The sequence below is a fragment of the Lagopus leucura genome, unplaced genomic scaffold (genome assembly GCF_019238085.1).
Source record: "Lagopus leucura isolate 7727_CA_CO unplaced genomic scaffold, USGS_WTPT01 Super-Scaffold_806, whole genome shotgun sequence".
In the NCBI taxonomy this organism is placed as follows: domain Eukaryota; kingdom Metazoa; phylum Chordata; class Aves; order Galliformes; family Phasianidae; genus Lagopus; species Lagopus leucura.
In genome coordinates this window covers 8,505,468-8,793,825 of record NW_024962260.1, presented here as the reverse complement: position 1 = coordinate 8,793,825, position 288,358 = coordinate 8,505,468, and the positions used below count along the sequence as shown (strand labels likewise).

Genomic DNA, 288,358 nt, shown 5'->3' with positions numbered 1-288,358 from the left:
CCTGGAACTCAAACTATCAAAGCTATTTCAACTCCAATTGCCCCTTTCCTTTTCAGATATGCTTTGTGCTTTTTTTCCTCCTTTCCAGGGATGGTATTTAACCTCAGCAACCTGTTACTGTTGCATCCAGGCCGGAACGTTTTGTAATATGCAGCTTGGTAATTTCCTCAGCGCAGGTAGGGTGAATGCCAATCGTCTTCATCAGCTGAGGGTACGTAGCACCACATCTACCAAAAGAGAAAAAAGGAAAGACCCGGAAGTCAGACATTATTCACTCAAAGCAGATAGAATTTCCTAAAACATCCAACTAATCCTGCACTTATCCATTTTATCAGGTGGAGGAAGCTGCATTCATTCTTCAGTACTGTCTGTTATTTCTCAGGCACTTCCACAGTAAAATTCAAACCCAGCTTAGTTACACTGTTAGGCACAGAAGAATTGTCATAAGAGCTGAGACAGAGGGAATCAAGCAATTTACCCCAAGTCACAACTGAGCCTACAGGGAAAAAACAAAAAAAAGCAAAAAAAAAAAACAACAAAACAACAGGAAAAAACTGCAGCCTTCAACTTTTTCATGTGTTTGTGAAACACATGAAACATGTATTTCAGCAACTCCAGATGGAAACACATGCACACACACAGAGGAAGATAATCTTAATTAGGACTGCAGGCAAGAATCTGCTGAAGGAAGCAATACCAGCATATTCTTCCACAATCTTTAGAAAGTCTACTGCTTGCACTCAAATCACCAATGCTATAAACGGGAAAAAATTCCATCATTTGAGAGAAAGGAAAAAAAAAAAAAAGAAAGTTGAGCTAGAAATCCCACTAGCTTCATCTTTTGTCCAATAGCACTCCGAGATTTGACCGCTTTCCTTTGAGCTGCTATTTCTGGCAGGTTACACTGTAAAAAGAGCTGAAATAGGCCTAAACATAAGAATTGTTTCAAATTCTCTATGGAATAGCATTGTATCTCTGCTCAAAATACACAAAAAGAGCTACAGAAGGCTCCTGGTGTCCTGCCTACATGACCCAGGGAAGCACCCAAAGCAAAAACCACTGCTGAGTGTGGGTATTAATTGGTGCTCTAAGTGGAGACGGTTGGAGACAATGAAAAAGTCAGACTGTGGAGGGACTGAAGAAAGATCTAATATTGGACAATGGAGAACAGCAGGTTTTAGAGTGGGAACTGCACACTGAAAACCCTGGATTTACAAAATACAATAGAAAACAATGCAGGGATCTGACCTGCAGAAAACCTCTTACTGTGGCTGAAGTTTTAATTTTCCTCAGGCAAGGCAGCAAAGCGCTCCAGGTTCATATGCTGTTTTTTCACTGGTTATTTTGGATAAAACTTCAAAACAACAACGTCCTGAAAAATGTAGCTGTAGAATCTATACCACTGGCAATTAATGGACTACAAACACATGTTGGAAATGTGTACTGAGGGTATACTGCAATCACTGCTGATTTCCAAGATACTCCTCATGTGATATTGAGGCCCTGCCTTCTTAACCATTCTGCATTTAATTTATGCTAGTAAAGCTAAAACTGCAAAAGAACAGTGATGATATCTAGAGCAACAGGTTAATACCCTAATTGGGAGGACATTTCTTGAAATACAAATTACTTTTAAGTCTTTGAAGTACTGTAATTTAGTAATGGAACAATTTAGAAATCGATATTTCTGACAATGTGAGCAAACAGTAAAAAAAGCAGATGAAAAACAAGCAAGTCTATCACACAAGTGAGACAGCAGAAACACTCTATTTGATCTGAGAGGACCTAGAATCATTTCTTACACTTTTGAAGGGACAACAAAGAAAATACAAGTCAGGGAAAATGCATTACTATTCAAATCTGAATAAACACTGAAACAAAAGGTTTACCTACTGGAGTAAATTCATTATTGCAATAATCAGACAGCTGCTTCTCCCAACATCCCACAGATGCCGCTTCCTTACCTAATCACAGTGTTTAGTTTATACCTAGAAGCTTAAAATTCATGCAAGTCCTTGCTGAGCTTTTAAGGAGCAATGGCTGTGCCCATTTAAACACCAGATTAGAAAAGGAAATGATTAGCAGGTTTTCTGTGGAAAGCACAAAGCCCCTTCTAAAAGGACTTGCAGAACAATATAGTGATTTCCTATCCTGCACACAGAATGCAAAGGCAGCTTCACTCTGAGAAAACTAAGAGTGGTAACGAAATTATTTTTTTTGTTTTAATGATATCAAGGCAACAGTATATTTTCCTCTGTTGTTTCTTAACTATATCCAGTGTTACAATAACTAAATCCAGTATATCTTAATGAAAAACTGCAGTATTTTTAGTAAAAATATGTGCAATACTACATAAAAGTAACAAAAAGCAACAAAAAGCATGGATTCTTTATAGTGTTGCCAAAAATAGGCAGCTATCTTTTATAATCTTACAATAACTTTAAAAGCAGGCTTTAGAAGCTAGAGACATTCTTTTGTACTTACTTGATTCCAAGAGCAAATCCTTGAATAACTTCCCCAGCATTTGGTCCAATGAAATGAAGGCCGAGGATTCGTTGCTCTCTCTCTCGTAAGCACACCATCTGAAAACAATACATTACATAGCAATCTTTTCTGAGAACATCTAAAGATAAGGCATGAAGCTGAATTAAATGAAACTGCAGTGCCCCAAGATCCTACTTCAGCCGTCCAATCCCACTGTGCCAAGAACTTGCACACTTGCTGAAATCTGACTGACTTCAGTAGACCTCACGCTTCTCCTTGAGCACTTTCCTGAATCAAAGCTTTATTACTGTATTTCTTTCAGACATCAGGGAGCCACTGACCACAATTTGTTAAATACTGAACTGCTTGTTGTTTGCATAACATCTTAAAGCGACCTTCATTAGTCTGATTGCTAGACTAGACACATTTTGACACTGAAGTGACACCTTAGCGATTCTCCAAGGTTTTGCAGGTACTCTTGGCACCTAATCAGCAGTATTTCCAAAGACTACTGCCAATTATAGTATATTTTGTGACTCTGTAATTCCTTACACTTACAGAAGCCTGTTTGGTGAGATCCATTTACCAAATAAGCCCTATAACCTAAGTAGGAGTCTTGAAAGTAATCAACAATAAAAGGTAACTAAGTATATGAGAGGGCCTGAGTGAATGCACACTTCAGTTCTATTAGAGAACTTATAGAAAACTTCTGTTTTAGTCATGAAAACAAAGCAAAGAACAGTTTTGTAAGCCTTTCCTTTCTTTTTTTTTTTGGCAGCAGTGTACTTTCCCAAGAGAATACTCAAATATCAACTAATAATACATAGTGTAGTACAGAATAATAACTAGTTAAGAACTTTGCTGAGGGCAGCAGAGATGGACCTCTGTGGAATCTTGAATATCTCCTTGAACCTTCCCAGAAGTGTGTAGATGGCACCCATCAGTGGAATGCCACCTCTAAGAAAGCTATTATCTGCAAAACACTTCCAAGATGCAATGGGGTCTATAATGAATATTAAATGTTTTAAAGACACTCTAGAGAAACAGGCTGTCACCAAGAAAAGATCTCAACCATCTCAGGGTTTTCTTCTCCCCACTAAATACACCCTCTTAAAGTTGGTTGTATCATGAACCTTGTGTTAAGTTAAAAGCAAGTTAAAAGCTCACAACACTCACTTTCATATAACACTGAGCTGCATCTCTTTCAGCCACTGTGAACTCCAGAGGTTTATAATAAGCATGGAATACCTGGTGTGGAAAAAACAACATTTGTGTTAGAATGTGTTACTATGGTAAAAATGCTCTTGTCTGTAATAATCCTTAATATTACTACACATACGTAAAGATATGAAAAAAAACATTCACCATGTTCATTACTATGAAAAAAATAGGGAGAGCACAGTTTAACTCAAAACTTTCATCTAATGGCTCTTGAAGGAGAAAAAAATCCTGAAAAACCCCCACAGAACGTTACCCAAATTGATGCCACAAATTCAAAATGACATTTGTTTTGTTTCTTCACGTTTCTCCCAATAGTTTAAGTAGTAACTTGTTTGTTCTGAATAATGAAATCCAAGAAGCTTTCCATGTTCATTTCTATGTATACCAGAAGACAACTTAAACTAATTCTAGCAGTTTGAATAGAAAAATTTTATTTTCTTTCATGATTTTGCTGGGAATCCAAGCAAATCTATCAGCTGAACTTCCTCTCCAGTATGTATACAACATCAACATCCTATGCCTCACATGTCTGCTTAAGCAGGCAATTTTCTTTTACACTAATTTCTTTACTTCTAAAAGGCACCAATATCCAGAAATTCAGATAACAATTCTAGAACAGTTGTTGAAGTATAAGCTATATTTCAGAATCACAAAAACTCAGAACAGACAACTGAGTGAACAGAGTACACTTTTTATTTCCGCAGTTTGAGTCTTACACTGACAGCCTTTTTGATGAGTGAATAAAGGTAACTTTTTCAAGGGTGATTTGTTTGAATTTTCTCTGATTATACAGTGATTGTGAATTTCTTCATCATAAGTACCTTAATGTCATCCCTCCTATCAGAAGGATATCAATATATGCTATAACAGATTTCTTCTTCAACAAGCAGTGCCCAGGCACATCAGATCAAGTTATTTCAGCCACAAAGAAAACACTGAATAGCTTGTGTGAATATTTCCATGGACATCCCAAAAAATCTAGATTAAAGAACCTGACAGTAATTCTGACAATTAATGGGAATACAACTATATGTAATATATATTGTTGTGCAATATAATTTATTAAAATGGCAGCTAGTTTGAGCAGCTAGCTGTCAGACTATTAATAATGTTAAGCCCACGAGGTAATAGTTTCCATCGTGACATGCTGCAATAGTTTTGAAGTCTGAACTCTTTTGAAGAACTCTTTCCTAGCTGCAAATACAGTATTTTGGGGACCAAAAATGTCAGTCCAATACCACAGTCAAACTTTCACCTTTGCAAAGTGCAACTCTGATACCAACTGTAAGTAAAAACATTTTCATACCTCAATATTATCTGACCCATAACACTGCACAGCCTTTTCTTCAGACAGTCCAACACAACCATATTCCAAGGGAGTGAAAACTGTAGTAGGTACCTGCTTGTGAGGAAACAAAGTGTTACTGTGAACCACATGAAGCAGCTGCAGGGTAGATGTGACTTCAGGGGAGGATAGCTCTGCCACACAAAACTGCTTTGGATACTGGAAACTGGACTCCAAATGGAAAAACACCATTTATTTAAATATTCTTTTCTTCTTAATAGAGAAATATTTGGCTTTATTACTGAAAGAAGAAACGACAACTCACACTGTCATAGTCCATCAGTTCTGAAGAGTGGCCAAAAAGACGCCGGGCCAGCAGCTTCCCTGCAGCTATTGCTGTGGGTGTCAGTTCAGGACGGCCCTGAGGAAAAGAGCACAAAGCTTTGTTTTAACTAAGAGAGAAGTGGCATCCAAGGGCTTCTCCTGGGACAGTGGGCAAAGAAATGCCAAATCCTTGGAATTCCAGTCCAGCAGCTAGCGCTCCAAACGGACAAGGCAGTAATAATTGCTGCCCAAACACACTTTTAAGTCGCTGAGCTTAGTATCTGTGTTGACAGGGAACAAATGCAGTCAATGCACCCAAAAAAACATTCACATCTTACGTCATTCCCTGAAAAGCAGAGGATATTCACTCATGAACCATCCGTTACACCCTTTCTTTCCATAGTAAGTCATCAGTAAGTTTTCTGAACGGCATTTTTAGAGCAGAAAAAAAATAGTATAAAGAAATACTATTTTCAAATCCATCCAACTTTTTTGTCAGTTGTCTGACACATTTTTACAGAACACAGAAGCAGTAGGTGCAAACTTTGCTATTAATAATGTTAATAATGTCTAAAAAACTTCATACATCTAGTAAAAAAAAACCAGCTTACTTAAGAGCATCCAAAAGTGTATCAGCAGGATGCCTGTCTGAGATTAGGCAAGAAGTCAGAAATCTCGAGGGAAAGATGTGGAAACAAGAATGGCATAACTGATAAACTACAGTTTCGTGGGACAGTGCAGAATGCTTTACAGAAATGGAGATTTTGCTTCAGACAGGTTCTGTGTGGACCCAACTCTTGTTGTGTTCCTGCAAAGCCCCATTTGGGGTGGTAGTCATTCTGCAAGTTCTTGAAAACAGTCTTCAGCAGAAAATAAGGATTTCCCACCGCACACACTGGAGTTTTTCAAACGTCTCTTCATTATCCTAACATTTTTTGAACATTTACTGAAGTCCATCCTCTTCCATAGCTTCTTTTCTGCATGTTGCTACACAGGTTCTGCACATACCGTTAGCTCCATTTACCGTTACATGCACCACAGCAGTTATCTGCACATCACTATGAGTTTATGTTTTTCTCTATACTAATATCCTCTTCGTTAAACTTCCATTGCAAAAAATAAACTGAAGCAGCACTTTGTCTAACCTGTTAACAGATACCACTGTTTCATTTACAAAGACAAACCATTTTTCCCCATAGCCCACGACAAATCACAAAACTGAAAGTATATCCCTTTTCCCCCCTAAGATCCACTGTGTTTTTTCAACACCAGCATTTTGCCTTTCAAGGCTGTAAATGTCATTTACCAGATGAAATTTGCCATTTGTTTTTCCTTACACACATTTGCCTGAAACATGGCTGCCAATCATTTCTGTAGCAGGAAATACAGATGTTGTTTTGGCATTCCAGAAAAGAATAGAAGATTGGAACTAAAGATAAAATTGTGAAAGCGCTGCTATGCATTCCATAAAACCCAACTAATTACTAAAACATCCACGCAGATAAAGCCCTATTTCTCATAAACAATAGCTTAAAGACCTTCCCTGGTAAATATTTGAAACGAACATTCACTTTGCAGTCATGTGTACAACTACCCTGATGATTATTATGGATACAGATTGTTCATAAGAATCCTCCAGTGCATTAGACATTTAAACGAGATGGCTCCTAAGAGAGTTCAGTAAGCTTTGAAGTACTGTGCATTTGTTCTAACACGGCTCTTTCTTTCAGTCTAATTTCTATTCAAAGCAACATACTGCAGATCTTCTCTACACATCTTTGTTTTAACACCCTTTGAAATACACCAGATGTATACTGGAGTGTATATACAATAAATCTCCTACTAAGAGAATTTCTTTTACTGTGTGTCATGCTTTTCAACAAGAATACCACTGGAGGATGGATATTAACAGACAGGGCTTATATCAGCACTGAAAATTCAAGTTAAAATTCCAGCCTGGTAATCTTCATCCTGATTTTATTTTACTGACAATAAAAATACCTAAGTGCAGTTTTACTCATCAGTTGAAAACCTCATTTTGCTGGAGCCTGAAAAACTTTTTTTTTAATGGTAGACAAACTGACTGACCTCTGGAGTTCTCTTTTCCTCCCTTTTTCCAAATGAACAGTTTGCAGAACATTAGGATTCTGTTTTTCATGCCAGGGTGCCACAGGACACCCATGCACACTGAGTTTCCCATTTATGCCAGGTGGGTATGACTCCCAAATGGAAACACTCAGTCTGAACATATCAGGAAGCTCCCGTTTTCCATCTCACCCCCCCTTCCAATCAGTGAACTGAATTTAAAAAACAGATCTTACTATGTGGTAGCAAGTTAGTATCTATTCAGTGTGGCCTAGTAAAGGGTGACAGAGGAGGGGCCGAGAGCTACTCACAAAAGTATAAGCAATAACACGTCATGGTACAAAGACAATCTGACAGGTAGAGAGAAAAACAACACAAAAAATCCTGACCAGGGACACCAGAGACAAAATCCTATTTTTATAGACAATATTAGGGGTCATTGATATTCATTCACTTGGTAGAAGCTTCCCCTTCCTGCCCTTCGAAAGGTCTCACCCAGATAGTATCACACCCCAAGCTCTGCAGCTTTGTGTTGCTTAAAGAGAACCAAGTGTGTCCTGCCAAGCTGCGCACCAACGCCAAACCTGGGAACTTTGCTCCTCTGATGATTCCCATGCCAATTACATCTATGATCTAAATTCATTTTCCTTAAAAAAGAAAGGAAAAAGGGAAAAAAAACCAAAAAGAGTATTTGTGTATTGTGTAAACAAAAGAAGAGCATTGCTCATTGAGTGAAATTACACGGCTCACATCATAACGGCATCAGATAGGAACTCCTATCTCTAAACTCTACAAATGTATGATTTCTTTAATTTCCTATAATTTCTTTATTTTAATTTCTTTAATTTCCTATAGTTAGTCCATACTTAGATACAAGCTTAAGACACTACAGCAAACTGATTTAACTGCCCAGTGCTTCCCATCTGTACACTGTACAAAGTACAAAACTGCTGCTGTTCTTAATACATTCAGAAGTGCATTACACAACTCCCATTCAAAAATCTGCACTAATAAGGACAAAAACAGGAAAAGGAAATCCAAGTTTTAACAACAAAATTAAAAGGACAAATAAATGAAGACCTGGTTTTATAGATCCACAGTAGGGAAGACGAGAGCATCCTGCCTCCAACTTTCTATTTCTTGTTTAACTAAATCCTCATAGGGCAAAAGACAAAAAGCACCCAAAAGGAAATGACTTGCCTAAAATAACATGTCAGACTGGCTGCAAAAATGAGCAACAGAATCTAAGGCCTTGCCAGCACTGCTTCTAACAACTGCTTCTTGGACAAAATTAGAAAGAATAGTTTAGAAAGCAGGAGGCCTAATCAAGATACGTATCAAGGACACAAAGAGATTGGTGGGCACTGTGAGTAGAAACAGGACTTCAGAAAACATCCCAGAGCGTGAAGTAACCAGCACAGAGGGGAACCTCTGTTTGAAGAGGAAAAAAGAGCTGTCCATAATTCCAAGTCTCTGAGTGATTGAAGTTGTGGAGAGTAATGGGGGAAAAAAAAAGAGAGAAATAGTTGAGCAGGATAGAGTTTTCACACAATTTAAAAGGAAAAGGTGAGTCATTTGCATGAAGAAGGAGATGGACGGGAAGAAATACATGCCTGCATGCAGAAAAAGAGGTCAGGAATGACCAACAGATTTATTTCAGGGCCTCTGACTGTAGATGGTGTCCAGTCATGGATAAGCATGCTATTCCAAGACCTGCTTCATCCCTTCAAAAACTCAGAAGCACCTGCAGGGCTTACATATGGCAGAATGAGAAATGCTTAAGAGATATCTCAAATTATACTATATATGGTGTTTGCATATCACTATGGTATTTAGATTTCAGACGTTCATAAAGATGAAGAGTCTTCATCTATCAAAAACAACCTTGATAGAAAGGGATGTGCTAGATTCCATTAAGTTCAATGACAAGAAAGAAATTCTGTATCTTGCAATGCCCTCTTTTTATATTCTGCATTACTGCTTAAGTTCTTCAGGAATGGCAAGCACCCAATGAAAATATCCTTTTGTAACTGTACAGTTCAGAATGAACCCACATGTTATGTTTTATGAAGATAACATATTTGAAGATGCCCAGATTAGAGGAGATATTCTGGGTTCTTCTGTGAAATAAAAACAGAGGGATTAAAAGCATTTGAGTGCACTTTGATTAGGAAGGACATTCTCATCACAGTTAACTGTAGATTAACAACAGCAGTAGATTAAAGCCACAAAATTCTGGTTTTGTGCCTATAAAGGCAAGAAATTGTTTTGCTGAAGTCTCCTTTTTTTAAAAAAAAAAAAAAAAAGTAACAAAAATACTCATATTTACTTGGCCAAAACATTCACAAATCATGTGAATCATTTAACAGAAGTCAAATGCCTTCAGTGTTTGGAGAAATGCTGTTTATCTTTTCTTTCCTTGTTTCAGAGGTATATATTTTTGTTAGCAGCATTTTACGTCAGAATGCAGAAATGCTACCATAGGATGAACATCAACAGAACTGTTGTGGTCGTTCCCTGAAAGTGTATGCAGCTCCAGAAGGTAAGAAATACTTTCACTCAGCATTCACAGGGAGCATGAAGTCGTACATCTGAAGCGATGCAAACATTAGAAAGATAATTAAAGTGATAAAGACATTATTATTAGCCTCTGACCAGTGATACCTTCCCTGATAAACATCAGTAATAATCACTAATGCTGAGGCACTTCACAAGATCCATGTGAAGGAAATTACTCAACCAGGTGCCAAGCATGAACACTACAGCTGCACAAAATGAAAAAGAGCAAAACACAGAGATATATGCTAGAGCATGACGACATCTGGGGACGAGCTATTAGTCAGGAACAAAGCTGGCTTCCTGTTATTGTAACACAGTTTATGTAGACTCAGTACCTCTGTTATGTCTCCGATGGCATAAATGTGAGGAACAGAAGTAGCTTCACTGGCATCAACAATGATCTTTCCAGTTTCAGAATTAGTTTTCACTCCAACAGTCTCCAAATTGAGAGTTCCACTGTCAGGGACCCGGCCTAAAGAAAAAAATAAATATTTAAGTAAAAGCTGTTGGAAAACTTTAGTAGCGTTAATCTAAAATGTCAGCGTTCTTCACTCCAGAATGTCAAGATCTTCATTCAGTGTGATAGCCGAAGCAGAAAGAAGACAAAACACACCTAATTCTGAAAAGCCATAAAAATATGCAGGACATCATCCATTGCTAAAAAAGCTGAAGTCAAATGGTTTAAAATTTATTGTGCATCCTAAATGTATCTTACTAATGTAGAATGAACATATACACATAATGATGCAACTTCTACACTGACAATTTCCAACGAACAGTAACTGAACGGCTCTCAATGCTAACAAACAGCCTCGTGGATTCATTCCTACCAAACATTCCTCTTTTAAAAATACTTTAAAACTTTTTTAGTTCCCTCAGCCCGGATGATGAAGTTTATCAACTCTGCTCTCAACCTCCTTGTGTTGAGCCATTTAATATTTGGCTCAAACTCTGTAAAACTACCTTTTAGAATTTAAAACTATTGTTTTAATGGATTTAAAAGCAAATGAGGCTAATTATACCGAGCCTATATGCTATTAGTTTCCTCTTCCAAAGATTTTAAATTATATCTCTTCCATATGATTCTTCTCTATTTTTTTCTGTAGGCCATTCCAAGAGTAAAGCCTTCTGATTATTTCCATGTAAACTACAACAGATACAAAGAGCAAAATTCAATAGCAAAAAATTGCAGCTACCAAACACTATTTTTCAACACAATCACCACCATTAGCTGTGCATTTTCACTAGCCATGAACAAGAGCTGCATGCAGCACTTGTGAACATCTGCATCGGTGGAGGTGCAGGCGTTTGTTCTGCATGGAGCACTCAGTGACACACCTGTGCTCCATACACACTCCCATGTCAGATGCCATTCTGTCAGAGTGCCGCCCTGCTGCCACCTGTCACACAGCAACAAAACATAGCGGGATGTTGGTGGGAAGCTTCAACCTCTGCTGCCATGGCACCAGCAGCCGCCTCTGACGTCATGGCCAGCATAATGGAACAGGAGGCATTACTTTTGGAGCAGCCCTCATATTTTTCATCCAATACATCTTTAAAAACATTTTTCTAGTATTTTCTGCCTTAAGTTACTACCATTGCCTTAATGCAAGCTCTACTGAGTGGTGCACAGAGTATCAAGCAAAGCAATTCCTGATCCAGAAATGGAATCTTAAAACCTAACCGGTTTCTCAAACATATTTCAAGGTTAATAAGCATAGTGAAATTATCAGGTACTCAACTCAGAAGTTGTTAGGGACACACTATACTGTACAGAAGAGATTACTTGATTGCATCCAAATGAAGGAAGCTTTATAACATGGCATACATTTTTAGAGGCTGTAAATGGATGTGGACATATCGACATACATCTCTCTCCCTGTGAGTCACGATTTTGCGTTTGAAGTTAATATAGAGCTATAGCAAAGCAAAACAAAAAGGGAAATGTGTTTTCATTATAAAAACAAGCTCTTTGATGTTAATGTAGGAAATTATTAAACAAAAGGAAAACCTGGCTTGTCAATACAGACTTAATTATATGTAAACATATGATTCACTGCTTTATACATCTGTCACATAGCCAAGCCCCCCAAACAATGTCACATTTGAATGCCTCTGTAAAGACTTCTGTGTATTAATTTCATCTGGTGAAACCAACACTTCCTCTGGGAGTACTGACTGAAGCTGTCGGCACTTGGCTATCTGTCTGTCTTCCCTTCTGTTGTCCCCATGGGATGTTGATCTGCTGTTCCTTCTCTGCCCCCTGCTCCCCAGTCCTGATGTTATCAGGCAACAAAAATAATAAACCTGCAGGACCTTATCTTGGCTCGGATGTGAAACAACTTCCTACCGTTGTATTTCTCTGTGAATTGAGAGTAAAGCCTGGATATTCTGCAAATGGACAGCTAATGGGGTTTTCTAGTTTCCCCCTTTTCCTGCCAGGCAGAGCCAAGAGAACTCTTAGCACGCAATGGCAAGCACTGAAAGAGGGAAAAAAAGAGAAACTGTCAATAAAGTCATTTAAAGACTTGTGACAACAACAACAGCTGAGTTTATCAAATCTGCAGGATAACACTTAACCTTTCAATTCCAATCTATTTTAACACGTGTACAGTTTGATATTAATAGCTAAGAATTAAAGTGTGTTGCTACTCAGCAAAATTTCTCTCTGAACTTGACTGCCTAAATACTATTTCTGAAAGTAATAATAGAATATTAAAAACTAACCCATGCTGGATCACCTCCATAGGACAACATTACACATACTGATCTTGCTACACCTCAAATCTACTGTAGCTTCATGACTAACTGAAGTGGCTTGGTTAGTTTTAATGCCAAATTCAGGAAATTGAGAAATTTCCCAACATTCAGTTACGTGGTATTACAGAATCAGTTCTCAACACTCTTCAGTAATATTGGATGAAAAGAAGATCTGCTTCATACCCAAACTCCTACATTTATTTATATACTCATTGCTTCATGAAAGCATAAGTTTGTAGCTTATTCCTGAGATCCACAAGGCAACAGAGATGGCTGTTTTGTTTTTTAATCCAGCTTGCAGAGTTTTAGTTTGAAGATGCTCACTGTCCTGAAACTCCCGAATAAGAAGTGTAAGACTGTGCAAGACATACACAATATTTTTATTGCTTTATATTTTACTCAAAACTGCAAGTTTTATGACAGACAGGTGGCAGAAAGGAAGAATGATGTAAATTCAACTCCGACCCATGAAGAAGGTTACTCACCTCCTGCACTTTTAATATCACATCATAATCTCATCTTTAATAGAGCCATGCAACAACCACGCAGCTGTGAAAGTCACACACATCCCAGTGCTAAGGGTTTGTCCTCATTCACCAACAACCTGTTGATATGGTTTTGCAAAATACAGCAACATGGCTTCCAGGGGGCTTCGATCAGCTTAGCTACAGCCAGCAACAGGAGACTCATCAAGGCACATCTCAGGCAGACACCAGGCTGGCAATGTCTGATGTAGCATTTCTGTCCCATTATCTGTGGAGTGGCTCCGGCAATTGCAGTTGGACAGCAAATAAGCTGAAGGCAATGCCAGCCTGCTGTGACCTTTAGGTGCAGGATCTACAATGGTAGAGCTTGAATCAGCTAAACTGAGCAAAAGCCAAAGTATCAGCAATAATTGAGTGACAGCACACTCCTGCACACTAAGATTTCCCAGGGTGATAAAGGTGCAGCTGACAGCAACTCTAAAGTTTTATAATAGGTCTTCTGCAGTTTCTTAATCACAGAAATTGGAATGTCACTTTGCCCCCAGCATGTGAAAAATTCCAAGTAGAGCCAACCAATCATTTTCATGTCAGGCATGATACCGCAGTTGGCTGCTGTCAGGATATTGTGGTGAGGCAGGATGGATTTTCTGGCATAAAACCTAAGCCCAAGTCTTCTCCACTTCTTACCTACATATTTGTATTTTTACACATCATTTCATAACTGTACCAAATCCAGCCGTGGTTTAACCTCAATGAAAATCTCATCTGTGTTCCCAGTCTTGGTATTCACCGTCATCTTATTCTGGGTGCCTGACTCAGCCCCCAGAACACTGTCAAGACCTCTGCTCTCTCCTCCTTTGGAGCCCTTCCTGAAAACTGTAGGTATTACAAAGAAAATACAGACCATAGCCAGCTGATCATGACTAACACAGACCAACAAAGCATAAGCTATATTCAGATTACAACAAAATACCAGCTACAGGAATATTAATTAGGATTTTAAAAGTTCAGAAATGATATCACATTGACAGTAGAGTACACCAGCGTTAGAAGGACATTTTTGGACATTTCACCCATTAGTGACAGATTTTCAGCAAGCCTGATGCAATTTGGCAACAAAAACCCAAGCGCCTCTCAGTCAGTGCTGGGGCAGCTGGTTCTTTGCTACGTCCGTCTGGCTGAAGCACTTCTACTAGCACTGATTAGTGATACTGATGAGCCAGACGAGAAAGTCTCTGGCAGCCACAGTGCAACCAGTCACTGCCTGGCCATCGCCACCCAGCATACAGCTGAACTTACCTGCACCTGGCAACAAAAGGCCGCGGATGGCCACTGTGGTCCTACCTGAACTACAACAAAAAAAAAGCTGCTCCAAATGCTCTGTGACCAAGGGAAATCTTACAGCACCGGGCTGCCTTCTAACAGCTGTTATTTGCTTTGTTCTCAAGGTCTTTGCAAGGTAAAGAGTGCAGGAAACGCTTCCTTATATGAAAAGAACAGTTCACCTTCACATCAGTTCTCCCACACTGAGCTTGCAGTAACCAAAGGTTTTCCGCACCCTTTAAGGCTGCTGCTGCAGTCCCAAAAATCAGAACCCATCAACCACTGCCAAGTGAGGCCATCAGCTTCAGTCTCCCACACACTTACAGGCGAATAGAACCCATATTCTGCAGAAGTCACACTAATTATATTGGTTATACAAAATTACTTTGGAGTATTTTCTGCCATTTTTTCTTTCTTTAAGCCACCATTCAGACCTAGCCATCACTTCTTGAATCAAATGTCATCTTATAGTTCAGATTCCAAAATGTTTTCTAATGTGCAAGTTAGAGGCATACTCTAATATGTAATTTTTCCCCAAAAAGGAGCAGTTAGTTTTGCAGTTACGAGCTGATAAAGTAAGCACAATAAAATACAGTTACATCCAAAGTTATGGGCGAGTTAAATGTACATCTGCATCCCTTTTAATGCAAATATATTACCAGCACATTAAAAATAGCCTTGTAGAAACAAGCCTGACTGAATGTCACAAAAAAATATACACTGGGAAAAAAAGCACTGAGTGATGTAACGAGAGTGACTACTTTCATAAGGAATGAAGAAATCGTATCTTATTAAGACAGTCATGGATAAAAATTAATGAGAAAGAGACACATGGAGTTCAGAACAGAGACCCAGAGCCTCGACTAAGCACACCACATAGAAAAGATGATATTCTTTCAAAGGCATGGCGGCTTTCCTCTAACAAACCTATGAATGCAAAGGCACTTGAGAACGGTTGTTGCATTGCCCTCATCAATGAGCCATTTCTCTTTTGTAAAGCTAGACTTCAGAGCTGCTTCTGGTCACCACTCTTTCTAATAACAATTCACTAGTGCACTATCCCACTTTCTCTGTCGAACTAACTGCAGGATATTTTATAAACACCTGCTTAGTTTAATTATCAGTCCGGAGCTGCTCCTCCACAGAGTAAGATTCCCATCAGATACACAGTAATTCAATATCTTTTCCAAGGACCTTATGAATCATCTGGACAAATGCCAGTTGCAGCAGTAACGTTTTGCCATCAACGGCAAATTAAAATGGAAATACAACTTGTCCTTTCCTGTTACACATTAGCTGGTTGCAGCTGCAGAACTCAATACGAGTTTCATTCCTCCGACAGCTTGAACAAGTGCACTGCACAGAGCTTCATCTCCTGCTTTGCCCCACAGATCAGCGCTTGCATCTTGGATTAAATGTGTCAGTCTTTACCCCTTCCTTTGGACAAACACCCTGTGTTCCACCTGTGCAAGCACAAACTCAATGTTGTTTTGTAGCTCAGGTACATCAGGCACTTAGCATCAAAAGGTTTTCTGGTGTCCTTATGAGCAGATATAATGTTTTGTCATACTAAAAGTTATATGCATAATTTCAATACAGAAACAATATCTCAGGTGCTTATTTCAGGAGAATTCTCACAAGAGCAGCTGACAGAGCAGTAGTGAAAAACAGAAGGACACTACCTGACTGAACAGACAGAAATAGAGGCCAAGCAAGAGCTGTTTTCAGTGACCTGCTTCCCAGCTCAGCACAGTAACACAAAGCTTGTAGTAATAACCCCTAAAAGCTTTAGACTGAAATCTTTAAGTTACAGTAAAATCTATCAAAATATTATTTGCCTCAAACATTTGGACTGGTACAAAAATCTGCTATAAAAGTAAAGTCTGCTTTTAATAGCTTATTCATACTAGTAGGAAATTAAACATTCCAATAAAATAGAAACAAAATTCTTCATAGAGACAAACTAATTTTTCTGCTCCCCCACCAAGGTTACACCTTAAGACATCGGATCTGTAGCTTACCAACCTTGAATTATCCCACTGTCAGTAAGCATTTTTAACATCATCCATGGAATCCTATTAATTGTAATAATCCATTCACAGATACATTCACAAAAATCAAGGGAAGATCTACTATAATTCAGGCTGCAATTAGTTAACCACAGTGGCTGCTTTTGAACTAACTCTACAAGCTGACTTTCTTCAATCAGTACTGTAACTGGCACATCTGCAGACAGGAAATCCTCAACACCACCAAGTTTCCCAGTCTATTATCTGAGACACCTGGTGTGGGTGTGCTGATGCAGAGAAAAACAATGAATCATACTGACTGCACATCGATTAAACAGTTTTAACTGCTAATGTTCTTAATCCTTAAGTGTGGAGTGCCAACTGGAACACTTAAACAAACAACAACAAAAGAAAAAAAGGGAAAAAAAGCCCAAACTACAAAGGCACCAAAAGAACCACAAAAACCCCAACCTGTTCATTTTTCAGTTTCTATACATGGATCACAACTCAAATCTCTGACAGGAATTACAACGAATATGGCTCTTTTGTATTAAAAATAGCAAGTGCAGTCGTGTTACAACTAGAGTTGTAATAGCATAGGATGCAACTTTATTATAATTAGTATTAAACCAAGATGTTTATGGTGTTATTTCAACTTAACAGCTCATTTTTAATCTTTGACAAAAGAAAATAAATTGACTTGAAATATCACAGGTGTGACTCTGCATGAGAGCGTGGTTTTACCAGAAAGCTGAGAAAAAAAATCAGTGACCGCATTTAGATACAGGCTTTTGGGGGGGGGAAGAAAGAAAAACAAAGAAGTAGAAAGGAAAAGCAGGCTTCGTTTCACTTTAGAAATACCATTCCCCAGTTTTCTGGATTGCTGCTGTTCCAGACAGCATTTTTGCTCTCAGAAAGCAGGAGTGTCTTTGGTACTGGTGAGTATAACCCGCTATCAGATGTTCCTTCTGTAGTTTCCACAAGCACTTTACACTTCCAGGAAAAGGGTAATCAAAGTAATCCAAAGAAGATGAGACACAGCGTGCTCTCTCTTTAGAGCATTAGGAAGATACAAAGCAGACACAACCAGGGGGAAGGGACAACAGGACAGTAGGTTGAGTCCACTGGGCAGAACACAAAGCTATAAATTGATCTATTCTGTGACTTCACTAATTAAATTTAATCTGTTTAACAGGTGAACAAGTAATGCTTCTCATGCTTCTATAGAGCAGTCGTGTTAGAGAAGAATAACATAAAATTGTAATAGTTTAAAAGGAGTTCTTAAAGCTGATGTAAAACAGATCATTCTTCTGCATCAAAACAGATTTTTTGGGCAGCAAGTTTAAGCTTACTCATCACATCCACCAGATACCTGCTTTCTAAACACCACTGCTGCCTTCAGCTGTTCATTATGTATCTAGTATCTCAGATATTTAGAGGGCCATGTAAGACGAAACAAGAGGTATCCTATTCCAATGGGCTTGCAAGTCCATCAGAACTAGCACAGGAACTGAGAAGGATCATGTGAAGGATCTGAAACACTGCAAAAATCTCCCAAGAGCCAAGGCTCCCTGCAACGAGTTTGGATTTCATTTAAGAGAGAATTATTTCTACTTCCCTGGATGGAATGATGGCTGCAGTTACAAACTTAACAGGAACAGTTTAGAAATCCCTAGCAGAAACCTAACCTCGAAGGTAGGACCAATACAAACTTGCAGTGAGTATCTCCACAAATAAGACCAAGTGTGTACTTACAGAACATCAGTGACAGAGGTTGCTGGCATTCATGCTCTCACCTTCTGGGAAAGTTTCGACGACTAAACAGCATCACACTCATTGCCTCTCATACATAAGTAATTACTGTGCATTGCTTCATTCACTGTAACTTCCATGGGGCTTTAGGAAGTGAACAAGTCACACGTGGAAGAAATGAATTTGAAAATGATTGACCTTTAGGATACTAAATCTTAAAAATAGGTTTGGCCCCATAGAACATGAAGGAGTTTCCTTTTCAAAAAGGAAAGCATTACAAATAAACATAAAGATGATCAGGTTTACCTACTGCCCACATCACTGTGTCAAAGGAATCCGTTTCTTCTGTGCCCAAGTCAGTATTTTTCCAGGTGACTTGTAACTTGCTGCTTCCCAATTTTTCAACTTTAGTTGGGACACATTTCTTTAAAAATTTTGTGCCATAAGATTCCATGTGCTCAGTTACTAAAGATGCCATTTGCTGTCAAGCAAGGAGAAAAAGCATTTATTCTTAGACACGACCTTCAGCTGCCTTTATGAAATCCAATAAACACACCACATATTTCAAACATTCTTTGTCACTTAGCTACTGTGCACTGTTGACCCATGACAATTTGCTGAGCTACAATGACCTGCAACCTCTATTCCAAGAGGTACCTGCATCTGAGTATTCAGATTATTTTTAAAAAGTGAGTAAAAACTTGTGTATAATAATTTGATTTTTATACAAAAATAGCATCTAGTGCAAATTCATTACCACAATTGCTGTTTTCTGGCAGCTGAATTCAACACTTTAATAAAGCTAATTAAGAAAAATACTTCCCTTCGCCATGACACCTGTCATTTCTCTGCAATAATTATAAACCCCTAAAATTTTCTGAGAAGTTCTACTACAAAAAGGAAATAATGCATTTGTCCCAAGAGCTTGTTTGAAATAATGCCACACCACAAGCAGTGAGTAAAGCACAACACTGACAAGTTTATCCAAGATGTCACTGCTTTGACAGCAGTAATTCAGGTTGCACTTTGTCAAAGGATATCTTTACTACTCAAAGGACAGCATCACAAAACCGCTCACACAAGATCTACATGCAGGGTCTTGACTTACAGAACTTTATTTTTGATGTTAGTTAACCAACAGGAAAGCAACAACAGGGTTATTATATCACTTTAGAAACGTGACAGCTCACTAATCAGTTTCCATCAGACTCAGTGTGGCTACAGATTGAATGTAATTATTTTATATCTGTTCCAACTTACCTCTGAAGTTTCTATTGTGCCTTGCTGCCTGCAGAAGATCAAGTTCTCAGAGAAAGCCCTACTGTATTTTATAAAGTGCCACACACATAATTCTAATGCTATTCCCTGCTCACTCAGATCTGATGTCATTCCTCATGCAGATTTCTTCCATTATGAGTGCAGTTCCCCAGGCACATTCTTATACAGGGTTTTGCAAATTCTGCTACACATTCCACGAGTTTTAAGGAAAAGACTTTAAAGTACGGGTGGCTGGTGTGCCAGCAGAAGCTATCATTACCTGCAGTGGTACTTATCACTGCTTCTTCTAACAATATCCTTTCTCAAAACTGAGCTGTTACACATTTAAAACAATTAAAAAAAAAAAAATCAGTGCAGGTGTGAGTGAAAACCAGAATTCTCTTACTGTTTTAAGAACAGTACACAAACTTCAAAAATCAAGGTAATGCTAGCATCAAATCTTGCAGAGACAGAAGATCTACAATTACCTTTACAATATTCTCCCAGCAGGGGCTACAAAACCACACTCAATCAGTGCCTTTACTAAGTCCAATCATTGTCCTTAACCCGAAGCCACCATACTTCCCACTACTGCTTCTTTAAGCAAATAAATCTGTTTTTAACATAACTCCCTCCCCCCCCCCTTCTTTTTCCCCCTCCACTGTATTTCTATTCTTTTTAAGCAGGAAGGGAATTATGGCCAAAACTGTTTTCTGTTTGTCAGTGCAGCTGTGACCACTCATACTTTTCCCCCCAATCTTGAAACAGTTTTTTCTCTTTAAACTTCTCTTTTGCTTATACCTTTCTCCATCTTAGGGCTGATGGTTCCACTGAGATCACTCTCTCACTCCATATAATGCACACACTTTTTTTTTTTTACCTTGTTGCAGTTGTCACTGTTATGAAAGTCATGAAGTCGTGATTTCCAGTTCCTATTTCATTAAGAATTTTCAGCTTGGAGATTTACTTACATTCACCATAATGATCTCCACATTGAACTACTTCATGCTAAGTCCAGTAATTTACTTTAAAAATCATTATCTGCAACTCTTAGCAACTCTGGGTTGTTTTAAAGAAATCATCTAATACTTCTAGCAGTGGCACAGTACATATCCCTCCCTGCTTCCCAATCTATTCAATCCTGTTTTCAGTTAAGCAGGAAAAAAAAGATTAAATTTTCTGAATAAAAGATCAAGTGATACGATAGGAAAACATGAGCTGATATTCATTTAATTACTCTTCAGAAATTATGTACTGGGAATGTTTGGAAAAGCCAATGTCGTCCTTTCTTTAGGAGACAAAAATAATGAAGCATACCTTATGTTTGATAAGCAAGGAGATGCAAGATATTCTGCACTGACCTGATCAAACCCACGAAGTGGGATACTTCTCATCATGACTGCAGTGTCCAACCCAATACCAGTTAGAAAACCAGCACATTCAAGCGAAACATCTGGTGAAGTATCAGTTAAAGAAGCATAAACAATGGTTTCATATAAATGCAACAGAGCAAAAGGTAGCATACAAGTGGTGTTTCTACCTACAGATACCACGTTCTCCTCACACATCCTTAGCTTCCTTTTGTTGAACAGTATAAAAATCCAAAGCCTTAGAATATTACTTTCCTCAGAGACAAGACTGTTTTCCAGATCCTGAGAATTCATCTTCAGCTGACCCACGATGCTACTGCATGGAAAATTATTCCCATTATATTGGGCATGAGCACAGAAGTTTGGGAAATTAAGCTTTCATTGAAAGGCAGCTATGCTGCTTATAACCATAAGCTATCACAGATTTTCAAAGGATACAACTGGCTCCAACAACCAACCTGTTATATAAAAAAGAAAGAATGAAGCTGTGGAATTAACTTGTGCATATTTGCATAAACAACAATTATTTTGGAAGTGTGTGCGGTTACAAGATCACAGATCTGAGCAGTGGATCTGATATTGTTAAGTGGGAAGAAAGCCTGTCTACTCCAACTAAGACAATACTAAAACAAGTGAGGTTAATTTCTTAACAGAATTTTTAAAATAACAGGCATATAAGACACATGGAAGTGTTTTTATATTGTAAAGAGATACTTGAACATATATTCTGAAAGTCAAAGTGAAAAAAGCTATGGAAAAAAAAATCAGAACAGCCAGCAAGGTTAAGAGGTATCATGAATACTTCAGCTGTGCTCTGTGGTTCACCTCAGATGGAAGCATCTGGACTGCAAACTGACACTATTTTCCCCCAAACACACAGTGTCTGTTGCTACCGATGCCTCATTTTTCAGGGTCTCTTAGCACCATTGCTTCTGAGACAGTACACAACATATTAGTGCACAGACATGCACCTCATCAAATTGAAGCATATTTTGAAATCTCGAGGTATATCCTGATTACTAACCAATTTCTAAAACTTCTTGAAAACTTAAGTCAATCAGAAGTTAAGCACATACTGAATTTATCATCTTTTTATCAAGCAGGTTATGGTTCCCAAAAGGAGAATAGGAGATTTTACTAACTGCTAAATTTCTATTTGATTTGAAGGCATCCACTTCTTCATCATCTTATTTATCCAAATGACAAATATTTGTCTTTCCTGTCTTTAAAAGCTCATGTACATAGCTGTAGATAATTTAGTTCAAACTATAGATTTAATTGGACTACTATGAATCAAATATATCCTGTTTAGATCTTGAATAACACTGCAGATCCTATGGCTCCCTGTATTTCACACTCTTTCAATCACAAATATCACTGAAGTTGCTCATCAGCATTTTGAAGTTAGAACACCAGTTTCTATGCCTGTACTCAGACGCCTGCACGCTGTAACAGTCCTCTCTCTTCCATATCCTCAGTTCCCTCTGTCTGCTGTCTGCTGGGTATCCAACACACAAAGAGTTCAGTCGCTGTTCTGGTGGTAGAAGTGGGTCAAACTGGTCAGTCACTGACAGCCAGCTGCTGGGCAAGCTGTACTCACACGTCTTTGTTACTCACATGATATGCAGGTTTGTTAGCATCTCACTGCTTAGAGATGCATTCCAAATAATACTTATACTTACAACAAAGCTTCTTCTTGCATTTTTCAATAAGGAAAAAAGCATCATTAAGGATCAAAATACCTAATTACTGCTACAAGGACTACACAGAATGTTAAGACTCTTTCTGACTGGGATCTTCATCTACAGAAGCACATGCTTCATAAAGAACTTTCGACCACTTGGGGGAGAACAACACACCATGAACCAGAATCCACAGCAATGACTGGCACAGTTCTGCTGGACTTGTTTGTTTTTACAGAGCAGGTCTCTCCCTGCCATAACACAAAGTTTAAAAACAGCTGAGAGTTTTCGGGTATGAAAGAAGTAGGTTGGCAATTGCATTTTAAAAAGCTAGAGATGATAGAAATCTACTTAAATTCAGAAATGTACTTAATCTTGAACCACAAACTCATCACAGATTTTAAATACGTTATTTAATTTTAGGAGCAAAAGCAACAAAGTACAAGCATTTGAAACAAAACCTTATCATATTCTCTTACCAAAAGATCAAAATCTACCGGTTTAGGTTTTACATTTGGCAAATAATCTAACACACAGGCAGATATTTTTTTCCAGCATTATACTATCTGATTAATCTATGAATGGATGAACATCCCCTCTTTCAGCCTGCAGACTTCAGGGAACTGCTGCAAAAAGCCACACACTGCACATAAAGAAATATCTGAGGAGATGCACAGGGAATAGAGTCAGAATATCTGCAGCTTCTGCATGCGTTTGTTCTTTCTCATCAAATGAAAAACAGCTGCCAGCCAGCATCCACGCATTATTCACCATCTCTTCCACAAACTCGATGATTCCTGGGCACCTAACTGAAAAGTTTTAAAAGCAGAACCTAACCTCTGCCACACCTGCTCAATCTCTCACTCATGCTGAACATATTTCAAGGCACCTTTTCTAACTCACTCTGCCAAGGCCTTCATCTCAGTAGCAAGAATTCCTTGTTTGTGTATCTAAGGGACTTTTAATTTGGCCAACAGTTTGTGTTCAGAAAAAAAATAAAAAAGAAAGAATAACTGCAGGACTGACAGTTCTACAACTTCCAGCCATATTCATTCACAGCTTGGCTATGTACATTTGGAAGAGGAAAAAAGAAAGAATAAGTAAAACACAGCTCAGACTGAAAAACAAAAAGTGTTAAACTGAACCTTGGGAGTATTTATAAAAGAAACAAATCCGTCAGAAACAAACCTTTAACAACTCCCTCCTTCATTTGCTAGGACAGAGCCTGATAAAGTACAGAAATGCTACTGTAGTCCCCGAGGGCTTATTTTGACTAAATCTTAGGAATGCAACATATAAACACTAGGCTCCCATATTACACTGTTACAACACGTATTTGAAGCAACTGGACAAAAGCCACATTTTCACAGAAACATCTTGCAAGGATAAGCCTTATGTTTAAGTGTTCTTTTTTTCCCCTTTCTTCACTTTTTGTAATTTCCTCATATAAATCATGCTCTCAAAATTCAAGAAATGACTGATATAATGCAAAGAGCTGCAAATTTAATTGTTTTTAAACTGTACCAATGAGCCCTTATCTGTTTGATGCTCACCTTAGCATACACTGTATCTTTGCATTAGAAAGTCATGATCATGAACGCCAACTCTCTGTCTTTTGAAAGCACTAGCATTGTATTTGTTACAAGCCTCTTTCTGATATATAATTTCCCTGTTCAGAACCACGTGAAGACGTTGAACCGGGGACACAGGCACAACCAAAAGACAAACAGAAATAGTGCCAGCTGACTTACATGCTAGCAAGTGTATATTTCTTACCACAGCTATTTGAATCAAGAAAATGCTTTGGAGTGTTGTGTGGATTCAGAAACTTACTGTGTTACGTGCTGTAAAACATGCTGTGACAATTTACATAGAAAAGAACAGGTTTTATTATTTCAATTTATCGACAGCTTTCAAGCCATAAAAAGGGGCAAAAGTAACAAAAGAAAATGCAGCTAGATGATAGGATTATCAGACATGCCATCGCTTAAAAGAACGTAACATTATCTTGGGGTTTCCAATTGAGAAGCAGCTTCTCGTAAACCCGTAGCAAAGAATCTGGACGGTGCAGCCTTTGCTTAAGTTCATGCTGCCCTCTTGTGGCTTCCAAGAGGAAGTTTGCCACAGCAAATAAGACGCCTTCACCAACGATGAAAATTCAATCTTAATTTCATTTTAAACGGGAATAGCATGGAAAAAAAAAATCTGTGCTAGTTACTTATGAGAGCTGATAGTGAGATGTTGCTGCGTAGTAAAACAAATTCTCAGAAGGAAAACATGACATAAAAGGCAATTTTGGACATTTTTCACCTTGCTGTAAAATGTATAAATGCTGCAACATATTAAAGACATTTTAAAGTATCTCACGTTTTTCCAGGAGACTCTTTTAACCAGAATAGATCATCACTTGTGATTCCATACTCCAGTGCGCCCGTAATCTACAAACACACAGGGAAGATCTTGAATTTGCAAGACTGGCAAGATCACATGATCTTGAAGATCTTATCCAGCCTAGATGACTCCATGATGCTAAGAACATTAACATAGTAAATCAATGAAAATTGTTTTCTATAAAAGTGCTTCTCTGAAAATCCTGTAGCTCATGCAAAAAATAGTGTTTCACACTCAGATAAGAAATGTCTCATGTGTTACAATGTTTACGTTATCCTCTGAACATCTGTTATTATCTGAGACCACAACAGTAAAGTCATTGAAGTTGTGAAATGGCAAGTGTAACTTACGTGAGTGGGATATTTGGGTCTTCCTCCAGTAGCAATGACAATGTTTTCAGCAGTAAGAGTAGTCTACAAGCAAAAACACAACAATCAAGCACCTGAAATGAGCAATATGAGAGCAAGCTGGCACTACCGCCTACTATTTATCTGACATAATAATCAGCAAAATGTTAAAAAAGGCCAGGGGTAAAGCAAAATAATACAGGCAGAAGGCTTCTCCTATACATACTCTGCTACTAATGTCCACCATGCAATTGTTATTATGCTGGATAAGATTCTGATGACTACTTGGAAAGAACAGTTGTGTACAAATGGCAGCTTACGACAAAACATGGAGAGATCACACCAAGTGACTCATCTCTAAGGTCTACTGTTAAGATATCTCAACGGGGGCATAGTTTTAGACAACACCCCTGAAAGACATTTACCCCCTGAAAACATCTGCTCTCTCAGGCTGACATTAACCAGCAACACTGTACAAAAACAAAGCAAAACAAAAAGCATTAAAAAAGCACATTCAGTCTTTTGTCAAATAAGCAGAGATAGCCACTATTTTGTTACCTAACCCATCTGTTTGAAGCCAAATTCAGTGCATTCAGTATAATTGCTTCCTACACACAGTTCTCTATTAGAAAGCTCAGTGTCTCTGCAGTTCTCCTGACACATCTCAGACTGGTTTAATACTCAGAGCAGAAAGTAGATTTTGGACACACCAAAACCTTGTAGTGAACTATACTGCAGAAACCAGTAGAGCAGCTCACCTTTTTACCTCCTTTTGCTAAACCACAGACTGTATGGGAATCCAAAAAACTTCCTTTCACGTTGAAATATTTCACCTTTCTGTTCGGGAGAAAACAACAACATAAACGCACATTCAGTGAAGGAGAACTCAGATGAAAACTCCTATTTTTTCCCTACTTGAAGTCCTAAAAAAAGCCATCAGGAATAGAAAAGAAAGGAAGCATCTCATATCACCAAATTGTTTGCAGCTCTGCCACACAATTGCCACTTAATTCTTCTATCACTTCACTCCTCTATTCAGCACCTAATGCTCTGGCAGGCTTTGGTATCAGCTTAGTGATCTCTTCCAATAATACACATTCCACTGTCCATAACGTTACTATTTAGAACATTACTAATAGAATGCTCTTCTGAGAGCACACAGAAGTCACTCAGCAGGAGTCACAGACTGGTCCCTGCTACATTAGTATCACTCTACAAAAGGAACCACATGCTGAAGAACTTGGGTATGTCAGATAAATTATTTCTGCACTAAAAGCAAAAAATTCAGCTGCTTTAGTATAGTGTTACCTGCAGGCCTGTACGTATGGCACAGAAGTCTTGGGGCACAAGTCAAATTATTTTGCTAAAACCTGACTGCTTAATATTAATGCAAAACCTCTCCAGATCACCAAGAATACTGCTATGCTGTTAGAAAGCCTTCAGCCATGGTCACTTTCAACCACTACAGAAAAGAAAAAGAAGGGAAAAGAATATCTCACCTACACTGGCAAGGACATCTATAGTCCAGAGCAGAAGGGACATAAAGTCACAGTGCTAGCTCTAATGAGAAATTCCAAAGGCAAGTAATTGATTCTACAAGAAGAGCTCCCTGATTGTGGGAGGAAATATGAACTTCAAAGTCATATTTACTTGTCTTGTAGCTGCACTCTGTGTCCCCAGTTCAGGGATTTCACATAATTCTGAACAGCTTGAGCCATCACAGACCTATCACAAGGCAAGAAATGGAACATGAAAACATTGTATTACAAATTCAGACAATACAGCTCAAACATCCAGGTGACTGCTAGAAATTATTAAAGTTCTACAATACTTTCTGTTATGAAAGCAAATTAAAGTGCAGACCAACACAAGAGCTGCCCCCATAAGCCAGTAATTACAGTTCTGTTTTAAACAAGGGGTAGTCTAACAAGCTTCAGTGACAATCATTTTGCACACCAACAGTATGCTTCCTTACACATTCACAGGACAAAGGAGTGCAAAGGAGGGCAATATTCTTTACCAGCTGTGATGAACTGGGTGGGCCACACTCCAGCCATAGTGCTGGGCATCTTTAAGAGCTCCCCCTAAAAGGGCTGCCTGATGCATAAGCTTTTTAGGAATGCAGCCAACGTTTACACAAGTTCCACCAAGTCCCCACTTGGTTCCTGAAAGCAAACAAACAAACAAAAAAACCCACATCAGTTGAGTTTAACAACAACTGGGTTATTTGGAGAATTATTTATTCATGCAATTACTTCTACAGTTCTGAAACAACACAGAGCTTCTATCTTTTGCCACAAGCAAAGCATGCAGCTTGGCTTTGGCCACTTTGCTGCCTGGATCAACCTGCTGACCCAGGCCATAGCTTCACTCACATATCCAGATATCATTCTAGTATTCCTCTTTCATACCTCGTGGAGAAGGTTCGACGTAATCCAAAACAGCCACATTCTTGCCAAACTGAGCAGCTTTAAACAAAAAGCAGGAAAACACATTTAGATGAAGGAGAAGCACTGAAACCTAAATATATTTAGTAGCAGAAGCACAGATTAAGAGTACAGGAGATGACAATTGGTGGTTTTTAATAATTTTAGACATCACACCAAGAGCCCAGGCTGCTGATGTTGTCAGTATATTCTCCAGAAGGCATTTAATAACCCAGACTAGGGCCCATAAACACAATAATTTGATGCTAAATTAGATGTTTAAGAATCTTGTGGGTTACTGAACACATGGGGTAATGCACTACAAAAGGCAGAAGACTCTCCACAGAAGTTAGACAGGTCCTGGAAACAGCATGAATGAAATGTTTTAGCTGATACATAAGGAAAGTATAATAAAGAAAAACATGCCATCTTCAAAAATATGCCATCTGCAGAAGCACTCAGAAACAGTGAAATAAAGATTAGACTTTCTGGAGACAACAGAAGAAATATTTTTTAAAAAGAATAACAGGAAAGCCAAACAAGATCATCACACCTGAGGGCATGAATTAATTTTCAGATCAGTTTGACAGAGGTAAGTTGACGATTAATCATGCACAGTATACTATGTATCTTAGAAATGTTCAATATTTTCTGTATCACTTCTAGATTCCACATACAACACCTAAGCTAACATAAAGCTTTCATTATCTGGTTATACCAACCTTCTTTTGCACAAGCAAGGCCTCCAGACCCACCACCAATGACCAGCAGGTCATACTCCTTCTTTCCTGTGAAGAGGTTGGGGGGACAATAGGGGGAGAAGAAAGAAAAAGAAACAGGCAAGAAAGACAGGAGAGGTGTGTTAAAGGCAAATTTAAAAAGGTACACTATTGTTTACAACTGATCATTGCTGATTCTGGTTTAAGAATTGTGTTTCTTCAGTGTTCCAAAGCATTCTCCAAAAAAATCACTAAAGGACCCAGACTGGTTTTGTGCATGAAATGCGGGAAATAAAGCAATCCCAAACAGGCGGAAAATGACCACATTTTGTGCAGCGTCCCCAAAAGCTCTTTCTGCACACTCAGCTGCGGGTAGGATCCGGTACGGCCTTTCCGTCCCTGTGTTACAACAGCAATTCCTGCACACATATTTCAGTGCCCGCTTTATCAGGCCTGCTGAGCCCAGCTGCCACAGGGGCCCCAAAGGCACGACACGGAGCAGGGGGAAGCAGGCCTCTCCCACAGGTCAGCACGTTCTTACAAAGCAGCCCTGAGCAGCGGGGGAGATCTGAGATTCAACCAGAGGTGAGGAACGACTTTTTGTTTATTAACAGCGAGCACAGGAGGGCTTCAGCAGAGCAGCCAGCAGCCCAGGCAAGGCAGCCAAGGCTCCAGCAGCCCTCACCACCCAATTCCCGCGCTGCCCAAACCGAGGGACTCTTCTCAGCGGCTCAGCGCAGAGGCGGGCAGCTCTCGTCACGCCGGGGCTAAGCCGAGGTCCCGCCGTTCTCGTGCGGCCCTTCCCCTCAGGAAAGCAGGGGCCACGGCTGCGAGAGCCGCTGCGGGGAGAGGCGGCGCGCACCGCCCGCGCAGGGCGCCGACGGCCGGCGGCGCCTCGCGGCACGGCGTTGGCTCTGGTAAGGCCCCGCAGGCCTCGCCCCGCCAGCGGCTCGCGGCAGCGCTTCGGGAGACGCTGCGGCTGCAGGGCGAGAGCGAGGCCGGCTAACCGCCGGGCACTGCAGAGGCGTACCTGAGAGAGCTCGCGCCGTACGGCGCGGCCCCGGCAGCCCCAGGAAGCGCTCCCAGCGCCGCCACAGCGCCGCCATGCCGTACGGCAAAGGGCTTCCGCGCCCGGCCAGGACCCCTGCGAGGCGGCCGAGCGGCGCCTGAGCGGAGCGCGGCGGCGGCGCGTGGCGGGTGAGCGCTGCCGAGCGCCGGGGGAGCGGGGGCGCGCGGCGCCGAGGAGCGGCGGCCGCTGCGGAGCGGAGGTTGTGGCGGGCGCGCGCAGCCTGGCGGCGGGGAAGTCGGGCGGTGTTACAAATCCAACTTTCGGGAAGGGACAGAAACGGCACCGCTTCTGTCGATTCAGTTCTCGCCAGCTCGAACGCAGCGGACCGGTTTCAGGGATGGCCCTCGGGAGGAGGGCAACGCGCTGCCGATGCCGCGAATCCTTTTGTTCGGTTTTCCGAGGGCGCGCGTCCCTGCCCAGCATCCGCGCTGAGGGCCGAGCACAGCCGCACAGGTGCGATGCGGACCGAAGCCCCGCGGGGCGGCTCCGATTCCTCCCACGGGGCGGCGCTCCCGACGCCGCGGCGGCATCGATCAAAGCCGTGCCCGGGGAGGAAGGCCCGGCTCTCGGCTCGTGCTGCTGATAGCGATAAATGACCCCGCGGCCGCATCGTTTTGACAGGAAAAGCGTCCCCGTCCTCTCAGGGAATGGCAGCCGCGGGGCAGAGCCGAGGGAAGCGGGTACAGCACAGGTGCAGCAGCCAGTTCCTCCAGTAGGCTCCAGCTGCACGAGAGATACCCCAACCCAACGGCGGTAGGAAGAGCCGACAAGTGCGGCTGCCAGAGCTGTAAAAAGCGCGCTCAGACAGTGATCGCTTTGCTCTTCAGGTCGGTGCGTGTGAAGTTGTTCCTGCTGTTCGGTTCAGCCGCTGCCCCGAAGCCAACTGGGCAGAGTTGAGCACGTGCACATTACCCAGCATGGGGTTCAGATCAAGGGTGGAACTGAATCACCCCAAACACAAAACGAGTTTTTATGAAGAAATGTTCCTGCAGCTTTATCTTATCTTCCTAATAAAAGAAGGCCTTAGATGCAGCAGAGCTGTTTATTTAAAAATTGCTACCTCTAAACAGCAACATCAGAGGAAATTTAGGACAGAAATGCTGATCAATTCTGAGTACTGCTTCTAAAGCGTTGAAGGAAAGGATCTTGGCCAAATGCTCTGTGTAACAGCCACATCATATACTAGCATTGCTGGTTGCTTTCATCGTTTTAGAGCTCAGAATCCCCAAGAACCACAGCCTACACAGCGGTGGTGAGATTCTAGCTTCTTTCAGATGTTTATCTCTTCCCAAGCACATCCTCTCATTTCTAACTTGAATGTGAGTCAGCTGCTGCCACTTGGCATCTGTAAGTCATCTAAGAAACAGAACTATCCATAGCTGCTGCTTACTGCTGACAGAATGCAGCACCAGCCCTCTGGCTGTATCTCACAGATCACGATAAAGCGTTGTGGATTTCCACAGGCAAAGACTTCCCCACCAGGAAAGTACAAAGTTTGCATATTGTTGCTCTGTTCTTGCATGTTCTCACAAGTTTGATCATTAAAGGATTTAAAAGGTTTTTTTAAAAAGCCTTCTTAAAAGATTGCTATCATTGTTATACTGACTTTTATCATTGTGGGTAGCAATGTTTAACATCATAAATTAATCTCGTACATTAGAATCATACAGTCATGGAATATCCAGAGTTGGGTGAGCTTTCCAATGAGATGTTTATTCAGTGTAATATTAACAGGTCAAAGGAAACTATACTATCATGTGTGTCATAAATGTATGTAAGTCCATGCAACAGTAATATAAGTTTTTTTATGCATGAGTTCATTCTGTTAATGGGCAGACTTCCAGCTTTTGAATTTATTGTAAGGAACGCTTGGGCTTCTCTACTTCTCTATTTTTCTTCATAAGTAATTTTTTTTACACTTACCCATGGTTTATTTCAATTCTTCCTCATGAAGAGGAAGTCATGACATGGAGACAACCAGGACAGAACACCTAACTGACACTGTAGAAACGTGGACTTCTCAATTGCACCATTTTATCTTTCATCTTTCTCTGGGATGGTTTGCTTTATGCTTAATGTTCCCGCATTAGGGGTGGGGAAAGAAGGTGGGAGGCTGCAGATGCCATCTTTGAAAGTCACCGCATTGTTTCATTTCTAGTGGGTGGGGTAGAAAATGGTTTATATCTGAAGCTGCATTTTGTAGCATGAACTAATTAATCGTGTAGAGTAGTGTCAGTGAACAGGACTGGATCACTGTTTGAACTAAGGCCTCCACAGCAAGGTGGGACTTTCTGGTTTCTTTCCATCTCTTATGATTGCCTTTACCCTGTTTTTTTTCTTGTTATCCTCCGCTGGTTTGCGATGCGGTGTCCTTATTGTTAGTGAGGAAGAAGGAGGGAAAGGAAAGCACGTGGAAGCACGTGGAAGAAAGGCGTGCACATGGTTAAAGACAAGTACAAATGGTCCCTGGCAATTGAGAGAACCACATGGCAGAGCAACAGGGGAGGGAGCGGGGCAGGGGCAGTTAGCTGTCCCTAGACTTTGTCCAAAGCGAGGTGGAAACTTCACAAACCAAACTGCTAAGTAAATGGAAAATATACCTACGTGGGATTTGTGCTGACAAGTGAGGACACGTGTTTGAAAACACGGAGCTTGGGTGAACAACAGAAGTATGTTTACTGCATTTATGACATTTCTTACCTGAGCTGCGTGGCAAGAATTTTCCAATGTTACTTTTAGCTGGATTTTAGTTTGCCTAGTTCCTGACATGAGGAATCTGTGGTTGTTTCCTTAAAATCATTGATACATACTAAGTATCTCCCAAAGACATCTTGTCACAAATAACACATCTGACAGCTTACAACGTTTCCTCTGCTGGAAACATTTGTGCATAAACCAACAAAACAGGTTTAACATTTCAGCTTTGTTGCTGTTTTACCTCTTTGTTTTCTTTTTATTTTATTTTCAGATTATTTAGAGTAGGACTCATTGTCCAGAGGTTCATCTATGCCATTTTCTTCCTTAGCCCCATAGAAACTTACGTGCATGGTTTCTCCTATATAACTAATCCATTGCAAGTGACAAAAATGAAACAAAACAAAACAAAAAACAAAACAAAACAACAAAAAACCAGCAGGATGAGATGTAGTTTTAAGTTCTTGACTTTGCTCAAAGAGTTTCAAAGTGTTGTACTAAAAAAGTATAGAGAGAAAATACAGAATTATGGTAGACTAACAGAGCTCTGCAATTTTCATGAGAAGTTCTAAAGCTGGTGAAAGCAAGAAGTTTTTCAGTCTGTGGTAACTCCTTAGGATGCAGAGTAGCCTAACTGCTTGTATTATGTGTTACATTCTAAACTATAACTTTTCTGGCCATCTGTTTTCTCTGTTAGTTGTTTCTTATTTTACATTTCTCCAGGCAGTTTCCTGATTCATAAATGAACAGTGCTTCCTTTTTCAAAATTCCTCTTTTGCATGTTTCTCAGCAAGATAAATTAATTTGACTGTGGAAAACAGCAAATGCACATAAAAGCAAATCCCTCCTGCTATTCCGAAAATGCAAGCTCAAAAGAATTTTCCTCCACTCAGTGTTTCACATGATCTTTGGGGCTTGTGATGTGCTAACTCTCCTGTCTTCTTTTGTCGCAGCTTTCAAAAAAATCTTTGAGCAGGGTTATTAGAAGAAGGGAATGCCATTTGTTGCTGTGCCAGGCATGGATTTGCTGGGAAAGCTTTAGCCCAGAGCTCTGCACGGTGGGGATAACACTGCCACAATGCATCATGTGATTGCAACCATATGGCCTCCCTCAGAGGCGGTGAGGTGTGTTGCAAGTCCAGTCAAGTTTGTGGAGACAGGTCTGAGCTCATCTCTGCCAGCCCTCTGAGCACTGTGCTGCTGCACGTTTGCTCCACCCATGCTCCTTGCCTGAAGAATATTATTCAGCTCAAAGCTGAAAGTTCTTTAGAAGTGTTGCCATGGGACACTACTCGATCTGGTGAGTTTTGGCACTAACTTATGCCGTGAAGCAGAGTATGGGCTGGTGCCACACACCAGTTCACAACTAGCTAGAGTTACTTTAAAGACATCTCCAAAAAAAGGCTGTATGGTTACTTGGCCAGGTCAGCACACAGAATAAATTTCACTGTTTTAAGTTTTTTTCACCACAGCCCAACAGTAAAAGAAATTCTCAGTGATAATGAACTGTGGGTGGCATCATGGATTTTGCAGACAACCTGTCGTGTTTTTCGTGCTAGCTTTGGCCATACAGGAAACTGTTGGTGGAGCTGAAGAGCACTATTTTTTCATTCTTTGTTCTGCTTGATGTCTGGATTATAAGAAAATATCTCTTGAGCTAAGGCTCTGTTATACGTGGAAGGGATGCTTCAAAGTTATTCTGCATTGATACCAGGTGCTGTGCTATTTTGCAGGGTCTTAACTATGTTCTGTTAAGGGTTACTGAAAACACCGTGATCCTCGGTTATTTCTTAGCTGTGTAAATGTTTATTCCCTTCATCCACTTCCCATTATTCTCTGTTGTCATGCTCTGGACTATAATACATTGATTACCCTGCTTCCGTGACAGCTGTTAGGCAATTTGCAGTGTGTATCTCCCCTCCCCTTCAGCAGCACTCTATATTTAACCCACGTGCTTGGGTCTTGTTTCCACAACTTCTGCTCTGGCCATACATGCCACGTCCCAGCTGAAAAAAGAATTGTGTCCCTTGGGCCAAATTCATTCCTGGAGTTGCTCGATTGAACGCAGCGCATTTATACAGGGTGCAGATTTGGCTCATACCTGACTCTGTCAGCATTGGCTGTGCTGTAACTAGGTAACAAGAGCACTGTCATCGAGAACAGACGGATAGCTTTCTCGGAGATTATGAGAGCACTGAGCACCTTTAAGGAGTGCAGAAATCTGTGAAAGGAGGAGTTGGGAAAAAGGACACCGCTCCTTTTAGAGTCTGTGTAACAGAGCCGATAAGCTATTCCTCTGATGTGATTGAACGTGACTGAATACTGCGGGCTCCTGGACTCTTATTCTATAAAGCACCCACCAGAACAGCACAGGAAAAGATTGGAGGGAACAGCTTCTGCTGTACTGAGAAAGGTACATATTTATATTTTTCTGTTTCTCAGACTTGGCATGATTTGTTTTGTTAGATGATACCACAGTTTTAAACTGTGCTGAATATGAAAGAAGCAGCATTTTCCACGTTTTGACTGGTATTCATGGCAGGCAGCTAGCTTTCTCAGGGAAAGAATAGGACATATTTGTGTGTAGTGCATTTCTACTGCATTTCTACTGCATTGCAAACCTCAACAGCTGAAAGCAAGGAGATGAGATAAACCCACCTAAACTGGAAAAGTAATTTACGGATGTAAGTTTGCTAGAATTTGCAACTTATCTGTACTCGAGAAAAAGCTGAATGCAAGTCTGGCTTTAGGTTGTTAATAATTGACCATGAATAGCTGCTTTTATAAACGTGGCGCTCAGCTGTATTTTATGCAGTTTTCATTTTCAGTCAGGAATTCTGTTTCAGCAAAATGTCTATGAAGAAGTGTAACAACAAAAGCTAGGACTTCTGCTTGCTAGCCCTGTTGCTGCTTGTAGAGTTTCTCTCTGCTGCCCTTTAAGGGCACTCACCCCTTACCTCCTGTTCTTTAAAACACAAACTCGTGCTTACACTACTAGCTGCATGTCAGACTGGTGATCTTTATAAACAGCTGTGACAATTTCTGCACATAAGCTTACTGCTTACTGGGCCATGGACTCCTCTAACAAAGCCCTGAGCTCAGATTCAAAGTCTCTTGCATTTGCACAGCATTGCAGTATTTAAGTGCCGAGGAAAAATTAACTGATGTTCAGCTTTAGTTTGATAAAGAGCTTAACCACACTAACACTGCAAACAACTTACTTGTCACTCAAGTTGAACAATACTTCTTAGCAGCCTGGAGTTGGTATCGTGTTTATCTCTGCCAGTCCCACACTTTCTGCATTCCTTCGGGATCGCTGGAATTAGAACTGATGAGGAATTTTCTGAAAAAACATAATTTTGGCAGGGGTCATTGAAACCAAAACTTACTGTGTGAGGCCATCCATACCAGTTTTGCTAAGACTTTCAGGAGGGATTTCTCAAAACGCAATTTCTAGCTAAAACATGAGAAACTCTGCCTCCACTCCAGCTATTTTTCTGGGGAAGGCATTCCGCCAGGATTTGAAGCAGGCTGCTTCTTTTCACACAGCGCTTTGGTTACCCGCTGTGCTGTGGCAGATCCCACCTTGCCTGTCCTGCTGGAGCAGTTTATGTTCATAGAGATAAACCTTCAGTTCAGCAGCAATTTCCTTCATGTTCTTTCAGACTCCTCAGTGAACATCTTCGCTACCACGTTTCCATCGTTCACTCTCTCTGGCCCAAAGAGCAGCTTGTGCAGAGCAGAAAGCTGTGCTGGGACAGACAGATTTGCAGTAGATCAGCAGGTAGCCTTGGAAGCAGGTCAGGACCACACAGTGGAGATTTGGGATAGTAGGAGTTCAGTCCTTGGTCCTTGTGACACAAAGAGCACAATATTGGTCTGTTACAATAATTAATCTTGGGGTAAAGTTTGGTCGTTTCTCTTTCAGCCTTTTCTCTCTTCTGCCATTTTTAGGGCAGAATCATTCAAAAGAAGCTTGTTCATCCCCTGGGGAACATAAAAACCTCAGCTGGAAAACTTTTTCCAGGCCAGATCGTGGTGTGCTGACAGGCAGAACACTCTGAACTTTCTAGGAGTTCTCTGCCTCCCAGGTGGGATTTGTGCTGTTAAGCTGAGCCGTCCTAACCAGCTGACTTCAAGCACTGGTGCAAGTAGTACAAACACATCTAGACTTCTGGAGTGAGGGAGTACAAAAAAAGTGCTTCCTAGGAATACCTGGAAGGGTCTGAATCCTGACAAGTGCTGTTCTTATCCTTAAAGAATTCTTTCTCCAGGCTTTGGTTTTCATCATGCACAGTGTTTATCAGGCCAGTCTGAATCACAGCTCAGCAGATCCACATGGGCCTGCCTGCTGCATGGAGATGTCAGCCTGTGAGGCCAGCTTATTGTAAACCCTGTGGGGCCACATAACCTGATGTAAACCTTTCCTTTGGGTGCCAGTACTGATGCCATTCAGTCCATAGTTATTGCAGAGGAACTTAAGTGCATAGCAGTTATCCTAATTGAAATCTATGGAGAATGGAGTTAAACACTCTTACGAAGCTTAGTTGTTGGGGCTCCTTGGTAGGCAATAAGTACTTTTCTGTTCTTTTCCTTTTGTCCAGTGAAAAGACACTTGTATTTGCTTTCTTGCAATCTAAGAAGGAGGAAAAGGAAGATGAAAGGACTGGGGAAAAGAAAGTCAGGACTTTTATTTATGGAAGTCTGATAGAAGTCTGTTTTTTTTTTTTATTATTATTTTTTTGTAGTCGTGGTAGCTAAAATGCAGTTTGAAAAAGCCTAAGAAGAGGAAATTTGGGTTTCATGCAAGTGAAAATTACATAAAATTTGTTCAGCTTGCTTTTATGATGTCAGTGGAAAATGTGAATGTCTGATGCCCAGACTGAGTTTCCATTGAGGCAAAGCTATTTGCATTTGGCAATACTGTGATTATTCTTCACAGTGTTGCACTCAATTGAGAACAAGTGAACAATAATGAATAAGAGGTAAAAAGATTATTATTTTTTTATTTTTAGAAGGTCTAAAATATGAAGCTGTTCAATCATTTTCCCTACAGCAACAGAACACAATATGTCTGGCAGAAGTTAGTTTAAACTTTCTGATCAAAATACTCTGCCCTTCATGCTCTGGAAAAAGATCAAGAAAAGCAAAATGCCACAAAACAGAGATTGCCTCAGTCAAGAGAGCTTGGACGAAGAGTCAGGAATGCTGTCTGGGTTGTGGCACAGCACACATCTCCGCCTACTGCAGGGAAGCAGACGTTCTTCCAAATGTGCATAGAAACATGCCAACTCTTCTGCATTGTTTTCTCAAGTGCTCCTTAAACAGCTAATACAGCCTTCTAACAGGCACATCCTCCACTTACTTTAATGCATGCACCTAAAGGCATAATTTCAGCACAAGCTTTTAAAAGGCTTGAATTTAAACATCCTGAAAAACGTTGTCAACCTTTTTCTAAAGGTAGGGGGTACAGTACCTGCTTCACACAGGTGTGTGTAGGAGGGCTTAATCGTAAGTTATATGGCCTTTATAGAACACCTCTAGAGAATCGTTGGTTATTGCACACGTAGCAGCAGCATTTCTGCAAGTAGTTCAGGCCTCGCTGTCCCCAGGCACTCCACTATTGTAATCCATTTCTATTACCATCAACACTGATGGAGATCAGACTGATGGAGAGATTCTTCTGTGGAAAAAAGTGAAAGGGTATAAATCTATCAAGCACTCCCCGTTCACCAGGTTGTGTGAGCTAATCAAGTCTAAATTAGATTCTGAACCCTTTAGCATCAGAATGTTGAAGGACTGTCTGGATTCTTGGTAATAAACCCTTGAACAACCAACTGCTATTTGGCAGTTAGATCATATGCATGAAAAATTAAGGCAGAGTTGAATGTAACATCGTTCCTCAGAGGCCTAATGAGTAAGCAGGCTGAAATCACTTAGGCAAAGTATATGAAGCAGTCTTTGTTTCTGCATTTCCCCTGTTTTTTATAAACTTGAGACTAGTAATTTCATAGAGGTGTTGGCTATCTCAGTGTCCCGGGATGGAGCCATCTGGCTAACACAGATAAGATCACTGTGTTCTTCCATAGCAAGGACTTTTCTGCTAAAAATTAATTCAGCTTCACAATACTCCCAGTAATGTTAACTTTCTTATGGCAGCAGAGGTAAGACAACTCACACGAGGTCAGATTAGATAACTATTGCCAAAAATAGACTCAAACCTAAATCCACTGACTCAGGGTCACAAAGTTTACCCTCATTACACTGATGAAGAATGGTAGTCTGATGTCTTTGTAGAAAAGATTTTTATGATTCCTGAAAAACCTTTACTGTAATCTGTGGTGATACATCTGGAATCACCTGTGCAAGAATGTTCAGGTAGAGAACAGGATGCATTGCTTTGTGCTCCAGCCCATGACACTTTTATACTTGCAGAGAAATTGGAGATCCTATAGAGGTAAGAGGGGCAGGAATCCTCTAACTTAACAACTATTGCCATTGTAATAGATCCCTAAGTTTGAGCCAGGATTGTTTTATAGCCACTGGAACAACTTTGCTACGTTATTATATGCAGCTAATTTGGAATAACAAATTCTCATGTTTTCTGTAGGCTTCTTTATTTCAAAATGTGTTTTTTAATCTCTGTAATATAAAACAGGTATTCCCATTTAAATGATAATAGTTTGATTACAGTTGGCAGGGAAAACTACTGAACTACTGATTGAGTTGTGATTTGGTCTCATAAAGCCAACGGAATGAGTAAGAGTAGATGCGCAAGAAAATAATCCACTGCCTTGAAAGGCTTGCCAGTAGTTGGACAGGTTTGGGCATGAAATTTTAATATTCTTTATTTTAAACTCTGTCTTTTAAACTCTATGAAAATAGATTTGGCTATAAGTGTTACTCATCTCTTTCCGTGATGTTATCCATCCAGTTTTCTGTTTATTTACACATATTACCTACTATTTTCCACTTCAGATGTTAGTTTGTAAAGAACTGGGTCACGTTATCGGGGTGTTTCTAACGCACAGAAGAGACTGCAGTGCTAACTTGTGCATTTGGAACCTCATTAAATCATAATATGGAAGTGAAGGTTTTTACCTTCATGCATGTCCATTCAGTGAAGTTATTAAACCATGTGACCTCAGTTGCTCCTAATTAATACCTCTTGGCCTCTAGACCCTTCCCTATCTTCGTAGCCCTATCCTTCCTGAGCAGCAGTTCTATCTGGAAGGGACTGCTCACCAGAACTACTAGTGCATAGAAGGGAAAAAGAAAGTTCGACATCCAGACCTTTGTGATCCTGTTAAGACAAAGAACCAGGTTCATGTCAGCTACGAAGCAGAACTCCAAGCCTGAGAAGGAGGATGTTTGTGTGCTAACGGTGCTGGTGAGCCCTGAAAGGAAGCATCTCAAGTCAGTCTTTGCAAGGAAAGCATTGTGTAGGAAAGCTTTAGTATTGGTGACTGTTTGAAATAAATACTTTCAGCTGCTCCAAATTATGCTCACAGTGCAACTAAGATAAGTAAATGGGTGAACAAACATCAGCTGTATGTTGAGCGTGTCTCCGTAGCAACTCAGTCAGCTTCTGAACTCAACATGTGTTCTGCACAATGACTCAAATTTAATGCAGTGGTATGGGTTTTCCCATGTGTGATGTGTGCCTGTACAGAACAGAGGGCTGACCGCCCTAACATTTAGGACTTTTGTGAGACAATCCTAGGGGAAGTGAGAACAAGTACACTGCAGACCTTAGTTTGGCACCCTTTGAAAGGCTAAATCAATACTCGAAGATTGCTTACTTATCAGATCCTTTGTTCTGTGGCTCCTGCATGGAAATAAACATTACTTTCTTTATGCTGGCTTGTCTGAAACCCATCAGTAAACGGCTTTGAGGGGATTTGCTGCTTGAGCTGTACAGAGTGACATCTGCTGAGCTTTATGTTCACGTGTCCTGAACTCACAAACAAACACACACACCACCCATGCTGCGCACACGCAGGCACTTGCAGCTGGCAGTGAATTTGAGGGGAAGAACAGGCACAGTCCCATCAGTAATTGCAGCTGGTCCATCAGAGTAATAGAATATGCCCTTTAGTTACATCTCTTGAATTTCATGAACCTAGACTCTTCTCTGGTTCATGGATTTAGCTTTACATTTTTATAACCAGTGAGAAAGCATCTCTGCTATTAAAAAAAAACATACGTAGGTATTTTTTTTTCCCCTCAGAAGTGTCAGATTGATGGTTCGTGTCAAAAGCTTCCTGAGTAAGAAAGGCTACCATCTTCTGTGAACCACCCCTCCCGGCTCCCTCTGCTGCAGGCACTAAAAGGAGCGAAGCAGATGAATTCCTTCCAGCTCAGCTTCTCTGCAGAGCATGCAAGAAGGGCAGGTGCTAGCAAGGAGATCTGAATGCCCATTAAAAACTTGTCCTGGGAACTGATTTCATACAGAGTAGTACCTGTGCCCAGCGTCTGCTGATCCTTGGCTCAAAACTGGAGTGAAAAGTTTCATATTTTCTTACTAAAACTTACAAGTTTCCCAGTGTTCAGAAATCAGTAAAATGAGATCGCATGCAGAATCTAATTAAGATTTGGAATCCTTTGAAAACTAGTTAGAACAGATTCGGTCAGAGCGCTTCTCATGCAGCGGCACGCTGGGAGCCAGGGCTGCGCAGCTGCGTGGGGGAAGGGAGCAGAGCATTAAATAAAGCTACTTGTTGACTGCATGTAAAGCAGGCTCGTAAAGGGAGCGCCGCGGAGCACCGTCCATTACCAAGCGGCAGGGAGGGATTTCCAGCAACTCGGTACAATATCGTACAATATCATAATTATGCGGTGTGCGCTGCTGTTTAACATGGTAGGTTATGCGTGATTTGGGTGAACATTTACAAGAAATTATAGCTCTCTCGTGGACCACCTTAACTCTGGTTGTTTTTTTTCTTCCTCTTTCTTTCCAGATGCTGGAGAGCTCTTCAGTCCTTTTGTTCATTGTCTTCGTTCTGCTTTTCATTTCCTTGCTCTGCGTGGTACTCATCAGGAAAAATGGCACTGCTGCCCTGATCTGGCATGAAATAATCAAGGAGAAAATAACCAATTTCATCATGAATCAGAGCAAAGAACAGAGGATTTTAAATTTTGTGTTGCAGAATGCAGTCCGAGGAGACCCCTGTAGTGTGATGGAAACTATAGATAAATACTGCTCTGAGAAAGAGTGGGCCATGAATGTGGGTAATGTAAAAGGTAATTGGAGCAGGGGTCAGCACTTGAAGGATCCTTCGAGACTAACAGAACACAGGACACCTTTCTGTGTGCTCATGGTCAGTCCTCTCTGCTGCAAAAAAAATCCCACCACAGCTTTGTGGTCAGCGGAGTGGTTCTGTAAACATTAATGCATGTTTGTGCCAACATCTTAGAGGAGGAGGATCTAGTTAGTAATCCAGCAAGTCACAGCATCAAAATGTAGTGTGGCGTGCAAGTGTGTAAGAAGAGGGGGATGAGATGGAAGAAATCTAGAGTTATGCTGTGTCTTAGGTACCACAAAGGGTGTCCCTGAAGCATAATTACTTCCAGCACTTTCAGATCCTTAGCTGAAAGTTACTGAGTCTGAAAGAAAAAAGAAAGAAAGAAAAAAAAAAAAAAAAAGTGGCAAGTATTTTAAACTTTTAAAAGAGTTTTGTAGCTGCAAGCATAAATGTAAGTTAATGTTGAAGGGAGAGGTCCTAGCCACGTAATACACAAAAGCAGTTATCAGATGTTATGGCTATTGAGCAAGTAAGTCATCTCATTCTTGTCTCCCAAGGGAAACTATGTGGACAAAAGTTTTCTTTTTCTTAGCCGCAGGAAAATTACAGTCTATTAAAGAAGACTGTGATGGCAAAACGTTAACATGTTCACCATGAATTAGACACAAAAGTACCTCTTACTAGGAAACTGCAGTGAAAATTTGCTCAATCTGGGATTAACATAACTAACGGAGCACAACTGTCAGCACTGTAATAAAAAAGCTTCTCTGCAAGGGGTACATTTAGTGAAACTAGCTCCTCTGTGTGCCAGGTGGTGAGGTTATGGCAGTAGGAATTCTCAGAAATATGAACTTGGACTATTTGGGATTATATTCTTCAACATTTCACTCTAGTTTTCCTCTGAGAAAATGGCTTCTCTATCAGAGCCATCAAAGTTAGTGTATCCTCAGTTCAGAGTGACCACATGATTTCAGAATGCAAATATTAACACCACTCTATTCATAAACAAATCAGGTAATTAAATATATGCACCCATTCAGGCAGTCTGTGGCTCAGATTAAAATCCCTTCAGATACTTCTTATGATTAGCTATCTAGTTTCTAGCCATATAACTAAGAGGTGAGTTTTTAAAGATACATTCAGTTTTTCAGAAGCACTGCACATGCAGTAGCACTACACTGTCACTTCTTTTTGAGAACTGTTTTTTAGTTAACAATTGACTTTTCCATCCCACAAATTCATCTAGTGAATTCAAATATCTTGCAACTTAGACTTTTAGACTTTTTCCCTTTAAAGACTATTATTTAGACTGAGATGTTTTGTATCAGGCTACTACTTGTAACATTTGCAACAAATGCAAGCACTCAGAAGTCAGGTCTGGAAAAACACACCACATTTTTCCCTTGTAACACTAAAAATACTTAAATCAGGTAATTCCTCACTCAAAAACACACAAAACTAAGATTTTTTTAGTTGAAAGTTTGCATTTTGAATCTTCAGATGTTCATTCTGTTAGAAGTTCACCTGTTTCCATTTTTTTCAGGTGTAATTCTGGACAAGACAGTGGAAGAGATCAATCCTAAAGTTGCACTGGAGCTGGGAACATACTGTGGCTACTCAGCTGTTAGGATTGCTCGGCTGCTGAAAGCAGGTGCTCGTCTTCTCACTGTGGAGTTCAACCCAGAATTTGCTGCTATAGCTAAACAGATGATTGAGTTTGCTGGAGTACAAGATAAGGTACGTGCCATTTGTCCATAGCAAGCACTGCATGGAGAGTGGGACTTTATCCACAAAAAGAACATTAATGGGTTTAAATTTGTTACTCCATTTGAGAAGAAAGTACAACTCCATAAGCAAAGCTCATAGCGACTATAAGAACACGGGCCTGGAAAGAGGCTCCTGGGTCCATTATTTCATTGATTACAGTCACGAGGCGTCAGCACCACACACGGTCCTTATCATAAAATTATCAACCACTGTTGCAAAACTGGAAAGATTTACTGTCATTACTGAAAATTGAACTGCCCACAGACTCCTCCTCTTGGTAATCAGGAACTTTTCTACGATTTCTATTCCACATTTATTCATAGACATTTTGTTTTCCTTTACTGTTATATCAACAGCTCCTAAATTTAGCTCCTAAATTCAGTCCTGTGCCTGATCTCTCACAGAAGTACAACTGAGGACTTCAGAGTATTACCTCTCAAAAGCTGGACTACTGGTTTTCTGTATAAAAATAGGAGGTTCAGCATCAAGAGAACTGAACCATAGCCAATTCTTTTACAAAAGTTCACAGAAGAGATTTCATTATGTGAACATACTTCACATAAGATACATTTACTCAAATATAATTGGTCACAGTACATACACATATGCACCTAAAGTTTGCCTAGTGTGAGATGTCTCAACACCTTCTATGGTTGGCTGAGAGGCAGGTACTTCCAGTCTGTCATCCACCTCAGCCCCAGGCAGTTACCTACAGCCTCACAGCAGATCACAGGATTCACACCCAAGAAGTGTCATTCTATCGAACAGCCAACCAATTTCAACAGAGATGATAAAACTATTGGAAATAAATCCCACCTTGAAGATGAGATCCTCAGAGATGTTTCTTAACTTCTTGATGAGAACCTGAAATAATAGTGACATCTAAAATTGCACTTCCCTCCATCTGATTTAATCATCTGATGAACTGTGAGTCATAAACCAGACAGATTTCCTTACTATTTTTTCCTTCCACCTACAGAATATGACACTTGTTTAACAGATCAGTGTGCAGCAATTTCTTTCAGCTTACCAGTATTTATGCCAGAAAACCTGTAAGGGAGGTACAATAGGCTCTGTCCTTCCTCCTTTCCTGGCCATATCAATTTTCCATATGGTAGCTTCTGGATGTATTCTAAAGAATTGTATGCTTTTCATTTTCTGCTCCACTTTGAACTTCATAATTTAACTGAGATGCAACTAAAAAAAATTCATGAGTATTGTTTTCAACAGAAGATTCCCATCTTTCCACTGAAGAATCATGTTATCTAACAAAAACAACAGGTCACTTTTTTTTCTCACCTCTCCCTCTTTTTATAATAATAGAGAAAAAAAATATTTTGGAACATGAGTGAATTTAATTGCTTAAAAAAAAAACAAAAACAAACAACAAAAAAGAAATCCACATGACCCAACTCTACCAAATAATGGTAGAAGCTACATTCTGAGCCTCAATCTGAGGTTATACTGAACTACAAGCAGGATTGATGTCTGGCCACAATTTAAAATGAGATAGAGGCATGTTCTTAATGGTTTGCAATTCATCAGATGGATTTGCATTTCAGGTAAAACTCCTAGAAGGCCCCTCAGAGGTAATTATCCCCCAGCTGAAAAAAAAATATGAAGTGGATACTCTGGATTTTGTCTTCGTGGACCACTGGAAAGACAGATATGCACCAGACACCATCCTGCTTCAGGTCAGTTTGCACAATTCCAGTCTTAAAAGTACCAAATGCCTAAATGTCTGTGAGGCCTATATTCCAAATGAAGAACCCTCTCCTCTGTAAAACGAAGAAAGACAGTCAAAATAGCAAATATATGAAAAAAGAGGTTTGGGGGACAGGATCCTAAACTTTTATCTGGCACCTGCATATCGCTGCTCCACTTTTACTTCTCCAATTTCCTCAGTACACCCTTTTCTGCTTGGAATTGTGGTGCCAGCAGGACTTTCCGATGAAATACTATTTTGTTAGCACAGCTGCGTTATCATCTTTCTGGGAGCCTTTTTTACACCTTATTATTTGATTTTACACCAACCTTAAGAAAAACAGTAGACTGCTCCAGAAAAGCAACTGTTAGGGAAGTTCTGCCAAACTTTATCTGCAGCCCTAAATGAGGAAAAATTTTGTTCATTTCGTTCCAACATCCCATAGCCATTAGTGTTACAAAACAAGTTGTAACAGCAGTAGGCATTGAGAGGTAACACTGGAAGTGAGGTAACTAAATACTGGAGTACTTATGGATGGAAAGATGTTTTCAAGTGTTAAACTAAGATTCACGTTTGGATTTATCAACACAGCATACACAGACTCTCCTGGCTTTGGCACTGCAGACTGATAAAACTTTCTAGAACTGCTTCTTTGGATGGAAGTGCCATTTTTCAGTTATTTTCCTCACAAATGCACCTTTCTTTTTTTTTTTCTTTTTTTCTCCAAAGCTGCCTCCTACATGCAGAACCCACCATCTTCCTTTCTGATCCCTGCTTAAGACTTACAGAAATATTTTCTCATCCAGGCTCTCCTGTTTATAAATTTCATTCCTGTTTTCCTGATAGCTGTTCAAAAAGGAAAGTTGGTGTTACAAACAGCCAGTATTGAATTTACCAGGAGCTGAAGAAAATGCTTCTCTCTTCAGTTATTTTGAATCCAGAGAATGCTTTCTTTTAAACAGGCTGTGTAATGATAACTGAGGTCTTTCCACCAGGCAGAGATAGCTGCACACTTATCAGAGCTTAACCCCCATAACATGACCAAAACAAACAGGCAGTTCACCTCCAAATTTGTGATTTGTCTGGTGCATCTGTGAGACAAAATTGCTTTGCTTAAAAACTAAGAAAATTCAGAGCAGAAAGAGGTAGAAAAACTCCCCACTTTTTCTCAGATGTTTAAAACTTTTTAACTCAGTTTTAGCATCTATTTCAAATGGCCCAGGCAGCACTCCTCTTCATGCACAGCTAGAAAAGCCTGACAAACAATCTGAAATCCTGGTGATCAGTGGGAAATACGTGTCACTTGCAGGCTTACATGAGTTGCAGGCCAGAGGATGTTTGCCTGAATATTGCAAGATAATCACGTCTTGTGGAAATTTGTCAAAGTGATCTTCCTTGTGCACTAATCCTGCTTCACACCCTGCTCCTGAACAGAGCAGCAGAAAGCTGTACAAGGTGAGAGGAAAGCAAGCTCGGAACATCTCACTTATTCTGTTAGCACAGTTTTACTAGGACAAGCCAATGCAGACTGGTACATTCCAATCTCTCAGATGACCTTGATAGCCACTACAACGTTTTAATGCCATGTTAAAAAAGGTGTCAAACTTTAGGCAGGACAGCCAAAACAAAACCCACTTATTAATCACGTACCTGTGTTTGGAAACGATACAAGCAGCAAACTGCACTCCTCCACTGCACTTGATTTGTTATCTCTGAACCCAAATGACCCAACTTTATCAGCATCTCTGTAATGTTCCGCCAATTGTGTTAGCAGAAGTAAATCAGAATGCTAAATGTGACAACAAAGGACTGAGCTCTCTGGATAGAGAGTTGTTCAGCTTCTCCTATGTCTTTTCTTCCTCCCTCCCAAATCAATGGATTTTTTATGCATGCACTTTAACATGACACGGTTAATACAATAGCAAATTGCATACAAGACAACATCAGCTTAACAGCCACCATGAAGCAATTTCTCTTCTTTTTAGGAATGCAGCTTGCTGAGGAAGGGCTCAGTTCTTCTGGCTGACAATATCATCTTCCCAGGAGCTCCTGAATTTGTTAAGTATATCCGCAACAACCCCCGTTTCCAATGCAGTACCTACCCATCTCAGCTGGAATATATGGAAGTGCAGGATGCTATGGAAAAGGCTGTGTTTTTGGGATAAAGACAGCTGCTAATACTCAGTCTTTGTTTCTAATGACATAAATGTAACTACACAGGTTAACTTGACTGTGCTTTACATTTTGCTGTTTGTATTTTGAAGCTTATCACCTAGTGGGAACCATTTTTTATCAGGTGGAAACCAAGATCTGGAGTAAGTAGGGCATCCACTTAAAGGCCCATTCATTGCTTCACATTATACAGCAAACCCAAGGTGATCAACATATTGTCAAACAACACAGTCTGTTATTTTGAGCTCAAACATGAACAACCACAGTTGGTAAGGTTACAGTAACATGGAAAAAGCCACTCAATTTCTAAGAACTTATGTTCTAAAGCTGAACTGCCTTACCATTCTCGAGTGTGACAAAAGCATGCATGTTGCAAGAGAAGAACTCAGAAACCCTGGTTATGCTAAACTTATTTTCTTGCCACTTCCACCAGTGAAGGTTCCTATAATAATGTAAGATGCATTTTTGCATGGCTGAAAATGTTAATTATCTCCATGCTGAAGAAAAGGGCACATACTGAAAGAAGACAAAGCTACACAGTGATGGGAAAGTGTAACAGAATTGTGCATAAGACAAAGAAAAAAATTATTATATCTGCACATGCAGGGAGAATTGGAGAAGCAAGCAGATTAAAATGAACACAACATAACAAAAACCAGGTTGTTTCTAACAGAATATCAAAATGACAACATCACTAGATCTTGAGAAAATACTACTCATCCCGTCGTTACATTTACTCACTCCTTTATTATACTGTATATATATTGTGTGTGCATTTGAGAGGCAAGGCAAGCTGCTTGCTCTAAAGCATTATGTATGTTTAGTGAGAATGGGTTTTACCAGGTGGGTTCTGCACACCTTGTTTAACCTATGAGTTGTAGGTAGCATTGAATGGCAAGGTTTATTAGTGAGAAGATTTATAAAACCAAATCTGAAGTCTCTTGACTCACCTGAACAATACAGAAATCTACTCTTCTTTCCTTCTATGCCCTGCTGTGATTATATAATGAGCCAATGGCTGCTTTTATGAATAAAAACTAAAAAATAATAGAGAAGAAAAGCGACTTCCTCTGTTTTCCATGGATTCTGCACTGCACTTGAGATTTCCAGCCTCGGAACAACCACAGAAGCACTGAACCGTTCAAAACCAGAGGTAACCTCTTTCTTGTAATTTTCATCAGTGATTCTTTCAGACTTGTTAGCAGTTTCTTCCTTTTGCAGCTCACCTTTCTAAAGAGGTATCTGTCCTGGCCCAGGTGCTACAGAAAATCCATCCTGAGGACACCAGTAATGAACATTGTAGAAAATTACCCCACAGTATACAAGAAAAAAGTGTTACAGGCGAGGGTGACACAGTTCAAAAGTAGACCAAGAAAGACATGGCGAACTCCCTTAGAAGCAGGTCCTCTCGTTACTGACAATTCTCAATTCAATATCAATGGGTCAAAATCTTTCAGGTGATTCAAGCAACTTTTCTAGAACTTTCAAAGAAGAAAATAATCCTTAAGCCTGTTTACTGGCATATATGAGTTTTCAGAGTGCAATGGAAACCCTGCGTGATTGCAGATGACCAGATTTCTTTTCGTGTGCAGCTACAGTCATGTCTTCTAAGATTCTTCTTTCATTTCTAGCTTTAAACACTTCTGCATCTAAGCAGACACTCCTGCCAAAGCAGGGCACTGAGCACAGACTGGCAAACAAACCGAAGTCTCAGAGATGGGTGCTGAGGGGTACCTTGGCAGGGACAGACGGTTTCTGCACTTTTACAACAGAGAATCAGAAAAATAAATTCCTACTGCTACGTAGGCCCAAATTGCTGTCTAAGAGACCATCAAAAAATTAGGAAAGGAGGGAACTTGTAGAGTTAGCTTGGGTATTTCAATAGATGCATTAATAGATAAGGAACGTGCAGTATGTGTGCTTATGTAACTGCCACCTTGTAGTACAAAGAAGATAGCACCCACATGACAAGCTGTGAAAAAAACAACAAAAAACAGTGCATCATCAGATTGTTTACAAAATTTTACACGCAGGATCATTTTTTTCTGCTTGACAACACTTTTGAAATGCTTGTAATTATTGGTGACAAAGGATGAAAAGGAAAATGCCTGATTAGATGACTGGCAATTAGGAAATAGGCTTTTGGTCAGTTAGCAAATGTGATCTTGAGCCACCAGTATAAACATGTGAGCTATCCAAGGGAGAAGGGTTACTTTTTAAAATAAAGTCATGCTTTGAATTCTGTAAGAAGCAAAAGGCAGACAATCGTTCTTCTAATTCAAATATATTCTAAAAACATAACGAGTGCTACTGCAGTATCAACCTATTGTAATTAGAAGACACAAGCTATTCTTAGATGAGCCAGTTATGGAATGGGGCACCTGGAAATGTGTTTAAAGGCTGCTGTGAGCACATCAGTGATAGAAAACTTCAAATTGACAGAACTCTTCTGAAACACAACCATCAGCCAATTCTCACGTCACAAATGATTGATCCCACCAAGTACTGTTAAATTTTATTCTGGAAATGACAGCTGCTCTCTTTGCAGTCTTAGTGATTGAGGCAAGACATTAAATTGAGGCCTGGTTTCTGCTCAACCTCTCTGTTACCTCAAAGGGACAGGACATCTTTCAAAATATTGAACTGGTTCTTTAAATCAGTATACAAGGGGAGAATTCATGAGGAAGTCAAAGCCAGCTGAAGTTCCTTTTGGTTTCTACTTTAATACCGAATTAAGCATAATAGCACCGGGGTAGCAATCGTTACAGAGGAAATTACCCAGCAGAGCAAACAGCACCTTGTGTTTGTACAGGAGCTGCCTCCTCCTGATACAAGGAAGTGGAAGCACCCTATGAAAAATTTTGAGCTGTGGGTCAGAAACATCAGATGCATACGTGAGCATCCAGAAACCCCTAGGAGAGCAGGAGAGACGACTGAGATCCGAACCGTCCCCAAAAAAGACAACACCCCCAGGGCTGCGATGCACGCTTCTTTAGTTGATTTGAGCCATCAATCAATTAAGAATCAGTTATTAAGTATCACATGAATAGCATGTTTGAGCACTTAAAAATCGTAGAATAATTTTAGTGTCTGCCTGTAGAGCTGAGCTGATGGGCCCACTGCTAACCAACAGCTTCCCACTGCAGCACAGCACCCACCGCCAGCACCACGCTGAGGTTACACCACTGCTCTTTAGTTACACGGAGATCTTCACAGTGAGACACTGAGGCAGAGAGCAGTAAGGGCAGAATGTTCTCCTGAGACACTGTTGAAACCTGAGCAGGTGAGGGCTGTGATATTTCCTGCCCGTTGTTACCAGGTTACCTTTCACCTGCAGGACTTGCTGCCTCCATTTGCCCAACCTGCGATAAGCAGAAAATGAAATCACATTGACAGCTATAAAGGTCAGTTGTAGAAATAGCATATTTGTGTTAGCTCAGTATCTTACCTACAGCATCTGCTATTCATTGTCATACTACTGCATTCTGAGGGAAAAAAAAATCAGATTCCTCATTTCAGCACAATACAGATGCTACTTTGGAACAAGATGCCAAGCTCAGGAGCTCACATCTTACCCACCACATTTGAAAATAGATCCTCCTACCACCAGAACAGAATCTGGAAGTGACTTGACAAGATTCCTAGGGATGCATGACGCACTGCACCTGAAATACAGAGGGAAAGTGAGCTGAAGACAACCTTCCCAGCGCTGTCAGCAAGCATCCACAAGTAAAAGGAACCTTACAGTCCTCTGAATGGTACAATCAGGCATTAATATGCAGCAAACTCTTGTGGTCAGCAATGGTTCATCAACCTTTAACTCACAGAAAATCCAACCTGAACTCTGCAAGTCCCTGCACAACACTCATGTCAAGATTCACAGGGTTTTGTCACATTTCATGAATGTCAATAACCATAACATGTTTAGGTGAAGCCCTACTGACTCTCTCAACACAGATGAATGTGCCAGGGAGAGGTAGTACTCGGAGAGTTACCCCAAAAAGATGTGCCAGTCACTGCTTGTTACTTGGAACACTGGCTTGTCAGTATAGGGTTTTTTCCCCCAGCATGGTAACAAATGTAAATTGTTTAGGACATCTCCAAAATAACATTTTTTCATCGAAACCAAATCTCATGCATACCTATGATGAACTTAAAAGATTTTCTGTTATTATTTTACACTTACATTTTTGAGAATATTTGCAGACATTTCAGAGATGTGAAATCTCTGTAAAATTACACAAATTTTACAACCAAATTGGGAGAGGTTAAATAGCTCCTCAAATGGAAAAGACATCATCAAGTTAGGTTTGTGGTCCCAAATGTGCAGTTCTCTGAGCAGTGACTGAGGTGTCTTCCTCAAAGAAGCAGGCCTGTACATTAAAAAGGGGGGAAAAAACAGCCTAGATTCCAAAGGCCCTTAGAGGACTTTGTGCTGCAACTACAGCATATGGCAATAAATCAAACATTTCCAGGTGTACCAGTTTAAAGGATATTCAATTGCCCTCATTACCACTGACCTTTTACTAACACAGAGTGCTGACCTCAGCTAGTGTTGAATAATTCCCTGCCACAGAAAACTGCTGTTGCAAAGCCAAAAGAATATTTGAGATACCTGATATAACAAAAAGATAACCAATGGCACATATATTCTTTCCAGGCATGGTTTATTGAAAACACACCAAATTGTTATCCTACATACCTGGTTTTCTAACAAGCATTCTACTTGTCTGCATTATGGAAAGATCCTATAATAATAATACATTCTGTCACGGTAACATTTGTTCCATGAAAAGCATAATCCACCTTTTTTCCTCTCCATAGTGGCAAAATCAAACCATTCTAAGTGTTTCAATTTATAGTACAGTGTAAATACAATGCAAAACCCCACCAGTCTAAACTACAGAGAGAATGTTGAGCAGTATTACAGAAAACACATTGTTGATTTATTTTTCTTTTTTATTCTCCTACCATGAAAATTTTAAGGCACATGATAGTTACAAACACATTAGCTACTAATTACCAGTAAGCTTCTTAGTCTATAGTTACTTTGTTTTTCTGAAAAGTAAGAACCAGATTGGCAGGCCTTGTAGTATCTGCACTATCTTCCTCCTCATTGCAGATGGACTTCCTAACATCCTATCCCGCTGTAAAACTTAAGATAGAATAAAAGAGATTCATAACAACTTCCCTTTAAATGCACTAGATTAGTTACTGTACCAATAAATCAGAGGATTTCTCTGACAAAGATAAGGAAACACCAGATTTTATGGGCATTAAAATGAAAACACTGCGAGAAACTATGCCTATATAAACACCTTCAGAAACTGAGAGTGTAATCCAACCCCAACAGGACAAAACTTCTGGCTGAACTTACTGGCACACTACAATTTACAGCAAGTGGGCAGCTAGACAGAAGGGACTGTAACCATATATAATGCATTCATGTGGCTTCTGAAGCTTCACTTACTCCAAGTGCTTAAAATGTGCCTCTCTCTCACGAGCAGCAGAGCCCATAAGCTCAACTTTAAGGCAAGTAACAGAAAGTAACTCACCACCTTCAAGCTAACAAAACTGCTGTAGGAGTGAAAACTGCTTTGCCCAGCATAAACTGCATGCTAGAAGTCATCACTGAAAACTATTGCTCTCAGTTGGCAGGAACTTACTAATTGGCTTTAACAAACATGCCACCCCCACCTCCTTAATGCATCACTTAACAAGTCAGTTCCTAGTCCCCAAGTCAGTCCCTTTTTGAAGTCTTGGCAAAGGAGATGAGATTTCCTTTCCTAATATGTACACTTAGAATCTGTGGGTCTGAACGCACAAGTGTAGAACCAGGACACTCAGGTGTTCTGCCCGTAAGATTTCTGGCTGCCCAAGCTGCTCCCTGGGGAACATTTCAAGCTGGCAACCATCTTTGATTTGTCAAGTTACACTTACAGCTAAATTACTTTTTAGCTCCAACACAGAATGCAAACAAAATGTCCTTACATCTTGCCTTTCTGCTGGATGCTGCACAAACAGAATCACAGAATCCCTAGAGTTGGAAGGATTGATCACTCATCCACTCAACAGCCCAATTTGATGCTTATCTGACAGTCTTGACACATAATGTTAAGTGGCCCCATCAGTGTTGTTACTTGGTTTTCCATTCTGTTTAACCTCCACAGCCTACTGAATATGCCTGGGCGGTGAGCAAACCATCTCCTGGGATGAAAGTTCAGCAGTTATTTGCCATCAGAAATCTCTTCCATCCCGTTAGCCCTTACTGGGCCATCAAATTTCTTCCTCCTCTTTATTAGGAGTCTTGCAACACCTATCTTCTCCTTCCACAACCACCCCTCCCACTTAAATTTCTGCAGGTATAAATCTCTTCTATACATCTCTGCTCTTTGCAGACAGACTGCCTCCAGTTTTCACAGTGGAACCAACAGGAAAAGAGGAGGTCACATACCTGAGCCCTAAAAAGCACTGCCTGCCTTTGAGCAGGAGCCTCTAGACCACACTGCAGCATTAGTTACACACACTGCCACTTTCCCTTCTTAACATACTGTCCCTGCTGCCAGAACAAACTCAACAATTACTGGCTTATTTACCCACATTCCAGAATTGCTCAACCAGCCCAGTCACACTTGCAGTAACGAGGAGAGATGGAGGGAAAGGTGTGGACACACATCTCACCAACGCATTCCAGACGTTAGTGTGTGGCCACAGACGAAAAGGACATAAATCACCAAACTGAGTTCAAAGTATCTTGCTAGAGATTTTGGCCTGTGAGCTGATAGTACAAGGCAACAGTCTCATATGCAAGTCATTCCCAATCCATTTTCTTTCCTAATCATCTGAACAACAGCTTGGTGAGAAGAAAAAACAATAAACATGGTAACATAAATGATGCATTATTGGTTATTGCTACATACCTAGGAATTCATTACTGTAAGGCATGGGAAGGGCAGAAGTAAGGTGTCATTTCCTAGGAGGATGTCTTGGCACGTGGACTTGGTGTTTCACCTATTATGTACTATCCTTTGCTTTTTTGTTGCAATAAACCATGTTCTCAACTGGAAGCCAAGAACACTTTATTCCAGGGAAAAGGAAGAAGAACAGTTTGCTACAACAAGCCTGGGCAGCCAATTCCATCTAACCTGACAGGGAGGTTTGCTTGACAGAGGATGCAGTATAAATATGAAAAGGTCTTCGGGGGGGGGGGAAGTTGGATAGGGGCTAAATTTGCTTCTCAAGTTTTCCTTAGTGTTTTTAGTTTGATTCACCAATGACAGAGACAAAAATAGATAGCCACACAGATGTTGAGTGTCCTTGTAGTGCCCCACTGAGAGCCATATGACACCCGGCACAGGCGGCATGGACATAACTGGCCCCAGTCACATCACTTCCCCCTTTCCTGCACTTTTCTCTTCTAACCTCTTGCTGGCTTTGAAATATTTGTACAACAACTAAATCACAAAGTCTTAGCAGAGACTCAACAGTCAGGTCTTTATTTTAAATGAACTTTTGCTCAGACTCCTTTGGTAAATATATGGTTTGAAGTAGATCAGGGACAGACTGACAGCACGGCCCTTTTCTTCAACTGTTCTAATTAGCTACAAAGCAGGTTCCATTGCTAATTACTGAACGTTTTTAAAAAAATCCTTTCATATACAAAAAGAATACACCAAGTACATAACCAAAAGTGATATAAAACGTTTCTGTGTAGCTTGGTTAAAAGGGTCTCCGCGTATTGGCAGAACAAGTATGAAAAGAGCACCATTGATATAATATACAGTCAGACTATGTATCTGGTTTCATTGCCACACTTTATGTCTACACATAGAGAGACACTGCCTCTGAAACAGATGTTGATAATCACAGATGCATCTCTGCTTCCCTTGATCTGCTGAGCATTTTTGGTCCAACAGGACTCTCATGCAGGTGAAAACCCCACAAATATTTGCTATCTTAATTTGCTCTGAGCAACTTCACCTTCTCTATGATCCAGAAGTAACTACTGCAATGTACATAGAAGATGAGGGTCAAAAGGGAGGAGGGTGAAGGAGCACATGCATCATCCAAACCACTGACAGCTTCTGGCATCAGTCTTTTTCCCTGAATCAACAAATGCTTCCCTCTCCTGCAAACTACTTTACATGGTTTTATTAACCTATCCTCTGCACAACAATATATATATAGATATATAGATTTATTTATTTATATATATGTATTCATGTCAATTTTTTAATATACTCATGAAGATAGAAAGCTCTTGGTACTTGCTTTTTTTGTGTGTTTTTCATTTTTTTTTTAATTTTTTTTTTTTTAAACAAAAACTTCAGACGTTTACTATTACAGTAATATTTTGGGTGAGGCAAGGTTTTGGATATTTCCCCTTTTTAATTACAAAGGAAATGGCAGGCACTGAAAACCCCGAATGTTTGCTAGGCTCAAAAATGTGCTTTCCAGTCACACCACTTCTAGGAGCTTATTTAGAATTAAATGTGGCAACCAAACAAAATCAGCAAAAGCCCTCTGATGCTACTGGTGAGATATTTCATTCCTCTTCTCTTCTGCCGCCCTCTCTTGACCAATGCCTGGAGAAAATCAGTGATCTAAAGTCACTTAGTTCACGGCATTATCAGATTCTGTATATGCAGCATAGTTCTCTGTTCTCATGAGGTAAAAATCCTGCCTTATCAGAGCACACCATGGCATCTAAGAGGAGAACATCTGCACGTGGATGATTTTCATACCACCAAGAACATGTAAGCTCCAAACAATATCAAGGGAACACAGAAATGATGATGATTTTAAAAATGTCTGATCTGTTCCCTTTATGACATTTTCCACCAGGATCTTCAGCCCAAAGCAAACATGGATCCAACAGTGATAAATTTACCATCAAACAGACAGACCCACCTAAACTGCAATGTATGTTCAAAATAAGACATCCTGTGAAGAAGCTTCTATTTCTTCCAATGTGTTAACAGCTACAGCAAAATAAACTGTTAATTGTCATCAATGTAACACTGATACGATTAAGATGTAAAAGCTCCTTACTGCAATCTTTGAGAATAAGAAAATAAAAAGCCAGCCAACTCCATTTCTCAGTATACATTTCTGAACCGGGGACATTAAAACCTTCATGTGGAAATAAAAGCAGAGCCATTACAGAATTCCAAAGGCAGAAGTACTGTACATCAGATTATAACGATAATATAGCACTGTGATTGATATAGCTTACTCTAAAAGCAGATTTATACAGCTTGCATCAATTTTGCTATCTACTCTCCAGTTCACTTGGCCAGCATTTAGTATTTTTTGTTCTGTATTTTCTCTTCATTGAAATTCAATAAACCCACTCAACATTCCTGCAATTCCTGTTGAAATAACGAAGAAAACCTCAGCATTTTTCAAAACCCCTTTAAAAGTGTTAGATTCACAGTTCAAAATAAATCCCCCAAAACAAAAAGAAAACCACGGGATCCAATCCATAGAAGTGCTATTATCTTCATGACTACACCTAAGGTATCGTTTCAGATCTTCTGCAGTTCACTTATGAAGCTGTCCTCTTTGCTGCTGCATGACCTTCGCTTCTCATTCTTGGCACCTTCCACATGTAAGAGTCACCGAAGAATGCAGCCAGCCGGATGGAACTTGGATTCTCTTCTCTTGCTTGCTTTACTCTTGCAGGAGTGGGAGGGAGCAGGAGGCAGCTATGTCTGGTGGGAATGTAACTGATTTAAAAAGCAAACTGTCTTGCTGTAAGGCATGGTGCTCTGGGGTTGGCAATGGCAGTCAGTTGTGTTTTCTCCCTGCATTTTCTTAGAATCCGCAGCCTTGTCAGTGATGCAGCGCCCTCCAGATCGGAATGGCAGTGGTGACTGATGAAATCCTGTGTCAATTCAATGTTTTTTTCTCCGCCTCAATTAAAAAAAAATGTGGTTGGACTCTAGGCCTGCAAAATAAAGCCAGAACTGATCAATACCAGCAAGCAACGTGGCACTGGTGATCTCCATCCCCTAGCGGTAGAACAATGAAGGGAAATCCTAATGTATCCCAGTGTATGGGTTTGTTGAAAGGTCTGACTGGGAGAAAATGATCACAGCCTGCATTCAAAGTCCCACCCATACGCATTCACTGCTAAGAAGAAGCGCGCAAGACTGGAGGTGTGCAGGCACTGCACACGTTTATCCCTGTCCTCTGGCTGAGCCAACAAGGCAGACTGCACAGCACCGACCAGCTGCATGAGGCCAACACTGCCAGGGGCTGCCCGTGGCTACACAAGGCTACCAGGGGGCTTTAAAGACTGCTCTGGCCAAGCGCTTCCAACCCAGGAAGAGAAACAACCTGCAAACACACAGCACTTGTACTAGAGCCTTAAAAGGAGGAGAAGCATTTCTGGGGAGACCTCAAAAATGAAAACCCCACACATACAAGAGCTCTCTCTCCCACTACTGCATGCGATTTCCATGCCTAATGATGAGAGTGGACAACACTCCGCTTTTTGGAATTTGAGCCTCAAAGGCCTATTGTCCACTCCAATGGCCTTTGAAACCGTTTCTTAGGTGTTCCTTCAGCCAGCCAGGGGCACAAAATGAGCTATTCCAAATGGGGCATCAAGCCTGACAGTGACGGATGGTACAACCAGGGTAGAGCACTGTCTAGCAAAACAGCGGGAGACAGATTAGCAGTAGCAGGAAATAAAGGAAGGATAGTGACATTATAAGGGGCTTGGCTCATGGCAAAGGCAGAGAGCTGTAAGGCCACTAAATGGCGCCTTTCTTTAACAGAATAAGAAAGAAATGGGAAGTGGGAGCTTGATGTTTATTGTGCAATCAAAATCACCTCCCCTTGCAAAGTAACTGTGCACAGGCTGCAGCTTTCTTGCAGATGGGCATGGCTTTGTAATTCCAGGGAACCTCAGGGGACATCCATAAACAGAGAAGGATAAGCTTTTTCTTTTAGTCTCAGGCTAATCCTTCTAATGAGTCTGAAGGGAAGAAAAAAAATCGTTGGAAGTAGAAACACACTATTTAAATTCATTCCCATGGCCTTCCAGGAGAAATATTCCACATTCTGGCTGACGGCCAATCAGTCAAGATACTACTGTGCTGTCTGGTTATTTGACAGATTATTTCTTAATCACACAGGAGTGTTTGATTGAGTTTCATTAAAGACACAATAAATAATATAAATACCACGTTTTCAAATGTATTTTCCTTTCTCTGAAAGGACTCAGTTAGCAGTTAGCCTTGTAGAGATTCCACAGCTAAACAGATCATGCAAAAGACAAGTTAATCACTAGCACCAATTACCATTAAAATGACCTACCATGCATGCAAATTAGACCCAGGAGTCAACAGGCTGGGGTTTAATGTCACGAGCATCCACCAGATTCACCGAAGCCCTGTTACTCCTGTTAATGTTTTTCCTATTTGTGTCATTCTGCAGCACAGGGTGAGGAGTTAAAAGCAAAACAGAGCGGATTAATCAAACAAAGCCACCAAACAAGTCAGCTCAAAGGAGCACAAGGGAAAATTAGTGGTGGAGAAAGAAACAAGATCAGCAAAGGCACAATACCAACAAGAGCACTTGCAGCAGCCAAAGGCTGCACTTCTCTGCCACCCTTATTCAAAATGCTTGGCCACTCTTGAGCCGCAAAGCCTTGGTTATTGAACAGTTTACAAACCAGAAGACCCCAGAGTTCTCTTTCACAGGACAGGGAAAAGGAAGAGTAGCAGCTACTCAGACTTTGCTCCAGCTGAGGACGCACCAGTGACTGTTTTTGAGGCACATAACAAGCTGAATTCAGGCAGCCCTTTATCCCCAAAACCAGGAGGTAGCATAAAGTATGGCTGGCACATAACTGAGGTATTTTTTTTCCTGTTCCTCTAAAAGCAAAGCGACTGCTGCCTGGAACGCTGGGTTGTGCTTCACCTCAGACACACACTGAGTTTGGGCTGAGGGATACGACTTTGAAAATCATGTCCATGAACTCTGAGTGCCAAAAATAACAAGTATTTGTTAACTCTTCTGCCTTAGCCTATTTTCTCTGGAAAGACATCTTCTGTCAAGCTTGTACTGATCAAAATACTCATGTCACTTCATGCATCTGTTCTCACTGCATCCTCATGATACACATTACAACTGTTATGAGGGGACAGAAAGTTTACACCTTTGATACTGGTTTGAGCTGGGCCATCTCTTGTCACTTCAGAGCAACACCGGAGGAGGGAGCACATGCTCTGAATTCAGTAATCAGGTTGTATCAGTTGCAAAAAAAAAAACAAACAACCCACAAATGAGGGAGCACAACCACCTCCAAGGGGCAAGGTGAGAGTGTGCTCTTGTGTCTTCACCAGACCCTGTCAAGCAGAAACGTACTGGGAAGGTTTAGACAGGAAGGTGATCACTGGTGGATTACTTTAATAGTGTTATCACACATCTGGACTTAGCAAAGAAGCTGCAAGATGACTAAACAGGAAAACTGTAACGGCTGCTCTCTTATCAAAGAGCTTTCTGAGTGGCAGAGGCTTCCTGAACAACCTACTGCCCTGATTTTCACTTCTAGGACTGTTCAAAAGAGAAAAGGGGTGGGAAGTGAGCTTCCCACTGAATCTAAGAGATCAGTGTTTCACATCAGCCACATTACTCCAGACCATTTAGTCAGGGCTCACTGGTTCAAAACAGGAAGCCATGTTTGGCACTGCAGAGTTGACACAGGACAACGAGCAATTACATTAAAAAGTTTCACTGGGCAGCTTCCAGCAGAATGCAACCATACCCAGAACTGGCAAATTGAAAAGGAGCGAACTGTGCTTAAAACTGCAGCTGGATTTAAGCCATTCTCCAGCATATACCTTCACAGAAAGGGAGGACACAGAAAGAAATGCATGAATTCACATAGGCGGACTGATACAGAAGGGTATCTTCCTGGTCCACAAACAGTAGAAAGATTTTTCTGCAAATCACATTTTAATTTCACTTCAATACAGTGTTTTTCTTTCAATTCACTCAAGTTTAATTGTTTCCAGTGAACACAAATCACCTGGATTTTCTGATATTATCAGCAATATGCTGAAGGTTGTTAAAGGCAGCTTTTTACAGACTAACAATGGTATTTCCTTTCACTGATTCTTGGTTCACTGAATCTTTTTTTTTCCCCTCAGAAATGACCTACCTTACAAGCTTGTTTTGAGGCCAGGGAGAAGTTATGGCCACAGCATTGTTAGAAACATCAAGCAACGTTTAAACAAAAAGATCCACTGAAAAGGCATAGCAATGAAACAGAAATTCAACAGAATCCACTAAGATACATTTGCACACAACCCTCAAGGCAAAACACTTTATGAAGAGAGATCATTGTTGTTGTTGCTGTTAAATTAGAAAATGGTCTAAATTTGTTTTTCGAAGGCACTCGGAAGCACATCTCTCCTTCCCCTCCATCTCCTTGGCTCACACCCACTGCCTGCAGTCAGGACTCCCAGTGAGTGCTGGTGAAATGCACGCTGCTCACCACACTGCCCTAGACAGATGCACAAGCTGACACGTATTTCTCGTGGTGAAAACAATAAAGCAGTGTGATGTTTTGAAGCGACTGTTCTCAGAATGAAGACTGAATACAGTTATTCACTATAGGCAAGGGAATGCTGCCTGCACAAAGATTTTCTTACAACCTCATTCATTTACAAGGACATATCAATTGCCTGCATTTACTTCTGCACTGGACAGCAGCATTTTGTTTTTATTTCTAGTTAGCCAGTGCTAGGATAGGAAACGCTGCTTTTATCCTAACATTGGGCAAGCAAAAAACAAAGACACCAAAAAAAGCCTTTGCAGCCCTCTAGTGAGTAACTGCCCTGTTCCTGCTGAGCACACCAGGCTCTGTTTCTTCCAAAGGCACTGACTAGCATTAAGCAATAAGGGGAATCTCACTTTCAAAGGTTCTTTCTCTGAGGCGTCCCCTGTGCTGTCGCTGGTCTTGTATTTGCGCTCCTTGTCCCGGCGATCGATGGTAGAGTAGCCATCTGAGGAGGAACATATGACAGTTAGGCATGGAGCACAACGAAGAGCAGAACAGAGCTGATGTGAGCAGTATTCTTCAGCAAAGAAACAGGAAAATAGACCATCAAATCCCAAAGATGCTGGCAGCCTGCCTCTCACATATGCTCCAGCTCTGAAATTTTACTTTCTCCAGTTTAAAACAGAAAAGCTCTTTTTTTTTTTTTTTTGTATCACTGCCAGATGCTGGCACTCATTAGCAAGCAGAACTGTTTTCATCCCAACCTACTGCAGTTTTGTAGTGTGCCTAAGGAAAGCAGCAAGTTGTCATCTCAAGCCCTGTGGCTAATGAGCTCCAAATTCAGCTCAAATCTTGTCTTCCTTGCTTAGCAGCCTGATTAATTGGCTGTGTTCATTCTCTGAATGCTCTGCAGCATGTTCCCACTCTTCCTGAGCCTGACTATTAACAGGACATAACAGTAATTTGAAATAGGGCCTTTCGATGCATTGAGAAAAGGAGACTGTTGAGCTGGAAGAAATCTTGATGCAAACCCCGCTGTGCCAGGACTGCCTTTCATTCCAAAGCAGCACCTGATGGTGCTTTTTCTCCTGACAACTAAGAAACAATATGAAAGCGTGATTAGCACACAGAAGAAAAGTGTGAGAGAGCATTATAAAGAAACAGCTTTATATATTTCAGAATATCCTCTGCTGTGAATCAGTCCAGCCAGCACAAACCTGGATTTCTTCTCGTGATGCATCAGATTTCCCTCATTATCAGTTACAAATAGATTGTTTCCTGCACCGTAATCTGGAGTAAATGACACTCCAATCTATATATTCCTGTAGGCTTTTGTTGTTACCTGTGTAACTGAGAGATCATTGATGTTTTCATGTTCTGACAAACCGGGCTCTTAGAAGACCACAAAAAGTTCTACCCAAAATGTGCATCTCTTGGCATATTCCTTGCTGCAAAATGTCACTAAGAAAAAAAGTTTTTCTGTGGGGTTTCCGTGGCACAAAGAGGCTCTGTTTGCCCACATGACAAAAGCAGCCAGAGTGACTTGTACCAAACACCACAGCTCTGTATGACACTTATGCTGGTCACAGTTAATTTTAAAAGAGCTCAAGTTTTCTACACGTCTCAGGAATCAAAAGTGCAGGTAGACCTGAGGTAGCACTCATAATATCATGGCTACTAACATTACTTAACCATGCTGATTAAAAATAACTAAAGAATTTGAGATACATACGAAGTACACAGATTTTAAAGCACTGCCACACAGTCACTCTGTTGACAACAAAGAAGTTAATGTTACTGGCTATTCCTTTTGGAGAAAAAAAAAAGTAAAGCCCAAAGCCTATCAGTTGCATCCAGTCACCCAGCCAGAATTTGTGGAGGAATGCATAATCAAACATTCTCCTCAGAATGTCCAGCATGAATCTTACTAGTTAAGTTATATATTAAAGATTCATCATTCAGTTAGGAGTACATCGCTCCTAAATACAGGTACATACACGAATGATGGAAGCATGCTGACTCACAGTAATTTAGCACTCAACTCAGAGGCAGCTCTTCACAGTCAAATTTGTTATACTCACAACGGTGTAACGGATCACTCTGCATTTCTTTACTAATATCAAGGGTGATCCCAAAACATTTTAAAATCAATTGCTAAGACATAAAGGGAAACCTTTAGCCCACCCCCAGAAAGCAACAGCCATTAAGATGAAGTATGGCAGCTTTAGCATTTCCCAGGTAACAAGGTTAGAATAAAGACATCAATAATGAGAAGCTTAAGAGCATGGCAGTTCTTCAGTACTAAAAGCAACAACAAAGTAAAACCCCACGCTCAACAGAAATCTCACAAAGACTGGGCAAAAAATTCCAAGGTTTTGAAGTTTGTTCTGTCAGCTGTGTGCCCTGCATGCTAACGGTGTCGCACACATCAGCACCAATGGAGACGAGCTTCTGAAAACCAGGCACTGTGCTACAACTCGGTCAAGACATGCGGCAGCAGAGATCAGAAGATCACGACTGGACCTAATAAGATGAGTAATGTCTTGAAGAAGGCTGCATCAGAAAAGCAATACCTCCGTCCCTAAGGATCACACCTCTCCAGGACCAGTGAGTGCTTCTCTCATCTTCCAGACTGATCCTGAGCAAGTTTTATCAAAATTAACTCTGCTTCTGGGGCATGAAGGAGACCTATGCTTTTCTTACTGCTCCAAGGTATAAATGCATTATTCTCAGATAATATAATCTAGTTTATAGACAAAGTTATGTTGGTCAGTAGAGGCACTTAGCATTCTTAGCTTGTTTATTCCTCTCACCTCTCACCTTTCTCCTCATCGTCTCTATTGCTTTACCAAGTATCTGCCATTCATTCTGCAGCAACATTCTTATGTCATCACAAATGTCATGACCAAATGCCTTCTGAGTGTCAATCCATCTGTGCTCTCACACAGCTCTCAACTTATAAAGACCCACAAAGAAGGAAGGGAAGAAAAAGGAGAAGTTATGCCTAAAGACATGCAGGTATGAGAGGAACTTCTGAACTATTTTTCTTTTCAACAATTCTCAGCTCTCTAATGATATTGGCAGATTGACTGCATCTCAGCTGAGGCACAAGTACAGTTTTGGAGGACTCAGATTTGGCACACAGCCTTGAGATCACAGTTCTGCCACTCCTGCAGTCGCTCGGGGTCACAGCCACCCTGAGGCAGCACTGCGACAGTAAGCATCGCTGATCTTCAGATGACGCTGTGCAGAATCTCCTGCCCAGAGCTGATCAAGTCTGCCAGACCAGAGCTATCTCTGCACAAGGCTGTCTACTGCATCCCACAGTAACTTATCACACACGTTTTTCCATTTCCCAAGGTAACCAAGCTCAGCCCAGGTGCTCTCATTGCCCCACACAACGGGAAGCTGACTGGTCCAGTACTGTCAGTCAATGTGGAACACATCCTTCTTTATCTCCAGCCATTAATGATGAATTAATTTCCCTTACTGAGAAGAACAACAGTAAGCATCAGCTAACAAACTGAGATAACAACTGCATGCTGCTTTTTGCAGTCTTGGTAAAGAGGCAACATCAGTATAGCAGTAAAGGGCCAGGCAGTCCTCCAGAATGGAACAATATCCACCTTGAGGTTAAAACCAGAACACTTATCCTAGACAGCTTCTCCTGTAAGAATGCGCATGAGATACGTAACGCGTAGCATTCAGAAGAGCATGAAGGCAAGAGATGAAGTATTTTTATTCTGATTTCCTAAAACTAAGGATAGTATATTGGACAAATTCATGCACTCCCTTCTCAACTGATCTCTGAAACCACAGAAAGTTAAGCCATATTGGAGATGAAAGTACTCAGGAGATGGGATCAGGAAAACTTCAGATTTCATCTTCTAACAGCACTGAAAGAATCGCAGAACAGAATGGCTCAGGCCATCTGCCTGATATCATATATATGCAGTTAATTTGCATTTCTCTTGGTACTGAGATATACACCAGTAACTCCTGAAAGCACGAGGAAACAATTAATCCTGAGACTATAAACATTCAGCACGGCCCAGAGTGCAGCACCTGCTTGCAGGCAGTTACACTGCCATGCAATCTTCTCTGGAGTTACTTTCTTCCACTGCGAGAACAAGTGCTTTAGTGTTCCCTTAGGCTAAATACATACTGACAGGTGGACTGAGGACAGGTGGTACCTCATTTTCTAAGAATACAAAAGGTAATCAGTATCTGTTATTCACCTTGTTTCTAACTTAATAATTTTTCAGCTACGATCACAAATGGCAGTATATCAAAGAGTTTGATTTCAAGGCATTAATATGAGTATCTTAAAAAGTAGTACTGGAAATTAAATCAAATTCCCAAGAGAGCAGGCAGTGCCTTTATCTGCCTGAGCAAAGCAAAAACCCACAATTCTGTAAGTCAGGAATTGCAGTTTATCAGTCTCAAAGCACGTCACTGACAGTAGCTGTAAGTTCTCCATCTGAAGGACAAGTCTGGCTCAGTCAGATGAAGGTAAATGAAAAGTAATGTCAGGAATACTGCATGTACCAACATTTGTATGTTACCTACAGAAAACAGAGGCAGAACAGATTTAAGCTCACTTTGAAGCAACTTTTCAACTTTATCCTGTTTCCAAATTGTAACACTGAATGCAGCTGCCTCAAGGGGACAGAGGCTCGAATGAAAATTTCTGTGCTATGCTTAAAGTAGTGGATAAATTAGTGTGCACACTGTACGTGCATTAAAGACAAAGGGAAAGAAAGGAAAAAAATGGCAACAGCCAACCTTTTGAAGGGTAACATTCTGCTTTTAAATGTCAACTTTATCCATCTGAGAGAGTATGACTCAAAGGAAAGTTGAACTTTCCTGTAAGTGAAAGTGTGTGCTCTACTGAAACAGACACAAGGTTTGGTCTATGACTGAATTTACCTGGGCCAAGCTCATCCATAGGTATCATATCACGACTCCCAGTTTTCTCATTATCTGTAAGACAGAAGCATGGAATAACTGTAACTGTTCAAGTTACATCTGCTTTTCTCAACACCTGGTACTTTTAAATTAGTCTCAGAACCAGAGAGGTCCTTAAAGTACTGGATTCAGACCTGGAGAAAAACTTTCAGCTGCCATCCCTTCAGAAAGGAAAATATAATTTAAGCTTTCCAGACAACACATGAAATCCTTATTTTCTGCTTTGGACTAACCTCCATTTAACAAGCTTCTCTTAAGTTCCACCTTACAACTATCCCAAATTCTCCCAGATTATTTTAACTGATTCTGCTGTTTTCTCAACTTGCTCGCAGTATTGGCAGTGCACATTTTGCAAGAGAAGGAAAACTACAGACTATCATCTCGTTACTGTGAGTTAAAAAGCACTGTACAAATAATACATATCCACTTCCCATAACACTGTTGTGGCAAATTCAGCAAACAAGCAAAACACATACAGAAAGTGGGAACTAGCAGAACCGACCTTGGCTCTTATCCACCAGCGGCAAAGTGCTGTCATCATAGCCAGACCTGCCAGCAGCAGCCTTGGAACTCTTTGGCGTTGCAGAAACAGACTTCAAAACAAAAATCAGGTAAATATGAAACTGCTGTTCTGGGAAATCAAACAAGTAAACGTGTGAAGTAAGATCACATATTGGTTCTAAATCCACTCCTGTTACAGCACGGCAGAGGAGTTATTTTTAATCTTATTTTCATACAGATTTGTTAGTGGAATTTTTTTTTTTTTTGTGTTATCTACACCACTGCTCTGTTGGTCTGTAAAAGGAGCTCAGCCTTGTCAGAAGAGAAGGTAAGGAGGCTGCACATCCAGAACTGGTGACTGCCTGGGCTGCTGCCTGAAATAAAGTTCATATGAGAAAAAACACAGTTGACAAAAGGCATGCTAAGTCTCCCTTGAGCAAAGCACATGCACTCGGCCTACACAACTTCCAATAACTAAAAAGCTACATTTCATAGACCAGTGAAAAACTTATCCATGAAGTGCATGATGTTACAACTGAACAGGTTACAATATTTTTCCATTACCTCAAAGACCAGAATTAAAGCGTGTTCCCTACCAGACACCAATACTGCACTAAGTGAGGCACCTTCCAGTCAGCTGATTTCCATAACTACTAACTAAACCTAAGACCCAGCATTCTTACCTGGAAGTGTGATTTGTTCCAGCCATCTTTCTGCAGAGCATTTCGTAACTCCTTGTAGCTCCAGATCATCTGAAGAACGTGAGACGCTGCTTTTGTTTCTCGAGGAGACTGGCTGATTTGCAAAATAAAATTACAATGTTAAATATCAAGCAATATAGGACTATCCATATGCCAACTTCTCTGCACCAAAACAATAACCAGGAGGTACCTACTACTTCACAGAGCTATCCATTGGCTTATCAGTTTTAAGATGTATGTAAAACAATTCAGTGACTTCTTCACATGTACAGGTATCTGCTGACAAAAGAACCCAAGAAGTCAAAATGTGCAGATTTTTGTGTTTTCATACTGCCTTCGTGGGCAAGCACGGACACCAGGGTGCTCTTTTCATTTTGTAGTTGTCACTAATAGAAAGCAGATGGATTTCATTCTGCTTGGATTTGTTTACAGAAAGAAAAGAAACACAACAGACACACACGAGGTCTGAGCTGCCTTTAGCCAAAACAATTACTGCACCTCCTTAAACGCTTTATTTAAAACACATCAATGGCAATCCTTGAAAGGATTGGTGACATATTCTAAGATGTCATGCTCTAACAGGCTTTCACTCAATTTCTTTTTTTTTAAAGTTACAAATCTACCAAGAGGGTGACTTTTTATTGTGCATGTATTTGTTTAGCTACACTTCTGAAAGGCCAGAATAGCTTCGGAAAGCAAAAAACTACTGTGCATTGTGGTATTTTCAAGTGAGATTTTATACATTTTGCTTTCACCTGTTCCCTCACCTTGACTTGCTGATTGCCACCAGCTTCTGAATGCCCTGTGTCTGGATCAGAGATCTTGCATTTTCTGAGCTGTCAGTAATGATTTCGTGGATTGTATTCAATACAGCAACCACTGTATCCTCTTCCAGGTTCTTTGCAGATCTCTGCTGCCTGCTAGGCAAATTTCTAACCAGCTCACTCATGGCATAACTACCTGGAAAAGTGGAAGAGATACCACTGGTCAGCCCTAGTAATCCTTTCAGCTTCCCATCCTGAATGAAAAGTTCAAGGGTGCTTGCCAGGTTAAAACAATTAATAATGCAAGTGTTTTGAACATCATGACTGTGACTTTATGGTGCTTTTATCATTTATTATTTCAAGATGACTAAGAGTTGATATCCAAAACAGAACTCCTTCATCATGAATATTAAAAGGCTAAGAGGGGAAAAAAAGCACATTTTATTATGATTTTACAGCCAGCATCTATCATACTTCACAATGCCTGAGGCAAAAAGCATCCAGTAGCTGCTGCTACCGCCACATATTCATGCTGATACACGCACATGGTTTACTCAGTGTAGCCTTCCAATAGGCCTTCTGGGGCAAGATGTGCAGCCACGCATCTATTAACCTTCTTCCAACAAAGGTAAGAGCATTTCCTCCTGGGTGCAGTTAGCCTTCACATCATATGGTACTGGAGAAAAACCAAGGAGCTGGGAGTTTATCACTCCCACGTGTGTGTCTGCACCATTCACCTAGCTACACCTCTGAACTACTAAAAGAGAAACCTGATGTGTTAGGGCAGAATTCCACCTGGCCACTTGTTAGTATCAACCTGGATGATGGCCCTGAACAAGTGCTGAATACTTCCTGGTCTGACAAGTCACAGTTTAAACAGACATCAGTTAAATACAGAGGCATCCAGAGGAAAACTCAACTGACAGCTGAACCTTTCTGATTACATGCACACAAATATGTATTTACCCCACTGGAAAAGAGCTAGTGAGCACTGCTGAAAAACTAATGTAAAGACTATGTCTCTGGTAAGTTGTTTAGTATCCGGCTTCCACAGTACCTGCCACAGGAAGGAGGTCATGATGGAAAAAAAAGGAAAAACTTCAGACTTTCCTTCATGACCCCAAACAAGCTCAGCCACTCTGATCTCAACAGTGGGCCTAAGGAGGAACACGGCTGTCAGCAACCTCTGCATGTGACCAGTAGCACGCTCCGTGCCAGCTAGAGCTAAGAGGCAAGCAGTCTGCTAACCCACCCAGCAAAAATCTGTATTTTAGTCCTTAGGAATCTCTCTTAAACCATGGCCTGTTTAAGTGGACTGGAAATACATTCTGAGATGACAACCTTTCACTTGGTGGCTACACAGAATAATCTTGGAGAGCAGTGACAGAAACTGCATACAAAACGAATCCTCAGACAGCTGACAAAAAGGAGATGTCTCTCAAAAGCATCCAAGATTCCAGCCTGCTAAGAAAAGTTCTGAAGATACCTATAAGGTCTTTATTGCGGCGATCCATGGAAAGGTTTCTCAAAGCAATTGACACAGCTCTCACAACCTTGTCAGAGTCGGACTGGAGTAGCTCCACAAGCACTGGCAAACCTCTCTCTTTCCGCACTGTTGCACGAATGTATGTGGACCACTGAACAAAACAAGGAAAAAAGAAACAACACAAAATATCGTGAGCTCATATACCCACTCTTTCTTGCCTTTGGCATTTCTTTCAGTGCTGCAATTCTTTTTTTTCTCCCGTGAACACCAGTTAAGATGTGTACGCTGATGCATCTGAAACAACCTATCAGTCACGTTCATCAAGCACCAAAGAGAAAACGATGTGGAGGTTCAGCCTGCAGCTTAGTAAGCTGATGGAGAAAGAGGACAGAAACGGAAGGAATTCCATTTGCCAGCCAGCATCTGTTCTGTACACATCACAGTGTGAAAACACATTCCCCTGGATTAGGAAAAATAGGTCATTTGCAGGGAACAGTAAGGCATCCAAAGCATGTTATCTTCTTCCACCTTCAATTTTGTGCTATTTTACTCTGTTTCATGATTGATTTTAAAATAGGTATTCAAGACAGTTGCAAAACACCATCCTGCTGATCTTCAGGCTTCTGCTCGCTCCAGGTTTGCCACACAGCTCTAGAAATGATCAGGTATTGAGCATTAGCTGATTAGTAGTAGGGCTGGCTCAGAGAGAAAATCAGAGGACACTTCATAGTACAATTTCTGACAGCCTAATGAATTAAGCATTCACAACAGGACCATCTAACAATGAGCTTTTCTGAAGGGACGTGGCAACAGTTAAGTAGTTTAAGTAGTAAAACCAGCTCCTGGTTAAATTGCCATGAGCTCAGTGACATTTGCACATAAACACCATCTGTTCAGAAGATGCAAAGCATCTTAAGTGGGCAAATGAATTGGAAATAATTTCTTCACCTTCTTCCTTCTTAAAGGGCACAAGGTAACAGTGCAGTTACAATGGATGTAGCTCTGTTCTTTACTTGCATTAAGTAATGACTAAAGACAAGATTGCACTCACAGTCCAGTTGCCAGCGCTGAGATTCTGCAAAGCCCCTGCTGCAGCTTCCAGAGTGTTAAAGTTCTGACTTTCGGTGAGGATGGAAAGGTACAGTCGGACCACATCTGGTTGGTACAGTAATTCAAAGCCTGCAGGTGGGGAAGAGGACAATGGAAGTAAAAAGAGAAAAGTAGAGAAGGCATGTATGAACAAACACAGAACATACCTTTATTTAATCACATCAGAGAGCAGCCGAGAGAAAGCTGTGCTACGGCAAGAAGGGTTTCTGCCATATTCAGAATATTTCATTCACTCCTGTGAACGCAGTGCACATGGGAACTCACCTACAGGACATTCAGCTAGACTGAAGGTCCCTTTGATTGCTGGTTAAGTTGATCATTCTTTCTGAAATCTGTGCTATGCTATGTAACTGTCTAGCAGGTTGAGTACACGTAGTACACATAGTAACAAGGTGGCATGAGACAATGACAGAACAATTCTTATTTTGCATCTGTAGACTGTAACTTCAACTTGCACTCCTTTTACTTTTTTCATTCAAACTGTCTCAGACATCAACAAACAGGTCACAGAGAGCAAGCTGCAATCCCATCATCCACCCCCTTCTCACACCTACGTAAGGAAAGAAAGATGTCAGAATGACTAGAATTCTCAACTGGTAGGAGAGGGAGAAATACTGCCTCCAGTTCAAATACTAGGTAAAGAAGTACACCAGCATTGCATTACACGGGGAGACTGCAACAGACACATAACATCTCAGTATCCCCAGAGTCACTGCTGCAGCTTCGCAATTTAGGCACGTCAGGAATGGGAACTATTCCAGCTCTGCCATGCACTTCCTTTTGTGACGCTGAGTAACTGACAGTAGCATCCGTGTCTCAATTTCCTCATCTCCAAAGATTAGGGTTTATCCATCTAACCACAGTACGTGGGGCACTGCTTTACACAAGGACTGAAGTGGCAGTTCCACGTTAGTAACAAATTGTGGATATTTTCAAGCAATCCTACCTGCCTTTTGTCATTAAGTGCCTCACAACACTGAATTGATGAAGGAGGAATATGCAAGCAGCCAGTTAGAGCACTTCCCCATCACATAGGATCCAGGAGATTGTAGTGTTGTTTAGAAAATTTCAACAACAAATAACTTCCCTAGAATTGCTTTGGTGAGTGCAGGAAAGCACAAACCACCTACAGGTAACAGAGACACAGCTACAGCTACAGTGACTGCAGCTGTAAGACATTTCTGAACTGATGGCTTTTGGGGAGTTTGCAATTAGCAGGTGTTACTTGTGAAAACATTTACGGAAAAAAGAATGGCATGAAAGCAAGTATGAAGGTATGGACGAGCTTGAGGAAGCAGGAAATGTGAAGCCTGTCCTTAATAGAAGACTTTTTTTTTGTATGTACAGACAAAAAGAATGTTTCTCACATAACAAGATGCTGTCCCACGAGTGTAGCATAACTCAAAGCAAGTTTTCCACTAGTAAGACAGGAAACCTACAAACAGAAATCACGCCCTCTCTTCAATACTTTCTCTTCACAAATCACCCCCTATTCAAATACGTACTTTTATCATATTTCAGACATCTCAAATCAAACCCAGAAGCAAGAGAACTGAAAAATGCTATTCTATCAAATGGATATACTGGCAGAAACTTCCTTTTAGAAATCCTCTGTCACTGAAGAGGATTAAAAGCGTTCTAAAATGAAAGCCTTACATTCTAGCTCTGCTTTTCCCTATTTTTCATCATAGTTATTGCTGTGGCACTATGTTAGCCATGATCTCTCAAAACCCTAAACCTCATTTAATATTAACCTAATATTAATTAATTAACTAATATTAACCTCATCTAATGTTAACATAAGGCCACGTTAACGCTCTTGGATGTACAGGGCTTATTTATCCCTCTGAAGACACACTTTATCAGCCCAGGCTTTCTTTGCTCCACACCAGAAAACTGATCAGTGCCCAAGCATCCACGAGCTCCGTGCTGCCTTACACATTCCCTGTCCAGCCTCCTCACATGCATTCCAGCATGCAGCCATGCTTTTTGAACTGCTGGATTGTTAACCTGCTCCAGACTGCTTTTACTGCCACCACTTGCCTGTTATGTGACACCTACAGATAAGTGCAAGCTGCAACAGGTGGCAATCCCCAAAGGCATCCTGCCAATCCATAGCACTTTCTCCCCTCTTCCCTGCTGTCCTCTCCTTGCACTGGGATCACTGCCCCCTGTATTGAATGCTTAGAAAAACTCCAGTTATGTAATACATGAAGCATGAACAGCTGTACAGCTCTTCTCTGTTCCGTGAAGAAGTGTGACTATCTGACTCCAGTATGACCTCCACATCACCTCTCTCCTCTGCTGCTTCACAAGGTGAATTGGCAATCCCAGGACTCCTCAAGAAAAAGCACTGCTGCCTGCTAAGTGCATAGTGTTACTTTCCTGAACACTAACACTTAACAAATCTCTTAGGATAGCTTACCAGAATTTGGAAGCTGTGTTACCTTTCACAGAAGCTTAGCTGAAGCATGAATCAGATATGCAAAAAGCTGAAAGTAGGTTCATTAATTTTCAGAGAAAACTCATGCAGAACATGTATTGCGTCTGTACTTGAGCTCAGAGTAGCCTGCCATTGAGCAGAGTGCAATTCTGTACTCAGTCTTCTGATGGCTTTGTTCTAAATTGCCTGGCCATAACTACAGCATACTTGGCAACTGCCTCACAAGTTGCCCTCTCCTTTGATTTAAGTGCAGTCTAAAATTTACCCTTTCTGTTCCCTTTTGGTTAGACATCCTTCCTTCCTTCCTTCCTTCTCAGGGTATGAATGCTGAGAAGCACACAGAAGCAATAACCCTCTCACCTCCACTTACCTCCTGCAGACAGAGCTGTATTCCAGTCAAGCACCTCTTGCTCCCTTTTTGTCATTACTTCCCTTCATGCATGGAAGCCTCTCCTTTTTCCTACTTACTAATGTTAGAGCATCTCAAAAACGTCCCCATACTGTTCAATAACACATAGCATTTCTTCTACCAATCACCAACGCGTTTCTGCTTTGGGCTGCAATCCCTCAGCTGCCTGGTGAGCAATTCTCACTTCATTCCATATGACCCCATTTTCCAGCTGTATTTATGCTGCCCTGTTAACATCTGTTTTAAAAGGAGTTAATAAATGCTACACACCATATATGAGACCTTCTCCTCCCTCATGTCACTCCCCACCTTGGGGACCTCCACCTGCTGCACGCTGCCAGCACTGCATATAATCTGTGCTAGCAAACTGCACGCAGGGGTTGCTAAACCAAAGTGTTAGGAATGACTCTCATGGACAACTGCTCATGAGCAGAGATGAGGACCTAACAGCAATAAAGTTACATCTCCACCAGAGCGTTTCTCCCTCATTGACAGCAAGCTGACACTTTTCATAAGCATTATACTCCCCTAAAAAGAAACAAACAAGTTTTGTATTTTCTCCATCTATCTCCTTTCCTAATGAGTCCAGCTCTGCTATTTATAGGATGCTATTTGTCTGAGTTATTATAAATTCCCTTCCAGCATTGCATGGAGGCCTTGCACATCTTTCTGCAAAGCGCTTCAAGCACGTTCCTGGGAAGCACAGCTGTCTCACCTCCATTAAGCACCTGCTTCTCTTCTAAACTGATTTCCTTAATTTCAGGATCATCTTAATTATTTTTTTCAGGTAATGCTGCCTTTGTGCAATCTATAGCTAACTGCTTATATCCCCCCCCTCTTTTTTTTTTTTTGAAGAAAATGAGGGTCATTAGCAATAGGTAATATATCAAATGAGAAAAACAGTACATGCTTTTCTTTTTCTTTAAAAAAAAACTGTTATGCTTATAGCCCAGATTCAGCACTGCCCTACCAAAGATCATTTCTCCCAGAATAAATGAGACCTTTTCCTTAGGTTACAGACTTGTGCTGAGTTGCAGTCTATACTGTTTCCTTCTGGAAAAGCATGGGGATAAATCTTTTATTTCTCTCCCCTCCCCCAACTCCATTGTAAAATGCAAAGCAAACCATTTGGCTATATTAGCTTTTTCCTTTTAGATAAATGGAAAATGCCTCGGACACTGATGTCACTGTGTCAGGCCTATTACAACATCTAAGCATTCTCCCCAGCTGCTGGCATAAATGTGTATACAAAGAAAGGTCTTCCACTTTAAACTCACCTTCACCAACACACAACCTTACGACAAAAGGAAGACGAGCTTCTCTGCATCCAAGTTGTTCAAAATGGGCAATGGGATTAATTCTGTGCCATGCTCACCCTACCAAGTGCTGCCAACTGGAGCATCCTTTGTTTGCCCACAGAACACCAACAGCACAGACAGCAATTTTAATCCTGAACGTAAAAAACCTGAGGAATGAACTGAAGATCCAAACCAGCCCATTCAGCTCTCAGCCACACGCAGCAGCTCCTGGATCACCTCATCCACAAATTTACGTGCTTTCATTTTAGCATTTAGTGATGACATTGTGCCTATATACTTGACTACATTCTGGCAATAACAAACTATCTCATCAGGTTCCTCTCTCTGATATACCAGTTTAATCCCACATTGAGACATCTCTCTTTGGAGCAAAGTTGCTAAGCCTAATTCCCTTTACAACTCACACAATTTAGGATTTATTATCACCCTACAGGCACAGGAAACTATACACGTACATATACTGGTCAGATTAAGTCCTACTGCTGGAGCAGACGCGATGCTTTATTTTTTATTCTTCTAAAATCTCTGGCTTGCTGTTTCAAACAAGAGATTGTCATATGAGTTAGAAGGACACAGGGAGCACTGTAGGAAATAGAAAACAAAACAAAAAACCTTAGTTGCCGAGGAAAAAAAAACCCTAAAGTCACTTAAATGAACTCTGACAATTACTTGTCCTTGCAGTATTTACTGAGATGTTTACATTACTGTTTTAATTCAGACCACTTTCGGAGCAAATTTCCCAACTGCCCGTACTCACTGCGCCTTAGTTCCCAACACACAGCACTTGCAGCACCATCTGGACACATCCTGGGATGAAACTAAACCAACAGATGCACTCCAGGACCACATCGAGGGTGTGCTAACAAGGAATGCGAGCAAGTTCAAGAGCTGCTTGCTGATGTGCTCACTGTGCTGGGCAGCTCGGCGCAGGATGTGACAGCTACCGGCAGATGGAGCGAGAGCCCAAACCGCAACGTCTCTGCAAGGTCACACACTAACAGACTTGGTAGAAAAAAGAAAGCAGCTGCCTAAGTGAGCAGGAAGCTACGAGCCAAAAGAAGTAAAAAATCATGTCTCTAAAAGAAATTAGCAAGTTGATTGTGGAAGAAACGCTTCACAAATTTTCAGCTCCTGCCCTCTGTTGCTAGCATGCTGCAACCTCATTACAAACTGTGCAGTTCATGCTTTGCAAGTCGAACAGTTGTGAACCAGAATTCAGAATCTTCTTCTACAGACATATTTTCAGAACGTAAGCAGCCAATCAGTCTAGCAGTTCAACAGCTCCCATTCCAGGAATGCCTCACCCCACAGAACATTTAAAAAGGTGGGGGGGAGAAGGAGGGGAAGGCAGCTGGTTAGTTTTGTGAAAACAGCAATCAGATCCTTAAAACAATACTAATAAAACAAACACACAGTAAACCCCATCAGCCCCACTCCATCTGTATGCTGTGTTTCAGCACCCGGTGCACAGCTTGAATGCCAACCTCAACTTGCAAGATTCTTCTAATTGAAAGTCTTAACAGTAGTGAAAACGCAGCCAGCTCCAGCAGAGCCAAATGCTCGGAGTCACTGATGGAGAATGCACCTCGATACAGATGCATATAAGCATACTGAATGTCACACAACAGAGGCATAAACTTGTTCAGTGGACGAAGCAGTAATAGGTAAAAGGTTTTTAATAGTCCTTGTAGCTTTCACTTCAGTGTGCAGCACAAGGCAGGACAGGCATTACGCTTACTGCTGAGATTCAGTCAAGAATGCAGCATCCACCACCAAGCAGGAGCTCCAACAGCGGGTAGTGTTGAAAAGAACAACCAGAATAATATGGAACACATGAGACTCAAATCAGGCTTGAAAGAATGTTACGAGATTTTCTGTTTAGAAAAGGAACACCATAGTGTGTGACCTTCCCCGCCAATCTAAGTCACACACAAGTCCTACAATTACATAAATGCCTCCCAGTTTACCACCTAGTTCCACAATGCAAAAAGCAATGGCTTGCTAGCTAAAAGGGGAAGCAGCTCCCTCATGCCACAAGGATGTAACAAGGACATCAGCAGTACTTCAAAATGTGGAGGAATGCAAAAATAAAACAAGGAGCTGATCTGCAGGGAAGGCAGAAGAGCAGCAAGGAAAGGGAACAGGAAGGCAAGGTGGTGCAGGAGAAATAAGGATGCCTGAGAAAACACACTGTCTGTAGCTATTTCTATTATTCACATTTCTCAAGCTCCACAAGCTGTCACCAGGGTATCTCTCTTACAGAGATGACTTCCTATGAAATTGATTATATTTCATTTCGTATCAAAGAATATGCAATTTAACAGAGATGGCTCAATTAAACACAACCTATTTTGACCTTGTGCGAATTCCAATACTTCTGCTTTCTGTGAGCAAATATTTTAAGACTAAAACAGCTCTCCCTTTCCAAGCAGCATTCCTCCCAACAGCAACTGACGCACTGCCCAGTAACAAAGGCTTTTTTCAAGTCTATGCAGCTAAGTCTCTTGGCAACAGGAGATGTTCAGTTAACAACTCTTTCCTCTGTTCACTAATCAGTTGAGAAGGCTCTGGAGGACCAATACTTAATAAGGATCTGAATGGTGCTGCAGATAACTAGAGCACTACCCAAGCTACCCGTTCAAAAGGAGAATACAATGTCCCCGTAGGCTGCTACTGAAGGGCAGGAAATACCTGGCAGCAAGGCTGATGCAGAGAATGAATTGCTAAAGGTCTCCTCTCAAAGCAATAGCAGGCATGATGGTGAATTGTAGCACGTTTAAGCTTTTGTAGGTCACTTTCAGTGGTGCTTTTGAGAAACACCATTATTACAAGCTGTGATGCTGAGGATCCAAAGTAAATGTAAAGCCCTTTCACCAAATGATTAAAATGGATGGCATGCAAATAGCCTCCTTTACCCCAGTCCCTGAAGACTTTAAGTATGGTACAAGAACTGTTAACACTGCTTTAGGTCTCCACCTGATGCAAAGTTATTTTTTATTTACTTCACAGTGATAACAGAATAAGAACAGAATTCTCAGGAAAGGTCTGCCAGCTCTGCCATGTTTCAGAGCATGATGCCACTACTCTTGCAAGGGTATCGTGCTCAGGGTAGCTCAGGCACACCTTGGACTCTAAGCTACGGATGAACACTCCTGCTTGGAGAAATTCTGTGTACTCATGGTAGTTTTATGGGTAGTTTTATGGCAGTTTACTCCTGCCTCAACTGCTATAGCATTTGAAGACAGAAGACAGATTAGGCGGATCACGCTGGCCATCCTACTGAGAGCAGATCGATACGCTAGGAAAACAGAAATGCAAATGCTCCTGGATGCAAACAATCTTGCTTGCTGCCTCCAGGGAAGCTTTCTCCTTAAGCTACCAGGTTGGACACGTGCCTCTAACAGCTGTTACCAAAAGGACAGTGGGCACAGGGTTGATGCACATGGCACCAGGGACTTCTTAATCAGACAGCAATTTGGCCCGTGCATACAAGATCAATACCAAGCAGACCATCGATCACATTATGTTTCTCTGAGAGGGAAAACCTGAATTTCCAGACATTGTCTGCTGCAGAACAGCAGTATCAGAACAACAGTGGACAAGGTCAAATGTCCAGGCTTATTCTTTCAGATCTCAGAGACGCTGCTGCTATGATTGACCATGGCTGCTTCTGATGAATCTGTTCCTGTCTCCACTGCCATCCAGAATTGCACTTGACTGACTTGTTAATTTTTTTCTCCCAGAAAGGGCCCAGATGGCAGTGCTTGGTGACTGCACACATGCCCTGAGGGATATCTCCTTGTGTGTGGTACCAAACAGCTCTATTTTGTCACCCCTCCTATTCTGTCACAGATAGCAATTGCAAGGACTGCACAATCAAGCTAGAAATTAGAACACTGCTGATCCAGCCTGGCTTCTGGCATTTGGGCAAGTTTACATGAGCAGAGAACATGGAAAGCCAGGAAGGCGTCCTCTTACTGACCTCAAAGCTGTAACCACAAGTCAAGAACACACGGGGATGCCATAGTCATCAAAATCCACAGCACAAAAACAGACAGTTTACCATTGGTAATTCTGGAAAAGATAAGGTGATGAGGCAACATGACAGAAAGCCTTATTTGATAGAAGTAGGTGTGAAAATGGATCCCATTTCTTAATGGTGGAAACTTTTAAATGATGGAATCTCTAGGCTGGAACTTGCTTACCTCTGCTTTGGTAGGGTTCAAATTCAGACCTTTTCAGAGCACACTGCAACAGTTTTCTGTATTTAGTCAAGTTTTCTCAAAGGAGCAGAAGCTAATGAAGATCGGGAACTTGAGGAAAATTGTTACTTTTCACATTATATAAACAACTGTTTACAAATGTACAGTCGTGTACATATGCCAGAATGTGCTTTTAGGAAGGACTTTTCCTCAAACTGGAAAAAGAAGTCAGAACAAGAAAAATGATTTCCTTACAAAACCCACATACATCTCAGTAAAAGCATGCTGCTCCTCTTCAAATCATAGCTGCCATGTGATGCAGCTGAACAGAATTGAGAGCTACACTTTTCACTGCCTTTATTAGTGCAGATGCCTAACAGTCCAGCCAAACTGCAAGAGGGTTCGAGCTTACTGTATGAAATGTTTTTAAAACAGAGACAATTGAGTGATTCCCTGAAATTCCCTATCCATAGCCATCACACCACAGCCATGACCAATGATGAAACACAGTATGTTAGTATTAGCTGTTAGTATCTCAACAAGTTCAAGAACCCATAACATAAAAATGTCTCAGGCTCATCACTGAAAATAACGGCAGTTAAGGGACTCCTTCCTTTCGCCTCATGCTGCCTGGACCTATCATTTTCTTTCCTCCTTTTTTTTTTTGGTGTGTGTTTGACTAATGATCATGTGTTCTGAAATACCCTTTTCTGGCCTCAAGCCCTTGTCAAACTCTGCTTTGCAGTTTCTGATGCCAATCAGATGCTTTGACTCCAGGAAGCTAATGAGCTTTTAGCTTTCCCCCAGCTCAGTAGTAACAACCTGTCTGCAGAGAAGTGCTTACTGCAAAAGGAATCATGCAATAGTCTTCGGCTCCAGACACCATTTAATTTATTAAAAACATTCTGATGTTATTCGGAACTGTTTAGTTGTTGAACAGCTTTATAAGCTTAAGGTTATAAAACCCCAGCAAGTAGGCAAGCATGGAAGAAAGATCACAAAAGACAGCTGGAAAGCACCGAAGGAAAAAAAGCAACAATGGCTGTGGTTATTTAGTTGAAATATCTGCTCACCCACAGACATAAAGTACTGAAGTATGCAAGAAAGGTGGAAAAAGCACAGAAAGCCCTTTTTTGCCTCTGCAGACCTCTTAAGCATCTTTTTCCTATCTCCAAGAGAGACTGCATGGAATGCACTAGATCATGAGGCTGGGGATGGTCCAACTAGGTGCCTCCCCTGCTACGTGATTTGCATTGGACTGGAAATCAAAGCCCCTTTGTGGCTGCAGAGCGGAGGAAAAGACACTGCACTGCAATGCAAAGCAGTAAGATCCAGTGGCAAGGAAGAATGAGCTGTCAAACTGGAGAGCTCTGTTCTTCCCTGTGTGCCATGCAGAGAGGTGATACAGCACAGCTGGAAGCTAGGGAAAGGCAGCAGTCAGCTCTTTGGGCAGCCTGCTGGTGTAAGAGAGGTGATGGCAGGGAGCAGAGAGTGCTCTGCCTGGATGCAGCAAGGCACAGGATCGTGTTGTTGCAGAAACTGACAGCTGTGCTCCTGCAGGCCTCCATGACCGCCAACTCCCGCTAGCAGGCCTGTGGCAGGTCAGGGTGTGGGGCAGCCCAGAGTATGCAGGGCAATCGGGTCTTCTCTGCCTTTAATCCTCTATCCACGGTGGAGAGAATCTTGATCAGCAAGGCAAAAACAAATCCTGCATCACCATGGAATTTACAGAAATGAGACTGCTTTGTCAGATATGGGACTAGAGGGATTTCTGCTGACTGCACTTCAAAACACCGCCCTGCTGCCAAGGGACATCCTGCTCCGCTCTGAAAGCCTGCGTGCTGCTGACAAGTGCCTGGATCCATCAGCAATGGCTGCTGCTTCAGAGCTGTGACAGACAGGGACGGACAGATGGTTTTTCCACTCGGGCTGGCACCTGTCAAGGTTCTTCCCTTTACAGCCCCAGCTTCATCTTCAGTGTCAAGGGGAACAAAAATCAAAGAAAATAGATATATATTCCAGAGCTCACACACTGAACCATGCTTAGAAGGCAAGTTGAAAGCTTTTCTTCTGGGTTACTCACGCTTCACTGAGTCTACTTCTACTTTCATCATGATTTTATATAAAGATCTCATAAATGGTCATAAGCCATTACACAAGTATTTGGTTATTCTTATTAGCTCAGTCGCTTGCTAGAGGCCTGTCTGCTTAAGGCAGTGAGGAGCAGCAGAACTGTCTGGCTTGACTTATTAGAATAAGAAAGGAGAATAAGGTCTTTTATCCAGTGTATCTACCCTCACAGAAATACCAACTCCTTCAAAATACTTTCCAGTAAGACGACAAAATTTGGATATAAACAGCTAACCTTCCTTGGGGAAAGGTTAACAGTATCCAAGCTGGGAAGAAGCGAGGAGACCCGATCTCAGCCAAGAGAAATGAAACGTCAGTGATACTTCATCATCAGAACTGATACCAGAAGCCCATTTAGTTCATTACAGGCAGAGTTCTACAATCTTGTCTTTATAAGCACGTTAAAGGCAAGTACCATATGGAAAAACATACTCATATAATTAAATAATTTACTATATGCAAACACAGACACATCCTCCAATCCTGCTTGTGCTCTGAAATTGCCAATTAGTTCCCGCTGCAGCTTCCAAAGCCAAAAATGTGTTTCACTTTTTCTCTCCATTTCATGAAAGCTGCCACATGCACCCAAAGGAAACCCAGTGCCTCCACTAATCTGTCTCAATTACAGTCACTCTGCTGCTGTCAGGCAATTTAAACATCTCCCAAGCATCCAAGGAGAATTTTACTTCTTCAGTGTAAACTAAATGCCAGGCCAGAATGAAGCAGCATAAACAAAAGGTATTTTTTCAAATTCTCTTACAAAAAATTGACCCTGCAGCCCAAGTTTTCAAGGTACAGTACATGGGTAGTTCGTTCTTATGGAGTTGGGCATAACATGGAAGCCTTAATGTCTTCAAGAACAGAGACTCTCCAACAATCCAACAATCCTCAAAGCACCTCGTCCATTTCCAGTCTGGGGTTACAGAAGGTGAATTGCAACAGTAGATGCTGCTCCTCCCCCACCTGAGCTGGGATGCACAACACCAAGCTGTGGAATGAGGGGATACTCTCCTCCCTTCAGCCAAACACTCTGGCTTTGTAGAAAAGCACGGAAGTTGCTATTAAATGTAAATATGTCCGAGGCATTGAATATCTGATAATCCTTGGCAGAGCTGACAATAACAGTTTTGCCCATAAAATTATAGGCTTCCTGGAGACACAGATCTTGCTGTAAAAGTTGAATTTGGACAGAAGTGTGAGATAAATGTTATGAACATTGGACCGAATGCCTCTACAAAACCTTAGCTGTCCAAGCACATGCACGTTTTTCCAACCACAGATCAATCCACCTGTAAGTAAAAAGAAAGAAAAAAAAAAGGATCTGGGCCCCCAGCTCATAGCAATGAATGTGATTCTTATTTGAAAGAGTGGAAGCACAGATATTTGTCAAGAGACAAAGGAGGAATGTTACACAACATCCAACTGCAGCCTGTTCCCATTTTAGCTATCCTACAGGAATGGCCCACAAAAAGAAAATAATAGGAGAAATTGCATAGCGAAGTGAAAACATACACTACCTCTGAACAACTAAAACAGCTTCCTTGAAACCACTTAATCACTGTTAAAATAATGAAAAGATTCCTAACCTGGACCAGGTTGTTTAGGGTAGTTTTCAAATCCAACACAGATTTCTTATGTCAGTAAGACAAGAAACATTTCATGTTATTGTAGACTTACAGTTTTTCACACCTCTGAAAATTCAGAGTTGAAAGAAATTGAGAGACTGAAATATAAACACACTCCTTCCTACTGCACACAGATCAACATTCACGCTGATCATCTGAAAACGCGGGTGTCAGTAATCAAGCCCTGCATAGGTTTAGAGCAAATAACAACTGGATTGACATTGCTTTCCTGACCATGGAGAGGTAAGATCTCCCCCCCCACTCCTGCATGGCTGACAGGTAAATTTAACTGTCCATTGTACAATGTAAAATGCCTGCCTCCCAGGTCAAGGTCATTTTTCTTCATTCCTCAGCTAGATGTATTTGGCACATTAAGTCACATCATTCCCCTGTCAGAGTGGAGATGGGAGAGCTTTTAAGCCTGCACACAGCACTCAGGGTTATGGAAATAAATATGGTTTTGTAGCACAGCTCTCACATTCAAGATCCCTAAGTGGTTTATAAAGTAATGAGTCAGATAACATGACTGCAGCAGCTGTGCAGGTAAACGTGCTGGAAATTAATGTTGAGAAAAGAGATTTTTTAATTTTTTGAGTTTCTTTATTTGCCTTTCTCCAAAACACATCTGCAGCTTCAGCACCAGTAATTTCTGCAATTTAGAATGCACAGAGTGTACAACATTCTAGTTTATTTTAATCTTGAGATTAACTCCATAATTAATGCTCTCCATTAACTCTAATAAATACTGTTCAAGTAAAGGAGGAATAATAATGGACACTTCATGTATTTCTCCTGTATCAGCTGCATTATAAGGAATCCATTCTACAGTTCCAGAAGGGCCTTGCTGGATGTCTAGTACCTCAATCTGCAGTTAGTTCAGAATTACTTAAATATTTCATTTTTGTTGGGCAGATGACTCTTCCCACCTGAGATGCCTGGCTAGCTGTCCTGGATGAACACATTTTGCAAAAAACCAAAAACCCCTGTCCCTAATAAAAAGAAAATTCTGCTGTTTCTTTGCATGCATGTTTTTCGTCTGTCATTATCATCAGTCACAAAAAGAGTCACAGAGAGCAATAAGAGTGAGAGTGCTGGAGGTCCCCATGGCAGCCTCTTGCTCTACGTGGGCTCAGCACTCAATCTGGTTCAAGTTATTTCCAACTTCGTCCAGCTGGGTCCTGAGACCCGCCAGTGGCAGAGCCCCTTTCAAAGCCTCTCTGCCAACCCGTCCCAAAGCTTAACTCTGCATTTTGTGTGCTGGAGTGCTACATTGAATGGCCAGACCATCCAAGACAGATCTTAAATAAGATTTGAGAGGTATCAGTCTAACACTGAGTTTAGAAAGCATCTGAGTCACACAGTCCTCTAAGAAAGCCATTCACATGGCTGTTACTCCTCACAGTACTGCCTTCACAACACTGACACGGAGCTGCAATGACCTCCTTTTACTTACGCACTATTTCTGGAAGTCTGGCAAGGGATTTAAATCCACATTATACAATTTTTCTGCCTCAGCTATTCTGAAACTTCCTGCTGTTCTTTTAACTTGTCAAGTAGCTTCGTCAGCAGAACTTTGCTATGGTACTTTTGATGGACACCAGAAACAACTTAACTTTGTGCAACAAGGTTTTGTGAATGATTTTGACATAAAATCCCATTTCTAAGTTCTGACAAAAGCTGAATTCCTCTTTCTTACTTTTCATAATAAGACTGGATAGCCAATCAGGATAACCTGACTTGCATCCTGCTTCACAGTATAACATCTTACATTCATCTTCTACGCTTATGCCAGAAGGGAGAAAAAGTCTGCTTTCATTGTTGTTGTTCCTTAAGTGAAGCTGAAAAAGTGATATGGCACAAATCTGACACCATAATTTGGGATGGACAGACAGATGGAGTTTTTCCACTGAAGTGACTGAATCCCAAATCGAAACAGTTCCAGTCATACGGGATAAGCACTTCCTCACCAACTTCTGCTTTTAACCCTGGCATATTTTCATGGCGTGTTTTCATTTTATAAACAGTCCTTGAGCAGCATCTGCATAATGAGCTGTGCTCTGTAATAACAGACATTCCGTTTCAGAATTTAGAATTAGAATTGCTTGTAGAATAGAAATGTTAAATGAGACACACACAGAAACATATGCACAAAAAGGAGGGTTGTGAGGAGAATATTAATGATTGTCAGAAACAGACCAACAGTACAGGAAAGGCTGTGAGCACAAAAAAATTGACTGAAAACTAGCACTTTGCAATATTAACTACTGGAGCAACAGAAATGGTAGCCAAGTGTAAAGGCACATGCAAGTCCCATCACTGGTTCAAGAGATGAGATCCTGTTAACTTTGAATTGCTTTGAACTGCCATAGCTAAAGTGAACGCTGTAGCTGGGCTATAAAACTTGCCGAGGCATAAAGTTACATACTGGTTTCTGTGTACTTCTATCTTCATGGAGCATCACAAATAACATGGCTGAACTCCTTCATACAAATACACAGTAAGTATAGCACACTGTATGGGAATGGTGGAGTCACAGCCAAACCAGTGATGGAGCACCAGGTAAAGGGGCAGGGCCAGCCCTGGGAGCACAGGTGGAAGCAATTCAGCTGCACCAGAACAGCTGGACCCAGGTTCTGCCTCTCACGTAACTCATGAGAGGACTGGCAGCCACAAGGGAAGCATCTCTACTTGGAGAGTAGTAAGAGTCAGAGACAATAAGCGATTCCTTCTTTATTGCAGGATTATGACCTCTGCCTTCCTCGGGTGACCCAAAACTGGTTTAAAGCAGCTGTATCTGCTACTGCCTATCCTAACAAGTATAGCAAGAATACTAAGCAGTTTGTAGTGTTGTGCATTTTGAAAGTACTCTCTGCACCATAAAATCCTCATTCCATTCACACAATATCCCAATGGGGTAAAACACTGCCACACACCTTGAACAGAATTTTTGTATGATTTTTTTTATTGCTGCAGTGCTATTAACAGTTGTGATACCCAACACTTTGGCAGAAGTTGCTGTTTTTACAAGCATATCGTGTATATTCTGCATTGGTTATCACAGCAGCAGCAAAAACACCAGTCATTATCCCACTGAAGGGGTGGAAGTAGCGAGACTTCGTGAATGAGCTCACTGCAGCCTTGGCATATGAAGGCAATTAACTTGCCTAAGGCCACTCAGCAAGTCAGTAACTGCAATGTGAAAATGAGACTTTCTTGCTTCCAGCTCTGTCTTTTGCTGAAACCCCAAACAACTCTACCTCCTCAGCAGCTGCCATCATTACTATCTGCTTCAGTGGAGTTCCTGCTGTTTAGTTTTTTGCAGGTATTTTTATTACACAAGTACATAAAGCGTTCTAGTTGAAGATGTTGGGACACATGCATGGTAAGTCTCACATTCAGTGCCTTTATAACTTGGCCACAAATTCGCAACAGACAGAAAGAGAATTTACCATCTGAGATTCTTGTCTTTTGAAGATACAGCTAGTTATTATAATAGATCTATAATCTTGAATGTCAGCCTTAGGCAAGAAAGATCTGGAAACTGACTGTAAGAGTAATTTTATAGTCCTAAAGGACTAAAGATGGAAAGGAAGAATCTTGTCTCTGACTGCTAGCTTTTTGCCCCCGCACATGCTGTGGAAGTCTGAACATTCAATAATAACGAAGGATAAAGAACAGGGATAGTTCTGTGTGTTCATCCCTTATTTCCAGAATAACCACGTACTCTCTAGCTGAGTCAGTTTCTCCTCATTTAGAAGGATGAAGAAGGGTTGGGAAGGGCAGGTCATGTATGGAAATTTTCCTATCCAAGATAACTGTTCTCTGACTCAAAGACTTAGAAGACAGATGAGAGTTCTTTCAACTGCTTTGCAAATTATGAAAAAACACATGGGACCAAGAAGAACACTCAGTATAGGACAGGTATAAGAGATACTAATAATTCTGATAGGAATTCTCAACACCGTGCATGAAATACTTTAAAACATATTAATACAAGAACACATTACCTGCTCCCACAGAGATGTTCTCAGTCCCTTGCTCTCACACACAGGAGGGGTGTGGATGGGGCTGTTTATCCATCAATCCTACTCACTCAATTCTGACAATCATAATTAATGACTGAAGTGCTGGAGTCAACTTGTAAAGTTTTAAAGAAAACAAATAAAAATGGCAGTGAAACCGAAAACAGGAGCTAATCTTAATTACAAACATAAAGTCAAAAGCTTCAGTGAAGTCTCTCTCCCACTACAGTGTTGCCTTTAGTTGAAGACAAATTGCTAGCGTTTTTGTAATCTACTAAGTTAAAGTCATTATGCTGACAGTGCCAGGAAGTCTAATTTCCTGGAGCAGTAACACAAAGATTTATAAGTGAATTTAAACGCTCACCTTCTGGAATAGGAAATCTATCATCTGCATTGGGCTACATGAAAAGTGACTGAGTATTTGAGATAACAGAGAAAGAAGAAATTCACCTCTCTCCTCTGTTTACATCCCCAAAATGCAAGTGAGCTGAAATAATCAAAATGGAAAGGAAAAATTAATGAACAATATAGTAACTGATTTAAAGGAGAGAACGAGTTAGTTTGCCCACTGGCTGAAATGTACCTGAACATCCATCCTCACGGCTGAAAATTTTCAACTCCTGAATGAGATGAAATGAAACCAGAGCTGAAGTTCAACACTCAAAGCATCTTAGAGTATCCCCTTTTATGCCATTAGATGTCTGCATGCATACACAAGAGGTCAAGGGATTTGTCTAACCCAAATACCAGCCTTGGACTTAATTAGGAATAACTGACCAATTACACACGAAAAGCAGTTTTGCTCTTCTGGACTTTCTCTTTCCCATTGTAGCACTGATGAACAGAGATGAACAATCCAGCACCTTCCTATCATTACATTACAACCTTGCTAACACCTTCAGAGGGCTGACACAAACCAATGCTGATTCTTATCTCTTAATCTGCCATTTGAGGCACTGCTTTCCACTGCACAGGTATGATTAATCCTTGTCCTTCTCCTACTGCACGGGCCTCCTGTCGCTACTCTTGCTCAGGAATAAGGATGCTGCTAACAAAGCCAAGGAATTGTACTATGCTACATATTTAATGTGCACATCAACATTCACACCAAGGTAGTGCAGAAAAACAGGCTGCAGAGGGGAGAGCCAACACCACCGTCAGCGACCTACTTTATACGGGGAAAGGGATTTCAGCAAGGCTGCTGCTTCTCACAGAAGAAGGAATTTCTGAAAGTGCTAAATATAGTGAGGTCCCAATGACAGCATTCATAATTTCTTCTTAGTGCTGTTTCCTTCTCATACGGCCCTCTGCAAGCTCTTATCATTTCCTCAAAAGTTATCCTTTCTCCCTGTTGAAAATACACTCCTTTCAACAAAGTGGAATCATGATGCTTCTCTTCCACAGTCCTTCCTCACGAGGACAGCAGTACTCTGGATGCTGCCAGAGCATGTACACATATCTTCGTTTTTAAATATCAGATGAGACAGCTTCTGAAAGCACTGCAAGATCTCTCATCTGACATTATCCAGTTTGCTACAGATGATAACCCTGAACTGGAAGCATTCCCCAGCAGAATGCCTAGCACATGAAGTTATAAAGGGACAGAAATGGTTTCAGGGCTGCTCAAATGCTATGTTGCAGCAAAATCCAGTGTTCATAAAAACAAAACAAAACAACTAGAGCAATGAGAAGAAAAGAAGACTTCAGAGCATCCATTTGAAAAAAAAAAAATCTCCTTTTATTCATCCCTTACTCTCCAAAGAAAACAAATAATGGGAGAAAAATTTCTGGAATTTCAACCAGGTAACAACCCCACATTCCCTTTGTTCTGCTCAGGATGTGAACGCGCTCACAAGCCATTTTGAACAGGGACTGAAAAAGCCTCAGCCACAGAAACAGACACCGACACACCCACCCCATTCCTCTCCAACTAGAAGCTACTGAAGTTTCTGCTTTTTCACATTCAGTTATGTGACCGCATCGCCGTTCGGCTTGGTTTCCATGACAGTTTTTGTAATTCTGAGAGTAAACAAAATTTTCGAAGATGATACTTTCTATCAAGACTGAGCTAGTTGATAAGCAGAGTATCAATTAAGCTCAGTGATCACGTCTAAGATTATTTCAGAAAGAAATCATGTTGGCGCTTCTCCAAAGCCACTCTTAAGCCCAACAAGGAAGGAAAGCACCGTGGACGATGACTCAGGACTGCATGAAACTTGCAACACTGCATCCCAACATTTAGTTGGCTACCCCCATGTTCAGTTGCTGCCCTGCATGGAAAAAAAACTTACTACCGCAGTTTCACTTGCCTAGAAAGATTCTAGTTGAAAAGTCACTTTAATGTGACTTTAATAATACATGAAAGAGATTAATCTATAATTGTTGATTTTTGAAATAGCACTTAACTGTGTCACTCAAACGGAGTGCCTTTGATCATTAAAATTTGCATGGCTTTCCAGTCTCAGTTACAAGGATCTGCCACAGCTGAGAGCAGATCTCATCAGAGCCAATTATCCTCTATGGCACAGATCTGACCTAGGCTCTTAAGGGTTTTAAGACTGCAATTTTATTCGTCTCACTGAACAATTCAAAGTCCTAGAGATCTTTTTATGACCTTTAATATTCAGGAACTCTCACTTTAACCAAACGTCCTAAAGGAAACTACTGATAAAAAAAAAGGGAACAAAAAAGTGTCCTTGCATTCCCCCACCCCTTGGAATACACAAACGTGCAGATCCCACACCAACGGCTTCTTAAAAAACACCATGCAATTAATCAATGTAGTGAGAGATGTCATCAGATTATAACCTATTCCATTTAAACGAGAGCATCTCAGAATTGTCAAAAATTATCTCTTCAAGTGTGTGATTTCTAGATACCGAATATAATGAGCTGTGTAAGCTCAGACAGCTGTAGCTCCCATTAAATATGCCTCACCTCTACCATTAGAAAAAGGCATATCAAAGAGTTTAATCTTAAAGAAAGCCATGCAAAATACATTTCTTTGTAGAAAATCTGGATCTTTTTTTTTTTCCCCTAAACTTTACTGGCACCCTCATTCTTTTCTAAGTATGATTGGAATGTTAGAGTTGAAGCCCTTGCTATATTTTGCCTTTTTAAAAAAAAATTTTTTTAAACATCCTTGCAAAGTCTCCTTGCTCTGCAATGTCAGTGCCCAGTCCTGAACTGATGCCATGAAAGTGAAAGCTGGTTATGAGGTACGACCAGCAGCTTTCTGTACAGGATGGTATTGCACCTTCTAGAGGGCGCATTACTATCTTGTGCAATAATGCACCAAGTGAAAACCAAAGTTTGGATAACAGCCTAGAAACTGCAACCAGTGTAAAGGGTGCCTGCAATTTCAGTTATACACTCTGAAGAACATTCAGTTCTTGCTATTTACAGATCATGAAGGTGAGGGTGCTGCAGGAGAGCTCTTCTGCCAGGCCAGGTGAACAGTGTGGCACCACAGCAGTTGCTATGACAGTCGTTGTATCTGCAGTGATACTGCACACACTTCTAACACAAACTTGTACAAGTTTCAAAACACTTTCCAATGCTATAAGAAGTATGAGAAGACCCAAACAATCTCTTAGCATTCAACTAAAGACAGCATATTCAGGATGGAAGTACAGACTGAAGGAGAACTGCTGGAACCCGAAGCACAATGCTGAAAAACTGAAGAAACACAGATATGCCAGGAAAGGGAAAAGATCAGTGGTTAGTGCACTTCATGCTTCCTCGTATTTCCTTACACTCAGGTGCAGTGAGGGAATTCACAGCTGGAGTTGTAAAGGAAGCCAGCATGCACTCAACACTTCAGCAAGGCACAATCACCAAACCCTACTCACAGAACAGCCTGAGTTGGGAGGGACCCACAAGGGTCAGAGCCCAAACAGCAAACCTGACGTCTGACAGCGGTGCCCCAGTGCTCCCCCAGCTCTGGCAGCTCAGGGCCGTGCCCACTGCCCTGGGAACCCTGTGCTGGGCCTGACCATCCTCTGAAGAACCTTTCCATCATTCCCAACCTGAACCTCTCCTGAAATGGGAATCTCACAATAAACTTATGGGCTGAGCTACGAAAAGAATTCTCTACTTTCCAGTACGATGCTGTATTATGGGTGTAATGAAAAATATACGTATTAGAAACCTGCAAATTTTAAGCAATTTTTAGAATTCAAAATATAACAATTCATTCACAGCCCTTGGATTTAGTGTTACTTCTTCCTTGATTTTTGGTAATCCTTAGCTCAGGCAGGCCTCTACAAGTTTAATACAAAAGCTGCTTGTATTTAGCATTACCAGATAAAAACCAGCACTGACAAATCTATTATTTCAATTAAACAAATACAAAATAAAGATCAATATGATTGGTTCATGTCTCAAATCCCTCTAAGAGCCTCCAACTCACATGCTACTTGTTATTTCCAAAAGCACAGACATTAGCATTACCTTTTGCTGTCTCAGACCGCTTGGGCAAATCAAGTGTATCAAAATTCCTGTCCAAATCTCCATTTTTCTTTCCTGTGCAAAAAAGAAAAAAAAAAAAAAGAAAGAGGACAACAGATGGTAAAGACCAATCAAGGAAGTGCAATTTTAGCTATTTATTAGCAAATGAGGGAAACAATTTCATACTTTTGCTGAGAGAATTCTAAACATACATTACATAAGCTTTAACTTAAACAGTTCTACACAGAAAAGTGGAACAGCACCTTGACTTCACTTTTAGGCTATGGATTCAATTTAACGTATGCAGCTGGGGAGAGAAGCGTTAATTTTCTCTTCCTCCACCGCAGAGACATTCTGGCTTGGGTAAGCACACACAAACCCTATGGGATAACCAAGCATTGCCATTGGGAGCCCTGGAACAGAGATATGAGATTCTGAAGGAAGTGCAGGAATCTACATAGCTTGGGAGGGCAGCACTACACAATTCAGCCTTCCCTAATTACTTCAGGGGGAAAATCTTGTTATCTAGTCCCTCTCCCTCAAGAACAGCAGAAGAAATTGCAATAGTGAATGATGCAATGAATTTGCACTCAGTTTAGCTGCTCTTGAACACAGACCCTACCAGACTGCTCAGGGAGGTCTGCAGGAAGAGCTGAAAGCTGCCCAAGTCAGGATGCTTAACAGCAAACAGGCAGAAAATATTGGAAAATATAACATGGAGACTGGTCTGGCTCTGGACTGGAACAGGTCAGAGAACAGGAGAGGCCAATCCCTGCCCTGTCATAAGCAGGAAGATGAATCCCATGAGCCATTCTACATTCTTGATGAAAAATAAACGTGTGCAGTGCAGAAGAGAAACAGTGCTTTTAAATACCAATACGAACATTTAGAAACGCCAGGAAGAGAAAAGAAAAGAGCCCTCAGGATAGCATTACATCCCCACTGTTTCTTTGTAAATACTACTTTTTTTTTTTTTAAATTTTGAATCTTCAGCACAGAGTATCAGCCAACTTTCAGTGCTGTACAAAACCAAACACACATCTGAAGTTCTGTTCATCTGAAGCCGTTTGATTAAAGTATGGCAAAGCCCCAAAGCCCATCTTTCTGAACTGCCAAAAAGTCACGGGACCATACAGCATGCCAGTGCTCTGAAAGGCACCTTTCCTAAAGGGAAGGACAGGACGCAGCTGTAACTCTGCAGACCTCCATCTAGTTTCTGTTCCACGAAAGAACTTGAAGCATATTGCTTGGTGAACTAAATACCAGAAAGAAAAAATGAACAGTAAAGGACACTACGTTTCATAATGACAGCTGAACACTGTCAGTGCTTGCAAACCTTTGCAGACTGTCCAAGCAGAGGGACTGAAGAGGACATTAGTCATTGTTTAGGAAATATTACAAACTTGGGACAGACCAAGAAATGGGACTCCATTGTAACTACAAGCATGACTAACTCCTATCACACATCCCCAATTTCATGTCTCTGGCATTAGCTAATTAAAAAAACCTATGAATAATTGCAGCAAGAGCCAGACCACTCAACACAACCACTTATTTCAGAAGTTCTCTATGTAAAGACAGGAAATTGTCATTTCTATTAGCCCTGCAGAACTGACATGGCTCAGTAAGAAGCAGGATCCCTCCAGCCTAGTGCCACCAGTTAAAGACATTGTCCAGGAGAGCAGCGTAGGCTGCTGCATCTTTTGAGCTGGCAGTGCAGAAGCAGCTATTTACTAAGCCATCTTTCCGCCCTGCATTCTCTCATCTTCAGTGGCAGTCTCAATTTCTGGACCACACTGAATGTACTGGTCACCTTTTAGGAAGCCTTTACTGGTTTGTCTCTCAGAGGAACTAAACCAGCCCTCACACAAAACCACGTCTCTTTAGAACAGAAGCTGCCAGCAGTTTACTACTGGAAGAAATTCAAGAGACAGAGCTCTGACCAATGGGATCTCTGCTTTACCAACTGCTTGTTTAATCCAATTCAGCAAGGGCCAGGTTCAGAAATTCCCAAAGCACCTCCATTATCTGGGGCTTTCCTATAGGGAGGGGATGAGGAACACGAGGACTAAGCTGTAAAACAACTCCAAAAGAAATCCATCCGGAAGGCAAACATGGTGCAGCTGCTCCTGTTCCCATCTGATTTCCAAGAGACCCGCAATATTGATTTGGATTTCCTAACAAGGTGACAGCATTCAGCAATTTCAAGAGCCTATCAATTACAGACCTCTCAGCCTCACCTACCCTGAATGACATCATGAGAAAGCAGCTTCACTGACAGCCACTGCAGCTCTGAATATCACTCAAGCCTGCCAGCATTGTTAGCACACAGGGATGTTTAAAAGATCATGCTAGCAGTTTAAGGCACGTGGTTTGGACATCTCAATTTTTTCCCTTCTATACATCTCCTTCCTCCCCAAGTTTTACAGCTCTAAGAACAGGAGAGAAAAGATTATGCTGCTGGATCAAAAGCACAGCTCCAGACTTGGCCAAGAGACAGACAGCTTTGAATGTGCCTGCTGACAGGTCTGTTTTATGAGACCTGGCTGAAGGAATTGGCACAGCAATCTGCTTTGGGAAAACAGCCTGACATGAGACTTGATTGTACAAGAAGCAATTTACAGTCTCTGAAACAGTAGGATTAAAATTCTTTCCCTCTCCCCCCACAACTTTTATGTAAAAAACAACTAAAACATGACCTTTGGCATCCTCACTGTCAGAACCTTAATAAGGACTGTGAGATATAACCCGGTGTTATTAACCAATAGTGCTGTTTATCATCTTCCTCAAATATCATTTTGTTTCCTTGGATAATCAATACAGCTATTCACAGCTAGACCACTCCTGCTGAAAGATTAATCCCCAAACACTTCGAGTTTAGAAAAAAAAAAAAAAATAGTGCAGAGATTCTTCATGTCACACCAGAACAGCCAATGCTGTGCTCATAAGTTTTGTTAATATGCTCCATCACCGCCCAGTTCAGCGGGTGATGCAAGGCCAGGGCTGCGCTCTGCCCCTCTGCAGGTCCCCCCCAGAGGCCTCCAGTCACAGTCTGTGAGCAGCATCCCCCAGAACGCTCACAAGCACTGTCTGTTCCGTAGAGCAATTTTTTCAACAGTTTAATTTTGACTCAACTCTCCGGACAACACTGAGCTGAAGCAAGTGTCACAAATTGACAAAGAGCCAGTCTTTACCCCTCAGTGTCAGTGGAAATCTCCAGGATACTGCACAGCAAACCGAACTCCCAGCTGAGGAGTAAGGGAGGTAAACTTTAGCCTCAGTCGTACATTTCCAATGGCAATTCCACCTGCTGTGCTGGGATGAGAAGCTGAAGGGTGCAGCTCCCCAGCAGCTTCTTCATCTAGCTAGCCTGAATGTCAGTAACAAAGATGCAGAAGGCTGGGCCACATTCCCAAGCTGACAAAATGACCTTTATGAGTACAACTCCAAGCTGCTGAGTCTTTACACTTATTGCTACCCAGGTGAGTTAGCAAAACTAAACTTTGACATGATAGACTTAGCAAGGCAACTTGCACACTTACCTGTGCCCTCCCTAAAAGGGATTGTTAGGCTGGTTGCAAATCAATTATGCCAGGACTGAATAAAAATGTGCCATTTCTGCTTTTAGCGTGAGAAGAACAAACTGAAAATGCTCTCTCAATTACACAGCAGATTTCCATGCCTGCTGAAATGAACAGGAGGAAGCAGAGCATGGAGGAGCAGAGAAGGTGAATGAACAAGACCTTAATCTCAGCTCTTTGCCTTGCATGTAGAAGCTGAACAATGTAGATTATGGTGATGATGGAAAGAAAGTATTGCAGAGACTCACCTTGATTGAACCACTCCTCTAATTACCAGAAAAGCAGCAAAAGAAAAACAAGAATTTACAGGAAGGAAGAAAATATAAAGGAACAGTCACAAAGAGGCAGAATTTTACAAAATAGATTAAAACCTGAGGCTTACAAGAAAATTATCAACTTTGATTGATTAGAAACAAAACAAGAACAAACCCACCAAAACAAACAAACAAACAAAAAGAATCGGATATTCCACTCTCTTTCTTTTGTTCCTGCTGAGAAAAATCTTTCCCTGCAGGTCTTCCTTCCCCCGCCCCTCCTCGTTCCATGGAAAGGGCTCAGAGCTCCGCGGGGACGGGAGGCTGCCAGCCCCTCACAGATGTGTTTGAAATGCTATGATCGATGATCATGAGCTGAATTAAAGCAAATATGGAAATGCTGCAAGATTAAGTGAGCAAAAAAGGGAGGGAATTGAAGCGACCTATTTTCCAGCCCTCGGCCGACACAATTAAGACAGTTTCAGCCTAGGTATTCACATCAATTTAACAGTGGGAAAAGGGATTTTCTATTTCTGACTTTGAAGGCACATTTACACACATGGCCAAGCCCAAGCTGTCCCTGAGCGCCAGCACCGCTTGCTGCAGTCTGTGGGCTCGTCCTTGTGCCACATGGTTTTGAGAGCAATTAATCCAAAAGGACCTGGTCAGGCTTTGTGGCTGACAGACAGGAGCTGCCCAGGCGTACCAGCGCAGAACCGGGCCGGCCGCGCAGGCAGCAGGCAGACACATGGCAAAGGACGGCCAGCCGAGAGCGCTCTGCTTTCACAGCCATCGCAGGATGACGACAGCTCCTCGCTGCGCTCCCCTGCTCCACAACGCACACACTGTCAAAACCTTCCCACCGACTGCTGCTCTCAAGCGGCCAAACGACACGGGAGACAAGAGGCAGGAAAGAGGCTCGAGTCAACGTGCACTCCAGGTTTCTGAAGGATGTCACAGTGAAGTTTGAGTCATTCACGATGAGAACAGGCAGGCTGGGTAGGTTATACTGTCTTTTGTTTCCCCCCAGCCATTAGAAGGTTCCCAGCAATTAATTTTTTGTTTTGTTCGTGGTATTTCTTTGAGCACAGACTCAACTCTGGTGACAGACTGCTCTAGTAACGTGCCTTCACTCTGTGGCGACTTTAACACATATGGAAACACAAAACGTTTTAATAACATGTACAGGTCATATCAAAGGAAGCCCCCTGTACAGAACACAGTCCCTCAAGTTCCAACAATTTCACTTATTCCCTTCAGCACCAAAACCTTCCTCAGATCCTGGCCATGAACAGTAAGCCAGGATGCGAGCGTGCACCAATGTGGAGAATGGAGGCCAGACAGGAACATGAGTTCATTACCTCTGAATTTAGCCTACAAGAGTCATTTCTCAGAACACCAAAGAAAACACAAGTTTCTTTTGTACCCAAATGCATTGCGCTATCTCTTTTTAAGAGGAAGATGGAAGCAGGGTTACTGAGACTGTTAATCTTTGCTTGAAACGAAAATCATTTGCAACTTTCATGCCCCAGAGGAAAGAACAGGTCTGAAAGTGACTGACAATTAAAAGCAACAAGATCGTGTCTGCAACTTAAATTACTGAGTGACAGAATTGGGAGGTTCTATCTCCTGGTTGCAGGTGAGAGGACAGCCTTTCAGTTTGTTTTCATGTGGGAGACTGAAGGCATGGAACACAGACAGGACTCCCATGCATGGAGATGGACACGTGCTGGCCTGGCTTCCAGAGACAGCAGCACATGCTCTGCAGCCAAGCAAGAGTAAGCGCAGATCTGACAGATGCAAGAACACAGCCAAGAAAAGGACAGGAGAGCACAGCCACCATTATCCAGCAGCAGCATATTACAACAGCATGCATCACTCCTATTTAAAGCCAAACAGAAGCGCAGCAGTTGTGGACAAAGATCCCAAACACTGAGCAGTAACACAGCAAGGAAGATGACTGTGTGCCACAACACTACAACACATACCTCTGCAAACTGCACCTCTCTAGCATTACGAAACGGCTTGCAAGAGCAGAACTGAACAGCACAATTTACCCCAAGTACACTTCCAGTTTTCGGTTCTCTGTGAGACATACCTTTAGCTTTCTTTCCACCAAAACAACCAGCATCGTCTTTCTTCTTTTTCTGAGAGCCTCCTGTGCCCGCAGTCTGACCAGCATCAAGTTCTTGATATTTATCAGCTCCAGGGACCTCCTTGTGGACATGATAGGAAAGGTTCCGCATGATGCACACACAATTCTCCACGGACTGCAACAAAAAAATTTACATTAGAAATAAGTATTGTATCCTTCTATCTGCAAACTGTTGTATTACACCACAGTGGAATGTTTGGAGAAGTTAAAAAAGAAAAAAAAAAAAAAAAAAAATGGCCAGCCCAGGAAAAAAAAAAAAAGCCAAACCCCAGGAAAAGAATGGAAGAATGGTATATTAAGCAAATTCAGTAAAAAAAAAAAAAAAAAAAAAAAAAAAAAAAAAACCCAAAACTAATTTAGGATTTTTATCTGCTCTAAACCATTTTTTTCTTCAAAAGTTAACACTTCATAAATAGTACCCATTCAACATGAAAATTCTCTAATCAAGAAAACCATCTGATCACGCATAAAGAATACAAAGTCACCAGAAGATCAAACACACAGCAGAAAACCATAATTTATATAATAATAACCATCGTCTCTCACTCTTCCAATCTCTACAATCCCCAAGAGACTCTATCTATTAAGTCTCATCTGAGTCAAAATGAAGGCTGTGTGAGGAGTTCAATGAGAACGCACATTGCTCTGCAGTAACAGCTGATTCATAACATACAACACGGTCAGTTTTGACACGAGCAACGCTCTGTAGGTCGCAATGGAAGCCACCAGGTGGTTACAAAATCCACTTCCAAAATACCTGATTAAGTGACAGGGCTTTAGAATTCCTCTGTGCACACTGTCACATGGTAGGAAAAAAAGAAATGATAAAATAAAGAATGAAGTTTTTGGTGTTAAAAAGCAACACTATGCTCCTTCCTAAAGGGTTAAACTGAAGATATTCCTCATGCTTTTAAACATTCTTTTAAGCGCTACAGGATGAAGTGATGATAAAAGCAGATGAATCAACATTTGTACCTACAAAAGAAAAAAAGCCACAAAAAGCACTGCAGGTCTAAAGACATATCTTAACATCTTGGCACTACATCATTTTAAGCTGGCATTGAAAAAACTCTTTAAAAAGAGAACTAATCCCCTTGCTGATGTTGTGCAAAGCACAATACAACAGAACTCAGTTCAGATTTGGAGAGACTGCACTTAGGAAAGTTGATTAAGTAATGCAGAACAGCATTAATACCATCAGGATAAGAAAGTACTGCTCTCCTCACCCATTACAGCCACTTGCCTTTGCTCACCTCAACAGCCACACAAGGTAATGCAGCAGCAATGCTGATCCTGTTAGTACTATCATGGGTATCATGACAGAGATGAAAGGAAGGCAAGTACTGTGTTTCAAGAAGCAAGCACAATCCCATTCTAAAACTAGCAAAACAGAAGTCAGACCAAGTGTAACACTTGAGACTAAAGTAACAGAAACACCATTCACATTTTAATACTCAAGCTCACCTTATTGTCTGTATCTTTCTTGCCAACTGCAGACTGTAGGGCATGAAGGAGGGCATCCACCAAGCCATCACACTCTCTTAGTCTTCTGCGTGCTTCTGCTCCATCTGAACTTACATTCCTAACAAAAGAGATTTAAAAGAAATTTTAGCCCACTGGCCTTCAACCACAAGGCTGAAGGTGTGCCAATTTACATTGCCATCATTAACAATCATTAGCTCGGATCAACAATTTGGGGGTAAGCCTCTTTGTTAACTTGAAGGAAATTGAACTAAATTCTCCTGGTTTGTAAGGTCTTGATTCTCCCAGCACAAAGTGGAAAAACATTTAAAGAAGTGAAAGCTATTTTCTATTCACAGTACCCGATGCATGACTGCTGCACAGGCAAACTTATTACAGTTTACATACATAACTTATTACGGTTTACATATGTTGTACATAAATGCATTCCACCTAACAGAATCAACTTTACAATTTCTTTCAAGGTTGGTTCATCCACCAGTGAAGAAAACTTCAGGTCACACGATCTGAAATGACTCCTTTCATGCATTACAGCAGACACCACTTGTACAAGTTTTCTGCAGGCTGGCGCTGATTTTCAGCATGAGCACAAAACAAGTGTTACTGCCAGAAAATGCTAATCCTCAGCATAGCAGGTCTCAGCATGAAGTGGTCTGCAAAGCTACTTGCTCTGAAGCTGAAGACAGCTCAGCAGCAGAGTACTCTTGGCCACAGAAACTGAAAAATACTTTTTGATTTCATGAAGAAGAACTGAAAACAGGCATACAAAAAACTACACTATATTTAACTTTGCAGGGTCACTCCAAAAGTAATGCCTCCTATTCAATTCCATGGAAATTACAACAGATAGAGCAGATAACACAACTTAATAGAGAAAATGCTCAGCTGCAACACACAGTCACCACCCCCAGCTGTCACCACCCTCACTGAGCTCACAGCCACTGCTGGGTCTCCATCACCATTCAGCAAGCATCAATGAATGTCAGTAGGTGCAGTTCTTTCCACATGGAGCACCCAGTGACACACCTGTGCTCCATACACACTCCCATGTCAGATGCCATTCTGTCAGAGTGCCGCCCTGCTGCCATCTGTCACACAGCAACAGAACATAGCGGGATGTTGGTGGGAAGCTTCAACCTCTGCTGCCATGGCACCAGCAGCCGCCTCTGATGTCATGGCCAGCATAATGAAACAGGAGGCATTACTTTTGGAACAGCAGTCGTATGATCAATCTATCATGACCCAATTTTTGGGAGGGAATGAAGTGACAATACAATTCTCAAGTGCATCCATCAACAAGCCTACATGTAAGATTTCTCCCACCTGAAACACACTCATTTCAACAGCACAGTTAACACTTCAGCTTTCAGGGTCTTTGAATTCCACAGACTCACATAAGGTCACCTTTTGAAAGCTCAGAATACAGCCATTAACTTCTGCTACCAGGACAGCATGGCCAATTTTTCTTTCTCACTGACTGCAGGGACTGCCAACCTCAAAGTAATTAACAGCTCCGTCATAGTCTGTACTCTCAGCACCCAGACAGGCTGCCATGCTAATTGCATGACTGCAGAAAAAACATTTTCTCAGAGACCTCTCAAAGCCCAAAGACACTCAACGTGAGCTAGCTGCTGTTACAGTGCATACACTTGTAATTAAAAAGACGTAAGAAACTACAGATAAACGAGTCCTTTCCTTAGCACTCAGCACAGTCTCACCTCCAGCAATGGCTGACACAGGGCACAGCAGCAGATATTCAAGTAGGATTCCATAGGACGTTTAGAAGAGAGAACATGTGCTGTTTCTTCATCTCCAGCTGTATTCCTTAGTATTAAAAGCCTAAATGTGCATTGTTATACACTGCCTTTATCAAATTGAAAGTAGAATTCAAATTCTCAGTGATATCTTTCTGGTACCATACTAATAAACGACAGATGCTCCACCTATAAGCACATTTATCAGAAGCAGAACGTTACTTACTGCACCTGAGAGTAACAGAAATGCACTAAAAATGGTCCATCCAGAGCTCTGCATTACATTTCCTATTCCCTCATTAATTCTTAGAAATAGCAAGCTAAAATACATGAGGAATGCCTGCAGACGTTGCAAAATAAATAACTCAGATCTTCCAGAAAATATTCCTGAACGCCTTTCTTGCCCCCGTGGCCCATTCATGAAACTTTCTATGGTTCATTTGTGCCACTGCACTTGTAAATAACAATTTGTTTTACTGCCTTGGTTATCAACAGCATTACAGGGTCTTGTACACCGCTTGTCTTATTTCTTCATCAGTTACAGGATTAATATTAAAGCGGGTATCTATAACAGAAAAACATCTTTTAAAGGGCATCAGTAAGTGCAGCTTGTTGATCTCTCTTGCTCTATCTTCACCTATAGAAAAACTTACTGAAAATTAATACCTTTAAAAAAAAAACCAACCAACAAACAGTTCCACCTTTATCAAACATAAACAAGCGTGAGAATTCTGCAAGGTCAAATCAATAGTTAATTAATATTCTGTACAAACTGCACAGGCATCAAACTTTACAGTAGTAATGTCATAACTCACATTACAAAACATATTCCTATGAGCATCTCATGCAGAACCATCTGCTCTGCAAGTGCCCGACACTCTCTTTGCTAGACCTCCTTGGGATTTACCTAACAACAGAATCCCTTTCCCTGTCTGTCACTGTAACCCAGACACACTGGAGAGCTCAGCTCGCATCCTTCACCTCCACTGCAGTCGGGGCAACAGAGGCTCCAGGGAGGCTGAGCCCACAGAGAGCAGCTCTGCCTCCACAGCATGCACTGCTGCTGCTCCGAGTGTGCACAGCGAGAGCTCCCAGGGGAGCAGCTGCACTTGAGACACACACAGCTATGCCTGTAAGTGCCGAGGAAAGGTGGGCTCTGATAAGCTGTCACCTGGCAGTCCCTGGAGAAGAGCTGCTGGTGTTGGATCCACGATGCAGAACAACATCCAAAAGCCAGCGGTGCTGGGCTGAGCACGAGCTGTGCAGGAAAGGCCTGAGAGCGCCGGCATGCTGACTGCATGGCTCCTGCCACAGCCAGAGCTGGAGGGCAGAACCCTGCATGCAGCATCTCTTGCAGTCCAGAGGAAGCACCCAGATAAAGGACTCAGAACAGATTGTCTGACCGTCTCTTTTGGCCCTTGAAAGGAAGCCCCTCATAGTTCCGGGGGGAACATTCACCTCTGGTGAGTTCACCCAGAGAAGCCCGCTTTCCCCAAGACCTGCTTTTGAATACATTCCACAAGTCCACCAAATGAGAAAGTCATTTTAAAAACAAGAACAGTGTCTTTCTCATATCACACTGCAAAGGGTGACAGAAAGCTTCCCAGTGTGTTTGCCATAAATACAATGGACTCAGAAGAGCAATTCTAGGAACAAGACATGAAATTACTGCCTGCGTTACTCTAAGGGTGCAGGATGGTAAGCAACTGCAGGACAGAACACCTCAGCCAGAGATTTGAAAACCTTTACATGACAATTCCTCCCCAAATTCGTGCAGCCTGGCCTGTAGGCAGGACTGGGGAGAGAGGATGTGCAAGGATGATTAAATATATGCTTTCCCTGGGAAAACAAAACAGAAGACTCCTAAGTAAATGTTAAATGAAAGCAAATATCTTCCAGCAGAGAAACACACCAGACTAGTCAGTATTAAAGAGTACAGAAAATGGTGGGAAACGTGTGAGAAATCTGTTCACACTTTAGGGTAAGGTTACCATTAACACCAAATAGTCTTCTTAATGATATACAAGTCCAAATGTAGCAGTTACATCTGCAGAACAGAGCTGGTGTTCACCTCCAGGATAGGTGAACCACTGCTACTATCAGTGCCATGCACCAAAATTGTCCTCACAAGAAAAGATATAAAAGTAACCAAATACAAGGTGCTTCATTTGCAGGATTTTGGTGCGAATCACGAAGCTCTGTCCCGCTCTGCTCTCTAAAAGCCCAAAAGCTAGCTCTGAGTTTGTTTTTCAAAAGCAAAACACGACAAAGAGAAACCTCAACATACAAACACAGGAGAGACTTTTTTTCTCTGAGCATTTAAAGCCATATTCCTGACGGCAGTGCTGAGGCTGGCTGTCCTGCTGCGCTGCAGACGGAGCTGAAAGCCAAAGGTTACAGCACGACTAATGCTTACCATCACACTGCAGATCAGCAGGAGTAAAAAGCACTTCGTTTAGAAACCCAGCTGGGGACAAAGACAACAGGTTGAGGGCCACAGGGACTTTTGTCTTTCACATAAATCGAAAGCTAAAATTTAGAAATTTAGAATTTAGAAAGCTACTAGAAGCACAGAGACGCAGACGATCTGCAGCTGGGTCGGCGATAAGCACTTCAACAGCCTCTCTGCACACACTACAGGGCCTCAGCCCAAATTAATCCTACTTTTTACAACTGTAAACAGTCTTTCAATAGTGATTTTTCTACTGCTAAGCCAAGAAGTAACGCTGGCTCCACTGCCCACCTCAGCACTGCCGCAGGAGGTGAGGACATCCACAATCACAGCCCCAGGGTGCAAACCAGCAGGTTAAGGAGCAGCACTGCCCCAGGGCTGAGCTGGCACAGCACACGCCTTGCTAAGGCCCCAGTACCAACCTCACTTCAGCTGGCTCAGCCGGGCACGACATCTCTACTTCAGCTGATAAAAGAACATAAGGTTTTCACACGTCTCATTTAAATATTTTACTTGTCATGTCCTCCTACTCTGGCAGCCCAAACCCTTCCTTTAAGAACACCTTTCCACACTCACGTTTTGCTTCACTAGTAAGAATTTTTTTATTTGGATGTCAGCCAGAAGAGATCGATTAGTAACAGCTGCAGCAAACATACACTACATCCAGTGCATTTCGAGTTACTGGGTGTCCCAAAGGGAGAATAGAGCCGTTTAAAACCATTCCATCATTTCATGCAGAAATACAATAAATTCCATACTTCAGTTCACATGAAATACCAAAAAGTTTAATTGGTATTAAGTTCATTGTGCTGAAAATAAGAGAGAAAAAGCAAGAAGCTGCCTGTGACATAAAGATAGCTTAATCCAGGCCTCACTGCTGACCAATACAACACAATGGAGCTTGGCAGCAGACAGCTGAATCAGACATCAAGCAAAGCACACAGTAAAGAAAGAGGAGGACAAAGTCCAAACAAAACGAGCGGAAGAAAAAGATGGGGGGGGTCTGACGGTGATGCTGGTAGGAGCAGCCGTGCATCAGATCTGGGCAGGTGATCTCACTGGATATTTATACTCTATTTAAATATCTACTCACCAGCCAGACCCAAGTCAGTGCAGCAGCTCTCCCTGCCTTGCATTTAAACCCCTTCCAACTACTTGAATAGAGAGACTAGCTTTGTTCAACTGCCCACATGTCTACAAAAGCCACACTTGAAAACTGACTTCACAAGCAAGAGCTGTTGTCCAAGTGAACATCTGTGTGGATCAACAGGTCTAAGGCATGCTGTCATGACCCAGAATCACATCAGAGTTGTTTCTAAGATGCTCTCGCAATAAGCAAGGGCTCAGGCACCAGCAATACAGATGAACAAGATACAGATGTTAGCCTATCTTCTGTTATTTGTGGCTTTCTACATCCAAGCTATCATGTAATGGCATTTTAGTTAAAAGCTGCTGACTGCTTACCTCCAGCACGACCTCCTTGGAGGGCCTTCACTCGCTCTCCTGTAATGCAAAACCGCACAGAAATGCACTACAGGAGAATTCCACAATACTCAGCAGCTACTTAGGCTTCAAATTATTCCAGACTCTGCTTGGAAGAAAGGTTCCTCTCGCTTTATCATACTGCTTACTGCAATGTTTAAAGACTCAAAAATACAAAAATGAGATAGTATGTATCTAATGAAGGATCACAGCTTGCATGCCTTCCAAAGCAAACTGTGGCCTCTGCACTGACTGCAGCAAGCTTTGTTCCCATCTCTTCATCCCACCACAGCAACAGACATTCCTGTAGGTTTCCTCCATTGGCAGCCCAGGGGGAAGGGACCTACATTCATTCCTAAGGAATGACAGAAGGCAATAAGCAAGTGCACAACCCTGAATTTATACTTCAGATTTTATTGTAAAGCATTAAGGTTGCATGTAAGTAGGTTACGTCTCTGCTGCTAAAATCTATGCATAATTTATTTATATTACAAGCTAAACATCAGGAACTGTCAGGAGGAACCCTAACAGCTCTTTACTAGCACGAATTAAACGCTCTGCTCAGCATATAAGCCCCAGGACAGCCATATGCTGTGATCCTGCACAGTATCAGTAAGCTAATTAAGAAACCGCCTTCGCTTGCTCCTCTGTACAGAGAGGTGTGGGTTTGGAATTTGAGTTGTTTTTTTCCAGTCTGTGTTGGGCAGATAAGCTTCTCCTCTTCTGTGTTGAAAAATGAAGATCCATGGACAAATTTTTGTTCTTTATTTTTTTTTTAATCTCTTCAGGAACTATTCTTTTGCTGAAATCCCAGTTCTACAGTGCCTACAGTGTTCTGAACACTAACAGCCCCGTGAGCTCCAGCAGGTGCCCAGAGGCAGCACCCACGTGTGACAGACACCAGCACAACAGGCACGGGAGGCAGGCAGAGACATGGCAGCATCTGTCCCATCCCTCTGGTGGGGAGGCTGTGCCAGGTCCCAAGAAGGCCTCCAGGTACCAGGGAAGGGTGGCCCGGCACGAGGCATCCCCCAGCTCACTGCTGCTCAGAACCGGGCTGTGCTTCGGGCCGAGATCTGCACTAGGCTGCCTTCCACTGCTGACCCTGGAGGGCCAAGGCAGCCCCAGAAGAGCTGCACGCACGCAGGGCACAGCTGCTGCAGCTGCCACCACATCTGCATCACGCCAGCGGGATTTATACAGACAGTGCTTGGAGGTGGTTCACTTGGAAAGCCCTAATTCCCAAGCACTCCTCCTCACAGAAAAGCCATTAACCATTAAGAAAGGAGGCCATAAGATCTGGCACTGACATATCCTTTTTGCCCCAGGACCATGCAGAGGCCTGGGGAGGCAACTCTGGACCCAGCAACGCCTGCCATGGCACAACCCAGCTGGATCACATTGAGCCCTGACTGATGGCACTGGGAGGTGAGTTCAGGGAGAGCAGAATGCAGTGTTGGGGGATTCCTATTCCCCACCCAACAAAGACAAGTTTGAGTAAAGAATTAAACGGATCACAATTACAAAGCAGCTTGCACCAAATGCATGCTTCACCTCTTGGGCGTCTATTAGTAAACATCAAACAACATGGAAGCACAGAAATCCAAACCCAGTTCCTGAGAATTTAAAATAAAATAAAATAAAATAAAATATATATATATATATATACATATATATATACAAGATGCACACACACATACATCAAACATTCCATCCTCTTCAGAAAAGCCTCAAAGCTTTATTCCTCAAAGCTCATACAGAACACTACATTCAATATATTAATCATTTGCCATCAAGCACCTGTGGCCCTATTTCCCCTGAAGTAAAATTAATGTAACGAGAAACCACACACTCACACATCATTTCCCACACTGGAGAGATGATTTTTATTTTTGGCTCCCACTCTACTGATTCCTTACTTCATGTCAGCAAACACTGCTTCACACTTGCCATAACTCTCAGCTTTTGTTTTCACAGAACAGCATTTTCATTTATGCCTACTGGAGGTTTTCATTCCATTACAATCCCTAGGACCAACCACCTGACAAGATTCCAACTACTGCTATTTACCAGCCTCAAGGGCTGAAGTGCAAATCTCAAGTGAAGGGAAGAAAAGTGAAGATGACTGATCCACTCATCAGGTGCTTTGGAGTCTGAATGTCACCCAAATCAGAAAGAAGCAGTGATACTAAACAGACCACAAAAATGTTTCTAATCTTGCTGAAGTTATGTCAGAACAGCAATGAACTCCATGTTTCTCAAGTCTCCGTTGCTCCCCTAACCACCAGGTCACCCCCCTCTTCCCAGCAGCTGGTGTTGAGCAAGCTGCTATGAGCAGCTTCAACCTGAAGAATGCAGGTCTGAGTGGAAGTCAGGTGGGTGCAGTCTGTGTTTGCACACGCACAGCCAGGTCTCAGAGCCTCAAGGCTACTTGTGAATGTGAATTTCTGCGTACTTGGAGAACTGACAAGAAATGCTGCAACCACAGATGGTAGCCTGGAAAAAAAGAATATTTTGCATCTGTTTACTATGCAAATTAATTCATTTAGCATTTGTTGACAGCAGGTCAGTTTGGAGCAGGAAACAGGCTAGAAAGCTGGCAATATAGGAATTAAGTTCTACTCCATCCTCCTACAATTGAAATAACATCTAAGAAAATTAATTAGGCAGAAGAAGCAATTAAGCCCAAAATGAATCTAACTTTTCAAACAGTAAAATCTTCACTGCTTCCAGAAAACTAAGAATCACAGTGGACACGTACACAGAAAACAGAACAGGTTAGGTGACTGCAGCTCTGCTCCCAGCCCACAGGCCTACACAGCTGCCCTGCAGCACAGCACAGAGCTCTGGCACGGCAGGATGGCAGTGAACACACTGCTGAGCTCCACCACAATTCGACAGCAATTCGACTTGTTTCCTCCTCCTAAAGCACCTTCATGTCTTGGACACAGCTGGAGAAGGGAGTGCAAAATTATCTTGGAAGTGGCTCTGCAAAAGCTATGTAATACCACCTATAATGCAATAAGAAATATGTCAAGTGAAAGGCAGCTCATCTCTCTCCTTCTTCTGCATCTTTGCCTGCTGTCCCAGACTCATTTAATCTTACTTTCTCTTACAGTGAGGAAATAAGAAAACAATTCTCCCAACCAGGTAAGGGGCTGGTCTCCCTGCAGCACAGCAAATAAACCACCCTTTACAGATTACCTTTCCCCACTAACCTGCCATCAAGTCCCCACTTAAACTGAGCAGTTACTTTCAGGTATGAAAACCACCCTGCCTCACATCTGAGCAAAGCTTCAAACCTTCCACCAGGAAGTGCTTAACCAAACATGGCTACAGCAGAAACTACAGATGCAGCACATCCTGCCCCTCAACAACAGAAGTAGTCACCAATCTCTGACCGTCTTCACGTATTTGAACAGACTTTTTAAAAACAGGACCGCTCAAAGTATCAGGAGAGGAATTCTCTAATTAACTTGTCTCAGTAATGCTGTGCTTTGCGTCCCTCTCCATTAGCCTTAGGAAAAGGAAACAGCTAAAGTGATATATGCTTCTTCTGTGTTCTGTAAAACATGCACCTTACTTGAAAAAAGTTCTTGTGGAATTTAGACTTTCAAGTGGATCAGAACACTGCACATACTAACACAGATTTACGATGTGCATCAGGTTAGTTTACTAACGATCAATCTACTGTCTACACTTCTTGGAGAATCTCATATTCACTCAAATAATCTTTTTATTCCCCATCACCACTAATTTGCTCTTGTGGAACACCATCAGAAAATGAGGCACTGGTAAGGAAAGGCCTTGTCTTGTCTGGAATCTACCTGAAGGACCGCAGTCTCTAGCAGGATGGCAAATAATTTCAGTAATGGGCCCTTGCAGAACACATTCATTACTTTCTTCATTTGTGAAGTTGCTCAGGGGAACAGTTACTGCAATTTGGAGAACACAAACCCAAGAAATAGAAATGAACCAAGTTCTGAAGATGCATTAATCAGCAGAAATCTAACAGAAGAATACTTCAGAGCAACAGAAGGAACAATGAAAAATCTTTATTAGCTTCATTCAAACTACCTGACTTCAGCATGAAGCTGAAAGAAGGCAACAGGACATCTCCACTATTCTATCTCCGAGAAAAGCAAAGTGCAAGAGTCAGTATTTAGGGAACATTGATTCCCCAGGCTTTTCCAACTGTGTTAGGACTCCTCCAGACCCCAACAACCAGCATGTACTGTAAGAGGCATAAGGTGCCCTCAGAAATTCAAATAGCATTTCTAACCAGAAAAAGTCCTTTCCAGGAAATATCTGAAGTATTAGAAATGTTCAGTAGTACAAGAAGAGAAAGGGAGCTGTCTGAAAGCACACTTAAAATAAATAACACCACCATCAGGGGAAACAAAGAACACGCTCAGCATGTGTACAAATACCAGACACTCCTACATTAGGTAAATGAATGTATGATTCTCAGTACTTATGGTACAGGTTGCACTAGAACATACTTATGCTGTACTCAGCTTGGTGGTTGACCTTGTGCCTTGGTCATTCCCCATTGCATTAAACACCTCACTACAGAGAGCCTCTCAAATGTGGCTCAATCACCTGCTCTTAACACAGACATCACTGGGCAGACTTCCACTGGTAAGGTCCATGTGACAAAGTACCTCCACCTCTGTTATTGTGGCCACCAAAAGGAGATTTCTTTGCAAAAACTGAACATGTATGGTATTTTATTCCAAATAAAACTAATATAAAAAAGATCCTATGCGCAGGATATGGTGAACAACAGATTAATACATCAGAGTTTACCTTACCGTAAGCAACCAGAAGTGTTCTTGAAGACAGTTGTCCACTCAGCATCGCGAGGCTTCGAGTCCTCGTTGGGCTCACTCTCCCAGCCAGAATGGGGTATAATCACCTCGTTGGTGAGCGTCTGCAGGCCATGGTTGATGATGACCATCTTCAGGGGCTCATAGGAAGACAAATTCCATAGAGTGCCTTCAGGAGGAAAAGTGATTTTTAAACAAATAACAAGGCAATAATAATGACTTTTAATTTCTAGATTACATAGAACCACTAAGTTTACAGAGAATCACTAGAAATCTATATGATAAAACTAGTAAGACATTCAGTAAATACCCTTGATGAGAGGTCAGAGGAAGCACACAGCCGAGTGAACGCTCCACAGTTGCTGCAATGAAGAATTTCCGCAGTGTGGAAGCACTTACCAAGATACAGATATTGTTCAATTTATTAAGTCTCATGACAGAGTACATAAACACAATGTGCTACTGGAGATTGATGGGGCACTCCTGATATACGCAAATTTTGATATTGTTAAGTCTGGCTATACCTCAAAAAGCAAAAATTGATCCAGTGAAGCAGACAGGTCTTAAAAGCAAGTCTTAAAAACATGGCTGAATTTATGGAGGGTCATTGATCTTACACTTATTCTCTGCACAAGACAGTATTTCACTCAAGACTCCTCTCTATTATTTACTTCCACATCTTGCTGTCAGAGGCAATATCTGCGTTCCAATCACCACGTGCCATAGGCATACAATTCCCTGAAGAAGCAGCTACTCAGAACTGCCCTGCCGCCTTCCCATTCTTGCCTCACTTAGGAGCTCAAGTAGAAAGATGTCAAGCATGAAAATGACACAACGGCCTTACACCTGTAAAACATCCCATTTTAGATACAGGATGCAAATTTCCAGCAGACCTGCATTGCTGTGCAGACAGTTCAGGCTTATGAAGGACTGGAAAAGATTTGCTTTAGAGAGAACTCTCAGCACAGTGCAGCCCAGCGGTGCTGAGCAACAAGCAGTAGCGACACTTGGAGGCAGCCAGGTCTCACTGTTGACCTCCAAGCACTGTGAATACCAGCAAAAATTCCAATAAACTGAATGGAAAAGCATTCCCTTTGCCTTTTCTAAGTGAATTTGAGCACCTTACTGTATGAGCTGTAGATATTTGCCTCTGAGTGTGTATCTGAAACAAAACACAAAAGAAAAACAAAGGTACAACCTGCTGCTTCCCTCCCTTTCAATCCGGCCATAAACCTACTGGGAAAAAGATTTTGAACCCATCACTTGTCAACCGTGTAAGAAATCCACGGCCTCACCAAAGCCCCCAGTGAGCGCACAGCAGGTTGTGGAACGCAGCCCAGCAATGCGCACAGCCAGCACCGCCAGCACAGGCAGGAGGAGCTGCCGCCCGTGGGAGCAATCCTTCACAGCCACGGCAAGACGTGTCCAACACCAAACGTCCTTCTCTCAGACCAGAGCATTATCCGTATAGGGTCATGACAAGCACCGTGTGGAAAAGGAATTTTATCTCCATCCGAGTAGCAAGTGGCACTTCTATGATAAGCTCAGGGGCCGGCGATTAGCAGGGACTCTGAAGTCTCACACTGTTGTCTCCATTTCAAAGTGCTCTTTACAAAATCCAGGCATCCGTTCAGACCGAGGAGATGAGAGAACAGGATGAACACAGTGTGTCTTCGCTTTGCATCTTTTTAGAAGATGATACAAAACACTGCTTTTTTGAACTACTTATTTTTTACTTCATTATTCACAGATACACCAATAGGCCCTTAAATGCATTGCTGGCTCAGAACTTCTCAAAGTCAAACACAAAATGAGAACACCCAGCACTGGACGAGATGGATACACCCCAGAAAGCTAAACAGGATAAAGTAGGGCTCCTCCACTGGGTTGTGGGTGAAGCATTTGGTATTTGCAGTGCTCAAAAAAAAAGCAGCAAAAGAAGATGGCAACAATTGAGGAATCGGCACAGTGTTCAGGGACACCATGTTTCTTCTCTTTTGAAAAGGTGAAGTTTTAAAAACTGACAGCCCTTTGTATTTAAGAGCTCCAACCTTAAACACACAAATTTCTCTTGCATCTGAAATGAGATTCTGCCCTTTCCTCTTTCTTGAAGAAGTGACAAAAATTTGTTGTCTGTATCGTGAGACTACAAAGGCAAATTTCAGTGCTTAAGAACCACCAGGCAGATTTAAAAAGACAAAAATACCTACAAAACTTCCACAAGCTCCAATTACAGAGACTATTCGGAAGTTTTTCAGTGCTCAAAAAATCTTTGGCTCATTTTCACACTTAGAGATTTGTGTTTAAATTTCGGTACCCCCAACCCAAATCTATACAATAAAGTGGTCATCTCCATATTCCCCCTCTTCCACATCCTCGTTCTCCAGTCGTTAGTCCAAGAGATTAAATCCAGCTGGGTTCCAGCAGTATTCTCACTGCACTGTAGAACTGACACATCACAACTGTGCCAACCTACAGCCAACACAGGTGAATCCCACTGACACCATCCGGCCAACAGAGCCCCACGAGCCTATGAAAGCATCTCCTACACTCACCCGGAATTCTTACTAAAGTTTGAACACAATTTGTGCAATAAAACTGTCAGAAGCAGACGTCAATCTCCTTTTTTTGACCGTCAATCTCCTTGTCCTCAAACGCCTACTGGAGCTGAAGCTGTGCAGAAAGCCTTTCCTCTGAGGAAACAAACCTTGGCTGGCACGTGTGCCTTTTTCTCACCTCTCAAATGTTTCACAGAAAATACCAACAAACTAAGGAGAACGACAGAACATGGTCTTATGAAAAATACATTGCAGAAACCTCTTCAAATTAGTCAGAAATGTCAAAACACATTTTTGTGGTTGCATGGGGGGAAAACCAAAGGAATTTGCCTGTTGAACAGCATTTAGCGAAGGAAAATGTACAGCATGTGACAGAAAGATAGCTCAAGATAAACAACAATGACGAGGGAGCCCTGGGGATCCAGAGCCAGGGAAAAAGGGCAGATTTGAGGCTGACTATGGGGAAAACATCCCACAGAACGGGTACAGCTTTTGTGATTCACAGTTATGAAATAAGAGATGTAAATCCCAGCATCCTTTCAGGGAACAAATCACATAGTAAAGACACAGACAGGGACAGCCATGAAAACTTAAACAGCAAATCTTATCAGGCTGTAGATTTTAACAGTGAGAAAATCAGAATGAAAAGAAACAACTGCAAATTTGACATGCACCTTGTAAGAATCCTTCCCTGCCTCTGTTGGCATAACATAGCAATGAGCTAACAAGCTAGAAATACTCCTTTTAAAACTTTTTTAATCAATTGAACCAAATAGCGCTCGAGAGAAATGAAGTCAACGCAGCAGCGTAAAGGAAGGGAAGTTATCTGTATTTTCCACATGCTTTCACAAGGATCTGCTTTTTTTTGGACCAGAGACTGGAAGAATTTTAGGGCTCAATAATGAACTACTGCGTTTCAGAAGACAATCACAATCATGATCAACTCTTCATTATGTTCTTAAGCACTATTTGCAGAGTACTTACGTATTTCTAACTGCAGTCATTACCTCCACTTTTGCAGCATGTTAGGCAGGGACAACAGCTACACGTCCTTATTGCGAGAATACTGATTGTCATAAAAATATCTCAAAAGTTCTATAAGCTATAAACATAGCTACACAACGTATGCCACATTAGACGTGATTAGGGCCACAGGCAATTTCCTAGATCTCTGCCTCCTTGGAGCTAACTGCGCAAAGGTTTCTAAAGAAGTCGTGCTGGAGTACCAACGATGCTACTGCCTTCCAAAATCCAAGCCAAATCTTAGACTGCTGTGTTTGCTTATTTACAAAAATCCACCGTCACCACGAAATTTGCTCAAATGAAGAGTAAAACCACCTTCTTATGGTCTGTACCGAATGAAGTGGGCTGTTCTTCTGACAGCCTTCTAACAGAAAATGGGATCTTCACGTTCAGGACAGCACAGTACTTCAAAGAGAAATTAGTGCCATATCAGCTAATGGGATCTTAACATGTGAGGATGGCCAGCAGGTGTGAACACTGTGTGAGCTGATCCACCTGAAAGATTCTATTACAGTACTAGATCAAAATATACCCTTCACACAGCATTTCGAAGGTCAACCGTTTGTCAATTAAAACCAGTCCAGCAATACACAGCATCAGAAAATTCATGTTCTGCACCACTTAGAATCTGCTCAATGCCATTAAACAACAGAATTACTTTCAACTTTCTCACAAAGAGCAAAATTATTCATTAATGCTACCAACCTCTGATCACTTTTCTAAGAACGTAATAGAATTTTGGTCTTGCATATCTGATAGGAACATTTGCTCTGTGGAAAAAAACCCTTATCACTCAAGATAAAAAAATGCTTACAGCTTTCCCAATCAGAACAGATTTCTTTCCTTATCAGCTTAATCCTCATTTCCCCTTCAGTTATCATGAAAACGATCCACTGAGAATTCAGCAGCACAGTGCCAAGACAAGAGAGGGATGGCAAGGGATGGTTCTGCAGAACATTTCTCACCACGACACGACTCGTGACTTACTTATGGATACGAAAACAAGCTTTCCTCAGTGCAGTAGATGGAGCCAAGTAAGAAAAGTGAGATCTATGCTATTTTATGATTGCATCTTGAGTTTTGTGAGTACTTTTAAACGCTCCATGTATTTGTGTGACCTGGATGGACATCATGTTTCAATGCCATTTGCAGATAAATCAGGAACAGTTGGTAAGACAGCTGTGACATTAACCTAGAGGTTTCAACTCCACTTAAAAGTGTATTATCTGAAAGAGAAAAATGCTACAAACTTGCTCAATCTGACAGTAATGCCACAGCAGTGTACTCAATCTGCTTCAAACTCACACATCGATATATTTAACTCAGGTTCTCCAAAAAGCATATTCTAGGCAACAGTCAAGCAAACGCACTTCTGACACACCAAGTCTCATGCACTCAGCATAAACACACACCCGATTCCCTCCTCGTGCTGCCCTGCAACTGCCTCTGCCCCTCCAGCGCACTGCTCTGGCTCTCTGCCCGTTAGCCAGTGAGCAGCCCCAGCTGGCTGCACCACTCACAGTGCTCTGCACAGCTGTGGCCACTGCATCAGATCACCACGTTAATGAGAGGCCCTGGAACCGCAGAGAAGCCCGGGACTCACAAAGCAGAGTGACACAGGATTCAGCCAGAAATCATCCTCAGTTGCAGAGCATGATCCCTGCAGTAACCTGCCATGCACCGCTGGTCCTGCGGGCAGGCAGTGCCCTGCAGCTGGAGAATCAAAAGACCGCATGGCAGCGCTCTGCATTTGGGCACCTGAATTATTTAAATCTTCAAAGTACTGAAATCTCTTTGGAAAGCAGGATTATTTCAGTCATCCACATCTGGGATAACCTGCTGGTGATGACGATTTAGCTTTCGGAAAGCACTCAGAGCTGGGTTTAAAGGAACAGCAAAACGCAGGAAGTCAGCGTGCCCATGCCAGCCTTGGACATGCTGCCTTCTGGAGCTCATTTCTGGGTGGACGGTTCCACACCTTCAGCTGGGGTTCAAATGCTGGCTGCAAAGCACTCCAGCATCAGTTACAGAAGCATTGCTGGAATACTCTTCTCTTCTGTACGGATGCTTGAATGTCTCACACCGGATCTGGTGATGTCATTTTAGAAGTGGACTGAAGCCATTCCTGGTTAGAAGGAGATTAAATGCATATCATCTGTTGCTGGACATCTGCTTAGGTTAAGGCCTTCAATATTCCTGGTGCTTCTCAGGGAAGGGAAATAAAGAGCTTTAAATAGCAAAAAAGGAGTGGAACAAAAATACTATATTTAATTAGCAGGAGGTGCTGTCAAATAAAATTTATTTGAATTGCAAATCTAATAAATCAACTGGAAATGGAGGCAATCGCCATTTAGAATAAAAAGGAAAAACAACCAGTTTGTTTCTGCCATCTCAAGAGTGACTGATTACCGCTTAGCACTGTAATGATGTTCCTTCAGAGTAAATTACAGACTGGTTTCTCCTTTCTCAAATCTAAAGAAATAAATGTATTCCTTCCCAGCACTCCAGAAATGAGTTTTTGGTAAACTAGAACAGCAGATAAACAGAAACTCTTTTTTTTTTTTTTTTTAATTTAAATAAAGTCATCATACTAAATGAGCACAACAAGTGTTATGTAAATACTACCTACAGAGCTTCCACATTACGAGACAAAGCACACAGAGCAATCAAAGCAATGCATGCTACTGAGAGCTCTCCTCTACCAGCTGCACAGAAAAGGACTGGGAAAAAAAACCCACCCACACTGTCTTTAGACCTGGTTTTCTAAGTATGTTATAAATGGTGGGAGAAGAACAGTTGGAACACCCAAAGTCACTGCTCATCTCAGAGAATTACGATGACCAGTAAAAATCTGGACAGCTGCCATATTTTTGAGGCGATTATAGAATTACGATGTTTACTTCAAATGGCTTAATCCACATTTGCTATAGGGGCTGCTTGGACAGCCCTACACAGATAAGGTAGCTGAACAGTTTCAGTCCTGGATCCATTTTTTGTGGCAAAATATTTTTTTCTGGCACTGAAATTCCCTGCAGCTCCCCAGGTTTTCCCTCCTGCTTCTGAGAAAGAAAGAGAAATCCATCTCAATCCTCATGAGTTATGGGAGGATGAAGAACAATGTATTTCTCCATAGTTTAAGAGCTGACACACTTTTCCACCTTCTTCCACTTAATGGCTGAACTTTGAAACTTGGCATATACTTTATTACTCCTTTTGGACTATGTCCAAGACTAAGTTCAAATAAAATAGGCTGAATAATGGAGTTCTAAGTGATTGAAAAATCCCTGGAAAGCATGCAAGAACTCAGTATCCTAAAGATATCATTCTCCCTTTCCCAACTGTAATGAACAACCCACACGTCCACTAGTGCATCTCCTCATCCTCAGCCACAGGCATGCAGTGATTTATACATAGCCTCAGATCAGCACCAGGGCAGGACACGCTGCTGAGGAGACCAACCTATCAGTACAGAGTAGATGGGACATGGCAGCAGGATTGTTTCAGCAGAGATCAACTTGGAAAGTTTTAGATTAGCACATCTTACCTCATGATTATAACACATTGAGGGCAAGGGCAGTACAAATTATCTGTCAAAGGTATTGCTATAGCTCACAGCAATAGCTCACAGCATCATCTGAAGCTTCAGATGCTCAAGCACAAGCTACGTCCAAGCAGCACCCTCAGTACTCAGGAAAACCAGCGTGCTACATCTACAGATGATCGTGCATTCCACCTAAAGGAGGCATAAGCCTCAGACTTCCTCACGCCGCAGACATAGTACAGCTAAACAAACAGCTGCAGCCAGTGATCTAAATGCAACCTCCTCCTCTCCAGAAATCCTTGTTCTTGAAACTGGAAAGACTCCTCCAAAGAGTAATTTATTAAAGAAACTACAGACACTGACCTGTAATTAGCTCTCTGACTTCCATGTCATTTGTTTTTCGCAAGAGTCTGATCAAAGCAGGGATCCCGTCACAGTTCTTTATAGCCACCTTGTTTTCGTTATCCTTGCCATAAGAGATGTTCCTGAGGGCCCCGCAGGCTTTGCGATGGACCTCTGGCTTTGGATGATCGAGCAGGCCCACCAGGATGGGGATCCCCTTAAGGTGCCTCACGTCCTTCTTGATTTTATCATTCTCGTAGCACAAGTGCTGCAAGTAGGCAGCGGCGTTAGACTTGACCGGGTCGATAGGGTGGCTGAGCATGGCAATGACTTCAGGGAGGTCAGGGTCCCTCCACCTGGGGTCCTTGCGAATGCTGTCAATAGAGGGGGAGCGCTTCCCCAGGCGGTCGATGCTGGCCATGCTTCCTCGCTCTGGCTGCGCCAGCGGTGCTGCGTAGCTGCCATGGAGGTATGGGATCCTCTCTTCCACCATCTCTGTCTCAATGGGGTCATCGTAGCCCCTGTAAGAAGCAGCAGTCCCGAGAGAAAGAAAGGAAAAATTTATATAATTTAAACATTCTGTGCCTCCAAGTCAATGTGGAGATTTCAGCTGTGATAAACCCTTTAATACCACAAACATCATCACGGACAACATATTTACATTTTCAAATGATTTATTTCTAATAACTTGAAAATTAATCATAGCTGAGCACTCAGGAGCGATGGGACTACAGCACGTTGTCTGTTTGGCTAGCAGTGAGACAATGACAGGAGCTGCACATCAAACAGATTGCTTTCACTTTGGTCACTTAGCAAAGCAATTATGTTAGCTCTGGATTACATTTAGTAGGAAACACTGAGCTTCCTTAATGCATCACTGCAGCAACAAAGCAAAACACTGATTGAAAGAGTTCCAGGCTGGGCAGAAAGAGACCACAGCTCTCAGGAAGTAAGAGAAGATCCTGCACTTCCATTAAGACTCAGTGCTCACACAAATACAGTGTGTGTGAGCTGCACCCACTGTGAGCTGACACTTAAGCTGACACCCAGGAGATGGAGCAGAGGAAGCCTGCAGCTCACTTACAGCGACTGCCTGGTCCTGAGCAAAGTTTGCTTGTTCCTCATTGTTAGGTGTGAATGAGGGCAGCGCAATGACCAGTGCTGGCAGTGAGGGGCAGCCCCATCCCGTGCCCCCAGGCTTGGCCTCGAAGCTCAGCCCTGCCCGAGGTGGAACACTGAGGGACCTATGGATCTGCGCCAAACTTCCCATTCGCTCAATTGTTTTTTACCTCAAACCCAGAAAATTCTTATTTTCATCCTGCCGTCCCACTGCTCTCATTGCACGTTAAGGTAAATTGACTTCTCACGTGCTAGGCTTATGTCTTCTTTTGCTGCTCAGTAGAGCTAACAGATGGGAAGAATTAAAAAAAAATATATTAAGGTTACTATTTAGAAAAGCCCTACAGAATTGAGAACAGCTCATCCTTTCCAACACGTCTCAAACATAAGTGCAGCACACGTACTCCCAGCTGCAAGCAGTTATTTGCCTTCCTCCCGACCAGCAGCAGCTTGGGCCTTCCTCCTTCTGGCCCTCCTGGACAGATGTCAGCTCCTACTTCAGCACTGCAGGTACGTAGTTTGAATTGCTACAAAATGATCTGCACAGACTTTTAAGCACTGGCTGATGTTACTGAAGTTGTGGATGTCATGCATAAGGAAATATAGAGCACTAGAACTCAAACAAAACGGAGCTCACTGTTCCCCTAATGGGACTGCTAATTAAAGCAGACTCCGAGGAGAAGTGCAATTGGAGGCGGAGACTGAACTTAGCATTGGACAATTAATGCTTTTGATGTTAAAAGCACCTCTAGTGACTTCAAGTTACGTTAGCTGCTGTTCTAAGCACTGAGCTGAATGATGGGATAAAATGGGCCAGCATCCAGAACTCAGAATGCATCTGGAGAAGTCCTTGTATTGATGCAGCTATTTGTGTATGCATAATTCATTACCTGCTCTGCAGTGATTTACCATGTCTGGACAGAGCAGAACAAAGCTGCTTTCGTCATTCCAAGAAAGTAACAACTTGAAAATATTTACTTTTGTACATGTACACAGGGCAGAAGTAATAACAAAGCCCCTAAGCTATATTTTGTTTATACATGAGCAAGTTTGGGACAACCAGCATTAAAACTATAACAAAAGCAAACACTTCTCATGCTCAGCCTCATATTAAATTCTTAATGACTGTGTGAAAGTAGAAGATTAATAATTGCCCTGTGCACAGCTGCTGCTCGATGGGTACCTGCAGTTCTGCACTTCTCAGTCCTTGGAGCTGCCTAAACAGAAACCTTGTGCTACCTCAATTACATCTGCGTAATTAACGCTCTCTCTCCTACAAACCCACGCAACACACAAAGATAATTATCATCTTGGGATGCAGTTTTCTTCCATTACTGCCTTTGAACCCTTACAAACAGAACTGAGCAGTTGATCCTAACTCCGTTACGCCGTTCTCCCCTGTGCCATACAAAGCTCTCCGGTTCCATTACATTTGCTGAAGTAAAACTTCACAATTAGGACTTCAAATGCTGCCAGGACCAGAGAGAGCATCACGTAACTCCTGTAGCAGCAATAACAAGGTTTTCATCCAGTTCCACTCCTCACATACACAGCTCTTCGCCTGCCCATCTCAGCCTGATTCTGCAGGGCCATGTCTCCAGAAGGAACTAGCACACAGGTCTTTTCAGCTCACCAAGACAGTTACATTCAAACAGGACGAACAGCATCTCTCAAGCATTTTTAGAGAAAGGACGCACATAGAAAACACTATGGCTAAAACATTCCTGCACAGTCAGGTTCCACATACCTCCGTATGAAAACTGTGTTAAGAGCTCACCAACCACTGGTGAAAGCATAAGCTGCAAACCCAACGGCTTTATGAGGCAGCAAAGTGAACGGCTGGATACTTGGCCCTTCAAACACAGAATGAGTATCTAGAAACTCCAAGGTTCCAGCATGAACTAAAGGGCTATACAGGCAAGCTTGGTGGAAGTAAGTACCACACAATGGTTCATATGACTAAATACAGCAATCAAATAGAATAAAACACCACCACCCAGTCCACACTGAAATTAAGGACAAAAAAATCCTGAAGCATTTTGCAAGAGAAGGTCTAAACATCAACTGTTGCTCAGTAGCCTCAAAGACTACACGAAGACTGCCTGCCAAGAAGAAAGTAACTGGCACAGCAGTGGCATGCAGAAGGAACACAAAGCCCTGGGCTGACCTGGCACTAAGGGATCCCTGCTCCTGGTGCTGGTGAGATGCTCTGGCCCACGTTAAGCCTCATCTCCTCTCCCTTAACAGGGGAGCTGAGGCCAGAGAAATGCACACCAGGCAAGGGGCAAGAAGCTGCAAGTATTATCAGGAGTTAAACAACATTATCAGGAGTTTCTGAAAGCAAACAAGTAAAATCAGAAACACATTTACAGCCAAGCAGTGAAGAAATCATCTGAGCCAGACTGAGAGGACCAACTGAGGTTTTCCCCCTGCACTCCAGCTGAGCACTCCCAGAAAGGCAAGCTGCTTGGCACAGGAGGAGCAGCGATGAGATCTTCACCAGGAGCAGCCCACTGTGTGCCAGGGCTGCTGACCGCGAGCATCTTGCCTTCCATCTCCTGCAGCACAACAGCTGAGATTGTGGGATGCTGTCAGTCTCACTAATCACCTGTCTCAGGGAATTGATCAAATTGTGTCCTAGCACAGATAAAATCCGGGAAAGCGCTTGCGGATTTATCATCTTACTTGTGGCTTCAGCACAGGCACGTTTGAGTAAACAGGTGAAGGATTTCCACATTTAATCCCCGTCAATTTATACAACAGCTACGCTCATCACAGCTTGCAGCTGGTGTCTGCTAGGATACAAGACCAGAAAAGCTTGGGATTTCAGGAGGGAGCCGTGTGTAATGGAGAAGAGATGCAAAGACTTTGCAGAAGGGGGTCCTACTTTTACCAGCCTCTGCTCCCTAATGGAAGGATGTGCAAGGGGATTCAAAAGCTGGACTGAATTCCCTGTTCAAGCAAGTCTGAGTTAGCAGCCGTGTGTTTAAACCACTTCAAATCGCCTCGCCTCAAACCACCTAACAGCTACTAATGGATGAGCTGAGCCAGACTGCAGACTGCCACAAAAAGCTCAGCCATACATCTGTCTTCTGCTGTCTGCATCCATATCAACTAACCCGTATCAAGTAAACTCTACAGAGCAGCCTGAGAAAACAACCATCAGTGCTTTCCAAACCAACTGCGTTTTGGCCTCGCTCCATTCTGCCCAGCACATCTGTACACTTCTGCCCTGAACACTCCCCAGCATCCCATGGCTACGCTGTGGCATGACGTTTACATTTGGCTGCCAAACCAAAGAGGCTGATTTCCAGGGACAGACCTTTCCCCAGCCTTAAGGATGCCAGCCTACGTGCTGCTGTAAGGCCATACTCTATGCAAGAGGAGTTAGGCCAGAAATATTGACTGAAAGTCTGCAAACATAAGACAAGCTGAAGTAGAACATGAATAAGAAACATGTGATAGCAATACTCCTGTGCTGTCTCTGCATAACAAAAAGTAATCCTACAGTACCTTCACCTAAAACCCAGCCCACTTCCCAGTGACAGCTGCTTGGATCATGAAATAACCAGCAACATGCACCATCAGTCCCTTAAATCAGGCTCCTGCCATAGAAAATTGAGCAGCAGAAAGCTTTTTTGCTGTTAATTCCATTAAAATTAAAAATTCACATCCTGTCTGGTCTGGAATACACAGTAGCAATAGCTGCTCCTGAGTTCTCAGGGAAAAATAAATCCCCTGGATTCTAGTACGTGCACAAACCATAGGGATGTGCTATGGAAACAAATCATTGCAAAAGCAAAAGACTTGGTGTTGAGAGACGATGATTTAAAAAAAAGGAGTAGTTATGACTGGCCATTTTCTCCTGCTCGTTTGTGTCAAATTCAAAGTAATGATCAAAAATACTCAAATAATACTTGGGATGTCTTTTGGAAATGAAAAATATCCAGTATTTCCTGCTTCTCTTTTAAAAAGGGCTATATACAAAAAGCCTGGCAACACCATAAGACTATATATATTTAGAAACTATCGTAAAAATAAGCATTATTTAATGAAGACAACCTACTCAGCGAAGAAAAAGGAACGTAAAAAAATAAAAAAGGGACTATGTAAAAGCTATCACGAATAAATCTGAGTACTATTAGATCAATATAATACACCCAAATGCCTTTTCTGCACCATAATTTGTTGTCCTCTTTCAGAATAAAATGCCTGTTACAGCAGAGACTCAGCGCAGAAGAAAACAAGAAGGAAACCCATCCACGTGCATGGAAGAGCAAACAGATGCAGTATCTGCACTTGTCTGGTCTGCAGATGCTGTGGAGACGACGATTCTTCCCAATTAAAAACAAAACACAGGTGGCTCAACGGGGGTGAGATGAGCACAACAGACACAGAGGGATGAGGAGGAAGGAAGAACGTTTGCGCCGCAGGTCAGCGAAGGCGCTGTGCGATGCAGCTCTGAGTGATGGAGATGCCCGCGCTGCACGGCGCTGCGAGGCAGAGCCTGCTGGCAGCAGTACCAGGCCTGCCCCACACATAGCAGCTCTTGAAATCAAAGGTGCCACCAACTTACCACGTTCACTTCATCATTCCCTCAAGTAATAACCGCATTCAAAAACCAGAGGGAAATAATGAGGTAGTAATTACCCTCATCTAGCACAAAGCACTACTTGTTATCGTTAGCTTCTGGCAGATCAGTAGCATATCTGAAATACAGGTTTACTGAATCGCTCAAGTGTTTCTTTGAAATGTCAGAAAGCAGCCACATCTGAAGAGGCCCTCACTCAATCTTACGTTCTTACAACCTAAGGTTTGCTGCCACAGTCAGGCTAATTGCTTGTCAACTTCTCTTGATCATATTAAATATGGAAAAACTCACGACAAAAGGAATGTAAAACAAAAATTGTAAATCAGTCCTATCCAAGCTGCAAGGAACAATAAATCAAAGCGATGCTTAAAAATACATTTTAAAAATGCAAATAGGCAGGTTCTAAGAATGCATTCATTTATTTATCATGAAAATAGTTTGAAGAATGTTAATAAAACTTTACAAACACTGCTGCCTGACTGTTCTAACTAGAACTGCAAACCTTGCTTAGATGCAGAGAAACAGAAACAGCAGCCTGATAAACAGAACAGTGTCCTGGCAGCCGCTGGCATTCACTTCAGCCCCACAAAACTCTGACGTGGTCCCAATGGTTGTAAGCTGTCAGGAAAAGATGCCAGAAGGGATCTCAAGAGGGTTCTGGAAGATACGCCTTGTCATCCTGTTCTTTGTTATGATTTTGTTTTTAATTATGATTTTTTTTAAACATAGATTAAAATTTGCAGGAGCTTGATTCCTTTTGAAATGAACTTCCAGAAACATGAAGGGGGACAGAGCTACAGGAGGATGAATGAAACCACAAGCAGTGTCACTTCTCCAAGCAGGAGAGCTCCATCTGAACCTGCTCCCAGCCTCCACGTCCCTCCTGTGCAGGAGGCCCAGACATGCCTCCAACGCAAGAGCTGACAGCACAACTAAAGGCATAAAACAGCACATCTCCTGGGAATGGGATTGAACCAGAAATAATTTGTGACTGGTCTCTTCAGTTACATTTAGTTCAACACAGATGCTCTTATCTCCCCTTATTTACAGTGACAGGACAAAATAACAATCTGATCTTACAAACGCTGAAGTACTACACTGAGGTTCAGCACAACCTTGTCACACAGCTGAGGGCGTACGATAAGCACAGGCCCAGGAGCTGATGCTGTCAGGCACCTCACCAGGCAGCTTCGTGATAATAAGCATCCCTTCATCACCAGCTTCAGCTCATCTGCAACCAACCAGCTGCTCAAAATTGTTTGGCAGATGTGCACATAACCAGACCCATCTGAAGTCTCAAAGATTACAAGACCCCTTTTCACCCTGCCAGTGTGAGACAGCACAGGGAAAATTCAGTGTAGTCACACCTCTTCTTGAGGAAGAAAAAAAGCTATCCCACTTCCATGAAATCATCTTTTTCTTGCTAAATTCAGCCTCAATGAAGTGGTCCAGAAACACACCAACAGGGATTTTAAGCACTAGAATTACTCTTTTCCATTTCATGTGCATTTTGCAGTTATTTATAGGCTGATGAAGTGATGTGTTCTGCCTTGATCACAGCACAGTAGGGCAGGTCCCCTCTTCTCCACGAAGGTGAACTTCCTACTATGTTTAGGACATGCTGGTTTTGCCTACAGTTGTTTTCAAGAAATACTGATTATTTCTCTAGCCAAAATCACAAGTATACTACAACCCCAAACTGTTTTTTTTTGTCTCTTGTCTAAGACCTCTCTCCTTCCAACCCTCAGTTTTCCCATTTATGAGATTTTAAGATGTTTCTTTCATTCTAACGATTACATTAACCACAATCCAACCACCGTGCTTTTTTTCTGCCAAATAACCGTGCCCTTACCAGACCATTCAGAGTTCAAATGTTCAACTGAGCAAAACAGCTGCAGGTAACCTTGTAAGAAACAAATGGATTCTTACCTTCCTTTGTGGGGTCTTCCTCTCTCTGGCACACCTGCAGATGTCCTCCGGTTCACAGTAGAATAATCCGGATCCAGTTCATATCCTTCATCGTCTACCCCAAGGCTGCGGTTGTCATCCTCCAGCCCATAGGGCTCTGGCTGGAAACGTTCCGGCTGAGAGCGGTTCAAGTCAACACTGCTGCCCACTGGTACCTGAGGCTGGGCAACAGGACCATAGTTATCCCTTCTGCTCGGCAAAGTGAAGCTCCCGTCGTCCGGCCGGTAGCTGTTTCCTGGCACATAGGCGTAGCGAGGACGGTAGTTGACGCCACGTGACAAGCTGCCATAGTTATCTGCTAGGTCTCCATAACCATCATGACCGATGTAAGGTCGATACTGGCCCTCGTGGCTGTCAGGGTAGGAATCATTGTAGCTGTTGTAAGATCTGGTCAATGTGGACGACGCCTGTGGGGTGATGTACCGCTCCCCATTCTTCATATACCTTCTGTCTATTGAATCTGTGTAGCTGCCCATGGGAGACGAGCCATCCATCGACGGCAGGCCGTCGGGTCCAAGCGGGACCTGGCGCACTGTTCGAGTGGTGACTGTTTTGACCATTTTGGTGACCTGTGAAGTAGTAAACAAATACCTTAATTTTCTCTTCAATGAACGATGTAATGAGACTTAAGGGAGCCAGAACAGTAAATGAATACATGTAAGTGGATTACACGCTGGGAAGAACACACAACAAAACTGCTGGCAATTTTGGGCTTCCAATGCAAGTATTAGAGAGAAACGGGCATATGTAAATAACACTCATCTTCACAGAAACTGCAGAGTGAAACTCATACACCAAGAGCATCTGGATACAGATACTGTGACCTGCAGCTCCCCACTGAAACATAAGGATTGGCACAAAATTGGGCAAGCTGCTACTAAACAAAAGAAGAGGAGTACACCTCTTGAAGCAGCTCCAGGTGCGTCCTCTCACGTCTTCACGATAACCCCAAACAGGAGAAATTCACCCAAATAGTATTTCTTTTCCTAGAGACATCTGTGAGCAAATGATACTTCAGGCTAATGAGTTAATGAAATCCTGCAAGATGGCAAGCAGCACAAATGGCTCTCCACCAACAGCATAATTAAGTACCATCACAATGCTGAATAAAGCATAGCCAGGTACCAACACTACCTCAGTGTCTAATTTGGGCCACAGCTGAAAATTCTCAAAGGGATTTTCTTAGTAAGTCAGCTTCAGGAAAGATGCTACTTTCCACCCCCACCATTTTTTAATTAAAAATGCATACTGCAGTATTTAAAAAAAAGGAATTAAGAGCTATAAAGTAATCAGTTTTTGACAGAGAAACCAACAATGGCTTCTGCTCATTACCTGAGCACAATGCTTCAGCTCTCCATTCAGCACCAGCACAACTGCTGCCATGGCATTTATGAAACTGGACGACATTTAGGGATGAAAAAGATTTGGGGCAGCTTACAGTAGCCTTTTGTAATGTGGACATAAACAAGTGGGACACAGCTCAGCATTCTCCTAGTGAGTTTGCAACAAAAGTTTTATTCAAAGTCCTATGCTCATAAGTGATCTTTTAACAGGAGAAAATGCAATGTTTTCAGGCCTGAAACACGTGAGCTTTGCAAAAGAGTGACACAACTGGATAAAAAGGGCCAGGCTTTAACATTCTTGAGGTTGTGAACTGTTAAGGTGAATAACAGGAAGTAAGATAGCATTTCAGCAGTTGGAAAACTGATACTTCTGCACAGTAAGGAACAAAAGAGCAGCTTTCTCAATGCCAAGAAGAGTGCTCGTGTAACCACACAAAGCCCTTTCTTTCAGCACTACTCAACAGAAGCCAGACATTCTAAATTGAGTTCCAAGTTCTCCTTCTCAAGGCATGTGCTGCAATGTATGCACAGTTTGTCACGTGCATTTTTCACAAGATTTTCCAGACCAGACAATGCAAGATACCCAATATACCATGAATGCTTGCAGCAACTGCACAAAAGAAGGAGCAAGCTTTGACCTTTCAGATCCCTGGAGAGGTGCTTTGCAGGAAGCTGTCACTATGGCACATCTTCAGCCACCATCACTGCTGCCAGTTTGGACACTTGCTTGTTTTCTCCTGTCTCATTTTTCTGGAGAATCGTTGTTGTTATCAGACAGGATGGGGTAACACAACACAGTCATGTCAGAGCAAGGACAACTGTCTACAGACAGTATGCATATACAAAAAAGACTAAGTAGAGAATCAGAACATTTGGAAAATCAATTCCTACGTGATTTGTGACTTTCATTTACATTTAATTAAACACAGTTTTTCCACCAAGCTCCTGTCTACTACAGAGTACAGAGAACATAGAAAGCAGGATTCATTTGCAGTTTTTTCCCAGTTTGCCTCTTTTTTGTTTATTTGAGCACAGACAAGTTTCCAGCAGCTGTGCTAGTCAAAAAGACTCCCCTGGCATCAGCCAGCACGCAGAAGAACAGGCTGACAACGTCAGCACAGCCTCACCTCCATCATTTACTGAACGTTCCCACTATTAACAGCAGAAGGAATCAGCACAATCAAGAAACCCTTGTCAGAAACATAAAAAGGAACATTTCACCCTAGCACAGAAGTACACATTTCTCATGGCATAAAAGCATCCAATAATGCCAAAGGTACTGTGGGAGGGGGGGTCAAATCAAGTCTGTTCATATTTTGAGCAAGGGAGTATTTGCACTATGCCTCATTTGTCAGGGTTGGGCACGAAACAGAAGATTTATCATGTGATAAACAGACGTTGCTGCCTACAGGACAATAAAGGCAAGCTTTTTGGAAGCAATTAGCCAGCACACAGAGGAAAGTCCATTTATTAGGCTTCCAAGCAAAAGAAAAACAATAAACCTTTATTTCAGGAAATCCAGCTCAAGGGAATGTTTCCATTATATTTCTTAAAAGGGGAGGCAGCCTTGGACAGCTGACAGCACAGTAATCTTCTCTCCCAACATTTCTGAGGTTTCCTTAATACCAGTACATTAGCCAGAGAAAACGAAGCAATTCCAAGCAGGAGACCCGGCAGACGGTCTTATCTGCCACCTGATCCTCCAGATGCACCCAGTTATTAGCAAGAACTCTGCTCTGTAGGTATGCTGTAGTGAACAATTTAGACACACTAGTTACTTCGAGACACTGCAATCTGACTTCCTCCGTTTATCTACAGAAAATCCATCCTAAGAGTTTTTTTGCTTGATTACAAATCAAAGGGTGCTCAGCTGCTTCAGTGCCACAGTCCCCCAGCCTGCCAGTCAAGAGCTTCTGATGGCCTCTCTACAAAAAGATTGAGTATGCTTAAAATACACGTTTGCTATTCTATATGTCATTAGTTATGTTCCTGGGAAGACATCTGTCTGTAAGATACAAAGGAAATGTCCGTACATTTGAAACAGTGTCTGTATTTTTCCGTTCCTTGTCCTTTTATTTGTCTTAAAGTGACAGGAAAGCAGGCCTGAAGAGGCCCAGGACTGGACTCACTGGTTGCACGTACAGGTGCTACACATAGATTCCTCCACGTCACACTGCTCAGAGGGGGGAAAGACAGCGCTGAGATCTCAGTGGAAGAGTGCTGTCACCGTCCACTGCTGTCATCTCAGCAAGTGCTTACAGCTCCCACTTTCTACCTCGTTATGGAGGGCTTTTGTTTTTCACTTTTGTACCTCCCCCAACTCCCCCCACTTCCCCCTTTCTCTGATGAATTAAGTACTTTATAAAAGCTGACACGGCTAAAAATTTTGTTGAAACTGCCATAAAACAGAAACAGATGAGAAAGAATGTGCAAGGATAAAGGTGTTCTGACGTTTCCGAGAGCTCATTTTTCAACTATGGACTGTAAAAATTCATCAGCCCGAGCAGTCCGAAGGTATTACCTTTCTATTAAATGCTGTGTAAGAACTCGCCCCATAGGTTTTCAAAACAACAGCTCACGTTTTTCCTCTGCAATTTTAAGCTTAGTGTTTGACTTTCTCAAAGGACCCTCAACTGTGGCAGAAATCCATTCCAGCTCTATTACCTAATTCCTCTTGAATTTTCTGCAAAGTTACAAAGAACTGCATCTCAGAGTAGCTGGCACCAACACAGCAGAAGAGTTCAAGTCACGAGCACCTTCCAGTTACTGCTGCTAGGAAAGGAGAGCAGCAATAATCGCTGCTGGGAAAGACCTGGCCTTCAGTATGAAGAAGACAAGGCAAATGGATGGCCTGGAAATGAAACAACTCTGTATACTGATTGATTTTACAGTTTGTCACCATAAAACATCTTTTTCAATGAATAAAAGTGACCCAGAGCTCTCAAATCTTCTTGCATTTCAACAAATATGAGAGGCGCCTAAAGAAAGAATAAAGCAAGCATTAACAGGAGCACACAAATCCTGTTTGTTTTACTTCATTTCTCTTCAGCTGCTTTCAAACCAGCCTCTCTGACACAGCAGCCTCCTAGCAGCCCTCTCCCCAAGGTGACTTTCACTGTTGGAGTATGATAGGTATTTGGCTTCCAGAGAGATTATGAAGCTGAAATGAAGCATTATGTGATACATCTTTTGTGCAGCAAATGTTACGTAGGGACTTAGCCAGCATAGTACTAAGATAATAACAGTTGGGGGAAAATTACTCAGATATCTCATTTTTGAGAAGGCAGATGTTCTCTATTTAAAATATGTCAAATATTAAATTCTATTACGCTTCTTCCTGCTTCCCTGCAGCAGGCATCTTCAGAGACATGGGGGGAAAGCACAAACTGTCGATGCTTCTGCACTGAAGTGGTTTACTTCATGTATTATTGGAGAGAGGACCTCTGTAAACTATGGTTTTCAAACAACAGGGGGGATTTGTACAAGAAAATGAGGAACAGCAGCACAAAGGATCATATGCACTTATAGCTTTGGCTGTGCTGCGGTTCAAGGGGAATCATTTATAGGCATTATTTTGTACAGCGTAGCAAAAATAAACAATAGTTTTCTTTTACAGTCCAAAAACACATACCAAATCACATGGAGCTGTCTAACCTCCACAGGGGGTATGCAGCAAGGAAAGCACACACTGGAAGATCCCTCTGGTCTCTTCAGTTCTTAAAAACACAGCCTATGTAACTTTGTCATGGGAAGCAATGTGTGGCACCACCTGCTTTGTACATCAAGGCTGGAAAATGCAACTGCCCATGGCCAGGAGAACCTTCTAAGTACAGAGATAACCAAGACAGGTTCTGAGCCTTTCTCCAAAGAAGCTGAGATTAAGTGCAACAGCAAAGCATAAAACTTCTACTAAGCCTAACGTGTAAGCACAAACCTGAGTAATCTCAAATTAACTATCACCCTCATGAAGTAACAGATAAGATTATTGCTGTAAGCAGATGTGAGGATTCCCCTCATAGGAAATGCCATTCCTTTACAGTGATAAAAAGCAGACACCACAATCAAGGCCACAGCTTGTCCCACTCCTTACTGAACTCCATTATGCAAACAGCCACATAAATGAACAATCCTTATGCAAGTCTTAAAAGGCAATGTGTAACTGCATTGGCCTGTTCTACTGGGCAGATACCAAACCAGGAAGGATAAAATTTCTGCCTTGAGGATGTAATTTTACTGTCATAATACAGTGGCAATGTACCTGACAGCCAAACTTCGAGGTCATCAAACTGGGCAGGTCCCAACCCAGACAGAGTGGAAATGCCTTGACTGCAGTGCAGGTTCAGATAGGAAGCAGAGCCTCTGGGAGATGGAAACTGCTCAGTTACCCTGTGTGCAGGAGAGCACAGCACTGACCAGGCTGAGCACCTCAGCCCCTTCACCACACGTACCCCTCAGAGCAGGAACGCTGCTCCCGCAGCACACTGCCTGCCCAGGGGATGGGTTTGCATCTCACATCACACAGAAACCCTCCTTCACTGTCCTCACCTGAACAGCAAGGTCAGAATTTTGTGACCACACAGAAGGTGTGAAGAAGCTTCATTTTCCCTGCAAGGCACTAACACATAATAGCATGACCTACAAAGCCACCACGATGATACCTACTAAAAGAGATAGTAAGTCAATGCCAATTAACTCCAGGACACTTAACTGAAGCTATGGACTTCCAACAACAACGGTTTGCATTTTCACTTTCACTATCAACACTATAAACACAAGTTGAAAATAACGTGATTAAATAAAAATACAAAGAAAATCTGATCTTGTTTCCATATCTAAGAGCTGTTAAACCTGTGCCATATTATCAGAGCAAGGAGAAGTCAAAACAAAACCATTCAGAGACAGCAACAACTTCAGCAGACTCAGGGTCTCTTTCAGCAGTTAGGGCTAGGCCAACACCATCTGTGTTTTCACATTTCAGAGGCACTTTCTCAACAGCTGGATATGTACATATACAAATCTGTATTTATATATAAAAAGTTGGTCTTTTTAGCAACAAAAAACTAGGTAGCAGCTCCAGATAGAATGCAGGTTGCTCTGAAAGTAATGCCTCCTGTTCATTTCCATGAAAACTACAACAGATGCAAGGAGCACAATAACACTGTTTGACAGAGCAAATTCTCAGCTCCAGAATACTACTTGTCAGCACTACCACCACCATCAGCTGTGCAATGAACAAGAGCTGCATGCCACGCTCCTAAACATCTGCACCAGTGGAGACAACCGAGCGTCACTGCTGCTGAAATGCACCACCCACTGCTCACTGTGCTCACAGCCGCTGCTTGGTCTCCATCAAAGTTCAGTAAGTGCTGGTGAGTGCCTCTGACAACGTGGGCCCACATAAATAGCAGGCATTACTTTTAGAGCAGCCTTCTTATGTAAGTAGAGGTCAGCAGAATTATTTGAAACAACATAAAACCAGAGGAAGACTACTGTGCACCCTCTCCCTGTTCTGAACACACTACAGTATCGGGAATGAAGTACAGTTAAGAGAGGAGAATGCAGCTCTTTGAAACGGAAAGGCATTTGTAGGGATGTCATTTTTGCATTTTTTCCCATATGCAGACAGAATAGCTTGTTTTGGAGCCACCACTCAACTTTTCTCTGGGAAGATGGAAAAACAGCAGGCATTCTGCACAGGAGAAAATTGAACTTTTTCTGTTATGACAAAGACACAAATTTATCATTAGCATAACTATTTCAAAGTATTTCATGTGGTTCTGTTATCTAGGGAACACTGCATGGCCTCCACTCTATTTTTATGCCCATAGCTATTTTATTCCTTGGCATAGCAGCACTAACAGCCTCCTAAAAATATGCACTACTATTAGTCCATATGAAAAGGTGTCCATCACCACTGTAATTTTACCTCTTCCTTCCTGCAAAGAACAGCTGTTGTTGCCACTAGAAAGAAAGCAGACTTTCTTTCAAATGAATTACATCTGAAAAATGTCAGATTATTGGAAGGACTAATCACAACGTGTTATTTTTGGTTGTTTGTTTTTTAAGACCATCATTTCCTTCCAACAGAAGGAAAACAGGACAGTTACAACATTTAACTAACAACTTTTTAAATGGATGCTCAGTGCATGCAGAACCCACTGATCTCAGAGCACCAATGCTCAATCCCTCTAACCTGAGACTCCAATGTCCTCAACAGATACCTCAGACAGCCACAATTCTGGAATGCCAGAAAAATAAACACTGATTTATGCAAAAACCTCTGTTCACCTCCTAACATAAAAAGCAGCTGGAAAATCTTTTTTTAAAACCACTGTTGTTCAGAAGTTTTTCAATAAGCAGTCACCCTTGATCTTTCAGAAGACCAAAACCTAATGAACATGTCAGCTCAACTTCCAAGGCCCAAATGTCAAGCTGTATTACCGCTGCAGAAATACCAGAAGCATGCAAGGCAGGAGCGAGCGTGCAGCATCTGCTCAGCAGAGATTGAAAATTTATCTTACGTGAAGGCTAAAAAAGGCAGCATGAGGAAAAGAAGATACACAGCATCTCTGAACCTGAGGCACAGGTCACTCGATAACATACCTAGCTTTCCCAATGCATCAGGAGTAAAATTCCATTCACAAGAATGTTGCAGAAGGTAAATACTGCAGTTTTATTTAAATGTGATATTTATGGTTCTAGAGGAAAAAGTATAATTGCATACTATTATTACAAATCGTAATTAATTTGAAGACACGTTTCCAAGCACATTTTCCCCAGCTGTAAAAATCATTTACTCCATGCCTTTCCATCTCATCTAAGTCTCATACTTCCATATGTGTTTGCAGGGCAATGCTGTGATCTGTGTCGGTAAAATAAAGTGAACTTTGAAATAATTATCAGTCGAGGAATGGGTGCTGGTGTTTTTGTTTGGTTAACCTAGGTAATTTCTACTGCTCAGCTCACAGCTCCATGAGCAGCTGTATCAGCACTGCTGACGGAGAGCAAACCAGACACAAACTGACAAAAAAAACTTAGCTCAGCTTTGCTGGCAAAGAGAACACAGTCAGAATCACAGAGGATCACAACAGCATGATTCTCACCACTCGTTCTACTTTACTTCCTGAGTAGACGGTATTCTCCCATTTTCCTTGTCAGTTATTAACCTCTCACCTTGGTTTCAGTTCTCCTTGTTGTTCCATCCTCAGAAGTGACAATAGACACGTGGGAAGTGGGGGTGCCTGGATCTTCCTCCACAGTAACTGTTTCTTCCACCATTTCCTGAGGTTCTTGCATCATTGCTATAGATGTCTGGTTACTGGGGCTCTGTTCCTAAAGAAGCAAGCAAAAAAACCATTTTTCCCTTCTACCATCACAGCATGCATATCTTACTGATTTCATCTTTTTCAATCGAACAACACATTTTACCTAACAACTTGCAAATGGAGATTCAGAGAAAGAAGAATCCTCTGTCTCAAAAAATGCCAACCATGTAACTATGCTATTATGGCTGAGCTCAACTGGGTAAATGGAAATCATGTGAGTGTGCTGTAATGAACTTTGTATTTATAGGCAACCCACTACGGGCTAACAGACTGCTGCCTTATATTTAAGCCTGTCTTAAGCTTCCTCTCCAGTGCCCAGTGTAGGTGGAGTGGAATTTTTGTACATAAAACATTCTTTCTGTTATGTACTGAATGAGACCATTGGGTTTCAGAGCAGTTTATCTTACACAACACTCAAAGTTTATTTCCATTTGATAAAATACACTCAGTTTCAGACTACAGAAGGCTATAAAACATCAAGAATTACTATCAAACTGACACCTGTCTCAAACTGTCCAAAGCAATGATAACCTAAAATAGATAGCTGAAAATTAACTGCTGAATTACGTGGAATGTTGCTCTTCTGACATCTTCCCTTTGCTGAGTGCAGAAGATCTACATGGCTATAAGCTCACTGAAAAGCATTAAGGGACAGACAGCACAAAGAAACACTGCACAGAGAGAAACGAGCACAGGCCAGTTGTTGCAAGAAGGCTGCCCAAAGAGAATGCTTCTGCTTCTCACCAGCACAAACATCTGAACTTTCCTTTCTCTTACACAATTGTGTCTCAGCACAGCAATCAGAGAAGCTCTCCTTTGGTACATGAACATATTTCAGAAGTTTCACAGCATGTGGCCAATAAAGACTTGGCTTACATACTGAGAAATAAGCCTTTTCTCCAGCATGATGAACCCTCAGCTATGCGAGACAGAATGGCAGACTGTTCATTTCATTGCAATCCCTGAAGCTATCATGGTACACAGGCCTCAGAGCCAAAGCAGGGTTCTATTTGCACGTCCTGTCAAACAGGCATACATAGAAAAGCTCTAAGGAATAAATGCATATATATACATTTACATACACACATTTTTCTTTTAATAATGGAAAGGAATGACAGAGGACCTTAATTTACAAAGTTAATATGTTTTTTCTAACAAAAATAGCATAGGCAAACTCCGTATACCTTTTCACATCACAAGAAAACAAAACGATTGGGAAGGAACCGTTGCCATACAGGAGCCAAGTCTAATTACATCAGTGTTTAAATATTCTCATTTTGTGAAAGCCTCCCCATCAGAGAACTGTAACGTTCTATTTTCTAAACATAAAGTCCCAAAGCTGCACTTTGTCCTGGCCGTGGACTTCAGACCACCCTCTGCTGTGCTGCACTCAGTGTAAGCCACAAAGCACAGCATCCTGATCTCTGCTGAGCAGGAGCAATGTACTCAGGTCTCATTAAGCTCCACTGGGAAAACGTGCCACTTAATCCTTGTACGATCAGTAATTCCCTTTGAAACAAGCCAAGATGCCCTTGATCAGTTTCTATTATTTACAGCAATGTTCTTACATTCTGAAATTTGGACTTGAGTAAGCCAGCTGTTTTCACCTCCAGGTAAGTCACGATAACAACCGAGACCGTGGCAGTAAGATTCAGGCAGCCATCTCAGTCAAAATGCAGAACAGACAACCTTCAAAGGAGCTGTGCTGCACCACCAGCACAGAGATAAGCAGACACCGCTCCTGCTTCTATCGAAATCGAGAAACAACTCAGACAACGGAAACAGCCAGCCAGAGCAAGGCTTCTGAAATCCTACAGAAAATCTCCCCATTCAGTGTTCAGCAACTCAGGACACACTCTTAATACTTCATGGTAGAGCTCCGATGCCTGGTTCTGTCTTCCGCCTACAGGTTCAGGAGGGAAATGAGCTCCTGGGACAAACACACAAATCCGCTCTTTATCCTGAAGCTATGAAATTACAGCTGCAGTTCAGCTTTCCCCAACCCACTGCAGAGCTTCCCTCCAAACAGAAGAACTTACACAGCACTGCAATACAGCGGAGACTCAAAACTTCTGTTATCTCTGTGCAATCCAAGTCTGGCTATGACCAAAGACATCAGTTACCATGTATAGATTCCTTCGTTGTACCTTGTCCTGGTAAACCTCCTTGCTGCTTATATGGCATCAAATGCCAAAACTGATTCAAGATGCGAGTCCTACCCCTTCTGCACATGTACGTGCATAGATGCATCCATCTTGTTCATTCCTAGCTGCACACCAAGGTGTTGCCATGAATTCATCTATTTTCCTTTTCCTCTAGATTCTCAGAAGAAAATTCTGCTTTGTGATAATAAATCTGAGGAGATTTCTGTCTGCCTTCCATATTTTGCTCCTTCTGCTTCTGCAATACTTTTCTTCATAAAAGAAAAAAAAATCACCAGTCTCCCTTTGTATTCAGACTGCCTGTGGGCAAAGAAAAGCTTTAAAGGTGGGCACTTAAACACAAGTGAATTGCAAACTAGAACATACTGACTTTAAATGAACACCAAGGCAGTTTTCATCCCATGGCTGCTTCTAAAGTGAAGTTTCAGGTACAGATCTGCATTCCTACAGGAAAAAGGCAGTGTTAGCAAGAGACTGTCCTAAGCATTGGAAATAAAAGCTTCCAAAGTTCAAGATAGATTTCCTAATATAGATAACTCAGCAGACTGCATCTCCTTATGCTTTTACTTCTTAGTACGTGATCCAGTGAAAAAAGCAGTGAGCAAAGAGGACAGAACACCAGCCAACTTGCTTTTCTCTGAATTAGCTTGAGGAGGCGGCTCTTTGATCTCCACAACCAGTACTTGTTCCACATCACTAACGTGCAGTTGTCACAAGCTAGCATTAACACAAAAAAGATGCAAAGACTTTCTCCATTTTTAGTTTCCTCCATTATGGATTTTAGGTCATCACAAACTGCAAAAAAACTGGGACACCCTACCCCTCTCAACCACCTTCTTCAGTGCTCAGCTTCTAAGCCAGTATCTAGGACGCTCTTGTTAAACACATCTCAGCATCTCAGATTCCAAACATTTGGCAGCTAAGCCTAATTATCCAAAGTAAAACATAAATTACCAGATAGAACCGGAATACAACACTCCTAATGAATAATCCTACCAGTAATTTCCTGCCTGCTGAAGGACGTAATTCCAGTTTAGAAAACCCACAAAGCAAAAGCAGGACGGCGATCCCCTTTCTCTCCCACAGCCACGACCCTGCAGCCCATCCCACGCTGCCAAACCAGAGGGGGTTGGTTCCCCAGCCCCAGAGGATCAGCAACCACCACACTGCTCCCAGTGGAGCATCTGGAAAGATGAAATCCAAAGGAAACTTCTTTCCAGTCCTCTTTAATGAGGGCCTGTCAGGATTCATGACTCCTCCTGCAGCCGACACATTACCCACAAGGTCCTCTTGAAATAATGGTGTTCAGCCCCTTCCACGAAAATTATGAAACATTAAGTTATAAGATCAGATTCTAATCTAGGTTAGAGCACTGGATACCAGCAGTCACAGTTTTTCTCCCTGCTTTTTGGAGTGCCAAATGAATCCCATCCTTCACTCCCATCTCCGCTATGCTTTAAAAATGCCAAGCTATTTAAACAGCAAAACAACATCAACCATCAATTTATCCCCAGCTTGTAAAAGTTAAGTGCAGATGAAACAGCTAAAGACCTTGTAAAATAAGCAAAAAACACAATAATAGTAATTCTTGCTTTGTTAAAAAAACAGAGTGATTTACTATTTAGGGCACATATCTCCTAGGGCTTATTTTGCATTAGAATACTACAGCTTCTGTAATCATCACCATCTCAACTCCTGGAGTTACATTTCCATCAAAGCAGCTACTTTCTATCTTTTTTTAATAAAAGAATAACCTCCCCTAGGAGGAACAGACATTCTACTTTAAAACAGTAAACAAAGTTCTTTATTTGCTGCCTATGAAACGATTTAAAAGAGTCTGGAAATAATATTAAATTGCAGGATATTATTACTTCCACTAAAACAGTCCCTCTTCAAACACAGGGAAAACACGTACATCGAATCATCATTCTCCCAGACGTATCCTTTGTTCAGCAGACTGCAATGCAGACTATTCAGGCTACTGCTTACTCCAGGCTACTGTTAGATACCAAATTTGAAGGGTTCTGCAGAGCACAAAAGCGGGATTCTACATCAGTGGACAAACTTGTCCTCAGTTGCCCCAGCACAGACAAAGCTCAAGTGTATCAACTCCTGTGAAAAACATCAGAAGGCTGGTCACAATTAATGGCGTTGGACACCAGCGCTAATTGAATCAAATAGGGATTCTCTCTTCTACCCTTCCTATGCTTTGTTTGAATTACTTATTAAAGCTTCAGTTTCTGCAAAGCATAAGATTGCTTACAAGTGCAAAGCAGGCAAACATGAGTTTTGGTCTGAGACTCAGTTCTGACGTGGCGTGTCCCATGGACCTCCTTGCAGCTCAGGTCTGCGATTCTAGCTCTGATGTTCTCAGGCTGTTCTTTGCTGAAGGAACGTGGAGGAAAAAAGAAGAAAAAAGGCAACCGAGATCACTGTGTTCCTGGATTGAGAATATACATCAGATCAACATCTCCATAGGGCATCAAAGTACAGAACAGTCAGTGGTGAAATTAGCTTGGTGTATCCGTGGCGGACCTTTTTCCAGCACAGGATCTAGCTCCCCAGCTGCTGCAATCTCCTAAATCTGATTATCATCACATTCTCCTGTTCTGCCAAGCTCTGCTGGTTTCTTTGTTTGTTTTTGTTTGTTTGTTTTTTTTCTCCACCAAAACATCCCTGCTGTGCCCTCAGCCCTGATTTGTCCAGAGAGCATTTTGTGCACTGCAGCAGTTCAACAGCTGAAATCCAAGCAGGAGGAATTGAAGCTGAAGAATGAGAAGGCCTTATATTCAAGGGCTGCCATGCACAGTATTCTTCCGGTTCCAAAAGCAAGGTCCAGGCTATCAGCCTCAAGCACAGCCGCACAGTCACAGCTCTCAGGACTCTTCACAACCAAAGGAACTACTGCTGTACAAGTAGGACCTACTGATATTGTGTTACTCAAGCTCCTGAACACCAAAATCCAGGTGGACTGGGCCACACTGAAACAAACCTGGCAGTGTACGACATTGGAAAGAGTTTGAAGGCAGGCAACAATTTCAAAGTGAGAATACTGAAGTACTTTGTTGCTAATCTCCTCTTGGTACACATACTTCACTGCTTAAGCATAACCTGAAATCTGTATTTCATAACCTGAAAATTGTATATATGTCTATGTGTGTATGTATGTATTAGTTTACTTCAAGGTGCACCCAAGCACATCAACCAGTAACAAGCTTCAAGTGCTCTGCTGGAGCTCTCTCCCAGCTCTACCCCAGGGCTGGTCAGCTCCAAATGAGGCAAAACTTCGGCTCTCCATGAAAGCAGGCCGCCCTGCCACGGGCACCAGGGTGAGCTCAGCTGCACACTGCAATGCCCGAGGTATTTCCTGAACACTTACACACTTCCTTTGTCCTTCAGAAACACACACGACAAGCAACTAACAAGCAACGCCAAGAGCTTTTTAAGCACCAAGGTTAAAGAGGAACTTTTCACCAGCTGAAAAACACCTCCCTCTACTACAGCAGTTGTGAAAAGCCACAACGCAGCCTTTTTTTGCAAGCGGGTCTGGCAATTCACCATCTGAAGGCATCGCACCTTTCAGGGAAGGCAAGAGGCAGAGGTGAAGGAGAGGGAATCAAACCCAAACAAGGCCTGCAGTAGTAACATTCAGCCCCCAAACAGAGCCAGACACACTGGGGCTCTGTTCAGCCACACGGTAGCTGCCCGTCACAGGGCGCTAGCCCAACGGCCAACAAAGAGCTTTTATGCTATTTTAAACAATCTGAAGTGTCTCAGTTAATGGAAGACCGGGCAATTGGCCCTCAACTATTTCTAACTGACTGGAATGATGGATGAAGCTAAAGGGAAAGCTGACCCACTGAACTTTTCCATACAAAGCTAGAAAACGGAGGGAGATTGTAAACAGTTTATGAGAATGAGAAGTGGGAGAGGCAGAGTCCCAGGGGCCTTGCTCCTCTCAACCTGCTGAGAAGTTGTTTTAGATTGAGGAAAACAAAGAACTTCAACTCAGCAACATACAACAAAAAAACACTGGGGAAGAGCTAAACTAATAGGGTATTTTTCCCATGCTCCCCTCCCCGTTCCCCTGTAGCTACACAGCCCCAAAATGCAAGCTGGTCCTTTGACTCAGAAAGGGCAATTTGTCACTTTGACAAGCAAGACATCTCTCAGGGCTCTGTATTGCTTTGCCCTGCTTTTCAGATTGACTGGGTGTTAACCAAAGATGTCAGCCTCAACAGACGTGATAATGTATACTTAAAAATTAAATGTTAACAATCTCACTGCCATAGAAGTAATGCTCAGCAAATCAAGCACATCAACTGATTTTCAGAACCGAAGCAATCACGCCTTGAAGAAGCACAGTCCTACCTCATCCTGACAGAGCAGCCTGCTGACCTAAACATTCCCATGAGGGATCTTGCAGGTAGGGAAGGGGATGCACAATAGGTTCAAACTGGCAGCAGCTACCTTCAGGCAGCTTAGCAGGGTATTCAAATGCACAGTAATGGAATTCTTTCTCTCTAGTCCAAAAGAATTGGAGTTTCAGAGAATAATTCAGATCTTACAGACTGAGTCATCTCCTTGCACACATCCAGCTCTTGACACTGATTACCTGTTGAATTACATCAAACTTGGGGTCTTTTGAAAAGCACTAAAGCTGAGGGACGAACCCAGGCCTCAGAACGCAGGTAGCAACACCCAGAACTGGATGAGCACCTCTGGTTGTTTGGAGCATGGTCAAAGAAAAAGAAAAAATAAAATAAAAACATGCCTGGAACACACAATATTGGAGGTACCCTTATTTCTCCTAGCTGTCAACACTCTTCATCTGGAAAGCCTTCCCAGCAGGAAACCAGACTAAATGAGGGGAGAATGACTGTTTCTCACCAAGAGAGAGCTCAATGCAATTTGCTGTAATTTAGATCTGTATTTTTTTAGGTTGATCCTTCTCCCAAAGATAAAAAAAATGCAAATCCACGTGTTTAATCTTTGACCAAACTTGGAACAGTTCAGACCCGCTTCCTCTCCGGAGCCTTTCAGATGAACTAACCAAGGCTAAATTAGGGAGATTTTTAGTGGGATGAGGTTACATCATGGATTACAATTTTCCAGTAAGCTTTTTCCTCCATCTCCACCTGCTGCCTCTACAATGCTGGCATTAACAGTGGTGTGGGATGACTCATTTGTACATTCCTTTCTGCAAGACAGGCATTCAGCTCTCGTTTCTCCTTGACCCCACACAGTTTTGGTCATAAATAAAATTGATGCATGTATTACTAGATATCAAGTCCACAAACTTACATGCACATAGGAGTCAGAAGTACAAGCTAGGTCCTTCATCTAGAACAGAAAAAAGAACTGTCAGTTCAGCAGAGTACAGCAGTCAGTTTCTCTACGCACTCCGCGTGTCCCAGACTTTTCCCCAGCCACCTAAACACACCACTACTGTTAAACCAAGAGCTGCCAGACCCAGCTTGCCACTTCCAGGCTAACACACGCACTCCTCCTTGCGCTGCCACAGCATTACCTTCAAGAACTGCATTGTGACCTAAATCAGATGCGAGCTGTCTCTGTATTCTTTAAATTATGACCAGGACTGGAATGTTATTTTAGTGTCCTAGCTGCTGTATCTGATCAGTATTAAATTTAACTAATCTCATCTACCCAGAAGTTTGCCTGTAGAATTGAACTACAGGACAAGAAAGCTGCATTTGTGGCAAAACGCGTGGGTACAACACAAAAAAACAAAACTGTTTTCATAAACTTCAGGGAGACAGAAATAACAAATGGGTCAGCAATGACTTTCAAAGCTTGAATTCCAGGGAAGTCGCTTCTTAAATAAATTATTCCTCATTCTAGGGAATACAAAGCGACTGACAATAAATCTCATCACCTGTCTCAGAGGAATGTGCTTGCTGACATCTCCCACTGCAAAGCACCAAAGCAGGTTTGCTCGGCATCAAGACTGCTTCAGTCTGAACAGCACTCCAAGAGTTCACTTCTTCCCTTTATCTCACCTCCCCCCCCCAGCCCCACGCAGAAGCCGAGGTCTGAGCACAAGGTAGCCGGAATCCTGCACGCTGCTTCTGGCACAGGTCCGGCTCTCACTATTATGTATCCCCAGAGACCAAAAATGTGACAGCAGGAAAGAAACTCTGCAGGAGGTCTCGTTATGACTACAAGTCCATTTGAACACCAAGAGACACAAACAAGCCAACAAAGCCAGAGGCCAAACCATCTGCTGTAAATCTTCTAAATGGAAGAGATTCCGGCAGAAAGGCAAGCTTTCCCAAGTGCAGTGCATTACTGTGTTATTTCAACTGCCCAGGAGAGCTCACTGATGGCTTTTTTCAGTAGCCTGTTTCCTTCACACGTTCTCTGTATTTCTTAGGACTGAGCTTACAGCCCTATTGTACATGGACAGTCTTCACACAGACTGAAAAGGCAGCAGAGAGGCTTGCCAAGTCAGTGCTACGCTAGCAATAGACAGTAGGTAGAGAAAGGGGGAAAAAAAGGAGGGTGCAGGGGAGGGGGGGGGAGAGAATCCTGATTAAGAGCATTTCATCATTTCCATTTGGCATTTATTTGCACAGCCAGTGCTGGAAAGGGCTGTTCAGCTCTGCATCTACAGCCTGGCATGGATGCAGACAGTGCAGGGCTCCAGAAAACAGCTGTCAGAAGAGGAACAAGAAGAGATCAGAAGAGCTCTAAGATCAGAAAAGGCTCTTGTTCAGCCCTACAGTCCAAGCAATTCACCACACAGAGAAGGTCAAGGGTTGATCTGAGAACAGTTCAAGTGCCTAAAGGAGTGTCTTAGCTTCAGCTGGGACCTGCCAGGTTAAACCACAACAAGGAGTAAGAGAAAGCTCAAGGAGAACCCTTCAGTCTTGCAGGTAAAGGTTCAATTAGTCCCAGTGTCAGGAAGCTGAGGGCTTACAGGGTACTTTTTGTTTCAAATTGTAGAAAGCAAGTAGCGTAAATAAGACGTATTTTCATGCCAGAATTATCTTCACTACTTAAAGATTAATTGGTCCAACCTATTAAAAAACATGTTCTTATTTAATCAGAAACTTGACAATGAGAGGTGCTCAGGTGTACGCACACAAACACACCCGACTGTGACACACTTCTGCAGACTTTCCAGTCTTAGAGCAAATTATTCACAGCTTGTTAAGGATTCCTCCACTCCCTCCCCCTCCAGAAAACCACTCTTACATGTAATAAGGAGACTGCTATCAGCCAGCAAAGCAGCTCAGCAGAGGGTCCCAGCCAACACTGGTTTTCCTTATGGATTTCCCTCTCTCACCAGTGACGCAGGGAACCGCCATCTCAGCCACGCCAGCAGTGCTGCAAGTAAGGTAAATCTCCAAACCAGAGCACTGTGAAAACTCAGCTGAGAAATGGCCAACCACCCAATTACATGTACCAGAGTTTTTTGTTTTTTGACTATTATTTCTGTTCTGCGTACATTTGGCACTTTACAATGGAATTCAAATATGACAAAGATCAGGACAAAACACAGCCCTAGAGCTAGTGATGTAAGTCACTTCTTTCCAACAGGTGTTCAGAAGCCATTTCTCCAATAAACACACAGATAACAACAACAGATGACACTAGATGAAATTAAGGACTTGCTAATAACTGACATCAGAAAGCCAGACTCGCTCTGCAGGCTGCAATTCCCTTGGCCAGACAAACTGCAGCACTGCTGTTCCAAGCTGAGAACAAGCCAGCCACACTTCACTCCCACTCCTTGTTGCGTTTTATGCCAGGAAAGGGAATCTTTAATTTACCAGAGCAACCCAGCAAAGCTGAGGCTGCAAGTAGGATACAGTGTGTTAGCATCCCAGCCAGCCTGCTCATATGCTGGCCAGAACTGTGCATAATTCCGTAGGTACGGGCTGGCAGCAGGGACTGCCTTGCTTTGATGCCAACAAGCCTCCTCAAATTGGTCTCTTTTGTTATTCAGGATGGTGCAGGATACACAGTTTTCATCTGTTCTGGCAGAATGTGCAGCATCCACATACCTTGCCTTCTGTGCTTTAAATAAAAGGATCTGCCCTTACATCCCACCTCCACTACTAACAGTTTGGCTGACAGAAGCTGGTTCTTCCAGCAGTCCTCCCGTAAGCATATCACAGAGTAAAAGCCTTTGGAAAGCGTTAGCAGTTCTTACCCCAGCTATACACACAGCTGTCTCTCTGACTTAAACCAAGTTGTTTCACTTTTCTTCCAACTCCTCACAGGCAATTAAAAAATAAACAACCATCCCACCCAGCCCTATGGGACAGCTGGCCAGATGCAGTCAGTACCAATTTAGTGGTGAGCCCACAACCAGCGATGAACACCTAGACATAAATGCTGTTCCTGCCTCCCAGACTCACTCTGAGCCACAAGGTTCCTCACAAACACACATTAGCGTGGTTCATCCTCATTTTTCCACCTTCTGGATTTACTCTAAGAGCAGAGCAGTGCCTTTTAGTGCCTTCCTGGAGTCCCCAGCAGGACAAAGCTATCTCCAATAGGTACTGCTGTACCAGTGAGCCAGGTCTATTCATTTGCACTAGCCCACTGTTCCTAACTATGATATTAGAAAATAAAGACATCCTCAGTCTGACAGAAATCCATAATATTTCACAGCTTGAGCTGTTCAATCAGGGGCAGTACAGTTACCAACAGATAAAACAAGCACGTAAGCGGGAACAGGTTTGGCAGGGAATAGGTCCAAAAGCAATGCTGGGAGCCAGAGGCACTCCAGGGAAAGAGGACAGAGAGAGGCATTACAAAAGGTCCACCTCTAACCAGGGAGGGGAAAAACAAAACCAAAATGCACAGCAGGGATGGAGCAGGGCAATGGCAGGAAAAAAGGAAAGATGAGGAACCTGTATACCAGAGAAACGATTCAGTCCTTAAAGCCATGGTGTTAACAGTGCGTTAGTTCACCAGAGAAATCTCGAGACAAATGTGGGCTCCCTGCACACTACGGCATAAAATTTCCTTTTTAAGTCTTCCCAAACAACTCCATGTCATTCCTTGGCTTTTTGCTTGGCTTGCCTAGACTGGTTTTGCTGCTACGGACTCATAAGATGCATAACTTGCCCGGCTTCTTACAAACAGGGAAGAGGATATGAAACACACGAAACTTAAATGAAATCTCAGCATCCGATTTTATGCATGTAAAAACATACACACAATAGAGACAATGCCTCACTTGTGACTTGCTGATATTTACAGCCATGTTGATGTGATGGTGTTAACAGCAGCAGCCACTCTGCCAAAAAAGGACTGCAAAGCTGCACAGAAAGCATACAGGTGAACGAGAAAACAGAAACTGCGCATCCTTACACGGCTTAGCGCTGCCAAAAAGTCTCAACTGAATTCCTAACCTTCTACGAGCAGACTCCTGTTGCATGGCTGTACAAGAACTGCTTCCACACTGCCAAGCCAGAGCATATCCTCTGTGTGTTGCTGCTGCCTGCAATGACAGCTCGTTCAGCTGTTGAGCAGTCGCAGGGAATCAGGGGGGCTTTCACAGCCAAACCGACTGCACCTGAACTGCTGAGTACCACCGTGTGAGCAAGTCATGTAGCAAAGGCCTTTCGGAGCCCCTATGAACAGAGCAGCGGCCCAGACGCAGCTCCCACAGCCGAGGAGCTGCGCCAGCACTGCTCCCAGCCCTCAGCCCACACTCACTGTGCCTCACACACACTGCACAGCAGGAGGAGCGCCGCCATGAGCCACCAGGGAAGTGTGCGAGCAGCCCAGCTACACAGACAGATGCACAGATCCTGATTAAAGCCAATGGCGGTTAGCAAGGCAGGAAGACAAAACGTAACCATCCACTGTTTGAGCGGATGACACAGATACCCATATCCTGAACTGCCCATCCTGTAAAACAGCCAACTGGCTCACCATGGCTGAAAGACAAACCCGATTCTACGCTTAATTCAGCCTCTCAGGTCAGCAGTGACCAAATGCACTGATACTCACAACTTCCCTTCTGCTGTCGGTTCTTATGTGCCTAAATTAAATCAACTGACCCTGAAGGAAAGGCTAATTAGCAATAGATCAGATCATGCAAAATAAACCTAACAGTACGAATGCTGTAATAAAATAAGATTTTTATTAATAATTTAATTTTAATAATTAAAATTAATTAATTAAAATTAATAATTAAAATTAAAAATTTTATTTAATAAGATCTATTATTTAGATAAAATATATCTAAATAAAGAAATTTAAACTGAGTACAGCTCCATTTAGAATATGAATACCTAAGCATAACTATCATTCACTAAACAGAAGTCACTCAACGTATTTCAGCAGGCTCTCGGAATACATCTAAAATGTGTTTGGAGATCCAGAGAATACGTCAGATACCTGCTGTATACGCACTCAGCAGTAGATGTTGCAGCTATTCTTAATTCTAGCTTTGTAAACCTTGTAGACACAACTCACTGTGCTTTTGGATTCAAAATATTCTGCAAAGCGCTGCAGTTTGCTGGCTTATAAACATGTCCTGCTGGCTCACTGGGTAGAAAGATTTCTGCTGACTTCATATTATCATTTCAGCTGTATTCATCAGGGCTTAATGATTTTCCCTGCTAAGAATCCAGGCTGCAAATATTAAGTAGAAGTTATGCATGTGTCTGACAGACTGGTGATATTTTAATAGGTGGTATTTGACTATATCCATAAAGACATTATAAATAAATTGTACTAATGAAAACCAGGATCCTTCATCAAAAAGTGAAAAGCAGAACAACCCAGAAGTGACTGAACATTGCACAGCTCTGCTTAGAATCATGTCCTGAAACCAAATCATTCTTTATTTACTATTCGCTATTTATAAATGCATTCAGAGCTTTTGCTTGAGAAATGGAACATGCAGCAGCTGTTCTACCGTACTAATTTATACACAAATGCAGATATTCAAACATTAATAAAAGATGTTTTATTCTCAAGTAATTAACTTCATAGATTTCAAACTTTTTGACAAGCTGCTGAAGTAAGCCCTTCTCCAACCCAGATGCCTGCTGCTCCTCAGCAGACAATTTAACTCAGCTCCCTGCCTTCTCCAACCCACTGTTCAGCAGCTCAGGTCACACAGCAGCTCAGTATGAATGCTGGAGCAGGCACAGCACCAGGCTGCTCCTGGGAATCGGCCTCTTCCCATCTGACTCCAGCCCCACTGCCTCCATCTGCTCTGCCAGTCATTGGCCACACAGGAGAACACTCACACTGGACTTGTGATAGGAGAGCAGGTTGGCCAGTGCTGGTAATGTTCTGGAAGTTCCAAAAGAAAAGCTTACAACAGAAGCCGTATGTATACACACAGTATGGAAGTATACACAAAGTTCAACTGGGATATTTTAATCCTTTTGAAACATTACTGCTCTTTAAAAGACATAATTGATAAAATAGGTTTGTTATCATTAACATTTCTAACCACAGCTTCTTCAAGTAGGAGGGAGTTCATCAGGCAGACTGCTGCATTCCTTGCAGCTTCTCATGAAGAACTTCTTCACAGAGCTGTACACGTAACACAAGAAACAAGACATTTTCTAAAAAAGAAGGTAGTATTTCATGTAACAAAAAGATCATGAGGAGCCATAAGGGAAGATCACCTTCACCATTTCTGGCAGAATCCCCTTCCAGTCAGGTCATGTCTCCAGCACATCACCAGTTCTGAAGCACTGCCATATTTTATAATGAAGGCAGTTTTCCCTTACAGGGTATCTGCATTGCAATAATAGGTTTCCATCCTTATACTCAGCAAAAAGCAAGTAAATACTGATACAAATCCACATAATTATTTAAATAGTTTTACATGGTTAAAAAAAAACACCTTCAGAACAAGTCACTGAAAGAATTGCTTCAAGAACACTAACTGCACCTGCAGCAACATCAGGATGAAGTGAAATCCACGGCTCTCTTTGCCTATCAGCGATCAAGCAAGTTCAAATGGTCAGTGGTAAACAGCTTTTGTAAACCATTTACATCTTGTTAGTGCTAAGATTCACAAGAGAACTAATTAGCTGTCAGAACCAGGTGGGGAGATTAGATCTTCACTGCCAATCTCCATGCTACAACACAAACATTTCTCCACTGCTGTCTCTACAGGAGCTGCATGATCTCAGTGACAGATAAATGCAGCATATACCAAGGTGGGATGCTTCCTCCTGTCTGAGAGGAGCTTCAGAAAGATTTGCAATGTTATATGGAACTGGGAAAACTTCATTTTTCCAAAAACAGGCATATCTTCCCCAAAGCTACAAGCTGTTCCTTTTCACGACAGAATATCTGCCCCATCCAATGATTAAATCCTTTGACATTTCATTTAGGAGCACATATTTCTATTCCAATGCTAATAAAAAGTAGAAGACAACAGAAATGATAAATGTTTGGTTTCCAGCTACTCTGCTGCAGCATGAGCCCACACAGAGCACTGAAGTGGCAACCACAGAACCCACAACATCAAGTCAGCGTAACCTCAGCAACCCTTCACACCTGAGCTGTTCCTTGGGCACCTGTGTGTTCTGCAAGGATCCCCTCCCTGCAAATCACTACGCTTTGTGTCACAACCTTGTGTGCATGCAGGGAGGACTCTGTAAGGATCCCCTCCCTGCAAATCACTACGCTTTGTGTCACAACCTTGTGTGCACGCAGGGAGGACTCTGTAACACACTGTCCACCTGGAGCTCAGCAAGGATTCATTTCCAAGCAAATCTAATACAGACAGCTCTCAGACCTTACCATTTCATCACCATTTTCTTCGAAAGAAAAAGAATAGAAACACGGTGTAAAATCCAGCTGGAGACGCTCAAAAACGGCAGCATGTTTCATTTGTAGTACAACGGCTGAGGAGTCAACGTTTCTCAATAAAAACCATGGGTGAGGATGATTGATTTTCAGTACACAAAGCGCGTGCCAACCCAAATCACTGAAGATGGTTCCGCCAACCTCTCATCTTCTATCACAGAAGTTTACCACCATACGGCAGATTAAACTGCAAACATGCCTTTATCTCTGGATTTTATACAAATCAGAGTAGGTGAAAACATGTGAAGTAGTGACTTGTTTTAAGCTCACCCCAGAAATACGGGAGGAGGGAGTGCTGGGCCTCAAGGTCTGTGCTGAAGGACCAACCAGGTGGCGGTGAAAGATGACATCCAACGCGACTCCCTGCCCAGTCCTTCACAAAATGTCACATTCATTCTCTCATGTCTGCAACGCAGCTCCAGGGAACTGCTAAATATAGTCCAAAAAGCAACCGACAACAGAAGTAAAGCACGCTCAGTGTGTGAGGAGGCAGCGCAGCCCCTCGCAGAGAGCTCTTGCTCTAGAGGGACTCCAGAGAAACTAACCCAAGCTGCCTGTGAGAAACCAACGCATCTTGAGTGCCAAAGCATGAAAGCATCCAACAAAGCAGGTGGGGGTGGGGAAGGAATGTCAATTAGGGACTGGTGAAAAAGGAGAAGCCACGGTTATAATTTCATTTCTCTATGAATCCATGATTCGTGCAGTCAGCGGAACCAAGACATTTGATTTAGATTTACCTCCCTATCTGTCTCTGCTCTCAAGAAGGAAAACATTGTTCAGAATTTTCAAGAGAGTTAAAAAGAACTTCCCTTAGAGATCTGCCCAGACAAAAGTAACTGACTTACTGCAAGGTATAAATAAACCACCAACTCTCACAAAGTTTCTGACTCCAGCTTTTGCCTTCACAGTACGTGCTGTCAGATGATGGATTTCTTTTGTAGCTGTGCATTACCTAGAAGCTGTCTGTAAGGAAAGAAACAGCTACAGATTCTCAGAGTAACTCTCGAGGCAAATGCTCTGTTACAAAGGAAAAACAAAGGTCTTCTGGAATCAAATTAATCCACTGGCAAAACATAGCAATGACTATGGAATGAAGCCACTTTTAATAATAATAAAATTAATGCAAGGACACCTTGCATGAACGTTCTGTGTAACGTTCTGTGTAACGTTCATTCTGACACAGACAACACAGACCAGCACAGCCATCCCAACGTCTGTCAAATTCACAGAATATTTCCTTAGTATAAAGCATTCTCCAAACACAACAACAGCAGGACAAAGATAGCAGATCTTCACAGTGGGCTACAAGTGGTGCGTGTAGAAGTATTAAAGTCAAACTAAGGGGCTTGCACGTATTATTTGTACTGAGTAAGAACCATAAAAGTTACTCAGGGTACAAAAAGGGGCTGACTGTTTGGTTTGGTTATGTCAACCAATACTGACCTGATGAAGAGAGCCACTCAAACACTGCCTGCTCCCAGCACAAAGATTCTCAGCTCAGCAGCCAGTCCCCAGGTGCATACAGGTGTAAGCAGCTCTGCTGACTGATGGCTCTGGCCTCAGAACCACTTAGGGGATTACATACAGCAGCTCAGAGAATGGCAAAACAGTCACATGCTTACACAAGTACTCCGAAACAGCACTTTGTTAACCTGTTTTATTGGCATCAACTATCTAGACAGTTATATAGTGACACGTGATAAATCTCTGCTGCTCTTTCAAGGACTTAGAAAATGTTCTGCATCTAAAAAAACAAGAAAGTATTTTCACAAATTGCACACAAGTCACCAAAGAGCCTCTGATGCTCTCTGCCCAAGGGAAGAACACGGTGCTGTCTTTCCAGTGAATGCCACTCTATTTTTCTGCATTGGTGGTGTTCATTCGTTTAAAATAAATGAACTACCCTTTTTGCTAGGGCATAGCCAATAGAAGAACTACCCACCTCATTCATCTCAATAACATCAGCTCTAAAACCCGCAATAACCATTTAAGTGTCTGCTTCGTTAATTATTTCATCGTTCATCTCACTCATTACAGCCATCTAAACAAACTCACTCACTGTACACCAGATCAGAGGCACTGAAGGCACCTGCCCTGCCAAGGCCGCCTGCCCTCCGCAGCCTCACCACCGTCTGCCCCCAGGGCCGCTCCATCGGGCCGCAGCCCCACACCGCCTGGCATTAGGAAGATTCCTCTTCCTGCTCTAACATCAGCTCCTCCACAGCCTCTATGTGTGCTTTCGGGTTCGTTACTCTGATAATCCCAATTTCATTTCAGAGCAATGCACAGCTTTCTGTCATGAAGGACAGCGTTACCCGAAGGAGAAAACATGTCAATTACCAATCCACTCTCCTTTTCCTCATCCATTCCTTTTGAGCTCAGTATTTTGCATATAGCCGCAACAACAATTCCTCTGATAAATAGGATTTCTAAATATACACCATAGAGCTCAGTTGGGGAACAAGTGCAAAACATCTTCAAGAGTGCACAAGGAATTGCTACAGCACTCCTGCACAAAGAATTGCTACAGCACTCCTGCCTGCCCGCAGCTACAGCCGCCATCCATTTCCTTCCAAAGGGCACAGTACTTGTGATTTCCTTCAGAAAAACAACAAGTGTTCATTTCACCTTCCTATGCTCCATTTCAGTTTGGCATTCACATAGGCTTAGAAGATAACTACTTCTTTTCTGGGTATGTTAACATATGGGAAAGCACCCCAGTTGGAAGGGCACTTACTCCTTCCTTGGAGATGGAAGTTCAAGTTTACAAATGCTGTGCTGTAAGAGGCTGCATGAGCAGCTCACCCCCCCCCTTCCACTGCTGAGGAGCACCCTAACCCTCAGGTAGAGTGCAGCATCTGGAGCTCAGAGAAAAATAAAAGCAAAGTGACTGTGAGCCTTTCGGTGGACAAATGCGCACCGACTTTCACTCCAAATGGGAAAACACAACTGAAACCAACGGGAACAAAGCCCCAGCCACAAGAGTTCCTGCTAAGGGAGTGGTGTTTTCCTGAAGCCATTCCAAGCAGCAGTCAGTACAGAGCAGGGGCAGCCCAAGCCTTCAGTACTGGATGTTTATTTAAACAGACTCCTAATTGCCCTTCCTCACACTGCAGTTTTAAGCCATGGAATCACTTGTGCTCTAAGAAGAGGTGAACATGTACCACTGGGATCACAATTACAGCGTAGTTACTTGTGTCACTCTTTCAATTTTGGAAATAAGAGCTTTGAGAAGCTAATAATAAAGTAAAGCATGAAAAAGCAGTGAGACTACACCTTTCATTTAGCAACAGCGAGGGAAGTGATAAACAGCCTGCTCTCGACTGCTCACTGAGCGCCTGAAATGACGCAGGCTGTTACTTCTACCAGGCACCTCGGATGTTAGCCTGGAGATTTACACAGGAGGCAAACCCATGCTGACAGAGCCATGGGAATCCAACTGCACAGCGCACGCCAGTTCTATTCACAACACTGCTCTCCTCTCAGGAACTACAGGCATTTGGGTGTGGAGAGAGAAAAAACCTTGGATCTGGCCAAACATCTGTAGGACAAACGGGGAGAACTTACACCAAACAGAAAGTAAACCTCTGCCTCCCAACTTCTGTTCAGGTGCAGCCCAGGGGAGCTATTAAAAAAGCAGCCCTCATATGCAGACACAGCCCTAGGCAGGCCTCAGAGCCAGCAGAGCCAACCCAACCAGGGTCCCACCTTCAGCACTGAGTGAAATTCACCTACAGCACAACTCCACCCAGGGAACGTGACCTCGCTGAAGTCAAGAGCCAGTGCACAATTAAACAACAAGAGGGCAGAAAGTCAGAAGGATAACAACGTTTTGGATTCAACGTTATAAACTGGGACAAACAACCTCAGTGACAAAGGGCATCTCAGAACTACCACCACAGAAGCCGTCCGTTCTCGGCCATTTCACAGAACTGAGGAGCCAGACAGCCGCTTCCATCCTGCAGACATCCTGCTGCACACCCAGCCCAGCTCACTCCCATACCCCACACACCTTTTCCCCATTCCAAAAAACTAAACTTTCAGGTAGCCACGGGATTTACATTCAGTGTGTTTCTGAGCACTTCTACTTAAAAAGATCCTTTAGCAACCTCAAACAACCCAACGAAGGCCAATACCACCGCAGTCCTGCAGTGAAAAGCCTGAGCAGAAAGCAGTGTTCAACAGGAAGCCTCATTCAGCACTTACATACACCAGGCTGCAAAAGGCACAGCTCTGCTAAATCCATCCCATCACAACAGTACTGCTGCAGGAACACGTTGTTTCAGCTGGGATAAAAGCCGTTAGAAGGAAATTAGAACTGGGAAAAAAAACCACAACAAATCTAACTGGATGCTTTTATAATTTTTTTCCTTTAGTGTTGCACTTCTTTCTAATCCTGGAATGGTTCAGAAACTCCAGCTTGGTTCAGGAACTCACACAAACACACTGAAAAACATATTTGAAAAGACAGAAGCATGTAACAGTTTGTCCTGGAGGCACAAAACAGAACTGGGTCAGAAAATTGGGTAACATTTGACTTGCTCGGGCCAACACAATCAGGCAAAAAAAAAATGAAGTTTTGATTGGATTATGTCCACGCTGGCTTCAAGCAGTTATCTCCTCTGCCTTCAGTACTAACTGCCTTCAGCAATGACACTATCGCGTTCCACACCGTGCAGGGGATGCGCTTGGTTTCATCCCTTCGCGTTCGCACATGCACAGCATCCTTGACTCACCCACCAGCAAGGAGAAGAAATCTTTCATAACCTTTCCTGAGCCTTACTAGAGATCACCTGGTAGCTGTCAAAGAGGAGCAAGAGCAGAACAGAGCAATGCCATCACCGAGCAAGCACGTGCCTGGTCTGACTCCTACCTCCTCTCCTGCACCGCAAGAGAGTCCTATAAGAAGAAAGGAGACTTACTGCCCCCCCAAACTTCTTAAGACACCTGAAGAGAGGAAAAAATCCAGAAAGCAGTGGGAGGGCAGTAAAAGTGGATAAACATGGAGGTGAAAGCAGGAGGGCGCGACCCTGCTGGCAGGCAGCATAAGAGCTATTAACGCCACGCAGCGAAAACCATGTTTAGACAAACCCTGAGGATACACATCTGGATGGTATTGACAGAAGTGACCTTGCTACAAAGCAGGGACAGCAACAGCTCTCCAGTACTGCGGGAGACATCCCAGGCAAACAAAGGCCTTGTTTTTATTCATATTGTGTAACTCATACTATTTCAACAACTTGCCAGCGTTTTGCAGTTCGCAATCACCACCTTCTCTGCATTTTCAATTTCAAAATTTCAAAAAGTATTCTTTTCAAAGGCTACATGCTTCACAGAAAGGAAGCTGAGGCACCTCCTGGTGATGGATTCCCCTCAATTACAGGGAGCTCACATGACACATAGCTCTGCAGCAGGGGAGCAGGGCTCACATGCAGCGCTGCCCAGCTGGAGCCACCTCTGCCCTCTCCTGTCTTCCAAATCAAGACTCCAGTCCTCCAGCGTCTCAGGTCCCTGAAGAGTTAGGTTGGTTAACATTCTTTCTGCACAGCAGATTTTGCAAAATACCCCACAAATGGAAGGTTGTCTCTGGAACTCATTTACTAGGAATTTCAGCAATGCTGTACACAGATGTTGCATATCACTTTAGGCTGCTGCTATAATGCAAAACGTTGCTGGACTAAAATACAAAGGATTAACAAGGCAGGGCTTTAAACTGCAGAACTCCTGTGAACATGGATCACAGTTCCCTCTCACAGCAATGAGAAAGTAACTGCACACAACAGAAACACCCAAAGCACAGAACTGTACCATCCTCTCAAGTTCGCTGTCAGGATGTGCACTCCTAGGGCCCTCAAGCCTTTTGATATCTTGTCCTCTTCCCTCATACCATTCCTCTTTCTTATTAGCACCAATTCAGTCAGTTCTGCTACTTCTCCTAAGTATTCTCCATGCCAAAGCACTTACTGTCCTTAATATTGAGCTGATTTTCTTAGATTTTCAACACACTAGCCTTTCTATAGAACAGCACTTTTAATCTCCTTTCATGCTTTCAAGCACCATTCTCCCTTTGCTTCTTTATTGCCCATCCTACCTTAGCAACTGATGCTCAGCATCCGTCTCCTTCAGAACGTGCCTGAAGCACTCAGCTTCCCATTTAGTATCTCTGGGAAGCCAGCTGCTCGACTACACATCAGCACAAGCCATTCCTTCTTCCCCTTTCACAACAACCTTTTACAAACATCAAACACAACTCAAAAGGAGCTCTGCTGCACAGTTATTATTACAGTCCTATTCAATCCAAGGACCAGGCCAAAGTAAGCCATGCCACTTACTCCTACAGAACTGCTGTCCATCACAACCATTCTTAACGAACCCAGGTCTTCTTTCCAGCGCATTGCAGCTACTGCTCATTTTAAGAGTCACATGGAACAGGATGCCAAAGCAGGACACCAGTCTCAACCAGTAGCAAAAAGGAGAGCCGGGGGAAAAGGGTTGTCATCCATTTATAAAGGAAAGCGAATGTGCCTATCTTCTTTTCAAGTTTAAGTTCAGGTTATCGGCAGAGTTTTACTTCCACAAAGCCCAACCTCAATTTTGCTAAAACTCATTTCTATTAATAACAACTTCTTTCCTCCTGGGAAGCATCAACACAATCATATCTGAAGATGCCTTAATGTGATCTAACAACAAAGCAAGGCAAATAAACAACAAAGGAAACAACAGCATAATTCAGAGAAGTTTTAGAGAAGTTCTCAACTTTTAGCTGGCAGACAAATGAAAACTGCTTCTACAAAGGTAGATGCAGCATTTTGGAAACACTCCCTGCCCCCATTTCCTTATCCCCATGTACTAAGAGAAACCTTCTCCCCTGGATCAAAATCCTGCAGTTCAATCTCCGCACTTCTATGAACTTCAGAAGTATTTTCTCCTCTTGCAAATCCAGCCGTGTGCATTTACAAAAATCTTTTCCTCCAAGACCACAAACAGTTCTCATCTCCAAACTGCAGCCAGCGCTACACTCCCATAGGTCACATCTCAAACGCAATTTCTTCACACTGACATGAAGAAAAGTGGGGCTGTCATAACAAATACCAAGCCTGGGTAATTCCTCCAGTCACACAAACTCAAACCCTGCTCAGACAAACAGCTGAAAAACACAGCAGTACTCAAGGTTCTTCTCGCCTCAGAGTCAAATTTGCCTGCAAGTTGTACACAGCACTCACGCACTGCTCCTAGGAAGGCTCTTGTAGCTAATTTTGTAGCTCAGCAGCTCGCTGTTGCCTCACCTTTACAGTAATCCTCCTGGGGGAAGCTGTTTTTTCCACCTTGCATCCTCACTGCTGATTTCTGTATTCATTAATCAATAGACGGGGCTCACCAGGAGCAATTGCTCTTATTAAGCATCTCACCACAGTGCTGGTCTTGCCATCTGCTGTGCTGGTGGGGCTGGCTCATGCATGGGCTCTGCTGGCAGGCTGCAGGGTGGGCAGCCAAGGAGCTGCTGGCCCATCACCAGCCCTCCATTAAAGACACCACCTCCCTCTCCCACAAAAACAGGGCAGCTGTTGCTAACTGAGCCATTCAAACCACTCCGCTACTTTAGCACAAAGATATGAACATGCACACACAAAACTCCTCTGATTTGCTGCTAATGTGGTGCAGATGTAACAGTCACCAGGTAGCTCTGGTTTTACCGGCTGGTCTTTTAAAGCTTATCATTTTTCTGACCTGTCAGGCAGCATTTTTAAAGGCACCTGAAGTTCTGCTGATGCCCAGTGTTTCTCCCACTAGTGCTGGAGATGCACACATTCCTTACCATACAAAAGGGTTAATCTCCTTGCAACGAGCAACCGAAGAAACCTTACAGGAACAAGAGATTTTGTCTCCTACATGCAGGATACAGGGCATGAACAGGGCAACCATGGTCTAAGGAAGTAGTAAGAGATGGAGCGGAGTTTTGGAACCAGCCTTCACAGCAGCAGCCCGCAGTGACTTACATACGTGCACAAACAAATGCAGCTGGCACCTGGGAGCAGCAGCGTAAGGATGGCTTGTGCTTTGGGCAGCTTGTGTGAGCACATTCAACAGCAAACCACTTACTAAACATAATCATCTTTTGTTGCAGTCAGCTCTGCAGAGGCCAGATTCCTCAATATGATTATGCAAAAACAGTAGAGAGGGCAATGACTTCAACATGGTTGCACGACGATGACACAGCATGAAAATCACATCCCCTGGCCACTTCGTTCTACAGTGACACAAAGTCCTTCCTCCACACTGGGACAGGACAGCCTTTCAGCAGCACAGCCAGATTTCAAAGGAAAACAAAAGTCAGTTTATAAACAGGAAAAAACTCCACACTTTTACACCTGTACTTATGAAGATAGTTTAGAGCAATTCCACTGTCTACTTCAGAGACCTTACAAGAGCATTTTGTGATTTCAAGTCAAACCACATTATGGGGAGGGAAGAAAGGAAAAACAGTTTAATTTCCTCTGCTCATCTGAGTGTGCATCAAATGAGCCCTTCCATAACCTCATAAAAACGTGCAAGATAGAAAATAATTGAGGAGTCATTTAGAATTTATTGACTTGGCCTGGGCATACAGGTAGATAAGAGATCTTGCTGCTAGCACAGCAAGTGGGAAAAATTAAATTAAAGCTGATCAGTAAAAACTGGCAGGCTTACCTTTAAATGGAGCTTAAAAACAAACTAAATCCCTGATCTCTCTTTGAAAAGCACACTCTGTAAGCCCTCCAAATCAGCTATGCTTACTTCAAAAGAATTTCTTAAACAAGACTTGGACTCTAAACCACGACTGATGGTAGGCTCAAGAAGGCGCACTGAACAGTTGGGCCTTTGCTCTTTTCTCCGACATTTCAAGGTGACCAGCAAAAGCCTCATTTATAGAAGGGCTCAAAATCACCCACTGACAGAAGTGTTCTGCAACTGGAAGGTTATATATTCACTTGCATTATCTGAAACCCTGCTGCTTCAACGGAAGAGCTTAAAAAAACAAAAGCAATGTATCAGCTCTCAAAGGCTTCAGCAGGTAACATTTATGGTGTACTCCTCCTCTGGACCTGGGGCATTTCTGAACTCTCAAGGGACATGAACCCACACACACCAAGAGATCTCAGGGTGGAGGGGAGGGATGGCACAGGAAAACTCAGACATGCTGCTCTCCAGCTTATGTCTGGAATACATCCTCTGAAACTGGTTGCATGTCAAGAGAAACAAATGAGAACAGCCAGAGTTTTTTATTTTTATTTAATTGTGAATAAACTTGATAGAAGGAGGTGGGGAAGAGGCCTGTGTTGCAATAGGAAGCTCTCTGCCCTACAGCTAGAGAGAAAGCAATCAAATCACTTACAAAAAATATACACAGCAGAGTACAAAAATAGCCCAAAGCTCTTGAAAACTACCAGGCATGACATTTCCTCGCTCTCTCTTGATTAAGGAAGAGGTTTGGGATGCTTCATATGGCACAGAACGTTATTGCAGAAGGCACCACCTCAGCACTCACAGCAAAGCCTGCCCTGGGCTCAGCACTGAGGCACCGACCCCAGCGATCCAACCCAGGCCAGGGGCTCATTGCAGCCTCCCATTCAGTGCTGTTTAACACAGCACAGCATGCACTGTAGTTGGTAATTCAAGTCTTTGGTCAAAAGAAGCAAGGGAAACAAGCGGATCATTTATCCCTAGACTCTGATTTCAGACCCACAGTCATTTATTTGCACACATCAGCGTTCATACACTCGTTCCTAGCAGCCTCTGAAGCGCAGTGCTCAGAAATCCAACATGGCCAGTGCGAGCCCAGATGCAGAGACTGAAGAAGAGGCCACTAAAATAAGGAAAAAAGCAATAAACTACAAGGCATGGTGTTTCAAGGCACGTAGCAAGGCTCTAAGCAAACACTTTGATAGTGTTTCAACCAAGTCACAACTGAGAAGCCCATTTATCAACTGGGATGGGATCCCAGAGTGCCCCACGAAACGTTGCACCCCAGCAGAAAAATAATGCTGTGATGGCTGGGTGACTACGGCTGTGGGACTGGTTAACAATCACAGTAACAATGAAAAGAGCAATTTATACCGCAACACACTGATGTACAGCCAAGCCCCTGCCTAAAGAGATTAAAAGAACAGGCTGACACAGGCAACCGACAAAAATGTCTCCTGCAGAAGGTTTACTAACTAGCTACTCATATTTCTGTGCAATTCCCTTAAAGACAGCACTCTGCATCTCAACCTGTTTCAGATAACAGATCTCCAGTGCACAAATAAGAAGCAACAAGCGCTTAGGAAGTTCTCTGATCTGAAGGAAAAAGAAAGGATACTCCCCATTGCTTAGAAGGCAAAAAGCAGCCCAAAAGATTGCTTTATTTTGTGGGTAAGAGCAGACAAGGAGCCCCCAGGTGACATCTGGAGGATTTCCTGCTGCAGCAGTGGCTTCAGTACAAGGAGACCTCATAGGACCTTAAAGGAAGCACCACGCAGCAATGATGGGAGAGGACAGCTCAACAGAAGCACTGTGTGGCTGGAGAGGAGGGGTCACGGAATCCCACATTGCTGAAGCTACAGCCCCTGGTGCTCTCTGAAATCAATCTGCCGAACAGAAACAAGTTGTATGGAGAGACCATGGGTGGCTCAGGTGAGAAGGCACCCTTCTGGAACAGGCAAAACCCACGTAAGGGATGGGAAAAAAAGGAGCTTCTGAAGAGAAACTCAGATAGTTCACAGGCAGGGCAGATGAACATTTTTACAAACCACAGAGCTTTTAGCTCTGGTTGATTTATTAAATGGGTCGTCCTCTTTTTACTATCACTTCAGGCAACAGTTGAATTATTCAATGAACTCCAGTTGACTATGTTGTTTCTAAAACACTTGGGCCACCTCTGGGAGAGAAAGACAGAAAGCAAAAGGGAATAAAAACATGTTTAAAAGTTAAAGAGTTGAACAGAAGTGGGTCCATACCCCCTTACCCCCTCAGAAGCAGAGGGCAGTATTTCTACAAGCTGTCTGCTGAAGGAAGCTGTATCACACAGCAATGAGCTGCAGATGTGGAGCTCAGCTACAACATCAGAAAATGAAGACGGGCTTGTCTCCCTATTGCCAGGGCACAGAGATGGCAGCCCTTGTGCTGCTCCAGCAGAGTAGGACACATGGCTTCAGCCCTGGAGATACCAATATGTTTTTGGGAAGAAACCCATGCTTTCCCCTGGGAAGCTCCGCACCCCTAACCAAACAGTCAGAATTCCTCCTGCAGTCCCATGGAGTGGAGAGTCAGAGTCCAGAACTGTCTTCTGGAGCTCACAAGAAAGCAGAACTTCCTCACCAGCCCAGTTCTCACTTGACCTGTGAGAACAAGAACAGAGCCAGGCCTCCAAGTGAGGCAAATATCAAGCCATCAAGCCAATGAAAACATCAATACCCAGAATACATAATTTCTGATGGGTCACCAATTCCAGGGCTCAGCTTCACTGTTCCTTGAATTGTGAAATTCATAGTGGCATTTGAATTCATGAAAGCACTGTGTGATGCTCATGTGATCAGTGGCTGGCTTCCAGATTTCAGCAGTGCAAGCGCTTGGGCAAAGTAGCAGAAGAGTCTTGCAGAGCTTTCCCTGACCTAGCAAAGAAGATGCACCTGCTCCAGAAAAAAAGCAGCTTGCTGGAAGAAAGCCTGTTGGCAGCAGGGAATCCTGTTGTCCTTCGTGCCTACTCAGTAATGAGAGCTAGTTGCAGGAAAACACGAGAATCAATCAGCATTGTCAAGAGAATGGGAAATAAACCAAATTAAAACACACATACAGAAATTAACGTCATCAAAAATGTGGAGGGCCTGGAAACAGCTCACTGAGGCCCCAAACAAATACAGTTCTTCATTATGCTAAGAAACAAAAACCAAACAAAAAAAGCCTCAACACACAAACCATAAACTGTTGATAGTTTACATTCTTATGGCACAGCACACTACAATGCTCCCCAAGGACAGCCTTGCAAACCATGCATGTATATTTCAAAACCCAAGTTATTTATGGCCTCTTTCCTCTCCAAAGATCACAAGCAGCTTACATGCCTATATATAAGAATGTGAGCAGAACACTCCAACCTGAGCAAGTTATATGATTTTAATACGATTTAATATGATTTTAAACCCATGTTTAAGTGTAAGGGTTAAAACCCGAATGCACTGTCAGCTAACAAGCCCTACATGAGGATTTAGTGTTTTAGCACCTGTGAGAGACTACCATACATAAAGGCTTCCAGACTTTTCCCAATTCTCAACATCACTGTCCCCAAAAGCATAGTTTATATTTACTCAAAATGATCTTAAAGAGGAATAAATGAGGAACCAAATCACCTAAATTTCGATACACACCCTTCCTGAGATTGAGACAGATGCAAGGCAACAGCCAAGCCTGCTGAAAGAGACTGGGTTCAGATGTTTGCCCCTTTCCATCTAGGCTTGATGTAGCAGAGCTGCCCAACAAAGCAGCAAGGACCGACATCTTCAGCCCATCTCATGGAACGAGCCAGGAATTCAAGGCCCCATGTAGGACTACCTCTCAAATAGAAGGATTCTGTTTTATTTCCCCACATAAAAACTACAGCCGTATGCAACTGATGTGACAAAAGAATGCTGAATTTTCAAAACTGCTGATTATTCTGATGAAAGAAAAGCTTCCTATTAAAGTCATCCAATCTTTTTGGGAATCAAGACTGCCTTTAGTCTTAAACTAAATGCTTGAGTTATTTAAAGCCTGCAAACAACTGCAATGCCAAAGGCAGATATCTCAAAGACAACACAGGAAGCATTTCTCAAGAACATGAAAAAATGCTAAGTGATGCTTAACGGAACTGGGAGACATTTAAGGCAGGGAAGGGCCCAGACCCCATAACCCGACAGCCAATTGAGTTCCACAGACCTTACCCAACGAACAGCCAGAGTGAGGCACACAAACTGCAAACATGGTCCCATTACACCAGCACACCATGTAGACAACAGCAGTTTTAATGTTGTGATTAAACACACAATACCAGTGCTTCTAAAACAAAGCCCGACAGATGTAAAGGTAGGTGGATTCCTGTGAAACAAGGCCATATCCAGTGGGTTACTATGTTTAAGCTGTTTCAACAACTATGTACATATACACAGACATGTCTATAAAACTGGGGAGGCACCATGTACGTCATATTCTCTCAGACACAGAACATGCACACAGCCATCGACTCTTCCACATCAAACACACCCAACCCAGCAGGACTTGCTTTGTACAGCAGCACACAGAGCCACAGAGACTGGCTACTGAATCACATCTCTTTGCCCTGAGGTTAGATGGAGATGTAATGGTTTGTATGTGCTGGCATTACTTCCCATGAAACATTCCCATTTCTTTCCACTTTTTTTTTTTATTAATTAAATCTTGCACCAACTTTATCCCTTCATCCCAATTACTGCACTGTGCTGGGATCCTGATTTGCTTCTTCCTTCTACATCCTACATAGTTTTAAACACAAAAAAATGAAGAATCCTTTCCAGAAATCTTTCCATCTTTTCTTCCTGTGTCTCAACCATCTTATTAAAGGCTCTTCCAAGCCTTTCCTCTGGCAGCCATTTACATGTTGTACAGATTAAGCCTTCCATTTGCAGCAAACCTAGGCTCTCTCATTACTGCAAAAATAGCACTGATGCAGACGTTTCAAAATGCTTTTTAGTTTGTGTGCACTCGCTGGGATGACTGTGAACAGCACAAGAATCACACACTGCAAAGATTTCAGAAAGATGCTTTAATGGCCTCTGTGTGAAAGAATAGTTGGAGTTTCTGAATCACTTAACGAAAACAGGCAATTCTACTTCTTATTTTTCACTAAGAACCATAGAATGGTTTGAACTGGAAGGGACTTTTTGTTATGTTCCAGTAAAGCTGCTTCACTGTAACCATGCATATTGCACAATGCCAATGTTCAGGCTCTGGTGTCATCAGGAAATTCCCACTCGGGTAACTTCCATTCAGTCCCAGCCAAGAGCACTGCAGTGCACTTTGTGCTCACACCCCACTGCCCAGAGAGCAGTGCCCTAAGCAGCCCAACAGCCAACAAAGTTCATTACATACACCAAAAATCCAACATTAAGGACGCATCTTCGAAATAATCTGGAATAACACCACAGGGAGAAAATTACTGACCAAATCCACTTGTTTTCCCTCAAATTAAGTACACAAAAATGACAGATTATGCAACAGGAAGAAAACGGATCATGTAAAATAAATAATGCCTTCTGTTTGCAACAAGCTGAGAGCATTTGCTAAGAATTTCCCACTCTCCCTCCCTTCTCTTACTTTTAAAATACAGCTCTACTTAGCTAAGACTTTCAGAAACGTGACCCCTCCCACAGCTCCAGAGCATCCCCCAATAATTAAACTGCACAGCACCAGGCAAGCCTCCTGTTTCATATGGGGTACCATCAGGTTTTTGGTAGCAAAAAGCATAGGGGGCAAGAATCTACCCAAGCTGCATAACCTCTCTGATGGTTCCCCCTCTACCAAGCAGTTCCCTCAGTAAGTCACATACGGTCGTATTTTCCCCATGCATCAGCAGAGAAAGAAAGCTGAGACCCACACAAGACCCTGACAGCAGAAGCACTGTGTTCAAAGCAGAAGTTGTCTCCTATCAGCCTAGATAGAGAAGCTGCACACAAAGGCTCCTTAACAACCACGGAGGAACTGCCAGACTCTGCTTGCCAGGTTCACTTCTGTCCCCTCCATTTCTGCAGTTTTCCCGTTCCTGCCTGCTCTTTCCAACTGCACCTTTGTGGTAACAGGACTCCAAGCTGCCCAGGGACATAATGTGGAGACATCCGTCCGTGCAGACAAAGCTACATGCGTCAGTACTCTCACGTACGGTTACTGCAAAACAAACCAGGAAAAGGGAGAGGAAGGGTGCATGATAGAACAGAGCAGCTGCCATCAGTGAAAAGCCATCGCCGCCTATAACCTCTAGTGATGTCTGTTGTGGCTCAGGTACTTAAGATGTACAGGCAAAAGACAAATGCACCTGCAACTGGAAAAACTTGGGAAGAATCCCAAGTCTGGAGGAAGAACAGTCAGGAGCAGCAGAACAAATTGTGGAAGAAAGAGAAACAATTGTTAATTCATTTTTCACACCAGCCATCAGACCCAGGTCAGACTCCAGACTGCAGCTGTAGGAGCTGCAAAAGCTCCTCCGTCAGTACTTTGTGGGCAACGTTTACTACACACGTTCTACTTGCCGCATCTCTCACCGCCTTCTGATCGCACAGGGATAAGCATCTGGAAGGGCCTGATCTTCAGCCCTACAGCCATGCTTCTTGGCACATCACCCCTCACACATCACCTTCATCTCAACCCGCAAGGGAAGGCATGCTGCACTTTGCCCAACCATTCAGAGATATTTAAGTGGCCCAGTGACTGCCTTCTATTTGCCTCTTTGAGGGGAGGGGCAGCAATGAGCTGAACCTCAGGCTTCCAAACTGCTATACAAAGAGAAGCAGCAGCTCCAAAATCTGCTTTTCCTCTCAGCTCACTGAAGAACTGCCTGGCCGAGGAGTCCCAGCAGAAGCCAATGTGCTGAGCCTTCAGAGGAGACATGAATGAGAGGTGACCAGGGGACAGCCCAGCTTATGGGACTTATGGGATGCCCAAATATACCCTCTCTCTTCATAGTTCTCTATGTTATCTAAGGATTTTAGAATGTTATCTGGAACTCAAGCCAGCACATTTAGCAGTCAGATCATTTTAGTATTCAGCTCATTTTGGTCTTTGCCAATGTTTTAAAATCCACATCGCTCAGGGAAAGAGAGTGCAATTTTTTCTTAAATTATCCCAAACTCTAGAAGGTAACATCTTCCTGATATTCTCTTTGCATAAAAGATGGTCAACAAATATACACAACGCTGAATTTGTTCCCCACTGCCATCTTACAAGACTCTGCTGCAAGCAGCACACCGGAGCAGGGTTCCACAAGATGAGAGCCAGGACAAAACGCTTCTGCAGCCCAGCTCTCAGCAGCAAAAGTGATCTAAAGAAAAAAAAAAAAAAAAGAAGGAAGACATGCAACATAGAAGGTGGAAAGAGAGAGGGAGAATAAACCAGACAGCCCTGGAAAAATTTCTGATTATTTCTGTAGAACAATAAATAAAACCGGGAAGTTCTATGGCACAGAAAGTTCTGAACGTGCTTTGTAGACCTTCCAAGTACAGCAAAGATAACCAAGGACATGAACCTGGGTGGTAACAATGTCAATGACCGCATTCCAAAATCAGGGAGCACTTAGGTTAGCTCACTGATACATCAACATCACACTGCACCCTCGTCACGTCAGATGGGAAACGTGGAGCTGGAATTATTCACTGCTGCTGGAAGGGAAATCTCACCTCAATTCCAGGAGCGAGCAAAAGAAGTCCAACAGCTCCACACGTGATCAACACCTGTCACTTTTCTAAGGCAGACAAAGCACCTGCCGTTCTCTTTCCCCAGGAGCCCTCCCCCAGCAATGATCCTCCTGCACTTGGCTAACTTACCTTCTGCCGTTCCAAATGCCTCTGGAAACAGCAGCAGGATCCACACACGATTAAAAGCTAGCCTGCACTCAGCCACACTGCTCAGCTACCAAATGTTTGTTCTATAGTTACTGTTCAACATTTCCCTCTCTTTCACTGCTGCACTGACCGGATGCAAGGGTGGAAGCTTGCAAGAGCTGTAACTCAGTGGATCACTTTGTGAACCAAAACAGTTACTCCAAATGTTGTAAGTTTGCCTCTGTAAACCTACAGCAATTCTGGTTCAATTCCAGCATCAATTCATTTACGAAGACACTTCTGAACACGGATCTAAATCAAACCCTGAAGTCAATAACACTGTTTAAGAGCTGAAACTCGAGACTGTCTCCTCTCAGTTCCTGCTGCCACTAAAAACAGATGCAGAATTCAGCTGGGATTTCTGCCTTTGCTTCCATCTACACATCACAACCCTGATTTAAAATTCTTTTTATCATCCTCTAAAAGAGTACGTAAACATTCAAGCCTAATGTGGGAGGGCGGGAATCCTGATAAATACACAAGCTGGTGATCCATAAGCAAGGTGAAAAAAATATTCCACATGAAATTTTAAAGCACTGATGACATCACCTTGATGGAAGGGACATCAACCATAAAACTAACCAACAAAGAAGGAAGCTTGCGCCCTATCCAGTATGCAGCTTTACGTGCCATCTAAGTGAATGGAGGTGACACACGACAAGGATTTCTGCATTGCATTTCCACTCGCTGGCACCTTTTTCATGGAAGTCTACAAGAGCAGTGTTCAAAGTACTTATTTTGTATTCTGCTCAACAATAAGGAATATTCAGCATCCCACAAGAAGTAAGAATTACGACAAACCACCTGCAGTTCTCAGTTCAGCTTCCTATCTCACTGCTCTTCCACACGAAGTTACGGAGGTGGCACTGAATGAGTTATACTGGAAACTAACAACACTCTGCAGAAATCAGTACTGTTTGCTCCCAATGACATGTAGAATAATGGCATGAGATAAACAAGCATCCTTCTAAAAAAACAGCTGATTGCTCCCAACAATGTCAGCTGAGCTTAAAAAATAACGCTCTGCATATTTTTTTTTAAATAGGCCATGTCTGAAATTTTTCAGCTTTTTTGGCATGCTCAGGGCATTGTTTTTTTAAATTGTTTCAAACTGAAGAGTACTGTTTCCAAACAGCGTGCTGAAGAACTTTCACTTGAAGCCCAGCAAGCTTCCCAGCCAGCTGCAGCAAAGTTGGCAGCACACACTGCTCTGCAGCAGCAGCCTTGCAGCTCGGGCTGCTCGGCTTGGAGAAGCCTCACCGAGGAGCTCATCAGTGTGCAGAACTACCTGAAGGGGTGATGTGAGGAGCAGGGGACAAAGCCAGGCTCTTTTCAGAGGTGCCCGGGACACAACAAGGGGCACCAAGTGGGTCACAGGAAGCTGTCGGAGCACTTTGTGACCACGTGGCTGACTGCACTGGCACAGGGTGCCCCGAGAAGCTGTGGGGCCTCTGTCCTCACAGACATCCACAGCCATGTGGGCATGGCGCCGAGCCACCTGCTCGAGGTGCCCTGCCTGGGCTGGGCACAGAACCACCAACCCAGAGGTTCCTTCCTGCGCCTCTCCTTACCAGCAATCCTGTTTTAGCCACCAAAATATATCCCACTATTTTTGAAAGTGCAAATCTGCATTTCAGTTCCTCTTGAGACGCTCTCCACCCTAAGGCAAAGCAACAGGAAAAAAACACAACCTCAAAGGCTTTCTCAATTGCCTCCCCCACATTCAAACCCGCAGCAGCTATAAACGCTCACACAGTAATTAGGATCTCTACTGGGGGCTAAATAAGGCAAATGCAGCTTGCTGACTGAGACAGAAAAAGACCATGAGCCTCCTTCTGCCCATCAGATAGACAGGTACAGATTTAAAAATAAGGCTGGAACACTTTGTAAAGGTTTGTCTTCTGGATATCTACTCAATCCACAGCACATCTGTCCAAATAACTTCATTACTATGCCAACCTGAAGTGTTTTGGACTAAAACACAGAATTCACCTGAATACATTTCACATTAAAGCATATCCCTATTCCTTCTATACACTCCCACATATGGTCTGAAAATTCAAGTTCTCAAATGCCAAAAGCATCCAATTTTCCCTCAGGTAATCCAAAGTTACACTCCTTGCTTTTTGCACAGCACAGCACCCAGGATCTGCAACACTGTCAGTAACCAAGCGCAGGCAACCCCTGCAGAGTGCATTCCCCTGGTGAACCAGCAGTTCTCCTCAGTTACCTTTAGTGGGTGAGCAGGGAAGCAGAGGTTTCCCTCCCCCCTACGTTGCTGCTCTCCTCCCCACTCTCCCAGCTGTCTCGGGTGGCCCAGCAGAAGCTGCTCCAGCACGCCTTCACGCCGCCGCCATCCGGCTAACACGACTGCTTTAAGAAGCCAAAGCATGCAAACAGACGCTCCGCAATCTCAAAAAACTCCTTAAAATCCATTTCTTCATCTATCATCATTTCAAACCCTCTTCATTCTCCACCTACGTGACCTGACTTACTGCTGGCACGTGCTGCTTACGTAGGCACCTTTCAGTACTTGAGGGGAACTTAAAAGACGGAGACTGGCTTTTTACACAGCAGATGGTGACAGGTCCAGGGGAATGATTTTAAAACTAAAAGAGGGAAGATTTAGATCAAATATGAGGAAGAAGTTCTTTACTCAGAGGGCAGTGAGGCCCCAGCGCTGCCCAGAGCTGTGGTGCCCCATCCCTGGAGGAGCCCACGGCCGTGGCTGTGCCCTGGGCAGCCTGAGCTGGGGGGCACACAGCCCATGGCACAGGGGTGGCACTGGGTGGGCTTTAAGGTCCCTTCCAACCCAAACCGTGCTGTGATTCTGAGAAGTTTCAGATGCCCCAGTCCTACCAATCAAATCCTTAAATCAGGTACCTTGAATCACACTGTCCCACCTGTAGGCTAGGAGGTTGTTCTCACCTACGTTATTTTAAGTCTGCAACACATTCTTGAGAATGTAACAAAAATGCCTGCTCCAACACAATGCTTCACGTGTTTAATCATCACATCATTGTTTCCTACAATCATTTCCAGTAGGCTCTCTCCATGGCATTGACACATTGCCCCATATTATTACATCTCATAAGTTGACATTCACAACCACTTCGCAAGGAAGGTCCCCAATTACATTTTAAATCAGAAGTCACTGTATGCCCTAATGTGCTTCTCACTAAACTGATCCTTGACATCATCAGACACAAAAATGCAATTGATACATTGCACACAACCTTCATTCATCACATTTAAATTCAGTTTCGCTAATAAGGAAGGACTGAATTTGGGATGGTTGAAAGTTCAACTCATCACCAGCAAAAATAACTTGCTATCAACAACCTTCTTCTCAACAGTCTCCAGGTATTGTTTTGGTAGCAACTCACCACACCCCTGAGATAGCATAGAGATCTACTCTAACACTGCAGCATTCCAGCTGCCTCCAGGACCTTTTGGACTGTCAAGATGATGCAACATAAATCAAAAAGTGTTTTGAAGCCATTTCATTCCTCAAAAAGCCTCACGCAGCACTACCACAGCTCTGCCATTCAGCAGAGGCTGCAAAGCACCCCAAGTGGGGTTTACCACCAGGCATCCACTTCAAAGTCCAGAAGAACACTAAGCAAACTTCTTCAAATGATTCCTCATTATATTCTATCCCTTAAGAGTGAGCCCAGCAACACCTTGCCTCTGCTGCCAATTCTTTTGCTTCCCAAAGACAACACAGAGGGAGATCTCTGACATTCCTGAAGGGTCACACTACTTCAGGTCATTCCTCAACACCAATGCTGAGGAAAGCAGAACCCCCAGCCCCACAGCTCCCAAGTACTGGGGTACTCAGGTGGATAACTTCAGTGCTGGAAAGCTACAAAGAGAAATGACATTTTAAACAGCATGCTAGAAGGCAGGCATCCAACAGCTCTCACATGTTAGTGATAGCCAACAGCTAACTGACTGCTCTTATGAAAATCCAGTGAGTTAGAAGTAGAAATGTTCGGCTGTTTGTGTTGTGCTGCCCTTCCAGAATATGGAGTACCAGACTAAGAGGTTTATCTTCTCTAAATCTTAATAGACAGCTAAATATAGTAAAATGGTGATTATTTAGCACATCTTTAAAGCAACAATTTCCCTCTCAATTAATTTCCCATTCCTTGGATTAATTATCTACTCAAATTTACTTGATGCACCCACTGCAAGAAGCTGAATGCATTTCCTGTAAATTAAATTGCCCTCAGAGATAATGACATTCCTAGAACAACTTTGACTATGCCAAGAAACAATCCATTCTATTGAATGTGCCTGGATGGGTAGAAAGGAGAAAAGTGACAAGCACTGCCTCCAGAGACTTGTGGAAGTCTGGAGTTCGAACCTGAACAATGAGCTGCTTTCACTTACCCTCAGAGTGACCCTAACATAGTAGCATGTAGTAGTTCTTCATTAGCCCAAATAAGAATGAAGTGCAATGCAGACAAAAAAATCCAGAGATAATCACTACCAGCAGCAACTTTGGCCACTGTGAGCTTGTACTCAAGGGTCTTAAGGTCTACTGAGCCACAAATGGTCCAGACACACATTTCTATCATGATTAGTAACAAAGCTCCTACAAATTTCTGTAATGCTCGATTGGGAACTTCATCAGAGAAGTGGCAAGCAGAGCTTCAGCAGAGATGTCAAATAACTCCCACTCTGTCAGACCAGAACATGACACCTCACAACTGCACGCTGCCGCACACAGGAGCAGAAAGCACAGGCCTCTGTCCTTCCTGAGACTGGAAGAGATTCAAACAGTTCCTCATCTTTCCTTGGAATCTCTGCTCTACTGTGAGGGCTGGTCCTAGAGGGGCAGTGATCCTAACTCCCAGGAACATAGCATGAAAGTGGAACAACCTCTGCACCTATTAAAAACCCAAACCAGCAGTTGTATTGAAAGCACATCAGGGGGAACAGCAGCCACGGGTTTTACTGGAAGGTGAATGGCACTGGAGGTGCTTCTCCTTTCCTGCACAGAGCGAGGTGCCTGCAGCTCCCCAGCACCCAGAGCCTGTCTGTCCCCACAGCACACTATAGAGGTGACAGCATCCCGCTGCCAACTCTGTGCTACTCGAGGAGCAGGTGCACCTGGTTCCCTTACCTAATCTCTTACTGCGTTTCTTCCAGGTTGCTTTGTTATCACTGAGTGCCAGAGTCCTGAGTTCTGGAGCCACATCCCCAAAACATTACTACTGCACCAAATGCCAGGGCTGAGGCACAGCACACTCCCACCCAATTCTAACAGAACTCACACAGAAGCAATGTTTCAGATGTCCCCTCATCTTTTATCCTAGCGGCACGAACCAGCATTGCTTCTGCATCACGCTGGAGGTGTGAGGGCCAAGGAGGCTGTCCCACAGGTAGGTGACTTCAGCAGGCAGAACACAAGGAAAGAAGAGGTTCTTATTACTCAGAGCTCTGTCATTTGAGCACAGCAAAAGAACAAAGCATGGCTTAAATCAAGTATCTGCTAAAAGCTTTCATGTTCCAAGCCCACCCTCCTTACAAACGGCATTGTGGAAACAGACAGGACTGCAGAAGGAAGGCAGGGAGAGCCTGCTATGGACCGAGTTTATAAAATATTTAAGCAAAGCATGTGACCACTGACAACATGCACCTTGATTGAACAATAGGCTCCATGAAAACAAAGGGTTTTTTTTCCCAAATCTTTAGTGTATTAATATCTGCAGGGGAGGAAGGAAAGCAGAAGTTCTAAAAAAACCCCAAAAGCCATATACAGGGGAACACATTCCAAGTTTTAATAGCACAGCTCCTGAAAAGCACACTTGGTAATACTATCCATGCTCTAGTTCAGAAATAGACACGGGTACACTAACAGATTCTCAATCCACACAAAAGCATATCCAAGTGGAACAACCCTGCTGAGAAGAAAGCTCTCACGCTCCTCCAGTTGGAACTTCAGCAGCTGTGGCTCTGCTCTGATGCTGGACAAAACCAAGCCAGGCTGGGCTTTAATAATTGATGAAGCTCCCACCCCAGCTAAGGCAGCCAGTCAGCTGTACAAGAGTATAAACACACAGAGCCCGTACAGCACACCAGAAGTGAAATTCACTTGCTTACTAGTGATGGAAAGATGTGATGGAGACTACAGGCTCTAGCTGAGAACTTCTGAAGTCAACACCAGCCTAGACAGGAATTAACTTCTGGGATAAACCCAATATGGGACTACTGTACAATTTATTTTCAGTATGTTATCAATCCTGCAGACATAAAATATTCAAAACTGTTTTATGGAAGTTTCTCTACTCTCCACAACTATCTAAAGACAGAGCTGCATAGCCCTGCTGCTATCACTGGCTTCAGAAATAATTGGATTTTAATTAAACCCAGAAGACGAATGAAAAATTGATGCTACACCAGCACAAGTTTCTGCTTTTTTTTTTTCTTTTTCTTTTTCTTTCTCCTAATAAAGGTGACACATTGCTGTCACTTTTACAACCACGAATAAAACAATTCCATTTATTTCACTACCATACCATGGGATCCCCTGACTAAAGGCAGGGGCAGCACTGCACACCAGCATCCCTCCCTGCTGGCTGGTGGCCCAGAGGGGCACACAGGGATGGGACAGGAGGAGCAGCTCCAGGTCACCAAGCCGCAATCCCTGCAGGTGTCCAACATCTCATGTAGGGAAAGATTCCTTCAGATTTTATAAACCTTGTGAGTGAATAAGTTAACTAAAAAGAATGTCAGTACCAAAAGGGAAAGTAATGACGACTCGCATTTAAGACACTTTACAGACACACTCACGAACCATCTCCGTACTGTAGGGATTCATAAGAGCAGGCTGCATTCTGGGACGTGTCAATTAAAATTAAGAATGAAATAACTCTGTGCAACGGTGCTGAATGGCATTTTCTTTCAAGAGACCACAAGTTCAAACAGATCTCAGCCCCGCAATCAGATTATTCTTAACTCTTTCATTCCCAACGCAAGTGACCAGCTCACCAGAGGCGGACGCAGAGCGCTGGGTGCCCAAACCCTGCAGACACAGCGCTGCCAGGAAGGCTGTGCAGCTCTGAGCTACCGAGAGCAGGATTTAGTCTACAACTGCAGATACAGTAAGAACAAGAAAAAGCGGGAAGTGCATGTAACAGTCTGCTCCTACAACCAGTCAAACCAAGAAGAAGTTTGAGGAATTTGTTATCAGCAGTCACCATACTGAGATTATTTTGCCCAATGAAGAAAGCAGCCTTCGCACCTCCTGCCCAACCGTGCTCACAGTACAGCTCAGCACCAGGCTGCTCCACAACACTCCTGGCGAAACAAGGCTGCGCTCGGCTCTGCATCCCTCCGACAGCTGCAGGAAACACACCATCACACACCTGCACAACAGCACTGCCACGTGCATCAAGCGCCCCAAGTTACCTTGCTGCTCAGCACCACACAAAGCAGAGTTAAGGAAGAACGGAGGTACCTTTTCCCACTGTTCACTACCTACAAGTGCAGTCTTTGGTACCCACATCAAATATTTAAAAAACACACATGTATGCGTGGCACATCTCCAATGTCAATTTTAAAAGACATTAAAATAAGCATTTCTATTTTAATTCTCAGGACAAAGCGAATTCTCTTTGTCCCTTTAAAAGAAAAGCAGGGATGTCCATGGATAGAACAGAACACTTTGGAGAGTTCTGAATCCAGGAAGAGGGGATAAGTGCAGGGCGAAGAACCCAACAGTCTTCATAAATATTTCTGTGACTCCACTTGCCAAACCAGTATCCACATGACACAGGTAGGCCAAGTTTATCTGAAAACAAGAAAATTCAAAGGGCAACAACTCACGAAGCACACCCACACGTCTGCAGTGCATCTACACAGGCACACATGGCTCCAGCTGCCGTGGATGTGACCCTTCCCTCAGCATCCCACACACGGCAGATGTACCAGCAGCCCTCTCATGGAAAGCCTCCAGAACCCAGCACCCTGAGCACGGCCGCAGCACAGGGTTTGCCTCACCTCGTGCTTGGAAGCAGCACAGGGAGAAAATGAAAAATCGCATTTTGAGCAATGGAAACTTTGTGTTAGCATTATTAAACTGAAACTGTAACTCTCAGTGTAGCAAAACAAAGTAAAATAAAATAAATGGATCCCATGTAATGGGAGCAGAAGGATGATTTTGACTGGAGACCCAAACCCAAGCAGCAGAAAGGCTGAGGAGGTCAGAACGATGTCACCCTGGATTTAAAGCACCTTGCAGCCAGGTGCTTCAGCTCCGCCAAACAGCCTCACTGTGCTCTTTGCATCTGCTGCCACTGCCATGGAAACAAATAGGAGGCATCTCTTTTAGAGTATTTAGATACTTCAAAACCCAATCCATTAGAAAGGGTGGAAACGTTTCCAGCAATCAAACTGAACAACACTCCCCCTCTCTTTCTCTCTACGTTCTCATAAAACTGACAAAATATACTTTTAATAGATTAAAATACAGAAGCTGCAGCTGCCAATGCCAAGGTCTTTCTGTCACTGTTACACAAATAAATCAGCACTTCTTTGCATCTACCGCTGTGGACAAAAGAGAAGAGCATAGTGTCACCTCCTGTTTACTTCTTATTTACTGGATGTTATTCAAAGAAGCTCTTTTCTCATTGCCTACATCTAAAATGAGTGATGGCTGCCATTTCTGATGTAATAACAGACATCTCTTCCCTCCAGAAATACTCTGCTAAGAATATTATACCTCAGAAGCACAGCATTATGCCTTCAAATTGCCAAAGGTGCACATTACTGTGCAGCCTTGGCATCGCTGCGCTGGTGGCACCACTGCTGCTGATGGCTGAAAAGCTGAATAGGAAAAAGAAATGGGAAGTGATAAGATCGTGTCATAAAATACAAGACAAATGTGCTGCTGTGACCAAGATTCATTCTAACCTCAGGTAACACAACATCATGTCACGCGTGACAGAAAGAGAAAGAATGACCCAGATAAGATGAAATTGCTAAGGACAAATATGAAGTGTTCCTCATCAGGCATACATATGTTTACATAAATTTGCTTATATTTACATACACTAATGTGCGCAATTCAGTTGTTAAGAAGTCTGTAAATGCATCACAGTCCAGTCCGTTTGGCCAAAGAGCAGAATGAGGAGCCAGGCAGTACAGCCTCCTTGTTAAAACATGACAAACAGGAATTGAGATGGGGATTGCAGCCCCAGGTTCTGATACTGCGCTACTGCTAGGGCACAATCACCTTGCAGAACTGAATTAATGCCATAACTAGAGGACCTCAGAAGATCCCATATATTTTATTAAATACCTAGCAACTTAGCTGCCAGCTGAGAAAGCAAGGACAAGTTTTCTGCATAACAGACTCATTGAAATTTCATCCAGAAAGCTCCATGTTTTCAACCCCCACACACCAGCCAGCATTACCTGAACTCACTCCCAACATCTGTGCTCACTGCCTCCCTTTCTCCAAAGCAAAACAGAACTCCACCTTCTCTCCTACTTCTATCTACTCTGCTTCTCTGGCTGGACACCATCCCTCCTGTAACAGCAGGCAAACCGAGTGCTTTCAACAATCTCTCTGTGGCGTCATGCACCCATAAACCAAGGCGTGGTTGGATGTCTCAAAAGCTGAACTTTGGGGAATGTTTCACGTATTGCTATGATGCTGCCCAATGAAGCAGGAAGACTACAAACTTGCTGCTGGGGAGCAGGGCATTCAGCTACTGCTTTAGGAGGTGCTTTCCCCTGCTTACTTCCTTTACCCAAAAGAGAACACCAACAAGGAAGCACCTCATCCATGACATCCAAAGACCTCTCTTATGAGTTTCAAGAATCACACAGAATCAGGGAATCACCCAAGCTGGAAGGGACCCATAAGGATCACTGAGCTCAACTCCCGGCTCCTGAAGGACCACCTGAAAATCAGTCTGGGTGCATCATCCAAACGCCGCTTGAACTCTGGCAGCCTGGTGCTGCATCCCCCAGGCAGCCTGCTCCAGGGCCACACCACCTCTGGGGAACAACCCCTTCCTAACACCAACCTGATGCTCCCAGTGCAGCTCCACACTGCTCCCTCGGGTCCCTTCACTGTCACCAGAGAACACGAATGCTCATCAGATGTGAAGACAGTCTCTCCTCTGGTACTGATAGATGGCTGTACTTAACAAGGTCTAGTAGCAATAAAAGGAAAAAGCAACTAGGCAGTAAAGAATTTCATTTGCAGCATACCAGATAATTTCAAAATATTACCAACACAACAAAAAACAACTGAGGCACAGTAATGCTCAGGCAGCATTTAGGGGAAGTAATGAAACGCAGCTTTTGAGTTACAAGCACAGAAATAACCATTCCCTTTTAATTAAAGGCAACTATTAATATTATTAGTTACCCTTAAAAAAAAAACCAGAAAGTCTGCCAACAATCCAGCAGTTCAAAGGGACATCTCACAGCCAAATGCTGTGAAAGCAGTGAGAACCAAATTCTACAACCGTAAGCAGTATCAATACGTAATTTACGAGTAAAAGCTACCCCTAACAAAGCCACTCTTGACTTCCACAGTATTCAGCATTTACATTGAAATCTTTCACAACCCAGAAAAAGATCACCATAAGCACTGCCTCATTAGGGCATCATGACTATGATCTACAAGAGCTGCACTCTTAAACTAACAAAAACCATGTCTAGGATCCATCAGAGACTCGAAATGGCAAAGAAATCACCAAACCAGCCCAACTGGGCAGTGCTGGTGTCCTAGAACATGCTGCCACTATTTCCCAGATGGGCCAATAACCAGTGTGATGCCAGTAACAGAAAGCATCTGCAGGAATAAACACATCCCTCTGAAGTTAAACTACATGAACAATAAATAGGAGGATTATCCTGGTCAACACTGCTTCCGTTAGGAAGAAGCTTTAAGGACAAACACTAACACAAGTTCTGCCACGTACCCACGAACACCAGGACTTGAGGCAGGGCCAGAGCACTGCTCTACACAATTCACACCCACAGAGAACAGCAGTCCCAGCCTGAAGACCCAGGGTCTGTTCAGCTGGTGTCCAACAGCGGCTCAGGGGGTGCTGATACAAAGCTACTGCCACCTGCATGTTCTGTTTTACAAATAAGTCACGTTGCCCATTCAAAACCATTTGTTTTCCATTGTTGTAATGCAGTACCATGTGAAATACAACATATAGTCTTATATACTGGTTTTCACATCAAGCCTACTTTAAACAGCCTGTATTAAACTCCTTAATCAAACAACTCTTTCTCATTTAAGCTTGGAAAGCTCCAGCCTTTGCAGCTTTCTGGTACAAACACTGATACACTTTGTTAAACGCACCACAAAACAAAGCAGCTCAGGTCCACACTGCTCTATGCCTGGAAGCCAAAAGGACCTTTATTCCCTTAACACTGAGTTCCCCGAGAACTATTAAATCAAAGAGAAATGCAGATGGTTTCAGATGCAAAACTTGCTAAAACAATTTGAAAGAGTTTACAATTCAAACAGCAGAATAATCCCCATCGTCCATGGAATCATTCACATCTCAGGGCTCCACCATCCACAGAGGGACCGTACCACATCTCACAGCTCCAGAATGAATGACAAGCCTGCAAGATGAAAAATCTTCTGAATGTTCAGCATGATTCCAATCACTGTTACACTACGTGCATTTAAAGCTACACTGCTTAAATCAAATTGCATTGCTGTAGCCACAGCTCTGCAAGCAAATACGTTTTGTATGGTACAAAAATAAGCCCCCACTTTCTAGTTCCATTTCGGGCTTTCAGGAACATCTCCTTCTCTGAACAATAGGTCGGCTTGGAAGTTTTACTAAAAATAAAAGTTCAGAGCTGTGCCAAGCGATTTAGCTTGCAGAGGCAGAAATTCCCAAGCTCAAACACTCCCCACGTCTACTCAGAAGAATTTTTACTTTACTTTTCTGAATGCCAAAGAGGAGACAGCGATGTGAAGGATAGCTGTGTGGGATCAGCCAAAAGGGAAAACTCAGGCATTTCAATTTCCTCCTGTAAGCAGGTGTGGGCTTGACTCATCAAAGAGGCAGAGAACACCATTGGAAGTAATGAATTTTCACATTACTGCAGTGCACAGGGAACGCCGAGTCCATGGAAACACCACCCTCAGTAAGACAGAAGAGATCACGCCTGCCATTTGTAGATACAAAAGATTGTGAGCTGTGCCCAGAGAAAGCAGGACTTCAGCTCCCATGTGCTCGTAAAGCTTCTCCCAGGTACAGTTACATTTGTTCACTGCTCAGGCATGCAGAGAAGTGACTAAAAGAACAACAAAGCTGGGCTGCAACCTAATGAAATACGTGAGGCACAAAGGACACGGTGAAATCAGAGCTATCTGAGTTTCGGTTTTCCTTTAAATAGTAATCTGAAACATTGCCTAATCTCAGGATTTGACTGAGGGACTCCATTCACTCCTAAACCACTCCTCTCACTGTATCCCACAGCTGAGGCACGGGGAGGAATCAGCCGTTCCCCACATCCTTAAAAGGCAAAACAAAAACACAAGAAAACCTACGCACACAATTCTACATTCCATTTTTCACTAGAAATAAAACCCTTCAACGTAAACCAAGCACCACCTCCTACTATCTGAACTCTGTTACCACCACAGGCACCGCAGTGCCCACTTCCTTCTCTGTGCTGCTGCCACAACCCGCCGGCCCAGCAGCCCCGTCCCGCTCCATGGCACAGGATGCCATCCATGGCAGAGCCAGACCCCCAGAGAAGCTCCTGGCACAAGTTAGAGGCACCATGCGCAGGCAGCTTCCAACAGTTACCACCACCTTTTTTTCCCCATTCTATCTACAGCAACAGGCATTCCTACATTACGATGACATTTCGCGTGCACACCTTTCTTTTTTTCTTTAAGCTTTTATTTTTAGCAGCTGTGGTGCAACTGAAGCAAACCTCGTGGTCAGCCCGGCAGCCCCTCAGCCTTTGGGACAGGTGGTTCTGGGGCAGGCGGGAGGCAGCACTGAGCGCAGTGCTGTTACAGGCTGCACTCACACACACACCAACCCTTGTGTCCCAACAGCTCACGTCAGCACTTTCACAAGAAAGCAGTTCTAGTGACGATGCTGTCACACGTCACACCTCCAAGAGCACATCTTCCCCAAGACTTCCACGGCTGACACAGACCCCACCAGGCCAGTCGCCAACGCACCACTCCATTTTTCATCCTGCCAGCTCCAAGCTTCCACGCTTGCTCACATCAGCATCGTCCTCCAGCAGAACGCTCCCAGGACAAGGTGCTGGGGAAGGGCAGCTGACTGGGCTCAGGACATGAATTAGTCATGTTTGCCAAGTATTTTCCAAAGCAGAAATAACAGAACTGAACAATTTTCACCAAAAGTCACCAGGTGACTCCTTTCCCCTTCACAACTTTATAGCCCCAAGGCAAGCCAGCATTTGAAGTTTCAGGACCAGATCAAGACCGTACGTCATACAGTACTCCGAGCATATTTTAGCAGTTACAGACTCCAAGAAAACTCCAAATTTCATGAACTCTGTACAGATAGACTAAAGAATTCCAGGCGTACATGGACAAACTTCAGCATCTCCATCCACAGCCAGCAGCAGTAGAGGGAAGAGCCAAGGCAGAGCACAGGACATGCCAGCCCTCCCATTACAGCCACAAGAACCGGTTCTCCGTGTGCATTTGCTCCACCAGGCTTCCAAGGTGCAATGCTGCTCTGGGGCCCAGAACTGTGGCTGCTCTCAGCTGAAGTCTGGAGGAGAGCTGGAAGTCACACCTGCTCCTTTTTAGTTACAATCAACAATTGTCTTAGCTCAGGCTTTAGATGTGAGGAGTCTCTAAAGGCACTGAGTCTTCAGTTCACATGATGGAAATCCCTTCAGCCTTTGTATATATAGATTGTGTAGGACTGCCACTTGCCTTAACCATTTATCCATTCAGCTTAATTTTACTTAATTGTGATCGTTAAAGTTAAAAAAATTACTTTCTAAAGGCTCTGTAACTACACAATAAATTTCTCTGACAACGCAGTTTAGAACCGCTGCCTTTCATTAAGCAAACCATTCTCTAATATGCTGTTGCAGCATCAACTCGATCAGTTATGCTGCAGAAAGGCCTCAGAATAAATCAAGAGCCCATCCTCCACCAGAAAAGATAAAGTAACACTTCTCTGTCTCACCCTCAGCTGTGAAAGCAGCATGAAAATTAAAACCACAGGCATTTTTGTTGTTGTTTTGATGTGGAAGAAGAATTTACAAATTAACTGTAATGCATGACCTGAAGTGATTAACGGTAATCTTGCACCACTCGAGCTTCTCCTCCTATCTACACAGAAAGCACAGAAGATGAGAACACAGCTCCGCGTGCAGAGCAGAAGGCATCAAACACGCTGTTAGCATTCTGCCCTCTGCTTTTTATTCAAAGAAAAAACAGAAATCCCCCAAAGCTGCCACCCATCCAGGTACACCAAATGAGCAGCTTGTGCCGTGCCACCGCGCACCTCAGGGCAGACTCTACACTGCCCAGGGCAGCAGCAGGTCCTACACAGCTCAGAGGACGCAGGGTGCGGGACGCAAATGGCACACAATGCAGGCGACCAAGTCGGGCCCCCAGCAGGCAGGGCAGCCGCCACCGTCATATCTAAGGGGAGTGAGCACAGAGGAGCCTGGCTGAAAGGGCTGCTTTCCTCTGAAGAGAAACCCGTATCCCATTTGCATCAAGAAACAATTCAGCATTCTGCTGCCGGGATGGAAAAGCAGTGCGCAGCAAGCTTAAAGCAAGCTGAAGCACCTCCAACAACTCCAGAGCAGTGAACTTAAATCCAGGGACGCACCAGCAGCACGTTTTACATTCCTCTCCCCAAATACGCTATTTTAAATGAAGAAAGGAGAAAAGAAAAAGGATACTTAAAGAAGTCTGCAGCAACTGCCCCCCACTGTCACCTGCGCTCAACGGAGCAGCCCAGCACCAGCTGGAGCTGTGGGGTCACCGCAGCAAGCACCCGCACACACAGCAGCCTGCTGGCCTTGCTATCTACCTGCCTGCCCCAGCTTCACTCTGCGGTGCCCAAAGACACCCCAAGGCAAAGAAGGACATCTGAGATCTCCCACCAAGTTCATTATTAGCATAGCAGTTTAAAATAACGTTTACGCAAGAAATAGAAGTTATATTCCCACTATGTTCATCAACAGAATCAAAGAGTGCCGCGTGGGAAAAGCAAACACATCGCACAGCACAATAGCCAGCCTTTCCTTCTCCAGAAGCGCTATTCCTAGCTGCTCTACGTCAAAGAGTTCCCCAGATCTACTGAGCGGGACGAGAAGGTCAAAGAAAACAACAGTTGGCTTTCTCCAGCGTTTCACCAGCGAGCACAACAGGCAGCGGCAAAACCCCTCCCGCACGCTCGGCTGGCAAAGCAGCCCGGCGTCCCCCCGGCCCCGCGAGGACGCGAGTCGCGCACTGACCCGTTCGAGTTCCGCAGGCATGGATGCGCGGCGCCGGCCGCACCGCCCCCGGCACGGACGCGCCCCGCTCCCCGCGACCCCTCGGAGCGCGCAGCCTCCCGCTCCGGCCGCCTCCGCAGCCTCGTTCCCTCGCGAAGCTCGCTCCTCCCGCGACCCGAGCGGCTGCCTCCCTCCGGCCGGAGCCCATCCGGGGCGAAGAGCCCCGCGGAGAAGCGCCGCCGCCGCCCCGAGGGGAGGGAACCCCGCTCACGCGGCTCCGTTCCCGCCGCCCGGGCCCCGGGGGCGGGACCGACGGGCGGCCGGGGCCGGGCCACGCCCGACGGCTGCCAGAGCCCGGCCGGGGGGCACGGGGCGGGGCCGCCCCCAGCCGAGCCGCGTCTCTCGGGCCCGGGCCGCCGCCGGGGAGCCGCGCTGCCGCGTGCGCGAGACAAAGGGGGAAAGCGAGCGGCGGCCGCGTGCCGGGGAGCGCGGCGCGTCTTCCACGAGAGGGACGGCTGGCGACGAGGCACGAGAAAGGAAAGTGCCCGGCTCAATTACTTTTCGTACCCTGCTCGGAGATTAACGCCATTCCTAATGCAGCAGCGGCACTGGAAGGTCATCTGCAATCGCGGCTTCCTCCCTTTCGGACCTTGCACAGAAAGTGAGGCTGACGGCTCCAAGCGCGGCTGGCCTCGTTTCTTAAAACCATTCACCTGCTCGCAGACCTGGCCCGCGTTCGTGAAGATGCCGTCTCGCCGAAGTACGCGTTAGCACAACGAGCGCCAGCTGTGCCGCACCTTCCTCCCTCGCCCCGGGGCCGCACGCCCTGCCGGCAGCTCCCAGCCCCGTGCTGCTGCTGGGCTGCGAGCCCGGAGATGGAAGAGAGCCTTCCGAAGGGTCCAGTCGTGGGCTGGAACCCTTCTTTCCGCTTTCTCTGAGAAACCGCAGAAAGGAGACGTACTGAGAAGTACGGAGACGGGCGGTGGGAGAACGGGACGGGCAGGCGGGCACGAAACGACCGCGGGCAGCGCTGAACGCTGCGCGGGGTGCCGCCTTCCAGCTGCAGCCCCCCGAGCCCAGGGTAGGGCTGGTTTTGCTCGATTATACCGGGGCTCCAGCAGCAAACCGAAGCAATAAATAAATCCAAGCCTACAACAGCTGGTGGCTGAAGAAGGGTAATTAGGGACTGAAAGCTACTGGAATCAAATTAGAGACTGTCCTGGAAAACAGGGATGGTCGGAGCCAAAAGAACGAAAGGAAGGCGGAGCACAAGGGAGTTTCCTGTAATTCCCAGAAGAGGCACCTCAGCAGAAGAGGGCCTTTTCATCCTAGCTTTACAGTCCCTGAGAATTCTAAAACACACTTCCAGCATTAGTGCAATTAATGCGTCAATTAATACAAATCTCACCAGATAAACATGAAAAAATGACATTTAACACAGGTAGGAACGTGTCAGATATTTAATCCTCATTGCAGCTCTCCTATTGCAGCCCTAGTCAGGGTTCTAGCTGAACACCAGAGCCAAGGTTGGGCAGGTGAGGGGCAGAAGACAGCAGAGCTGCATTACCCAGCCCTGGGCAGTTTGGTTCAGCGTTACAAAGGCTGACAAAAGCAATGGTAGATTTTCTGCAAGGTTTGGTTGCAATAAAGTATTTGCTGTCGTGGGCAGAAAATAAGTCCATCTTAAAGACAGAGAACTCAGATGCAACTGGTAGCAGCCCTCAATAAAATACTTAGAAGTCAAAGCAAAGCAGAAGGAATGCATTTCGTCCCAGTGCCCTGTACTTGCACAGCTCTCCCCCTCCTCCTCACCCAGCTATTCTTCAGCTAACTAACAGAGCTCCACTTTTGTTGAGGCCATGCTGGCACAGAAAAGCACCATTCAATTTAGGCATGTACGTGGACATGTGCCAGACCTCCTTACACTGTCAAAGAAAAAACCTTACAAAGTCTATATCCATAGGGCGTTGTGGCAACCACGTGTGAATGCAGAACGATGAAACCAAAAACCTTCCTGGGCAGGCTTGCCAATTCTCTCACACTGCAAACCCCCCGGTACATCTGCAAGCCTGCAAGATTAGCACTGCCGAAGTCTGAAGTGCCACCTTCCAGAGTTGAGAACAATAACTTCCTCTCCAATATGTAGTAGATGTTGGGAGGCCTTCTGGTTATAAGGTAAACTTTTAAAATATTCTCACTCAAAACCAAAGTTGTTTTTTTTTAAGCAAAGAACTTCCTTTATTTTTTTTTTTTTTATGAGCTTGCAATATTTTGGAGCTCAAATACTTCTGAATGCTGGGGCTTGGCAATACTGAAGTAACTAATTACCTAAATAAGAGTTATGGATTAGATCCCTGAGGTGATACTCAATTTCCAAATTCTGGCCACAAACACACCATCCATCAGTACCGAACTGCTGACTACATCCCACAGTTGCCCCTTCCCTCCCCACTCCCCTTTTTAACTGAACTTTAATTTCCTAATTTATCACGTTTCCTACTGCCAAAAGCAGGCTGAGAACTGCCTTTTCTCTCTCGGAGAAATAAAGCACACAGGTAGGAAGAGCTTTAATTTTCTGGAAGACAGACAGGCACAGTATCTGGGCCAAGTTCTCCTTTTCATTTTCTCCCACTACCCTTAAAAAATTTAAATCAGTAGTGCTGCACTATGGCTTGATCTGCTCTCAGAGGCACTAAAACAAAAACAGTTCGCAGCTCTGCCTGGAAACACAACATACGGCCCAGCAATACGTAACACCCATAAACCCAACCGGGCGAGAAGTCACAAGATGAATCAGGAATTCCAGGTAACCATAGAGGCAAAAGCACCCACAGCAGCTCTCAGCATCAGACAGCTTCTGTTCACATGGGTGCCTTGCACACCAAGGTTGTATTTATTGCTGCTCCAGGGATTCCATGCCACAAATATACAAGGTAAGTGAGAGTACTAAAGAACAGCACACCACGATGTATCACTGAGCCACACTGTGATTATTTTAATGTGGGCAGATGAAAACAAGAATTTTTACTCCCAATGTGCGTTTTGTAATCTCTCACTACTATTTCCATCATTTTTGTTTGAAAAACTCCATTGATCCCTTCAAAGCATCTGTACTTGGTCCCAAATTGTTGCACGACTCTTGTAAGACAGAACCACCGTGGCACTTGTAACATTTAAAAATCCTTTTGCTTTCATACTGCAAGGTTAGAAACAGAGATGAAGCCAGATACCTTCATCAGGGAGGAGGCAGCATTCAGGGGGAGGAGGCTTCCACGCATCAGTGCTAAAGAGAAGGTCTAAAGCATCACAGAGCTGAAGACCAATATGACAAAGAAGCCACAGCCACACTCTGCAGTGGGCAACGTTAGGTACTTCAGTGAGTTCAAAGCACTGTCACTTGGAAACAAACAGCTTCCATCTTGCTACATCTAATATCAGTCAAGTCCATTTCATCCAAGTTGTCATATGACAGGATGAGAACAAGGGCAGTCTGGCAACAGCATTGCTTGCATTAGAAGTAAAGGACAAAGGAAGCCTCATGTCACCACATATAGGTTGCAGTCGAATGAATGCCCTATGTTTCTGCCTAGCAGCTTCACTTAGATAAGAATCAACTACATTTTACAGGATTAAAAATAGAAATAATAACTTCCACTTTAAGAAAAAAATTAAGATAGCATTACATTTATAAAGGAATGACAACAGCAAGGAAAAAAATCAGATTTAAGGTTGGGACTGCGGCCATAATTCCATATTGTAGTTATTGGAAAGGAAAACAAAGGCACTGCAAAGCATGAAAACCCAGCACTGCTCATCTTTCATTCCTGAGATTTTTTTATTCCTCCCCTCCCTGCCCTCAGATTTTCCAGATGATTTGTGCCACATTTCGAGCTGAACATTACAGTCACTTGCTCAGAAGATCAACGTACAGCATTCTCTCATTCAGAGGGGAAAAAGACTGGTTTCTCATTAATGTACAGGACTGATAGATGCCTATGCAATCAACTCATTTTTATGATCCTTTTCAAACTAATTACTGTCTTCCTCAAACCAAAACCTGAACATGCTTGGGTTCTTCTTTCCCGAAGAGAGAAGCAAGGTCTTTGTGTATGGCGTTTTGTTCCAGAGAAGCATTCTTATATTTGAAATACTTGCATATAGAGAATAAGACTGCAAGAAGAAAAAAAGCTGCTTCAGAAACAAGGAGAGTGGAGCTCTTCTCAGTCTTTTAACTACAGAACTCTAAAAACGTTCCTCCACCAGCAGTGAAAGGCACACGCTGCTTCAGTGCCTAAAGTGAGCTCAGGCAGTAACCTATAGTACTCCCAGTCACCACAACTATGGCTCAAAAAATAACCTCTTCAGCTAGTAATTTGATAGCTTAGAAATGGGAAGCAGCTTTTATATACGCATGTACACACACACCTCAAGCATAAACTCTGACATTCACTTGGAGGAAGGCTATCATTACAGCTGGCGCTCAGCCCCGGGCTGCCCATGGCCACCTCTGGCCGTTCTGCTCTCAGTCACTCCGATGACTTCAGTGAGCGACTCCACGGCCACGACGAAGAAAGCAAAGGAAGCAAAGCAAGCAAGAGCCTCACAGAGCCATGAGCAGCACGGCCTGAAGTAATGGAAGGCTCAGCCTTTATCAGCAACGTTGCAATCCAACTGCCATTCGTTTTCTGAGTAAATTCTCAGGAGTATATAGATACCCACAGCAGCAGAAATGGAATTGAAGAAAACTTTTGGTTTTAAAAGCCTTTGGATCCCAAACCACCACTTTGCTTACACACTACTCCTATGGTTTGTGCAAAGCACGCCTGCTGCAGCATGGGGATCTGCGAGGGAACGGCGCCCAGGGACCAACAGCCTTCTGTTGCCTGATGGGGATGAGGGCACGTGCACAGATCACAGCCCGTACTGACAGCAAAGTCTTGTCAAAGAACTGACAGAGGGTACAGAAAGGTTCTGTGAGGATTTGGAATACACTGCCTGATCTTGCAAGTCTCACACATCGTGCAGAGAATAGGTGCATGCTGCAAGCCGGATTCCTTGTCAATGTGTTTCTCTTATCTGTAGTTCTAGAAGAAAGCATTTCTACTGGCAGAGAAATGAAGCTATGGAAAATCATGAAACTGAATTTGTCATTCAAATAAAATAATTTTAAATTAATGGTGGCAATATTCTAAGCCAAGAAAGGTTAACAGATGCAGCAAATTGTTCTCACTTTCACACATCTTGGCTAACAAAGTAATACCCTTGCCTTTCAATTGCTTCCAAAACATCATTCAATAAAAAAGTCCCTTATAACAAAGGAAGTTGAGCCTTTCCAAGTCCAATGAAACCACAAAAATATTTCTGAAGCCATCAGGGAAAATGCAGCCATTGCTTTTTACAATTCAACTGCTCTCCTGCTGACAGACATCAGATGGCACCTTGGAATTCAGCAGAGCATGTACTTCAGAGAAGCGAAGCAGGGAGGTGAGGTACTGCTGATGATGAAGATGAGATACTCTGCAAAAGCATCTTGGTGCTAATAGGTGCATTCCCAGCCTGTCTATGTGAAAGGATAACATGGTATGTAATTATGTTTTGAAAAAACATATCATTTTGTTGGGAAGAGCAAGATAATTCCTTCTTTACCAGACAGGATCCTTCTCAGTCACTCAGTTCCCTTTTTAAATTTTTAAGTGATTCCTTTGAGATGTGCTTTTCAAACTAGATTTGCTGACATCGTTTCAAACATTTCTCAGATAATGCCTCAGATTTTCAGTGGATTCTGTTGCACGCCAACAGATTTGAGTCTCAAATAGCCCTACTAAGCGGGCGTTAGGTGCTCCCTATTCAAATCCCCTCTGGAAGGAACTTCACAGAATGATGTATTTGGTCAAATCTTCTTAGTTGTAGTTGAAATTCAGGCTGATATCCCCATTTGTTTACGTATCCATGTTTATGCTATTTAAGGCCTTACATGAAGACTGAAGAATAACCTAAAGAGAGAAGCTACAGTGAAAAACAGGAAAACCAGCAAGTGCAAATTCTGACAGATTACCACTCAATTCCATCTTTCAGAGGCTCTCAAACGCTGCACACCATGACGTCTGCCACACCAACCCTGTTCTTGTTTAGCTTTGTGCTCTCACATTCTTCATGCAAAACTGGAAGCAGGTTCTATGATTCCTCTTTGGATTCCTCTTGGCTAATCCCAGGCAGAAAGGCAAACAGCAGGAGCTCCTCAAGCTCACAGGGTTGTAATAAGCCACGCTGTCACTTTGGAAACTGCATTTGAGGCATCTGCAGTAATTCTCCAGCTGAATTCCTGTAAGATGCATGCTGGCTCAGCAGCACTGCCCTAAGCCACCAGCAGTTCTTTGCCCATGAATTCCCTGCACCTAGGTCCCACTACTACTGAGCTATCAGCAGATGATCCCAACTCTCCTGTAAACCTGGAGGTGCTCCTTTCGTACAGATGAGACAATGGTCAGAAAAAAGGAGGCAAAAGCTCCAGCCTCTGAGCTCAACTCAACAGCATCGTTCCCAACACAGTGGAAGCCAGAGGTAGGATCACACCTCATGCATGGAGAGCATCACATTCCTCTAAAAACAGCTGAGTAACAGCTTCTGGCTCCTCTTCATGCTGGGATTCATTGGGACTCATTGGGACAGCAGTTACCTCTCAGCCCACACCAAGTTCTATTGCAGAGCTCCAGACTCATTCTCCCGTGGGAATCGTGTTCCCAAGTCCCCACCCCCTGCATCCTTTGAATAGTTGCAGATACACAGAATCTGAAACCTGACCCTGGTCGTTCCTAGCCATTCACTGAGACTACTCTTACTGTGCTGAATTTGCAAACCAAACTAATGGCACAGCTACTGTGTGTGCTCCACAGGGAAAAAGAAGATGGGAGCTTAATTACAAAGGTGGGGAGCTGAGAGCAGTGGCACCAGCATGGGGAATGGGAAATAGCACTGCAGTGCCAGGGAGCTGTCATGAACCTACAGCTTTGTTGTCTGTACTCAGCCTTACTTGTAAGGCAAATAGTGCACGCCTTTCTCTGTGTTGTCAGTCCCCTATAATTGCCCAAATGTGTTATATAACAAAGGAAAAAATGCTCTACAGCCAAGAAGTACCACAAACCAAGCAATTAAATAGAATTTTGCACACTAAGCAGGGATGAAACTGCATTCTGTATGAAGTAGGGAGAGAGAAGAAAGGAAGCTGAGGCTTGGTGCAGCTCACAATCCTTTTTCTTCTTCCCTGCATATGTTCAAACATATTCAATGCTAATGCACCCATGTTCTTACTGCCAGTATACTGGAAATGCTTTCTAAATTCTAACAGTACACACAACACCATGTGAAAGGAGAATCTTAAATGTAATGAAACACAGAAAAGTTACTGTCGGGCCCGAACTCTAGCTCAGAAAAGTTAACGTGAAGGTATTTTCTTAGAAGCACAATTTGACCTAACCAAAGTACCTCTCTGAGTAGCAATGGGGAAAGTCTCTGAATGCAAACATTTCTGTTCAGCTCCCCAGCTTTGACAGCTTTTCTACAACCCATGAAGCCATGCCAATCTAAACCAACTCAGGAGCTCTGTGTTTAATAAGTTTCTTGTGTCTGATGCTTTGTTAAAAAGACAATATTCTTTATTATTAGAAAGTTATGTTCTGTATGGTTAGCCATCCAGTGATAACATCCCAGCTTCGAGCATTCAGCCCCCAATAGTACATGCCCTACACTCACTTTCGTGTCTTCTGCCCCTCCAACTTCAGTTCCAGCTGTGAAGAGCAGCAGAAGGCTGACTTGAAAAGAAGCAAAATAGAACCAGGAGGATTAGACCAAATCCCTCACACATGAAGAGTATTAAAATTTACCAAGCTTGTAAAAAAAAAAACAAAATCATCAACGAGAGACAATGTGTAGAAGATGCACGATAGGTGCTACTCACCAGCAACTCAGGGCTCATTGGCCTACGCCTGTATTTAGTGAATTTTTTTTAAAAACATTCTTTCAGTGCAAAGTTTAGGGATGCAAATGCAAAGAAATTAAAAAGCATCTCTGCTGTTTTTTAATGCAATCAAATTTTCACTTCCATAAACGAAGAGAGATGGGCTGCACTCATGGCTAAGACAGGAAACACAGTTAAGAACATAATTAAAAAACGAGAAGGATTTTTAGAAGGTTTTTATAAACCTGATAAAAGCTCTATGATTAAAAGCTCATGAAGTATTACATTTTCACAGTAGAGGAATGGCTTTTAGTAAGTAACTAATGACCTTTTGTCCACAGGGTTCTCAGCCTTGAAAAGCACTTCACTGGACCACTTCAAAATCTGCAGCACTGCACACATGAACCCTCTGCAGTCTTTCCCTGGAAAGCAGAGAGCTGGGGAACACAATTCCAGTCCTGGCTTTGCATCACAGTGCTCCTGCTGAGCTGAGCATCTTCCAAAAGTTAGAGTTAAAACAAATTCACATCACTGGGTACACACAGTAATTCAAACTAGCGTTAAATCCATGCAAGTTAGACAAGACATAGGTTGTATTTAACCACTTGTTCAACAGCAATTAGCAACATGCAGCACTTTGCTCCTGTTCACAGCTGGCTGATTATTGCCCGGTGCAGGAAGGGGAGAGGGGCACAAACCTCTGCAGCCTGAAGGTCTGGCTGGCGCTGACTTCCACAGAGGGCTGTGAAAACATTCTTTGCCCGCTCCTCTCTCTAAAAAGATTCTCATTAATATTAATAGATGCATTTCAGCATCATTTAGCACCTCTTATTGTGAGGACAGTATCTCCCAGAAACCCATCCTCTGGGAAAAAAAATCTCATTAAGAAATAATTCCTGCTATTCCTAATTAATACCTGAACAAACCACCTATGATCCATTTAGACTGTCCAAGAAATCAGCGTCTCCCATTAAAACAACTTCAAGATGCTTTTCAGAAAAATCCCTCCCGCTTTCCTCATTCAATACCAAGAAGTCTACACACAAACTTGTGGCAATTACAGCACATCCCTGACCTCCATTTGTAGAACCGACATCCTTATGAATGGCCAGAGCTCTGTGCTGTATATGCAAATGTCAACGAGCACACCACGTTCCCATGCTCCATTTGCATATCGAAATTCACACTGAACACACCGAATTCACTCATCAGTAAATGGAGTGAAAGAAGTCCCTCAACAGGCTGCCCAGGGTGAGGAGCTATTGTTGCAAATAAGCTTAAAGCTGGTATCAATAATAACAATAACAATAACAATAATAACAATTAGAATCGATGCTGGAACAGGGCCTCGATTTTTATCTCCTGAGGACTTCAGAAAAACTATTACACACTTGGCACATTGCCCACATCCTCCTTTCCTTTTCTCAAATTGTCCAATAGAAAAAGATTTTATTTCTTAAGAGAAATCTTTACAGAGAGAAAAAAAATACTGAGACTGTTTCAAAGCTCTCACTACAAAACCCGCCACTGAAACCCCTTGGATTCCATTCTGACAACCAAACATGGAAAACTGACGTTCGTTTGGAGAGATCATGAAAGGTTATTCAGCATTCTCATAACATGGAGATAACCCCCAATTCTTGCCCAAATTCTACACAGAATAACCAGATTGCATATAATCACTTTGACCACTCCTAAATGGAAAAGCTCCCACTGGAGTAATATTGTAATGTCTTACAACATGAAGCTGAACAGGGTGATAGAGATGAGCATCTCTACTGTGGAAGCATCTGACTAGTGCATGAGCAATCCCTACAGCCAGCAGAGCATATTATACATTTTAATTTGTGTGCTCTTGACAACAGACTGCAATAAATAATAAGAAAATTGTAATCACTCTACATTCTGCACAAGCCTGAATGTTTCATCCTTTATTTAATGCTATCTGACAAATGCTAGTATATTTGGGAGGAATTTGACCCTCAGTATGCTTCATGAAGATTCCTACAGATAACTGCACATTAAATATTAACGGTGCATATTTAGCTAACCAACTGTTTTATCTCTTTTAGAAGCTACTCAAAAGATTTCAACACAACTGAAGCCTTCCACCCCCTGATCCCAGAGCAGGGATGCACAGGTTGGTGTCACTTCCAGGAGGTGCAGTGCCATAGGAGCCACGTAGACCCCAGTGTCACTTCAATTCTTTCATTAAGCTTCCCAGGAATTGGTTAGACCTTTGGCCATAGCTGCAGAGAACTCACGCTTCATCAGTTCTGTGGGCAAGGAATTTCATTCTGAAGCTATTAATCATGCACTTTGCACAGTCATTCAGGAAAAAAAGAAATGAAGGTGAACTTGTGCCTACGTAATTTTTTTTTTTTTAATAGGAAAGGACATCTCCCCCCACCCCCACTTATCACAAGGATAACGGCCTCTCCATCTTCTACCCGCTGCTGTCACACTTCTAGCCTAACCACTGCAGAATGCTCCCTTCAAGTGAAGTCCCATACTCAGGCATCTGTATGAACAGAGGAGGGCAGCTATTAATAGGAACATTATGCTAATGTACATGGTCTAAATGCTGGCCTGAACACAGTTCAGTGCAGGTACAATTGTAGAGCTGCCTGGCACTATTGAGAAGCAACCTTTAGAATCCCCATAGCCTGGAGTCTCTCTGAACTGAACAGTGTTTTCTCCAGAAAGAGACCTTCACAAATGGTACTGCTGCTTCTGCATGACTTACCTTGCACGTCAGAGTAATTTGCTTAGTTTAAGTAATGTAAAGATGGAAGTAGTTTATTGCTGCAGTTAGAGAACACAAGTCAGACAAAACAGTATCTGGAAATCTAAAACTATCACAAAACTTAAGTTTGCATCATTAAAAAACGTCCATCATTCCAATAAACACAAAACAAATTATGACGTGCTCGTTAGACAACAATAAGGCTTCACAGGAGGGAAATTCCTGCTTTTCATGCTGTTCTCCCTATTCAGAGCCCAACTGTTTCTAATGGAAATTTTGTTTGCTATTGAGATTATGATTCAGCCGTGTTTTCCAGTCACCAGACCATCACCATACTTACAGCAAGGGCACGAATTTAAAGGAAACTGAAGATCTCCCTTTGGGACGCACACGTTTTACCAATATCCCACGAGCTAAGAGGAAGCAGGAGCACCATCTAAGCCAAGGCTTTGAAACCCAAGCTACCAAACTAAGCAATGAAACACATCAGCTCCGGGATACCAGAAGACAACTTATGGAACGAGATGCCAATGACAAACAGGATGCACCCGACTTTCTGGAATGGAAAATTCTTCAATAGGTGAACCGTAGCAACGGGTAAAATGAGCAGGCTGTTACCTGCAGGACAAGCTGCTGCCAGGCGGTTGCCAGTGGCTGACCATTGCCAATGTTGCAAATGCTCATGCGGTCTGCGGGCTGATTGGCACGCTCGAGTTGCAAGGAGACATTGCGCCGCTCTTCCTCGAGTGCACGGGTAAGCCGCTCAAAACGAGCTTCTTGCTCCTTAACAGATGCTAAAATGCTGGCAGCAGACCTGATATCATAGTCATCCATGATTGCTTTCAAATGCTCCTGCCTGTTAACTGACACGGGCAAATGGAGAGGGTTAGGCAAAGGGATGGGGAGGAGACAGGTCAGAGGTTAAGAATAAAAATGCACATTGTTAGTCACTGTACCAAAACAGCATTCACACTAAGCAGCAAATTCTACTACTCTTTGAAAAGACTTCCCTTTTCACTGATTTGATTTTCAATCTGAAGTAATTAATCCAGTGCTTCTCTATGAAAAATATACGCTCACCTTGGATAGACTTGATATTTAATTCCTTTGATCTTTTTGCTAAAACTGCTCGACAGGAATATACATCCCTCTTGCAGAACTAATCTCACTATGCAAATACTAACAGACTTGGAAAGAATTATACAAAACACAACTGGAGGGGTGAGGAATGCCACCTTTCTCTCTACAGACACCTGGCATGTTTGACTTGAACAGCAAACGAGAAGTCTAACATTTTTGAAGCTAAACTACATAGTACAAAAAACAATTGCATTCATTTTTCCAAGTGAATGGAATCCCCCCAAGTTTAGCAGACAGCAGCTGAAAATAGTTTTCCATTTTAAATTACAGGAGTATGCCGTAACATGAAAGATATTTTTAAATACAGACAGTGCAATTGCAGTTGAAATGCGCTTGATGATTTCAGCATGGGAGCCAATGAAGCAGTCCTTCATGCAGCTGTTCACTAATAATGTAAATGAAAAAGCCCAAATCAAACATCTTCAATGGAAAACACACAGGATTGCTTGTCTTTCAGTGCAGGAAAAAGAATTCAGAGAACTAGATGTGTGATGTATGTCCTGCCTTCTGTCTTCACGAGAGTTATGAAGAATTTAATTTAAAACTATTTCCACCTGTATGGTACACGGAGCAAAACTCCCCTTCAATTCACAGATCTATCATTCCAACATCAGTTAAGATGTTTTCATAACTGTATAAAACCAGCAACAGAACATAAGCATTAAGTGGTGGCTTCAATGGAATCCTTGTCACTAAAGCTAAACTAGTAACTAGTTTACTACTGCATGCTAGTAAAATACCTGCAGCTTTTTGGAGCAGAGCACACAGAGGTACAATTTTCTTCAGGTCCTGTAATCCAAGTGAATTTTATACCAATTTTATGCCAAGAGTTACACTACCTAGAAAGGACCCCTTCACGGGCATCAAAAGCAATGCTTCCTCTCACCAGAGAGATTCTTTGTTTCCCCCATCTATCAACAGTTAACAGGAGCACTGGTGATACCGAAGCTTGGCTTCCAGAAGCTGAGCATTTCATCGCTGTGCGTGAATTGGTGCTTTTTTCACATCCAATACATTTATCAGGCCTTTTTCCTGTGTTGAATCCATAGCAGCTAATAATAACGTTCTGCAGTATTCCCAAAAGAGAGGTATTAGTGAGTATAGCTACTCACTATATATGTGATAACTGCATGTTATCACGTAAGTTTGCTGGAAACTTATAAATAACCTTGAGGTTTCTCTTCTCCTGAAGCCATCCAGAAGGCCCACAAGACACTGAAGCAGAAGTGATTGACTAAAAACCCACAGCAGATACTTTGATTTCATCGGAAACAACCTGTCAATAGCTCTGTAGTTCAATGTTAGCTCCTAAAAAGTTGCTTTTGAAAGGAGTCCGAGTGTTGGAAAGCGTAAGGACTACTATGTATTAATTTCACAATGTTTGCCATCATGATTTCAGTTTCTCATGCTTTCAGCTCAGTAAGCAGAAGTGTAATATAATAGAAAGACTGTTCTTACTTATGCATTGGATTTAAATCCTGTTGATATCCTGAAGGAAAACCAAAAACCAAAGGGTTTCCAGATGCCACACACTGGTCAAACATAGACCATGTTGTCAACCATCCAACAGAAGAGTGAACTTGCAGGAAGTCCATGCAAGGCAGGACAGTACTGCAGGACTCACCTGCTACAGCTCAGCAAGATTTAGCCCCAGCACAGCTTACACAAATACAGCCATGCTTCCTGGACCTAAGCTGTCTGATGTGCAGCCAACTTGCAAATATCAACTTCTGTGCTTCCCTGCTTTGCACAGATGGAGCCAGCTTTGCCTCCCAGCAGTGCAGACATGCTTACAGATTCCTCAGGAGTTTTATCCTGGATGTATTCATCCTGGATGTTGAGATGAAACTCAGAAATCCAATGCAGGATGAAACTTTTCTGTCCTAAGTTAAACAACGGGCTTATGTGTCGTGATGGTAAGCCTACATACACATAACAGAAGGAAGCAGAATCAAACTATAGGAGTCCTAAGCATTCCTCCAGGTTTTTCATCAGGAAAAGGTCAGAACTGAGCTCTAGTGGAAAGTAATCACTGTAGAGCTCATCAAATATGCTGTAACAATTTACCGCATTTCTTCATGGAGACAAGAGTTCCATCTTAAAAACAAAAAAGCACTAAAAATTATTCAGCCTCAGATTAAGCTTCATTTCAAGGATTTAAAAGACTCTCTACTTAAAAAATACCTGAACCTCACCTGAGAACATATAACTGCAAGCTTCCTTTGTAGGACCTTCAGATTACACAGGGAGTTTGTTGTCTGCAGCTAAAACCACTTTTTCCTCATATGTGACCATGATATGAGATAGCTGTTCTCTTTTGGAAGCCCTGTGAGCTGGTAGGTCTATGGACTGAATTCAAAACATGAACCACTAGGACTGTGAGAAGAATACAAGATGTCAACTACAGTAACTAAATTCACAAAACACATTCCCTTTAAAATACACATTGAAAGTTTCTGTTCTGAGGAAAGGCATTAGCAAAAGCAGCATGTGAAACTGAAGCATCTCCTCTACTACAGATTCTGAAGCAGTAACAGCTTGAATGATTGAAGCTAATTCTGATGGCTTAGCTAATGTATAACTTTCAAGTCACATTCAGAGAACGTGACAGAGACCCCATTCTGAAAATTCCTAATGAGCTGTAAGAACTTGATGCCACACATGAGAGATCCTAGAAACTTGGGTTCTCTAAACAGTACAAATCTCTTGAGAGCTATAGAGATCTCCATGCAGAAAATGAAACATTAACCTCCTTCCAACAGTAAATGTGGTGCTTCTTTTTTCTGCACAAAGAAAGACATAAGGCTGAAAATAAACATATATTTTCAGACGTACAATTAGTGACCATAAAATTCCTAATTGCTATGCAGAAACAGCAGCAGGACCAGTAACTGCCTTTTAAGAACAATTGGACAAAGACCGGCTTCTGCATTTCAAATGATCTATTAGCAGATAAATACTTGTTTGCTGTTGATTGCACTCCCAGTTATTTACTCAGGGTTTCAACAATTTACATTATCAGCAGTCTAGACTACAGACTAGAGGAGGAAAACAGAAGTACTGACTCATGAGTTACTCAGGCCGCCACTAGCAATTTGCTGCAATTTGTGACTAAATTAAAGTGCACTGAAAAGCCTATGACTAAATGAAAATATTAGACCTATAGCAGCCAGGTAAAGTATATTCCTTAGGCTGCACTTCTAAAAACAGCAAACACTTTCCTATGAGGTGTCAAAGGCTACGCTGACAGCAGCAAATCCTCTCCCACCCGCCTATGTGACTCTAAATACATTATTGTGCTGTGTTAGAGTTGAAGCCAAGTAAGAGGATCTATTTTTTTTTTTTGACTGTTCATGTGAAGAACTAACGCATCAAATGACCACCTATAGGTCAATACAGCTTAAGTGCTCAAAAGGGATGAAAATCATCCCTGTGCAAAGGCGCCAAAGATGGGGAGCCTGTACACTGCTAATGCCCCAGCTCATGCTTGAGTTTGAAGGATCTTGGAGCTACTGGCGTGCCCAGGGTCACTTGGTCCTCTGCACACTAATTTTGGTAATACAGAATGTAGCTGATGGTCAATAACTGTCAAAGAGCCCTTGAAATAGAGGTATCAGTTTCTCTGATTTTTGTGCTTCTAAACTGAACAGTCCTTGAGAACCTCAAATCCCAGAACTGGGATCCTCAGAACGCTCTGCCTTTCTAAAGCAATTGCACACTATAGTGAGCTGTGCCTGAAGAGAGCAGCCCAGAGCATTGCAGAACCTTCTCTTGGGGAAAGGGAAGTGCCTCTCAAGGCACACAGGAAATGTCTCAGCTCCAATAGTCCAAATACTGAGCATTGCTATTGCACAGGACAGCCCAGTCTAAGTCCGCTAGGTCCTGCTAGCAAGAAATGATACTATGATGAGCAACAAGAAGCCTGTATGTACAGCAAATTAACAGCTGTAGTAGCAAACATGAAAGCATGCATGGAAACAGTTGCTATGTGCTTCTACAGGGAGGAAAAACATCAGCTTAAAAGCAAAAGTGGGACTAAAATAATTTGTGAAACTGAAGCATAGCGCATGCTAATTACGTTTTCACCCTGAAGAGCTGCAAGAGAGGAGCAGCACAAAATGACTGTTATCACCCATGCCGTATCACAAAGCATGCAGAGAAAACCAAGCAAGATACACACCTAGTGAATTACTGAGGTCTGAATGTCAGAGCTGCTGTGACATCACTCGCTAAGACTAGGAAAGTAGTGACAAAGTAGGACAGCAGCCTCAAGCAGAACCAGCTAGAAGAGAGGAAAGAAGAAAGAGTTGGTTAATAAGGTATTACAGCCTCTTCTGCATACAGTCACTTCCCAGGTTCTCCTTAGCATGTTGTATAAATTATTTATAATGCTGTTTTGCTCCTAAAATGGAAGAAAAAGAAAGAAACAACATTCAAAGGAGGCAATCTTGAGACTGCTGCAGACTACAAAGTAATACCAAAAAAGGTTTGTGATCTGTTATCAGCAGTCAATACCTGCAATTCCTGAGAGTCTGCTGAACTGGGGCAGATTAAACTGGAGCACTGAGTTTGAACATTACAGAACTGGATGTTGTAGCCAAACGTTTTACAACATAGAAATCTAACGTGACACCCTTTAATTAACAGCAATCATCTAGGCACACAACTTGGGCCTCGTTTTTGATGTATGAGCCCCCAAACAGCGCAGGATTGTTTCATGGATACCAATCAGAGGGTAGCTTTCTTTCTAAAAAATGCACGCAGCACAATAGTTTGAAGTCACTTTCTTTAGCCTGTTTGTAAGCAATCCTACAGGAAAACCAAGTGAAAGTAGGCTCTTGGATGTTAGGTCTTTTATTTAACTTGGTAAATCTCTGACCTGTTTAGTCATAAAACATTAAGCACCACACTTCTCTGGGTCACTGGTTGCAAATACAGTACCTGTTTTTGCTGGATAACATAGAGAATAGAATCCATTTCACAAAGGCATGGTTCCACGAAGCAGCATATCCGGTTTTAAGCTACAACCCTGCAGACATGCAGCAACCACACGGCACCAAGTACAGAGCCAGTACAAACTTACTTTTGCTGGTCCAAATATTTCAGAACACTTTCAAAGAGTAATTTTGCCCCAGCAGATTTCATGCTTGACCAGGTACCGTCTGCCTTCCTGAAGCCAGCATAAACACCATTTCATATCTTTCTGCCAAATTACCAGAAATAGGATCCTTTCATTGCATTGATTCAGTCTCAAAGGGCAAGGAATTGCCATGTGAAAGAGCAACAACTCATTTTCCTTAAACTAAAGGAAGTAAATGCTGTGCTCAGAACTTACTAGATAGAATAACAGCGGTGAGGGTATGCCCAAACATGAAAGCAAGGAGGCAGAGTGAGAGAAACACTAACCTGAAGTAAATGACCAAGAAGAATAAATTAAGCATAATTCAGTTTCTACAGACAAAAGAGCAATACTTTGCAAAAACAAATTCCAAATAAACTGCTTCTCAGACCTTACGGTGAGATCTGTCTTGAGCGCGGCTCTCCTGCTGCTGCTGCTCTGGTTGAGGGAGCTCTGATTTGACCCTTACGTGACAATCTCCAGCAATGAATAGCAATGAGGAATTCACAAAGAAGGCTATTTCAGTATAGTTCTCTCATAGGCACAGACAGACACGCTGTGTTGGCATCAAAAGAAACAAAAAAGCTGGTCAGGGCTTTTTTTTAATTGTTAGGACACAAGCAGTCTGTGAGACAAGGCTTCCACTAGGGAGAAGGCAAGAGGAGAGGAAATGCAGAACTAAGAAGGAGCTTTGGATCTTAAAAAGCACAGCAATGCATGCTACAGCTTGCCAGTTCTATCACTGCAGAAAAATGTCTGCATAAAGTATTTGAGCACTACATCAGTACAAGATTTCATCCAGACATCCAGCAGGAATCATTTCACAGAAACAAACTGCAGAGTTACAGAACAAACTACACTCTGGGCTTGGCAACACGCACAGAACCACATATACATACATCACTGCATGCACTGTGCTCTTCTAGGAGCTATATAGAGGTTCTACACAGCTTTTAATAAGTACTTAAATATATATGTAAGTATATATATATTTAAGCACACGTGTATATATATATACTTACATACACTAAAATATATAAATGTTGTATTATGTTATAGATCGTATATTATATACACTAATATGTATTTAAATATATGGAAATGGAGGATACATATATAAAAACTATACTAATTCAAAGCACTTCTTGCATCGTCACACCTGCACTTAATCTCACGCAGAAAGAAGTGCACTGAACAAAGTCCTCCCAGAACAGATACAAACCTGCTGGCAAAGGTGCATTTTGGATCACAGGCTCAGTTTGCAAGAACAAAGCTAATTCTACAATTGTACCAATGCCTACCACTGTCAGCAGAAATCTGCACTGAGACTTCTACCTTAATGTGCCACTTAAATACAGACCTTCTAGCTCATCTCTCCTGATTCACCTGTGCACATTTAAATGACACCAACCAGGGTCTTTCTATGGACTTGGAAAATGACTCCTCACTTCATAGCAACACATTACATCAAATTCTTCTGGATTTTCTTCTAAAATCCCATGCAGTGTTTTCAGGGCTTGATGACACAGCAGGCCCACATAGCTTTAATTATACTGTCATTCTGTCTCCCTAGTAAGATACACTTCTATTGCTACGGCATGCTCCCAAAGGGAGAGAAAAATAAATTAGAGAAATACAAAACACCTCTATAACTACATGCATACAATAGCATAAATAATTCAGAAGAGCATTATACAAAAATCACCCTTGTAAAGATATTTCAATATGAAGGAAAAGTTTTAGCTTATGAGTAGGTCTGCCCCAAAGTTCCATTTCATTCTGAAATTTATCATTTATAGACCAGAAGAGCATGACAGCGCCTTGCTGAAGCACAGCCCTTGCTCCTCCAGCCCTAGGAGCTTGTCTGCACCAAGTAAGCTTAATTCTTCAATCACAGAGCATTCGTTATGCCACACTTCCCCTGAAGATCAGCGTTGGTGTTAATTAAGCATAAAATAGCACAGCAAAGTGGTGCTGTGTTCGCTCACACTGAGTGTCCACCCTAAGGTTTAATGGAGTATGCGATGCACTGTGAGTTCACACTGTGCACTGCAAGTGCACAAATGCCTCCTCCCCCCACATTTTCACATGAGCATTTAGGTGAAGCAGTTTTTTTAAAATCACATACATATCAAAAGATGGGACAATGCAGAGATAGCTGCATTTGGACTTTGGTACAAGTCTGCAGAACATGAATGTGACAGCTCAAATCCCCTGCTATTGTTCCACCTCACTGAGTGCTAATTCCAAACTCAGTCAGGACCATGAAAACACAGGCATCATTCGTTTTTTTCATTGCCATCATTAAAAGAATCACTGGTTTGCAGAACTTAATTTCCATTTATCTACTTTACTCGGGTAGCATTTGGGAAACAGCACTTTATTCCCCCATATCAAGAAGCCAACCCTGTAACACAAATAGCATATCTGCTACTTCTCAAACCTATGACTCAATTTTCTTCGTGGCTTGAAATTCTGCAAGTATGATTGCTACTGGCCTGATTAGTTCACAGGCCAATCACTTTAACGCCCTACAGCACATGCCAACGCATCCTAAAACAGCTGCATGTCATTGATTTTTCAAAGGTCTCCCCCACTGAAATCAATAAGCAGCTCTACTTAAAAAACGGATTGCACTTTGTGGCCCCTTTCTGATTCATGTATATTCAGGTTTCAAGGTATTCTCACAGCTGCTGTTGGCAGAAGCTATAGCTATGAGCTGCAGCTCTGCCCTGACCGCAGCCCAACTCCCACTGCCGTGGCGTTTGCCTGGCCCTCCACACTGAGCAGAACCAACCTGCACCTGTCTGCATCAACTTTAACCTAGCAGAAAGCTCCACCAGAAAGCAGGAAATTTCAGTAGAAGATTGCCATTTTACTAAGTACTGCCTTCCACACAGCCAGAACAAAGCTCTCCAGCAGTGCAGCTTACATGAATGCAAGATTCCAGGTGTTGCAGTAACTGCCGGTGCACTAGCACTGCTACCTGCACTGGACAATATTGACAGACCTGGTCCATAAAGACTTCCTTACCATGCTGTACTGCCTTGCTGGGCTATACTGCAAGCAATGCCACTAAAAATCAATAGGTCTACTGTCAGAACAGGGCTATTTCAAGGAAAAAGAGGTATCTAAATCAAAAGCAGTGCATTTCATAACTTCACTCTCCAGTCCTTATTTTAGCATTTTAAGGCTTGCCTCCATTCATGCAAAGTCATGTTTGGCCATAGGTAAGTCAATCACATGAACAAACTGCAACTGCATTATAAAATTATTTTATTTTTTTAAAACACAGAATACTTAAAGATTTCACTATACAATACAACCCTACCCTCATTTTTCCTGGCCTCCAGGTGTACTTTGGTAAAAGTGCTACCATTATGAGAGAAAGGCTACAGAAAGCAACACAACCCAGAGCGTCTGCATGCTGCCTACAGCTGAGAACTGCCATGTTTACAGCCCTTGCATCTCCATCTTCTGAAGTGCAAGAACAGAGGCAGCGCTAGGCAGCATCTCCCGTAGCCAGACCAGTTCTCCTCACTGATAAAATGGAACAACTGAAATACTACAGTAAGGCTGGAAAATCCTACAGATGGTTGTGATCATCATTTCACAGAGGATATTGTTGTGGTATCTTCTAACACAGACAAAATAACAAAATGGCAAAGCAACAACCATCAGGACGGCTCTGCGGTTCAGCTGAACAGCAGCCTGCTTTCTCTCTCCCAAGTGCTCCAGCAGCAGTGGCAGCAGGCAGCACGCTGCAGCCAGCTGACACCGGGAAACGGCCCTCCATTGCAGTTAGGGAGGAAAAAATTAAACGCGACCCCACAAAGCGGTGAGCACTTAAAGCTCAGCAACAGATGTGCCAAATGACTTATCCCAAGCAGGAGGAGTTAACTGATGTTATAAATAATGCTCTGAATTAAAAAAAGAAAAAAAGGCCAAAGCCACAAAAACCGCTCCCAAACAGATAAGTCTGACATCCAAGGCACACTGTGCAGCTTCACTTAGGAACTATTTTCCTTTAAAACGTGGGCTTGGGTGTTCTACATGCAGATTAACAGAGATAATTTGATTTCAGGCTACTGAGAGATTTCCTTCCTTTCATGTTTCAGAACAGGGCTGCAAGCAGCTAAATGAGATCTGTAGATTACAGTAGAAGAAAGGCTAATAGAACTGCACAGCTACATTCCTGGGTAATAACCAATGTTCAGTAATACAGGGCTCCAGTCTCAAGGTTTATGAAGACATTTCCCATTAGTGCTTTTAAGATTAACGCAAATAAATGCATCAAAAGGAAACAGATCTTTTAACCCATCTGAATCAAACACTTAGCATTTTACTCCAATAAACCATCTGTCATTGCTAGGGAACAAAATAATCACAACTCATGTTTAAAGCAAGCATCTTTCCTGTGGTTTTCCTATGGCTTTCAGGAGGAAAACAAAGAGCAAACCTCTCCTGCCTTCCTTCTGAACATGCATCTTGGTTAACTCTCACTGCCACGTCTGGTGGGTTGTGCGGCTTCTGCGTCACCCAGAAGGAAACTGAAGATATTGGTATGGACAGGAAGGATAAAGTGGCAACATTCATGTTTAATTCTTGAAGCCACTACATCAAATGAATTTTATTAGCTGCTTACCAATCAATCCTACTGCATTACTCACTCATTAATGAGGCATTTCAACCTCTTTAAAACCAGCCAGATTTAGACCCCACATTGCTTTAGATCAGGACCAGTATCAATGAAAAGGAGATTAAAGCAATATGAAGAGGGATGGAACAGAATGAGGCCCTCTAGCTCTAATTCTCTCCAGTAACATCTGTCTTATTCTAAATCAAGTGGTTTTTTTCTAGCAAGCTGAATGTGGAAGCCTGAGGCACAATGTGAAACCTACTCAGAGCAGAACTATAGATCTGCTTTCTGCAGTCGTATGTGCAGATAAAGATGGCTCAGACAGACCCTCTGCTGTCTCAGCATCTGTAAATTTAAAATGCAATCGAGTTCATTTTACCCTCATAAGTTTAGGATGAAATGCAAGTTTGTCACGGTTAACACCAGAGCTGTTGTAGAGCTACAAGACAAGCATGCATCTGAGAACTGATAAATAATATCTGAACAAAATAGAAGTACTGAGCTCATCTTGTGTCATGAATGGTCATTCAGTTAATGCATAAACATTTAAGGGCAGGAAAAACAGATACATTTTAATGACAGTCTCAAAGAAACTCACCATTCCATATGGTGGATTTTGGCAAGTAAGATCTCTAACGCTGCCAGCAAAACAGCTGTTGTTACACATTGCAAAACATCCCCTCCAGAGCCCTGCTGTCTGAGGGCAGAAACAATGCCATCAGAACTGCCCATTTACTCCTCTGCATTCAGGTGCAAGGCATTGTTTCATCTTCAGAGTAGGAATCTTGTGTCACCCAGAAGTATTTTCTGTTCTATCAGCCAAGCATGTTGTCTGCTTCAGGGTTATACTAGCAGCCAAAATAGCCTTCAGAGAATAATGTTCAGCACATGACTTGTTCGTATCACTGGGTAAATCAAGAAGCCATAGTAACCCAATTGATTGTGCACATTCTAGTGTTCTGTACTCATGTAGTGCTTTCACTTGCATGGAATAGAAGTGCATAGCGTTTGTTACGTTCACCTGTTTAATCAATAAAGATTTTTGACACCACTGCAAGTAACAATTTAAATTAACATTAAATTCAAATTAAGATTTGACTATTTACTATACAAGTTTTACTTTAAGAAAAACACATTTGTTTATAACTACCAACATTTGAACATCTCAAGTTTTCCCTGACAGGCCTGTCTCCCAGCTCACTTTCTCTTTCAGAAAAACTTCAGCTACAATAATTTGGCAGTCTCCCACATCACTAAGAAAAAACACAAGCGTGTGCTTCTTCCAGTAGTGGCCCAGAAGACAGAGCCAAGCAATTTGCTATCAGTCGGCAGCCCCACAGCTGCCAGCACAGTGCAGAGGTGCTGGATGTCTCTCTTCAGCTTTGCTCAAAGGCTGCAGAGTCACCACAGCCTTGCTATCACCAACATGTTAACACCTAAAGTGAACCTCAAGGGATTTCCCTCTTTCCTGTCTATAAGACCTGCTCCAAATTTACCTCATCATAAGACTTTATCTAGACTCCATTTAGACTACTACTATTGCACTGATGCTCCTCTAGAATCTGCAGTTCAGAACAACAAAAGGAAACTTCATGCTTTTGCTGTTGGCATCCAAGCAAAATGAAAATGAGTTTCTGAGACAAAGAGAAGATTAAAGGTAATGTAATATCTATTTCCCAGAAGATGAATTCAAGTCTCACAAGACAACCCTAATCACAGACATATCCTAGTTTTCTAAACACTTAGATTCCAAACACCTTTATCACTAGATTCTATTCCATCGCAGCAAAGAAGAACCAGAGAGCCTTAAAACCAATCAGTCACAGGAAGAAGTGGTACAGATAACTTCCTCAGTGGCATGCTGAATAAGGAAAGATTTTCTTTCTGTTCTCTAATTCATGACAAGAAATCCAGCAGTTACAACTGAACACTCTGGTACCAGACATGGAAAAAATACTGATAGCAGAGGCAGTAGAAATCTCTGCATTCGATTATTTTCTAAAATAGCAGAAACAGTTGTGCACCTTGGCCTCAAAGCCTTTCAAGTGCTGCACTTGAAGGTCCTTCTGTTTGTGGCCTGGTGGCACATAGCGTTTAAGTACCACGTTTTTAATACTTGCCATCCTACCACTATTTGAAAATCAATTTTAGTTGGCCTTCAATATTCTATAAACTGATGCATTTCCAAGAGGTGTAAAAACAAAACAAAACAAAAAACAAAGTGTAATATCTTAACATACGCAGAAACAAAGCAACAAACTACTGAAGAGACACCTGGTAAGCAAGTGAAGAAACAATACCTTTTACAGTGTTCTTCTCTTGCAGAGGCTTTACAACAGGAATTCTGCCTTGATTTGATGATAATTCTGTCAGAGAAACAAAGAAAGGAAAAAAGACATTAAATCCGGGGAAAATGGAAAGAGAGGATTATATTTATATAACAAATACTGTCCACATTGTAAAGGGGAAATCTGTTAGTTTTGTCTTTACTTGATTTCTATTCCCTGAGTCATGCAGGCACGCAAGACTCCTGTGTTACTTCAGGCACCTGTCCCACCATCACCTGAGACCTTCAGAGATCCCATACAACTGGAGTACAGAAAGTAAGCTCGACAGGAAATGTTCTTTGGCTAAGGAGCCCTTCCAACCCTCTTGATTTCTGTCCCAGTAGCAAATTCCATGTATCAAATAATTCCAAACATAGAACTTAAATCAAAGAACATTTAATTTGCCACTGATTCATAGCAAAAATTGTTTCCTCCATTAGCACACATCACAGCATTTTCAGTCATTCAGGCCTAAATGCCATCTAGCTGACTCTAAAAATGTCAACTGTGGATACAAATACATCCCATGCTGCTTGACATTTCCTACTGCTAGAAGATACAATATGAGAAATCAGGACAGGGAGAAATTCACCAGAAAGAACTCAACACTTTAAAAAAAAAAAAATGTCTTAGTTTGAGCTTCAGATGCACCCTATGGACAGGCAAAGAATGGGAAACTGCACAGGTTGCTCCCTGCCTTACAGTTTGCACAAAACCACCCATGAAAGGCATTCTCTGCTCCTGAGCAGATTCCTCTCCTGTGCACAGATACAATTAAACTGCTACATGTGAGGCAAGTAGAAGAGATGAGAGACATGACAGTGTGACGCAGCCAGACAAGCAGGCTACTTCTCAGTTCAGTCGGACACTGCTTTGTAAGCAGGTATTGCAACGCCTTGCTAGCAGAAGCCTCTATCTTCAGATCCTTCTGTCCGTTGAGCTTCTCTCTGGCTTTTCTGGCACTGTAATAACTAATATGTGGTTGACATGGGTTACATGGGAATAGAACAACTACCTGCAGAATCATTGCTCCCACCCTCACTGCACTCAAACAGCCCAGAATGTAATATTTCCCTTACTTACACTAATAATTACGCAGGCAGCACAATTTTGATTAACAACAGAATTACACAGATGGAAATGAGGCCAGCGGAAAAGAACTCACTTGGTCTAAAGAGGTCTGCCAGTGTCTTGTCTGTATTGATTGCCAGCAGCCCATGCCTCCAGCTGTGTGTTTGCCTCAGCAAGGACTTTGTCACAGATAAATCACTGGGAGCACAGGCAGAGCTGAGCTGTACTCCTCACGCCATATTCTACCCTTGTTGTGAACTGCTTCTCTTAAACAACACAAGGGAACGAGCAGAAGGAATTTCCTACCAAATCTCGCACTCAGTCTACGACATTCCACCAAGAGATGAACAACCAGCTGTTTGATATTCCAATATTTGCCTTCAATTATCTTTAGAAATTCATTTTGAAAAGCATTTTCTGTGTCACATATGCGCTTGGAGTTCCTTTATAAACTCCTACTCATTCTTAATTATAATGTAAATCAGTGGATCGACATCAAACAAGCAACCATTAACTAAATCAGCTGATAAAAACACAAAGTTCAGACAGCAGTGGCAAAACGCCCAGAACATCAGAAAAAGCCTCCTAACAGCTCAGTCAACATGGATAGACACACAGACCTTTCAAAATAGATGCGCTGGGTAATAACAGTTACTGCCAGTAAGTGGTATATAAGTACTGCAAAAGAGATAAAAAGCCCACGTACCACTACAGATGTGTCACAGATCTGATCCGTGGCTTTTCTGAATGTCAGAACTGAAGACACACCACAAGCCAGAAAATGCCACTGAAGTCATTACATGCAGAACAGTGAAGTAAATTATTTGTTAGGGTAACGATGGCTGAGCTAACTTCAGCCACCTACCTGCACCTATCTCCTGCAGTTTGAATGCGCCATGTCTTTATCGACAAAGAAAACTTGACAAATGCAGAACAGAAGGCAACAGGGGACCACTACAAGGTAGCGTGAGAAGAGCAAGTGGCCCTTACACTAACCCTCTGCTGAAGGAAATGCACATTAGTGTTTATAAGCAGCCCAGACAGCATTTCCTGTAAGACCAGGATTATCTACTGAACATCAAAGTTACATTAAAACTGCCAATTCTGCATAGCCACACATCTATGAAGGGCAGCATTTTCAAGATTTGCTTTCCATCACATTGTACAGATTAGCAAACATGAGATTTGCAAAATCTACCAGGTAGCCATGAATTATACGTTGCTATCGGTATTTAAAGTTCATAATCCTCCTATCAAGATTCTGCTGACAGCAGGTCATACCACTACTAGGCATCCAGGAGCTAAAGGACAGGTAGGCGTGCACAATATCATTATGATTATAAGAACCAGAAGCACTCTGCAGCCAACATCAGATGTCTCTGGGTCCATCAGGCATCCTTCTAGCAGCTGAGCAATGCTGCTCCAGCTGCCAATGGCTAAAACATCTCCCAGGCTGGCAACTGAGCCAGCAAGGTCTCAGTTCTGAACAAAGGAGAGTTACCAGATATTCTGTCAATAGAGATTCAGGTTTTTTCCCAATTTCCAGGAACAGGAAAAGCAACTAAAAGGTGATCTTAACTCCCAGAAATGTGTGTCTCCATATTCACAAAAAGATTATGCTACTACCTATAATTTCATGTTAGCTGGTGCACGCTAAGCACATTTATTAACATATCTTGTTCGCCGGTGCTTTCAGTTCAATAGGTTTAGGAATGGTGGAGTCATAACAGTTTGTTGGGTATTACCTTGGTTTTAAACACTAAAGAAGGGTTCTGGCTCTTACTTTAAAAAGGCTAAGGGGTAACAGCAGGAGGAATCTGGTTATCCTGGCACTACTTGAGCAGAGTTACTTGCTTTGCTGTACTATTTCCATTTTTATGACTGCTCTCATCTCTTTTCACATACTGCTTTCTCTCTGCCAACATAGAAAATTTTACTATGATCCTGCTGTAAAGAAATGGAAGCGATTTCCTAATGCTCACACGGTTTTACATTTATCATTAAGGTCAATGAAAGGAGATTAAGCTAAATCATATTCCTAAAATGCTGGCAATCCTTCTAATTGAGAACAGTTTTTCTAAGAAATGTTGCTTTTTCTAAGAAATACTGTTGTGTGGAATGTTAGAGAAAACCCAGACAAGAAACATCCAGGGAAAGCACAAGCCAGTAGAAAAAGAGAGGAAGGAGAGGGCAGACTGACCACTGGAAATTTAGTAGCATAAAGCAGTTAATCTAGTTCAGTGACAGCTTGACCTTAGAGTCCCAAATAATGCATTTTGTTAAAAGTGGAGCCATAAACAAGAGATGGAAGATGTCTCTGAAAGGTCACTAACCCACTAAATACAGTGGCAGCAAAATGGAAGAGTATGGCACACGCTAGAAAACCTCGCGATGAAACGTGCTGACACCAAATAAATTGGAGTGGGAAGAGTGCAAGAACAGGCAAAAAAAGGCACTTGGGAGATGAACACTTCCAGGGTAAACAGCAGCAGTAGTGCCAAGTGCAAACCAGCTGTGTAAGCACTGCCAAAACGTCTTCGGAGCTACGACCAGGAGTGTCAGCAAGCGCCTGAATAATTACATTTCTCCCTCTCAGGATACTTGTCTTGTGGCTGCTGTGATAGCTTGCTCACATAAGTATTAGAAGGCATGGAAGTAATAACAGACATCTGAAATTAATGTTTTTGATACATGATTTAGAGACTGCAGAGAACTTCTTTGTTCCTTGGCAGAGGGAAAATAAGTGCAAAAACATACACAGAAGCAGGGAAACAAGGAGAGTAAGGTCAGAAGAAGGCAAACACTATGTCTAAAATGACAAAGAAATACATAATATGTATTTAATGTAATTAATACATCATTAATATAGAAATAAACACATGAACAATCTGCAAAAACGTGAATCATGCTGCTGGTTTTGCTCCCAAAACAAAGAGAAATAAAGTAAGAACAGAAGCCAGAGGGACAAATGAGCACATTATGCATTTTAAAACGCGGATGCACAGTGCACTCGAGCTTCCTGAGCTCAGATGCCATCAAGATACTAAGACTTGCAGAACCCTTTTGTCAAAGCACACCGCTCACAGTTTAAACTCACCCTCCACTCACCAGAACGCAGGCAGAAAGGAGAACAAGACAGCACAGGTAGCCACAAAGCAGGAAGAAAAGCTGGCAGGTCTCATTCTAGCTCTGCCAGCCTGGACAGCCTTCTCCTAACAAACCGCAAATGTGATAAAACTGAGGAACAGGCATGAGTGTCAAAAACACAAAAGCAATAGCTCTACCACACGAGTCTTATCTGCACCTTAAATGTTTATAGTCTTCAGATTTCAGAGAGAGTGTGGCTGCACATCTGCTGTCAGTCTGAATGCACGCCTTCTAAAATAAGTGACTGCAGACACTACAGGGCCACAGCAGCTCAGGGGGAATTCAGACGCCAGCTCCCAGTCTGCCTCCATCACTGGAAGGCTGTGGCAGACCAGCACTGCTCAGATGCTAGATTGCTCCTCTCTAATTATATTATTCCTTCTGAATGATTCAGTGACATCTCCAGTTTCTGTGGCATTAAAAAAGCAGCGAAAAAGCTGAGGCCAATATTCTAGACTCAGAAATCCTCAGCTTGACTCGTTAATTATTAGAAAATAATACATGTCCTGAAGGTACCTTGAAAATAAGCAAGATATTCTGATTTCCAGCCACAACAGCACCACACAGGTTGTAGATGTTTCTCAGATGTGAAAACACATAGACATTAAACAGATCTACAAACACTGTAAGGGAGATGACACCGTATCAGCCCTGCAACGTTGCACACAAATCTATTTGTCTCTAACTGTAGAATTATTGTAATGAAAGAACAATGTTTTGCTTGCTACCGGAAAGAGATAATCATCCTTAGTAGGCTGACAGAACTACACACAGCTGCTGAGCACTAAGCTGCCCATACGATGTTAATACAGCCCCATGACAAAACCCAACCAGCTGCCGTTCCCTCCAACCCTCCTGTGGCTCTTACTCACCAGCCCTCAGAAAGGCAGACAGCCTTTTCCATCTGTCCAGACACCAAGAGCCTCCATTCTCCACTGAAACTACGTTATTAACAAAGTTCAGTGGATAGCACTGTTGTCCATAAATTTTGGAAAAGCTATAGCTTTGTGCTGTGCATTTTCTTGAAGCTGTTACATGCATAATCTTAGTATTACAAAACCTAGCAATCTTCCCAACTGCCCAACACACAAGTTCCGCACAAAGGCCATGAGAAACCAGACTGTCCAAGAGCTGCACAACTTCAGGATAGATGTTAATAAAAAGAAATCCAAAATCCCATGAAAGCTTAAACTGTTAACAGATTAAAAGCTCGCATTCACAAGGAATCAAAACCTAGGGCTAAGGCCAGAATCAACCTAAACAGCACTCCACTGCATTCACTGGTGTTGAGCCCTGTAAATCGCACTGTCTTTGCTGGTACAATTCACGGTCGCATCCTTTTATTAAAGTTGTTGAAGAATACCATTGAGCTTTCCTTAGGTCTCCGTGGTTTACACTTCTGAAGGGCAGCTTTTAATTGTGTGTCAATCATAAGCTCCATCCAATTGTCACGGAAACACTCACTCCAATGAAGAGTCTAATGACTGACTTGGCTGCAGGAATACAAGTTTTATTGCTGTAATTCAGCAAAACTGCCTGGTTTGCATATATTATGCTGAATGGAATCACAGCAATGGCCATGCTGCTGGACACTGTGCTCTGCCAACACTTCAAATGGATTTAATTTTTTTGTAAAAAAACCATCATATATTATTCTCACAGTATCTAAGAGAGCACGACATTACAGGGCACACTTCACTCTGTAACACTCCTATGGTTTTTGTCTGTTTCTCTTTCCAGCATAGTTTCTACCCACAGACATGACTAGGCAGGTTAATTGAGTTAATTGAGAATTTAAGGCATAAGCAGGGCCATTCAGGCTTAATGCACTGCTTTGACAAGTGCTGCAGATTCTTGTAGTAGCACTGTGATAACCCAATGTTTGAGAGGTGATGTTCAAAGACAGTCACAAAGGTTTGGCCATGACTGCTTTCCCAAATCAAGGAACACGCATACTTGGCTCCCATCACCCAAAAATCCTAAAACAGAAGCAGCAGAACTTTTTTTTAAGCATCCAATCACCAGAACGAACTCACCATTAACATCACAACACCAATGTTTTGTATTTGAGCAGCTTTTTCAACTACAGACAATGTATCTGACAAGGTAAAGGGAAGTTACCACCAGAAATCATAACAGTCAAGTGCAAAATACACAGCAAAATGTGGAATTGAAAAAATATATATATTTTTTTTACTTTGATACCCATGTTCCTATTCTTCAAGCCTCAGATATACTCCTAAGAGCCAAAGTAGCTCAAAAGAAAATTGAAAACTTCTCATTAAAATTCAAAACCTGTAGATAAAGGAATGTATTAATGATACGCGATTTCCTGCACACACAAGCGGATGCATTCCCACACCTTCACAGTGATTTCCAAGGTCCTGTGGAAATGGACCAGCTGTATAGCAGCCCGCTGCAGGTTCGATGCCCGTGAGTTCCAGCAGCCTGCAGCAGGCCTTCAGCACACTGTGTCAACTACCAGAAGGTTTTAACTTCATTTCTTGAGTAACAGTTGCAGCCAAACACACAGGCTTACATCAATAACCATACTTCAAATTATAACAGGAAAGCTGAAACCCTGCATAATTTAGAAGAGAAAGATTTTATGCCACATCTACATACCTTTACATTCAGCTACATTTTAATGTACATAATATTCTTTTTAATTTATACATTAATGTAAAGGAGCAAGATTGCATCAACTCATTCTGCTGAGAAATTAAGACACTGTTAACTGGCTATAAAAGAATTAGACCGCAGAAACTATAGAGGCTAACTCTGTAGGAAAACTGCAACTCCAAGCAACGGATTAAGATTGTGTCCCAAAGCAATGTAACACAGCAGCACACAATGAGATTGAACACTGTCCAGTAAAGGAACAGGCACGGGCAGGTGGTTATTTGGGGAGGGGTGTGTGTGCCTCCACTGTTTGTCCCCACAGCCACACACAGGTAAGGGCTTGAGGTCAAACACCCACATACAGAACCAAGTGCAGAAGTGAGAATGGGTAGGATGAAATACAGTCAGTCTTACTCAGAGAAATGGGAAATTAGAGTAAAATAGAAGGAACCACAACTGCCAGGCTGTACCCAAATCTGTGGGACTGTCAAGAAATCACAGTGAAATGGAAATAAACTAATTTTAGCAGGCTGAGGAATACTTCTTCCTTGCCTATGGAAGAATGCCCTCAGTTGGAAATGCAATCATTTTATGTTTCCATTTAATTAGAGAGCAGGTGATTAAATCAAATAGTGTAAACTGCACAGCGTTCATCTTGAATAATATCTGGTAATGTAAGTTACCCAGTCATAACCTTGAGATCTCATTCCCCCACCATAGTTCCCAGCCTTTACACCCACTGTAACATTCTGAAGTGTCCACCTGGTTCCTCCTGCACATAAAACTGCTCTTGAGTCCAACTGAGAAGGAAATCAGACCATTAGAAACCCTCTTCATACAGAAACACATGAACAAAGCTGAAAATGTCACTAATGCTGTGTTTTCCTTTCCATTTATTATATCAGTTTACTCAGAATCACTCACTATAGGCAGCTCTCTGACTTAAATTTTCCCACTCTCTTAATACAGGCTGCCCAGGAACACAGGTACTATGCTGCAGACTCTTGTTACACAGAAAAATTCCCATCTGTATGAAATTCATGCATAAGCATATAAACTGTGACAACATTTACCTTGAAGAACAAGCTGTGATAGTGAGTTCCATTACAGAAAAGGACTGACACGGAACTGTGCTCTGTATTCACACCACCAGACCACAGGAGGAAAGGGAACTGCCACACCAGCACTGCTGCCCTCAGGCCACAGCTTGGAGGGCATGAAATTTCATGCTACGGGCATCTAAAAATATGTAGAAATTGGAACAAACTCAACTTCAGTGTAGAAGACTGGCCTGAACTATTCCAGCTATTCTAGTACTCTAGACTGCTACGTTAACAGTGGCCAGTACCAAACGCCAAGGAAAAACAGACAAAACTACAGTGCTACTTTGTTGGGATAACGTTACACACAGAGCGAACGCAGGCTCCTATCCTGAATAACAAATCTGGACGTTCTGCTGCAGTGGTGGCACACATCCACAGCCCAAATGCTACACAACAGCACACCAGCTGTTATCTGAACTCCATGCAATTGCAATTCGCAGTGAAATCCTCAAATGTTGAATCTTTCCATCCACAGATCTTTTCTGAAAGGGAAGGCAGAGCATTACAGAATCCACAGCAGACTGTAAATTATGAAACATGGGAATGCTTCTGAACACTTTTGAGTCCTGAAGGCATTAATTTTCTGCATATTTCCTTTACAACGAGATATGAGGTTTCTCACTGAGAAACTGGCAAAGTGTCTTTGGATTCATCCTTCCTCCATTCCCCAACACTGAGCCAAGAGCTCTCATTTTTTCCTTTATGATCTTCTCAGTATTGTCAATAAGCTTCCATGACAACGTGAGAAGCACAGAGATTGGGAAGATTTTGGGACATACAATATTTTTAAATAAGCCTAAACCACACAGTCCTACAGTTTAACTTGATGCAATCTAAAACTGATTTTTATTTTTATTTTTCACAACCTAAGACAGTCCTTCTCTTTACTGTATTTTGCACTTCAGATGCATCTCCTAAAACTGTCTGTTTTTCCTGCAACCACATTTGTTAATTTGTTTTGGAAGTCCTCCAGGATACACTGCCATCATCCACAAACATCTCTTAAGATTTTCATAAGGCACTACAATCCAAGTCCTAAACATAAGCCCAACTGCTGCACACTTCACTGTGGGTAAAATTAATCCAACTCTCCTGCAGCAGTACCTCACTATGGTGAGCTGCGTGAGTCCTGCTCTGTAAATGTAGGAGGATTGAGCTTAATTACACTGGCAGATTACGCTTGGATCTCAACATTCACGAAAACATCATAATATTAAGCATTCAATGATAAATCCATCTTTAAAATCTAAACACAGTTCTGGTCCATGACTAGGCATGAGGAGAGCCTATCCATATGAGGGGTTCATACCTATTTTGATAAAGTGATGGAGGATTAGAAAAACAAAAAGTCACGTATTTTGTATATTAAATCACCTGTTTTATATATACAAATACACATATAATATGTTTGCTACAGGTAGTGTTCAGGGTGTTGCGCTTCAGGCAGGATAGCGCTTGCTTGAATCTATGGAGCTCAGTTCCATTTGTGCCACTCATTTAAAACTGACTGCTAGTTGTTTATTCTCTGTCTAAAATTGAGATAGAGATAAATAATGCAGTTCTCCCTGCGTTATTGGATTGTGCTCTGAAGACATAAAAACCAGAAGTACTATTTAGCCACTAGAATTGTCTGGTAGGGAATGAGCCACTGCTAAAGAAAGGCACTGGAAGCAGAACTGCACTTGTTCGGATTGGTTACTGGACAGATTTAACTGACACGCCAGCAGGCCACTTTGCTGAACTCCCTGTGTGTACTCTGGTTCTACTCGCAGATGAATCAGTGATGTTCAAATCTTGTTACCTGCCCCTGTAGCTTCAAAATATCTCACTGTGCAAATTACCATTTTATCCCTTTTGATTTAGTAGGCTAGCTGTGCTGTCTCTTCACGAAAATATTGTGCACTTTTTTTTTTTTTTTAAGCATTTCAGGATAGCTTATAATTAAGAGTTATTTCCTAATACGCCTGTACCTGCCAAGCCGTTAACCCCACACAAGGTAAATGAATCGGACCTGCCAGGAAGCCTGTTAAAACAGAGGAGGATGAAAATTAAACTCTTGCAGCAAATCTTAAGGTTTCACTTCTATGGCAGTCACTTCACATTTTCTGGGCAAACTGCCACGAGGAGCGTTAGCCCTCAGGATCAAACATCTTACGTTAGACTGACACACACCTCGATCTTCCTTCGAGCCAATGCCCAGGACGGCCCAGCCCCAGCTCCCCGAGGGCCGGGCTGCAGGCAGCAGAGCCTCGGCTCCTTCGGATGAGCCGTGCCCTCTCCTGGCAGACGCCAGCACTGTTCCGGCACGGCTGGTGCGCGCCCGGATGAGGAAAACCCAGCCTTTCTGCTATCAGTACGGGCACACGTCACTGCAGTGCTTCTATTACAACTGGTTTATTAAGCATTCGTGTACCATTAGCCTTCCTTGACGCTATAGCAAATACACAGAATACACACACACCAAATAACCCCGCATTTTTATTGTGGGTCTGGCCTTACAGGACAGACAGAGCATTTAAGACAGCGAGAAAGTCATCACAATACGCAACAGCAACCAAGGAAGGAGAGTGGCGGAACGTAGAATATAAAGCCTTGTCTCAGCTCCGATACTTTTAATTAACAACGGGTTCACAGACCTCCCCTCGTGGAGCAGTGAGTTCTCCCTCTCTCAACTCAGTACCGTTTAGCTAAATGGAAGGACTTCTCCATGAAATTCATGCTACATTTCTTCACTAAGTCCTGCCGCTCACAAGCAGACCCTAAAAGCAAAAGAGGGCAGGACAGAAAAGCTGCTGTTAACATTAAACAGCTCAGGTTTGTTGGTCAGTGCCTTCAAGTAGGTTCTACCAGCAGCCTGATACTCCCAGGTGGAGCTGCTTTGGAGCCACCTGCTTTGAGCGCTGGGCTTCGAGTGCCAGCAGAACTGCCCTGCTGCTCTCTAACCTTACAGCTGCAGCAGATTTAAAGTCACTGCCTGAAAAATATTTATGACTATCTATTCTTCCCCTCAGTAGCTGTCACTGCATTTCTGCTTCCTCAAGTATTCTTGGGCAGAAAGTTTGAGCAAGCAAATGTTTATGAAACAAATAAGTCTGGGGAAAAAAGTCAAAATGTTTGTAACAGCAAATATTCAATCATTAATACATTATATTTGATACATGGAACTCACGCCCCACGTACCTTATGTCAAACCCAGACCATCCTGAATTCCAAATATTAAAATAATATATTGTGCCTATGGAATAAAAAGACCCTTAGGAAAGGAGAACCGATGACGACAAGACAGTGTCACTTGATATTAAAAGTGCCATTGCTGCTAACATCTGAAGCACAGAGATCAAACTGCCATGCCAAGAGCTGGACTTTGAGACAACAACATGAAGATGTTTCCTAGAAGAAGCGAATGAATTTCATTTTTTGAATTTCTGTCATAGGACAGAGGCCTTTGTGCCTCCTCTTCTCATCACACTGGTGGATAAACTTGATTCATTGCTGAAAACAGTGCAAGCCTACTCTAATCTGATAAAGAAATCTAAGAATTAGCAACGCTGTATGATTCAGGAAGTATGAGTTCAATAGGAAAAAAACTGCCTGGACTTACCCAGGAAGGAATGGCTTCTTGGCTTCTAAGATTTCTGTGAAGATTAAAGCAGATGCTTTAAGCAAAGAGATCCAGAGATTTTTGAAGACCTCTGGAAATGGAATTATAATGGAAATGGACAAAATATGAAGCAAATTTTAAGCATAGCAGAAAAAAAAAAAATAGTATCACCTTCCCTCCGGATTGGACTGCTCTGCTTCTTTGAGGTGCAGGAACAGCAAACTGGCACGACTTTTGCCTTCTATTTAATAGATCCTATACAATCTCAGGCATACTGCAGTTTCTCATACTTCCCTTCTCCTATAGCTTTTCTGAGTTTTCCTCAAGGGCACTGCTTACATTTGCACAGTGCCCCATATGGAATTACAGCAAGTAAACATAAATGGAAAATGAATCCACTCCTGCAGAGAGACGCTGCTCTGAGGATCCGCGGGGCAAGAACTGGGTCCTGGTGGATGCTGGGCTACTATTCACTGGACATGGTGCAAACGCTGCAGTTAACAGACAGTAATGCATCATTAAGTATTACTGAAGTGACATTCCTGCTTCCAACTTGCACACTTGCTCTCTGTCCCTCCTTTCCTCCCTGTACTTTCAAGAGAGCACAGAACTGCTCATTAACATCATTAGTCTCATTCCAGACTGTTTTCAGGTTCCACACCACCCACCCATTTTGCCAAACCAAGAGAGGATGATAATTCTATTTCCATTTCCATCTTATTTTTCCCAAGGAAAAGTGAAAATGAATTAATGTTTTTCACCTCATCCACTCCACATTGGTGCCGAGCTCTAGAGCCAAAATGCTAATCAGAACCAAGAGCCCGGGCAGGAAGGAACTTCACAACAAGTCAGACATCAATTGCTTTGATTTATACCCATAGGAAACCAAGTCAATCTCAAAAGACTAAGCTTAAGTTAATTAGCTATTCAGAGCTATCTATAAGACATGATTAGCCTGAAAGATATAAGAAGTGAGTATGAAGTATGAGTCTGAAATTGCTCCTGCTGAATAAGAACGGCTTACAATTTCATCTTCATAATGGTCGTACATCCAGAACACCCCCTTATTCCATCCAGGCTAGATTTTTCTGCCACCCACATCAAGCACAAAGCACTGGACACTTGTACAGCTATTGACTTAAAAGAACACTGAATATGCAACACCTCCAGCTGCATCAGCTTTAGACATTCTATCACTGGACTGACCATCTCCAGCATCTGTTTGGGACACACAGCATAAGGCAAGTTCACCAGTTCAAACCTTGCCTATAAATAGATTCTGCAGATGCATTTCATAGTAGATACTGTAGACTCTTTTCCACTTGAACACTGCATCTTTCAGGTAATGCACGTACATGAATACAAAACAGTAACATAACAGCTTAAGAGATGCAACCCGGTGCATTTTAAGCTAGATAAGAATTTGCTGTTTTATGATGGCATGAAAACAGTTGTTAGATTCAGCTGCAGGTCAATGCACAGTATGCAGTTTTCAGCTCTGTTTTAAGTTGGGTGTCTGCTTTGTGCAGATCAGAAGGTTAACTTCAGACTGAGCAAGCACTGCCAGAAACTGTGCAGCGCAGCACAAATCTTCCCCCAGCAAAGCCACTGGGGAAGGGCCATCTCATCTCCCCGTATGCCACAGGTATGCAGCTCTCAGCCACTCACACGCTCCCCACATTTTAAACAACAAATTCACTTCCCAAAGCTAAGTTGTCTCCAATTCCAGTCATCCAATATTGTAATTATGTTTCTGACTGTGGTAACATGGAATGAAGCAGGGAGGAAGAGAAGGTTAACTGTAGAGTTCCAGTTTACAATCTTTTTTTAATAAATAATGAACCCAGAAAGGAAGGACTATAGATGAATGGCAGATAGAACAAAAACTTAACCATTTGCTGAGGTCATTTAGTCTGTCAGTATAAAAAGAAATGGAAGCCTTCTAATTTAGTTCTTTGCATAAGGCCCCGATATGAAAATCCACAATGAATTCTCAGCATTTAACTTCAAATAAAAATCAGTACTGTAGCTTAATAGTTATCTCTCAGGCATTAAGGCAAACAAAGCTCAGATTCCAGACAGACAGCATCACCAGCTTTTTAGAGCTCGGGCAACTTCTTTGTTCAGACAGTAAATCAGTATGTATCCCAACTTGGAAAGTGAAGTCTGATGACCTATGTATTTTAAGTATTATTTTATTCACTCCGTGGAGTTCTGTTCCACACATGGTCGACATCAACCTAGGCCAAGCATCCACAATGAACCAGACATGCATGGCACACTTAAAAATTCTCACCAGCAGAGACGACCCATTATCACCCCTGCTGAAATTCACCACCCAGCCCTCACTGAGCTCACAGCCACTGCTTGGCCTCCATCACCATTCAGCAAGCACTGATGAATGTCAGTAGGTGCAGTTCTTTCCACATGGAGCACCCAGTGACACACCTGTGCTCCATACACACTCCCATGTCAGATGCCATTCTGTCAGAGTGCCGCCCTGCTGCCATCTGTCACACAGCAACAGAACATAGCGGGATGTTGGTGGGAAGCTTCAACCTCTGCTGCCATGGCATCAACCGCCGCCTCTGATGTCATGGCCAGCATAATGAAACAGGAGGCATTACTTTTGGAGCAGCCCTAGTAGATCCATCCTGTCTTACCAGTAGAATTATTAGCCCAGAGGTATCATTCAGTTTGCTTTCTTCCACCACGGGGCACCATCCTCCTGCTGTGGTTTCCACATGCCCTACAGGTCCCAGTCCCTTCTCCAGGAATGGCCATACCCACCAGAGAGGCTCTCAAGAGCTGTTCTCCTGCACGTAACACAAACAGAGCCAGAATTCTACTGTTCAAAATATTTCATTTTTGTCATACCTGCTGGTTTTAATATTCAGAAGTTAAAGCACTGCTGAGATGGCATGCAGTGTGATTTCAGAGCTGAATGTAAAGAGGAATTACTAAAAAAAAAAAAAAGCCCTGCAATGACTGAGTAGTACAGTCAAAAAATACTGCAGTTGCAAGACCTCTCCCACCAAATGTTGAGGATATGAGGCAAATAAAACCCACACACATTCCTGTCTTTCAGGCGTGGCCAGATAACCCCACAAAACACACATGGAGGGAACTGACTGCAGTAAGTGCAGGATAAAAACAAATCCAGTTACAATCACTATCAATAAGCAAGACAAAATAAGTATGTTCTACACGTGGATATTTTGCAGTCCATTACTCTGCTGCCTTTTTGTCCTACACGATATAAAGACAAATGCAGAAAAAACAGAAATAAGAATTGTTCATGCTTCATATTCTCAGTAACTGGAGCTGATTTTTTTCAGTTTAAAATGCATCCACAGAGACCTAACCACAACTGTCATCACAGCAAGATTTTTTTCAGCTGAGTAGTTTGGGAAAGGACTGACTTAATTCCCCTCATTTGCACTGTGCCAAGCACAGTATGGTCTCAGTCCCAGCTGAGGCCCCCAGGCACTGTCACAACCCAGTCACCAGATGAGCAAGGTGATGTGCTCCATGCTGAACTCCTCAGCTTTAGCAGGCAGCTTGAAAGATGCAAGGATAAGTCACTTCAGCAGCAGTAAGCATGACTTGATTAACTTTTAAAATTAAGCTCGATTTTTACTGCTTAATCCTCCATTCACTCTCCTGCATCTGTTACCTCCTCTGCGTAACACTGGGGATAGAATTTACATTTATTATTTGCTCTGACAGGTACTTAGCACATCCCAGGAACACCACAAAATTAGAACAATATAAAGTGGGTTGGAGGGTTAAAATCTTTTTGTTTCTATCACCACTGGAAAAAAAAAAAAAAAAAGACTGAAACATTCTTTTTTCAGCTATAATGACAAGATAAGCATCAGGCTTAAAAAAAAAAAATAATAAAGTTCCACTAGAGCTTTCTGCAGCTTAAAGTCCTGTTAAATGTATTCATATTCAATTCCCACCCTCAGAAAGTCAGTCCTCTTTTGCCTTTTGTTGTTTGTATTAGATACAGTGAGTCACAGAAATAAAGTGACATGAAGCCACATTTATGCTAAAGAAATCATCCTACATCTTTCCAGACTCTCTTGCCTGCTATTTCCGTGCCATACCTCCTATTGAGTCTGTGAGACTGATTACCCAACCGAGGGCTAAGCACAAATTCTTGACTCCAGATATGTAGATGCTTACATTCTCTTCTTGGCTGACAACTCAGAGGAAACAGATGCACCATCCATCCGTCACCAAACCTCAGTGAGCTTACACAGTGCTACCTACCTGAGCAGCACATACAAATAACAAAATGAAGCTAATAGAAAACAAACACAGCCATCTAAGAGTGCCATTAGCTTCCTGTTCTTCACATTTGCATAGCTTATGATTTAACCTAGTAGAGATCCCCACCCTTCTGCATGTAAGAAGTCAAGCACAAAATTTCAAGGTGAGTTTTTCCCCCCCCACTGTTTACTAGAGCTAAAATGGTTACAGTTTCAGGTTTATGACTGAGTCATTTCTAACCACAGCTTCAAACTACCCACACGTGCCCAGTCTTACAAGGATGTCATCAAAGGTTTGAAGACCCTGTGTTGAGCAGAGGTTGGACCAGACGACCTCCAAAAGTCCCTTCCAACATAAATTATTCAATGATTCAAAGACTAAAACCACTCTGGTTTCCGACAGCATGCACTACATAGCAAGACAACAACCTTCAAGAAAAAAAAAAAAAAAAAAAAGGATGTACACCCTCAGGCTTTACTCCTCTGAATTTTCAGAAGGTCAAATGCTGACAGGAATTGGGCATTGGCAATTCCTGTTGGAGTCAAAGGAGATCACAGCCTCTCATCCCTACAGTGGCTTCACAAACACCACTTTTTTTTTTTCTTTTTTTTTTGTTTTTTTTACCACTGACAAATAGAAGCAGAACACAGGCATACAGGTTTGCTTAAGGGCTGACCACTTCACCTCAGCATCACTCCAAGTCCCTGCTTACCTACAAAGCACCTCCAGCAGGACGAATCTCTCCTGATACCTTTTAACTGATACATCCATATGTAATTACTAGATCTTTCATGCACAGTATGCATTTCTAAGGTGTTTTTGCAATCAGCACACAAACGTGTTTCAGTTCAACTTACACTGCCATCTTTTCATCAGGTTTCTGTATGGAAGTCCCACCCAGTGTGAGCAGCAAATCCTCCATGCCAGCCCCAGCACAGTGCCTCCATGGTTAGTGCTGTGTGCAGCTGCCAGGGATGGGGAGCAAGAGCAACTGGGAGATGTCTGTTCACAATAATTCTAGCATCAATCCAGGTAACAAAGCATCCTCTTTCTGGACTTGCTAGGATCATGTCACTGAGATGAAGAGTGTGCTTCCAGCCTCTCAGACAAATCGCTCCTGTGAAAGATGCTGTGCTTTGGAAACTGCACAGGGGAAAGTTGATCCCTGCCTCCCACTTAGGGGTTATTTGCTCAGAACTCTACTTCATGTAGCAAGCTTGTTCTTTAGGAAGCACTGGAACTGCTAACTCTCATTTCTTTGAAACATTATGTTCTTCATTACAAAGCACCTAAAAATAAGCAAAGGATGCCCTCCTCTTAACAGCTCCATCAATGAACAAACAAAATGTTACTGTTTGTGTTGTCTCCAGGAAAGGGAGCATAGGAAATAATTGCCAGTGATCTCATTAGTCAAGTTTAGTTACAGACCTTCAAATACAGTCCCAAACAGCATGCAGTGACAGTGCATGATTGTTCTTTTATGGGCACTATTTATGAGAGGTAGAAGTCCTACCTATCAACATTTTGGAAAAACATGGAGCGCTTTTTCTTCGTATTTTCAGTACATAATTAATGCTGTACAGAACTCCTGCTGTAGCTGGAATATGCTGTGACATCCCTGGAAGGGTGATACAGGAACTGAGGTTTTTATTATGTCTTTAGGAAGTACTGTAATGAAACAAAACTTAGAGACTGAAGGATGTGAATGTGAACTAAACATTGTTTCATACCTGAAATAAAAATCTTGCTCTTGACTTCAGCTAGCACTGCAGAAAAGGTGAAGTCCTCTTGCTGTAACTTGGTTTTAAGTCTTAACACAATAGGTATACCTACCTACACACATCATCTTACTTCATTAAGCTCCAGTATCAATCCTTTCACACAGGCAGCTTATACTAAAGGATGGAAGAAACTGCTCTGCCAGAGCCTCACAGCAGGATGTTTCCCTGAATGCTCCACAACTTCAAGATGTCCAGGTACCTCCATCATACTGACCAGTCGGCAACCTACATGAGATCAGTTTACCTGGATAATACACAGCATTTCTAAGAGCAGGCATTCATGTTAGAGCCTTCACAAATGCCTGCCTTTAAGACTGTAGAATCATGCAACCCAAGCAGGAAAGACAAGGACGTCTAGAGTCTTTAAGTGACAACAGGAGAAAGCAGCCAATTACCTCAGTACAGTGATCAGAACTCAGCTAAGCCTACAGATGGTAAAGAATGCTGTATTACAAGTCATTAGTGACCTGTGGGGATAGGAAGAAGATAGTCTGGTAACAATCCTCACAGGCAATACCAGGACGTACTGAGAGGACAGCAAATACAGAAGACAAATTGCATCAGCATCTTGCTTCAACAGCCTACTTCTCAGCAGAAAGGACTTCCAGCACTCATAAGTGTCCTACAGCTCTGTAGCCCACTGGGAGCCCCACGTTACATGGTTCCCCCACCACCTGGCGGTAGATGGCATTCTCATGCATCCAGCAAAACCAGGCCTGCAGGGAAATGTTCCTAAGGGACAGGCAGCACTTCCCAGCTTTTCTTGGAGCTGGCAACTGGCTCTGCAGCAAGAATATAATCTTTTGATTAAGAGAAAAACATTGGGATTGAGCTGACCAGGATTTGATTTGTTTCTCTGGTGTATCATTATAGCTGGAGATAGGCAACTATTTTAGGGAGACGCAGAATTATTGTGTGCTTGGTATGCAAGTCCCAGAAGCATCTATTGCTATAATTTTCCTTGTCACACATCAGCTTTTACTGTAATGAAACCCTGAGTTAGAGGAAATATAAAAGGAAAAAAAAAAAAAAAAAAAAAAATCAATAAGTGTCATTTCAACTCTTCTATGTCCAAGATGAAGCACCAGGTTTCATCAGCAGCAGTTGTCATACCAATTCAAAATTAAAATTCTACATATTAAACCCAATCCTTAGTGAACACAATGTTCACTGTTCTGCTTACACTTAATTCTATGAAATTATTCATTTTCATGCGTGACCCTCAGAATATACATCATACCTAAATACAGCAAAGGTGGCTGTGCACACAGGAACGACAAGCAGTAGCAGTAAATCACTTGGTACTTGAAGAGTGGAATTACAATTAAAAGTGGGAAAATGAAGCTGACTTGGATGGATTATTTCCTTACAGACCAATTCCCTGCGTTTTTCAGTAAACCCACTTGGATTTCCGCTGGGTTCTAGATCTTCAATCCAAAAAAAGTTTCGCTGTAGAACTCCTACAGCCCTCTGGTAGATGACTGCTTTAAAGCACAATATGCTTATTGCTGATAAGTGCAATCATCCCGATGGAGCACGCTTCTACACGTGCAGCTGCCTGGTAAACCTCCCTCACCCATGATTGTAACAGCACAGCACCAGTACAGTATGACAAGTTTCAACTGCAGTTCCAGGATCCATTTAGCAACAAAAACATTGGTGTAATTCTCCTAAGCTCCACAAGAAGGGCTGAGCACTTCCAACAGAAAAGGCTGAACTACTCCATGCATCCTACCAAGAGCAGCAAACAGATCCTAGAAATTAGAACGTGGGGAATTACATTTCACTCCGCTATTAAAAAGACAATAGGAAAAATTCAGACCAAGAATCTATCAGCTGAATTCAAGTTGCATTGGCAAGGCTCTGTGCCTTGCAAATCACGGACACAAAGACTCTAGCTAGGAGCCTGTACCATCCAGCTGCCTTTGCCATCAAAGCACCACACATATTTGCCTTCAGACACCAATGCAGCAAGCAGTAACACACCTAATGTTATGGATTCTAACCCTGCACAAAACAAGCTACAGATAAAAGCCACGTTAATTTTGAGTCCCACGCTTGTTTCAGTAGAATATCAGTGTACCAGTTTCCAGCTGCACTGCAAATGCAGAAAAGCCACAAGTCCTGCTGACAAGGGGAACAAGGGGACTAAAAAAAACAAAAAAAGTGCTGCAGAGCACAAGAGGAACAGAAAACCTTTCAGAAACAAACACTTTTAAAAAAACTTGCATGTTCACTTCTTCGTGTAATATCTTTACATATTTACATAAAACCCTATGTGCCTGTGGCTGAGTACCAGCAGAATTAAAGAAATAAAAGAATGAGAAACTGGAAAAAAACCACAGCAGCACACTGACTCAACATCGGAACATTCCAGGCGTGGTATCAGTCATCTTTAACAATTACATTTAGAAACTGATGAAAAAACCTCACCAAACCGACAAGCTCCGTAGCTATAGCAACATGCTTCGCTTTGTAGGAGAAAAATTTCTTCAGCTGGTTCAAATCAAATAACCTGCTCTAAAATAGATGCAAAATACCTGACATAGCACACGTGCAGTTTCAGATACAGAACACAGCTACAGAAGGAGGTTTTCTCCAAATACACAGAGCTCACCGAACAGCCAATGGATGAGAAGTGAGTTTGATTCCATTACTCTCGGCATTTGAAAAGCCAGGTGCTTTATCCCAGTGCTAAGTTGCGGCTCCTAGCAAATCAGGCTTCACTGAAAAATCATCTTTTTTCCCTTTTCTTGCTATGCTTTGAAGGAAGCATCTGTTAAAGAGCCAAAATGAACCATTTTCTCTTCATCACACAAAGAGTTAGAAGCCATCCCAAGTTCACAGTGCTTCAGAAAGGAATTCCTGTTCATCAGAACTATTTGATATGCATTCACTCCTCTGCATGCCGTTTTGTGGTCAAGTTTCCTCAAATATTTAGACTTATCTTGGCTTTAATATGCCATTAATATGACTGTTACAGAAACTGTAGGTTTCTTTAAGTTGTTATTCCGTGTTAGCACTGCTAAAAATATTCCTTGGGTTGCCCATGTGTTACACTGTGTGATCACATATTCCTCCTAAGGAATCACACCACAAAAGCCACAGTGGCAGAACCCACCTGTGCCATGGACCTGACCCACATCCTGGATCCAAGCAGAAGCCTCCTGCTCTGCCTTCTGCAGGAGAAAGAAGGGCAGCTCATCTCTGCCCACTCCAGAAGGCGTTTCAGAGCAGCAGCCACATCCTAGGCCATTACACAGCAGACAGTGACAATCAACGTGACACATTTTTACAAGTTAGGAAAACATTAAGACATTCTTCCTAAATATAGAACACAATTTAGCACAAGGACAGCTTAGTTTATGTATTTTTCATATAGAATACCTAGACTGATTAAAATCTCTGCAATTAAAAACGTTATTTTCCACAAGATTTAATCTGTTAATCAGTTAAATGTGATCTCTCATTAAAAATTTGACAGATAACCGAGCCCCACAGTTTCACAATCTTTATCAACGTATTCCACAGCCAGTTAAAATTATCACGTGCTCCACGTTCAAAATAATCACGATTCTCATCTCCTGATTGTGCTACACTGCAGATCTCACCACTGACCTTGCCACCGCCGCACAGACGTGGCAGCGCTCTGACTCCTCTCTGCTCAGAGTCCAGTGGTATGAAGTGCTTCATCCAAAGCCTTTCGCTGAGCAGAAGCGCGCGCTCTCCCCCTCTACAAGCAGAGAAGGGCTGCAGAGCAGTTCTGACCTCTAGACAGACATCGCAGGAGAGAATTATAGAGAATTAAGTTCCCAGCAAATCAAAAAACACTGGTTCTACTTTCACCAGTTACTGTACAGCCTGCACCCTCACAACAGGCAAGCACTTGGCACAGCCTTCTCTTCATGTTCAGCACTGCCCTCTGCATTAGCCAGGCAGATGCATCTCAGTAATGAATGGGATTGCCTCCTTAAATTTGCTTGTTTCATTTTAAACAGACCACATTTTTTCCATCAAAATGATAAATGTAATCTTAAAAGCCTGGATCAAGAGCAACTATCAATTCCCTAATCTCTTGTCAAATACCACTGATCTTCATGAAACTTCTCATTAAAAATACTATCCAAAGTATTTTAAAATCGTTTCCTAGATCGTCTGATTTGGTTTCACAAACAAAAAGCTGTGTGCAAGACTCAGCTCTGCAACCACTGCTCTCAGATCAGCACCTAACAACACTGGGAAGATTAAGGAAATGATTCCAAGGCCTGGTAAAACAGAACAGGGCTGATTTTGGTTTAGGTTTCACATGGAATTGTCTATTACAGATTTTAAAAGCCTGCATATGATCTGACTTAATCAAATCCTTTCCTTAATGATATGACAACAAAGCCAAAACGGTGTTTGTACCTTCCTCATATCAGTTGCTTAAAGGAAGGACTTAACGTAGTTTCAGGATTCAGCATGTTTCTCACGAGAAGTTTAAGCACATACTTTCAGTTAACTCACAGAAAGCATTATGCCTACTGTTCAACAGCTCCTCTCTGCAATGACTGACCAAATAAGTCTTAACAGATGAATTTACCAATCAGATACTAATTGGCACAACAAGGCTGTTGCCACGCAAGCCCAGCACGATGCTATGAGCAAGGACCATCAGCCAGCTTTGTTGTTACTACCTGAGTACAGCTATGTAACTTATCTGAAACCATCAGGCAAGATTTACACTCAGAGGCCAACAACAAAAAGGACCTACAAGTATCATAACTGTCATCAGGAAAATGAAGTTCCTAATGCATCTGGAAAATAAATCCCCTTCTGAATCACAGGCACATGATCTGTAAGCTTAGAATTCACTTTAAGTAGCCAGCAAGTTTCGAGAAAGCTATCGTCAATTCTGAATTAGTGATTTCAAAGCTCACTTTCCTCCTGCAAACAGACAAAGCTAAAGGCATTTGCTGGCTGTTGGCTGTGCTAAAAATGAATGAGCTCCAAATGAGAGCTGTCATCCTACCAATGATATTAAAGCACCTCCCCTCTAGCACTACAGACCATCACAGTATTCACAACAGGATGCAAACTGCTTCCTCAACATCATGTAAACAGGTTTTAGCAGGGATGTGTCAGAAGTCTCACACAGAAACTCTGAATCAGAACAAAAGTGAGAAATAATGCATTTTAAGTAACTTAAACCTGTCAGAAGTAGACGAAGTCAAAATTTGTTTTCATCTAAAAATGCCTGTCAGGCTTTAAGTGCTATGCTATGTACTTAAGTTACTGCACCTGTTGCTAATATCATGGCATTCCTTATGTTCCAATGGTGCTGCCTTGAAGGCAGATGGAGTAAAACAAAGTATCTTGAAGAAAACTTCTCCACAGGCAAAAGTTAGTGCCGCTACTTCATTAGTGGTGCTAAAGCAACATGCTGTGTCCTGCAGAGCAGATGAAGGTGTTGAGCCCATACCATAGATGCCAGTTCAAGGGCACAATGCAAAGCTCAGCACTTACTACTGTGACTAGTTCTGTCCAAATCAGGGAAGCCATTTAGAAGAATAAGCAGAACCCTCACTGCAAGCATGGAGCTTTACCCTAGATATCAGATATAATGAAACACTGCATGGAAGAGAAAGAATAGGAGCAAAAGCAGAGTGGTAAGAAACAAACTGTATTCTCAAGCTGTACACCACAAACGTACACATCTCCCAAGTTACACATTCATTTATACAGCTCTTTAATAGATGGATGCCTCACAGGAGTTGTAAACAAATGCATTTTTATGTAAATACTTAAGGTTTCAGGCATCTGTGTGAAGGAAAAGCGAGGAGTATCCTAAGTTTATTCCCTTTGTGCTTAAAACAGCAAGCCAACAGCTACAATCAAACAAATTTAGCTGACTTTAAGCTTCATAAAGCCACAATTCAGATAAGGAAACTCCTAGTAGTCACAGAGAAGAAAGAATAACTAGCTGTAAGGAATGGAAAATGCTTCTGAAGAAACCAGCTTGCGTTTCCAGCATAGATAATTCATCTTCAGATTACGGAATGTGCCACAAAGAAGATGGAGCTGCAGCAAGACATCTAAGTGACCCTGCGAGGGTGCAGTCAAATTTAGACTGGCTTATAACTACACAGAGAGAAAACTTTTCCATATATTGTTATTGTATTTTTAGTATATTTGAAAGGAAACTGGAATGAATATTTTCAGTTATGTTTTCCAAGAACAGTAGGCTGTATTAAGTTCCGTACCTTAAACAAAAACATGTTCCATTTTAAATTAATCCATTGCTCAGCAGCATAAGTTGTTTTCCCAGAAATAGAACTATACAGGTAAGAAGCAGAAGAGAGATTAAAAGTTAGAGGCAACTTCTGAGCATTATTATGTACTTCATTGCTATTTTCCACTATGGATCAGTACAGACAAAGCTTTGGTAGAATCTTTTTCTTTCCTGCCACCTATGCTATAAGAACAAACTATTACTCCAAATCTTGTCTTTTTTCTCCTACCTAAGAGGATACTCACATTCTCACTCACTATTTGGATACCTGCACACTTGCTTAAGTTTGGACTTGCAAGCATACCAGCCAACACCTGCTGCTCAGCTGGGACAGAAGCAAGCACATGGCAGTTAAGAAGCAGTCTAATTTCCCTTTAATTGCTAGCTACCAACATGATATCAATGATGTTATCATTGATGTGAAACTGTAAAAAGAGAACGGGAAGATTGATCAGCTACTGTCCTCAAGCAGCACATCAGCTCCCACCACCACCACAGCCCAGCACGTTCCTTCACAGCTCTCTTGCTCGCTGAAGACAACCTGCTTTATTTTCTGTGAGAGGAGAGCAGAAGCCTCATATGGCAGAGACAGTGCACAGCACCCTTCTGAGACACAGGAAGGATGCTCTCCTTCAGGGGGGAAGGGCTCTTCCAGCAACTCCCTCCCATGAACTCAGCACAGTCAGGATGGATGGCACAGAAGTGCTCTGCAGGTGGAAGTAGTCGCACAGCTTGCTTCTGCTCCGAGGGAGGGAAGGTCTAATTGCTGGTGCAAACACACCCTAAGGCTTTGTTCCTCACACCACGCCATGAGCAAGAGCAAGTTCTGTATAGCAAGTAATTAATACCCTAAGGGAAACTGCAGGGGATTCCACGGTAGTTCAGAGCTGCATTTCCCTCATTAGCACCAACTGCCACTGAACTCTAGTGAGCAAACAAGTAGCCCCAGTATTCCCACACTTGTTTGGAATCAAGAGCAAATGGAAAATTCTCACTTGCACCTGGCTGGGTGTAATTGTGGTTTGCCCAGATCAGCTACAAGTCAGGTCATCTAAACAGCAAGAGCAGCCCTAGGACTCCAGCACTGCAGAACTTTCTGCACTGAAGAGTTACAGAAAGCCAGATGTGCCTCTTTGAATTGAGTTTCACAGAAAACAACCAAAGCACTCATACCTGCATTAGATTACAGCTGCTTCCAAAATTAAGAAACAGGCTGACAGGAGTGCAATCATATCAAGCCATTAACACTTAACTTGGATGCTGTGCAAGAATGAGAGACAAAACAAATGCACTGCATTGAAGAGCCAAAACCCATTCTTTATCAATTCAGGAAGTTTTCTTAGAAACCTAAATGCCATTGAGATGAAAACACCTGAAGACCTTTTTCATAGTGCTACATCCTCAGCGTAACAAGTAAGAAATGACTGGCCTGAGACTTCAACTTGCACCGTGAGGCTCCACATACTGAACTGCACAGGCTGCACACCGGCAGGTTGACACAGCCATTGCTGGGATAGACTTGCTCCAGTGAAAATTCACACAAAGGCTGAAATGGTCTTCAGGAAATGTCTGGCACCTGCGTGCAAGGCAGCCTGTGCATTTCTGACTTTTATTTACAACCTACTGCTTCAGGTTCAGCATAACCTATAGTTACTACAGATCAAATTGTACATTAAGTGCACATGCCCTGTAGTCACATAAGGTACGACAGAACTGAAATATGTAAAGTTACTCTTTTTAAGAAATTTTATATTTACCTTCACTGATGTTAGAATGTCGTTTGGAAACGAGCAACAAAAATAAAGAACTGTTAGAAAATGTGCAATTTTGTGTCTTCTTAAAAATATCACCTCCTTTCCAGCAGTGAGCACATCCAGTGCATATATTGCATAACAGATCCCCAAGTTCCATTACATAACAAATCCCTAAATCCCAATCACATTAGCTACGTGCTATGCATATTTTTCCACGTAACTGCACACTTGACATTTACAAAACCTGGCTGAACATTTTTCTTCTTACATGCGTATTTATTTAAAACTATATACTGCCCTTCCATCTTCAAGTTATCATTTTTTCAATACATTTCTGCTTTTCCTCAAACTCTACTCTCTAAAATACCTGATTTAAGCTTGTTTCTACATCTGATGTGTAATGTGTAAATCTCATTTACTTCTCTAAATGTACACATGTATTATACGTGACTAATGCATTCAATTAGAAAGATCTCTGCCTTCAGTGACTTATAAGGGCCCGAAGCATGCAGCCAACTGTGTTACTTTATGCATAGATATACAAGGATGTGAAACAGGCAAACATGTACACACTTTTCCAACAGTATTTGACATTGCGTGACAAGTAGAAAAACTCAACCATTCAGTTTTGTGCTATACAGCTAGAACATACCTGCCTTCCAAATCGAGTTCTGCCCTAAACACCATTAAATTTAACACTGCTGAGTTTGATGCCAGTTGAGTTTACTTGAAACATGCACACGTTCATAAGAATACTGCATTAGATACAAGAAAGCTCCAGATTATTAATGTGTGTACTTTTACTATACATCACATTTACCAAGGAAATAATTGGAGCACCATTTTTAAGTGGTACAGCCATAGCTTTAGAACAAGAACAAACAGCAAAAACTGCATTCATTTGACCTCTAAACCTTAGCTGTGTGCACATCTGTCACACACTCTGAGCAAGACATAATGCCTCCTGCTGGCACCCCTCACACCACTGCACGCACGACAGGGAGCAACACAATCCTCAGGTTTGCAGCTGGGATGTTGCTTCCAGCTCCCACAGTTCTCAGCACAGTCTAAGTTAAAAGAAAACCGAGTATTATTATTGTGTATTTTTTTTCAAAAAAAAGTGCCAAATGAGTATTAGGGGCACCAGTAATAACAGACACCACGAACCAGCGCAGCTATTGTGTAAGGCTTCACTAGAACTTGAAGGTAATTTTGCATTGTTGTAAAGATGCATCTCACCCCCAGCAGAACAGTACACGGCCCTTCTCCTCTGCCCGCTTCTTTTTCAGTCGAGTCCATTCCCATTTAAGCTGGGCACGAACCTTAAATCCTATTAACTACAGCAGCAAACAAACCAAACAAACAGAAATGGTGTTTGTTCTGAAAGGCGTGCAGAATAAAGACAGATCATCGTCCAGAGCAGCACAATTCATCTAGGAGAATAATTCTCACTAATAGCCTGGCATCCTTACATAGCTCTCAAAAAATGTAATGGTTTAGCTGCAGAAAGGTCTACTATTATGGAGATTTCATTACTTTCATGGAATACTACAGCATACAAGAAGAATCATAAATAATTAAAATTAAATTACACTTGTGAAGATAAATAGCCCATAGAACATTTTGTGATGCTACATCCTTGAGTATTTATGATATTAGCTCACTTACTATGAAGACAGAACATATGAAACACCTACATACGGAAACCTTGCAGTTTGTAAGACAGAGGTGAGCATCCAGCACAAACCAGCAGTACAGCACTGTGCCTTGACTCATATTTTCAGAGTCCGATGCTTTGATCCCAAAATTTAAGCTTCAATTTCAATTTAAGGGCAAATCAGGTTCTCAGTATCAGTCAGGATAAGAGCATACACTGGCAATATTTTAAGATGATTAACAATTGGTTTGGGAAGTCATAACAGATAATGCCATCGCCATAGTACCGGCTTCATCACAGGCACTGCAGAATGGGACCTCATGAATCACTCCGTAATGCACTGCATCATCGTACTGCCATGAATCAAAATCTCCTAATAGAAACGTAGGCCCAGTTCTGCAGGCAGCGAGCCCTCCCTTCCAGCAGGCAGCATGACCTTCATCACAGGGCTGGAGAACCAGCAGCCAGACACACAAAACAGAACGCAGTAAATCCAAGTAGAGCGCCATGCACTAACATTAGCTTCACAACATTATTAGGATGACTTTTACTCAGTAAGACAGATTAATGTTTTGATTTGCTTCCTATTCCTCTGAAATAGAAGAATAAATATGCATATGTATGCTTGAAGATGATGAAAAGGAGATGGGGAAAAAGCAATCCTAATTTCCAAAGCTCCGCAGTTGTACATAACTGAGCTGCACATTGCAGCACATAAATACCACAGCTACTGTCAAAGGTTTTGTTCCCTGCACTCTTGCATTAATGCAGACCTAAAGCACCTGATGGTTCTTCGTTGTTGACCCCATGGCAGATGGAGCCACTCACCATTTCGCAGCAGCTCCCAGAGGGGGGATCAAAGCAGGACGCCAGAGCACCTGTGAGGGCTGCTCCAAAAGTAATGCCTCCTATTTTGTTAGCCCACGTCATTTTTTATGTAAATTCACACAGAGAACAAAAGTAAACCTTAGGGTACACACATAGGAAAAGAGGAAAAGACTACAGTAAATCTGGAAACTTCAGAGTGCACATAACACACGAGGACTGATTGCAGACTTGCCTGTAGTGAGTGAAACAAGAAAAATAATATAGCAATTGGATGTTCACCTTAAATTTGGATTAATTACAGAGAGCATCTTTCCCAATATCTCCATGGATAAATTGTATTTATTCAAATGCATTGTGTTTTAGGATGAAAGGGTGCTGTTAATTGTCCTGTTTTCTCTAAAGATTGCATTATAAGCTAAATTATAGGAAGGCTGATGCATTGTGACATAGCTAACACCATCCTATGGGCAAACTCCTCTCCCATACTCAAGTCTAAGCCATAAGCTCTCTGGAGGAAGTTGTTAGAGCCTGAACCAATCAGCACAATCCTGCTTGACTTTAAGGGTACCCTGCCTGAACAAGCAGGAAAACCGCCTCAGAAACATGCTAACAAGCTGCAGTTTAAACTCCTAAGGAAAAATGTATAGACATTTAAATATCTAATGCTATTACAAAGAAAAAAACAAGTTCAAGTTGATAATCTACTACATTTAAGAACATCTCACCTACTTTCAAAAAGCCACCTGTCAGAGATGGTGATGAGAGGAGACAGGCACATAACAGCTGTTGAACAACAGCAAAAAGCAATCATAGCTTTTGGGCATAATGGAGACACTATTTTTTGAGTTCAAACTCAGAATGAGCAAATTACAGATAGCACCTACGTATCAAGTTCCAGCACGGAATTATAACAAGAACAATATTTATGATATAGCAAATCCACTGATGAGGATTTGTCAGTTTTCTAAGAACTTAAAAACACTTAAAAACAACACATTATTAATGGTGGCACTTATCTGTCACTGCCATCTCTACACTCCTTTTGTTTTTAAAAAAAAACAAAACACAACCCAAAGTGTCATTAAAGGCTCAAGAGCATAAAAATGAATTGTGCAACACTGCAGCACATCAATGTAACAGCTAGGCATAGAAAACAGACCTCCTAGTAGTAAATCCTTTATCTCACTCATTAGGCCATGTCTCTGATTTCAGCACGTTGCATTTTATACTCTTAGCTAAACAGCAAGCTCTAAATTAAAAACCCAACCTTTTGTGCATTCTTTGGGCAGTCAGGTTCCTCCGAAGCAAATTCCAAAGCTGTCAGGAGCATCTGAGAAGCACACTGTAAGAACGAAAGGTTACCAGGGAGGATCACTGCAGGAGCTACGGGGTGGACTGAATGCAGAAAACGCAGCAACTCAAATGCCTAGAGAGCAGCTCAGTCACTGGCAAGGGCAAACTCCTTAGAGCACCAGAGGAACCACGCCTCCACGGGTCCATGCCAATACTTAAAAGATAAAATTAAAAGCAATCAAACAAGATTTAAGCAGTCCATTCTCCATTTCCTGAAAGCACCATCTCAAAGCCTTGCAATTACCCCTCTGGTTCTGGGAGACCCTCACACCAACAGTCCCAGCAGCTGCTTCTCTCTATTCTAGCTACTAAGGAACAGCAATTCGAGGCATACAAACTAGCATTATAAAATTTGTCTGCCCCAAAGCCTTTTCCTCTAAGAGGATTTTAACTACTCACATGCGTAGAAATTGCAGGAGACATAACTTGTCCTTGCTCGAAACTAGATAAAACGCTCCCATAGTAGATGTGGCTCGACTGAATCTCCAAAAAGTTTAAATTAACAAGTTCCAAGCTTATCCCATCTTGTGCATTTGCAATAACCTTGTAGATCCAGCCTTCCTCTTAGGCTCCATTTACACACAGAGGTTGTTTACAATAAGTCTTCAATACAAAAATCTCTGCTCATTTAAACCAATATAGATATCTTTTCTTGATAATAACGTGAGAAAAAGCTTGAGACAAACATTCAGTTCCTGGTATGTTAGGTTTTCTGCCTGTTTGTTTTAATAGAAAGTCAATCTACTTCAAGAAAATATCAAAGATAATAGTTCAGCCTAAATAACACTTGGATTATGAGGTGCATTACACACACAAAAGAGCTGGAAAGACATTTGATTACTGTCACTTCTGCAGCAGAATCCGTGTGAGCATCAGAAAATGGCTGCTTTTCTTCTGCGCTGGGGGAAGGTTAAAAAAGGCAAGAGGAGGACTGATCAAATAGCAAAAGGCATTCAAGCAAAAAAAAAACATTCTATGAGAAAAATCAAATACAAACACAGCACATTGTTTTGGTAGATTGCTTTAGGAAGGCTTGTGAAAGAAAACTGAAACTTTCTCAAGTTTTAGAGCAAGAAAGAGTTGTTATTGTCTAAAATTTGAGGATTACTCTCCTGGAGAAACTGTCAATTAGCATAACTTTGAACCCAGCAAAACTCTTCCTGACTAGCAGATGTAACTATGGAAACAAGATCCAGGAACCTACAATAAATATGATACAGTGTCAATAACAGTCTTTTTCATGTAAATAGATAAAGCACAAGGAAGACTGAAGACTGTTTCCAGTGCTTTAGATAAAATTTAGACCTCTTCCATGCCAGGAATGTTAACACATTCCAATGAGTAGTGACAGAGAGAAAACCAAAGCGAAAAGACAACAATTCTCGTTGGAGTAAAAAGGAAAAGCCTCAGAACTTAAGAGAATGAGGCCACACTTATGAATTTGCTCCCATCAAATCTGTGAAATTTTATGTACAGAAATATGCCCTATTAAATTATTCAAATAGGTTTGAAATCGTTCCAGAATACCTACTCTGTTTAATGAATAATTGAGGTCTTTCTAGTGGAATATTTAAGTCAATCCTAGAAATGAAATAAACAGAACAGAGAGCTTTACAAGGCTCTTACTGGCTACGTCTCCCAGTTGCATCTGTAAAGGAATGTTATTTTCATATACAGCAACGTTAAGTCAGAGCTTCATGCAACGGCACAAACAGCAACAGAGCATAAAGCCCAGCTTCTTTAGAGGACAATATCCCCAGCTTTTACAGCCATGAATCACAGCTTTAATTAAGCTCCCTGCCCCTTTCAGGATAGTTATGGGAGCTTCATGGAAAGGTATAACGCTCTTCCTTCCCCGCAGTTTAGAACTATCAGTGTAGACATTTAGAAGGGATGATATCAGAAGCACAACAAAAGCATCACCACCAGGGGAGAGAATGGCTTTCTGCCACCTGAACCTGCCCTTCCCCCTAAAGGAAAGGGATACACAAACCAACCTATAAACAAACAACAGAAAAACATGTCCTCTGACCAGGAAGATGTTGCATGTTTCAGAGCACAGAGCTGCAACACGTGGTGTTGTCAAAAAGCCCTAGAGCAGAAAACATAGAATGAAGTCGTGGGATTGAACCAGAGAAAGGGATAAGGCATAAAGCTGGAAACTAATGAGCAAACTGGAACGAAATAGGCAGGGAGAAAACTCTTGAAGAAAAGTAAAACTAGAACAGAAAATTCACAAAAAGGGACTGCTGACAGAATGACAAATCCCAGACAAGATGCAGAAGTGACACCAGGGAAATGAAAGCCCATTATAAACATGAGCACTGTGAGCAAGAAAGCTATAAAGTCACTGCCTACCAAAAAGATCCTAATCCAAATGCCATTTCTGCCTCCCTATATCTCTCTCCAGTTGCGTCCAAGTATGAATAGCTGACTCCCTTCTATCCCACTATAAATAGCTTGAAGCCACAGTATTAAATCACTGCAAGAGCTCGACACACGTGCTGGCCTGGGGTTACCAAATGAGTACAATAAAGACAATTCCATCTCCATATAGATGGGTCTCCAGAAGGGCAGAAAGACACTCCACCCTGATAGCAAAGATTTACCGCGGCATCTTCATATCCATTGAAGTCATAACATGGGCCATCAGGGTTGTGTATTACCTCCAATTATTTGCTACATTATTTTTCCTACAGGTCAAAAATTCCTTTAAGGTACGGATGTTCTGCATGCAAGTCAAAGCACACAGAATAGGATGTCTTAATATTAGGCATCCATTCATGATGCATATTTTCAGAGATGGTATAAAAGGAAAGGCAATAAAAAAATTGAAACTTCACAGAATTAAATCAAAAGAGCCTGAGATTAGGTCAGAAGAGACTCATTTATTCAAATACATATAGTTAACATTTTAAAGTTTCTCGCTATTCAAAGATCTATTTTCTTATATAACAGATTATCAATAGCTGAAAGCACATCTGTATTTGTGTTCTGCCAGTATACCACCACAACCCAGACACGACCCTGTGACAACTCCCCATGTAAGCTGCTTCAGCTTCACACCACAGATGGCCAGAGCTGAAATAAGCTGACTTGAAAGTTTTGGCATTTTCCTTTCCATCTAGTCAACAATAGCTACCCAACCCAAATGCTGGATTTGCTATACTGCATCCAGTCAGAGAGCCACAGTTCTGTGGGGGGTGGGGAGGGGGAAAACCACAGACATATATTCTGCTCAATACTCCTGAGAAAAAAATAACTAGAGATAATATACTATTTCACTGTGTCCTAGATCGGGCTGTGTGAATAACTGATTTCTCAGTTCAGCAGATTGAACTGAGTTTGAAATACCTCCTTCCTTTGCTCAAACCTACCCAAATTTTGACATAACACGTTCCATTTCACAGCCTCGTAACAAAAGCAGCGGAACAAAGAACACAGAACAGGGAGGAGAAAGAGGAATTCCCTTAATAGAAAAGGGCAGGGTACCCTCACCTTGTCCCTGGGACTCTACAAGAGAGCTAAGCTAATGCCTCAGCTCCATGGCACTGAGAGGAGCCAAGTGTCCTCCCTCCCTGTGCTCCCACTAGGACACACAAGTGCAGGGACCCTTTGTGCAGCACTGCCTACTTACCAAGTTAGCTTAGCTGTACCACAGAACCCCATTCTCAATGATCAAGCACTCAAAGTGAACCTTCTCCAACAGAACAGACCAAAGACGACCTACCTAAAAAGCAAGCAGCTGAGACGTCTTACCAAACAAGTGTCCTGTCACACAAATTTAGCCTTCAGTAAACACAAACACACCATTTTAAGCATGCTGGGAAGTTTCATTTGATCATCTTGTAACAGCAGCAACAGAAGAAACTGAAAGTGCCCAGGCCAGAAAAGCCTTTAGTAAGCACTCACTGGAGACACTGGAGGTAGGAGTTACAGTATTCCGTGCTGAATCATCCCGGGCAGTCAGCACACTTTTGGACTGAAGGCTGAAGGATGTACCATTTTACATTTTTTTCAACTTTTTCACAAATAGTTTGAGAACTTACTCAATTTTTTTTTTTTTTTTTTTTAAAGTCTTCCTATTCACCAAAAACATTCAACAGTTCAGGGAATAGCAGCATGTTAAGGATCATTCCTGCTCAACACTTCACTTGTGGATAGCGAGTGCTACAAGCAGGCTGTGTTCTCAGGAGATGTTCCCAGGAAGAAACAGCAACGCAGGAAAATACCGGTGCTGTTCAAAATACAAATTCATTTTTTGAAAGGAGGGAGAGAAGAACCATGATAAAACTGGAACAGCAAGTGGAAACCTCCTGCTCTTACCCAGCTGCTAAGCAAGGTGACAGCAGACAGCACTCAGCTGTGAGCACAGCTGACAAGCACCAAGCATACACGAAGATTTGATCACAGGGTTTTGAAATCACCTCAGAATTATAAAAATATTTTGGTCACTAAATGAATGCAAATACTAACAAACATGCTGCACAAATACCTAAATCCCACATCAAGCATCTCACACTTTTAAATTGACCATTTAAAAATAAGAAGCGTTAACTTTCCTAAGGTAATAACTTCATTACCTGGATAATACTTTATTTCACATGAGAATGTGATTCATCCAAGATTACAGCCTACATTTCCTGACATCCCATTATACACCACAGTAATTGCAACTTTTAGCACATCAGATATGAGGGAGAACCATGCCAGCAGCAGCTCAGAACTCGGGCTTTCAGCCTCCCCAAGATACAGAGGATGCTTCTGACTGCTGCCTTCTGTACGATGCTGTCACAGCACTGCAGTCCTGCAGCCCAGAGCTGCCCCGTCCCATTGAGATCTGCCTGCCCTAAGATCCAACCCTGCAGTACAGTAAAACCTTTAAGAACTTGCAGATCCCTCCAGACCCCTCCATGAGCAGAAGTGTACGGAAGCAAAAAGGAGCTGTTTCTAAGGAGCAGTAACAAATAGAAAATTAAAACTAGGAACTACTCCACATTCAAAGTTCTTATTCATGATGCACCAGCTGATTATCTATGCCCCAACTGCAATGCTCAGGACACCAAGTAATGCAGTTTCCCTTTAATAAACTGCTTCTTCTGATCATTATTGTTTTCTTTAATTCCCTCAACAGCCTACCATGTAGCTTATGAACAGTTAATGCCAGTACTATCAGCTTTTGCCAAATTGGATATTGAATTTATCAATAATTTACTGTAACTTTTAGTAACACTGTTAAAAATAGCTGTCCTGTGAGCTTTCAGTTCATATCAGAGCCTCCAGTAATTATCCTCAGCATCTAAATCATTACACTAAAAGCAAAATAACTCAGTGGTGCAGAAGCCAAATTTTAATCTTTGTGGGTGACATTCCTCACTTAGTGCCAATTCCTGCATGTATCCTGGAGAACACTGGAAAACACACAGTTAATTGCACACTCCTGAAATTAAAAAAGCATGCTGCAAAAAATGAGGAAAGAGCCATCTCTAAGCCCCTCTTTCCACATGAAGGACTTTAAATCACCTCCCTTGCTTTCCTTATAATCCCTTCTGCTCTTTTCTCCGTGCTGCCCCCACCTACATACAATCACTGTGGAAAATAAGCTCATTATAGTGCAGCACGGGTAAGCCATCGCTGGTCAGAAACGCATCAATTGATCCAAAGCTTCATATTAGTGCCTGCCATTTGCATCACAAGGCAAGCGTGCTGGCATTCCTGCAGACAGTCACCGACACTGAGATCCACCCCCATCTCGATGAGTTTATGCTACCAGAACAAACCTTGTTTATTCCTCTGTCTTCCAGGTCATCTTGACGGATTCCCTGCTGCATGATGCTAAGCTCAGTCACTATGAGTAATAAACCATGTCATTTCATTTCGGCATTAAAGTTAATTGTATGCAAAATGCTGTTGATTCTATAATCATAAGAGTCAAACAAATCAATACCTATTCATCTCTGTCTCTCTGCAGTAAGTGTCAGTATATTTATCCCCAATTTTGAATTATTTTAGCTTTGTCTCTACAGACATTAATGACAAGCAGCCTCTTTCATTCCTTCGTATTTAATTTTGTCACAGAACTTGGACGTGACTCAGCTGAAGTCAAAAGGACGCAATTAATAGGATTTTGTCTCAGGTTTGTCACAGGAGATTTATATTGCCATAACCAAGATAGATACAGTAATAGAACTGTTCAATTATTAAACTTCCTACAGTATCTCAATAACAGGGATTGCACAAATCATCCCCCGTGTGTTGAAACAAAAGACACCTGCCTACACAAGCACTTCTCGATGGCAAGTGTTTTAATACAACTCATAGTTGTTTTCAACTAACAATACCCATCTCATTTTTACTGTTCCCATGCATCGTTATGCTTAAATCAAGATAATCTGGACCTTCAGTTCTTAACACAATTAATGTAATATTCTCATGTAATACAAAGGGAAAGAGAGAAACAAGTATCACTGAAAAAGAAATTAGCGTAATTTTCATCTACTAACACTCCTTTCATTTAAAGCTCTACAACAGCTTTTACAGGTACACTCTTCCTTCCTAAAGGATTCCAACGATGTCCACAAATTCTACTTTTAGTATATTTCTGCATGTCTACTCCCATTAAAAACTAAACCCTATTTCAGATCGTGGCAAAGCCAAATGGCACAAAGGTTGGGAGATGTTCCAGACTATTGAGAAAGCACCTTTAAGATGATTTGACATCTTGACTCCTTAGGAGAGCCTCCATAGGCAGCCCCATTTCAGTGAGCTCATTACTGAGATTTTTGCTCAACCAAAAGACAGAGAATCAGGCACAAAGTTATTCCTAAGGTTCATGTTTGACCAGATTGGTCTGAGCTGTATCCTGTTCTGTGTGACTACGGAGAAAGTTCACATCTCCTACACTGCCACTGCTGTCATACACACAAAAAACCAGCAGCCCTGCCTTCACTTATCAGACTGTCAGTTAAGAAGAGAAATTAAGAAAATAGCTCACTTTATCTCTTCTATAGATTTATTGCAGAGATACAGAATTTCAAGGATTTAAAATAATTGCCCTGAACATCCTTTGACCCCAAGCATAGACAGCGATTTTGGTGACAGGTTTCGGTATTATCAAAGCATACCTTAGCATCTGGCATGTTTTGTTAGAATTTGCAGGAAAGGTCTGCAATCATGGAAAAGACAAATGTAAGGGGAAAGGGAGATCATGTTTAAAATTCCTTCCATTCCCCTGCAGCGGTTAACCAGCCTCTAAAAATTGTTCAATAATGGTTAAAACCGAGATTCCTAAAGGGATTAAGAGAAATGGGAGAGGAGCTAGCACAGTGAAAACAAGCTTTATGTACCAGATGTCCTCTCCAGTAACTCACAAGGCATAGAATTGCCTCAGATGCTATTTGGTTTTGCTCTAAAGCAAGTTTAGTTTGCCAATTCCAGAGAAAAGAAAAATCAACATAACGCTAAAGCAGAAACTGTGATGTATTTACTTCATGGATTTCAGGATCAAAATAGGCCACTGCTTTGTTTAGGAATTTTTTTTTTCCAAGCAGGTATAATTCACTCCCTTCCCACAGCCCTACGTAGGACAACACATACTTTTCTTCCCACTTCAATCAGTGCACAATGAATGCGATGATCTTAAAGGTCTTTCCCAAGCGAAGTGATTATAAGGTTCACAACTCACTGAGGGCACAGAGTGGGGAAGGAGTGCAGCTCAGGGGGTGGAAATAAAGCAAAACAAAACAGTTTCTACCTTTTGCTTCACAGGTGAGTGAACAAACTGAAGTTTAGGAAGATTCAGGTGGTGACACTGGAAGCAGCTGTTGTCAGTGATGTCATGAGAGCTGGGAGAAGAACAATTCATGAAAATAAAATGCATCTAAAAGTTACAAGCCAGAGTTGTAACTGTCAAAAAGAAGCTTGACAATGTGGTTCAGTAATCCAATGGATTCTCTAGCTCCTGGGTTCTGTCTCTCCTTCATCTGCCACCCCCTTCCCAGCAGCATTTCTTCTTGACCTCACAATCCATGAATAAAACACAGTTTCGGTCTTGCACCCTGTCAGCCACTCGTCACTCTGAAGTCTCTGTGCTTGCTACTTGCCAATTTATGCATCGTAAAATTCTGTACATGTTTAAGAGACCAGCTATTTAGAAATAGTTTTTTTTTTATAGAAGGCTTAATGCTCAAACAGGTCTGCCACTTCAACTTCTCCATTCTGCTGTTCCTCTAGGCTCCTCACAGCTAACTATCCTCAAAGGGGAGTGCAAATGTTGACTTGCAACCACCTTTTCCTTTTCACAAACCCACAGATATTATGTCAATTAGGCAAATGAAGAGAGCAGACTTATCACCAGTCATAAATCAGTTCCCCCACTTGATGTGCCGAGGCACAGATTGTCACTGCAACATACGGATCCTATGTTATAGTATCATCTTCCTCAGATATACTGAAGAGTCAAATCAACTGTAAACAACAAAGCAAATATGCTTAAGTAGTAGACTGAACTAAGTCTAGGCCACTGAAACAGCAGGCAAAGCAAAGACAGTATCAACATCCAGCAACTACTACTCCTTATTAGCAAACGTTAACCTTCTCACATTCATACATTATGGCTTCCTGCCAAAGTTAATTTCAGCATATCATCTCCTGCAGATCTGAGAGGAAAATGCTTTAAGAGTGAAGGAGCTCAATTTCTTTTCAGAGACGAAGAGAAGATCAGGGCAGGGACAAGATCATCAGGTTTCATTAAAATTCTAACCAATTTTCTTGTATGTAAGTTTTGATCACTATTTTGGAAACAGCGCCTGTCTTTGCTATTAATTTTGGTCAAAATCAGAAAAAGGATTTTACCCAGAGATACAGCATTCTGAAACCACCTCCAAATCATATGACAACACAGCAACCAAAACACAAACACCAACTATTTTTAGGAGGAAGCTTGAACATGTAATTGTATTAAGCATCAGGGCTGTGACAGAAAAAGCTTAGCAACTCTTTTCTAATCAAATCCAAATTGAAGATACCAACTTTAGAACATAGATGTTCAACTCATTCTCATCAATGGGTCACACATTCTAAAAAAGGACACAAGTGAGGTTATCATGTTTCTAAATGATGAAAGCTCCTCCACACATATGAGAATCTCATTAGAAACATTACACTATAACTGATAAAGGAGATAGGGTCCAAAAATGCAGATTCCAGTAAGGGGGAAAAAGCAATAACTAAGAGGAAAGCCTTATTTAACCCAAGATGGGAAGAGAATCCTAAGCGCAGAAATTATATTCAAATGCAATGAATGCTGTAATTATGACTTCATAGGTAAGTGGAAATATTTTGAAAAGCAGTAGTTCAACTAAAGCCATATTTTGAATGGAAAGTGCAAGGTGTTAAGACTGCTACTACAAAACAATCAGAAATTAACCAAGAGTAAATATCTTTAATTGTGTATGCCTCCTGTATGCTATAAACCTGACTGTAAATCCATCTGTTTGGAACTGGAAGACACTGGAGATCTCAATTTCAAACAGTGCCCAATAAGGACTAAACTAGAACTTTGAGAAAGAAAAAATAGAGCAGAAAATAGAATGGTGAAGAAGGAAAAGGAAAATACAGATTCATTGTACAGCTCTTGGAAAGGTAAAATAAGCAAAAGCTAAAGAGAAATATTAAAGAAAGGGCAGCCAGCAGTCAGACAAGAAAATAGCATAAACATTATGCAGGAAAGAGCAAGCAAAGAAATGTCAAGGATTTTCCAGGAGAACAGAAAGAGGAAGGTATGGAATATAGGCACTGGAAACTGTATTTTTGCAGTTGAGAGGGCAGTTTGCATTCCAGAATTAAAAAGGAAGCACTATCAGAAATCAAAGAGCACCTGGGTATGAGGAAAAAATGAAAAAGCATGATGTCTTGCAACAAACATAAGCCCACACAAAACCCCAAGGATCCTAATTAGAGAGAACAGGGCTGATCCTCAGCCCTATTTTCTTCCACATATTCAACCAACGAACTGCTGAGAATTCCAGCAGCCAGAATTGACAGTGACATTTTAAGTCAATGAGAATCTATTTTACTCTTCCTCCCACAGCACAAATGAATAGTAGTGCTAATGAAATTCCTTTCCTATTATAAATTGACATACACAATCCCACATTTATCCCTTCCAGCAAGAACTGCCTCTTAACAAACTCATACTATTCTGAAATACCTTGTAGTCACAGTGTGACAAAATAAAATGCCACTCTTTCCTGCACTGCTCCTCTTTCAATTAACTTCACTTCAGTGGACCAAGATAAAATTACTTCTACTCAATTTTACACCTACAGTATTAGATGAATATTAAGAATTTGCAGCTTTAGTCACACTGTAAGGTAGTTTGATTATTTCACAACTGATCAACAGTTTCTGATCAAGAACGGTCTTCTAATTCACTACAGGATAATTTGCTTTCCAAAAACATCAAAATCCATTGCCACTACTATCATTTCCATTGCTGCCTTCCCAAAGAGACAAGGAGTTACATTATATGCAGGAATTAGCAAAAGTTTACATAATAAGAAGAGTTATTGACCATGAGGCCAAGGTACAAAATGTAATCTGTGCACATTACTCACAAAAATTGCAGTAACATTCAGAAAGGCTGAGTAACCTTTTCTCCTATAACTGTGGTATACTGTGAAACAAGCTGCGTCTCTCTCCAAGAGCAGAAAGACAAATGAATATAGTGTTATGCTGTAAGTCATCTGCTCTCATAATCTAAGCAGAGAATGAGCAGCCCACAAAGCTAGTGAGACACCAAGCACACTGAGTGAGGCAGCAGCATTCTTTTCTGTGTTTTACACAGGAAAAAAGGCAAAAACTTTCATATCCAAACTGAGCCGTAAGGAAGTCAATCAGCCTTTTACAAGCGTGAACAACTCCACAGCACACACGTGTGTTTGACAAATTCCATTGTGACCAAAGACATTTTTCCCATAGTCTTTAGCTTGTACACAACTTCTTCCATCCGTGAAAAATTATGCACCCCATTGAGCACAGTAACTTGCTCAGCCTGAAAGCCAGCCAGTAGACACATCTACTAGTAAGCTCTACCAAATTTGAGAACTCCCACTGCTGTATCTGCTGACATTAAAGACAATAAGTGTGTTTTCAGTATTTGTCCTTTTCCAGCATAGCTTCAATACAAGCTGAATGATATGAGTATTACAGTTGTCTGACAGCTTCTCCTGCTCTTGACTTTGTCAAGAAACCACGCAGCTTTTATTACCTCATGTACCACCCTGCCAAGCTGAACTTTTCAAGGCTCTCTGCTGGACCGGAAAACTTGACCTCCATCATGCCTCCCATACAATAAACAGGACTAACTGTTTACTATATAATAGTTATGTACTAATGCAGATTGCATGAAAACTTCAAATTAAATGGTCGGATCCATTTCTGATCTTCAGCAGACGTTGCTTCCATAACCAAAGTTGCCAGGATGGCCTGACTAGTTCTGAATTCAAAAGCACAAAAATCCAGGTAGGCTGTGTGTCGCAAAGTATTACCACTCTTTCCAAGAAGAATCTTTTCTTAATCCCAACCCAGCACAACTCAGAGCAGTTACCTCTTGTCCTCTCACTTGCCACCCGGGAGAAGAGCCAACCGCCCCCTCCCCACACCCTTTCAGGGAGTTCCAGAGCGATACAGTTAGCCCAAGCCTCCTCCAGAGTGGATGATCCCTCAGATCTTCCCTCAGACTCCCTTAAGACTTGTGCTCAGACCCCTCAGGCTCACTGCTCCTCTGAAAACAGTCCAGGGCCTCAACATCTTTCTTGCAGTGAGGCCCAACACTGAGCACCGTACTCAAGGAGTGTCTCACCAGAGCTGCCTGTGAAGGGACAATCACCAGAAGTGTTCAACAGGCACTAATTAGCAAGCTACAATTCAACACTCCTTTCATAAAGCCTTTGGTGGAATATTCAGTGTTTCTCTCTCTTTTGACCTCAGTGATGTGTTACAAGGCTGTTTACAAACATCACCAAATTCAGATCTGAAAAAAAAGCAAAGCACAATTTCTTGAGAGACACGCTGTTGCATTACATGTTGGAAACCATCTCACCTTTGTGCTGCTCACTTTAACTAGAAATGCACTGAGACCAACCGAATCTTCATCCAGCTTCCTCCAAGAATGCTGAAAACTACCTTTGTGACCAAATAAAACATTAAATCTGTGTAAAAACAGTGTCCTATGCCTGTATATAGTAGAAGTTGCAAAGAAAGTCTGCAGTTATTTTCCACAAGTGTCTAGCACTAAGAGAAGAAATTCTCAAAACAGGAAGTACTGTGAACTGTTTCCATTGAAGTACTGTGAATTAAATCTTCTGTCCTCAAGCTCACTGTGGTAAATATCAATTCTGATTCTTTAAGTGGAAGACATTTCAGGAAAGCCGAAGAATTACCACACAGCAGGCTGTGATTTAATTACAAGAACGTGCAGAAGATAATTTCAATAGAAGAATGTACTGCGATCGTTTTAAAGCCATAAACATATCCCCATCTTCCCAAATAAAAATACTTAGCACCCATCTTTGCAATGGTAGGTAGCAGCTGCAAAGAGCAAAGCCTCCTTTTTACTGATGTGGGTGCTGATAAAACTGAAACCATTACTGGAATTCCAGTCAGGAAGAAGAGGAAGAACAAGCCTTGCTTTCAATGTCTGAAACATATCACAGCGTATTTCCTTTTCGTCCCAGGGGAGCAGCCCCTGCCAGAACTCCCTGGCCAACTGAAGACTCCCCGAGCATAGCACTTCAAATGGAGGGAACACAGCTTCAAATCTAAAAGGCAAGGGTGGCAGTTATATTTTGAACCAGGCCTCAAATACATGCATAATAATGTCAAGAATACAGAACTAGGCATAGCAGCTTTTCAGAGGAAGGACCAGTTATGTTATATGAGGAAAAAAATCTGGAAAATTCTTATTGACAATCTTCAGTGAGTTTCAACTCTGAAGCTGACAAGTCAGTTTTTGAAGACTTCCTCAGGAACATCCTTGTTGTTTTGGTCAAACCAGCAAACAGCTTTATGGGGAGGAGAGAAAAAACAGGGCAGCATTCAATCAACAGCTTTTCTCTCCAGTATAATCTCAAAATATTTACAATAGAAAAATAATACTAAAATTGCAAAACATCAAAACAGTAGCAAAGGCCAATATAACTGCCTGTCATTTTTCACGAAGTATACTTTTTAATACCTGGGGAAAAAAAAACCAATTAAAAACAGTTGTGTGGTGCATGGTGCAGCTGGTGAAATATGGCTGTATCTCAACTGCATCTCCATCAGTTCTGGAATTGGAAGTTAATTGAAGAGGATGCGTCTCTAAAGTGGGAAAGATAAGAATGTGATATTTTTCAAAGCTATTTCTAAATAATGCTTTATGCTTATTGTTTAATTTTCCTCATCAACTAAATCTCCTTTATCTGCTTGGAAGGGATTTTAATGGAGCTAAATAAAGAGAAAATTCATCTAGCATTCATGTCTTGCCAATTCTATTATATGTTGCTGTAAGAAGTGTAAATCAAGAGATTGGGTCTTAAAAGTGTTATTCACTGTAGTTTTAATAGAACAGGCCAATTTTACTCTGGTATTACCAGAGATGTTTCCAGCAGCACAGAACGAATACTAAGAAGGACCACCATGACTCCAGCTACAGAAGTGTGGATTAAATCCTAAACTTTTAATCTCCCAATTCAGTCAACATGATGAAATCCACACGGCTCCGAAGAATGTATCACAACAGATATCACTGAGTTAAACTGCATATTTAACCAAGATGAAAGCTCATTCTATGAGGATGAGGAGTGTTTTCAATACTTGTGTGCATAGGTGCAACTTTTTTTTTTTTGACAGAACCACATTAGTAAGCAGGCACATGCATATAGTGCCTATGCATTGTGCCTTTCAGGTCCAAAATAGCAAGTTTTGAATACCAACACATTTTAGACAAAGCAAGTCTTCACTGAACCACAAAATAGAAAGCAAGAAAGCACGTTATGAAGCATCACAGATTTCAGCATGTGAAAGTCCACTTCTAAGGCCAGCCTTACCTAGATGATTCAATGAAACTCCATTTCACACTAAGTACTTTTGCAAGACATTTTGCTGACAAGCCAGTCAGATGTATCACTTCAATAAATCAATTAACTACAAGTAAAGATAACATCCATCTGCATTGCTGATCAGTATTGCAGATGTTGGTACTCCCTGACGTTAATTGTGACTCATTAAAATACTACATGATCAAGCTGTAATAGCTATAATAAAAGCTATAGTATTTCTGATAATACAGCCTATCTTATGCTGTCTCGTAAGTCGCCCCACAAACAACGAACTGGAAGAAACAAAACAACCACAGCCTGGTGCCTGCTGTGCCGTTGCTGCAGGGCAGGTCCTGCTGCTCTCACCTTTGCTACAAGATTGAAGCACAAAGGGCAGCAACTTCCAACAGGTCCTCGTGGATTCAGAATCATGTAATCTTCCAAGAACTGTAAGCCCAGCTCTCCATGTAGTCTTCACTAATGCCAGGTCCCCACATTAGGTTCTGATTTTTTTCCCTTCTGGTAAAAGTGAATGATTAGCACTGAAATAGCACCCAAGAAAAGAAACATGAATTGAAATGGTTCTGATTTCTTGAATTATTGCAGTGCCTATTTCCAGGTATGTTTTCCTTTTAGTGTGAGACATGAGAAGCCTGCTGCTGTATTTCTGTCTGTAGTAACTCCTTTGTTTGTATGATCCACAGCTGACTGCTTTGACAGATTTCAAAGAACTCAAGTTCCATTTAACAAGAACATAAATGGACTAATTCACAATCACATGAGTCACAGTGCTCCTGTAGTGATGGGAGCTGTGTGACAGACTTGGAATTCCCCCCTACGCTCTCTGCTTCACTGGGTCGCAGCCGCGACAGCTCACAGCACAGATGAGGTTCAGGCATTGTGTCCAGGCAGCGCCTGGTGATTGCCTCATGCAGGTTAACACCAGGTCAGCTCTAAAGCTGGCCACACCACAAAGCCATCGATAAACCGTGCCAGGTCATAAGCAGCATCAAGGTAAACTCCTCTATGTTTTCTACTAAGTAACCATTTTTAATTTCAAAACCATTTAAAATAATTCCGTCACAAATAAGTGAAATGAAATCAAATGCATGTATATCGTCCATAAGCATTCAACAGTCCTTAAGACCATTCAATATCACCAAAGGCACTAGAATCAAGGATAATAATGAAGGCAAAAATAGGACTCAGCTGCAAATCTGAGAAGCTTGTGCAATCATTTGCAAGATGATCACATAAAAAGGTAAACTCTAAAGCATGCAACATAGAAAAGGTCAGACTTAATTTGCAAATTACATCACAGAAACAACAGAAGTTTAAATTCAAAATAAATAAATTTGGTGTCAGATATACCAGATAAAAATAGCTGAGAGCTGCATAAGGAAGTCACTAATTAACATCCACACATCCACGCTACATGAAAGGGAAATTCCATTCTAAAATTACTCAGCACAGGTTTCTTATTACTGCAAACATTTATAGGTTAAAATGCTATTTCTGTCACAAATTGCAATTCCCAAAAATTTTCATAATCAAACAGTACAACAGTTAATGAGATTGCATGCAACTTTACCCTAGAGATGATTATAAGCCATTCTAGAGAGAAGGCAAAAATTCTTCCCACTCAGACAGTATAACGCTACTTTCACTAAAAGCCACAGAAATTCTTCTGCTGACCTTTGCAAGAACAAGAACAGTTCCAAACAGCTCCAGCTTTTCAGAGCTATGGTTTGAGAAAAGCACAGTTCTATTTTATTATCATAAATTGTGAACAAATACAAAAGCAAATACCAAAACAAGCCTAAAATACATATAAGCAATGTGAGCTTACAAGTTGCACTTGTGAAGGAATTACCCAGTGATCTCCACAGCTGATGAGCAATAAATTGAAAGCATTGCCATTCCGAAAATGTATGGCACACCTGATTAAGGGTGACACATTCTTTAAAGTGAGCACAGAGCACACCTCCCTTCTGAAACAAGCAAATCAGTCTCAGTCACAAACTCTACAGAAAATGTCTTGATAATGATGCACAATTACTGCTATTTCTTCAGTGAAGAAGGAGCAGGAACATTTTCAGAGCAGCACACCCTTAGTAACAAATAGGCTGAAGAATAATCATAATAGGTTGCTCATGTTTCCACATCAGGCATCAGAAGTCAACTGCCAGTGGACATAGCCTGCTACTTTCTTCTAGTTTTGAACAGAGGCACTGTTTGGTTAACTATGTACTTCTACTTCCTATCACTTCATTCCCTTTCACCTCTGCAGTTATTTGCCTTTGGTCTAAATATTGCAAATTTCACCTCTGGATTACAGTTACAGTGAAAAATCTCTGAAGAAATTTTCCATATTTTCTATACTGTTCAGAAAATTCAAAACCAGCAACTTCCAGTATTTCTTGTTCTATGTTAATTTATTTCCATCTTTCAACCAAAATTCTTTGTCTGAAGCAAAGTTATAAAGAGAACATTATGAGAAATAAAACTGGAAAACTAAGGCTTGGCAAAGTTGGATAATTTGATTCCATACTTAGCAAATGGAACCATCTTCTGGCTATAGTAATTTTAAAAACTTTTTAAAGTCCTTTTACCCCAATTTGGATGGTTTTTCTGTGTATAAACAAAAACTGTCTGGTTTGTTTACACAGGAACAGCTTCCATCCTAAGTCATACAAATTAATGCATCACTTGGTCTTCAACTGCACTGGCTGTACTCTTCTGTCAAGAGCACTTAGGGCAGCAAAAGGGTCCAGCATGGCAGAAAGCATGCCGCTGCACAGACAGACATACAGTGAAGGTTGTTAAATTAACATTACCTTTGTTAAATTAACATGCCACAGACTTCAGGGTGAATCGTATTCCTTCAAAAGCTCTAAACAGTGCCAATTCTTTGACTCTAGAAACCAAAAAGCTTTACCACTGCATAGAAAAATAGCTAACATCTCATCTACTATGCATACAGTTCAGAGAACGACCTCAGATGAAGTCTGAACACAATGAACACAAGTGCTCAGAGTGGCTGACAGCAAGCTGTTGGAACACTGAAGCCAGACCTCTTGCCTTAAAAGCAGGACAGCAGCAGAACAAAACATTTTGCAAAGGTTCTTTTATGAAGTTTGGGAGGCTATATTACATATAGTTAATTATTCTGCATTTTGGCTACATAGACAAATGTCTTTGTGTGACAGATTGCCAAGCAGACTAGTTAAAAGTCTCGCATATCTTGGGCACACAGTTCAATAACCCTCCTGTTTGACAAAAGCTACTAAAGACCATTATTAAAAAAATGAATGAGTCTTTCATCACTTCATTTGTCTGAAGTGACAATTGTGAGACTGTCTAGAACAGTAAGCAGCAAGAATTAAATTAGTAACCGTTATGCCTTCCACATTTTTCAGCCATGAGTGTACATTGCTAATAAAAGGAGTCAATGTAATGAAATTCTGGCTCTTACCACTCTTTTCAGGGAGTTGTTAGGTCCCTTCTCTTGTTCATAAAGCAGAAATCAAAGTTATGGATATTTCTGAAAAACATAAGAAACTGATCAAACTCCGAGCAAAAACTACATAACCAGTGCCCAACAGCTTGTTGAGCTGAGCAGTGGGGCACTGCTATAAGCAGCTCACCAATTCTGCACTGCTGTCCCTAGGCAGTAACAGCTAAGACAAGACTTCCACCAACCCCAGATTTGCTGCTTCTGGGAGACCAAGTTCACATCAGAAGTTTCTTATCTGGTTTCAACGCTGCAGTAAGGGAACACGTTTCTACTGAAACCTCTGGCTCACAAAATCATTTGCTGTAAGTCTACAGTAACAAGAAGTCAAACAGCTGAAGTGTTATATATAAATAAAATCATTCTGATCACATGCTCTATTTCAGTAGCTCAATGGTAAACTGAAAACCAAAGTGATGATTCTTAGTAACTAGAATCCATTTCTCTGTTGCACATCAGAAGAGTTCTGCAATAGCCACAATAATTGAAGGCACAAAAAAACCTTTCATTTGTAAAAGACTGCATGAATACATAGTACATGAACACTGACCGTATTCACAAGGATCTTAAATTGATAAATATTTAACTCTGTCATATTAATTATCCAATCTCTTTGATTTAGCCTCATTATATTAAGGGCTATTTACTACAGGAAAGATAAATCAGCATCTCTGAAATAAAACACATGAACAAATCATAAAGAAAATACTGCCAGTTGGTTTCATTCATTTTACCACTGACCAATGCCACAACACAGAATGCTACAAGATACCAGTAGCTGTATGGTCTTTAATCACTCCGATGTAGTTAAGCAGTTTTTAAAAAGGAAGACAGTCCGTAATTTTCCAGTCAACATGACTGAGATGACAGTGGTTCAGCTTACTTGCTACACACATACAAAACATACATTCTGAGAAGTTAAAAGGAAGCTGGACAGTTTTTCAAGTCAACAATCACACTAAACAGTAATTCCCAGAGAACACAAACACTGTTTCAGACTTCACTTTGCAAAATCCTGATCAGCTGCTCTTCATGCATGTTTATTTTAACACCACAGACCACACATCTCCAACTATTTTACCTGCCTCTGACTCAGGAATCCATCTGATTTGATACTTGAAAGTGGCATTTGAGCCTGCACCTAACACAGAGTACAGTGAGCGTGCAGGACTGGGTTTGCACAGGAAAGGAGACCTGATTCACCCCCATTCCTGTGAGCCAGTCAGCACTTGGCTGCCTTACAAGAGCCGTGTGATCTCCATGTGCACCTTCACCTTCCACAGTAAATTTTATATATATTATTTCCCAACTTACAAGATTCAAGGCAAAGCTCTCTCTTAATACAGCAATTACAGTGCCTTCAAAAGAACACCTGATGAAAGCTAATCCACTTAGCTGAAGGTAAACAAAGCACTGTGTTTAGTCCAATAAGGAAAATGATTTTGAGTACTGCAGAACAAAGGGGAAATCACAGATACGAAGCACACCACCAAGCAGAGCACATGCATGGAAATCCAGTTAGGAAATGTCAATGAATGGGGCTGCTTGTTCCAGAAGCAGCACTGAGAGAGACGGCAGAGCCACAAGTGTGTGGAACAAGAACCAACCCAACCCCGGGCAGAAACAAAACTTTGGAGGAGAATTATTATCAGCAGTTCAGACTTCACCTGCTGACCCTCTTGATTAGGAGCTGTGAAGCAAAGTTCTGCTGTTGTTTTCCCTGTTAAAATATTTTTTTTTTATTATTATTATTTTTATTTTTTTAAGTTTTGCCTTAACCAAAGACAGATAACATTAAGCAGACACAGGGGGCATAATGTGACAGAGTTAAAAAAAAAAATCAGGAGTTACTTGGATTATTCTTCTAAAATTATTCTTTTGTAATTAAGCACATTCTGTGACCCATTTAGAAGGATCCTGCTCCTAGAGAGGGAAGAAGTTAAAAATAATGGCCTAATTAAAAAAAAAAGCATCTCACTGATCAAGAGAAAAAAGCTGAATGGCAAGCTATTTCACTATGAAAATCAAGATGTCACTCAAGTTACAAGTCTGTACACTACAAATGCCAATATCACCTAAGATTTCAGGAAGAATTAATAATTTTATATAGCTTACAACTATGCATCTTATATCTACGGTTTTCTGTTCTTTTGAGCCATGTAGCCCAAGAATAACATTCCACATGCTGGTGATCTCCCTGTGATTAAAAAGCAAACACTACTCAGCATTTTACTGCCAGGAACAGAAATTCATGCATACGATGCACACACTGCGACAAGACCAGCACAGCTCTTGACAAGGACAGTCACCTGCTGTTAAAGCAGGCCTCCAACCTTCCCAAGCCACATACCTGCAAGTTGCAAGGGGTGTGGATGCAATGTGATTTTGAACACCCTCGTGCAATGGAGCTGAGCCAAACACCAGGCAAGTGAATCCAGGGAACGCAGTGCCATGGAGCAAGCCTCCTGGCTTTGACTAAACTTTTCTAATAACATTGCAATTGAAACGCCAAGTGTCAAGAGATCTGAACTTATCAGGAACCAAGCAGCAGTGGAACTACAGAAGTAGCACGAGTAGAACTGTATTTTGAAATTGCCAAAGTATCACGGCTTAACATACACCACTAAGAAGGAAAAATCAGAGAAAAGAGTACTTGATGTAGTGGCTCATGATGAGCTTCTAGACAATTCAGTCACACCCCTTAGCAAGAGCCAGCAGATCTACACTCTGACTGCAGGAAGGACCACCTTAATAAGTCTCTCATAAATATTCAAGAGTCCCACCATATCAGCAGTTCCAAACAAAGGGTGAAGGACTCAGAGAACAACTCCAGGCATCACACAGACAGTTCTGACTGGAACGTTATGCTGAACCAATGCTGGCTGACAAGGGCACGACCTTCTATGATGCTGAAGATGATGACCTGATTTTAAGACTGTTTCATTTTGCTGCCACAGATTTAACAACTCAGGCCTCACCCCCATGAGAACAGTAAAACATGCTCGTTGGGTAACTCAGTCCCACAGTACAGGATTTTAAGCAGAGGCTAAGCACCTTTATTTCAGTGTTACAAATGTGTCCTTGAGGCCTCTTCATGCAGCCCAGTTGTAGAGATGAAAAGCACAGATCTTCAGTTCCAGGACTGTCCCACAGCAGCACACCCTCTACAAGAGGATTGCACTTACCAAGTTAAGGGACAGAAACATGAAATAAGTCAACAAAAAGCAGTGAGTGCTGAGCAAAAATACAGCTCCAAACAGCATCAGAACAGCTCTGAGGCTATTCAAAAATGCACACAAATGAAAGGAAATGATTTGTTTGGTTTACACAGCCTAGCAGACAAGATAATGATGAATGATTTTAGCAACTTCTTTCAGCTTGTCCAAAATATTTACTGCCCATTGTTTTCATCTTCCTAGTTACAAACATGCCAACGCCAGACAGTATCTGTTATAATCAACTTGGATTTACTATGCCTAGCATCTGCCTTAAATCTAACTAATAAAATAACACTGAACAAGAAAAGGGGATGAGCAGAAGAATGGAATCAAAATACTACAAAGATAAGCAGGCAGTTATTTCTTATTCTTAATGCAAAAACAAGAACCCTAGAGACAAAAATGTTCCAGCTGAGCTAACTATGGCTTCCTGCTGCTGTTACTAACATGGTTTTGTAGAAAAGCCACTGCAAATATTACTCACCAAGCACAAAATACCAAATAGAAATGAAGAAAATCATGAGATGTGCATTTCTTCCATCATAAAGCCCAAACTCATTAGAAGATTATATTCAATGTGCTTTCAAACTAGCTGCATGCAGTGACAGCAGAAGCCTTTAAATTTAAATAAATGTTTTAAAATTCTTTAAGATTCCAACTAGAAGTTGGAGATTAAGGTAGAATCTCAGCAGATACAACTACACTGGTTAAAAATGACCAAAATACATAAAAACAGCAACAAATAAAGTAAAAAGAGAGACAGCTGTGTCAGCCCCTGAAATGGGGCTTCTTAAATGCTGATGCTAGCAATGCTACGGTGGAACTGCAGCCACATCCCCACCTGCCTGCACAGCTCTGTCCATCCGGCTCTGCTCTCACACTCCTTGCCTTCGCTCAGGGACTCACTGATGGGTTACAGTTGCTGGTCAAGAAAGGCGGGTGGAGATTGCCTCTTGCACCATTAGGATCATTGCAACTTTGTTTCCTCTTGCAAAAGAGAAAATAATTTGAAGAACATTTAATTACTAAATACTTCCCTTAGAATGACGGATACACAAAGGGCCTATGAAGACCCCTTTACTCCAGGCTCCCTCCAAATATCTGCGTTAGTCTAAGCAAATTACAATCTTCTCAGTCAGGTTCTGAAAATCTCCAAGAATGAGATCTCCACAGACTCTCCAGACAACTTGTTCCAGTGTTTGGTTCACCTTCGGGCAGTTTTTCCTCTCAACTTTCAATTGAAACACAACCCTTCGCTTAGTTCCTACCAGCACACTGTGCTGCGCTGCCTGGTGCACTATTCTGTACTGGTGAGAGCTACTTAAATCAATGAGCTCCGAAAACGACAACGAGATGTATGACCATGAATTTTATTGAACAAGCCTGCATGCATTAGTTATGACACAGTATGGCCTCCGGGTCCAATAATGCAGAGCTGGATTCCTGCACCTTCCAGTGACTGCTCTGAACTCCCCATCAGCTGGGACACACACCACACGCATGTATTTTTCTCTTGGATACGACGCCTACTCTCAGCCGTTGGATTCTGTCTTGGTGTTCCACATGCTTTATAAGTTTCTTTCAAGTTCGTACTACCAAAGACATTTACATACCTAACTTCTCATGAAGAACCTACAGTTTGCTTGCCTGGCCTCCAAAACACAAGTGAGAACAATTCTGAGATGGAATTGGGAGAAATCTGTATTAAAATCAATGTTGAAATTTTTATCAGAAATCAGCCGCTGGAGTTCATGTGAAACGACAAGAATACTCAATTGGGTGTTGGGTTTTTCGTCTGTAGGTTTTTTCTTCTTCATTAGAAAAAACCCAGGTGGTATTTGCTGTAAGGACTATGTTGAGGCAGAGACATGCCAAATATTTCCCAAGAAACAGTCAATTCTGTTCACAGTTCTCTTAAAACACAGGGATTCACATACACTGAGTCAAACTGCACTGATGTAAAGAGTATCCAGTGATTAATGACTAACACCAAAATGATGCAACTCATATACATGCATAAACCCTTTCCTATTTTGCTTTCAATAGAATTAAATATCTCGAAAGAATTCTTTCCCAACTAGAATTTGCCAACTCGCTGCAAATATTTTTCATCTATGCAGCTACTGGAGTCACTAAGTAATCAATCTTGAACTCTAAAAGAAGGAAGACTATTCTGGGGATCTTTTTAAAACCATTATTTTCATTCTGGACTCCCCACACTGTGCACCTGTGATCTGTATCTGTACTGTAGGGTCCTCCTAATTAGACTTCAGTTCATCAAGTCAGAAAGCAAGTGACAGTCTAAGCCTGACAGCTCCTTGAAGGCTGTCCTAGTAGGTCGAATGATGTGTATGTAAAGGCTTTGAGATCCCTTCCACACAAGTAAGATAAAGCTGGTCAACATTTCAGATGCTTTCAGTAATGAAAAGCAAAGTAACAGGTATTGATTCCTTTTACAGCAATCTCAAAATGGTAAACAATTACATTCAGTGTAGCGGTACACAGTGTAACCTACATGCAGATATCCTCAATAGATTTACAGACAGCATAAAGCTCTGATTCAAATCAAACACTGAAATTCTTGTTTTCTTAACTGAGCCACTATAATGACAGCAAAGCTTCTGAAATCTCTGCACCATACTGATGAATTTAACTAAAGTCCAAAATTCCTGGAAGATCAGCCTTTCCTACAGACTACAGCTCAAACTTCACCCTCTGAAACAATCACTCTGTTCTTCAAAATTCATCTCTGAAGATACCGAGATACAACTGTGGTTTCAGAAAACAAGAAGTATAAGAAATCTCTCCTTTGCACAACCAGCTGCTTTCCCATAGATTTCAGCAGGAAATAGTTGTGTTTGTTCTGCAATCCTCATTAGTCTTTCCCCTCCTTTGTGGTACCACGACAAACTACACTCTAAAGACTAAAAAGCTTTTTCCCACAGGCCCGGCTTTCTGCATCACCGGTGGACCCACGCAGCACAACCACAGAGCACACAATCTCCAGCCTACAGCCTCCTTTTCCCAGCTGTTTTATTGCAGCAGACAGAACTGCATTTGGCACCTGTAAGCTCTTTCACTGCAGGCATCAGTAGCCAATTTGTTTAATAAAGTAAAACAGCACTTTCAAAGCACAGTAGTGGTTATTCATTATTCCACAGGTATTGAGCCTGTAGCTCAAAAGCCAGAAGCAATAAAAAGCCAATAAACAGTTTTATTTATGCATAAACTGCTTATTTTTTGTGGTTCTTTCAGTACAACTAATGCCCATCTCCTGATAGGGAAAACACCTTTTCACTGTCTCAGTTCCCAGGCTAGTATGCTAGCATCACCTAACACTCCGTGTCATCTCTTAGTTAGTAAACCCTTCCCTTAGACACATGGTCCTGAAATAGGTAGCGTTACTGAGGTCAGAAGTGTCACAATAGTGACAGGAGGAGCAGCATCCCTTAAGTTCAGTTCTTCCAAGTACCTGTTGGTATACTCCCTCTCTAAACTATTTTTTTTAATCTCCTGTGCTTGTTCCTTATGCAAGTCCACTTATTTGATTAAAAATGAAACAATGCATTTAAGAGGCAAAGATTTCCTTTGGAAGACGCACATATTTTTGGAAATTTTTAAAGACTGTAGGCCTAGCTTGGATTTCTTCAGTAAAGGAAAAACATAGCAGTCATCTAACTGCCTAACAATGGGAGAACAGCATGTAAGAGAGGACACAATAATACTGGGATATAACAGGAACTACAGTCAGCAGGAGGAGGAAATAACATCAGTTTATATGGCATCAGAAGAACTACAGCTGGATTTTAATGCAGTACTCCCAAGATCTATATTGGTGATGGGCTGACTTGGCACATAAATGAATTCCTGGAGGTAAGGAAGTGGTGTTACCAAGCATTACATGTTTCATCACCTCAGGAGCAGCTCCTGATAGTCTCTGCCTTCACTGCACTGAGATCTTCAGAAATCAGGTACTTGAAAGTGAGGCAAAGAGGAGACTTTGGATCACTGTACAACATCCCTGTCTGAAGATAAGAGTTTGTATGCTATAGGGACAAAGCTTGCACAGAATGGACTAGATGACCTAACAGATCTTTACTGCATCATTTAACTTCCTCTGACTTGTCTTTTGTCATTTCTGTTCCACGGTTTCTGTACTCTGAGCCCTGTCTCTACAAGATCCATTAGAGCAAGAAGTTGCTGCATCTTCTTTTGACATCAGCAAATGATGTGATGACTTCAACTAAACATTAATCTCTATAGAATTAAACAACTTACTTCCAGATGAAAAACACAAACCAAAGTTCTTCGAGCTAAGAAGTTACAGATTCTATAGCTTTGATTTTCATGAAAAGGAGATTTCTTTGCATCGTTCTCTGCCTCATTTGTAGTCCTCATACATTTCAGAACATTCATCCTGTGAAACTTTCAAGTTCTTCCTACTCCTCCATAGCACAAATTGCTGGCTTTTACTTATTGTTACATTCAGCTAGGATGTGAAGCAAGCCTCTTGCTTAGGACATAGAAAGACTTCATCTAAAAGGAACGGAGAGAATACAAGGCCAAAAAAAAAAAAAAAAAAAAGGGAAAGTAAAACATACTATAAGACAGTGCTCCAATTGCTCACAGTTCAGTGTTAAAGTTACCAACATCAGTACCCTCCTACAGAGAGGGAAATGAGAAGAATTTGCTAAATATAGACGGAGCTGTTTAGAAGGATGCCTATCCTTATTAGTGCATTCATCTGTTTAATTGTGGGCAATATAGTCCACTACAGCCTAAAGCAAGTATGGATGCTCAATATTCTCTGAATTATTGAATCTGGAGTAGAGACTGGGCTCCGTTATGCAGTTTACAATAGTATAAGTTGAAGTTTTGTATTCTGAAACTGACATTTCAAGCACCTCTGAATTACTCTACTTAGGTTGGGAACATACTAAATGCCTTCAAAACTGAGCGTAGTTTTAAACGTGCATGCTGAAAAAGGCCACAGGATTTTCATGTTCACCTTATGATCCAAGATCTTCCAAATCTTACGGATTTCAGAAGTTAATGAGATATCACAGAATTACACAAAGATATCTGGATACCAAAAACCCTCTATAACAAAGTAAGAACATCACTAAAACGCCATAAGTGACAATAAAGAAAACCCAGAAGTTCACCAAGAATTAGAACTTCATCTAATAACCTGAATAACAGCAAACCTGCAGACATTCGTATTTCTTTAGACTACACTGAGATTACACCTGCTGACAAACTGTAGATATATTTGGACATAAAGATGGTAACAGCACCCAGAAATAGCAGGCTGTGTATCCAGGCAGCTAGCGCACAGCATTTGCACATTTCACTTTTGTCTGGCATTGAAATCCAGATCTGCAGTATACACCAATCTGCATAAGCAATTACACTGGAAGATTTATATAGGCTTCACATGCCAAGATTATTTGTGATGCATTGCTAAAGTTTTCATGTCATACTTAAAACCTAATAAAGTTTTTAAATCAACATACATACACAGTAATTTTCCACTGGACTCACAGCCAGTCACCTAATCAACATAATGACTAGAGATGCAGCAAATAAGAGATTCAGCAAGCATCTCCACAAAGCTAGGTATTACTTCTTAGGAATACTCTTATTACCAATTCCCTGATAATAATCTGCACACACTCCTCAGTTTTTACCAACTTTAGGCTTAGAAAAATCAGAGGATAGAATCAATCTCTTAAAATACTTTTCTCAGTTAGTGAGAGACAGGAACACATATCAGTACTAAGACAAAATTACATTGCAGTTTAAGAACTGCAGTAAGGATAACTGTTACTGATAAAGAACTTCTACCAAAGTTTCAAACTTAAGGATGACAATTCAGTAGAATTCCACTGTCAAATCACATTAAAAACATCTTACCTCCACCTCTAAATACTGCCTTGGGAGAAGGAAAATGGTTTTTCTCTTCCATTATCTCTCAGCCTGCAGTAAGGAAGTGCCTTGGTCCAGAATCAGAACCCACAGGAATTTAGCAAGCACTATTTCTGCTTATAGTAAAATCTTCAATATGTAATTTACATCTTGAATTCATCATGTCATCATTTCTTGGTATTTAACTTACTAACAGCTTCTCCAAAGTAGAGATTTTTATTACATAAATTATGGAAGGAGCAGGCTGGGGGTAGCGCAAACTGCATAAATTCCTGAATCAATACGACATGTGTCCCTGGTAGTAGCTGTTATTCCATGTAGGAATGTTATTGATCACAGCCATAATGGTCTCACTTCAGCTGCTGTCAATAGCCCACTACTTGTATTGTCACACTGAATTAAAGAACCACCAGGCTGAAGGTACGTGCAGAAGTTAGACCAGCATGGCATGGCCCAGCCTGTGGCACAGAGGAGCAGAACACTGCCAGTTTAGGTTAGGATTCATGTATGGTACTTCACTTGACATTACTTCGATAAAATAAAGCCAGATGGGATTTTTATTCAGGCAGAAGAAGTGATTGGCTTAAACATACTGGATAATTCTTCAATTTAGAACCACTACTTATAGCAAACCTATGTTTTCCATATCTCAGGCCATTACTGGGAACACTTGCTGACATCCGAAACCAAATAAAATGTTATGGCTAGTTGTCAGTTCACTGATCAACAGTACAAAGCTTCCCTACAGACTGTTGTTTGTCCACATCTTCCCACTGCTTTTATTTGCACCTTAAAGTGACTGCCGTCTCTAACTCAAGTATCTCTTTGACACACCTGCAGTTACTGAAGCTATCTCAGCAGAAGTTGCACATCTCAGAGACAGCCCGCACTTTATGAACCACATTTGAAGTCATCCTGCAATCCAATGCGCTCTGGGGAATCTGCAACCTCTGCTGCTCTGCATACTACCAAACGATTTCTACTTTTTAATTTAAAACATATAAAAGTAAGTTGACCCAACACCATTACATACATTCAGCTCTCTCAAAAGTCAGGTAGTTGATGCTCAGGCAGTTGATCAGCAGACACTGTGGACTGAGCACTGCAATACAGCCTCTCAGCTACGGGAGTAACCAGAGCGAACGCTTCCCTCGCTGTCCTGACAAGCAGTTACCTGGCACTTCATCACTATGGGAATTGAATGCAGCATGTTTACTATAATGGAGGAACCACACTTCAACACTTCGGACTCGGGGGCAGAAATTACAGCTCCAGAGCAGATGAAATATAAACAATAAATTACTGGCTAGAATAACTCTAGTTTCATTAACTCTGCACTGCAACAAAGGTAGCTCAATTTAGACTTCATTACAGCAAACAATTACAATAACTTTCTTTGGTATTAAAAGAAAAGCAGTCATTGTTTTCATGGTAGCAGAAATAAGAAAAAACATTATATATAAGCTTAGAAAATAATGATACTAAGCTCAGATCCTGGTTTCTCTGGCCAGTACTTCAAATTAAACTACTGCTTTACACTTCAAAGTCAGTAGCACCACACCTGTAAGAACCTTTACAGAGACACTGCATTCGGTGAGTCAAAAAACATCCAGCTGAGAGGTTTGGGTATCAGTCCCCTGGGCAGTCCTGTGCAAAAGGAAGCACAGATGTCTAACTTCATAAAGCCAAATTACTAAACCCTGCAAGAAATAAGGAAAAGGAATACTGTGAATCTACTATATTATGTCAGGTCTGGCCCCAAACCAATCTACTTTTTCTCTCTTACTTGCAATGTTTAATCTGTAGCTTTTCAGTAATGTATTTCAGAAGACAGTAAATACTTCACAACTCTTAAACAAACTCCACATGGCTAAACAGTAATGTTCTAGAAGCAAAACACTCGACTTCAATCTTCCAGTGGCTCACAATAGTAATAAGATGACAAACAAATTAAATAATAAAAATGAAATAGCATAAGATACCTCAACAATGCCCTTTTAATCTTCAGCAAACTTGACATATAATGTAAGCACTGAAGCAGCAAGGAGATGATGCTGCTTAGAAAGCAAAATCTCAATTTCTCCCTGACCTACAAATCATAAGCCATCAGTAGTGCCACTACCATACATCCACACTGTAGCTCATGGAGATCCTGCTGCAGCTTCTGAAGTCTCAAGTCCGCAGAGATGTAAGAAAAGCACAACTATTAGTGAGTAAACCAATAGTTATCCACAGAAAGCAGAGCTGAACCCACCCACCTGGTGAAGGAGCTCCCAGTTACACAGTGCTCCTCCTCTGGAACCAACCCAAATCCAAGAGAATCTCTTCCTGCTGGCCCTTGTAAGAAGTGGTTCCACCCCTTCTGCTCAGGTGGGGAGCACAGGAGCAGTCAATGTGCCTGAGCCACAGCCCTTCACCAGGTGCTCCATCAGCAGCTCAAGCCCTGACCTAACAGCTCCCTTACAGCAGCAATGGGTTTATTTCATGGTTCCATTTTTTCTAAGCTATTATGGCACCCTCTAAATGCAGCGGTTTTAATCTGGAAATGAACCAGTGTCTTAAATAATGCTGGATTTTTAAGATGGGACATTTCCTTTAATCACAACCACATGGAAAGAGGGACAAATAATCTTCATGTTTTCCAAATGTTTCTTGTATCTAAACTGGAGGAACCACTGCCTATGCTGGAAATCATTTCTTTCACACATCAAGACAATTTTAGAGATCTCCGAGATTGAAATGTTTGCGAGGACCTGCCTAGCAGCATCCAGACTACACGAAACCTATCTTAACAGCCATCAAACAAGTGTGGGGTCAAAACCACTTTATTGGGCAGCCTGGGATCTGTGACCTAACCACTACGACACTGGTCCTTTCTAAATACGCTCAACATTCAAAGTCACTTTTTTCATTGTAATTACTATCAGTTGATTGCAGAGGTTTAAGACTTGCCAAATCAGACAAATAGATCCTTCAATGAGATATTCAGAGAGATGTAAAGCTGCACATGTTTTGGTTCACAGGTTCATTCCTCACTGTACTATTCCATTTTCTATCTTGTGTAAATCCTACACTTGTCAAAACATAGTCAGGTATCTACAGAAGCACCCACTGATTCTCCTAAGTTAACTTGTCAGAGGTTCTGAAAAATATAATTAAGCAGATTCCTTTATGTTCATTGTGGCCAACCTCCTAAAACCAACTTTAGATGACTTTTATTTGCTGGGACATTTCCACTGATTTTACATAGACTGGATGACAAAAATACAACTCCATAGCAAAGAAATAATGGTAAAAGAACAGTATCAATTTTAAAAGAATTTGAATAATTAAATTAGTGAAAACAAATCAATCCAGTTGTTTCAGGGGTATTATGGTGCCTTGCTTAGTTAAGAGCCATAATTCTCACAGAGAGGCTATTTGTTTCAATGGCCATACATCCCAGCCCTGGCAACTATTTTAGGATGCGTCCAGCCATGTTCTCTGAAGGAATGAATAGCGACTTGGCACGAGACTCATTAACTAAATTGAAATCTTCCCTATAAGAGATTAATCTATTTTATAACACCAGCCATACTTACATTTCTAGTGGGTCTCCTGTACATTTTCTATTCCCAAGTTACCGACGTTCTAGAGCAGCATGCAGGCATGTACTTTGATCGGTCGAAAAGTCAGTCAGAGCATTCCAAAACACCATGGCAATCAATGACTTTAATCACTACTTTCAAATGCCATTTTGTTTGATGTAGTGTGTACAAATTAATGATGAATAATAGATGCTGTCCACTTACTATTAAATGGTTCCATGTATACATGCCAAAAATGCTACTTCTTTAAAACATGGCTGCAGTAAGCCTGGCTTCCAGCATTTCAAAAGATTGGCTATTACTTAATTGAGTTGCCTATTCTTATGGCATTGAGGGGAAAAAAAAAACAAAATCAACCATAAAAAGAATTAGGCAACCTATTTGCCTTGCATGCTATTTCAAATGAATAAAATTTAAAAAGACTTAAGCTAACGCAGAAGATGTAGACTTTGGAACATCAGTGCAGAGAACCAACAGTGGCCTTCCAGAGTGTTCTGGATTGCAAGGAAAGTAGGAGAAATAGGCAGGAGCAGGATGCACTAACGGTGAGCAAAAATCTTTCACCACAGGATGGTGGCCTTGTTGGTTTGACACAAAGTGGCCAAGGGAAAACAAAAATATTTCATTAAGTAAATGATCATCAAGTTGCATGTGTATCCTAAACGTTTTTATTATGGGGAGAACACCTTTTCCAAAAAAAAAACCAAAAAAAAAGTGGGGATTTTAATCCTTAAAAATAAAAAAAGTAAAAAGAAATCCCCCAGTTTCAGATGACTCATGTAATGTCCAACTAATCTTACTGAATCCTATAAATCCTTTTCCAATCCATATTGATTCAACTCTGGAAGTGGCTTTTTTCCTCTCTCTTTCATAGACTCCAGCAAGATAGTAAAAGAATTGATCTAACCTTTCACCTCTGATGATTACCCTGACGGCCATTAAGAAAAGAATCACCTTCAGGCTGGCCAAGATAGTGCCACACTTCGGTTCAAATGTAAAGACTAAAGCTAAAGGAAACTCACACTTGGCTGCCTCAGTGTTTGTTTACAGTGCTTGTGCCAGTGCTTCGTGCTCACATCATAAATTATAAACCTGGTACCACAGGAACTCTTAACAGGTTTCCCCCACAGTGCATCAATTCTGACAATAACAAAAGCCCACCAAAAAGCTGCAGAAATCACATGTTGCATCAAACCAAATACAGAAGCTTAGTTTTATATAACCAACATGCATGCAGATGGTCTTCATAAGACACCTACTCTAAACTGCAGTTTGTACACAGTATGTTTGTACCAAGTATATGGCAGGAATTTTGCCCTTGCTACACAACATCCTGACTGAACATAATGGGAATGTGCCCCCCTCTGCAATTGTTACCAGTTCCTCCCACATTAAAGAACTTCTGAGACCAAAATCCACTGCAGACATTTTAAATGAACAGATGAAAAATCAAGGAGGTAAAAAATTGGGGTCAATCCCAGCTAAATACCAGGTCAAATCCGAGAGCAGGTTACACTCATGGAATTTCAGTTACTCACACTGACAGCAACTACGGCAGACAAAATGAAATCAAAGCCAACTCTGTAAAGATCACATGTTAAATAAAATACATTCTAAGCACCTTTGGACAATACATGAGGATAAACTGCACAGTGAAAGTATGCACTGTGACAGCACTGTTCTTCTAAACCTTGCACTCCTAATACATTCCTTTAGCCAAGCAAAGGGAAGATAAACCCATTTGCCTAATGGAGCATGTAATTTAAATATTTTAGGCAAGCGTTTACAGAGAGGTTGCTTAAAATAAATTTAACAGCCATCCATCCAAGCAGCTTGATGAAAGGCACTGCATAGTTCACAACTTATTTTTTCAGAGCTATGCAGCCCCTTCAGTTACTCCAACCACGGGGTATGCTCTGTTTTACCGAATATAACTAAACACCTCTTCCCAAGCAGATTTAACGTGGAGCTGCAGTTTTCTCTATTGCAGTCACATTCCTAAAGCCACTACAATTTCAGCTCTTAGTGCTGCACCATGCAGTCTTCCACAGCTCTGCAAACAAAATACGTTGAAAATTACAGATACTTAAAGGAGTGATGTACTTAACGCAGGCTGCAGCACTTCATCATGGGAAGACACAGTAAGCAGTGCCAGTATTCCATCATGGAGAATCACCATTTTTGCTATAAAGATTCTCATTAATGCAAACAGTGCTGTTAGACACACAAACTTGTACCCGCTATTACTAGCATTGAAGCAGGTCCTCACTTGACTTAAATTTACCAGCCAAGGATTTTATTACACGCTAGGAATCACATGCTGTACTGTGACCTGCCTAAGGCACAGCAGTACCCTGTAAAATGCAAAGGGTTATAAGAATTACCCCTTCCACATGCACAAAGAAGTACACCCATCTAAAAAATAAAAGGATAAAGACAGCCTTTAGTATAGGAACGCTTAAAGTGAGCATTTTAAAGAGTTGTGTTCAAGTTCTGCAAGCGTTAGATTTTAACCATGCACGACAGCACTGCAGGAAAGTGAAAGGAAGGGAAAAGGAGAAAGAAAAGAAGGAAACCACCTAACTTTGGCTCCTAAGCTCGTGACGGATTTCACGTTAGTGAAGGAATCGCTCCGTTCCGTTCGGTCGTTGCACAGAGCCATCTCGCCCGCAGCCAAAGCAGCCGGAGCGACGCCGCCCCTCCACGACACGAGCCGCCCGTCACAGCGCCGCCGTGCCGAGGGGCCGCAAGGGTGCGCGGCCGGCAGATGCGGCTTTGGCCATTCGTACGCATCAACTCCTCCCCGCGTACCTCGCGACCGAGCGAGGCACGCCGTTAAACCCGAAGCGCCGAGCTTCGGCGAACAAAGAAGGCCGCTCCGCAATCGCGACGCAAAATCGTCCCCAGACGCGCCGCACCCCGAGGACCCCCGGAGCCCAGCCGCCGCCCGGCCCGCCGATCCGCTCACCACCTCCTCACCGCCTCCACCTCCTCACCATCTCCTCCGCCTTCTCCCGCTTCTCTGCCCTCCGCTGATCTTCCTGGCTGCCGCCGACTTCGCGCTGCGGCCGGGAGCGGGGCGTACGAAGGAAGGAAAAACACAAACGGCGCTCTTCAGCGGAGCGCAGGGCAGCAGCCGGGCAGCGCGGCACCCCCGCACCGCCGGCCCCGCAGCGCAGCCCGCACCGCCCCGCGCATCCCCCGGGACCGCGGGCCTCGCCGCCTCCTCACCCGGCGCGGCGGCGCGGGGCCGGCCTCCCCCCCTCCTGCTCCTGTCTACAAAGGGCACCCGGGACCATCTCTACCCCCGGGGGAGGCGGGCGGGATCCTTAACCCTTTCCTCTCGTGTACCTCTGCCGGGAGTATTTTGGCTGACGTTTGCGGCGCGGGGCGTTTCTGCGGCTCGCCGCCGCCGGGGCCGCTCGGCGCACAGCTCCGAGGGCGGCGCCGACAGACGCGCACCTTCCGAAGCCGCATCGAAAATAAGCGACCGCCTGCGGAGCGCCTCCGGCCGCGGCTCCTCGCGCGGGCCCCGGGCCGCGCCGCTGCCGTCCCTCAACTCTTTATTCTTTTAATCGGGGCATTATCATTCCACAGCGTTCACGCTGAAAGGGGGGAGAGAAGCAGCACCCCCGCCCGCCCCACACGCGGCGCGGCGACGTGCGCGGCTCTGAGGGGGCGGATCTGAGGGGGCGGCCCCGCGCTCGCGCTCCCGCCACCGGCTCAGCCTCGCGCTGCCCCTCTGCAGCCGCCGCGCGAACCGGCGCGCGCCGCCAGCTGCCGCGAATTTTCCTATTGGCCGCTTCCTCCGCGCTCTCGCTCAGCAACCAAAATCTCATTGGTTCTCTCCGTTCTCCGGCTGGCCGCCGCAAACCGCGTCGGCCGACGGGGCTGTCCGAACGGCCCGGCCCACCCCACCCCATCGGCGGGCGGGCACGCGGTGCGGCTCGCGGCGGAAGTGGGGAGGGTTCGGGGCAGCCGCTGAGGCGCGGCCAGGGGTGCTGCTCCCCCCCCGCGTGACGTCATGCGAACGGCCCGCGCGGAGGGCCGAGCGGCGGAGCTCCGTTGCGGGGGAGCCGAGCGCTCCCGCGCGGGTGCAGACCGAGGAGCGCGGTGGGACGCGCAGGGAGCTGCCAAGCCGCGGGCTTGTTCAGTTTCATCGGGCTGGGATGATTTGATGCCGCGTCAGGTGGTTCCGTCGGTAAATCCGTCGCGTGAGCTGCCCGTCCAGCCGCCGTCAAAGAAGATCTCGCATCGCCACCTATGGCCGCGCATAGCGGCCAGGAGCCGGGCCGGGGCCGCAGCGTCAGCGTATCTGACAGGACACTGAAAGCGCGCTCGGTGCGTTCTGGCTACGAGATAGGAGAAAGTTAGTAACAGCAGAGCCGGTTCCCTCTTAGTTTTTGTGAGGAACTCGGGACAATCTGCGAGCCGTTCGCCAGGCACGCGGTTGCGGCTCCCAGAGGCTGGCAGCTCTGGCCCGGGCTGCCCGCAGCGCCGCGGAGTCGCCGCCCGCCTGCGAGCTTCGAGCGTCACCGACGGAGGGGCTGAGCGCGGAGCCCCCGGACGGCGCCAGAGCGGGACGTCGCCGCTGCGGGGCACGAAGGGGCGGTGAGTGTGACGGGTCTTCCCGGTCGACAGCAGATTTCCAGAATCTTTCGGCAGGTCAGCGCTGCCGTCCCGCTGCTGGCGGCGGGGGCTGTGGAGGTGACGTGCTTCATGCCACGGGACCGACGACAGGGCTGACCGCCGACCCCGAGTTTTCTGTTTTCAAGATGAGAGGCTTTGCCTCAAAAGCCACGTTACGTACTCCTACATCCCTGGGAGGTCTTTCCATTAACGTTTATTCTCTTGTGCATACGAAGTTTATTACTCTTAGAACGGTCACGGGCTCTTCCTTAGGAGGCGTTACCAATAAAGCGTCCTTAATTTACAAGTTCCACTGAAACGGCCCGTTGCCTCCTGTGAAGGAGTCAGAAATAGGGCGGAGGGAAAAGCGGGGGCACCTGCGCTCCAACGGCCCTGAGCGGCGCGGGAGCCAGCCAATGGCGGCTCGAGGAGGGGAGGCGGGGGATCCGTTTTCCAATAGCCCGCGGGGGGCGGGGCTCCCGCAGCCAATCGGGGCGGGTGCCGCTTCAAACTCACCGTGCTCCCGGAAGCGGCTCTGCCGGGCTGTGCTGCTGTCCTCGGCGCGCTGGGTGAGTGCGGCGCTGCGCGGCCACGGGGGATGCCTTCGGGTGCCTTCCTGCGTCCCCCTGCGTCCTACCGCAGGAGCTCGTCGACTGCGGGTGTCCCTGTAGGGCCCGGGGCTGTTGGGTGCTACCTGCGTACGGCCGTACCTCGAGGCTCGGCTTGGCTGTAGTTGTACGCGTTCCGGTGTTTCAGTTGTGGCTGTAGTGAGTGTGCTGTTTTCCTTATCAGTGTTTGTTAATAGAAGCCAAGTGGCTAAAAAGTTAGCTAGTTTGTTTCTCTCCTTGTAAACTGTGTGCGCACTGAAATAGAAAGGCCAGGAGCAGGCGGGTATGGTGGGCTCTGCAAAGCATTTCCACTGACTGCTTCCTTGTGTTTCCCAAGAATAAGGAATGGTAAGCAATTTTTTGTCACATTCCTCCCTAGGAAATGAGGAAGCTAAAGCTAACTGTGTTTGCGTAACAGGAGGAAGAAATCCAGAATGGGCCCTGGGCCTGCAGGGGGAGAAAATAGGGACACAAAAATAAAGATTAGGTTATAAGTCTGAGGTTGTCAGAGTTGTCAGCATCTTCTTCCTTACACGTGATGTTCTTTAATCTCATTCTGGTTTGCACTGCTGCCTCCTGCAGTGAAGATGGTCCCTTTGCCCCGGTAAGGTTACCAGCCCTTCATCCTTCAGGAATAGTCTTTGTACAGAGCAGCCTGAGAGCTGACACAACAGCATCCACCTCTTCCTTCCCATCTGTATCTCACTTTCAGCCCTCCTACCCTTGCTGTGATTTTTTTCCAATTGCTCCTGGTTGCAACTGGGGAAAAAAAAAGAAATCATTCTTTTCAATGTCTCCTAGTTCAGTATGGAAAACTCATTGTAATACTGAAAGAATATCCATCCAGTTTTCTTCTTTCATGAGCTTTTGAGGAATATAGCGCTCAGTTTCCTGTAAACAAATTGAAGCAGTAAACCAGTTGTAGACTCTGGCTGTGAGTTACTGCTGTGCCACATAACCTGTCAGAATTAAGTGACTAATGATCCTTAGGCTATTTTTCAGACTTGCCAGAAGAACAGTTGTGGATCAGCTGAGAGGTGTTTGGGATTGCTGTGGTAACTGACATGTTATTTATGGCACTTCATTTGGGAGAACAAAATACATAACAAATGACTTCATTTTTCAAAGGCTGCTATTGGGAGATCTTATGAGTGAAGTGGTTTTATGCCAAATTGTGAATTGATTGCTTCTAATCAACCAGATGACGGTACAAACCTAGGAAAAGAACATCCACAATCTATCACAATTTGGTCTCCTGTTACCTCCTGTAACCGCTGCTTTCTCCTGGCGGTGTACATTCAGGTTTTTAACAGAACATTAGAGCTGATAAAACAGCACGCTGTGCTGAGGATGGCAGCACAGAATGAGAATGCCAGTTATTTCAATGTCATTTCCAAGCCACCAGCACCATTTGGAGCAGAATGCCTAGTCTCAGTGTGTTTGTTGACTTTTGTCAGGCTGGTTTGTGTGTGTTAGGTGTAAGTTGGATGGCAGACTAGAAACAAAGAAATAGAGATTGTTGCCATCATTTCGTGCATGAGAATTGTTGGGCCATGGACAAGGAATAATAAAACTGGATGTTACGAAAGCCTGTTATTTGGAGAGCAGTAAGTTTTTGCAGGGATTGCAACACCTTCTTTTATGTGAGTATAGCCTTGAAAGAATGACAATTGTATGAAGGTATTCAATTAAATATCTCTGTAATCATCATATCTTACTGCTTTGTCTGCTGCAACTAACAGTAGCAGTAATTTCTTATCTAAGCTTCATATAGGGTAAAACAGTGATAGGTAATTGGAATGAAAAGAGAATCAAGGTTAAGTAATTAGTCACTGAAATCTTCTATGCTAAGACAAATTTTAGAACACTGCCTCTCTTGAATGAGAATTGACTTCAGAGACACATTTTTAACAGTGCAGAACAATGAAAAGTAACCAGAAGGAACTTAGAACAATCTCCCTGGTCCATGAGGCTTATGGTTTTCTGAAGAAATAACAACTCTACCACAACATCCCATATCACAGCTTGGATCATGAGACTGCGGTCTGTTGATTACTGTTATGTCTTTATTGGAATAATGATTCTATAGAAAGCTTTCGTTTGGAGTATGTTTATAAAACATTGAAGGATTTTAAAAGTAACACAACCCAAAGCCAATGTAGTTCATAGAAGTCCGAGAATGGCTCTTCAGCTTCCGTATTATATTTGCTTTGCTATTTGTTTTTTCATATGTTGCTGACCAAAATATATTTGAACCAGCTTTTCAGTAAGCAAGAGTATGAGCACTGCAATGTTTAAGCTTCACCCCAGAGGCAAGGTTATCCTCTATGTGATTTGTGGCATAATAGATGATCTGCATTTTCTTTGTAGGCTGTTACAGAATGACCTTGCGCTGAGCTTTTGTGGAAAAAACAAGACTTAATCATTCTTCAATGTGCATCATTCTATTCAAATTCGATCCTCGGCCCGTTTCAAAAAATGCCTACAGGTAAGGATGGCTGAAACAGAGCTGTTTCTGCAATTTTTTGTGCAGTTTCTTGTGGCCTATGTTTGAATTACAAACTCAGGAGTTATTACTTGGTGTTCAGTTATGCTCATGTAGTGTCTAACTTAGATTTTCTCTCTGGGAGTACTTGAAGGGTTCTCACAGGGTCACTTTCATGTGTTGTTTTGCACCCTGGTCAGAGGCTCAGTCTCTAGTTATGGGCCTCTTGATGGTGATCTGTCATGTGGTGCAGGATGCGTCCTTCATAAATTCTAATCAGAGTTCCAAGTTCCTGCCTTCTCTTGTATCCTAAGAGCTAAGGGGAATCATGTTTGATGGACCATCAATTGCTTAATTGATCTCAATTTTCTCATTACTTTTTGTTAAGCAGAGCCTTGCTCTTTACCTCTGTAATAAATGATTCTGACCAGCCTTGCATGTCAGCAGTAAGTACTGTGCCACGTTGTTCTTGGTGGCTGATCTTAGTTTTATTGCTTCAATCAAACGCATAACTTCAGTCCCTTTTCTCCTTCCTTAACACACCATGGCTAAACTTTTTTTTTTTTTTTTAAAGAAAGTTGAGGTGCCTGGTTGTTGTGTTTTCAGTTTTTACTCTAGTTTCTTCACCTTCATCTCAGCTTTCTGGTGAACATAAATATCAGCTGGAGATGTTGCCCAGTTCTCTGCGAACTCGGAGCTCTCAGTTCTCTATGAGACCTCTCTGCACTGGCCTGCTGCTAACTGTACTTTCCCTGAGGGCTCCTGTGTGTAACATTGTGCTTGAGCTCTGTTTGCTTCGCACTGAGCTCATGGAACGCTTCTCCCAACCCAGAGGGGGATCTCTGACTGCAGGCCTGCTGCTGTGTTTGTCCACCTCAAAAAAGACATCTACAATTAGCTTTTATTATCCATTACTTTGTTTCTCTTGGTGTCTAACCATTAAAAGTTGGAAAGACAAACTGGGTTTCTTTGGCCGAGCTAAACAATGTTCTCCATAATGCTTGGGAGGGTTTCCCATCCTAGAGAACTTGATTTCCACAGCAGTACATTTGGCCACTTTTTGTGGGTGCCTGATTTAGCACAAAGCTTTGCAGATGATCTGAGTGCGTGAACGAATTCCTGTCCTCCTGTATGTTTGCAGCTGACTGTTCTGCCCTTGGTGTTCTCTCTGGGGACCTACGAGAAGTAAAGCTCAGGGCAGTGTAACAAATGCTTTACTGTAGTCATTATCATTGTCAAAGTTACTGCACTGCCATTATGCTATTCCCAACTATACTGTGTGCATCTTAAGAATACATGTGTTTTAAACTTCAAAGCTGTAATTGGAGACTTTTTATGGAACTGTATTTCATTGTATGGAATTGCTTTAATGGAACGATTTCTCATGTTTTTCTGTCTCAATGTTTAAATAAATCCTAATTAGTAAGTCCTAATACAGTTAATTTCAGCTGTAAAATAGCTGAACAGGCCTTTTGCAATTTATTAGATGCCAAGGGTCACTTCAGTAGTGATGCTTTTCACTGTGATTATGTTCCACAAATGACTAAATGAAGATGCTTTCAATGTACCAATCCTGTCTACTAGCCTTGTGCTAAATGCCAAAATTTATATATAAACTGAAAGATGGGGAATATTCTACCACACTGGAAAAAATCCACTTACTACTATTTAGGTTCCATAAACAAGTAGTGTTTGCTTCACTAGGAAGAGCTGCTCTTTTTCCCCGTGCATCCTGTATAGGAATCGCTTCCCAAAGACCGTGCTGAGCTACGTCTCCCACACTGGCAGATGCCTCTAGGATCCTCTTTCCAAATAAGGAGCAGAGGAAGCCAGACACAGCGGTGACAGAGAACACTCTGAGAGCTATTTCCTGCTTGTGTTGTTTAAGAACTATCTGCTTTAGCTGGATATCCAAAGAGTGGCAGAGCACTTTGAGTACAGGATGGCTGTGGAGTAAAACGTGCTTATTAAGAAATAAATGTGTTTCACCCAGCAGCAGTTTTCAGTTGCATATTTCTTATAACATCTGCCTGCCTTCTGACTGAGCAGCCTCCAGGGCTCCCTACAGCTTGTCTGCTGCGAGGACTCTCATTAGATATTCACATCTTGTTTCCTGCTGTTCTCAGATTATGCAGCAATCATACTTGTAGAAAGGTAAAAAGAAAAAAAAAGGGGGGGAAAAACAAAACAAAAAACAAAACAAAACAAAAAAAAAATAAGAAAGGGGAGCACACTCCATCCCCATATACTTCTTGACTGTTGCAGAAAAGCATTATTTTTCCTTTGCATCGCTGCGTTGTTGAGTGTGCTGTCTTCTCTTATTAATTGAATGAATTTCAGTCAGGATGGGCCTTGGAGGCTATCAGGTTTGTCTCTGTCCTGGATACTTTCAGACAAAAGTATTGTATCTTTCTACTGCATAAATAGTGCTTTAATCGTTGAAGTTAAATTAAAAAATACTGTGGTTGTGTGGCCCTAACTAAAGATAAAAAACATGTTCTTGTGCTTCAGATGAGCTTCCTATAACCTGCAAGTTCCCTTTAGAGTTCCTTGGGTTTTGTTTTTTTTTTTTGTTGGTTTTCTTTTTTTTTGTGTAGCTGTAACTTCACGTGCTGAAGAGTTATAAGATTGCCTTTCAGTCTGAACTCAATCTCTTGCTTTGCAACCATTTTTCTGTTCTTGGATATGAGCCTCATTCGTGCAGTAAGATGAATTTGTTCAATGTCTCAGGACAGTGTGAGAGAAGGCTGTGGTTAGCTGATGTTCAGCTTCTATGCTGATAGAAGTGAGATGCTAAGGTAAAGGGTGGTTTAATGCTTACAGTGAACTGTTGCTCTGGCAAAAAATGTTCTGTTATTCTCTGTGTTATAGAATCCCTATTTCCAAGTACATACCTTGCTACTCTTGTGTTCCACAGACTTATTCTAGCTGCTAATAGAGATGAATTTTACAGCAGACCATCCAAATCAGCAGATTTTTGGGACAGCAGCAATGAAATCCTGAGTGGTACGTAATGTTCTTGTATTTCTCGTTGTCCTGTGTAGAGAGTGCGATGTGCTGTTATTGTCTTATTTGTGTTTTAGAATCATGTAGTGGTTTTCCTCCCAATTTTCTTTTTACTGACTTTAGGCCAAGTAGTGTAATGGAAATATAGTAATATGTTTGTCCATCACAAACAATTACTTGAGCTTTGGCAGATATGCTGAAATGCTTTCTTAAATAGGTGGAATTAGTTACTCTGCAGGCTCATTGTCTGTACTAGTGACTGGAAATCATTAAAACAAGCCTCAAGGAAATTCTTCTAGTTTCTTATCAGTAATTTATAGGCTACATAGTGGTTTTAGTTATTGATCCATTAGTTTATTAGATTTGATCTACAATCAGTTCAGTAAAATGTAGTTATTCAATTGTCTACTTTTCCTTTGTAGGGAATCTATCTGCAGCCTTGGGTACACAAAGCAATGCTTAGATCCAAGGCAGCAAACAGTATTTGCAAAGTCATGGGTGTTACTGTCACACACTGTGTGTTATTGTCATTGGCAGGGAGAGCTGTGAGGATAAATGACTCCCACTGCACTGCAGCTCCTTTGCTTCTCAAGCTCTGCCTGACATTCCACTTCTGTGCCAGACATTCTGGGTGCTGCTTCCCTTGTGTCACAGGAATTTAAAAACAAAGAACTACCCCGAAAACTGAAGAGACCTGAACTTGCTCTTACACCTTTGTCATCTCTGCCTGCATTTGGCATGAGAACACACGTTCTCCATTCAGTGGGTCTGTCTGTGGAGAGCCCATTAATATTCTTCCATTGAGTTAAAATTGTTGAATCAAAGCAGCAGTTCAGAGAACAAAAACATTAAATTCTTCCATTGTATGAATCTATGAACATTTTTGGACCTGATATAAAACCAGGAATTGCATATGTTTACATATCAGTGTAGCTGTATGTTTTGTTTTTGTGTACCTTTTAGTTAAGGTGAAGATATTGATGAAGTGTTGTGTGAGGATGTGACAAAGCTAAACTTGACACTGAAATTCTGGAGACTGAAGGAAGGAAAGAGTTTCTGAAATAGCATCCAAGACTTGGTTTTCTTCTCTAATGAAGGATCTCTTATGAGATCTGAGTTGAAATTTTTCCAACAATATGCATGTTAGATTGCATAGAAGAGTCTTGACTGTGGCTTCCTTCTTGTAGCTGCTGACAATTAGCACACCCCACCTCCTAGGCAAGTTACTGTTACCACAGTATAATATTCTGCAATTACCTAAATTACTCTAAATTGTTCTGGTTACTTCTAAAGTCAAACTTGCCAATAGCGTTAATCTTCTAAGACTTTGCTTTTGAATGAACAAACATTATGAGCCTACTTAGTTTTCTGTGTATTTTGGCTTACAGAATAGCTTATAATTTCACTTTTACACCTAATACACCTTTTACATCATTCTTCATCATCTCTTATTTCAGTAACTTGCTCGTTCAGAATCGTGGATGGGTAATAGAAGTGCTCTTACCCTCATGCGTACTTACCCAAAAAGATTGTACTGACTGTATTTTATTCAGCCTCATCAAGACTCAGCATCTGTATGAAGAAATTATTTAACCTTGAGATTTTTGAAGATGACTGTAATCGCCTAGTTCTTATTTTATTAGGTCTGGATATGGAGGAAGGAAAAGAAGGTGGGACATGGCTGGGAATCAGTAAGAAAGGCAGGATGGCAGCCCTGACAAACTATATGCAGCCAACGACTGACAAAAATGCAAAAGGAAGAGGTATGAAGGGATATTATTTATATTTTTTATTAATCCTTTTATGAAGGAATGTGTTTTTGATTACTGTCACATTCTGTTGGTGGAAGATATCTTCTGTGGTGTTGTTTGCTTTACCAAGCCCTTCAGATTAGTGAGTTCACGTGGTGAAGTTGCTCTGTGTACTTCTTTCTTAGGTGCTCTTGTAACGAACTTCTTGACTTCAGACCTGGACTGTTACTCTTACTTGAAGAAAATTTCAGTAGAAGGACATCTTTATAACGGATTTAATTTAATAGCAGCTGACTTGAAGTAAGTCTACAAACTTAATTGTCACAGCAGAAAGATAGCAGTAGTGAAGTACATGTATTTGTTAGCACATGAGTGTAATAATAAGAAGCCTGTCACCAGACAAGCTCTCACTTCACTTTCTTTTGCCAGTTGGCAGGTAAGAGCCCAGTGTCACCCTGGTTGTAATTCCCTTTATTTTTTCATCTTTCAAATGCTCAGTGGCTGCCTTGTATTCTGATTCTTAGGAGCTCTTTTCTGTACATTAATTTTTATCGTGGTCTGAGGACTTGATTTCTTGTACTCTCTGCCACACGCTGCTGCCTGGCTGCCTTTCACAGGTTGGAAGGCTATCTGGAATTTCAAAGATAATGGAAGAATTAGTCTTACTATGTTTTTAAGAAAACGCAATACTCAACATGTTTGATGTAAAGTAAGCGGTAAATAGTTTCGATTTTCTTCATTTTAATTTTAATTATAAAAATAAGGTGTGTTTAATAATTGTAAAGCCTGTTAGTGTAATGATGTTAAAGTAGTTTTGATTGATGTTACTAAAATAATAATTCATGTGTTACTATTTAGTTCGCTTGATTTTTTTTTTTTTATTTTTTTACTCTATGCTAAGGTAATAGGGAATTGTCTGCTCAGCTGGATAGACCTTTTGTGGTGATGCAGGTCATGATTTCATGCTAGGTACCACTTTGAAGGCTGTATGTGTTAATTCTCCATTGTGACATCCTTAGCCTTGGATACTCTGCTGAAATGAAATTCTTGGCGAGTTAATGATGCAAAGCAATTTCTATAAAATATATAAACCTGTCATCTTAGGAAATTAGAAATAGTCCTGAGAGGTGTGGTGTACGAATGGAAGCTACTTTCCTATGTAAATAGAAAAACATTATGGTAGCTGATGTTATTTTGTTGAACCATGTTACTGTTCAAAGGAGAGATTGAAGCCTATTCTTAACATGTTCATCTCTTGTATAACAACAGTGACTGGCTCTGCTACAGTGGTGTGAAACGGAGAGGAAACTCCAATTGGAAGAGTAAATGAAGCAGTGTTGGGAAGGGGAATATCTGAGCATATGATACTGCTGTCTGTAGGTGGCATGCTTAAAGAGAGATTGACAATGTTTGAGTTCTCAGGTCCTTAAGAAAACAAGCTTACTTTGCATCAAGGCTAAGACGTCCTTCTAACTCATAGGAAAATAAGGAGCTGGAAATGGCATCTCTTCTTTATTTTGTTTTATGGTACTCAATCCAAATTCAATTTTAACTGCAAGTTCTGTGATGTTTTCTTTTAAATTCAAAGAATATTTCCTGTTTCAGGAGGTGGAGTTTGCTCATGTTTACAGTAATACCTGCCTGCTTTCCATGCAGCAGTTTTGGGTTTTACTGAATTGCATTACCACTGTGTTTAAAAGTGATGATGGTAACATTTGACTGTGGTGTGATAGACTGTTTCAGAGGAGGAGAGTAATGAAATTCATCAGTTAATTTCTGGGCTGTGGTGTCAGAGCAGCAACACTGCCAGCAATATCTTGCTGTGTTTGAAGGTTGTGTGGAATTAGCAAGTAATCAACTACAGAAGCTGATGGTTTTTTCAAGGAGAAATTCTTGTTTGTATTTTTCAGTACCACCAAAGGAGATGTAATTTGCTACTATGGAAACAAAGGAGAACCGGAACCTGTGTTCTTAAATCCTGGTAGGTTCACATCTAAAAGCTTGGAATATTACTCTGTTACTTTAAAGGACTCAGAATATGGTCATGTTCTCCAGTATTTTGGCTGGTTAAGCATTGTGTTTGCTAACTTTCCTTGCATTCTTAAAAATAAATGCTTAAATTCATTTAAGTATTTGCTAATATATCTCAGTAGTGTCCATAGTTTATAACAGCTTCTATCCTTGTCAGTGTTCCAATCTGCACTGCAGTTACTGGAATGTTACTTAATTGTGATCAGGGGACAAAGGTCTGTCTTGAGAAATGGCATTTTCAAAGTCAGAGGTAACTTTTCTTACTTTGCAGAGTTAAGAAGGTAATTTGACTGTGTCCCCCTAGGGACAGAATTGGCTTTAAAAAATAATGAGCTTTTATCTTTAAATCAGGTAGTCTGATTTAAAATATTTAAAATCTAGTCCTTTGCTAGCCAACTATATAGGAGACTCCTGTATTCATCACCAAAAACCAGCAGAAATGGACTGAGACATGCAGAATGCTTTAGCTGGTTGATAGCAGTTGTGAAGGCTGTGTTAATATACAAAGGTTTATTTTGCTTGCTCAAAACAGTCAAAGCGTTGCTGCCAATAAGCAAATAGTTACTGTACCAGTTATGGCATCAATTCTTGGAAACAGCTATTAGATTTTTGTACAACCAGAAGCACAAAACAGACTTTAGCACAAACAAAAAGCTGGTCACTCCTTTATTGTGTTACCTCTGTACAATATGAAATTGAATTTCATTGATTTCATAATGTATGAAGCTTGGAGAATTGGAATTGCTTTACAGAAATAAAGCCAACAATGTAGTGATTAAGAGTTATTTTGTGTTTAGGCTGTGCAGTGCCCTCATGTTTCTGTTAGTGTTGTGCTCTGGGCAGGGAATCTTTGGTATTTCACAAAAGTCTGGGAAAGGTTAAGTTGTTTGAAGTGTTACACACTACATTTACATGGTATGGTTTTTTTTCTCCTTTGTGCATGCACATGTATAGGAATATATGGACTGAGTAATTGTTTGTTGGATACGCCATGGAAGAAACTCCAGTATGGGAAACAGCTCTTCACAGAAGTCATCAACAGAAGTCAAGACCTTGCCAAGGAGGACTTGGTGCAGGAGCTCCTTACAGTGATGAATAATCAAGAGCCGTAAGAAAACAATATAGAGAGGCCAACTTCACAGAAAACAGCTTATTGCCAGAGATAGTATGATGGAAAATGAAAAATAATAACAATAATTTCTTCTACAACTTTTTCAGTCAGTTACCTGACCCTGCAATTGAAGACCAAGGGAAGGAATACATACGTCCTATATTGAACAAGTATGCAGCTGTGTGTGTTCGTTGCCCAGGTTATGGAACAAGGTAATATTTCCTGCTGGACCAAAACATATCTCAATTCAAATGTATGCTGCCATAAATGTTAACTCTTTACTGAGCGTTCTGTGTTTCTTCTGCCTCTGTGCTGTTTCAGGGCAAACACGGTCCTTCTCATTGACGCAGAAGGGAACGTTACTTTCACAGAGCGCACCATGGTCAACGAGGATGTCAGCCAGTGGAAAACAAGCACCTATGAATTCAAACTGCACATGTAACAACTTTCCATTTGAATGCATTGTAATAAAAGCAATGAAAGCAAGCTGTTAAGCTCCAGGAAATGTTTTCTGCCAGCCTCTGGAAGCCAAAAATAGCAAGAGAAGCAAAAGTTGTTTTAAATAGATCGTGTAAGCTATCAATCTCACAAATCCTTTGCATAAAACCAAGTTTCTGGCTGTTCTTATATTAAGTTACAACTTTAAAACAAATTTCTGGCCCCATGGCTTTATTTTATCATCTAAGCTTAAAAAATTGTAAAATCCAATGGAAAGTACCAACAGGATACTGTGACTTGCATATCACTTATTTATTTTTATTTCAACCAAAGCTGAGAATATATGCAGCTTCTTGGAGAATCAATCTTCAGCTAACTTTCAAGTCTAAATTTTGTCTAAAAATTAGATTTTTATCATTTGCACTTGGAATTGAAAGGAAATCAGCTGCAGTTCCATTTCTCACAGGTTCCTCTAATTTCTTTTCGCTCAGATACAAACACACTGCATGATGCCTGAAACCACTGTCTAGCAGCCACAGAACAAAAGATCAGAGGCATCGTGAGGCCACCTGGTCTGACACCTGTTTCCAGGGCAAGGCTGTCTTTGCCCAACGTGCAAGTTGTTCTTTGTTTCTTTGAAGTGTGTTTTAAAGAACTACTAACCCTGCATTCAGTTCAGAGGAGGAGAAACTCTTGCTGCCTTTGTTTTTCACAAAACTCCTCTCCTTTCAATATATAACTTTAAGATTGTAAGTTGATGCCAATGTGCATTGAATGAATGTATGTTTTCTTTGTAGCATTAAGTGCTTTAGTAATATTTAAACTTGTCACTGTGCCACGGTGCATTGTTCTGGAGAGGGTGGGGAGGGAAGAATTCTTTGTTTTGTTTACCTGTAAATAGTACAGCAATAGATCTTAAGTACTCTCAAAGCTAGTTTTAGAACTAAGAAATTAAGTTGTCACTGCTCAGTTTTATTCAGTAAAGTTTAGAGTTGTTTATCTTTGAAAATAATAAAATTGTGCACTGTGACATCTTGTTTGCTGATAATCTCATTAGCAATATTAGGTTTTTTTCCTTCCCAACCAGAGGGATAAGGAATAATTATGCTTGCAAATTGAAACTGAATATGAAGTGACACTAACTTGAGACAACCTTAGTGATCTGCATACCTGGATGTTGCAGTGGAGGTGAAATTTGTAATTATCTATCTATAATTACAAATAAATTGATGGAGAATTCAGAATCACCTTTAGAATGGAATATCTGTTGTAATGTGACTTGATTCAGCCATGCTGAAAAGATCACTCCAGAATTCTGTATCTAATACCTTGTGTAAGTGTGTATTTTTACAAGTGGTCATAGCACAAGGTATGGGAGGGGAGCAAACAGGCAAAAACCCCAGCAAATAGGGCTGGGAAGTTGAAGGATCCATGGTAGCATTTTCAATGGAAGCAGTAGGATTAACAGGCAAGTAAAAAAGAATAACCACCATTTTCTGAGCAGCTTTGGTAAAATTCCACTTTTCAACATGCATTTTGTTTCCATCTCATTCTGTGATTGATATTCTTTGTTTTTACTAAATACCAGTATGAATTATCACAGTACTTACTAAAACTTTGCTTTATTTGCCTTATTAAATAAACAGGTCTCCCCAGAAAACCTTGATTTATATTCAAGCATTATAAAAGTCCATGTGAAGCTCTGATCTCTCTCCTGAAGAGTTTAAGCTAGAAGTGACATTCGGTGATGATGTGTTTTGTGGTTTTTGCTTGTTTTTAAATCTAAAGAAAAGCCTTGGACATGGGTTTCAAATCTTCTAATGAGGATGTGATTATTAGATATGTATGCAACTTGAACTTCATTACATTATTTTGGATAAATATACATGATTGGCTACTAAAAGTAATACAAAAGGTAATAATACTGTGTGCTTGGTCTCTGCAGTTATGACTGTGTAACTGTGACTTAAAATACTTCAAGCAAATATATAAGCTGGCCTTTAAGTAGGCTCTTAAGAGTGTTCTAGTCCTTATTTAATATAATCTAAGTTAATGGGACTTCAGCATACATTTGGTAATCAATATATTTTTAAATATTCTCAGTAAAACGTTCTGGATCTACTTTTATAAAACCTTGGTTTTGAGCTTGTTCTCTGTGCCCTCTGAGGAAAGCACTACATACTGATAGCAGTGAGGTACTTTACAAGCCTGTCCTCTAGTGACAGAGGAGGTGTATTCAATGGATCTCATCTGATATTTCAGCCCTGATGGGCACGCAGCCAGCGGTAGTCAATAACTTATCTGATGGTGTAAACATATTGATTGCTTCTGCTCTGTGAAGAAAACCACATCACTTTTCAGGTGTTAATTAAGATAGATTAAATAATAAGCTGAGAATATGTGGAGCCAATAGTGTCATTTCTTGTAGTACAACATTATAACCAGTATTCAATAACTGGGGCTTTTACCTCTCCTTATGAGAAAGTATTCTTCTTAGAGAAAAAGTGGGAAAGCAAGCTTTTCTCTGGGTATGCTGGCTCACTTGTGAATGGCTGTTGGAAGTCACCATAGAGCCAAGGTCTTAGCCACGTGCATTTATCTGTGTTCTGATTCTCCCATCTCAACTGAATGTATTCCATTTGCAAAGCAATTAGCTGTCCTTTCAGTTAGAGTGTACAAGTGTATGTATAGTAACTACCTACTATATAATATTTAATATATTAATATTTAATTTAATATGTAATACATAATAGTAAATCTTAAACAATTTTTGAGTTCGTGTACAAAAATAATTTCACGTGAAGTAATTATTTTGACACGTGGATTACATTTTTAATTGCACTATATTTAACTTTCTGTGTTTGAGAGCTGTTGCAGGCTTCCAATTTATGTAGCTGCATTTGGAGTGTTACCTGGATGTAGACAAGGCTCAGTCATTTGTACTCTGGCCCCCAATATGTCCAGGTGCCAGGAAAATGGTCTGCTTGGAAGCATCTCCATGCTGAAATTCAAAGGTTAATTTTTACAGAGCTGCAGGTAATCTTGGATCAATTTGCTTCCCCCTCAGTGTCCAATGTAGCTGAAATGTGAATACTGTATACAGTCACCTGCATAGCATAGAGATTAGAAGGTAACACTAAACAGCATCTTAATATCTTAACTAAGGATATCTTTTTTAAAAAAAAGAGCTCCAGATCTTTGAGTGCAGAACAGCACGCTGTAGGCTGTAGCTAGAGTGACTCAGCTCCGTTAATGTGGTCATTATAGTTTCCATCTGCTTAAAAATACATATTGTAAAATACCCACATCTGTTTTACACCTCAAATTTCTTTTATGCCTCAATGATTAGTGTCTGAAGTATGTTTTTAAAGATAAGCCCTACTCATTTTTCTATCATGCATGTCTTTGGAAGGTAAATACCTTTTTTTACTAGAATTACAGTAGTGTAGCCTGAGTTTAAAAATTGTCTTACGGTAGATTTAACTGTTGGAACAGCACAGCACGTACTGCAGTTACTGACATTCAGTCAGAGAACGGAACATTGACCCCACCTAATTCTTACTGCACTGAGTGCAGCCTATGCACTCTTTGGGAAGCCAGCAGTACTTTTCATTACTGAACTCTTCGTTGTTTTGGTGGCAGCGACTGTTTGCCCTGTCGAGGGAAGGGAGAGCTGCGGTTCGCTCCATTAGCAGCGTCTCAAAGCATCAGCTGTTGCATTTTTTGCTGGAATTCAGTTTTATGACTGTGAAAACAGCTGCACAGTGGAAGCTGACGTAGCAGTTGTTTGACTTTCAAACCACTGTGTTTTAATTCTTCCTGACTGACTTTCTGACTCTCACACAGCAGGGTATGCAAAGCTGAGACACGTCCCGTGCTGTGGGAATTGTCTGAACGGAGCTGGGAGGCTTCACGGCTGCGGCCCCCTGCAGCACGGCCTTCCACAGCCCGCCCCGGAGCCCCTCAGCGCAGCTCGGCGGAGCCTGCGCCGCTTCTCGCCCCGGTCGCACGAAGCACTGACGGCCGCACGGCTGCGGACAAAGAAACCGGCCGGGCCCCGCTCCCGTCACGGCCGGCCGCGCCCTCCCGCCGCCTCGGTCCCGCCTCCTGCCCCCTTTCATTGGTCGGGCTTCGTAAGGGCGTGAGCTCCTTGCGTCGTTATTGGTCAAACTATTTAACGTGCTCGAGAATCTGTCAATGGTAACCAGGATTTCAAATTCGAGACGCATGAGACGGGAGACGCCATTGGCTAGCGGAGGGGAGAGTCCCGCCCTCGCGGAGCCGCTCGGAGCAGGAATTTAAAGATGGCGGCCGAGGCGATGGTGGCTCGGAGCAGGGGGCGGCTTTCGTGAGGCGGCCGAGCTCGCCCTCCCACCACCCCCTCGCGGAGGAGAAACCGGAACGCCGGGGATGGCCCAGGTGGGTGCCGGCCTCGTGGGGCAGAGGGAGGCCGTGCGAGAGCGGGCCCAGCCGCCTGGAGGGCTGTAACCCTTCGGTCTCCGCAGGCCGCGGGGCGGCCCCGGCCCGCCGCCCGTTCGGGCAGGCACCGCCGTCAGGCGCCCCGCAGCCGCGCGTTGGCGTTTGTTGCCTTCCCCCCCTCCCCCCCCCCCCCCGCTTCGCTGCGGGCGGCGCTCAGAACAGCAGGAGAGACGGGAGCGCCGCGTTCTCGTCGGGGCCAGAGGGGCCTCGGCTGCGGCCTCGAGCGCTGAGCGCTGCCGCTCCCGGGCCGCACGGCCCTTTGCAGCACGTGCTGCGCGTCCGGCCGCCCCGGGGGGCTGTGGGGCGGTGAGGATGGGGCGGCGTGGCCTGCCGAGCTGCACCGCGCGGCTCCGCGCGTTCCCGCCGCTCGTGCTCTCCGCGGTGAAGCGCCGTGAGGGCTTTCTCTGAATTTCCTCATTCGGTCTCTGGAAGGTTTAGGCTCGAAAACTTCTAAACTTTCTTCTTCTCTCCTGAGAAAGCAGCCTTTCTGTTTTGCACCTCGTTTTTCTTTAAGCTTCGCGTTCATTTCTGCAGCGTTCAGCTGATTGGGATGGGCCCCTCATTATCCCTTCTAAAGCGGGCTGAGCGCATCTCGTCCCTTCGGTGCCCTACGTGCCGTGCGGGCGGTGCAGTCCGGTCTTTGACTTTTCCTTTATGAGCGGGGCTCTCCTTCCTTCTGTTTAGATGATTAAACATAACTGTTCCCGTTTCTAATTGCGGCTGAAAGGTTAGTACCCTGCTTCTTCTGAGCGGTGTCTCCTGATTGTTGCCAGGATGCTATTTTTAAGAGGGTGAGAAGAGAAATTAGTTCCTAATTGTGCTGTTTTCCTTTACAAGTAGGAAGCCTCTGGGAATGCGGTTGAAGAATATTTCTTTCTTCCTTCCGAGGCCCTAAATTGCAGATTTAAGAACAAATGAACTTACCTTCCATGTTGCACCATTAATTGCAGCCATCTAAACTCTGCCCGAAAACTGGGCAAGCTATCAAAGCACACTCGCTCTGCTGTTTTCTGATGGCACTTTTCCCAATTTATGTAGTTCTGCTAGCTCTGAAATGGGATGGCGCTACAGAGGTTCTTCATTCTTGTCTGGATTTTGTACTGATAGTAACTGTTGGGCCCCTGAGTGACTTTTCTTGCACTGCTTTGATGACTTGCACAAAATGGCTGGTGTTTTTTTTTTCTTCAGAATCTTTCTGTGCTAAAGTTGGCAGTGTGGAAGGAAATATGTATGTAGTAGTAGTCCACTGAATATCCTTCTGCAGAGATTTCCTATGCAGATTTAATGAAAATAATCCACTTCCCTGGTTTTGTTTTCTTTTGGCAGTTCATAATTAATGATTCAATATTGTTTTACTGTACGTATCAGAAAGATACAGGTGTAGATAATAGAAAGGGTCTGAGGTTGACCAAGATGGTAGCTGAGTAGGTTTTCAAGTGGTTGTTGCCTTGTGAGGAGGGAGGCTGTGTGTTTCAGAAGCAGCCACTCTACCTTTTGGGGCGTCTACAAGATATGAAGGAAGCAGTTTCTGATGATGAAACCAATTTCTTTATCAAATGACTTTTAGAAGATAGAATCTGTGATATGCTGTTCCTTGTTCCCAGGAGCAGCTGCAGGTATCCACGTGTTCTTTGTTGAACTTGTTTGTGAGTCTCCATACGTGCTGTTGTGGGAGTTTGCTGGTTACACATTCTAACATTCTAGTTTTCTCCTAGAAAAGAGGTGCTGTTTTCTCTGTGTTTCTTTCATGATCTTGCTGCGCTGATTGAGAAGAAGGGCATTATTTGGCTTTGTTTTGTTTTTCTTTCTGTCTCCAAATAACATCTGTAACACAACCAAGCCAAGAGGAAGTTCTCCAGCTCTGCTTTACAGTTTGCTACGTAATGTCCACCACGTATCCATGTCTTGGGGGTTACTTTTACAGTGAAACCTTTTCAGCTGATCCGCTAGAACAAGAGTAAGCTTAAGTGAAAAATGCAATGTTTCCATTTATTGGTGATCTGCAAAACATCATTTAAAATTCTTATTTTCTGCAGTTCATCCAGAGTTTGTTCGCTGTTCTGCACTGCCTGTTGCAGCTCTCCATAACGCTCCTAATATCTTTCAGAGGGCCATGTGGGATCTGTTGGTGCATTTCTGTGGAGTCTTGGTGAATGAAAGGTCTTTTTTCAGGGCACGTTGGTTAAGCATGGCCATAGGTGGGCTAGCCTGTGCTGTTTCTAGTGCCGTGTGACCTAATATGCTAAGTCTGTTTTCATGGCTTTCTGGTTGTCTTGTCTAAGCTCCACGTGGCTGTTTCTAACCTATGGACTCATACATCCTTTTTTGTATTGCTCCTTTCTCTCTTTCATCAAAATCTTTTTTTTTTCTTTTTTTTTTTTTTTTCCTCCAGCCTCTAACATAAAGGGCACATTGTAAATATCAGTTTGCAGCAGAGCAGATGGGAATTGGACTTCTCTTCTGCCTCTTCCTGTTTTGGAGGGGCTTTCTTTTGTAGCAAATTCTATTGTAGCCCTCTGTAACAGTGGATTTGCTGGACTCTGTTACGTTACCCTGGGGATGGGGCAGGTTTGTGGCCAGGAATACAAATGCAAGTTTAAACCAGCCTTGGTTTGGTGCTTCCTCTGGCTGCAGTATGTGTACGGGCTGGCAGTGATTTGGTAATGCTACTCATTACTTCAGGGCCAGCAAGAAGGAAAAGACAGTAAGAGTTTCCTTGTTAATAGTGCTTGAATGTAATAACAAGACACCTTTTCTGCAGAGAGCACAGGGGTAGTATCAGAGGACTGCCAGAGCTAGCTAGGTAGGTAAAGATTATTTCCTTGTGTTTCCACATTTGCACTGAGTTTTTAGCAAGTTAGGTTTCTTGTTAAAGCTTCAGTGCAACATAGACATATCTGTAAGATTCAAAAGGACACACATTTCCAAGAACCATAGATGTTGAAAGCATGCCAGTATTGCATGTGTAATCTGTCTGCTGTGTGGGTAAGTGTTGCTCGAATGCCAGGTTATTTTAAGCAATGGAAGAGGGCCCCTAAATACCTACACTTAATATCCTGGTAGCTAAACAAGCAGGATGGTCAATTGATTAAGCAGGTAAACTGCGTTAGCAAGTTCTTGCACCTCAACTTAGAGACCAAGAAGCTGTAACAACAGCCTGATCTCAGCCTCATTCAGAACAGTACTGAGATAATCTGTGTTTGGTTGGTTTTTGTTTGTTTTTTTTTTTGTTTTGTTTTGTTTTTGCTGCAAAATGTAATTCTTTTTTCTACTTGGAACGTATTACAGGAAGGAATAACTTATTTTTCTTTTTGCCTGGGATACCGCTTTCCATTTTTCTTCTGTGACATGTGTTTTTTTTTCTTGTAGATTGAAAGAAGAAAGGAGACCTGCTTGTCCAGTGAAGATGCAGTCTTAGTCCTCAGCTATTTAAGCTGAATGCATTGTGATTTCCAATAATTGAGACAGTGATTCTGAAAGCTGTCTACATTAATGAAAAGAACAATGTAGTCAGCTTAACTGAATCATCAGTGTTGCATATTGAGTAGGACATGATAACCCAACCCTGATGGACTTACGCATGTTAGGAATATAGATCTAAACATTTATCGAAAGCATTGTGTCTTTTTAAAACAGTAGTTTTACAGTTTAAAAGATGGAGAAATATGAAAATGTGCCACCCCTCCCTAAAGAACCTGCAAGAGACATGAATGTGGAGAATCACACTTGTCCCCCACCTCTGCCGCCTAACGAACAGCCTCCACCACCTCCCCTGCAAACGTCCAGTGACGCAGAGGTAATGGACGTTGGCTCTGGTGGTGATGGACAGTCAGATACCCCTGCTGGGGACACGCACAGTATCTGCAGAACACAGCTTCTCACAAAGGGATCTGCCTGCTACAAAAGTCGTCTTATAATAGACCCTAACAGTAGTGACCAAAGCCCGAGAACTGCTCGTCACGCACCTTCAGTTCGAAAGTTCACCCCAGATCTTAAGTTACTGAAAGATGTAAAGATCAGCGTTAGCTTTACAGAAAGCTGCAAAAGCAAAGATAGGAAAGTTCTGTACACTGGAATTGAGCAGGATTATAAGGCAGATACAGATTTTGGTATTAATAATGTCAATGGGGATTTGCATGTTTGTCCTTTCGGTGGTAGTAATGGTAAAGCTGTAGGTATAGGGGGTGAAAACGATGACAAGAAGGATGATGAGAATGATGTTGATCAGGAAAAGAGAGTGGAATATGCAGTTCTGGATGAGCTTGAAGACTTTACCGACAACTTGATGGAAATAGATGAAGAAGGAGGAGGGTTCACATCTAAAGCAATCGTTCAAAGGGATAAAGTGGATGAAGAAACCATGAATTACTCGTACGAGGTAAGTAGATACTGAGATTCTTGGTGGGCTAGAGGATTCCAGGTAGTTGGAAAAAGCTCACAAAGGTGTTTGTTAAAGACAGCCTCTCC

At 42.2% G+C, this 288,358-nt stretch overlaps 5 protein-coding genes across 18 annotated transcripts in view; 3 read left to right on the top strand and 2 right to left on the bottom strand.

The window, feature by feature from the left end:
• The window catches only part of TXNRD2 (thioredoxin reductase 2), a 31,952-nt gene extending 2,357 nt beyond the window's left edge, over positions 1–29,595 (bottom strand). Inside the window, exons 1-17 of one of the 3 annotated variants that reach the window (XM_042865434.1) lie at positions 29,510–29,595; positions 28,483–28,548; positions 27,746–27,802; positions 27,355–27,499; positions 26,985–27,059; positions 26,093–26,171; positions 25,338–25,400; positions 24,964–25,034; positions 21,353–21,372; positions 20,906–20,997; positions 18,594–18,768; positions 10,294–10,430; positions 5,316–5,411; positions 5,012–5,104; positions 3,661–3,732; positions 2,485–2,582; positions 1–227 (exon numbers count right to left, since the gene is read on the bottom strand). The exon at positions 1–227 is cut by the window's left edge and continues 2,357 nt beyond it. In XM_042865434.1, the coding sequence (XP_042721368.1) occupies positions 104–227; positions 2,485–2,582; positions 3,661–3,732; positions 5,012–5,104; positions 5,316–5,411; positions 10,294–10,430; positions 18,594–18,768; positions 20,906–20,997; positions 21,353–21,372; positions 24,964–25,034; positions 25,338–25,400; positions 26,093–26,171; positions 26,985–27,059; positions 27,355–27,499; positions 27,746–27,802; positions 28,483–28,548; positions 29,510–29,585 (1,539 nt within the window). In that variant the 5' untranslated portion in view covers positions 29,586–29,595 and the 3' untranslated portion in view covers positions 1–103. Of the gene's footprint in view, positions 228–2,484; positions 2,583–3,660; positions 3,733–5,011; positions 5,105–5,315; positions 5,412–10,293; positions 10,431–18,593; positions 18,769–20,905; positions 20,998–21,352; positions 21,373–24,963; positions 25,035–25,337; positions 25,401–26,092; positions 26,172–26,984; positions 27,060–27,354; positions 27,500–27,745; positions 27,803–28,482; positions 28,549–29,164; positions 29,193–29,509 lie in introns of those variants that run through there. The other 2 variants (XM_042865436.1, XM_042865435.1) reach the window with 2 other exon arrangements.
• Positions 28,944–48,191, top strand: COMT (catechol-O-methyltransferase). 4 transcript variants are annotated; one of them, XM_042865439.1, is made up of 5 exons: positions 28,944–29,064; positions 41,203–41,485; positions 43,031–43,224; positions 44,817–44,948; positions 46,945–48,191. In XM_042865439.1, the coding sequence occupies exons 2-5, from the start codon at positions 41,203–41,205 to the stop codon at positions 47,122–47,124; spliced, it is 789 nt and encodes a 262-aa protein (XP_042721373.1). In that variant the 5' UTR covers positions 28,944–29,064; the 3' UTR covers positions 47,125–48,191. The 4 variants fall into 4 exon arrangements, with proteins under 4 accessions (XP_042721373.1, XP_042721374.1, XP_042721372.1 ...); XM_042865440.1 differs by lacking the exon at positions 28,944–29,064 and adding an exon at positions 29,647–29,676; XM_042865438.1 differs by lacking the exon at positions 28,944–29,064 and adding an exon at positions 34,243–34,655.
• Positions 48,192–55,509: 7,318 nt separating this feature from the next.
• On the bottom strand, positions 55,510–266,046 carry ARVCF (ARVCF delta catenin family member). 9 transcript variants are annotated; one of them, XM_042865425.1, is made up of 21 exons: positions 265,938–266,046; positions 250,582–250,650; positions 203,533–203,598; positions 195,655–195,756; positions 190,953–191,197; positions 140,042–140,080; positions 132,424–132,582; positions 123,869–124,476; positions 116,251–116,750; positions 108,751–108,934; positions 98,231–98,348; positions 96,710–96,881; positions 90,780–90,851; positions 70,119–70,246; positions 69,068–69,218; positions 67,585–67,777; positions 66,800–66,911; positions 66,118–66,208; positions 65,577–65,630; positions 61,061–61,152; positions 55,510–57,080 (listed from the first exon to the last, which is right to left on the bottom strand). In XM_042865425.1, exons 5-21 carry the CDS (start codon positions 191,166–191,168, stop codon positions 57,075–57,077), a joined length of 2,895 nt encoding a protein of 964 aa, XP_042721359.1. In that variant the 5' UTR covers positions 191,169–191,197; positions 195,655–195,756; positions 203,533–203,598; positions 250,582–250,650; positions 265,938–266,046; the 3' UTR covers positions 55,510–57,074. The 9 variants fall into 9 exon arrangements, with proteins under 9 accessions (XP_042721359.1, XP_042721358.1, XP_042721363.1 ...); XM_042865424.1 differs by lacking the exon at positions 55,510–57,080 and adding an exon at positions 57,087–58,570 and having other exon boundaries at positions 265,933–266,046; XM_042865429.1 differs by lacking the exons at positions 55,510–57,080; positions 140,042–140,080; positions 190,953–191,197; positions 195,655–195,756 and adding an exon at positions 57,087–58,570.
• A 2,431-nt stretch (positions 266,047–268,477) lies between these two features.
• On the top strand, positions 268,478–279,460 carry TANGO2 (transport and golgi organization 2 homolog). Its single transcript, XM_042865880.1, has 9 exons — positions 268,478–268,551; positions 270,961–271,078; positions 273,993–274,081; positions 275,725–275,844; positions 276,018–276,132; positions 277,743–277,813; positions 278,818–278,971; positions 279,082–279,186; positions 279,296–279,460. Exons 2-9 carry the CDS (start codon positions 271,023–271,025, stop codon positions 279,414–279,416), a joined length of 831 nt encoding a protein of 276 aa, XP_042721814.1. The 5' UTR covers positions 268,478–268,551; positions 270,961–271,022; the 3' UTR covers positions 279,417–279,460.
• Positions 279,461–283,705: 4,245 nt separating this feature from the next.
• The window catches only part of DGCR8 (DGCR8 microprocessor complex subunit), a 17,871-nt gene continuing 13,218 nt past the window's right edge, over positions 283,706–288,358 (top strand). Inside the window, exons 1-2 of the mRNA XM_042865475.1 lie at positions 283,706–283,831; positions 287,261–288,269. Coding sequence (XP_042721409.1) covers positions 287,547–288,269 — 723 coding nt within the window. The 5' untranslated portion in view covers positions 283,706–283,831; positions 287,261–287,546. The remainder of the gene's footprint in view (positions 283,832–287,260; positions 288,270–288,358) is intronic.

Bases quoted from the DNA above. Each gene is read 5' to 3' on its own strand.
- COMT (XM_042865437.1), top strand. From the start codon at position 41,076: ATGCGGTGTGCGCTGCTGTTTAACATG. The intron at 41,103-41,202 runs GTAGGTTATGCG...CTTTCTTTCCAG, and splicing joins GTGCGCTGCTGTTTAACATG to ATGCTGGAGAGCTCTTCAGT. The intron at 41,486-43,030 runs GTAATTGGAGCA...CATTTTTTTCAG, and splicing joins GAATGTGGGTAATGTAAAAG to GTGTAATTCTGGACAAGACA.
- ARVCF (XM_042865424.1), bottom strand. From the start codon at position 191,168: ATGGATGACTATGATATCAGGTCTGCTGCCAGCATTTTAGCATCTGTT. The intron at 124,477-132,423 runs GTGAGAGGTTAA...ACTACTTCACAG, and splicing joins CAAGGAGAACTGAAACCAAG to GTCACCAAAATGGTCAAAAC. The intron at 58,571-61,060 runs GTGAGATTCCCC...CCTGTGCTGCAG, and splicing joins CAGAGAAAGAACCTTTGAAA to AATGACACAAATAGGAAAAA.
- TANGO2 (XM_042865880.1), top strand. From the start codon at position 271,023: ATGTGCATCATTCTATTCAAATTCGATCCTCGGCCCGTTTCAAAAAAT. The intron at 271,079-273,992 runs GTAAGGATGGCT...TGTGTTCCACAG, and splicing joins GTTTCAAAAAATGCCTACAG to ACTTATTCTAGCTGCTAATA. The intron at 275,845-276,017 runs GTATGAAGGGAT...CTTCTTTCTTAG, and splicing joins CAAAAATGCAAAAGGAAGAG to GTGCTCTTGTAACGAACTTC.